At 41.7% G+C, this 288,358-nt stretch overlaps 2 protein-coding genes, 1 long non-coding RNA gene and 1 pseudogene across 6 annotated transcripts; 2 read left to right on the top strand and 2 right to left on the bottom strand.

Moving 5' to 3' along the window:
• Positions 1-41,483: 41,483 nt before the first annotated feature.
• On the bottom strand, positions 41,484-42,312 carry LOC114697616 (probable ubiquitin carboxyl-terminal hydrolase FAF-X). The gene is made up of 2 exons (XM_028875892.2): positions 42,067-42,312; positions 41,484-41,990 (listed from the first exon to the last, which is right to left on the bottom strand). Exons 1-2 carry the CDS (start codon positions 42,246-42,248, stop codon positions 41,828-41,830), a joined length of 345 nt encoding a protein of 114 aa, XP_028731725.1. The 5' UTR covers positions 42,249-42,312; the 3' UTR covers positions 41,484-41,827.
• A 13,661-nt stretch (positions 42,313-55,973) lies between these two features.
• LOC119086667 lies at positions 55,974-56,659 on the top strand. The gene is made up of 2 exons (XR_005090013.1): positions 55,974-56,276; positions 56,426-56,659. It is a non-coding gene; the product is annotated as an uncharacterized LOC119086667 (long non-coding RNA).
• Positions 56,660-71,546: 14,887 nt separating this feature from the next.
• Usp9x (ubiquitin specific peptidase 9 X-linked) lies at positions 71,547-193,622 on the bottom strand. 4 transcript variants are annotated; one of them, XM_028875920.2, is made up of 45 exons: positions 189,062-189,562; positions 163,595-163,848; positions 159,625-159,770; positions 157,014-157,093; positions 153,924-154,036; positions 151,985-152,203; positions 146,856-146,971; positions 146,057-146,308; positions 145,842-145,980; positions 143,535-143,687; positions 142,486-142,590; positions 140,303-140,509; positions 139,424-139,560; positions 137,366-137,514; positions 133,712-133,799; positions 132,452-132,794; positions 131,189-131,284; positions 130,416-130,627; positions 128,076-128,316; positions 127,280-127,429; positions 126,424-126,544; positions 120,693-120,823; positions 120,213-120,491; positions 116,621-116,746; positions 114,803-114,928; positions 112,931-113,097; positions 110,464-110,572; positions 110,141-110,287; positions 108,786-108,932; positions 107,741-107,963; positions 104,579-104,799; positions 102,902-103,092; positions 98,247-98,420; positions 93,885-94,026; positions 90,823-91,573; positions 89,824-89,947; positions 88,669-88,894; positions 87,175-87,304; positions 84,521-84,706; positions 83,908-84,128; positions 83,729-83,817; positions 80,240-80,396; positions 79,459-79,671; positions 78,259-78,354; positions 71,547-75,459 (listed from the first exon to the last, which is right to left on the bottom strand). In XM_028875920.2, exons 2-45 carry the CDS (start codon positions 163,688-163,690, stop codon positions 75,322-75,324), a joined length of 7,677 nt encoding a protein of 2,558 aa, XP_028731753.1. In that variant the 5' UTR covers positions 163,691-163,848; positions 189,062-189,562; the 3' UTR covers positions 71,547-75,321. The 4 variants fall into 4 exon arrangements, with proteins under 4 accessions (XP_028731753.1, XP_037054761.1, XP_028731757.1 ...); XM_037198866.1 differs by lacking the exon at positions 189,062-189,562 and adding an exon at positions 193,526-193,622 and having other exon boundaries at positions 75,322-75,459; XM_028875924.2 differs by lacking the exon at positions 189,062-189,562 and adding an exon at positions 190,203-190,283 and having other exon boundaries at positions 75,322-75,459.
• A 33,679-nt stretch (positions 193,623-227,301) lies between these two features.
• On the top strand, positions 227,302-239,082 carry LOC114697623 (annotated as a pseudogene).
• Positions 239,083-288,358: the final 49,276 nt, after the last annotated feature.

Genomic DNA, 288,358 nt, shown 5'->3' on the forward strand with positions numbered 1-288,358 from the left:
CTCTGAGCACTTGCTGCTCTACAGGGCCTGGGCAGATAAGTTCAGATAGCTGCTATTTGATTGTGGCTAGCATGACCCTTGAGACTGAAAATGAGACACTTGACTCATCGGAGGAATGAAGCAATGTGGTCAGGGCAGAGACTAATGACTGGGGACGGCATAGCCTCACTCACCGGGTCAGTGTCAGAGACCAGAGAGCATGGTCTGGTAGTGGAAAGGAAGGATTTACAGCCCCCAACCATAGTGCCACTGGGCTCAAGAGGCTGAACTTCAGGGAGGGTTCTGGACATCTTGCATGTGCAGAGACTGAGCCTGGGAGAGGGAGTTGGTGCCCATCTGTGAAGATCTGTGCCTCTTGGTCATACACTGAGAGCTACAGGATCTGCAGGCAGACCACCAGCATTACTAAACTGAAAAGTGGTAAGATCTGGCCTGGGGATTTAGCTCAGTGGTAGAGTGCTTGCTTGACATATCGAAGACCCTGGGTTCTAGATCCAGCACAGGGGGAAAAATGATGCATTGTGGCGCACACCTTTAATCCCAGCACTTGGGAGGCAGAGGCAGGTGAATCTCTGTGAGTTGGAGGCCAGCCTGGTCTACAAAGCAAGTTCCAGGTCAGCCAGGACTGTTACAGAGAGAAACCCTGTCTCAGAAACCACCACCCCCCAAAAAAAAGGAAAAGAAAAAGAAATGATGCTGTCTGAGCTGATGTGGAGGGCAGTAACTAGAGGTGGGGAGTCCTGAGAGGCCCGGGGTGGGGTCAGGGGCTGCTAGAGAGAGGGGCCGAGAACAAAGGTAGTGGGAACAGTTGAGTGGGGGACAGAGAATCTGGAGAGTTCGAGTGGGAAGGCAAAAGGAGCCTGAGTCTTTCAGAAGGTGGTCAGCCTGAGAGACTGGATGACTCCATTCACCAAGAGCACAAATGCATGAGGCAGAGCTCTGGGGGAGGACATAACAAGCTATCATGGGCCTGTTAACCCGAGGAGCATGAAGACAAGCCAGCGGAAAAGTCCAGCAGGCATTAGGAAACAGGGATGTGAAGCAACTAACTAGCCATTTAGTTGACAGAGATGTGGCTGCTGAAAGGAGCCCAGGGTTCACTCACAGCTGCATAACACTTAGCAGAGGTATCTGTTCATCCTCCATTAGTGTCACTAGCATGGGCACATTTGGAGGCTGGTGCCAACAACTAAGCTCCATGGGCCCAGAAGGGAGTGAGGGTGGCAGGGAACTGGAAACCATGCTATAAATCGTCAAACAAAACACTGTGTGTTAGCCTTCCGCAGAGGAGGGATTGAACTCAGGGCGGAAGGAACTGTGGGTTACGAGACACAAAAGTGGAAGCCAGGGCATGGGGAGATGGCTCAGTGTGTACAGTTTCTGCAGTGCAAGGATGAAGGCCTGAGTGCAGATCCTCAGTACTCAGGTAAAGCCTCGGAGTGCTGCAGAAGAGGGTGGAGAAGCTGGGACAGGGGGATCCCTGCAACTCATTTGCTGTCCAGCCTAGCTGAATCAATGATCTCCTCCTGTCTCAGAAAATAAGGTGAACAGCAAATGGGGAATATGCCCGACATTGACATCTGGCTTCCATGTGAACACACATGAACACATACATAGCACACACATACACACACACAAACACATGTACAGGCTGGAGAGATGGCTCAGGGGTTAAGAGCACTGACTGCTCTTCCAGAGGACCTGGGTTCAATTCCCAGCACCCATATGGCAGCTCACAACTGTCTGTAACTCTAAGACCTGACACCCTCACACAGACATACATGTAGGCAAAACATCAATGCACAGAAAATAAAAATAACTAAATTTTTAAAAAAGACACACACACAGTATCTATAGAGACAGTAAGCCACAGTGAACATGACATTTCAAAGTCAGGTGCCAAGTAACTGTTGGCTACATACAGACTTGCAAAAGCAGTGTATAAGGTCTCACCAGATGTGTAAGATATGTAAGGTGTGGAAGGTCTCACCAGGAATAAGTCCAAGTGTGAGAAGGGGAAGAGAATCGAAGAGACTTGGGGTGAAGGGGTTGCACCCCATATAGGAAGGTAATAATAAGGGATCTGGGGTCAAGGCCATCTCCTCCCCCATAGCCCCACCCTAGTTCTGAAGGCAGGACCCAAGGAAAGGTCGTCCTGGAAGCTACTTTATTTTGTAGACAGGTCCCAAGAATCAGAGTCGGGGCCAGGGAAGGAGGGAAAGCTGATCCGGTGCATCATTATTGTAGGTAACTGGGGCTTGGTGTCACCTAGGACATTCCGAGTCAGCATATAAATGTGTCTTGGAATTGTTTGCCTGGTTAGGAAGGAAGCTGATAGCAGAGCAAACGCTGAGCACACGGAGAGCCAGCAAAGAAAACAAAATTACCCTCTGTAGGTAAAAAGATGCTGTTTACCCAAGGCTCTGACAGCAGAGCCTTCCAAGATTGCCCTCAAGGTGTTTGCACAAGCGTCGTGCTCTAGTGGGGTCCCCCAGGCCTCCACCCACAAAGAGCCCAGGTGAGAGAGATGTTTACTCTAGTCCCCAGTTCCTTCAGACCCACACTAGAGAAAGTAAAACCAGCTGTGCACGGAGGTCTGCGCCAACATGGAGCTGCTGCTTTTTTTTTTTTTCCAAGATTGGGTTTCTCTGTGTAATACCCTAGGCTATCCTGGAATTCACTTTGTAAACCAGGCTGGCCTTAAACTCACAGAGATCCTCCTGCCTCTGCCTCTCAAGTGCTGGGGGTTAAAGGCCTGTGCCACCACCGCCAGGCCCAAGATAGAGCTTCTAAAGGGAAAAGACAGATGGCTAATTACCATGATGGCCAAGAGAGAGTGCTGCTATACTGAGACCACGCTAACGCAGAACCCATAAGAGAAAAGATGTCTGAACGCTTCCTCAGCCTCCACAGGAGGCAGCCCCCTTAGGGCCTTCTTAGAGGCTGCCCAAGAGGACGCACAGTGGTGGATGAGGCAGGACCAAAACACAAAGGTTGAAGGGCACTCCCTGCCCATCCTCAGAGATGAGAGAGGCCATGCCCATGCCTCTGTAGCTGAGATTCTGGGGAAAACCCCAGGGATGGGAATCTCTGAAGAGCCCATGGAAACTCCCAGATTCCGCTTCTGATGCCTGCTGGACCCAGAGAGAACCACAGTAAAAGAGGCCTGGTCCACCCTCCACCCCTCTCCCTCAAGAACTTGGGGAGCAGGAAGTACAAGTTGGAGAAATAGATAGGAAGCTAGCCACACCCACTTCCTGCTGGAGGATACCAAACCAAGTGGGCCTGAGCCAGGGAGGGGAAAGTTAGGAAGAATCTCTCAGAAGGCTGTTCTAATTATGGAAGAAGCTGGGTTTGGGACTTTCGGGGCTCTATTAGAGTGTTTCATGGGGCTAGGGATGTAGCCAGCAGCACTTGGCTTCCAGCCCCAGAACCACAAAATAAAATACACCTTACCTAAGACCAAACTGAAAAGGCACAGTATCTGTTGGGATATTTATTTAGGAATAGGGCTTATTTATCCCATGTAGAAGCCGAGGTTCTCGGAGAAATAGAGGCAGTAGGTTGTGTATGCATGTGTGAATTGGCTCACGCACACAACTGTGCAGGCTGACAAGTCCCAGGATTTGCACTGCGCATTGTGGGAGAGTCAGTGACATAGTTCTAACCCAAGTCCAAAGGTCTGAGCTACAAGAAAGTCAGTGGCCTGGTTCCAGTCCCAGTCCAAAGGTCTGAGACCTGGAAGAGCAAATAGCCTAGTGCCAGTCCAAATGGCAGTAGCTAGAGACCTAGGGAGAGCTGATACTTCAATGTGAGTCGGGTATCAGGAGCAAAGTAAACCAAATATACTCCCAAGCCAAAGACGGGGAGAAGCAGTTGCCTTTTATGATATGGGGTATGTCAGTCTTTTTGCTGTATTCAAGCTTTCAACTGATTGGATGAGGTCTGCCCACACTGAGAAGGCCAATTTGCTTAATTTAGTCTATTAATTTAAATGTTACTATTATCCAAAAATGCCTTCAGAGAAACACTTAGGATAATGCTGGGCCAAATATCTGAGTACTCTGTGGTTTGATCAAATTTACACAAAATTATTACATCCAGCTTAAGTCCACTGAATGGATTTTATTTTATTTTTTATAACGTGTGTGTGTGTGTGTGTGTGTGTGTGTGTGTGTGTGTGTGTGTGTGTAAGAGAGAGAGACGGAGAATGGAGATCAGGACAATTTACAGAAGTAAACTGGTTCTCTCCTTTCACCACGTGAGTTCTGGGAATCAAAGGGAAGTGGCTGAGCTTGGCGGCAAGCACCTTTCCCTGCTGAGCCATCCGGCCAGCCCGACTGAGCGGACCTCAGTGGAACAATGAAGTTGTGTCTTCACTCTGTGCAAATCAAGCATAGCATCCAGTTACCTTGAAACCCAGCACTTTTACCCTTGCCCAGCCTACCCCTAACTTTCACCCTGTGAGCACTCCTCAGTCTTCTTTCTTTAGTGGCTGCGTTTATAGGCGTGGCTGGCCTAGAACTCACAATTCTCCTGCCTCAGCCTCCTAGTGCTAGGATTACAAGTGTGCACCACCACACCCAGTTTCCTCTTCTCTTTCAACACCAGATTAGTGCCTTCCTAGCTCTCTGTCTGGGGCTCTGCCCTGTAACTACAGGCGACCCTAGAGCAAAGCCTCTGGATGGCCTTTGTGTCCGCTCCAGCAACACTCACTCGCTCCCTCTGGCTGAGAGTGGCGACACCCCCTCCTTAAACAGCCTGGTGATTACTTTAACATTCAAGCAGCAATCAGAGAGGTCCCAGGCTGCATTCTAGTGGCTTAGCTGGCATGTGACCCACGGGAACTAGGTCATGTTTTTCGTTTTTCTACACAGCTTAAACCAAGATTCCAAAAGGCTTTCTTTGTACCCAGTAGCTCCAGCAGTTGCAAATCCTCCCCAGGAGTTCCTTCGAGCCAGAATCTTTTGGGCTTCATCCGTTCCAGGTTGGAAAAAGGAAATATTTATGAGACTTGGTCTCCGCCTTGGGGAGAAATAAACCCATAATCACTACTCTGTGTTCTGAGACTTGATGGTCTAGAGGAACAAAGGGCATGCCTGTGCGCATGTGCGCAGCTCCTGCCCTGCCTCCAACATCCCCCCCAAGGGGGGCACAAATGCCTCCCCCACAGCACAGCCCTGGGCTGAGTTCTGCCTGAATGACTGAGGGCTCTCAGCAGGCTGTTGGAGCCGGGAGAAGCCAGGCAGGGATGTGGTTTCTGAGTCTAGATTCAGCCTGGTCCCTTCGGGAGCTCAGGACTGGACCTTGCGCCCCAGCTTCTGCTCCGCTCCATCTTAAGAGTTTCAGCGTGTTGCCCGCTCCTGCACGCAACTTCCTGATGTACTTAAGATTTTTGGCTTTGTGCTCATAAGGAAGTTCAGCCAGTTTCTTTCTGATCTTGTTATTGTGCTTGTAACGTTTGCATATGTCGGTTCTAATAGCGCCATCAAAAAGAATTGGGCAGGAGAGGCGCTCCAGGATAGCTTTCTGCCGCGTCGCGCCGCAGCGGAAGCTGCGGCGAGAGAAGTAGTGGGTGGCAAAGTCGAGGAGACCTTGGCTGCAGACTAAGCCGGACAGGATGATGGGAGGACTAAAACAAGATCTCACTATATAGCCCAGGCTAACCTCAGACTCGTGTTCCTCCTGCCTGCCTTTGTCTCTCGAGTGCTGGAATTACAGGCATGTACCGCCATGCCTGCCTTGTTACTCCATTTCTTAAAAAAAAAAAAAAAAAAAAAAGCCTGTGTGATGAGGGGGTGGGGGCGGGGAGAGCGTAGAGATCCAAGAACACAGCTTTGTGCAGTCAGTTCTCTCCTTTCTGTGGGTTCCAAAGATGGGACTCAGATCGTCATGTGTGCACAGTGAGCACTTGACCCACTCAACTATCTGGCCAGCTTTTAATATTCCTTTTCTTACTGCTGTTAATTTTACACCCAGAAGACTGTCTTTCGTGTAATTTTCCAAATTCGCCGGCAGATTGTTCACAAAGATCACGTGTGCTTTTCCAATCTCTTGCAGCGCTTTCCGTTCTGCGGTGCTGACTCCCATCCATCTTGTGGAGCTAGGTCTGCAGGATGACTTCATGGGCACGCTCGGGAATGCCAGCCTGAATGAGCATATTGTCCGTTTATTGATAAGACGGAAAGGGTTTTTACCAGATACAGGGAGGAAGCCACAATTCTCAGGGCTTGTAAAGGACATTTCATTTAGTTCTTTCTCCGACAGGAAACATAAGTCTGCAGAAAATACTGCTTGGTTTTGTCATCACCTGGCTTACAATGTCCCCTTAGTACTGGATCCAAATTACTTGGCCAGACTCTCAGGATCCTAAGGAATCAGCCCTCCATAAATCACTGTCCGGTGTGGAACTTAGAGCTAGCAAGAATTCCGAAAGGAAGGGTACCCTTCACGGAACGGAGCCTCTAGTGAGCTTCCGAGTGAGAATTAGGCATGAGGGATGAATGGCGTGCTAATCTTTAAAGCACAGCTGCAGATACAAACAGCAGGAAAGCCCTGAAAGCGGTTTTCAACCCGTGGGGTCGCAACCCTCCTGGGGTCCAGAGAACCTTTCACAGGGGTCGCCTAAGACCATCGGAAAATACTGATATTTACATTACGATTCATAACAGAAGCAAAATTAGTTATGAAGTAGCAATGAAAATAATGTTATGGCAGGGGGTCACCACAACTGGAGGGACTGGATTAAAGGGTCGCAGCATTAGGAAGGTTGAGAAGCACTGTAGAGGAAGATCAATTAGAGCAGTTCCTGGGGCCAGGAAAGGATGGCAAGTGGGGAGGGGAGAGAGAACAGAGTTGTGGGCGGCAGGAACTAAGGGAAATGCAAGCATGGCTGCACAAAGGCTCGGGGCTAGAAGCCCAGCGGGATCCCGAATGGGAGGGAGGGAGGGGACCATCCCAGAAGCCATTCTCTTAGGATGAGACACGGAAGGAGAGGGCTGCGTCTGCTGGTCCCTTTAGTCTAATAGGATCTGAACACATCAGGAGGAAAATGGAGGTTAACAAGAGATTCAATAAGATTAACTGATGGTCTTTCACATAAGAATACATTCCTGTGGGCTGAGGATGTAGCTCAGAGGCAGAGTTGTGCATATTTTCTTTTGTCTTGTGGTGCTGCCAATCAGTGAATCAACCACAGGGCCTCACACACACTAATGCACTCTACCACTGAGCTAGGCCCCCAGCTCCAAGAATGTATTCTTATATGAAAGCATCATCATCATTACTACTACTACTACTACTACTACTACTACTACTACTACTACTACTACTATTACATCCTGACCCCAGTTTCCCTCCCATGCCCTCAGCCTCCCGTACCCCACTGCATCCCCTCCTCCTCTTTTTCTCTCCAGAAAAGGGCCGGCCTCCCGTGGATATCAACAAACATGACATATCAAGTTGCAGTAAGACCAGGCACATCCCCTCATATTAAGGCTGGATAAGGCGATCCAGTACGAGGAATAGGGTCCTAAAAGCAATCAACAGAGTCAGAGACACCCCCTGCTCCCACTATTAGGAGTGGCACAAGAAGATCAAACTAACAGCTGTAACATATATGCAGAGGGCCTAGGTGAGTCCTGTGCATGCTCCCTGGTTGTCGGTTCAGTTTCTGTGAGCCCCTGTGAGCCCAGGCTAGTTGATTCTGTGGGTTTTCTTGTGATGTCCCCGACCCCTCTGGAGCCTACAATCTTCCTTCCCCTCTTTAGCAGGATTCACAGAACTCCACCTAATGTTTGCCTGTGGGTCTGCATCTGTTTCCATCAGTTGCTGGATGAAGCCTCTCTAATGACAATTGGGCTAGGCACCAATCTCTGAAATGTTGTTAGGCATCATTTCATGGACTGTTTGTTGTTTGTTTGTTTTTCGAGACAGGGTTTTTCTATGTAGCTTTGTAGCCTTTCCTGGAACTCACTTGGTAGTCCAGGCTGGCCTCGAACTCACAGAGATCCGCCTGGCTCTGCCTCCGGAGTGCTGGGATTAAAGGCGTGTGCCACCACCACCCGGCAATGGACTTTTTTTTTCCCAGTCAAGTTTGTTTTATCCTAGGTCTCTGGGCCATTTAGCCTCTGGGTCTTGGCCCTCCAGGCAGTGTCAGGGGTAAGCTCTCTCTCTCATGGCATGCATGGGTCTCAAACTGAGACCCATTCATTGATTGGTCATTGATTGGTCACTCTCATGATTTCTGCACCACGTTTTCCCAAGCACATCCCGTAGGCAGGACAGATTGTAGGTCAAAGGGTTTGTGGCTGGGTTGCTGTCCCAATCCCCTCCACTGGAAGTCTTGCCTGGTCACAGGATATGGCCAGTTCAGGCTCCATATCCCCCAGTGCTAGGAGTCTCAGCTAGGGTCACCCTCATAGGTTCCTGGGAGTTTCCATTGTCTAGGTTGCTAGCTTCATCCCTGAGATGCCCCCAGATACCAGTTGTCTCTCCCAGTACTCTCTCCATCCTCCCCCAACCTGATCCCCCCAAATTTGTAGGCAAATGGATGGATCCAGAAAAAATCATCCTGAGTGCGATAACCCAGACATAGAAAGACAAACATGGTATGTACTCACTTGTAAGTAGATGTTAACTGTAAGGGGTAACCATACTACAATCCACAGAACCAGAGAGGCTAAGTAACAAGGAGGGCTCAAGGCGGGACACATGGATCTCCCTGGGGAGGGAAATAGAATAGACATTGTGAGTGGATGAGTGAGGTGGGGGGTGGGGTGGGAATGGAAATATGAAAACATTTAATTGGGGCTGGTTTACAGTTTCAGAGGTTTAGTCCATTATCATCATGGCAGGGAGCGTGGCAGGCAGACATGGTGCTGGAGAAGGAGCTGAGAGCTACATCCTGATCCACAGACTGAGAGAGAGAAAGAGAGAAACATTAGGCTGGGTATGGCCTTTTAAAAAGCTCAAAGCCCATGCTGGGCGATGGTGGCGCATGCCTTTAATCCCAGCACTCAGGAGGCAGAGCCAGGTGGATCTTTGTGAATTCGAGGCCAGCCTGGCCTACAGAGTGAGTTCCAGGAAAGGCGCAAAGCTACACAGAGAAACCCTGTCTCAAAGCCCACCCCTAATGACTCACTTCCTCCAACAAGGCCACACCTCCTAATCTTTTTAATCCTTTCAAATACATGAGCCTATGGGGGCCGTTCTTATCCAAACTACCACATGTAGAAACAAACCAAATATTCATTAGTGGATAAGTGGAGGAGCAAAATGTGATACAGCCTTAAAAAGGAAGGAAATTGGGAAATATGCTATGCCATGGATGTATATGAAGACAACAAATAGTGTCTTAAATGAGGTACCTAGGATAGTCAGTTTCATAGAGACAGGCTGGAGAATGGTGCTTGACATGGAGAAAGGAATAGGGAGTAGTGGAGAAGATATCAGTTTGAGAAGATGATGAGCTCTAGAGACAAGGGGGGCTTGTAATGACTGCCCAGCAATGCAATGGACTTCATACCATCAATGGTATACTTCAAATGCTGAAAATAAGCCAGGCCTGTGCTGATGTTTTGTTTGTGATCTAACAAATAAAGCTTGCCAGAATTTCAGAGTGTGGAGCTAAGCCACTGGTTAGCTGTAGAGGCCAGGCAGTGGTGGCGCACACCTTTAATCCCAGCTCTCAGGAGGCAGAGGCAGATGAATCTCTGTGAGTTCGAGGCCAGCCTAGGCTACACAAGATTGATCCAGTCTAAAAGAGAAACAGAGCCAGGCAGTGGTGGCACACACCTTTGATCACAATACTTGGGAGTCACATGCCTTTAATCCCAGCACTAGGGAGGTGGAGACAGGAAGTGATATGGCTGGATGGAGAGAGGAATAGAAGGCGAGAGGAGCCAGGAGCTCAGCTCCCTTTTGGTTGAGGATTTCGTAGGGTAAGAACTGATGGCTGGCTGCTCTGCTTCTCTGCTCTTTCAGCTTTCACCCTGACATCTGACTCTGGGTTTTATTAATGAGACCAATTAGGATTCGTGCTACACAGGCATGGTGGCACACATCTGCAATTCCAGCCATTGAGAGGATGGAGCCAGTTTGAGATCAATCTTGACTTCACAGTCAAACTCTGTCTCAAAAAAAAGACTGGAAGGCCAGCAAGATGGCTCCTTGGGTAAAGACACCTGCCACCAAGCCTGTCTGAGTTTGGTCCCTAGGACCCACATGGTGGGAAGAGAAAGCCCCTTCTATGACCTCCACATGCATGTCATGGCAAACATAAATGATCTATTTAAACTAGTAAGATAGTAAATGAAAAAATAGTCTAAAGGGCTGGAGCTAGAGATGGTTTAATTCTCAAAATGGTGTACTGCTCTTGCAAGGGACTTGAATTTGGTTCCCTGAAATCACAGCGGGTGGCTCATGATGGTCTGTAATTCCAACTCCAGGGGATCCAATGCCTTCTTCTGGCCTCCTCAGGAACTTGCACCCCTCTTACCCCCACACACTTACAAGTAATAGAATAGGCAGGTGTGGTGGCACACGCCTTTGATCCCAGTTGCCAGGAGGCAGAGGCGGGTGGATCTCTATGAGTTTGAGGCCAGCCTTGTCTACATAGTGAATTCTAGGCCAACTGAGACTACAGAATGAGAACTCGTCTCAAAAAAATAAAATGAAAATAAAGATAAAATAATAGCCAGATGGTGGTGGTACACACCTTTAATCTCAACATTCAGGAGACAGAGGCAGGCAAATCTCTGAGTTTGAGGTCAGCCTGATCTACAGAGCGAGTTCCAAGGCAGCCAGAGCTGTTGCACAAATAAACTCTGTCTCAAAAAAACTGAATAAGTAAATAAAAATAAAATAATCAAAGTGTCTAAAGGACTAGAAATGTTCGGTTGGTAGAGCACATGTCTAGCATGTACAAAGTTTTGGGCTCTCTCTGCTGCCCCTCATAATTGGATACAGTGGTGTACACCTGTAATGCTAACCCTTGGGAACTAGGGGCAGGACAAGATCAAGATCAGTCAGCAGCTACATGATGAGTTTGAGGCCAGCTTGTGCTACAAAAGACCTAAAAAAATAAAAAGATTAGAACTACAGATGTCTTAGTTTGAGCACAGCAACTCTTATAAAGGAAAACATTTAATGTGGTGGTTCACTTACATTTTCAGAGGTTCAGTCCATTATCATCATGGTGGGGACATGGCAGTGTGCAGGCAGATGCTGGAGAGGTAGCTGAGAGTCCTACATCTTGCAGGCAACAGGAAGTGGTCTGTCTCACTAGGACCTAGTATCTTAAGCATAGGAGACCTCAAAGCTCACCCCCACAGTGACACACTTCCTCCAACAAGACCTCACCTACTCCAACAAAGCCACACCTCCTAATAGTGCCACTCCCTTTGGGGGCCATTTTCTTTCAAACCAACAAAATAGATATAAGGTGATAGAGGTCCATAATACCAGCTACTCAGGAAGCTGAGAAAGGAAAACAGGAGAATTGCAAATTCATGGAATGTCTGGGTTACACAACAAGTTAAAAGCCAACTTATGCAATTTAGTGATATCAAAAAGAAGTGGGGCAGGGGTGTGTGGCTCAGTTTCCGAGCACTTGCCTAGCACACATAAAGAACTGGGTTCGATCCCCAGTACCACAGGCACGCAAAGACTAAAATGGAAATTGTCACATTTTTAATAGTTTAAACATTTGATAAACTTTTTTTTTTAAGACAGGGTTTCTCTGGGTAGCTTTGTGCCTTTCCTGGAACTTGCTCTGTAGCCCAGGCTGGCCTTCAACTCACAAAGATCCACCTGTCTCTGCCTCCCGAGTGCTGGGATTAAAGGCATGCCACCACCTGGCAAACTTTTTTTAAATTATGTGTATTTTACCACAATAAGAGACAAAATTTAGGGCTGTGACTATAATTCAGTGGCAGAATGCTTGCCAAGCATGTGTGAGGCCTTAAGTTTAATTCCAACACACATATACACATAAAGAAAAGGAAAAAGAAAAAAATTTAAACAGTACATTTTTAATTGAGAATATATGTATATATACTGATGAATATAGACCAGACTGAGCAATGGTCATTTCCAGATGGTAGAACACGGAATATTTCGGACTGTACATTTCCACATTGCTGGAATGTCTGGTAATGAGCATGTAATCTTGTGATCATAAAGTGATTAGAGATGGAAAAAAACAAGGAGGAGGACGCCAGGCGATGGATTAGCTGAGAAGTCCTTGGGCCCTGGCTGTCACCTCCTGGAGGCTTTCCTTCCTTACAGGAGGGGTCTGCTCTCCCTCTGAACGTCTGGAGATAACAGAGAGAAGAGTAGGACTCCAGGGATGCTGACTCCCAGGAGCCTCCAGCAATTTTCCTGATGTGAGCAAAGGGAACTTGGGGCTAGCAGGCACCAGAGCCGCTCTCGCTAACCCTCACCCCCACATCCTGAATCAGGAGACTGAGGTGACTGAGGGCCCCGCAGCTAAGACTCCCACAAGCAGGGGCCCCGAGACACAGGCACCCAATAGAGGCCAGGGACAGTCAACCAGGCCACCCGGTGGCACGGTAGCCTCTCCACGCAACTGATGAGGACCCATCTAGACAGTGTGCCTGTTGGGAAAAGGCAGCGTGATGCAGGGGCTGGGAGGGAACTGGCATCGGAAACGTCTGTTCCTCTGCGTGGCTCCCAGGTTGCTAGGGTAAAATCCATAAACACAACGCCTGGCTTCGGTACTTCATTACTGATTAATTAGAGCCAGCTTTCTGCTTGACAATCCTTGGACCAGACCCAGGCGGTTTCCCTGCTCCCCCTAACAGAAGGTTCAAAGCTCCGTGCTCTACCCCACCCCTCCTTCCCTACACCAAGTGGTTAATTGGGGCTTTTTCCTCTCCTGTGGCCTGGTGAGCTGGCCTGGCCTGTCACTCAGCTCTCTCAGGTCACATGTGTCTCCACCCTGGTACAGGTCCTTCCTGAAGCTGACTACTATCTGAGTGGTAGTGTGCTTGCTGAGGTCAGACCTTTGAGTCTGTCCCACTGGGCTCCATTTCTTAGGCCTTTCTACTGTGTGGTTTGATTAGGCCTCTCTGGTTTTGGTGTTTTTCAGGTTTGTTTGTGGGCTTTGTGTTGTTTTGGTGTTTTGAGGCAGGCTGCTCTCATAGCAGAAGATCTTCCACACTTCTAATAGTCTTGCCTCCGTCTCTTGAGTTCTAAGATTAAAGGTGTGCACTGTTTCACCCAGTTTCAGAAATACTGGGGCTCGAACCCAGGGCCTCTGGCATGCTACTCAAGCACTCTACTAATCACAATACAGTCTTAGCCCTCTAAGGCCTTTCTAGATTTCCCTGATCTCTCATACTTTCTCTCTCCTTCAAAAGATTCATCTTCAAAGATTGTAATCCATATTGGCTATCCATGAAAAACTGTCTGGCTGAGTGCTCACCACGTAGGCCAGGCTGGCCTCAAAATCATCCTGCCTCAGATTCTCCAGTGCTGCACAACAGGCATGTGCCACAAGGCACAACTTGACTTGTTTTGTTTTGATTTTGATACTTGGGATTAAACCTAGAGCTTTGCACATGCTAGACAAGCATTCTATTGTTTTTGGTTTTTTGTTTTGTTTTGTTTTTTTTTTTTTTGAGACAGGGTTTCTCTGTGTAGTTTTTGGTGCCTGTCCTGGATTTCACTCTGTAGACCAGGCTGGCCTCGAACTCACAGAGATCCTCCTGGCTCTGCCTCCCAAGTGCTGGAATTAAAAGCGTGCACCACCACCGCCCGGCCTTGTTTTATTTTTTTAAGGATGTGTGTGTGTGTGCGTGCGCGTGCGCGCCTGGGTGTGTGCATGCATACCATGTGTGTGTGCCTGGGTGTGTGCATGCATACCATGTGTGTGTGCCTGGGTGTGTGCATGCATACCGTGTGTGTGTGTGTGTGTGTGTGTGTGTGTGTGTGTGTGTGTGCAGGAGCAGGCAGAGGTCAGAAAAGAGCACCAGATCCCCTGGAACCGGAGTTACAGGCAGCTGCAAACTTCCATTTGGGTGCTAGGAAGAGAGCCTGGATCTTCTGCAAGAACTGTAAGTACTCTTAATGGTTGAGCTATCGTTTCAGTGTATTGTTTAAAAACCTAATTTTATTAGAGAGTCCATTACTTCCTTTCAGACCTGTGAGGACATACCTGTTGCAACCTATCTCCTTTATCCCTCTCCAGACTGAAAAGGAAACATAAGTGGCACCTGGTACACCCCAACTCCTCCTTACAGGTGCGAAATGCCCAGGGTGCCATCAAATGCCCAGGCTTCAGCCATGCCCAAGGGTGGTCTTGTGTGTTGGCTGCTGCCCTGTCCTGTCAGCCCACAGAAGGTAAGGCAAGGCTGACTGATCCTGCAGGACAAAGCATTAAAAACCCCCTGCTTCAAGATGAACAGAAGACCATCCCCCAAACCACATCGTGACAGAAAAAAACGCCACTTCAAATGAGCCAAATTTGAAAGATCTATTTTGATGAACTGGGGATTCTTTTTTGGGGGGTGGTATGGTCTGGTTTTAATTGGATGGTTGGTTTTGTTTGTTTTGTCTTTTGAGACAGGGTTTCTGTGGGTAGTCCTGATTGTCCTAGAATTCACTTTGTAGATTAGACTGACCTTGAACTCACGAGACCCAACTGCCTCTGCCTCCCTGGTGCTGGGATTAAAGGCGTGTGCCATCACCGCTCAGCCTAGATTTTAGTTTTTTGAGACAGTGTTGCAGAAACCCAGACTTGCCCCAAACTCACTATCATAGCTGAAGATGAGCTTGCCTTCGTCTCCAAGTACCAGGATTACAGGCTGTGCCAGACCTCCATTTCCTTATCTGTACAATGGGAGTAGAGTGATAATAATCCTTCCTACTACACAGCAGAGAAAAACAATGACAGCATGAAATTTGCAGGCAATGATGAAACTAGAAAAAATCATCCTGAGTGAGGTAACACAAATCCAGAAGGACAAATACGGTATGTGCTCACTCATAAGTGGATACTAGATATAAAGCAAAGAACAATCAAACTGCAACCCACAGATCCAGGGAGGCTATATAGCAGGGGGGACCCTAGGATGACTGTGGCTTATAATAAGTTTTGGTTTTACTCAATCACTGGGCAAGCCTCAGTGAAACATTTCACTATTAGGATAAGAATTTATACTGTATCAAGCTGATAATAGAAAAAATAAATAAATAAAAATGAAAAAAAGGAAATACAAAACAAAAAAAGAGAAATAAAAAATAATAATAATCTGGGGTTGGGGATTTAGCTCAGTGGTAGAGCACTTACCTAGCAAGCACAAGGCCCTGGGTTTGGTCCTCAGCCCCGAAATAATAATAATAATAATAATAATAATAATAATAATAATAAATAACAATAATAATCCTACCTACTGCAGGAATATGAAGTCAGTTGTATATGTAAAGTGCTTAGAACAGATCAGGCATGTAATAAGTCTTCAATAAATACGAGCATCCGTTCATTCCCCAGACATTGAAGTAAGAAAACAGCAGACCGGTCTTTCTCTCTAGTCTCCATGCAGTTCAAAGGTAAAAAGTAACTCTTGCTGCTCTTGCAGAGGCCGCGGGCTACTTCCCAGCACCCAACTCCAATCCCAGGGGCTCTATCTGCCCTTCCGACCCCGAAGGTACTGTGCACACATGTGGTGCACATACATACACACCGGCAACACACGCACGTGAAATGAACACACCTATTAAAAAATGTAAAGACCCCAAACTCAGCCTTTAATCCCAGCACTTGGGAGGCAGAGGCAGGCGGATCTCTGTGAGTTCGAGGCCAACCTGGTCTACAGAGGGAGTTCCAGGAAAGGCGCAAAGCTACACAGAGAAACCCTGTCTCGAACAAAACCCCAACAACAACAAAACAAAATAAAAACAAACCCAAAACAAGATGACTAACCAAACAAAACCATCCCAAACCCAAAGCCCTTTAAAGGTATCCTGAGCCTCCAACACTGTTTCTTTTGGAGAACATGCCACACACCTCCTGACTGCAATCCCCTCTCTCCGCTGCCTGCAGACTCAGTTTTTCTTTCTTTTTCTTTCTCCTTTTTTTTAATTTTGTGTGGCTGTGGGTGTGGTCATGCCATAGCATGAGTGGACAGAGTCAGAGGACAACGCTCAGGAACTGGTTTTTACCTTCCATCTTGCCAAGGCAGGATCTCTCTTATTTCTGTCACTGTGTGACTGTCACTGGGGCAGGCTTTGAGGTTTCAAAAGACTCAAGCCATGCCGGGCACTGGTGGCGCACGCCTTTAATCCCAGCACTCAGGAGGCAAAGGCAGGCGGATCTCTGTGAGTTCGAGGCCAGCCTGGGCTACAGAGCGAGATCCAGGACAGCTGAGTATACACAGAGAAACCCTGATTTGGAGAAAAAAAGAGAGAGAGGAAGGAAGGAAGGAAGGAAGGAAGGAAGGAAGGAAGGAAGGAAGGAAGGAAGGAAGGAAGGAAGGAAGGAAGGGAGGAAGGAAGGGAGAAAGGAGGACTCAAGCAGGTGTTTAAAGTGGACTCTCAGCTGTTGCCCCTCCACTCTGCCGTCCATCATGAAGTCAAACCCCCTGAAATCAGAAGTCCCAAATAAATCCTTTCTTCTCATTCTTACTCTTCCTCTTTCTGTTTTGCTTTGTTGTTGTTTTGAGGCAGTGTCTCTATGTAACCCTTGGCTGTCCTGAAACTCACTACGTAGACCTTCAACTGCCAGAGGTCAGCCTGTCGATGCCTCCCCCACGCTAGGATTAAAGTCGTGCTCTACAAAGCCTCTCTGAACTCACTCTTGACCGTGGTATCTTATCACAGCAATAGAAAAGTAGCCAAGTGTCACGGACCGTTTGAGCTCACTGAGGAGCTGGCTCTGGGAGTGGAGTTGAAGCCTCCTTCATTTCAGACCCAAGCGAGGTTCTATCAAGTGTCCTCACAGACCCCATGTCTGGGTGTGTGCTTATTGCCTTAAATCTGTGACGGGGAGGAAAGAGAACAGAAAAATGGGCCAAGAGTAAAAGCAGCATGTCCTTGAAGACAGCTAGAAGGTAAGCCATTCCCAACAGAGGTTTGCCCCCATGATCTGAAAATGCTTACAGTAGGAGAGAAGCAGGAAGCCATGGGAAGCACGTCCTGAAGAGCTGGGCCAGGAACTGCAGCTGACTGCAACTTGACCCTGATTTCTGCAGGAGTTTGTTTGTTTGTTTGTAGGGAGGGGCTCACTGTAGACCTCTGACTGACTGGGAACTCTCTTTGTGGAACAGACTGGCATGGAACTCAGAGAGAGCCACCGCCTGCCTCTGCCCCCTGAGCGCCAGAGTTAAAGGCACGCACTTGGTTTGCTGGATGTTTTGACTACCCAATTTAATGCTGTTTGGCTGTCTACCTGTCAATCAATCACCTATCACTTGCTATTTCTTCTTTTACTTTGACTTGCTATGTACTTCATAAACTCATTCAAAGCCAAAAGTGTTAGCCAGGCAGTGGTGGCGCACACCTTTAATCCTAGGACTCCGGAGGCAGACGCGAGTGGATCTCTGAGTTCCAGGACAGCCAGGGCTATGCAGAGAAACCCTGTCTTGAAAAACAAAATCAAACAAACAAACAAAACCCAAAAGTATGACTTTTGTAAGTCTTTCTCTGAAGCACACAGAACACCCTGGGCTTTCCATATTTCCCACCTAGAATGAGTGAGATACTGTCCTCCATATGCACACTGGTAATCCTAGACTAGCACTGGAGGGCTGAGACGAGAGAACCATCTCAGGTTCAAGGGCACCCTAAGCTACAGAGTGAGTACCAGGCCGCTCAGGGAAGTCACACACACACACACACACACACACACACACACACACACACACACACACACATGTACACAATTGTGAACCCATACACATGCAAATTAAAGTGATAAACCCTCCAGCCTCACCTCGGCCTACTCCATCCGAAACTCTAGGGGTCCGACTCAACCCCGTCTGCTTCAGAGAGCCCTCCAGGGGGATTCTGAGGATGCAGTGTGAGAACTGGCACTGCTCTTTAAACCCACTCACCTGAGGGCTTCCAGTGCATCCTCACTCCGATGGGAGCAGAGCAGAGCAACCCCACAGTAGGGAAGTCGGGTGCCAGCCCTCTTCGAGCTCAATCCGAGGTAACCCCAGAACTCTCCTAAGGCCAGAGTGCTTGGGCAAGGAGTTACAGACCCTTTGGAAACTGGAGCAATAGACAAATAGCACAAAGAAATTAGGACTGCAGTCTCTCTGAATGGTGGGATCACAAGTAGAACTTTCTGGCTTGAGTCCAGGGAGGAACTCAATTTTACCACATTCCTGTGCTTATGTGATGTATTAGTAGATGGTCTGCTTAAAACTCTATCCTTATTTTGAGACAGGATCTCATAGAGCCCGGTTTGACCTGGAACTATTTTGAAAATGATAACATTGAATCCTAATTCCTTGCCTTCACCCTCCAGCTCTTAAGGGCCGGGGATTACAGGCGTGCCCCGCCACCCCAGCTCTGTCTTTTATTCACCTTTACCCTCCACTGCAATCCTTTCTCCCCACAGAGCCAGGCAGGGCCATGTGCATGCTAGGCAAGCACTTTACCACTCAGCTACACCCCCAACCCAGTTTGGTGGCGATTGCTTTGAGGTGCTGGGTGAGATTAAACCCAGGGCTTTCCCGTGATAGGTAAGCCCTTTATTGCTGACCTCTGCTATCCCTTCGGCCTCACAGGCAATCCGTATGACCTACAGTGGTCCCTCTGTGTCCTGGGCAGGGGACTCAGTTTCAGAGGCACCAAAGCCCCACGGGTGCTGAAGCCTCTCGCAGAAAATCTCCCATAGGAAACGGTATGAGAAACTCAGTGTGACTGTACACACCGATAATTGCCACACTTAAGAAGTGGATGCAGGAAGCTAAAGTGTCCCAAGCCAGCCTAAATAAATAAGTAAACAAATAAAAGAAAATAGCGTGATATTTGCTAAAAACCTGTGGCTGTCCTCCCCTATACACTGTCTTATCTTTAGAAATACGAATGCATGATGACTGCAGACGTGGACAGATGTTATACTGTTCAGGGAAGAATAATGTACAGCCGAGATGAAATCTTTTCTTTTCCCTGAGTATTTTCAATCTACAATGGGTTAAACCTGTAACCAGAGGCCGTGGGCTCACATCGTAGTGAGGACAAAATCCAAACAAGCTCGGCCTGAGAGAAAGGAGAAAGATTTATTACCCACTGCAGGCTACAAGAGCGGGGGAGGGGAGTTACTGAAAAGCAATGCCCTCGCGAACAAAGGAAGCGTGGAGACTTCACTCAGGGAGTCTATGCATATTCATATAGGGGTTGGCCTAGTTACAATTCTGAGCATGCCCAGTTGAGCCATCCCCGAGCATGCTCAATGAAGGAGGCCACTTTCTGAGCATGCTCAGTTAAGAAGTACACGCTTCAGGCATGCTCAGTTTAAGGCTGTGGAGCACATGTTTAAAAGATTTAAAGCGATAGCCAGGAATGCTTCTGAGCATGCTCAGTTTACACCATGACGTTTTAGCTGAAAAGAAAGAAAAGGACACAATTAAAGGTACATTAATACTGGAGTCGCCCTTAGAGGTGCCTCCTAGCAAGTCTGGATGCAGAGCTCATGGCTATGGACGGTGGATTTTATATTTAGTTTTTCATATGTGTGCCTGCAAAACGGATGTCGTCACTTTGCATGAGTTTTGTTCTGCTTTGTTTTCTTGTGTTGCACCTGAAGGGGGGGCTTTTTCTGTGGTGTGCTGGGGATGGCACCCAGGGCCCTCCCTGGACATGCTAGATAAATGTCCTGTCACTGAACTACACCCTACCCCTCAGTGGTTTGTTTTTTAACTTTAATGTTAATGTGATAGCCATGTAATACACACATGAAAAAGACACATATCATACACGTGTGGCCGAACGGATTTTCACAAAGAGTATGTGTCTGAAGCCAGGGCCCAGCTCACGAAAGAATATAATCTGAGCAGGGTGGTGCACACCTGGAGTCCCAACATTGGGAGGCTGAGGCTGGAGGATTATTGTGAGTTTGAGCCAGCTTAATACTAAGCTGCAGACCAGCTTTCATTACATAGTGAGATCCTGTCCCAAACAAACAGAAAACATGACTGGCAAAGAGCTTCCTGTACCCTCTGGCACACCATCTCCCCGATGGCCACTCGTACCTTTACTCCTAACAGCATGAACAATACAAATTACTTTTCTGATTTTTGAGATGTATACAAATGGTCTGTGTGTGTGTGTGTGTGTGTGTGTGTGTGTGTGTGTGTGTGCTTTAAACTTACATTCATGGTGTTGAGGTCTAGATTTCATCCTTTTTCTTACCTCCTCTTCGCCAAGGACTACTGCTCAGGTGCATCCCATTAATACCTGTGTGTATAACCCACTCTTTCCCTTTGTCCCATGACATTCCAGGATAGGCACTCACTATCCTGAAGCTCCCCCGAGTCCCCCAAGGACACCCAAATGTCTTACAGACCCCTGCCACTATAAACAGCACCGCGAGCAGCATCTTCTGTGTGTTCCACGTGGACCATGGACTGCAGGCTGTAGAGAAAAGCATGTGCACAGCAGGCCGGGCTGGCAGCCTGGGCAGCCCCTGCCCTCTGGGTTGGCCCACGGTGTGTAGTAGTATCTCATCAAACACACCTCTGAGTTGGAACATTACCCTTGGCGGTGAGGAGGGATGCTCGTAAGACTCAAGGCTCAGAAAACTCTTGAAAGTTATAGGCCCCACAAGCCCACAGGTATCCAGGGAGTAACAATTGCTGCGAGAGGACACTGTCCAGCCAGCTAAGCTGCTTGCAAGTCAGGAAAGGAGCTTCAGGATGCAGTTTTCTTGAGTTATCACCTGTGTTGGGGTGGGCTTTTTGGTGATCCAGCTGCCTTGGAGTCACCCCTGGTCCTGCAAATAACTCCTGACCCATATTGCTCGAAGAAAGACATATCAGCTGGGCGGTAGTGGTGCACGCCTTTAATCCTAGCACTTGGGAGGCAGAGGCAGGCGGATCTCTGTGAGTTTGAGGCCAGCCTGGTCTACAGAGCAAAATCCAGGACAGGATCCAAAACTACACAGAGAAACCCTGTCTCGAAAAACCAAAAAAAAAAAAAAAAAAAGACAAATCAACTTACTTACTGGTTCACTAAGCTGGATTTGAGTGGAGAGTTTTGGTGTTTGTTTTCAGTCTTTGTGGGAACGGCGTATTCTGAAAAATCCCTCTTGCCCACAGAAACTGCACTTTGGCCAGACATTGCAACCAAGTTAATAATGTACCTTGAGACCATTTAAAACTATGTAGTCGTTGACTCCATAGTCGTTGATTACATAGTCCTTTACCCTGCTGTAAACTCAGCCTGTTTCAGTCTAATGGACTGTAGCGGCTGGGGAGTGAGCTCTGTGTGGAGAACTTGGCTAGCAAGCCCAAGGTTCTTAGCTCATGGGGGGGGGGCACAAAATCATTTGTCTTTAAGAAAACAGCTTAAGTAAAACATAGCTCTCTGAACAGATGAAGCGAGGTCTCTTCTGTATCCCAGAATCTAATCAATATTTATGTATAATTCAGCTATCCTTTGGCTTAAAAGGGGCTTATTGGGAAATGCTATCATTTTTACTATTTTCCACAGAGAAAATATTTTCCAGTTTCAAATAACCCTGGACTTTTGAATTATAACCTGTTTTTATGTTCAAGCTATGTGTATTATTTCCCCTGCAGTTGTACATAAAATGTTTTTACATTCAAAAACAGGACAAATACTATAGAATTGTATTACATGAAATATATAGAATATACAAATTCATAGAGACAGAAAGATTAGACATTATCTCAAGATAGAGAAGAAAGGAATACACAGCAATGATTTCCTAAATACAGAATTTCTGTTTTGTGTGATGGAAAAGTCCCACAAATGGACAGTAGTATCAGGACATAATATCATGAATGCAATAAATCAATACAATTAATATAATTAATGAATATCATAAATATAGTTATTGAATGAATACTGCGAATGTAATCAATGAATACCACAAATGTAATTAATATGAGTGTAAGTAATACCTTGAATGTAATTCATGCCACTGAATTGTGAACTTAAAAATGGTTACAATTACAAATATTATGTTCATTCAGAAAATAAGGTGGAATGTAATCACCATACATTATATGTTGTATATATATATGAAATTGAAGACGGTGATGCTCTAAAATAATACAAAAAAATAAGAAAAGAAAACAGTGTAGGCCAGGCGGTGGTGGCGCACGCCTTTAATCCCAGCACTCGGGAGGCAGAGCCAGGCGGATCTCTGTGAGTTTGAGGCCAACCTGTGCTACAGAACAAGATACAGGACAGGCTCCAAAATTACACAGAGAAACCCTGTCTCACAAAACCAAAAAAGAAAACAGTGTAGGTGTTGAAGAGATGGCTCAGAAATTAAGAAAACTGGCTGTTCTTCCAGAGAACCCAGATTCAATTCCCAGCACCCACATGGCAGCTCACAATGGTCTATAATTCGAGTTCCAGGGGACATGACAATCTCATCTGTCCTCTGCTGGCACCAAGCGAGCCCCGGTGCACACACATACAAGCAAAACACTGATGCACAGAAATTAAACATTAAAAAAAAAATAAAAACGCCAGGCAGAGGCAGGGAGATCTCTGAGTTCAAGGCCAGCCTGTTTGTCAGATGGAGTTCCAGAGCAGCCAGGGCTACATAGAGAAACCCTATATCAAAACGCAAGAACAAAGAAATGAAAAAATCTTTACAAAGAAAGCGATATAACCACTGTGCCAAGCTTCATGCTTCCCACCGGCCAGCTTCCCAGCCTGAGTTCAATGCATAGCTTTAGCTTGCTCTGGAGACTTCCATGGCCCTGCCCCGGAAAAGAGTGTGTTGTGTGATGATTTGCTGAAAGCAGCCAATGGATTCAATGTGACTTTAACAAAATAAATATTCACCATCAATATTAGAAGCAACATGTGGACATAGGTTAGTAACATCTGTGGGTTTTGAGTGCTAGCTGGGCGCAGTAAAGTGATTTCTTCCCTCGTGAAGTCTGTTAGAGATCTCTGTAAAAACAGTATTCTTCCTTCATTCCTTTCCGACACTGTGTTTTCTGTGCTGCTCAATTCATACAGAACAATTTTGTATGGGACAATTTGTTAGGGACAGACAGACACTACACGAACAAGAGACAAAAGGCCACCGGTCACAGACTACAGACTGAAGACATAGGAAGAGAAGAGAATCCAAATTTGGACTCACACTTGGTCTGAACTACTCCAAGAGAAAGAGCTTTTCATCCCTTAACTTGACATTGACGCAGACCTTCATTGGTGCCCTCCCTGGGCTGAACACGTCTGTTCCTGTCCCCCTAGGACAAGTCACACAACGGGCCCTGACTTGTGTTTGGAAATTTGCATTTGGAGAGGGTTCCTGCCATTTCTAGGACTGGTTAAAAAAAAAAAGTTAAACTTCGGCAGCGAATGCCTTGCTAGCAGCCCCCAGTTAGGACTCTGGACGCTGAGTAATGAGCTCCAGTAGACAGTGTCGCCTGTGCGTTGTCATGGTTTATTACTGGCAGAATTAAATGCACCCTTGCTTTAGAACAGATTCAATTTTTTTGTTGTTTTTTGGTGTTTTTTTTTTTTTTGTTTGTTTGTTTTTCAAGACAGGGTTTCTCTGCGTAGTTTTGGTGCCTGTCCTGGATCTTGCACTGTAGACCAGGCTGGCCTCGAACTCACAGAGACCCACCTGGCTCTGCCTCCCCAGTGCTGGGATTAAAGGCCTGCATCAGCACCGCCCGGCAGATTAACATTTTTAAAAGGCCTAATTTTCCAGCCTTGCTCTCCATCTTTAGTGAGAGGCAGGTCTTGCCACCTACTTCATTCAGAGATTACTAAGGAGGACCGGAGACGTGGCTCAGTGGTATAGCACTTGCCTATCATGTACAAAGTCCAGGGTTCAATTCCCAGTACTACAAATAGGTAAATAATTGCAAACAGACTTTCCTGCACAGTTTCTGTATGCACAGCTCAGCTCTGATTGCTAGATGATCTTCCTGCCATGGCATTCAGAAGCCCTTCTGCCTTCTTGCTGCCAGCCAAACACAAATTACCCTGTCAAATCAACCTGTCAAATGCCGAGACCTTTGATGAGACTTCTACAGAAATCCTGAGCCAAAGGCTACTGCCACCATATGCCTGTTCCGGCTTCCTGTCAGCCGACACCCTGCTTTCTTTCTGCTTCCTCAAAGACAGTCTGGGAATCTGGAAACTCTGAATTGTTTGTTTTTGTTTTTGTTTAGTTGTTTGGTTGGGTTTTGTTTGGTTTCCCGGGTTTCTCGAAACAGGGTTTCTCTGTGTAACAGTCCTGGCTGTCCTGGAACGCGCTCTGTAGACCAGGTTGGTCTACAGCTCACAAGGGATCTGCCTGCCTCTGCCTCCCAAGAGCTGAGATTAAAGTTATGTGTGACCATGCCTGGCTTGTTTTTGTTTCCAAACAAAATCCTGGCAAGCTGGATTTAAGCTCTCAATCCTGCTCCCACCTACTAAGTCCTAGGATTACAGGTGTCTGTCACTGTGCCCAACCTGGGCCTCCGTTGTCATCACTGAAGAAGCAAAAAGCAAGAGAGGCATACTGTTGTGTCTGGCTAGACTTTGGAGAAGCGGCGTACAACCAGTCTAGTGGGCTGCTCTGACCCTGCTGCCCAGGAACCCGGGGCTCCAGTCAAAAGACAGCTTTGCAACCATCACAGCTTTGGGGGTGCTCTGCCACTTGGGACATAGTCTCTGGCATCTATGGATACTGCAGGAACTGGCCAGCCCAGATTAGGGAGTCATGAAGACTTCCATGGTTCAGACAATCTGCAGCTTCTTCTGCGTCCAGCTGTTCTACTTCCTGCTGGATGCCACTTGCTCTTAGGGACCTTTCCTACATTCTGTGCTCTCATTTCTTTTCTTTTCTTTCTTTCTTTCTTTCTTTCTTTCTTTCTTTCTTTCTTTCTTTCTTTCTTTCTTTCTTTCTTTCTTTTGTCTATTTTTTGGAGACAGGGTTTCTCTGTGTAACAGCTCAGGCTGTCCTGGAACTCACTCTGTAGACCTCCAGGATGGCCTTGAACTCACAGAGATCCACCTGCTTCTGCCTCTTTGGTGCTGGGATTAAAGGTGTGTGCCACCACTATCTGGTGTTCAAGCTTCACTCTATTTTTTTTTTTTTTTGGTTTTTCAAGACAGGGTTTCTCTGTGTAGCTTTGCGCCTTTCCTGGGACTCACTTGGTAGCCCAGGCTGGCCTCGAACTCACAGAGATCCGCCTGCCTCTGCCTCCCGAGTGCTGGGATTAAAGGCGTGCGCCACCACCGCCCGGCTTCACTCTATTTTTATTGTTATTGTAATTTTTGTGTGTATGTAAGAAAAGGTCTCACTATGTAGTCCTGGCTGGCCTGAACTCACAGAGATCCTCCTGCCCCTGCCTTCTGTGCTGGGACTGAATGTGCATGCTACCACCTGCTGCCCTCAAGTTTCTGCACAGACTTTGTGTCTTATTAAATGAGACTCAGTCGTTTGCCTTCTGAGTGAACCACTTGAGCTGACTTTGTCTCCCAAATGGATTGTGTGATAGGAAGCAAGTTAGCCAGTATCTCAAAACACACACACACACACACACACACACACACACACACACACACACACACACACACTAGCAGGACTGCTGAGATATGTGGAAGCCCCTTTAGGACAAGTGTGTGTGTTGCTGAGATCCAATAATCCAGGGCTTCATGCATGCGAGGCAAGTAGTCAACCACTGTACTGCCGTCCCTAGGCCAAACTGAATGCCAATTAAAATGACACTTAGAGCCAGGCGCTGGTGGCGCAAGCCTTTAATCCCATCACTCAGGAAGCAGAGCCAGGCGGATCTCTGTGAGTTCAAGCCCAGCCTGGGCTAGAGAGTGAGTTCCAGGACAGCCAGAACTGTTACACAGAGAAAAACCTGTCTCCATGGCTCAGTGGTTACGAGCACTGGCTGCTCTGCTCTTCTAGAGGTCCTGAGTTCAATCCCCAGCAACCACATGGTGGCTCACAACCATCTGTAATGGGATCCACACCTTTTTCTGGTGTGCAGCTGTACATGCAGACAAAGCAATACATAAATAAATAAACCTGAAAACAAAACAAAAGCATAAAAACTGCTGAAGCCAGCTGTAGAGATACGGGTCTTTTAATCACAGCACTTAGGAGGTAGAAACAGAAGGGTCCAAAGTTTGAAGTCATCCTCAACTGTACACCAAGTTGGAGGCTAGCCTGGGCTACAACATACATATCCATTAAAGATAGGTAGGTAGGTAAGTAGGTAGGTAGATAGATAGATAGATAGATAGATAGATAGATAGACAGACAGACAGAGAGAAGCTGGGGTTGGAGAGATGGCTCAACCCATAAAAACTGTTGCCAGATAAGCCAGGTGACCTGAGTTTGATCTGGAATCCAAGTAAAGGTAAAAGGAGAGGCTCAGAGGTTAAGAGCACTGGCTGTGCCGGGCGGCGGTGGGGCACGCCTTTAATCCCAGCACTCGGGAGGCAGAGGCAGGCGGATCTCTGTGAGTTCGAGGCCAGCCTGGGCTACAGAGTGAGTCCAGGAGAGGCGCAAAGCTACACAGAGAAACCCTGTCTCGAAAAGAAAAAAAAGAAAAAGAGCAGTGGCTGCTCTTCCAGAGGTTGTGAGTTCAATTCCCAGCAACCACATGGGGCTCACAACCATCTACAGTGAGATCTGGCGCCCTCTTCTGGCCTGCGGGCATACAAGCATGTATGTATACATAATAGATAAATCTTTTTTTTTTTTTTTTAGAAAGAACTAATTCCACCAAGTTGTCCTCTGACACATGGCATATGCACCCCCCAACATACACACACATTATACACAAAAATAAATTCTTATTTTAAAATTTTTTATTTCTTTATGAATGAGTATTTTGTTTGCATGTATGTTTGTGTACTCTGTGTGCCTGGTGCAGAACCAGAAGAGGGCATCAGATCTCCTGGGACTAGACAGTTGTGAACCAGCACATGGGTGCTGCGAATCAAAGCGAGGTCCTCTGGAAGAGCAGCAGTGCTAACTGTGGAAACCATCTCTCCAGCCCCCAAGTAAATGTTTTTAAACTGATTTTGTTATGTATATCTTAGCACAAAAAGGATGGGAATAAGAATACAACTGAGGACCAGTGAGGTGGTTCATTTAGTAAAGATGTCTGCTGCCAAAACTCATAGAGCTCAGTTCACCCCCAGAACCTACACAGTAGGAGAGAACCAAGGCCTGCAGGTTGGCTTCTGGCCTCCAAGTGCGCTTGCTCTCTCTCGCTCTCTCTCTCTCTCTCTCTCCTCCCTCCCTCCTTCACACACACACACACACACACACAAATAAGTAATTTTTTATTTTGGTTTTTTTGAGACAGGGTTTCTCTGGCTGTCCTGGAACTCTCACTTTGTAGACCAGGCCTACCTCTACCTCCCTGGTGCTGGAATTAAAAGCGACACCACCACCGCCTGGCTAAAGTAAGTAATTTTTTAAAATGCAGCTGAGGGCTGGCGAGATGGCTGAGTGGGTAAGGGCACTTGCTGGCAAGCCTGACAACCTGAGTTCACTCCCAAAGACCCCCATGATAGCAGGGGCAAGGGACTCCTGAAAATTGTCCCTGGCTGCCACATGCTGTAGCATGAGCACATCCACATAGTAAAAAATAAATAAATGATAAGTGTAAAAAATGTTAATATAGTTGAGATCATTTAAAACAGCAAGTTGTTACATTTCTAAGACCAGCAAGAACATCATCTCTTTCTTTGATGTCAATCAATTAAAAAATTCTTGGACGCATGACAACCATATGGTAGTTAAGGAATAGAAATAGTCCCAACAGAGCTCATTTCTAGATGAGTCTACATCTCCCCACAGCGCCTGGTACACTGTGTTAGATACAGGGCAGGGGCCTGTTGAGTGGTGATAAGCATTTTCGAAGGCCTGGATGCTTTTTTCTCATTTTTGTCTATTATTACTAATTATTATTTCACTGTCGCCTCTAGAGTAGATTGGAGAAGTTTCCTGAGAGGCTGGGTCCTTTTCTGTCTAGCTGCTCTTCAGGTCTAGGTTAACCAGCTGGGGTTAGTGACCCCAGTGACCTCTGCTTGTGCCGTCCCCTCTTGCTGAGTGTAGGCTGCATTCATAAACAGAATAAGCCAGGGGGTGAGGAATGAAATAGAGACAGAAGAGTCCCCAGGACTTGCTGGCCAGCCTAGCCTCCTTGGTGAGTTCCAAGCCAGTGAGAGACCCTGACCCAAATAACTAAGATGGCAGCCGAGGGCATGACCCAATGGGTAAATCGTTTGATGTGCAGATATGAGGACCTGAATTTGAATCCCCAGAGCCCACATAAAGGCAGGCATGTTAACATGTTAGCACATATCTGTAATGCCAGCACTCCTACAGCAAGGCCAGGGGTAGAGACAAACAGATCCCTAGGAGCTTGTTGAAGGGCCTGTGCACACAGCGACAACCAGCAAAGTAAAAGATGACAGCCTGAACTTGGAGTTGATTTCTGACCAGTACACACATACACACATGTTCACCTCCACTCATTCTCTCTCTCTCTCTCTCTGTCTCTCTCTCTCACACACACACACACACACACACACAGGAAAAGGTAAATGGTGCCTAAGAACGTTTGACCTGCACACATATGTGTACCCACACACACATGCACAGACACACACACATAAAGTGGACTAATATTCCTGCCTAGCTCATCAACTTGTGAAGGTTTGATAAATATATTAAAAGTGCTTAGAGAAGGGCCTGACAGCAGCAGTAGCCACCCTTGGTATCCACAGCTTCCAAAGCCACAGACCCAACCAACATCAGGTAAAAAAGAGAAGAGAGCCAGGCTCTATGGCACATGCCTCTAAGCCTAGCACTTGGGAGGTACAGAGGCAGGAAGATCAGGCACTCAAGGCCAGCCTGGGCTATATGAGACCACAGAGCCATCTCCAGCCCCTCCCTCGTGTTTCCTTTGTATTGGGTATCTGAAGTCTTCTACAGCGCTCAGGAGCAGCAGACCGTGCTGGTGAACACCTGTAATCCCAGCACTCCAGAGGCAGAGGCAGCAAGATCAGGAGCTGAAGGCTGGTCTTGGCTACAGAGCAAGTTCAAGGGCAGACCCTGTCTCCCGGAACACATGGGAAGAGGTGTGTGTGTGTGTGTGTGTGTGTGTGTTCTGTATAAACACTAAGGAGTAAGCGTCTGAGGATTCTGGTATCTGCAGCATCCTTAAACCAATCCCCTGCGATTACAGGGACAACTCTCACTTAAAGGGCCACTCTTCTTGCTCTTAGAGCTGATGAGAGACGCAGCAGAGAGCACCAGGCTTAAGTGCCGGCCAGCAGTGCAGCGTTGATGGCCTCTAGAGAAACCAGGAGTGTGGGCTCTGACTGTTGGCAGGAACTCCTGAAACAGGGCCCAGGGATGGGTTTGCCACCGCCCCACAGTACCACTGGATGCCTCTAATGGCAGATGGGCCATGCTGCCAATTGGAGGTAGGGCAGCAGTTGGAGTAGGTAGGGTGGCTGAGCAGCCACTCTGTAGCGGTAACGCCCACATTACCGATACCTGTTCACCATGTCCGAGCGAAGGGCTGCGGATTAAAAATAGAGACAAGAGACAGCGAGTCATTCGTCACGATTGGATGTCGAATGCCGTTTATTGAAAGAGGGAAGAAACCTTAAATACAGGCTTACAACACAAATGGAGGAACCCCCGGAGGGCAGAAGTTCGCTACCAATGGTCTACATTCCAGACCCAATGTTCTACATTCTTGCATCTAAGTTAACGCCTAATATGCAGGATACACAAACAAGGAACTTCCCTTAAGCATTCAGAAGGGTGGATACCAGCAGGGAATCTGAATAGGGAGGACATCTGATCAAGGTCAGCAAGCAAGGCCGCAGCCACTCCCAGTCAGGGGCCAGGGCCCATGGCGCCCACAGGTCCCCCCTTTTTATTAAATGAGCTTCTGACTTAGGTTGCGTGGGACGTCAGCAGACCACCTTACCCGTCATAGAGACACCTGTCCAGGCCACACAAGTGCTCTGTCTTAGGTTGATGGCAGCCCCCCAAGCATTACCCGTCTCTGAATACTCATTATCATACAGACTCAACCATGTGAGCTGTAGAGTGACTGCTGCCAAAGATCTCAAAGTGGCACTGGGCTTGCAATCTGTGCGACACAGAAAAGACCAACAGAAGTCCGAACCCACCCATAGCCAGGAGGCTAAAGGCAATTGAACCATTCCCTTCTAAAACGAGCCTTACTGCAAATTGGAGTCCTTGTAAGGTGGTATCCCATAAGCAAATGGAACTTGAGTTTTAATAATTTTTTACAACTTACAAAGCCAATTATGTATAGAAGTGGAATTAAATTTATCATGCCCAATAAGAAGAAAGATTAACTAACTGTGGTAGCTACTTTTGCTGCCAGGGTCTCCATTGTGCTAGCTGTAGTAACCAATTATGAAATAGCAATCCCAGAAACAATAGCAGCAGTGGCCACCACTGCTATAACAGCAACAACGGCAACAGCGATGTCAGAGTCTCTTCTGGAGCATGTGAGCATCATCTGTGTCTAGCTGCCACAGTCCACTGGCATGGACACGGCTCCAGGAACACGAACCACCAAGGCCCATTTTTCTTGATCCCAGCACTACTTAGGCTGGCAGGTCTGCAAGAGAACAACTGAGAAACATAAAGAAAACAGAAAACAAAAACAGCAAACAAGGAGCAGAACTAATGGCCTCAATAGTGGCTACATTCAGGCTCACAAATTTTGAGGTATCTTCAAAAAGGCTAGATGAATTTCAGGAGGCAAATAAATGTTGCACAGAGCCATTCCTGAAAAGTAGGTACTACACCAGCTTGAGGGGGGTTGCAAAATGCAAAAAAGGCTTAGCTGGCATGCTACTGTTAGCAAATGAAGTTTATTGACCTTCAGAGTTATCCTTAATCTCCAAGGTGTGATACATGCTCAATGTTTTTTGAAAAAAATTACCATACATTACATTCTGAGGAATCCAACCACACGGCTACAGTTCCTAGGCTTACAATAATGTTTGCCAAGGCTGGCCGTATTGGGCTCTCAATCCCCATTGGCATCAGAAGGGGAGAGTTTTTTACGAAGGCCCAAGAGGTCTCTGCCATGTTGGGATTCAGCAGCAGCCACAGGACGCACACAGCATTCAGGAACCCAAAGAGGAACTTCATTGTCCTGTGGAAAGACACAAACAGATCCCCGGGCCCACACCAACACTGGATCGGGTCCCCTCCAAGTGCCAGTAGAAAGATCTTTCCATCGCACCAGAGGATGATTTGCAACAGGAGCCCTCCAGTGCTTATCTGCAGCAGATACTCCAGCAGAATCCACCGATAAAAAATTTAAAATATATAAAACAAGGGAGCCCCTAGCTCCCCCCTTTTTACTTTAGCAATATAAGTTTTTAAGGTACGATGGCAGCGTTCTACTATAGCCTGCCCTTGAGGATTACAAGGAATACCAGTCTTATTAACAATAGAAAAATCTTGGCAGAATTTTGAAAATCCCGTACTACTGTAGGCGGGACCATTATCAGTCTTTATGCATTTTGGCACTCCCATGTAAGCAAAAGCATGAAGACAATGATTCTTTACATCCTTAACCTTTTCCCCTGAATGGACAGAAGCAAAAATTAGGGAAGAATATGTATCAATAGACACATGGACATATTGTAATTTTCCAAAGGAAAGCACGTGTGTGACGTCCATCTGCCACACATGATTAGGTAAAAGTCCTCGAGGATTAACTCCCAAATGAGGAACAGGTAAAAATTCCACATAAATAGGGCATGATTTAACTATCTGGATGGCTTGTTCCCGGGTTATGCCTGTATGATAACGGAGAGATCCAGCATTAAGATGATAACGCTGATGCAACTGAGTAGCCTTATCAAAGGCAGAACAGACTAATGTGACAGCCATACAAGTAATGGCGTCAGCCCTCTGATTACCTTCACTCAGAGGTCCAGGCAATATGGCCCACATAAAGGTTATGTGAGCGAGACCATATAAGTCCTTGCACTTGCAATAAGTATTCATGAATGGAAGAAATAGATGGTATGTAGGCTGTTGTTTCCAAAGGCATAATAATGGCATGTGCCACATATTGACTATCGGTATAAATATTTACACTCTCATCAGAAAACATTTGTAAAGCAAGCAACAGCGCCTGTACCTCTGTCACCTGGGCAGAAGTGCCCTGGACTTTTATTCTCTTTACTATGTTACCAGAAACCACCACAGCAAAACCACGTGAAGTGTCATCAGTAAGTACCACACGGGCCTGAGGAATAGGAGTCATTTGTACTATCTTGGGAAATATAACAGGATGTAATTTTAAAAATTGACACACATCATTGGAGGGGTAGTGAGTATCAAACTGACCCTGCATGGAGCATGTCAATATGGCCTAATCATTATCATTAGCTTGCAACCATGCTACTTGAGACTGGGTGTATGGGGTCACCACAATATCTGGCTCCTTACCAAAAGTTTGAACACTGATCTTGATTCCCTTAAATATAATCTGAGCGACAGCCTGTGGATAAGGAGTGGTGATTTTTGCTGGAGAAGCTGGGGAATGTACCCATAAAATAGGACCTGTTTGCCAAAACACTCCAGTAGGTGAATGAGTAAAACAAAATATCAAATACAATAAGGGAGAATTAAGATCTATATACTGCACGTGAGCCTGCTCCAGGGCCTCTTGTACACGTTGTAGGGCTACACGTCCTTCAGCTGTTAATTTATGGGGAGATGAAGGGTCAGGGTCGCCCTTTAAGACATCATACAAGGGCGAAGCTGACCTGTTGGAATTTTTAAAGTGGGCCGAAGCCATTGAATATCTCCCAGAAAGGTTTGGAAATCATTAAGTGTGCGTAGCTGATCCATGCGCAGAGTAATCTTTTGTGGGCATATGCCCGTGCGTAACAATTCATGACCTAAATAATGATAGGGAAAAGATACCTGTACCTTTTCTGGGGCTATCTGCAAATTAGCCGAGCTAAGAACCTCTTGTAAATAAGAAAAGGCATCAAAAACAAGTTTTTTATCTTTAGCAGCCATTAATATATCATCCATATAGTGAATTATATAAACATCTGGAAAAGCTTTTCGAACTGGAGCTAGGGCCAAAGACACATAAATTTGACATATAGTAGGGCTGTTGGCCATTCCTTGAGGCAATACCACCCACTGATATCTCTGATAAGGTTCCTTAAGATTTTCTGAAGGAACACTGAAAGCAAAGCGAGGACATCCTTGGGATGTAAAGGAATGGTGAAGAAACAATCCCTCAAGTCAACCACAATTAAGTGCCAATGCTTAGGAATTGCCACAGGGGCAGGCAAGCCAGGCTGTGTTGTTCCCATGAGAAGCATGGTTTTATTTACAGCTCTAAGATCCTGTAACAGCCTCCATTTTCCTGATTTCTTTTTAATAACAAATATAGGTGAGTTCCAAGGTGAAGTGGAAGGAATGATATGTCCAGCATCTAACTGCTCCTTAACCAATGCATACGCAGCCTCCAATTTTTCCTTAGTAAGGGCCACTGCTCCACCCATACAGGGTCATCACTCTTCCAAGTGATTTTTATCGGTTGTATTATTGAAGGCTGCTGTGCAGTGACCCCTATGGAAAAGGCCCTAATCCTCTAGTATTGCCAGGACCCCTAGTGACACAGTTTTTGTCTGCCGCAGGGAGCGGGTCTCCTTGCAACATTTTCCCTAAGCCTTTGCCCGGGCAGTAGCCCTGACTCTTCAGCATCTGTTGTACAGGCTGTGTAGTAAGTACAGCTCCCATGCCATCCAACACATCCCGTCCCCACAAGTTCACTGGAATGTCAGGTAGCACAAATGGTTGAAAAGTTCCTGCATGACCTTCCTCATCCTTCCAATTTAAGAGTAGCTTGCTCTGTAATGGCGTCTGAGCTGTGCCGATACCTTGTAGGTGAGAGGTAGAATCTTTAAGGGGCCAAGCTTCGGGCCAATGTTTTAAAGAAATAACTGAAGTGTCAGCGCCAGTATCTAAAAGACCCCGAAAACTGTGATCATTAACTTTTAAATTTAGCATGGGTCTTTGTTCTAAGGTGGAAACCCAGCACGCTAGAGGGCCCGTAGAGCCAAATCCACCCTCACCTCTGTGTGGTTTAAGAAAAGGATTATTAGTATGAAAGCGGGGCATCAAAAGCAGTTATGCTATGCGAGCACCCTGGGGAATAATTGTCACCCCCTTACCAGCCTCAACCATGATTCTAATTTCCCCTTCAGAGTCTTCATCTATCACTCCTGGAATTACTCTAATCCCTTGCATAAGAGCGCTACTCCTGCCCAGAATCAGACCTAAAGATCCTGCAGGTAGTGGACCCATAACTCCAGTACCGAGAGCCTGGGGACCCATCTGAGGTGTTAATACTGTTCTGGTGGAGGAACAGAGGTCCAATCCTGCGCTTCCAGGGGTGCCTCTGATAAGGTCTTGGACAAAAAGGGGTTCCTTCGAGGAACAAACTGGATGGGATGGTGGGAAACTGGGGATGGGACAGGTGTATCCAGGGCTCCGTACACCTGGCTTTGGGGGGTCCGGAGCGGACCCCGCTGCCCGTTTCCCGATGGCAGTAACATATTTCCCTGAGCATAAACCTTAGATCGGCACTCATTACTCCAGTGATGCCCCTTTTTACATCGCGGGCAAAGTCCCGGTGTCTTTGCCGTTGCTTGGGCTCCAGGACAATTTTTCTTAACATGACCTTGCTGGCTGCATCCAAAACAGGTTTTTGGGCGGTTTCCTCCAGAATTAATCCCCCTCATGGCTGAGGCCATTACCTGTCCCATGATGTGATGCCCATCTATATCTCTACATAGTTTAAGATAATCATTTAAGCTCTTATTTTTATGAGGCCTAATGGCCTCCTTGCAATATTTATTGGCATTTTTAAAGGCCAGTTGCTTTACTATGGTCATGGCTTGATCAACATCCCCAAACACTCTCCCTGCTAGTTGAAGCAGGCGATCTACAAATTCTGCAAATGGTTCTGATGGCCCTTGAATGACTTTAGATAGTTGTTCACCAGCAGCTTTATTAGGTAGCCCTTTCCATGCTCTGGTAGCGGCCACACTAATCTGTGCATAAACTGCAGATCATACAAAATCTGTGCTTGTAAAGTGGCATACTGCCCTGCACCCGTGAGCATTTCAAGATTACGAGCCGGGAAGCCTGCAGCAGCATTTCTATTAGCTGTAGTTTGACAATGTTCTTGAAACTCACTCCTCCAAATTAAATAATCCCCCCCAGAGAGAGCAGCGCGACACAGCTGCATCCAATCGCTAGGGGTGCAATTTAAGGCAGAAAAAGATTCAAGTATAGCGGTGGTAAAAGGAGCATGGGGCCCATATGACATCACAGCTTCCTTGAGCTGTTTGATGCTTTTAAAATCTAGAGGATTGTGCTCCCTTTGTCTCTGCCCTTGAGCATTTTGAGTCTCTATGACCAGGTAAGCAACTCCCCCCGTCAATCCCTCCATGGGTGCGGAAGGAAGGACCTCCGTGTTGCAAAAGTCAAGGTTATGGGTTGGAGGTCTATCCTTGCGAGAAATCTGTGATTTCCCTCTTAGGCATCTAGCATCCTTTTCTGATCTGATTTCTACATCATCACCCTCTGAAGATGACTCTGCAGAATCGGAAGACGACTCTGCCGAATCAGAAACATCAGAAGTTTGAAGGGTTCTGAGAGCCTCCTCTATCTGAGACTCCTCCAACACAGCTTTAGCTTCATTTAAGTGTTCTTGGACTTCAATATCTTCACTAAGCAATGCATCCTTAACCAAGCGCCACAAAGAAAAAGTGGCTAAGGATATGGAATCAGGCCCTTCTTTATGCAAATATTTCTGTAAGTCAACCTTGACCTGTTCCCAATCAGGTATATTAAATCCTCCGGAGACCAGAAACCAAGGACTAGCATTCTGGAGGATTTGAACAAAATCTTTAGCCGTCTTGCTCTTAATGATAGTGCCTTGCTGTCTCAACAGTCCAATTAATTGTTCCTCGAGGAGTGACTGTGAGCTAGCTGCACCCATTTCAATCCACTCTCACCTGTAAAATGCCGGCCGGCCTTCCAAGAGTGTCCGTCAGCTCGGTCCTTCTTTCTCAGATCTCGGTAGGAACCTCCATTTGTAGCGGTAACGCCCACATTACCGATACCCGTTCACCATGTCCGAGCGAAGGGCTGCAGATTAAAAATAGAGACAAGAGACAGCGGGTCATCCGTACGATTGGATGTCGAATGCCGTTTATTGAAAGAGGGAAGAAACCTTAAATACAGGCTTACAGCACAAATGGAGGAACCCCCGGAGGGCAGAAGTTCGCTACCAATGGTCTACATTCCAGACTCAATGTTCTACATTCTTGCATCTAAGTAGTTAACGCCCAATATGCAGGATACACAAACAAGGAACTTCCCTTAAGCATTCAGAAGGGTGGATACCGACAGGGAATCTGAATAGGGAGGACATCTGATCAAGGTCAGCAAGCAAGGCCGCAGCCACTCCCAGTCGGGGGCCGGGGCCCATGGCGCCCACACCACTCCTTGGCACCCTGCATGGGGGTTCAGAACCCCTGCAGGAGAAAATGAAGGTACTGAATCTTTCCACAGGTTGGACCCCAAAGCCCAGCAATGCCAGGGATCTCTCCCACTTTTCAGCCAGGAAATACTGTTTTCTTTTTGTCCTCAAGGATAAGCATTTGATTCCAGTTTACTTGCAAGACTGAAATCAGCTTTTCCCTTAATTGGAAGCTGTTATTCATTGTGTATATTAAATGAGAGCAAGGTTGGAAGAATATAAACAGGAAATGTTTTCCATAAAAGTGAAACGAGCTGCTAAGTGAATCCAGCCTACCTAGAAAAGCTACAGAACAAGTCCAAGCACAGGGTATTCTGGAAATGACAAAAAGGATAAAGGGCTGAGTGTGAGTGATGCTGCATGCCTAGAATCCCAATGCTGAGAGGTAGAGACAGGAGGCTTCGGAATTCAGGTCATCCCTGGCTACCTAGTAAATTTGAAGGCGGCCTGGTTTACATAGTGAGACCCTATCTAAAACAAAAACAAACAAACAAAAAAGCCAGGCAGTGATGGCGCACGCCTGTAATCCCAGCACTTGAGAGGCAGAGGCAGGCAGATCTCTGTGAGTTCGAGGCCAGCCTGGACTACAGAGTGAGATCCAGGACAGGCTCCAAAGCTACAGAGAAACCCTGTCTCGAAAAACAAAAACAAACAAACAAACAAAAAACCCATAAAAACAAACACACACACAACACACACACACACACACACACACACACACACACAGCCGGGCATGATGGCACACGCCTTTAATCCCAGCACTAAGGAGACTGAAGCAGGTGGATCTCTGAGTTCAAGGACAGCCAGGGCTACAGAGTGAGTTCCAGGATAGCCAGGCTGCTACACAGAGAAACCCTGTCTTGGAAAAGAGAGAGAGAGAGAGGAGAGAGAGAGAGAGAGAGAGAGAGAGAGAGAGAGAGAGAGAGAGAGAGAGAGAGAGATCACTGAATAAAGCAGGGCACAGGGCCCCTACTCTGTATCATGCTGAAGGCGTGACACAAGCTTGTCTGCATACACACAAAGGACACCACCAGCAGGGACCCCATTGTAAGCGCTGGATTTGAGTGACTAGGAAATGACCATATGGGTCAAATTATAGTAACAAAGGGTCGTCTGTGGTGGGGGCTGCCGCGGCTGCCGAGGTGCAGGGAGCGGATGGAAATCTCTACCTCAGGCTTACTTTCCTGCAAACCCAAGTCTACTCTGAAAACAGTCAACAGGAAAATGAGGAAGCCAGCTTGGCTTGGAGGACTCGTAGTAGGCAGAGCCTGGGTCACAGGAATTTGCAGCTGGGTGAGGCAGGGAAAGAGGTCACAGGTCTGGTTTGTGGGGTCTGGGAATTACTGAGGATGTTGGGAGGAGGCGACAGTCAGCCAGCCTCTTTCTTTCCTTAGGCCCCTGCCTCAGCCGGAGCCTTTACCATCTCAGGCCTAAGCTTCCCTCCTCACACATCAGATCTGGCTCTTCCCCTCCCCCAGTCCCAAATCCTGAGCAAGGCCACATCGATGGCCCTGAACTTGAGGATATTGACCTGTCTCTCCTTCCACTGCGGGTACAGATCGGGGCTGAGGACGCAGGAAGTGAACATCGGTAGGGTGTAGGGTGCTGGGGGGCTGCAGGGGTGCCATACAGCAGCTGCAGGCCGAACTCTAACCTGCTTTCCAGGCTTGTAGCCTGCAGTGTCCCATCTCTCTCTCTCCTAGGGCCTGGGAGCCAGGATGGAGCAGAGGAAGCTAGTGGCCAGCTGGCCTCCCTGCTCGCTCGCTCTTATGTAAGACGCAGTGGGCCAGAGGCGCCTCCCTCCCCCCTCCCTCTCCGGCTTGCCTTGCAGCGGTTTATTTCTTCATTACTGCTCAGAGATGGAAAGCAGTCCTAACTTCTGCTCAGTTTTCCTGCACCCGGGCTTCGGAACCAGAACACCTGCCCCTGTGGAGAAGCATCTTATGTGACGGAGAGCAGACCGGGATGTTCATCTCTGCTCCACCAGGCCTACCCTCCTCTCTTCCTCCCCTTCCCCTCCAGCATGCCCCCCCTCTCTCCTCCACTCGAGGCTTCTGGAAGGAAAGGATTTCCTGAAAGGGACCTGAAAACTCCAAGGCAACCTTTGCACACACTACAAAGAGGAGAGGGAATCATCGGGTATTGACACTCAGGCTCTACACGTGGTTCTCATGGAGTGGGTAGGGGTACCCTAGGCCGCTGCCTCTTTGAGAAATGCCCTTCAGTTTGTAGGTGCACTGTGTGGCATTTACGGTCAGTGGTGATGGAAACCCAGAGGCACCTGGGAGGGGCGGGCAGAGGATGCCCTTCTTAGACTCCACATCGACCACATCATTGTGCAGGAAGAATGCATAGATGTCCCAGGATGATCTGATCTGGCCACTAAGAGTTTTTCCCCCACCCCGAGGGGTGAGGTAGAGTTGGTAATTCAGGCACACAGTCTTTCTCTGAGATCCAAATGAGAAAGCGTCTTGTCTTTCAAGCAGAACACCATTGTCGTCCTCCAGGCAGACCTGGGATTTGCACAGTGAACAAGCTGAGCAGACCCATGATAAGATGAGATAAGGCAGGTCAAGGTGTCACCATTCAAAGTGACACTTTTTTGTTTGGTTTGGTTTTTTTTTTTTTTTTTTTTTTTTTTTGAGACAGGGTTTCTCTGTGTAGTTTTGGTTCCTGTCCTGGAACTCACTCTGTAGACCAGGCTGGCCTTGAACTTACAGAGATCCACCTGCCTCTGCCTCCCTTACCATATTGGATAGACTCCTTTCACGTACTGTTATTATTTATGATGAAAAAAATACACATGGACATCAGATGAACAATCCAAATAAACTACTCTTTCTACAGATCACTTGGATTGCTGGGATCAAAGGCATGCACCATGACCGCCCGGCCAAGGTGACACTTTTTAACACATACATACCTCAGCACAGCCATGGACACCTGGAACTGGAGGTTGGAGGTTCCTGCCCTGTCGGGAAGCTGCCTGGCCAGGCCATGGAACTAACTTAAGTCATGTTTTCAGATGTCTAAGGCAGGCCGAGCTCTCCATGGTTAGTCTCAGGTCACTGTGCTGGTTGATTTTTTTGAGGCATCTGAAAAGAGAGACTCTCATTGAAGAATTGTCTCCATCAGATTGGCCTGTAGGCAGGTCTGTGGGGGCATTTTCTTGATTAATGGTTGCTGTGCAAGGGCCCAGCCTACTGTGTGTGTTGCCACCCCTGGGGTAGGTGGGTCTGGGTGGTCTAGGCCAGCAAAATTAGCACACTATGAAGAGCAAGCCAGTAAGCAGTGTTCCTCCATGGGCTCTGCTCAGTTCATGCCTCAATTATGGACTCTGTCTCCATGTCTCCGTGTCTCCGTGGTTTGTCTTTGTGGTCTCTCTCTGTGACCTCTCTCCGTAAGATTCTGAATTACAGCATTAAACTCACAAAAATATCATTTAAATGCAATGAAACACTAAGGTTTAGGCAGAATGAACATAAACCAACTTTGGTATAGTTAGGTTCTTTACACTAATTCTGCCCCAGAATGGTTTTAATCTTAGGTCAAAAGATACTTTTAAAGACTTATTTACTAATTGATTGGCATGGACCAGACCCTACCTGTTGCTTAGCCACCCACCTCTTGCATCTTTCCAACAAGCCCTGTGTTAGCATAGTAAACAGGTTTGCAGATTCCAGTTTGGGACTGGAATCTGAACCAAGTCTGCATGCTTCCATTTGCCTATTCCCGTAATACTGTGCTAGTCTAGGCTGTAGCTTGACTGTTGTTTACCTTCAACCTCTTGTTGTTTTACTTCAAGAATAATAAAGTAGGACTCAGGATTAAAAAAAAAGACAATCCACAAAGTTATGAGTGTACAGTATTCAACTTTCTGAGAATAAAGGAAGGTGGGTCCAAAATGTACCAAAAATATGAATTTTTAGCTAGTAACGGACAAGGTTTTCAAAAGCCAAACTTGTTAAGGGATTTTTCCCCTAAAATATAACAAATGAATGTCAAACTACTACAAAAAGTTTTAGACATTTAATGTCATTTTCCGCATGTTCTAGGATGAGTCACACAGCTAATTATTTCCCCATTAACAAAAAAGACCCTTAGAGGTAAAGATACTGGTTTGCTACAGATGTCTCATGACTCTCACATCTGTACTCAAATAACATGGGTTTTATCATTGAAATGGTAAGTTATTCATTAAAGTTGCAATATGTAAACTATATGGGAAATAGTTTCCTAAGTATTAATGCAAAAATGATATAAACTTAAGCACTTTAAAAACAAATTCCCAAAATCAAGAAAAACTAATTTATGTAGCTCATATTCTAATATTTTATATATATATATATATATATATACACACACATACACATACATATATATGCACATATACTTATAGACATACATACATACATACACATACATATATATTGGTTTTTGAAGAAAGGGTTTCTCTGTATAGCTTTGGAGCCTGTCCTGGAATTCACTCTGTAGCCCGGGCTGGCCTCAAACTCAGAGATCCACCGGCCTCTGAGTGCTGGGATTAAAGGCCTGTGCCACCACCACCCAGCTACATAGATAAGATAGATGATAGATGGATAGATAGATAGATGATAGAGACATATATTAGATAGATAGATAGATAGATAGATAGATAGATAGATAGATAGATAGATAGATAGATAGCCTGCCTCTGCCTCTCCAGTGTTGAGATTCCAGTTGTGCACCACCATACCCATCTGTGTATTTCATGATTTAAGCCATTAACTGGAATTGGTCACATGAACAGGCCCCTTTCTTCAATCATGTTCAAATATTATCTCCTGTATTCCCTTTTAATCAATTTCCCAGTTTATAGCAAAACTCACAATGAACTAATGATTACATTCAACAATAAATTTATCACATAATCAGCTACCAAATAATTATGCTACTTTAGAAAGCTTGAGACTAACGATCCTGTAAATTTAATCAGAACAACAACATTCAAATGTCAGTGACCGCCATTCCAGGTTTAAGTATTTCTTTAGTTAAAAAACAGTGAAAGGACTCACAGCCATCCTCTCTGCCGTTAGCCACTCCTCTTCCTCAGGATTTCCGTGCCGATGGGTATAGTACGACACACTAGAAATGACCTTATTAACTTCATTCAGTGCGTTCATCTTTCCATTGAAAGAAGAAATTTGCAATAATCTGTAAAAGAAACTCAGTTTGACATTGATTGTAGAAATTCCTGTACATGATTACTTCCAAAGATTAAGGAACTTACCTAAGTATCATTTTTAACCTAAATATTTCTAAGTTCTTTACAGTTTCTTCTTGTCCAGGAACCCGGGAAGCTAAATTCTTCAAAGATTTAATAATCATTGAAAGAGCATCATTTTTGGCTTCATTCTTTGCTTCTTTCTTCAATTCTTCATCAGTTAAGTTTTCTAAAAACTGTGGAACCATTTCTATTATTGGAAGAAAGTATTTTTTCACTGTGTGAAGAGTGAGAAACTCATAGCACTGTCCGAATGGTCTGAAATAAGATAAAAAAAAAAAAACAAAACGCCGCCGCCAGGCTCAATTTCCATCTTATTAATCAACTTTGCCATTTAAAAAACTCAAATTGAGGCTGGGCGGTGGTGGCGCACACCTTTAATCCCAGCACTCGGGAGGCAGAGGCAGGCAGATCTCCGTGAGTTCAAGGCCAGCCTGGGCTACCAAGTGAGTTCCAGGAAAGGCGCAAAGCTACACAGAGAAACCCTGTCTCGGAAAACCAAACCAAAAAAAAAAAAAAAAAAAAAAAAACCTCAAAATGAACTAAAAGGTTACAAAAGAATTAAATATATCTGAAAGCTAATAATGAAGACAATCTTTTCCACCTTACCACCCTCTAGAAGGCCGTATTTTAAAAGCCAGTAAGGGGGAAGGAAAGACAATTTTTCTATTATACTGTAGGCAAAAATAATGCCTACAGCTATTTTTTAAAAGGGGAATGCTGAATAAAGACTTTATTGTTGGCTGGGTGATTGATGGTGGCGCACGCCTTTAATCCCAGCACTTAGGAGGCAGAGGCTGGTGGATCTCTGAGTTCAAGGCCAGCCTGGTCTAGAGTGAGTTCCAGGACAGCCAGGCCAACCCTGTCTCAAAAACCAAGAGAAATACAATAAGCTAAATGTAGCTATCTAAATTTTAAGTTCTGTAGGATGTCGACTATCATATTTCAGTAGGTTTAATATTTTCTTACCTTTTAATTTGATGAGAAGACCAATTCTAGGTCATTAAACTCTCAGTATTTATTTTATGTGTATGAGTGTTTGCCAGTATATATTTCACCCTGTGCACGTCTGGTACCCAGAGGCAGAAGAGAACATGGGATCCATTGGAGCCAAAATTGAGGAGGATTATGAGCCACCATGTGGGTGCTATAAATATAAACTGAATCCAGATCCTCTACAAGAGCAACAAGTGCTCTTTACCCACTGGGCCAGCTCTCTAGCCCCAACCCCTGCTAACTATTTGGCTCACCAGATCTCTTTTGGGATTACTTGTAAAAAGGATTATGTTTGTTATGTATTTTTTATTTCTTTAGTAACTAGAATGAGACTACTGAGCTGATATACTTAGTAGTTCTATTCTTTCTCTCTCTCTCTTTTTAAAAGATTTTATTTGTGAGTGTTTTGTCTGCATGTATCTGCACTACCTGTGAGTGGAGGTCAGGAGGAGACACCAGACACCCTGGAACTGGCAACATCCAACCAGTTCTACGTAGAAAAAAAATTTAAATGATTCCATAGTCTAGAATGTGCATGTTCTTTTTGGGGATGGTCCTTGGGGCGTACTTGCAAAGGTTTTCTCTGTGTAACAGTTCTTGCTGTCCTGGAATTTACGCTTTAGACCAGACTGGCCTTGAACTCAAGAGATCCACCTGCCTCTGCCTCCCGAGTGCTGGGATTAAAGGCGTGCGCCACCACCACCCAGCATTTATGCTCTTTTAAATGTAGTTTTACTTTTATTTTTTGATACGTTTCTTTTAAAAAGAATAGCATAGATCCCAGCACTCAGGAAGGAGAGGCAGGCGGATCTCTGTGAGTTCGAGGCCAGCCTGGGCTACCAAGTGAGCTCCAGGAAAGGCGCAAAGCTACACAGAGAAACCCTGTCTCGAAAAACAAAACAAAACAAAACAAAACAAAAAAAAAGAAAATTATCTTTACTTTGATGGTAACTGGATCCTACTCAAGCTAAAATAAGCCATCTAGTGGCAACAATATGAACTGGAAAAAGAATAGCTCTAAGTTCAACACATTACTGGTGATTTCAAGCTCTAACCAAATAAACCAAACATTGTACATGTGACTTTCATTTTTTTGGGCTGGTCAGAAAAGAAAATCCCCAGATCTCTGAAATATTTCCCTAGGGACTAGATAGGTGGCTCAGCTTTAAGCACTGATTGCTTTATGACAAATTAAATTCGATTCCCAGCACCCTCATGGTGACTCTAACTCCATTTCTAGGTGATCCAGTGCCTTCTTCTGGCCTCCAAAGGGCACAGGTCTGCACATGGTGTACAAATATACATACAGGCAAATTACTCATGCACATGAAGTAAAAACAAATCTTTTAAAAAAGTTTCCCTACAGTCTAAATTTAGAAACTATTATTGTTAGCACTTGCTAAAGGAAATAAAAACTATACAAGTATAAATTTAAAAGTATATAGTATAAAACTAAAGTACAGTCTGTTTACAATGCTATAGGAAATTTTTGTTTTCAAACATGTATTTTAGTAAAATTTCAAAGTTTTACTATTCTGCTTCTATTTTATAATTTCCATCATTGTACTTTTGTGATGTATTAAGCATGTATAGCATATACCTACTTTGAAGCACAAAAAAAAATCATGGACTATTGATCTGAGGTTTCTAATCAGTCATAATCTCCTCAATTATTATTATAGAGCAAACAGATGTTTTATATTAACCAAATTATTACTATTTCCAGGTTGAGTAGAAGATTATAGGGATTAACTTACATAGAGAGGGGAGGAAAAGCCATAAGCCCTGAACTAAAATACTATGACTATGCAAAAGGGCTCCTAGTGCTATATATAGTTTCACTTAAAAGTTTCAAAGTACATTTGGTTGTCAGATCCCAACTATTACTACACAGAAAAACTAAACATTAGTAGAATACAATAAAACATAGCTTTGGTATAAAAGAAAGGATTCAAACCATAACGCAAAATCCCCAGAGTATAATTAGTCTTTTTCCGTGTTAAAGGAGATTGAGATTACTTAATGTTCTGTGGCAGATAGAATAAAACAATCTTAATATTTAATTTTGAAAGTAACAAACCAACACACTTTTGGTGATCGAGGGTCTGGAGAACGAGCAAAGAGTTCATCTTCAGGCACCTGAACACTTGAGGACACCGATTCACATGGACGTGTACCATTGTAGATATGGAATTTGCAATGAGGATTTAAGGCCATGGCAAGAAGTTCTAGGAGTGGAAACCAGTCTTGGGCCAACTTAGCCACACATAGTTCCACCAGGCGATGGGTATTGTTAATAATACATCTCTGTTATACATGGGAGAAAGGTGATTCAGAATGTGAAAACATTGCAATTTCAAACCCAAGTTGTCATCCTAATTACCCTTATCTTAATATTAAATGAGTTCCTCATTTTTATACTGATTACTTGAATTATATTTAATTCATTAGTACTATGATCAAATTAATTTGCTTTATAATGTCTATGGTGTGTACTTTCAAAAAGCTACTTGCTTAAAAATGAAATAGGTACTATGAGTTGCCAAATCCTGCTCTATCTCTTCAGGCAACATACAAATTCCCATTTTTTTTTCTCTCTTTGGAATTCTTACACTAGAAGCAACAATTCTAAAATTGAAATAATATATCAGTTACCCCAATGGAAGACTATACACTAACAAGCTCTGTATTTCTAAATCTGAGAAATTACGTTATGTTGGGACTTTTACCCCATCATCTTCACTGAAAAAAGTTTCAGACCAGAAAAATATCATCTGCTTTATGACTATCTCCATAGTGAAACAAATAACAGGTTTGTAGCACTTACAGCATCTTATTAGTCCAGATACAACTTCTTTCACTCTCTAAGTGAAATCTGATTGCATCCTACAAATAACAAGTACTGAAGTATTTGCATTGCTTCTGTTCATAGTTTGGAGATATTAGGGCCCTAAGATCACTTTAAATAGTCTACTTAAAAGGGATGACTTTTTTCCTTTCTTTTCTTTTCTTTTTTTTATTGGCCATTCAGTTCTTTATTAGACCATCAGGTGTTTTAGACAGACACAGTATCACAGCTTCACAGAGTTAAACAAATGCAATATAAAAAAAAGTAACACACCTTAAAATAATATTCTACAACAGAGAAAGAACAAAAGAAAAAATCCTGCATTGTTACAGGGTTTTATATAATCTTGAATGCTTTCTAAATTCTTGGAGGAGGTCTGGCTGGCTGTCATGGATTCTCCCATAAAGTCTGGTTATTGCATTGTAACTTGGCTTTTTTTTTTTCTTTTAATGCAGAATGCGGTTTATTGAAGGAGGGAGGAAGTCTTAAATACAGGCTTACAGCACAATGGGAGAACCCCAGAGGGCAGAAGTTCGCTAACGATGTTTTACAATCTTGCATCTAAGCTGTTAATGCCCATTATGCAGGATACACAGACAAAGAACTTCCCTTAAGCATTCAGGAGGGTGGAACCCGGCAGGGAATTAGCACAGGGAGGCTGTCAAGGTCAAGGTCAGCGGGATGACAATTTTAAATTGAATCCAGACTAAACAACTGTTTAAATAGTAACTCATGGCTCTGAAATATACAAGTTTCTTTGCTGTCCGTTTCTGCAGTGATTACCTCTACAACACTGATCTTTCAAGTCCCCCAGACATACACTACATTTTCTCCATCTTGGGCAAGTTTTGCCTTCCTTAACAATATATAAAATGGCAGTACATCTCACAATTGACTGTATCAGATTTTCAGTAAAATGGGGTGATCTGTCTAAGGTCAAAAGGCACTGGAGAACCAGGGAGAAAGATTAAACCCAGTAGTTTTTTTTTTTTTTTGTTTGTTTTTGTTTTTGTTTTTTTTTTTTTGGTTTTTCGAGACAGGGTTTCTCTGCGTAGCTCTGCGCCTTTCCTGGAGCTCACTTGGTAGCCCAGGCTGGCCTCGAACTCACAGAGATCCGCCTGGCTCTGCCTCCCGAGTGCTGGGATCAAAGGCGTGCGCCACCACCGCCTGGCTTTAAACCCAGTAGTTTTAACTCTAAATCTCTTTGTTGTTTTAAATGCCCATGCTGCCTCTAACAGAAATAATTCACTATAACATTACTTTAAAAGTTACACTTTTATACTACAGTAGGCCAAATATATCATACACAAATACACACACTTGACCTCCCCATGCAAAGGATCACTATATAATCTGCGTTTTAATAGTCAAATGGAAAACTCACATGAATCTCAAACTTCCAGCCACTCACTGCTTCATCTGTAAGGATTTTTGTGAATGAGATTGTTAGCCCATCTCGGAAAAATCGCTGACATGCTTCGATTTTAACATCAAGGCCTAAAAAAGGGGAGGAAAAAAAAAACATTATTTCACAATGCTCAACTGTGTGATGAAAGACCGTAAGTTCACAGCATCATCATAACACTATTGTTATTTTAAAGTTTCTACACATCAGAAAGGAAACTTGATTCAGAAATAAAGTAATTTTTTAAAAATTATTTAAAGAAAGCTATATATATATATATGGGGGCCTGAGTATATACCACGTTTCATTCAGGTACTATAAGAAGCCAAAGAGAGTGTCTGACTCCCAGGAGCTGTTATTATACGTGGTTATGGGCCACCAGTCGTGGGTGCTAGGAACTAAACCTGGGTCCCTTCTCTTCAAGAGCAGCAAACATTCATAACTAACTGCTCAGCTATCTCTTCAGCCCTCCCAAATAAAATTCTAATTATGCAAAAGTGCACTCGATGTGGTAATATTAACAATAACAGGGCTGGATCTATAGCTCACTGCAAGGGCAGCTACTCGAACATGTACAATGATCTTAGGTTTAATCATCAATGGAAGAAAAAATAAAGGCAATAAAAACTTAACTGATAATGCTACAAATTAATGCACTAAATATATCTTAAGCCCAAAATGATGGTCAGTACCATGTGACAGACTCTAAATATTTCATAGCATTTTGTTCTGAAAATAAGCCTTAAAATTTACATTCATAATTATTTTTAAAATATTAGTTTTCAAACTATGTACTTAGCACCCACTCGTATCTTTACTATTCTCCAAGTGGCCAAATAAGATGAATTGTTTCATCTTTATTTCACTATCTATACATCTCTTTCTTCTTCCAAGTCAAGAATCTATTTTTTGCCGGGCGGTGGCGGCACACGCCTTTAATCCCAGCACTCGGGAGGCAGAGGCAGGCGGATCTCTGTGAGTTCGAGGCCAGCCTGGTCTATCAAGTGAGTTCCAGGAAAGGCGCAAAGCTACACAAAGAAACCCTGTCTCGAAAAAACAAAAAACAAACAAACAAACAAAAAAAAAGAAGAATCTATTTTTTCCTTTTGTCTCTTTAAAAAATGCATTATTTACGTGTGCGTGCACACATGCACGGTTGAGGGGGTGCTAGGGAGTGTGTATAGAGGTCAGAGGACAACTTCTGTGGAGTCAGTTTGATCCTGCCACTTTTAAGTGACTTCCAGGGGTTGAATTCGAATCACCACGCCATCTTTCCAGCCCTATACTTTTTTATCTTTACTTCATCTCATCTGATATAAAAAAGACAACAGAGCCATGTGTCACCAATACAAAGAATGACGTTAACATCTCAATCTGTATAAAAAAATTTGATTTTGATTGTACAATATGAGTGACATTGAAACTTTACAAATGGAGCATCATGTAAAATAAACTATGGTGCACAAAATAAGTATGGGAGAGGAATACAATCTGCTGAATGTCAATGGCACTGACTGAAATATCATGTTTTTACTACATAGTTAATGTTTAGACTATAACTAGCAAAGTTCACTTCAATTGTGAGACACAATCATATTCTGATTAAACTTTTTTCATAGCTTTCATGATTGGTAAGGCACAACAAACATTCTTTAATCAAAGGAGGAATAACTGATGTAAGATAAAATTTCCCCTTGCCAGGGAGTGACATGAAGCCAAGCAAGGTACTATAAAAATGTTAATTTTGACAATAACTAATACAATCGCTTATTGTTAGTTACGACACACCCAGAACAGTTATGTTTGGGGACATGCCTTCCAAAGGTTTGGTCGCCACTCTGTGGTGATATGGGGAGACTTGGCAAACGCTTGTAAAAGGTGGAATCTAGTGAGAAATCTGAAAAGTAGGGGTTTGCCCTCAAAAGTGATTGTGAGATCCCTTCTCTCTCTCTCATTTCCTGGACACCAAAAGGTGAGGAGCTTTGCTCTACCCACGCATTTTCCCCTGGCCCTAACTCTAACCTATGAAATCTCCAGAACTGTGAGCCAATAAAGCTTTTGTTTGTAAGCTGTTTATTTGTTATCTGTCACAGTAATAAAAAGATAATACAAAAGACTATCTAGAAAATAAATGTTGCTCCTTTTAATTTCAAGTGCCTTAGCCAGGTGGTGGCAGCACACATCTTTAATCCCAGCACATGGGAGACAGAGGCAGGCGGATCTCTGAGTTTGAGGCCAGCCTGGTCTACAGAGTGAGTTCCAGGACAGCCAGGGCTATACAGAGAAACCCTGTCTGGAAAAACCAAAAAAAGCTAGCCTCTTGAGATGCAGGCCAATCCAGGCATGATGACCACCTTATCCTGCATGAGTCAGCCTTCATCAAGTTCTCCAGGCAGGCTGGTGCTCGCTCCACTCTGCTTTGTCCTATGGGAGGAACAGGTGCCATGCTGGAGGCTAAATGTGGACATTCTTGCTCAGAGCTAGTTTTCTTGTCTTCTTCTGGTATTTAATACTAGCTGAGTTTTTAGTAAAGATAGCACTATTTTGGTGCAGGGAACCTCCGTTTCTCCATCTGGTATACCCTTGTGACTTACATGTTTCTTCTAGGGCAACCCGACTGAAAAAAGCCATTGCACACTACAACCTCCCCACCATCGTGGATACTCTTGTGCCTTCAAAGGGACAAGCGTTCTCTCTTTAGGTTGTGTTTGCTTAACTTTCCGCAGCAGATTGGGGAAAATACACATACACAAGAAAAACCTCTTATAAATGTCTGTAGAACAAAAGTTAGCATATGAAACACTAATATGACATAAAAGTGAAAGTTAAATTTATTTTTCATAACAGACGATTACTATTTTTAAATACTCAAAAGACTAAGAAGGAAAAGACAAAAATCACCCCATCTGTCACAGGCAATGGTGACCCAAAGCTGTTCTCTCCCATTTCCTTGGGAGTGACAAAGGAACCCAAGGTAATGTGGAAACCAACAGGAAAATTAGCTCATTCCTAAAATGAGCTTTCCCAATGAAAACAATCCTCAAACAAGCTTTTGATAGTAAGTAATAAGTTTGTGTTAAATTTCAGTCTGAATGTTGGAGTATGTGCATGTGAGAAGGAGTGTCCATGTGTGTTTGCATGTGCATGGATCCAGCTTTTTTTTTTTTTTTTTTTTTTTTTTGGTTTTTCGAGACAGGGTTTCTCTGTGTAGCTTTGCACCTTTCCTGGAACTCACTTGGTAGCCCAGGCTGGCCTCGAACTCACAGAGATCTGCCTGCCTCTGCCTCCCGAGTGCTGGGATTAAAGGCGTGCGCCACCACCACCCGGCACTGAATCCAGCTTTTATAGTGCCTGAAGATCCTACAACTTGTAGAACCCTTTATTAAAAAATGAAAGCCGAGTGGTGGCGGCAGCGGCAGTGACGCACACCTTTAATCCAGCACTCGGGAGGCAGAGGCAGGCGGAGCTCTGTGAGTTCGAGGCCAGCCTGGGCTACCAAGTGAGTTCCAGGACAGCCAGGGCTACACTGAGAAACTCTGTCTTCAAAAATAACAAACAAACAAACAAACAAAAAGCTTCAAAATTTCCAATACTTCAGAAAACTGACAAAATTTGGTTAACCACCTGCCAAACCTCTTTGGCACTTTTCCCTTCAGTTTTGGCTGCGTTTTTATCAGCTTTCTTCCAGTGGGAGCATAGACAAGTCGGTTTTTCTTCTAATCCAGCTGACAGGGATGTGCTTTTCATTACTGACAATTTTAGCATTATAGTCTGTTATTAGTACCTCTGTGTACATTTGGGGGGTTGTTTTAAAACTTATGGAAATTGGGGCTGGGGATTTAGCTTAGTGGTAGAGTGCTTGCCTAGCAAGCGCAAGGCCCTGGGTTCGGTCCTCAGCTCCGGAAAAAGAAAAAAACAAATCGTGGAAACTGCTGGTTGGTGGTGGTGAAAGGGAAATGGCGCCGGTGGCTGGCGCTGGTTACCGCGTGGAAGGGTCATGATCATGACGGAACCTACCTTTTAGAGCTTTATTAGAAGGGGAGAGAGAGAGAGAGAGAGAGAGAGAGAGAGAGAGAGAGAGAGAGAGAGAGAGAGAGAGAGAGAGAGAGAGAGAGAGAGCCAGGCCTGGCGAGAGGAAACACAGACTATGTGACTACGTAACCATGGGTCATGGGCTACACAGGATGTATGACCCGGAAATGACTGAGTGTCCTGCCGGGCATGCATGACCGTGGGGCGTGCTTGGAATTCGTGTCAGGTAAAGCACACCTTTAATCCCAGCACTTGGGAGGCAGAGGCAGGTGGTTCTCTGTGATTTCAAGGCCAGCCTGGTCTACAGAGTGAGATCCAGGACAGCCAGGGCTACACAGAGAAACCTTGTCTCAAAAAAAAAAAAAAAAAAAAAAAAAAAAAAAAAAAAAAACACTTCTATCAAGTTTCTTACATAGAAAAAGCTGAAAATTGGGGTTGGGGGAGGGCTAGCTCTGTGGGTCAGATACTTGCAGTCAAATCTGATGACCTGAGTTTGCTCCCTGGAATCCACGAGGTAGATGAAAACTGAGTCCTGCAAAGTGTCCTCTGACCTCCACAAGCATGTTGCAGCCTGTTTGTGCATTTAGAAGTGTACATATCCAGAGAGAGATGGAGGGAGAGAATAAATACATGTTTTAAAAATAGCTGAGAAGGCTGGTTATGGGGCTCAGTAGATAGAGTGCCTGGTCCCATCCCCTGCACCACATCAAACTGCATGCTGGTGCATTCCTGTAACAGCAGCACTCCACAAGTACGGGATCGGGAGACTCTGTTTCAAACAAAACACCACAGAAAACCGTGCATGCTGGTGCATTCCTGCATCCTGACATAAAAGCTTCATTCTAAGGAAAAATTCCTCCCCTTCCTTTCTCTCTTTTGCTTTTCTTCCCACGAGGTGCATACCCTTGACCTCTCTCTCGTTCCTATCTTTCTCTTCATCTCTCTATTATAATAAATTCTCTATGTAGATGCAGTATCTGGGTTGTGAATTATTGGCTGCTGCTGCCATCACTATGCCAGAATGGCGTGCATCTGCCCAGCCCACCATTGTGTCTGCCCAGCATGTTTCCCTGCATGTGAGGGATACCCTCGGGGGTCCCCTCACTGTGCAATAATTCATAACACAATTGTCCCCCCCAAAAAAATTAAAGGAAATGAAAATAAGAAAGAAAGAAAAAAAATAGGTGTAAGCACACTGGGGAGGTAGAGGCAGAAGGATTGCCACAAGTTCAAGGTTAGCCAGGACTACATAACAAGACTCTATCTCATTCCCACAAAAACAGACAGAGACAGAGAGAATATGAGAATGTCATTCCATAGCCAGTTGTTATTATGTCTGTTGCATTGTTGATTTGTGTTTGGTGAGAGACCTTTCCTGGGGAAACAATACACACATGTAGTCAGAAGGTTTCTCCAGTCTCACCCAGCCCCAAGATCCCACAGCTGCTTATAAAATAACCATTCAGAGGCTTAATATTCATTACCAATTGCATGGCCTATGGCAGGCTTCCTGCTAGCTAGCTCTTAAAGCTTAAATTAACCCATTTCTATTAATCTATGTTTTGCCACGTTTCATGGCTTTACCAGTCTGCTGGCATCTTGCTTCTTCTTCAGTGGTGGCTGGCGTCTCTCTCCCCTCTCCTTTCTTCTTCCCGTCTCTCTCTTCAATTTTCCACCTAGCTATAACCTGATTTGTCATAGGCCAAATGGCTTTACTTATCACCCAATCAGAGCAACACATACTTACAGCGAACAGAAAGACATCTCACAGCACACACACACACACACACACACACACCTCTGTTTACTCTAAACAGGGAACCCATGATAGACTGAAGTAACTATCACACCAAAGTCCAGCTTGATGAACCAGTGGGCTTTACTGGGGTCAATAACAGAAGTATGGGTAAGGGGTCACTCACAGGAGTTGGGGTGACTCAAAGACAGCCGCATCATGAGAAAGCACACCCCAACACAGGTGACACCTCCTAAAAGATGCAGCCTTGAAGTTCTCCGCACAATTGGACAACCGGACAGGTCTGAGAGATTGCCCTTTGGCAGCTGGTCCGAGGTACCTGCCCCAGTGGGAGTTGACTGATTCCAAAAGCTGAGGAGAGAAAACCTTACAAGTTTCAGCTTTCTCAGCATGGAGGGAGTGTTTCCCAACCCCCTTCTGTTAGTTTGGGTTTTGTTTGTTTAATTTTATTTTACGTGTATGAGTATTTTGTCTGCGTGTATGTGTGCCATGTGTGTCCCTGGTACCGATGGATTCCCTGAAACTGGGGTTAAAGGTTCCATATGGGTTCTAGGAATCCAATCTGGGTCCTCTGCAAGAGCAGTCAGTGGTCTTAACTGCTGAACCATTGATGAACCAGCCTGCCTCCACCTTAGGCCTGAAAGCCATCTTAATAGTAAAGACAAACTTGGTTCATTCCTGTTTATGATTAAATTTCTGTTTCTTAAGGATTGGGCTGTGCCCCGCCTGTAACCTGAACTACAAATGGCTCTGTGCTGCATGTTCCAGGAAATGGATATTATGCTTTTGTTCCAAAAAGTTATTATGACCATGTTGCAACCCTACCTTTGTTTCAAAAGGTTGTTATGACCACCTGTTGTTATGACTACCTTATGACCACCTTACAACCACACCTTTGTTTCCGGAGGTCCTTATGACTAACTTGTTATGCTTATGTTCTGCTCCTGTAACCCCACCTATCTGCCTGCTAAATCCCCCATTTGGAAACCTCCTGCCCCTGAGCTATAAAAGCCTTGTCTTCCTCACATCCAAGGCTGACCTTTCCAACCCTGCTATAGGGGGAGGCAGCCCTGGTACACGAATTTTTAAAAAAAGTGTGTGTGTGGGTGGGTGGCTTGCAGCTGGGCAGTGGTGGCGCACACCTTTAATTCCATCACTAGGGAGGCAGAGGCAGGTGGATCTCCGAGTTCAAGGCCAGAGTGAATTTCTGGACAGTCAGGGCTATACAGAGAAACCCTGTCTCAAACAACAACAAAACAAAACAAAAACATAAAAAGCTTGCTTTAATTATTTTAGCAATAATTATTGGTTGGTGGTCTTTCTCCTGGAATCTTTGGGATTAACATTATCTCTACAGCCCAACTTTTAATTTTTTGAGATTGACTCACTGGGTAACGCAAGATGGCCTGGACTTCACCATTGTCTTACCTTAAGGGCATTTAAGGGCTGGGATTGCATTGATTATATTTTATTTTATTTTTTTCAGTTTTTTTGAGACAGGATTCCTCTGTGTAACAGACCTGGTTGTGCTGGAACTCACTTTGTAGACCAGACTGACCTTGAACTCACTGAGATGCACCTGCCTCTGCCTCCCAAGTGCTGGGATTGAAGGCGTGCACCACCACTCAAAGTTATTCTTGACTGGATTAACTTTCTTTTGGATCTGCTTGAACTTTATTTATTTTTTATTTTATTATTTATTCATTTGGTTTTTTTTGAGACAGGGTTTCTCTGTGTAACTTTGGAGCCTGTCCTGGACCAGGCTGGCCTTGAACTCACAGAGATCTACCTGCCTCTGCCTCCCCAGTGCTGGGTTTAAAGGTGTGCGCCACCACCACCTGGAGAACTTTCTATTTTTTTTTAACATGTATTTCTATTTCTTTTTCTTTCATGTGGATGGGTGTTTTGCCTCCATGTTTATCTGTGTACCATGTGCATGCAGATCTTGAGGAGGTCAGGAGAGGGCATTGGATCCCCTGGAGTTGTAGTTACAATAGTTGTGAGTCACCATGTGGGGGCCAGGAATTGAAGCAAGTCCTTTGGAAGAGCAATGAGTACTCTAAACCCCTGAGCCATCTCTCCAGTCCCTGCTCGGACAGGGACTAATATCTGGGATACTTTTTCACAGTTGGCTCTGCACACTTGAAACATTTCTTTCTTTGCCTCCACCCACCTCCCAACTGCTGTTGTTTGGCGCTACCAGATAAGCAGGTAGATTATTCCTGGAAGTCATTCCTGTCCCAGGATGGCCAGTAATTCCTACATATGGAAATATAATGGCCCATTAAAGTCAGACTAACTGTATTTCCAATTTAACTTCTCCGGATTCAGAAGTCCTTAGCCTGTGGGAGTGGTTATATACAGAAGGAGAGTCATAGGAGATAGAAGTTCTGTTTTTAAACTGGGTCTAGCTATGGAGTCCAGGCTGGCCTCGAACCCACAGTGAATCTCCTGCCCGTGCCTCTCCAGTGTTGGGATTACAGATGTGCACCACCCATCACTTAACCAATTAGAGCTCATACCATCCCCTTTCTCTAGTTTTACACAAATGTATGACAATAGCGTTCATTTCTGAGGTCATTCCAAGGGTTTCCAGCAAACAAGGAGCTTCATGCTTGAGCATTAACTCCGGGTTCGTGCTCTGGGCAGGCATGAGTGTGAAAGGTTTGGTTGTTTCTTGACCTCTGATTAACAAAGAACAGAAAAGGGGGAGGGACAGTAGAATCTGAGAGGGCAGGATACAAATTGCTTGGATCTGCGCAGCCGCCTCAGCTCCCCTTCCCCACTCCCGCCCCCCTCGCGCCCTTGAGCAGAACCCCCTCATCGTGGGTCTTGCTACCATGTGGCCTCTAGAGGGCAGTAGAGGCTCACGTCTGGCGAGGCCAGGCTCATTTTCTGGGTTGCCAAGAGGACTTCCGGACCTCGCTCACGTGGACTTCTGGGGACACCGTCCATCGGTGGCAATACAAAGTGTGCCCGCTTGGCTTAGCACAGAGCCGCAGAGTCCTGACGGATGCTTCCCTGTTAAGATCGGGCTCACCGCAGACTTGTCACCCGGATGGGCAGAGGTCCACGTGACTGTGGGGCCAGGCCCCTGAAGGAAGTAGCACGGAGCTGGCAGATGGCCCAGCCACCGTGTCTACAACCAGTCGTCCCCACGGATCACACACAAAAACATTGTGAGCCCACAGGTGTTTGTTTGTCACCGAACTCAGAGACGTGGCCAAGCTGGCGGCAGGGCTGCCTTTTGTAAAAGAAACCTGCAAGTATCTGCATCTGTAAGGTGAACAGGAAAGCTGACGGGACTTTTCTTCTCTGTTCTGAAAAGGAGGTGGGTCTGACATTTGGCGCCGACACAAAGGAGCACAGGTGGCAGTTTCCTGAGAGTCCATCTGCATCACAAGGCAACCTCGGCCTGCCACAGACAGCTTTCTCCGAGCTTCTTCTGGCCTTCACTAGCCCCAGAAGCCCCGTCCTTAAACCCGCCTGCCAGTTCTTCACCAGATCTCTGGAAACTCTGGATAGTGGTCCAAAAAGAAATACAGCTGCTTTTATTTCTTTCTGTTGTTTGTTTTGTTTTGTTTTGTTTGAAACAGAATCCCATGAGCCCCACTTGGCCTGGAAGTGTAGAGCCCAGACTGGCCTTGGACTAATCCTTCAGTGCTAGGATTACAGGCCTGTGCTACCACGTCTGCTCTGTCTGTCTGTCTGTCTGTCTGTCTCTCTCTCCCTCTCCCCCCCCTCCACTGCTGGGGTGGGTCTTAGGCCCTTGAGCATGCTAGGAAAGCTCCCTGCCACTGAGCTGTATCTTCAGCCCAGAAAGAAATCTACTTTACTTTTGTTTTCATTTTTTTAAGGCTTATTCTGCATACAGTGTTCATCTGCATGTGTCCCTGCAGGCCAGAAGAGGGCACCAGATCTCATTTAGATGGTTGAGAGCCACTATGTGGTTGCTGGGAATTGAACTCAGGACCTCTTTAAGAGCAGCCAGTGCTCTAAACCTCTGAGCTGTCTCTCCAGCCCCCAGAAATTTATTTTAATGTTCATTTATCTCTTCAAGATTTGATAATTGATTTTTTAATTTAATTTCTTTTTTATTTAATTTAATTTTTTGACAGGATCTCACTCAGTAGCTAGCCCAGTCCCCAAACTCCAGGTGATCCCCTGTCTTGATCTAAAAAAGTACATTTAAAATCTTTCATTCTTCACTATTTTGACTAGACAAAATCCTCAGGGATTGTGATAAAGTGTGGGGAACAGACCAGCCCAGACCTGTCCCTGGCTACAGGCCGGGTCCCAGCCCAGCCCTTGCCTAACCTGGGGTTCAGACACCCACTGTGTCCTCATTCCAAGCCTGGGGGGCAGGAACATCTGCTCACCATGCTTCCTTTGTGAATAACTTTGATGGGAAGGGGGTGTCACTCTCTTCTTTGTGATTACCTCTGATTCAGGAGAGTCACCCCAAATCAAAGTATTCATGGGGGTTTGTCTGATTAGAAATCACACTGCTCAAATTTGTCAGCCCCTGCAGCCTGGCACAGTTATCATCATCAGCCTCAGGAGTTGGTTAGATTCCCCCCAAAGGGAGTGTCAGATCCACAAGAAAAAACTTCAGGATGGGCCAGAGTGAAACAGCTAGTGAGTTTGTTAATTATTAGGGTCAGGCAGCTCACACTTTTAATCCCAACACTTGAGAGGCAGGTCTCTGTGAGTTCGAGGCCAGCCTGGTCTACAATGTGAGTTCCAGGACAGCCAGAGCTACACAGAGAAACCCTGTCTCAAAAAAAACAAATAAAAAAAAATTTACAGGAGGACATGGGAAAAGGACAATAGAACACCCCCTTGACGGCCTCCACCCAAGGGTGAGTGTGGGTGCCTCCAGAGCTGTGCTTAGATGTCTTTACAGTGGCTGTGTGTGATCCTGGAGCTTACTAAATTGCATTCTTCAAAGGATGTCATTTATAACAAAGTTTAAAGATGAATAAAGCTTAAATGTAAGTGACATTTAAGTTATGTAAGGGCTGAGAAATGTCCTCAGAGGTTAAGAATGGATGCTGCTCTTGCAAAGGACCCAAGTTCGGTTCCCAGCATCCAGGTCAGGTGAATCACAACTGCCTGCTGGTCTCCATGGGTATCTGAACTCGTGCATACACACACATACTTAAAAATAATAAAATAACTATTTTTTAAAGTTATGTTAAAAAATATAAGCTGGTTTACTTTTTCTCTCTTTTTAGTTTTTAGAGTCAGGGTTTTCTTAGCCCTGGCTGTAACCCTGTAACTTACTTTGTAGACTAGGCTGGCCTTGAACTCAAAAATCCATCTGCCTCTGACTCCTGCCTCTGTGCTTGGATTAAAGGCCTGTGCCACCACTGCCCAGCTAGCCCTGGAAATTCTCTAAGAAAAAAAAAAGTGGGACTAGAGAGATGGCCCAGAAGTTTAGAGAGCTTGCTGCTCCTTTGGAAGACCTGGATTGTTTCCCAGCACCCATGTTAGGAGGCTCACAAGAGTCCATAATTCCAGTTCCAGGGGATCCAACATCCTCTTCTAGCCTCCAAGGGTAACTGCACCCATGCACATACCCCGACCCAGGCACATACCCCCACCCAGGCACATACCCCCACCCAGGCACATACCCCCCCCACCCAGGCACATACCCCCACCCAGGCACATACCCCCCACCCAGGCACATACCCCCACCCAGGCACATACCCCCCACCCAGGCACATACCCCCACCCAGGCACATACCCCCTACCCAGGCACATACCCCCACCCAGGCACATACCCCCACCCAGGCACATACCCCGACCCAGGCACATACCCCCCACCCAGGCACATACCCCCCCACCCAGGCACATACCCCCCACCCAGGCACATACCCCCCACCCAGGCACATACCCCCACCCAGGCACATACCCCCACCCAGGCACATACCCCCTACCCAGGCACATACCCCCCACCCAGGCACATACCCCCACCCAGGCACATACCCCCACCCAGGCACATACCCCCTACCCAGGCACATACCCCCTACCCAGGCACATACCCCCTACCCAGGCACATACCCCCACCCAGGCACATACCCCCACCCAGGCACATACCCCGACCCAGGCACATACCCCCACCCAGGCACATACCCCCCCACCCAGGCACATACCCCCCACCCAGGCACATACCCCCCACCCAGGCACATACCCCCACCCAGGCACATACCCCACCCAGGCACATACCCCCACCCAGGCACATACCCCCTACCCAGGCACATACCCCCCACCCAGGCACATACCCCCCACCCAGGCACATACCCCCACCCAGGCACATACCCCCTACCCAGGCACATACCCCCTACCCAGGCACATACCCCCACCCAGGCACATACCCCCCCACCCAGGCACATACCTCCCACCCAGGCATATACCCCCCACCCAGGCACATACCCCCACCCAGGCACATACCCCCTACCCAGGCACATACCCCCTACCCAGGCACATACCCCCCACCCAGGCACATACCCCCTACCTAGGCACATACCCCCACCCAGGCACATACCCCCACCCAGGCACATACCCCCCACCAGGCACATACCCCTACCTAGGCACATACCCCCACACAGGCACATACCCCCACACAGGCACATACCTCCACACAGGCACGTACCCCCACACAGGCACACATACACATAATTAAAAATGAAACCTTTTTTTTCTGTTTTTTTTTTTTAAATATATATATTATTTTATTTTACAATACCATTCAGTTCTACATATCAGCCACGGGTTCCCCTATTCTCCCCCCTCCCACACCCTCCCCTTACCCCCAGCATACCCACCATTCCCACCTCCTCCAGGGCAAATCCTCCCCCGAGGACTGCGATCAACCTGGTAGACTCAGTCCAGGCAGGTCCAGTCCCTTCCTCCCAGACTGAGCCAAGTGTCCCTGCATAAGCTCCAGGTTTCAAACAGCCAACTCATGCAATGAGCACAGGACTTGGTCACACTGCCTAGTTGCCTCCCAAACTGATCAAGCCATTCAACTGTCTCACCTACTCAGAGGGCCTGATCCAGCTGGGGGCCCCTCAGCCTTTGGTTCATAGTTCATGTGTTTCCATTCATTGGGCTATTTTTTTTTCAATAATTAAGTAGAACCGAAATTTATTATAAGCCACAGTCGTCCTAGGGACCCCCATGCTATATATAGCCTCTATGGTTCTATGGGCTGTGGTCTGATTGTTCTTTATTTTATATCTAGAATCCACCAATGAGTGAGTACATACCATGACTGTCTTTCTGGGTTTGGATTACCTCACTCAGGATGATTTTTTCTAGTTCCATCTATTTGCCTGTAAATTTCATGCTTTCATTGTTTTTCTCCGCTGTGTATATGTACCACATTTTTTCCATCCATTCTTCCGTTGATGGGCATATAGGTTGTTTCCAGGTTCTGGCTATTACAAATAGTGCTGCTATGAACATAGCTGAGCATGTATCTTTATGGTATGAATCAGCATTCCTTGGCACACATACACATACACATAATTCCTTGGCACACATACACATAATTAAAAATGAAACCTTTTTAAAAAAAAATGAGTAAACCAGCCTGGTGGTGGTGATGCACGCCTTTAATCCCAACATTGGCACTCAGGAGGCAGTGGCGGGTAGATTTCCATGAATTTGAGGCCTGCTTGGTCTACAGAGAGAGTTCCAGGACAGCCAGGGTTACATGGTGAGACCTTGTCTTGAAAAAAACCCAAAAAATAATAAATAAATAAATAAATAAATAAATAAATAAATAAATAAATAGAAGGATTTTTCAAGGCTGGAGATGTAACTCACTTAATGGAATGCTTGCCTACCATGTACAAAGCTTTGGGTTTGATTCCTGGCGCCCAGTAAAACCAAAAGTGGTAACGAAGGCCTGTAATCTCAGCAGGCTAAAGGTGGAGGCAGGAGGATCAGAAGTTCAAGAGCATCCTCTGCTACATAGCAAGGTGGAAGTCAGCCAGTATATGAGACCCTGTCTAAGAAAAACAAATTCCTTTTTTTTTTTTTTTGGATTTTCGAGACAGGGTTTCTCTGTGTAGCTTTGCACCTTTCCTGGAACTCACTCTGTAGACCAGTCTGGCCTCGAACTCACAGAGATCCGCCTGACTCTGCCTCCCAAGTGCTGGGATTAAAGGCGTGCGCCACCACTGCCTGGCAACAAATTCCTTTTGTAGATGAAATTGTAATGTGGCTTGGATTTAGGGATGAGAAAGGAGTGCTGGTATAGTAAAACTCCAAGTTTTACCTAAGTAAACACAGTTCATTTGTTATTTTTAGCATCTTTGAGATGTCCTTAGGAAAACATTCATTGTTTCTATAAGCAATTTTAGCTTTATCAGGTGTGTTTGGGGGTTTTGTTTTGTTTTTAATTTTCACATTTAGTGTGTGTGTGTGTGTGTGTGTGTGTGTGTGTGTGTGCGTGCGCGCGCGCGCGCGCGCGCGCATGTTCACACATGTGCATATGTATTGGCGAGTATGTGGCATTGAATGTGTGTGAAGGTTAGAAGATGTCTTGTGAAAGGCTGCATTCTGTCTTTCCATCATGTGGGTCCTGGGGCTTGAATGTGGGTCATCAAGTTTGGTGGCAAGCACCTTTACCAAATGAGCCAACTCACCAACCCTCGGAACTCTCAGGCAGCAGGAAAAGCAAACTAGATCCCAAGGTGTCCCTTACTTCCTGTGTCCCCTAAGTTTTCCTGTCTATATTCAGCCTTAAGATCAGAGCCTGTTTTAGCACCTCAGAATCTCATGGCAGTGAACAAGCCTTGCTTCTCATGTGAGAGCTAGGGGCAAGCTAGTGTAAGGGGACCGATGCTTAGAGGCTTCCTTATTTCATTCCATATGCAAATGTGTGGAATTCCACAGGGGCAGGGAAATCGGGAATACAATGTCTTCCCAGGCAGAAAGTCTGCTCAGGCCTCTGGATTTATGCTAATTTGAAACGGGCTCTTTATGGGGGCTGTTCTGGAGTTACTCAGAGGTAATAAAAAGCAGTTAGTCCTAGCAGGGGCCTTCATCTCTCACCCCATGATCCAACACAGAAACCAACTAATGCAGGAGTCCAGTTATGAAGATGTGACTTGCACATCTCTGTTAGCACTCAGACGGTCTGGAGGGTTTCTTTGTAAATGCCAGAACTCTGAACAGCTGTTGTCCCTAGAAGTAAGGGCTTTCTACAAAGTCCGTAAGGACCCCAGAGCAAATGTACAAATGTATTGGAGATAGTGCTTGTTTAGACTCTCTCTCTCTCTCTCTCTCTCTCTCTCTCTCTCTCTCTCTCTCTCTCTCTCTCTCTCAGAGGCCAGAGGAGAATGGTGCTGGTTGTTTTTTTGTCAACTTGACATAAACCTAGACATTTGGGAAGAGGATCATCAATTGAAAAAACGCCTCCCTTAGACAGTCCATAGGGCATTTTCTCATTTTCTTAATGATTGATGTGGGAGGGCCAGCCCATTGTGGGTGGTGCTATCCCTTGGGCTAGTGGTCCTGGGTTCTATAAGAAAGCAGGCTGAGTAAACCTTGGGGAGCAAGCCTTTTTTTTTTTTCGAGACAGGGTTTCTCTGTGTAGCAGCCCTGGCTGTCCTGGAACTCACTCTGTAGACTAAGGCTACACAGTGTGACTATATCTCAAAAACAAACAAATGGAAAAGAGTAAATATAGGCTAGGTGTGTTGGCTCATGCTTATAATCCCAGCACTCAGGAGGTTGAAGTCAAAGAAATGCTGTGAGTTTGAAGTCAGCCTGGCCTACAAAGTGAAACTCTGTCTCAAGCAAGCTCCAAACAAACCAAATAACACAGTAGCAACCAAAGTAAAGACAAGTGAGTAAAAAGCTATCAATATAACACACCACCGGGGTTCTATCAATCATTTCAGGGAACCAGGCAACCAGAACTTGCCATCTTCCCTCAGGTGCTTCTCAGCATTGTTATTTCTTTGCAGTACTGGGATGGAACCCAGGATTCCTGCGTGGTACTGAGCCATAACTCCCAGCTGGCTTTTAAAATTTTAATTGGAGCTAGCATAGATGGCTGTGTCTGCCTGTGCTTGTGTGCCTCTGTATATGTGTGTGTAATATGTCCATGGAGACCAAAGTCCATGTCGATGTCTTCCATATTAACTCCACCTTATTTATGTGCGTGTGTGTGCCTCTCTCTCTCTCTCTCTCTCTCTCTCTGTGTGTGTGTGTGTGTGTGTGTGTGTGTGTGTGTGTGTGTGTGTGTGTGTGTGTTTGTGTTTGTGTGTGTGTAAGGATGCCTGCAGAGGCCAGAAGATCTGGAGTTTGAGATACAGACATTTGTCAGCCTCCCCATGTGGGTGCTGGGATATGTAGGAGCCGCAAGGGTTCACCTGAGCCCTCTCTCTGCCCTCTCCACCATATTCTTTGACAGTATCTATCTGGGACCCCAAGTTCATCAAATGGCTAGACTGGCTGGTTCAGGAGCTCCTGGGATTGTCTCTACCTTCCCATTGCTGTGGTTACAGGCACATTGTCTGCCTCAGTAGCTGTTTCATGACTCTTCAGGCAGAAGCCTCTCATCCGTGCACTGGGGAGGGGCGAAGGGCAGGAGGAAAGAAGCTCAAGGCCACCCTGAACTCCATGTAACAGTGTCTCAACAACACAATCGAACAGAAAGGCCAGTCCTTATGAGCAGGCTGCCAGGCTTATTCCTGAGCCAGCACTAGGGCGAAGTTCCTCTGGTGCTCCTCACAGCTACTAAAGAACTGTAAGGTCACTGCCAGAGGAGTTAATACGAATAAACAAGCTTTGTATTTTGTCCTGGTGGACACATTCTTGTTGGAGCCCATTTTTCCTAGTGGCTTTACCCAGCAGGTCTGCATAGAGAGGATGATTGGAGCACGGGCCTGAGTGCAGGTGTCTGAGATGGTCTGCACTTGGCTGTGCTGGGGGGAGGTCTTTTGCTCCACCCCTTGGCATTCCTTTCAATATCCTCTGGCACAGGCAGTCAAGACTGGATGGATTAGGATCCAGACCCTCTAGTGGCTATCCTGTATTTTCTTTTCTTTTCTTTTCTTTTTTCTTTTTTTGGTTTTTTTGAGACAGGGTTTCTCTGTGTAGCTTTGCGCCTTTCCTGGAACTCACTTGGTAGTCCAGGCTGGCCTCGAACTCACAGAGATCCACCTGCCTCTGCCTCCCGAGTGCTGGGATTAAAGGCGTGCGCCACCACCGCCCGGCTTATCCTGTATTTTCTATCTGTTTCTCTCCCTTTTGTCCTTTAACTAATATTTCCTGCTGCTCTTGCTCAAGAGTACTCTGGGGAAATGTGGGGGTGAGGGATGGTCCCTCACACATTCGGAGGCCAGCAGACCCAAGAAGCAGGCATGAGTTGCTGTCCTCCATAGAGGCACTGCTTCACTGGGTAGGGTAGCTCAAGCGCTAGCTGTTCATTCAATCGGGATTGCTCCTGGCGATGGCGTGAAAATAGAGAGGAGACTGACCTCTACAGAGACAGATTGTCCTTTAATCAGAACAATGGAGAGCAGAAGCCTCTCCACCGGAGTGGAGACCGTGCACCCAGGCACAGGGGCCTGAAGAGGGAAGCCTTGGAGTGGAAGATTCCATCTGCAGGTCTATTGCCCTGCAGTCTCAAACTAGGTACAGACAGAGGTTGTTAGATTGGCTGGCCAGTGAATCCAGGGATTCTCTTGTTTCCCTTCAAGTGCTGGGACTATAAACTCAGATACCACACTTGGCTCAATCTCTCTCTCTCTCTCTCTCTCTCTCACACACACACACACACACACACACACACACACACACGAGAGAGAGAGAGAGAGAGAGAGAGAGAGAGAGAGAGAGAGAGAGAGAGAGAGGATCTCACTCTATGTCCTGAGACTCGGTATGTAGACCAGGCTGGCCTCAAACTCACAGAGATCCAACTGCCTCTTGAGTGCTGAAATTAAAATTAAACTTGTGTGCCACCATGCCTGGTTTAATTAGAATTTCTGTTCCTTTTTTTTTTAATTTAAAGATTTAATATATATACGGTTGTTCTGCCTGCACCAGTGACTGATGGAGGCAGATGCAGAGATCCACGGCCAGGCACCAGGCTGAGCTCTGGGAATCCAATCGATGAGAGAGGAGGGATTCTGCAGGCGGGGGACGTGGAGATCATGATGGGAGGACGTGCAGAGATGACCGACCACACTGGTGGAGACCCATGAACTGTGGACTGGTGGCTGTGGAGCCCCCATGGGACTGGACTAGGCCCCCTGGATACAGGAGATGGTTGTTTAGCTTGAACTGTTTGGGGGGCCCCCAGGCAGGGGGATCAGGACCCATCCCTTATGCATGGCTGGGCTTTTCAGAGCCTAGTGCCTAGGGTGTGACACCTTGCACAGCCTTGGTGCAGGGGGGAGGGGCTTGGACCTGCCTCAGGTGAGCTTGCCAGGCTCTGCTGACTCCCCATGAGAGACCTTGACTGGGAAAATGTGGAGATGGGGGGGTGGGTTAGGGGGAAAGGCTAGGGAGTGGGAAGAGGGAAGAGGGAAGAGGGGGGAATCTGTGGTTGGTATGTAAAGTGAATAGAAAATTTCCTAATAAAAAGATTTATTTATTATATATACACGGTGTTCTGTCTGCATGTATCTCTGCAGACCAGAAGAGGGCACCAGATCTCATTACAGAGGGTTGTGAGCCACCATGTGGTTGCTGGGAATTGAACTCAGGACTTTTGGAAGGGCAGGCAGTGCTCTTAACCTCTGAGCCATCTCTCCAGCCCCTTCTTTTCCTTTTTGTGATGATGGGGTTTGCACAAGCTGGACAGGCGCTCAGCCACTGACCTACATCCCCAGAAGTTCGACTTTTCTTTTTTCTTTTTGAGATAGAGTTCCTCTCTGTAGCCTTGGGTGTCCTGGAACTCTCTATAGAGGTATGGGCCACCATGTCCAGCAGTTCAGCGTCAGTGTACTTATATTCAAATGAGGCTCAAGAACAAGAGCTGTGAAAAAGGAAGTGGTCTGTTTTCAAAGTTGTCACTAATCAAATTTGTAACTTTGGTGGAAGTTCACGCAAAATGTAAGGAATTATTGATATTGATTCATGTATACATACACATACACACATTTTATTTTCAGAGTGGGTCTTGCTATATAGCCCTGGCTAGTGTGGAATTCACAATGTAGACCAAACTTGCCTTGAACTTGCATTGCCTTGAACTTGCATTGCCTTGAACTTGCACATGCTGAGATTAAAGACATGGGCTGCTGTGCCTGAACTTGAGGCACCATATAATTTAAAATAATGAAGTATATCATTCTGAGAGGCCTCCACTGGAACCACTCTGTCAGGTGAGAATTAGGCCAGCTCTCCCATGTGCATGGTGAGGGGTGGGGCCTGTTCTCCCTTTATCTAGGCCTGCAGGGGGAGGGGGCTGCTCTTCTTAGCCCACATCCTGGGGCCAGCTACCCCATGGTCCCTGGTGGTAAGATCCACACAGATGCGGTAGGGACAGGGGACCCAGACATGACCCTCAGGTGAGGCTGGGTTTCCTTTTAATCTAGTCACAGAATGTCATATTTCAGACATCAGTAAACAAATTCAGAACACTGAAAACAAACCTTGCTAGCCAGGTGGTAGTTGGGCGGCAGTGGTGCACACCTTTAGTCCAAGCACTCTAGGGGCAGAGGCAGGCAGATCTCTGTGAGTTCAAGGCCAGCCTGGTCTTCAGAGCTGGTTACACAGAGAAACACTATCTTGGAAACAAACAAACAAACAAACAAAAAACTTGTTTTGCTATTCATTAGCCAAACAGAAGGTAAAGTTGAACTGTTTTTTTTAAATTTATTTTATTATTATTATTATTATTATTATTATTTTTCTGGGCAGTGTTGGTGCATACTTTTAATCCCAGCACTTGGAAGTCAGAGGCACAAAGATGTCTGAGTTCAAGGCCAGCCTGGTCTACAGAGCAAGTTCCAGAATAGCCAGGACTACACAGAGAAACCCTGTCTCATAAAAAAAAAAAAAAAAAAAAAAAAAAAGTTTTTTAACTCACAAAATTTATTGTTCAAGGCCAGCCTGGTCTACATAGTAAGACCCATTTCAAAAAAACGAATCACAATTTATTTATTGTGTATGTGTGTGGAAGTACACATGTGGAAGTCAAGGACAATCTGTTGGGGAAAGTTGGTTCTCTCCTTTCATCCTGTGGGTCCCGAGAACAGAACTCAGCTTTCCATTCCTGGTTTGGTAGCAAGCACTTTTACCTGCTGGGCCATCTTTCTGGCCTTTAACCTTTGCTTTTTACAATATTTTTAGATTTATGTGTATGAGTGTTTTGCCTGCATGTATGTATGTGTACAACATATGTGCCTGGTACCCAAGGAGTAATGGTGATTTGTGAGTATGAAGTGAGAAGAAAACATTTGCTAAATCCTGACCCATCCTTGGGCTAAAACTGAAGCCAGCCTGACTGACATACTCAGGCATGTATGGCACTTAGAGGAACTTTTGCTAACCTGCATTGTTTTGCTTGTGTAACCAGAAGGCTTTCTGCTCCCTTCCCTGATCAAACAGAAATACCATGGTGACACAACTGTGCCCTGTTCTTATTAAAAGTTAACAGCCTGTCATGCTTGCTAAGAGCCGTCAAAGCTATATCAACAGGATGTACCAAACTTGTGGTTTTTACCTTATAAACCCACTGCTCGGCCGGGCTGTGGTGGCGCACAACTTTAATCCCAGCACTCCAGGGGTGGGCAGATCCCGAGTTTGAGGCGAACCTGGTTTAGGTTCGAGTTCCTAGAGCAAGTTCCAGGACAGCCAGAGCTGCATAGTGAGATCCTGCCTCGAAAAACCAACTAACCAACCAACCAATCAACAACAACAACAAAAAAGACTAAGTGATCCAAAGGGGAAAATAAAATCACCCCCTGCTCACTCAGCTTGGGGTCACCCCTAGACTTGTAGTTACAAGAGTGCATGCCCCCAGCTGGGTCTGTGTGGCTCAATAAAAATTTCAGATTCATAAAGACTCATCCTGGTCTCCTTCTCTTGGGTGAGAATAGGCTGATTACAAGTTGGGAACCAAACTAGGGTCCTCTGCAAGAGCAGTAGGTATTCTCAACTTGAGCCAACTCTCCAGCTCCCACCTTTAACTGTTTTTAAACTAACCTCATGGCAGACCTCAGTATTTAATGGAGATTCAGGTGACATTATGTGTTTTTTTTTTCTAGCTTTGTGTGTACTTTTTGTGACCTTGGCCTAGGCTGGCCTAGAACTCACCCTGATCATGTTCCTCCTGCCTCAGCTTCCCAAGTGGTGGAATTATATGGAATTATAGATAGGAGCCACCACACCCACCCAGCTGTTTTTTATGTTTTTGTTTTTCAAGACAGGGTTTCTCCATGTAACAGTTCTGGCTGTCCTGGAACTTGCTCTGTAGACCAGGTTGGTCTCAAACTCAGAGATCCGCCTACCTGTCTCTCAGGTGCTGGATTAAAGGCGTATGTCACCATGGCCCAGCCCATCCAGCTTTCTTTTAGTCCATTCTGTACTTAAAAAGCAAATGGTGGCTCAGAGGGTAAAAGCACTTGCTGCCAAGTCTTACAACCTGAGTTCAGTTCCTAAGATCCACATGGTATTAGGAGAGAACTGACTTTCATAAATCCCTGAAGATGTTCCTTCACGAGTTCACAGTAGCAAGCACACACCTCTCCCCCATCATACACTGTAATAAACGTCAGCTTTTTTTGTTTTGAGACAGAGTCTATTACATAGCTCTGGCTTTCCAGGAACGCACTTTGTAGACTAGGTTGGTTTCAACATCATAGAGATCCACCAGCTTCTGCCTCCTGAGTGCTGGGTGAGATTAAAAGTGTCTATCAACATGAAGGCTTCTACCACCCCTTTATTACAACAGGGTCTCTGGCTGACCTGTAGGCTAGGCTGACTAGCCAGGGAGTCGCAGAGATATGCCTATCTTTACCTACCCAGTGCTGGGATTACAAGTGCGGGGTCTGCCATTTAGCTCAAGACCTAGTGCTTGCAGCCAGCACTGTGCTGCCTGAGCCATTTTCCCAGCCTGCAATTCTGTACCTGTGGGCCCCGTGGGCCCCGGCCCCCGACTGTGAGTGGCTGCCGCCTTGCTTGCTGACCTTGACCAGATGTCCTCCCTATTTAGATTCCCTGCCGGTCTCCTTCTCACCTAAGGATCACCAGAGAGCTCACCGGAGGTTCTTTGTTCCTGTATCCTGTATTTGGTATAAACAACTTAGATGCAAGAATGTAGAACATTGAGTAGCAGGTAGTGAACTTCTGCCCTCCACGGATCATCTATTGTGCTGTAAGACTGTATTTTAGGTTTCCTCCCTCTTTCAATAAATGGCATTCGGCATTCAGCCGTGGCGAATGACTCGCTGTCTCTTGTCTCTATTTTTAATCCGATCGGACATGGTGAATGGGTATCGGTAATGCGGGCGTTACCACTACATGTACCTTTATGAATCTAGTGTCTCCTTTTCTCTGGGTACAAGATAGAACCTCGAGTCCAAGATAGAACATCCATCTAAAATCTCTCCTGAGCTAAGTTGGTTATTCAATGCCCCAATGGGTGGGAAAGGAATGGATGAGAACACAGCAATAAGATCGGCAAGCAACCAGATGGGTTCTCATCAAAGGTCCCTGAAAGTAGTTCGTTCTCCTCTTCACTGTATCTCTGACTTGGTGAGACACGCTATGTTCTGAAGCACTAAGGAGCAGTCAGATACTATTGGCCCTCAGCTGAAGTGATTCCCATCCCACTCTTCCCAAGTTTTGTACATTTAAAAGGAATGTCTTTTTAAAAGTGTGCCTGAAATGTTTTGTTATGTTTCAATTTCTAGAATAAAGATGGCTTAGTGGTACAGTGATAGCTTGCCTAATACATGGCAGGCTCTAGGCCCAGCCCAGCCCAGCAAAAGAAAACAAACAAATCCAAAACCTACCTTAAAGTCAAACATAATGGGTCATTACAAATACAGAATTATTCAGGCTGGAGAGATGACTCAGTGGTTAAGAGCATTGCCTGCTCTTCCAGAGGACCCAGGTTCAACTCCCAGCAACCACATGGTAGCTCATAACAATGTCTAGTGGGATCTGATGCCTTCTTCTGGCATAAAGTTGTACATGCAGATAAAGCACTCATACATAAATAAAAATCTTTTTAAAAAGTATGGAATTAGGGCTGGAGAGATGGCTCAGAGGTTAAAAGCACTGGTTGTTCTTCCAGAGGTCCTGAGTTCAATTCCCAGCAGCCACATGGTGGCTCACAACCATCTGTAATGAAATCTGGTGCCGCCTTCTGGCCTGCAGGGATGCAGGCAGAACACTGTATGCATAATAAATAAAATATTTTTTTAAAAAAGTATGGAATTATTCTCAGAATGTGCATGTATCATATAATGTGATTTGTGTTTACACTACGGTCTCACTCCCAAGATCTCACATATGCAAGGAACTCCCGAGCCCCTGATGTTGAGCACTTCTTGTCCCAAATATTTAGCTAAAGGATTATAAAATTCATAGAGTAATGGTCAAATCAGTTTTCCAAAAGGTAAGAATTTTGTATTTTATTTGGTTTTATATAGTTCTGATAGGGTCTTTCAGTACAGGATGGCCTCAAATTTAGTAGTAGAAGATGACCTTGAACTGCTGATCCTCCCCTTATACTATGCCCCAATTTTTCTAAAAAAAAAAAAAGTGGCCAGGCAGTGGTGGCGCACACCTTTAATCCTAGCACTCGAGAGGCAGAGACAGGTGAATCTTCTCTGTGAGTTCGAGGCCAGCCTGGGACAGAGAGTGAGTTCCAGGACAGGCTCCAAAGCTACACAGAGAAACCCTGTCTCGAAAAACAAAACAAAAAAAGGGGAAAAAATCATATATACCTGACACTTTGGAGGCTGTGACAAAAGGTCATAGTTTGAGGTCACCTTGGTTACAATCTAAACTCCAGACCAGCCTGAGCTGGTGTTTCATTAAAAAAAATCAAATGTGAGGAATATTTGAAATGCCTTTCTTCAGCAGTAATCCTTGAAGTATTCCAACTTTGGAGAAGCATCGACAGGTTTTGCAGAAGTCAAATGTACTTTTTCAGTCACTGAAAAGTAACAGATGAAATGCTAAAGAGAATTTTTACACTAACTTAACCCCTCAAAACAGAGAACTTTTCAGATTTAAAATTAAGACCCAATGTTCAGCTGCTTAGACATGAACACATGCTGGATCTATAAATGACCCATTCTAAACATTTCTCTTAAAAAATTCAAGGGCCAGGAGAATGTGGCTCAGTGATATAGCACTTGTCTATATATTTGAGGCCCTGCATTCCACCCCCAGCAATACAGGGGGGAAATGGGCTTTAGAACTTAGAAACACTGTTTCAATAAATAAAAGAAAACCCAAAATTTAATTTATAAAGTTTTATTTTTGTATATGTGCTAGATCTTACGAACTGTGGACAATCTTTTATGTCAGTCTGTTGGCTTGTAAAAGGCTAAGAAGTATGTGAGATTTGGGTGGTGAAATTTCCTTTTGGGAACCCCAATTCCAAAATAAAAAAAAAATTGCACTCATTAGTGACTTTAAAATGTGGTTCACCTTCCCCCCACTTACACCTGTAAGTTTGGAGGACAAGTGCTACATACTTCTGCAAACACAAAATAATAGTTAAAAATACAATCGGCAGCAAGTTCTTAATACATTCAGCACTTCTTTAGTGATTTATCACACCCAAAACCTTATTTTCAATATGCAACACTCAAGTAGGTGCAGGACCAATTCTGGGTGGTCCCTGCGATGAAACCAGTACTGAGAACGGTTTTGTTGCTAACACAAAGCTGGGGTAAAGGGGTGCTGTTTTCCTCTATCAGCAGTCTGCATGTCCTCGTACCTTCAAACTAGAAATCAAAACTGGGCACTTATCACAAAAAGGCAATTTTCTAAAATTCTAAATAAGGCAGGATATAGCCACCAAATCAACCACAAAATTTGACAAAGTAAAATAGTCCATGGGAGAACATAACCTGGAAAAATACTAATAAAAACCCAAAGAACTATTCCAAAGTAGTCACCTGAATATTCACAGACTGTTGCTTTCCTTTACAAAAGTAATTCAAATAAAAAAGGCTCCTCATCTTTTTAACCAATATGAGGATTAAAGACTTAAGTTGTTATTGTTCACTAATAAAAGTTAATCATGAAAATAGAAAACATTTGAATAATTCTAGGTCTGTATAATTATAGCTGAGACAAAAAAGCTGGGAAATCATCACTGAGAAAAATCAATGAAAAGAAACAAAGCCCAAATATGATTATGTTTGTATTTCTGCCTCTGTGATGCTGAACATGATAATTCGGTTGGTGGAGGGCGGGCTTAGAAACAGCAGCAATATGGTGTTTACCAAGTTGTACACGGAAATACTTAGATCTGACTGGGCAAAGCCCCAGTTCACACAGTTTTACAATTAAAATCTCTTCAGTCTTTACGTTAACAGATTCTACTGTCTTCAATAGAGTAATCATGCCATTTAGAAATGTGGGAGTATTTCAAAGGAAGACTAGTGATTCTGCAACAAACATTTAAAGGAGGAAACATATGGCTCAAAAGAATCAGTTGAGAGAATCAAATAATTTTTAGGCACTTTAAGACTTGAAATTTAAAACGTGCCATTTATGTTTTAGAGAAAGACCTCAAAATCACCACTATGTTGCTCTTACAATAACATGCATCTTAAAATTTCCGGTTATACATTAATGCTTAAAGAGTTAAATATAGAAAATAATTTGCACAAACAAACAAAAATAACTCTGTTCACTTTCCCTCACTCGTGGTCACAACACAGACCAGCTCTTTCTCAAATGGAGGGAAACATGACTCATAAGCCCTCATTAGGAACGGGTGGGCTTATACACTCAAAGCAACTAATGGGGAGGGGGAATCCCTCCAAGACAAAAAATTCACAGCCTTTGAGAATGTCAAGTTTTCTCTTATCTAGGAAGTCACTAAGTTTTATGTATTTCATAATTTTGTTAAGGAGCAGAAAATATCAAAATTGTCTGTCAGATGGTAAGATAATGTAACTAGTACCAGTTACTTGTCCAAACAAAGCTAACCTACTCCACTACTTGAGGAACTTTGAAAACTTCCAGTTGGAAAGGCAAACACTGTACAACCTTTGCTCAAACTTCAATTCAGGCTGGAGGTGCAGCTCAGTGGTAGAGCACTTGCCTGGAGTGCTTGAGGCCCTGGATCCCCAGCTCCACAAAAACTGAAACAAAAGCCAATTCTGAAGTAAACAGAATCTATCTAGTGTCAAAAGTTGCTAAAATTATAGGAAGCCTAGAAGCAGGATTATGGAATACTGCAAATAAGATACCAAAGCTATATCTTAAATACTGCCCCTTTTAAATCACAAAATAACAATGCTCAATTTTGCTTCTGCTTTGACCAGTGCCAACTATAGCCTTTCAACATTTTCCTATCAACTGAAATGTAAAAAATACAACCAAGCTTGTGCTCATTAAATATACATGTATATAAAAAAATACAAAAAGTCTAAGATTGATTGTTAGGGGAACTTTTATAGCATCAACATCCTGTTTTCCAAGTCCTTTTAGGAAAGAGCCAATCTTTCTGTGCATAATATATGCAGTCTTTAAAAAAAAAAAAAAAGCAAGAGAGAAGGTACCAAAACCACCAAACACACCACAGGACAAAAAGTTCTTCTTAAATCAAATTCTATTTGCGAATTCAGCAAAATAATTTCTATAAAATAAAACAGCAAAATATTTAAATAGGGTGGGTTGTATCTGTTTGCAGGGGTATTTGGTTTTAGACAGTTTCCAAAAATTATACACATTCAAGTCACCAATTCTCTTTGAAATACAGTATTAACTGATGAATTCTTTTATCTTCATTCAAATTGTTTATTCTAAAATTGTGATACCTCAATTATATTAACTACCAGTAATCTTTTATTTTTAAATTAGACCCTGCTTTGAACATTAAAATTTTTGGAATGGAAAAGGAGCTAGGACAATTCTTGCTTTCAAGTAAAATTATGACTGAGCAGAGAATCAGTCAGACATCTTGGTGCAGAGGTAATCCAAAGACTGTGGGGTTCTCTGGCTTCTGCATCATTGGGGTCCAGCAGAAGGACAGTTTGAGAAGAGTCACTTAGTAAGCTCTACCAAAGAACAAAACAAGCACACCAAATACAGTCTTCTACTAGGCTCCAGCCAGCATCCTGGCATAGCAAATTTTTGCATATTTGTTTTAAATCTTTCAAAATTCCCACCACTAAATCGATAAATTTAAGTGTTCTTTATCCCACCCAGAGATCTGCACTGTCAAACACAAGAAGGAACACGTGTGCAACTGAGAACTGCTTGCTTGCCACAGTTCTCCCCTCAGCCTGTATTTTATAGTCTAGGGTTTAAGAAGGAAAGCTCCGAGCAATGCAGCCTCCATGTCAGGACAACTGCAGTCATTATGGTAATATTTCCTCATTGGCTACACTACCTTGTGTGAAGCCATGCTAAATGTTACAGCATATCTATAGCTTCAAAGTGATTAACCTAACATCAGAATAAAAAGGCAATGAAAAAGATCTAGAAACATAGTACATCACCAATTTTCCACATCAACCAAATAATTAAAAGGTAACCAGCCTTACATTGCTCATAGTAAAATTGACTCCAGTGGCAAAGAATGAACATGAAACTACTGGTGTGACATGAATGGGCTCTTTTGTTGCTGTTGGTTTACTTTTTGTTTTTGTAAAGGAGGTGATCCAACTGCCACAAGGTAGGCAACACTGGCTGCAGAGTGCAGTGGGTATAACAAGAAAATTAATGTAGTTTTTGTAGATCTGTGAGTCTCATCAAGGAAAGAAAAAGTTTCTTGCTTAAGAATTAACAGTCAAACATTAATATACTATATACACCTTTGCCATTTACACATTAGCATCAGGCCATTTATTACAAAACACTATACACTTTCCACTGCAGGCGGGTTATATATTGACAGCATATTTCTGCAGATAAGACAGTGAATAAACTCTCCACTCCATGTTGATTAGGAATAGTTTTTCTAGTTTTAAATATTAGCCAGACACAGAAAAAAGTTGGACTGTAAGGCCTGGGTGCACAGTCTTGATGGAACCAGTTAATATGTGCATTTCACTGATCCTTGGTCTGAGGTGGGGACACTTCTTCACTGCCTTCATAATTTTCTTGTGCTCGTTGGCCAGTTCTCTGAGGGTTATTCATGTGATGTGCTGCTGGGCCTGTATATGGCTGTCCATGCACATGGTTATTCTGAAAGGTAAAAGAAATCTGTGCATTACAATTTTTCCATGGCTGGAGAAATGGATCAGAGGTTAAGACTATGTACTGGTCATACAGAGGACCTGAGTTTGGTTCCTAGTACCCATGCCAAGTGGCTTATAACTGGCCTAACTCCGGCTACAGGGTTTAACACCTGAGTCTCTGCAACTTACACTCACTTGCATATACACACAATACCATAATTAAATGTGGCAAAATAAATCTAGGAAAAAGTCAACCTTTTTCCAACAGCAAGCACACTTTAAAACCATGAGTTGAAATTGTTGGGAATGTAAACATTTATTTTATTCTTAGGACTTACTTCTAAATACACTTGCCTAATAACGAAAACTGGTTGAAAAAGAAAAATCTTACAGGCAAATACAAACCTCAGGACCCTAAAGACCAAGTGATTGGGTAAGTATGTAAAAATCTTTGTCTAAAGTGATTTTTTTAGTGTCAAATATGTATATTTAGGGACTAGAGACAGCTCAGTGGTTAAGAGCACCAGCTGCTCTTCTTGCAAAGGAACTAGATTTGATTCCCAGCACTCACATAGTGGATCACCACCACCTTTAACTATAGTCCTAGGGCTTCCAGTTCACTTTATACACGCAAACAAAACACGAATACACATAAGAAAAAATATAATCCTCTTATTAGTATATGTGTAGGTATGTATATCATAATGTGTATGTGAAGGTCAGAGGACAGCTTGAAGGAGTTATTTTCTCCTTTTACTATAATGGTTGGTCCTAGGGACTGAACTCAGATGGGGCTTGTATGGTAAGCGCCTTTACCCACTGACTCATTTTGCTAGCCCAGTGCCAAACGTTTAGGTGTGTGTAAGCCTGACAAATTAAAATACCCCATTACTGTTCTTGGTTTAGTTTTCAAAGAATGATGTGAGGGCTAGCCTACATGAACACTGACTCTTTCACAGGATAAACCTGATAGACCATGACCTGAAATCCATAGGTGCAACTGCTTATGCAGACAAAATTATTAATGTTAATTATTAATGCTACTGAGATCACAACAAGGCTGAAGAAAAAGTAACTAGGCTAGATTAAAATATAGGCTGCTCAGCCAGGCAGCGGTGGCGCATGACTTTAATCCCAGCACGCGGGAGGCAGAGGCAGGTGGATCTCTGAGTTTGAGGCCAGCCTGGGCTACCAAGTGAGCAAGTGAGTTCCAGGAAAAGGCGCAAAGCTACACAGAGAAACCCTGTCTTGAAAAACCAAAAACCAAAACAAACAAACAAAAAAAATAAGCTGATCAAAGTAACTTCTGTGCTGGTTCCTGAATTTTTTTTTTTTAAAGGCTAGGGACTAGTTGTGTATGTAGCCCTGGCTGGCCCTGAAGCTGACTATGTTGCCTTTCCTTTAATGCCAGCACTCAGGAGGCAAGCAGATGTCTGAGTTAGAGATCAGCCTGGTCTATAGAGCAAGTTCTAGGATAGCCAGGGAAACACACAGAAATCCAGTCTTGAAAAACAAAAATAAAAAAATAAAATGAAAAAAGAAAAAGAAAAAAGAAAAGAAACTTACTATGTCAACCAGGCTGTTTCTGCCTCTCCCAGTACTGGAATTACAGAGGAGTGTCACAGTAACTGTTCTGTATCTTTTCAAATGCCTGAACCTGTCGGGGTGAGGTTTTCTTTATAACCCCGTAAGCCAGGCCAAGATTTTAGGCTTCATGTACAATTATTCTAGATTATGAAAATAACTACATGGAAAAAACACTAATTATTCCTTGTGGTTCCATTTATACCTTGAAAGGTAAGGTTGCCTTAAGTGCTGTTCTCATGGCATGCTTTCCAGACCAGTAACATCTGTGAACTTGTCAGGATTAGACTGTCAACAGATCTCAAGCCCTCACCCCTCCAAAGACAGGGTCTTAATACATAGTCCTGGCTTGTTTCAAACTCGAGAGATCTGCCCATCTCTGTCTCTTGAGTGCTGGGGTTAAAGGTAAGTCAGACACTCTTGAGTTCTAGCACTCTGTACCATGCCAGGAAGCCAGTGTCCATCTGTATACTACTGCCATCTCAAAACATTTGATTTGGCCTCATCTACATTTTAGGAATGTTCCCATTTAGGACATTATTTCTTTACCCACTTTTGTAATTTGACAGTTAATCACCTGTAGAAACATGCCAAATTCCCCATAATTTTTACTGCCAATGAAATCCCAGGCTAAGCAACATTAATTCACTGCCATATCTTTGTGTTTTCAGAATCCACTAGCAGACTTAGCTGAAGAAGTGTCGTCCTAATCCTTCACACACTGAGCAATGATTATTATTTTATGCTGAGAAGAATCATGCAGTTTTTACCCACTCTATTCTAGTATAAGACATATCTATTTGGTAAGGGAACGACATCACTGGGGCAAGTTAAATTTGCACCATGACCCCACTCCAACCATTCTTTTGATCATGTACCCCAAGTTAGTTTAGATAATCTCTGAGTTTACAGTCATGGTAAAAAGCCATCCTTTACAAGTAAAGAATGAGATTGGTTCCAGAGCAGTGGTTCTCAATCTTTGGGTTGCAACCTCTGGGGATGGTCTGAATTACCTTTTCACAGTGGTCACGTATCAGATTTCCTGCATATCAGATATTTAAATTATGATTCATAACAGTAGCAAAATCACAGTTATTAAGTAGCAATGAAAGTAATTTTATAGTTGGGGGTCACTACAACATGAACTGTATTTAAGGGTCACAGCATTAGGAAAGTTGAGAACCACTGTAGAGGTTAACCCCACTATCTGACTCCTGTTTACCTGCTGATACTGAGATCCAGGGGAATGGGGGTATAATGGGGCATCTTCCGGCGGAGGTGACTCATGCTCATCTGGGGCATCTTGGTCATCTGGTTCCTAATTTAAAAAAAAGAATAATAATGCAGGCATCATCAAACTCACTGCTAACTCTTGTTGATTTAGCAACAACTTTTAAAAACTGTTTATTACTCCTGCAACCTAAGGCTCAGGGAACCTTCCCAACCACTGAGGGGGCAGAAGATTATAAAGAGCCAGAGGAACAGGATGTCTGCTGTGAGACTGTCTCCTAGAAATGCCAGGGAAGCCACAGACATACATACATGGCTGCCTAAACAAGGATACCAATAGAAGTACTAACATGGAAGGAGGAAATGTCATGAGATTTCAAGCCTAGACAGAGAATTAAAGGTAAACAAAGAATGCTTAAAGCAGGAAAATTATATCCCCTAGGTAGAGTCCCCCAATTACTTATCCAATACCAAATGGTCAGCCCTAAAATAATAGACATTTAAGTAACTTTATATACACTGAGCAGGTTATTTGTAGATTTAGGGATATAGACATATGTAACAACATTTAAAGAAAAAGAAGTCATGAATCTAAGACAAAACAAGGGGGTGCATGGGAGTAACTAAAAGGGGAGAATAATGTGGTTATATTTTAATTTGAAAAAATTTACCTTCACATGTGTTATGGTTCATATGCACACACATACAGAATAAAGGAATGATGTTAAAGGGGGTGGGGGAATGGAGCTGGAGAGACGGCTCAGAGGTAAAGAGCACTTGCTGCTCTTCTAGAGGACCCAAGTTCAAGTCCTAATACCCAAATTGCAGCTCACAAAAATCTGTTAAACTCCAGTTCCAGGGGATCTAACATCCTTTCTTCTAGCCTCCATGGGCACCAGGAAGGCACATTGTGCACAGACATATATGCAGACAAAGTACCCATACACATAAAGGTTTACAAAACAATTAAAAGCTCCTAATTTGTATTCTCTTAGAAATGCATTTCTGAGGTTATAGCACAGTAATTTCTCTATGAGGTATCATTAACGTAACATGTCACTAATATTAAAGCAAGCACAACTCTAGCAAAGCCTTTAAGAAACAACACTGTCATTAATACACAACCAGTGGCCTAAAGAATTACTTTGCTTTCTTCCATTTCTATCTCTTGTAGACTGGTGGCTTTTTTTACCTCCTCAGGACAGAGTTCACAAGCTTTTGCAAGTGTCATCCTAGCACTATGTGATCTCTCCAAGAAATAGCCATTTGATGTTTCATTGCTTTGCACTGGGGGAGACCAATTGTTGTAAGTGTATTGAGGATTGCCAGTGTATGGTCTTCTTTCGAGTTCATCTCCAAGCCATTCCACTGCCCAGGTCCATTTCCTTTTAAGATCTCCATTGCCCTTTAAAAGTAAAACCATATACACATATAAGAGGATTTGGAATATCCCAAAGAACACTTAAAATGATAATCACCCCACAAATTCAGGATTCTGTTCTTTTTTTTCCCCTTGAAATGGAGTCTTGCTATGTAGCCCTGGCTGTTGTAGAACCTGTTGTCCTCTTTCCTTAGCCTTGAATATTGGGGTTATAGATAGATACCCACCATACCATACCTGGATTAAAACAAGATTTTATTTATTTATTTATTTTAGTTTTTCAAAACAGGGTTTCCCTCTTTAGTCCTTGCTGTCCTGGAACTCGTTTTGTAGACCAGGCTAGCCTCGAACTCAGAGATCCACCTGCCTCTGCCTCCTAAGTGCATATGATACCACCACCCAGCTAAAACAAGATCTTAATGTCATTTTTTCTTTCTTATTGTTTGTGGTGCTGGGGATTTAACTCCAAGGCTTTGTACATTCTGGGTAAACAGTATTCCTTAAAAGGCCTTAAACAGTATACTTTAAAGGCCTTAGCCCTTTAAAATAGCATCTGATTCAAATTTCTATGAAATTGTAAGAAAACACTCACCTGCAAGATCTGGTAAGCAACAGGACAACTGCTAAAGAGAGCTACCATACATTTTATACATTGGTATGCTCTTTTTTGATAGTGATTCTTAGAACGCTGGATTGTGTCAAACAGCCCGTCTCGGTCATCTGGAATTCCTTTAAGGGCATTATGAATTCTGAAAAACAATCAGAAGATAAAAACTTCTAAAATCTAATAGAAGCTAACATTTATTGAGTGTCTATTACATGTCACCCAGTAAATGTCTGTGAGTTCAGTTGTTTCATACTGGACAATACATACTACTATTAAATTTTGCAGAAGATGACAAAATTAACAGCTTGCCTAGGGTCAAACAGTTGCCAACCAGTCTGAGTCAAGTCTGTGCCCTAACAAACTTTACTTGTTCAAATTGCTTTTCTTAGAAAGTTTAAATATATTACCAGAAGCAAAGTTAGGACACTCAAGAATAACACAAACTTAAAAAAGTTAACAAGCAAGTTCACAAACAATGTAGTTGAGAATAATGTGCTTTATTTTTGTCTTTTATTTTTGACAAAGGGTCTCATTATGCAGCACAGAATGGCTTTGACCTCTCAATCTGACTGTCACAACTTCCCAACTGCTGAGATTACATGCTTATGCCACCATGCCCAGTGCCTGTATATTTTGTGTTAGGCATTACCTGCCAATCAGTAAACAAAATATGACATACCTGTAAGACTAAGTATAATTCAGCCATAAAAAGAAAATACCAATATATAGTATAATGTAAATGAATCTTGCAAACATTACAATGAAGGAAAACAATTAGACTCAAAATGCTCAATGTTATAATTCCATTTTGGCAAACTACTAATAGGCAAACTATAGAAGAAAGCAGATTAATGGTTGCTGAGGCTGGCAGAACCAAGAGTATCTAAATGGCTTCTTGCTGCTTGATCTAAGATACTATACAGAAATTGTACTTCTCAGTTTTTGTTGTTTTTTTGAGGGGAGTGGTGCTGAGGGTGAGGGCCAGCCTAACTCACGTTAGATTAAATGCTCTGTCATTAAGCTACTACCACCCTGACTGACAAACTGCTGAAACATCACTTTTGCCAAATCATGCTTTATTCCCACTAATATCAATAGTTTTCCAAATACCATCTTTAAGCAGTACTATCTTAGCAATGCAGGACACATGGGAAGACATTATAAATACATGAGACCTATTTATTTACCTACTAAAAAAAAAAAACAAAACCCAAAAAGCTCCACTATGCATTTCCTTCTTCCTGGTTTTTTCAAGACAGGGTTTATTTGTGTAGACTTCGCTGTCCCGGAACTCATTCTGTTGACCAGACTGGTCTTGAACTTAAAGAGACTCGCTTGCTCTCTGAGATTATTTTCAAGCCTGAGTTAAATGACTACTTTATTTCTCAAAGTTAACCCAATCTATGTTTTCATCACATTATACACTAAAAGAGAATTTAGGTATGTCTAACTATAAGGTTATACATTTTCTATTTTTTTGAGAAAGGATCTTGCTATGTAGTCTTGGCTGGCTCAGAACATAAAGGGATCTATCTACCTGCCTCTGCATTAGAGTGCTGGGATTAAAGGTCCATATATGCCATTACTTAATAAAAGCTATATAATCTTAAACACTGTTTTAAAAAGGAAAATACTAGAACCTAGACTACATTAAAATTATCTCAGGAGTGGAGTATCAATGGTGAAAGCTTTAACATTTAGCATCTAAGAAAACTGGTTCTTTGCTTACTGCTATTTCTGTAACAGTAATCTGAAACATACAATGTTAAAAAAAAGATCAAATTTGTAAATTCTGGCATCTGCAAACTCCACTAAGACTAAACATTGGCATTTTTTAAAAAGGTTTAAATTATTTTATGTGTAGGTGTAGTGTATGAGTGTTTTCCCTGCGCGTACACATATGCATCACTTATGTGCCTGGTGCCTTTAGGAATCAGAAGAGGGTGTCAGATCCCAGAGAACTGGAGTTACAGAGGGTTTTGACCAACTATGTGGGTGTTAGGAACTGAATCTGGGTCATCTCAAAAAGATAGTTAAGTCATCTCTACAGCCCCAAGAATGGATAATTTTAAAAATCAGTACTTAAAGTGCGTTGTTAGCTGTCTGTGATCATGTGCAAAGTAGCAAATAATTCAAGTTGACCAGAACTGGCCCTTTCCTAGCAGAGGTTGAATAAAGTGACTGCCTTGTTTGAGTTTCAAACTGTGAAGAAGTACCCTCTTTTGCTGTTTTAAATGGCCTTCAAGTATAGCACTGAAGTGCTTTAGTGCTGCCTAGTGTTTCTAAGCTGTGATGTATCTTACAGAAAATGTGTATTAGAGAAGCTCACATAATGTGGGAGGTATAAGCTGTTGGTTATAAGTTCAATGTTAGAGTTAGCAGTATATATAAAATTTTTTTGTTTTGTTTTTCGAGACAGGGCTTCTCTGTGTAGTTTTCGTACCTTCCTGGATCTTGCTCTGTAGACCAGGCTGGCCTTGAACTCAGAGAGATCCACCTGGCTCTGCCACCTGAGTGCTGGGATTAAAGGCCTGTGCCACCACTGCCTGGTTATATTTATTTTTTTTTAAAAAAGATTTATTTATTTATTATACATACAGTGTTCTGCCTGCATGTGTCCCTGTAGGCCAGAAGAGGGCGCCAGATCTCATTCCTGGTGGTCGTGAGCCACCATATGGTTGCTGGGAACTGAACTCAGGACCTTGGGAAGAGCAGTCAGTGCTCTTAATGGCTGAGCCATCTCTCTAGCCCAAGTATATATTTATTAAGATAACCAAATACACATTTTGTGTGTGTGTGTGTGGTGTGTGTGTGTGTGTGTGTGTGTGTGTGTGTTACACACGACAGTGGACAGCTGGAGAGAATTGGTTTTCCCTTTAACCATGGCCAAACTCAGGTCATCAGGCAGAAACAAGTACCCTTACCTACAGAGTCATTTTGCTGTTCCACCTAAGGTGTTTTTTGAGACAAGGTGTCCCTGCATCCCTGGCTAGCTTGAAACTCAGAGATCTGCCTGCCTCTGCCTCCCAAGAACTCATATGTATATCAAAGTCTATTGATGGTTTGTTTTCTTTTCTTTTTTTTTTTTTTAAGATTTATTTATTTATTATGTATACAGCATGTTTGCCTGCAGGCCAGAAGAGGGCGCCAGATCTCATTACAGATGGCTGTGAGCCACCATGTGGTTGCTGGGAATTGAACTCAGGACCTCTGGAAGATCAGTCAGTGCTCTTAACTGCTAAGCCATCTCTCCAGTCCGGTTTGTTTTCTTTTATTAAAAAACAATTCAGGCCAGGGCGGAGGTGCACGCCTTTAATCCCAGCACTTGGGAGGCAGAGGCAGGTGGATCTCTGTGAGGTCAAGGCCAGCCTGGGATAGAGAGTGAGTTCCAGGAAAGGCGCAAAACTACACAGAGAAACCCTGTCCCAAACCAAAACAATTCAGTTGAATGATGTTAAAAGGGTATTTATTTACCTGTGAGTCTGCCAGGAATCTTCAATCAGTAAGATTTGTAAAAGCAGATCCAAATAGGGCCGGAGTTCATAAGTATAAGAATATGCAACCTAGAAATAGGTAAGACACAGTGAATAATGGATAAATGGACAACAAATCAAGTAATAGTGATTTAGCAATGGTTATGTTTTTTTTTTAACCTGCCAAAGAAGTTCACTGAGGACGGTAGATGAGAACTGAGGATTCTCCCAGCAGCAAAAGCGAAGCAATTTGACGGTCTCATCAGAGTTACTGCAGTCTTCAATAATTTTCTTCACATAACTTGTTCTCACAAATAAAATGTCTACCACATTTTGTTGAATTGGCATTATAGGTTGTGATAAATTAGGATCACCAAAAGGATTTGGAAGAGAAGGATTACCTAAGATAAATACAGATTTGTCACCAATGAACAACCAATAAGCTTCTCTACAACAATGCAGACTTCTCAGAAAATGGCCTGTGAATGTGTTTTAGAAAAACGAGCTGTAGAGGTCAAGTTTCCCAAGCAAAACGAAGAAAAGTAGTACTATGTATTACAATGATTAGGTATACTAACACAAAAAATTTTACAAATTTAACCTAGTAGAAAGCAGAAAATGACTTTTATATTAATCATGTGAAAAGGTACAGGACTTTAAATATTATAAAATATTCCAAGCATGGACCTTCCTTCACATCCTTATTTTGTATTTAACTATCTTCAGTATTATATTTAATCTAGTTCTAGATCTGACCCAGAGTATTCAAAAACTACTGCCAAGAATACATTACCATTGATTGAAGACTGCATTCTTGAGGAGACATTGCAACATCGGATTAGCTGTGAGACTACTGAGTATAATTTGCCTAATTCAGCATACTGGTATTTAATTGGAGGGCCAGGACCTTCATCTAAGGACACAAGCATAAAGGTAGCAGGCACACTCAGTTTCAGCAGCTGTGTCTTCTCTGCCACTCCTACAGTCAAAAGGAAGACAGAAAACAGGCAGAGAAAGAAAAATGGGGAAGGAAAACATTAGGATCGAAAGAACTTTGTGAACAAAACCAACAGTTATTAAAAATATTTGTCTAGGCTGGAGGAATTGCAAAAGGTTAAGAGCACTGACTATTCTTCCAGAGGACCTGGGTTCAATTTCCAGCACCCACATGGCAGCTCATAACTGTCTGTAACTCCAGTTCTAGGGGATCTGGTACCCTCACTCAAATATACATGTAGGCAAACACCAATACACATTAAAAAAATATAATTTAGAAAAAAAATTTGTCGATCATTTCCAGGCTCTTCGTATGCGTATTCATGGTGCACATGTCTGTGGAGACCAAAGTTATGTTGAGAATCTTCCTCAAAAGCTCTTCCACCTTATCCTCTGTGGCAAGATCTCTCAGACCTAGAGCTTGCAGATACTTTATTTTACTAGCCAGTTTGCTCTGCAGATACCTTGTCTCAACCTTTTCAGGCTGGAATTACAGGCAAACCATCATTCATCACTCAGCATTTTCATGAGTTCTGAGGATTTGAACTCTTGTTCAACAAGCACTTTAACCACTCAGCGAACTTTCTAACCCTGATCTATCACTTTTTTTTTTTTTTTTTGAGATAGCGCTTCCTTATGTAGTCCTGGCTATTCTAGAAGTCACTATGTAGACCAGGCCAGCCTCAAATTCAGAAATCTACTTACTTCTATCTCCCAAGAGCTAGGATTATGCCTAACTTTTTTTTTTTTTCAAGGAAGAATTTCCCAGTGTAGTTTTGGTGCTTGTTCTGGATCTTGCTCTGTAGACCAGGCTGGCCTCACACTCAGAGATCCACCTGGCTCTGTCTCCTGAGTGCTGGGATTAAAGGCGTGCACCGCCACCGCTCAGCTGGATTATGCCTAACTCTTGCCTATCACATTATAATTAGGGATACACTGTTTTTTACCTGGATTCAGATTTACTAAACTAGGATAATAAATTTACCACTTTAGCAGTTTTAATATTGAATTCTATGCGAAACAGTGACCATTTGGCATAAGGGTGTAGACAACAGGATAAGGAAGACCTTACAGCCAGGAAAATTTAAAGTCTAGATGTGAACTAGACTGTAATCCCTACTATAAGAGCGATTAAGTGAGAAATAGGGTTCTGGTATGCAGCATAGGCTGGAGATCACAACCAACCATAAAGACAAATGAGAAGTAAAGAGGGCCATAAATCAGTAAGTTCTGCTTGGGCACAGAACTCAAATTTCAATGTAAAAGTTTTTTAAAGAAGTCATTAAAAAATAATTCTCTAAGTTTCTGAACCAGTTCTGAATATGGTCAAACAGAATTATCACTAATAGGGAATTTGCCAATAGTTATTTTAAGGTAAGCATACTAATACCTTATCGGCAATTCCCCCCTGCCACCCCTCACTCTCCCACCCTGCCAAGACAGGGTTTCTCTGTGTAGCTTTGTCTGTTCTGGAAGTCGCTCTACAGACCAAGATGGCCTTGAACTCAGAGAGATCCTCCTGCCTCTGCCTCTGGAGCGCTGGGGTTAAAGGAGTGTGCCACCACCGCCCAGCTGGCAATTTTAGTCATTTCTATTATAGGACACATATTTCCTGTCCAAGCTAATTAAAAGAAACACCAAAATAACAATGCAATAACTATTTGTTGCTTTTTTTGAGACACAATCTCATTGTCACTCTGGCTGGTCTAGAAACTCACAACTCACTATTAAGACAGGCTGGCCTCAAAATCAGGGATCAATCTGCCTCCCTAGTGCTAAAATTAAAGGTGTGCCCCTACACTTTAGCACTGGCAATGCCCATGTTTGTGGTAGACAAGTGTTCTCCCTAGATCCAATCTTTTGCAACAAAAATAGTGAAACTCAATAGAGCATGATATTTCAGTAAAGTTCTAGTAGTAACTGAACAAGAACAAGCAGGTAATATTGGAAAGAGCAAGCTACTTTGAGAAAGAAAGCTGTCAAACAGAGGCAGTCCTGTTCTAGGAAATCCAACACCCTCATATAGGCACATATGCAGGTAAAACACCAATGTACATAAAATAATAAAGCAAACAGACGCGGTATCATTGCTTAAGGAGGCAAAACTGAACAAACTTTCACCTGTGTTTATCAGAGGTATACATAAAAAATTATAAAGCACACAGAGGAAAAGGTTTGATGTAAAGAAAAATCTCTATAGTTCATCATTTGACCTTCTGGATGACTCATTTAACATAATACTTTAAAACAGAAATTATGGGCCAGGCGGTGGTGGCGCACGCCTTTAATCCCAGCACTCGGGAGGCAGAGCCAGGTGGATCTCTGTGAGTTCGAGGCCAGCCTGGTCTACAGAGCGAGCTCCAGGAAACGCACAAAGATACACAAAGAAACCCTGTCTTGGAAAAAAAGAAAAACCCAAAAAACAGAGATTATGAAAATTTCAATTCTTACCTAAATTGGCATACATTACAAATAAGTTGAAATACTGCTGTAAATGACGTCCATGCTCTGAAACTTCCCTCCTCAAGAGATTTAGTACTGCTCTAAGTAAATGGTCACTCAAGCTTAAGTTGTCATAAGCCTGTAAAGGAGAAAACACTAGTTAATTCTCAACAAGGAGAAAAAATAATTATACTCTAGTAAAAAGGAAACATGTATGTATATGTTGAACACAAGAATACTTCTCTGGAATGACTGATCACATGAACTCTATCTACCCTGCCTACCACCACTAGACTGATCCAAGGCCTTGTGTATGCTAATGCTAGAGAAGAACTTTGCCACTGAGCTATATTCCAAGATCTCTTCTTACTAATAGAGAAGCGTTGAAACTAAGTTGGCCCAAGCTGGCTTTGAATTTGCAATTCTCCAGCCTAAGCTTCTGAGGAGGCTGGGATTATAGGCCTGTGCCACAAACTATTAAAAGGAATTGATTCTTGCCAAAGGGAATGAAGACCTCAAGTAGGTTTCCCAGCTTTCCTTTTTCCTTTAATTAATTTTGTTTTGAGACAGGGTCTCAATGTGCAGAACCCAGGTTGTCTTTGAACTCTCACCCCCCCTGCCTTAGCTTCCCAGGTAGGAGAGTTACAAGCATGTGCCTCTACACTTAGCCTTTGAGTTAATTATAGATTTTTTTTAACTTTGCTGCAATTAAAACCAAAAATGCTCATTAAAAAATCCCAACAAGACAGGCATGGTGATGCATGCCTTTAAGCCTTTAATCCCAGCACCCGGGAGGCATAGGCAGGCAGATCTCTGTGAGTTCAAAGGCCAGCCTGGTCTACAAAGTGAGTTCCAGGACAGCCAGGACTGTTTCACAGAGAAACCCTGTCTTGAAAAACCAAACCAAACAAACAAAAACAAACCACCACCAAAATGAAGTAGATACGAAAATCCCATGTGGAAACACTATTTTGTAAGCTAATTAAAAAATAGGCCTGGGGAGATAGCTCAGTGGGTAAAGTGGGAGAGCTTACCACCCAAACAGAGGGCCAGGAGTTTGAGCCCTAGAACCCACATGGTGGAAGGAGAGAACTGACTCTCACAAGTTACTCTCACAGGTTGCTCTCCGACCATAATACTTAGGCTGTGGCACATGCACAACAAATACAAAATAAATGTTTAAAAAGCACGCGCACACACACACACACACAAATTTTCTTTAAGAAAATTCCCTTCTGTGCTAGAGATGGAAATCAGAGCCTTGTACATTTTAGGAATATTCTCAACCACTGAATCATACCCCAGGTCACCCACACATTTTTAAAGGGCAAATATTTACTGTTGCTTTTTATCCAGTAATTTTAATGGAACTCAGGTATCAGGCTTTGTTATTGTGGTAAATATTTAAAAAAAAACAAAGACATTCAGGTTTCTCTCTTCAACTTCAGGAAAACACATTTTTTTGGTAAATATACAAATAATTATCAACAAAGGCACAATTACCTGACTAGAAGGTCCAGGAGATGCAAAAGGTGAAGGACATGGCCCATCTTGCAAGGAAAAATGTGCAATGAAAACTATAAGTTTAGCAAATGCACCTCTCACTTCTGCACTAGGGCATTCCAAAAGGTATTCAGAAAATCGATTTGAAACATTAAAAAGGACATTGTGAGCAAACCAAAACCGCACGTTCTTGCTGTGACGAAGGAGAATACACAATGCATCATACCTAAAACAAAACAAACCACAACTATTAATTTAGGTCACTTATCCTACAGTAAAGAGATGGATTTCTAGGAAACAAAACATAGCAAACATCTTTTTTTCACTGAAGGCAGCAGCAGTAATGACCACTTCTAGTATTAATGTGGTGACACATGTCTTTAATGCTGGTGGATCTGAGTTCTAGGTTAGTTTGGTCTACAGAGAGTTCGAGGCTAGCTAGGTCTACACAGAGAAACTCTGTGGGGGTTGGGGGAAAAGACAGATGAATACTATATGACTTGGCCTAATATCATGGAATTACAAAATACATGAAAGCTACCATTGGTTACTAGAAGACTGTTGTTAGTCAAGTGGCCGTGGTGCCTGGTCTACATACAGAGTTCCAGGATAGTCAGGGCTACACAGAGAAACCCTGTGTCAAAAAACAAAAAGGCTCCCCAAACCAAAACACATTATTAAATGATGACAAAATACCTTCTTACTGGAGTATCTTCTAGGTAAGTAAAAAAAGGTTTTTATACTTATTTAGCTAAAAGGACTATTTGCAGGAATAGGTTCTCTCCTTCCACTATGTGGGTTCTAAGGAATCAAAATTCAGTTTTGTCAGGTTTGGTGGTAAGAGCTTTCATACACTGAGATATCTCATTGACTCTTAATAAGTAACAATTGTTAAAAAGACATTATAGCTGGGTATGGTGGCACATGCCTTTAGTTCCAAGCCAGCCAGTCTACAAAGCGAGTTCGACAGCCAGGGTTACACAGAGAAACCCTGTCCTGAAAAACCAAAACCAAAAAACAAACAAATACAATTACTATTTTTTAATTCTGTCTTTTAAATTTGAAACAATAACTTCATGGTTCTGAAAACATAAAGCACTCTACTAAAGAATCCCACCAAATTTTAAATAGGAATAAAAATCCAAAACAAGATACCAATCACTGGCAGAGCCACGAACTATTTTCTTTGTGTGAAATCCTGTAGTAAAGAGGAATCTAGCAGCAAGCTGAATACTAATCATAGTGATTTCTTCTGCTTCGGGAGATAGGTGATCTTGTCCTAAAAACAAACAAACAAACAAAAAACCAAACATATACACGTATTTAAAAAACAATCAAAATTTCTGGTCAAGCCCCACTTTCAAACTAGTTTGTACTTTGTGCTCTCAATTTGTTAATATAAAAGAACTCTTCTTAGATTACTTACAGAATTCCCATTCCTGAATTTGGCACTTAATATAAACAAACAAACAAACAAACAAACAAAAATGCCGGCCATAATGGTGCACCATTTTAATCCCAGCACTCAGGACGTAGAGGCTAGTGAATCTCTGTGAGTTCTAGGCCAACCTAGTCTACAAAGTTGAGTTCCAGGACAGCCAGGACTATTACAGAGAAACCCTGTCTTGAAACACCAAAACCAAACCAAACCAAACCAAACCAACCAATCCCCCCCCCCCCAAATCAACCAATACAAAACAAAAAAACAAACAAAAAAACCAAGGCTGGGAATGTAGCTCAGTGGCAGTGTTCATCTACCATGCACAAGGTCCTGGGTTCAAATCCCAGCACCACATTAAAAAAAATACTGGGAAACAACAACAACAAAGAAGCTGAGGTCGAAGCAAGCCTGGTCTGCAGAGTGAATTCCAGGACAGAGAAACCCTGTCTTGAACCCTCCCCCCACAAAAAAAGGAATAAGGATTAGAAAGATGCCTCAGCAATCAAGAACACTTTTAGAGGATAGAGGTTAAGTTCCCAACATTTGACTCTGTAATTCCAGTTCCAGTGAATCCATGTACACAAAGCATAGACATACATGCAGGCAAAACATTCATACATAAAAAATGGATAAATCTAAAAAAGAAAAAGCAAGGCTTATGCGTATTAATAAATAAATTACCCTATGCTATAGGAAGCTAACTCGACACTTACCTGGAGGAGGGTTTAAGTAAACACCATTACACGTAAGTAGTTTTTTCATAAACTGAAAGTATTCCAGACTGTACTGCATTCGGTTGTGCATGAACTGTACATTCTGCTTCCGCACACTTCTCTCAATGGCTGATGGCATAACAATCTGATGGGGTCTTGTGGTGATAGCAATCTCCGATATGTATCGTATCACCTCATCATCATGGTCTATTGTGTCCATTCGTTCATAAAAAAGTATATAAGCATTCCACCACCTTTTCTGGCGCCTGTACGACATGCGCTTCATCATGTGATCAAACACTTCTCCCATGTACTCGCCACCAAAACACTGGTTTTTCATTTCTTCGTCGTCATCCATTTTACACTCTGTTACGTCTCCATCATCAAACTTATACCACCGATTCTTTTCACCATCTCCTCCATTCCTCTGAATGATGTAAGAATAATAATGTCCCCCACTTGCTTGACCACTGTGCACAAGCACACCAACAAGTCTGTATTTTGTGCTTCCTGCTTTCTCTTCAGACTGCTCATTCTGTTGTATCAGTTGACTTTCTGGGTTTACGTTATCCCCCTCTAGCTTAGCAACACCTGCAACTGTGTAAGGTTCCATGTCTAACTCTCGAGGAAATTCAAAGTAATCATTGAACTTGATTGCACATTCTCTTTCCCAGTCATAATCGAATCGTTTTAGTTGGATAGCAAGTACGGGAGGTAATTTTTTAATTAGCAAACGCTTTACAGTATCAACCTAAAATAAAGAGAAAATTAATAGATACAGTCCACTATAAAAAACAAACCAAAATCCAAGCAACCACCACCACCACACTCCCAAATCAGAAAGTGAACCTAGGCTGTCTCACATGCTAAGCAAGCACTCACCTTTAGCTATACCTCCAATTCTTTTTTGCCCAGGCTTGTTTTAAACTTGCTTTGTAGCCCAGACAGGACTTGAATGTGTTATCCTATTGCTTCAGCCTCCTAGTTGAGGTTACATGATTGTGCTATCAAGACCAGACCAATCAAACATTTTTCTCTTGGAATTTTTTTTTGTTTTTGTTTTTTAAGATAGGGCCTCATACTATATAGTTCTAGTTGGCTTCAGGCTATGTAGTTTAGGCTCATCTGGACCCAAGGTAACTCTGGTGCTTTGGCTTCCCTTGCATAGTGGTAAATCAAACTATTTGATGTGTAAGTATATACCACATGTGTGCCTGGTGGCTGAGGAGGCCAGATAAGGGCAACAGATTCCCTGAAACTGGAACCATAGATGACTGTGAACTGCCATGTGGGTGCTAAGAGACTGAATCCAGGTCCTCTAAAAGAGCAGTAACCATTCTTCACTGTGAGTTATCTCCCCAGCCTCTTAAGCAAATTCTTTTTTTTTTTTTTTTTTTTTTTTTTTGGTTTTTCGAGGCAGGGTTTCTCTGTGTAGCTTTGCGCCTTTCCTGGAACTCGCTTTGGAGACCAGGCTGGCCTCGAACTCACAGAGATCCGCCTGCCTCTGCCTCCCGAGTGCTGGGATTAAAGGCGTGCGCCACCACCGCCCGGCGCAAATTCTTAAAAACAAAACAAAACAAATTATAATCACTGTATCAAGTTTTCTTAAGACTTACTTGGATTGCAATCATAAGGTAATTCTGTGAGGTTGATGTAAACATTAACTGGTTAATATGGAAACAGCTTATACCAGTTATTAGAAATTGCAAAAATTAGTTATTTACATGTTACTTACTGCCTGGTTTCTATACTGTCCTTGCCTCTAGCCACTGTTTGTTATTTTTTTGTTGTTCTGTTTTTCGAGACAGGGTTTCTCTATGTAACCATCCTGGCTGTCCTGGAATTCACTTTGTAGACCAGGCTAGCCTCGAACTCACTGAGATCTGCCTGCCAATGCCTCCCAAGTGCTGGGATTAAAGGCGTGCGCCACCACCGCCCAAGCCCGTTGTTTGTTATTTATAGTTATCCCAATAAAGGTTGTTTTCTGTAAGCAACTGAAGAAATAGTTTACTTTTTATTGGGCAATTAGAAGGCAGTTAATATTACACAGGTGATAATATATTTGAGATCCTTACAACCTTAAGATGGCACTACTGAAACTTAAAGATAGGATAAGAGTCCTGGTGAAGTTTAGCAACCTGCCTCATGTCTGAGAGCTATGGTGACAGACAATGTTGCTTCATAGCCCATAAAACCCAATGTACAGACTTTAATACTTCTCTAAGTGGTGTGGTAAGCCAAATAATACGAGTGACTTAGAGGTGAAATGGTTTGGAAGCTAGAAAAGGTAAACATAATTTACTATTTATACATTTGAACATCCTTCTCCCTCGAAGAGCTAAGTTCCCATAGGTAAGATCTAATTAGGTACAAAAAACAATTTTACTCTATTTAAAAAATTAATAGTTTTGCCGGGCGGTGGTGGCGCACGCCTTTAATCCCAGCACTTGGGAGGCAGAGCCAGGCGGATCTCTGTGAGTTCGAGGCCAGCCTGGGCTACCAAGTGAGCTCCAGGAAAGGCGCAAAGCTACACAGAGAAACCCTGTCTCGAAAATCCAAAACAAAACAAAACAAAAAAAATTAATAGTTTCAGCAAAACAATCCTTGTCATAAGAGGAAAAATGGTTTCCTCCATCAGCTCTGTATTTTCTTGGAAAAACAAATCTGTGTTAACTCACAACAAAGGTGCTATCAAGCTATTATAATTTTATATTTCCTAGCCTTTTCTGGCACTACTTTTGAACTTCCTTAACACACACACACACACACACACACACACACACACACACACACACCTTTTTTATTATCATGATAAAGGAAGATTAAAAAAAAGTGTGAACTTCAGATCCACCTCCAAGCCCCATGTCTTTTTTTTTCTTTTTATAAAGGACCTACCAAGTCCAATTTGTGCTGTCCATATTCTTCTGGGTGTAAGGCCATTCACTGGATTGCAGTCCATTTACCAGGACTTAAAGAAGTGGTCTTTCCCTCACCAGGAGCTATCAACTATCCATAGCTCCTTAGTTAGAAGTATCATAGTTATCTTAACAGACAATTCATACCTTTTTATTGCATTTTTCACAATGATAAGCATTTGCCCCTTCTAACAAATCTCCTTTGACATACTGCTCCAAAGAATCAAGAAGATTTTGGTGGTTTCTAATGTCTACATTCAGAGTCGTAAAGGATTCTTCACATTCGTACCTAAAGGTATTTAAGAAATTATCAGAAAAGGATTTACTCTTTAGTTCTCTAAATATTTGATTATTTACATATTTAATGAAAACTAAATCTGTAATACTTAGATTATAAAACCCCTAAGTCATGGAATATTACCAATACCAATGGCATTTCCTGGTTAGTTAGATTGTTCTGGTCACTACATTAGGTTGATTATACATTCTATATGTTAAATTCTTTGCCTTCTGGTTTCTCAGAAAATTGGGAATTGATCTACCTCAAGACTCAGCCATGCCACTCTTGGGCATATACCCAAAAAATGCTCAATCATATCACAAAGATACATGCTCAACTACGTTCATAGCAAAACTATTCATAATAGACAGAACAACCTAGATGCCCGTCAACTGAAGAATGGATTAAGAAAATGTGGTCATATACACAATGGAGTACTACTCAGCAGAGAAAAAAATGACAGTGATGTGGCATGGTCTGTATGTAAAATTGCTCTGATTGGTCAATAAATAAAACACTGATTGGCCAGTGGCCAGGCAGGAAGTATAGGCGGGACTAACATAGAAGAGAATTCTGGGAAGTGGAAGGCTGAGGAAGGGAGTCACTGCCAGCTATTGCCATGGCAAGCAGCATGTGAAGACACCGGTAAGCCATGAGCCACGTGGCAAGATATAGATTTATAGAAATGGATTAATTTAAGCTATAAAAACAGTTAGCAAGAAGCCTGCCACGGCCATACAGTTTGTAAGCAATATAAGTCTCTGTGTTTACTTGGTTGGGTCTGAGCTGCTGTGGGACTGGCGGGTGACAGAGATTTGTCCTGACTGTGGGCAAGGCAGGACCAGAAAAACTCTAGCTACATGATAGCATGAAATTTGCAGGTAAATGGATGAAACTAGAAAAAATCATCCTGAGTGAGGTAACCCAAACCCAGAAGGACAAACATGGTATGTACTCACTCATAAGTGGATACTAGATATAAAGCAAAGAACAATCAAACTGCAACCCACAGAACAGGGAGGCTATATAGCAGGGGGGACCCTAGGATAACTGTGGCTTATAAGTTTTGGTTTTACTCAATCACTGGGCAAGCCTCTATGAAACATTTCACCATTACGATAAGAATTTATACTGTATCAAGCTGATAATAGAAAAATAAATAAATAAACATGAAAGAAAAAAAACAGGGCTAGAAAGAAAAAAGCTGTGGGGCGTGACGAAGAGAAGGGGGTAAAGGGAATAAAGCCAAGAGAAACAAAAAAAAAATTCTTTGCCTTCATGACAAATTGCTAGAGAACTATCACCACCCACATTTGAGTGGAATGCGTTTGAAACTTTAGTCAAAAGAACTAGGTAAAATGGAAATTAAGACTGGCTAGCTGGGAGGTAGTGGAGCCCGCCTTTAATCCGAGCACTCTGAGTTCAAGGCCAGCCTGGTCCACAGAGGGAGTTCCAGGACAGCCACGGTTACACAGAGAAACCCTGTCTTGAAAAACAACAACAAATAATAGGGCTAGCTGGGCTTACAGTTTAAGCTCTTTTAGTCTGCCATGTTGTTTTCACAGTAATTAATTATGGGTCCCATTGTCTCTGTGGCAAGTGCTCAATTTTCCAATTTTAGTAAAAGTAGACAGACAATACATAATTGAGTGAGCAAATTCCAATAAGACTTTATAGAACAGTTAACTAGCTAGATTAGGCCCATGCTCTAACAGTTTTTTAACCACCATTCTAGGCAAACAAAGTCTTATAGTAGGAGACTTGGATTCTACTTGATTATACTGGATATAACAAAAACAGACTAGTTTAGTTGTTGGTCAAGAATTATGGATCTGGCTTAAAGATTATGTTCTTTTAAAATTTTCTCTTGGAAGCCCAGTGGTGGTGGCATCTGCCTTTAATCCCAGCACTTGGGAGGCAGAAGCAGGCAGATGAGTTTGAGGCTAGCTTGGACTATACAGCAAGTTCTAGGACAGCCAGGGCTACACATAGAAATCCAGTCTTGAAAAACTAAGAAAATCTCTTAGTTTTACAAGATTGATAGAAACAAATAACCAAAATGTTGGTTATTTTATCAATAATTAAGAGGTTAAAATTATTATATCACTTGCTTCAGATGAAAAAATTTTCAAAAGAACCAAAAGTTGTTCAGGCTACTGGACAATATATGCCCAAAGAACACATACAACCTCTCATTTAAATTATAATCCCACAGGGCTGGAGAGATGGCTCAGGGGTTCAGAGCACTGCCTATTCTTCCAAAAGTCCTGAGTTAAATTCCCAGCAACCACATGGCGGCTCACAACCATCTGTAATGAGATCTGGTGCCCTCTTCTGGCCTGCAAGGACATATGCAGGCAGAACACTGTATATATAATAAATAAATAAATCTTTAATTTACTCACTAAGAAACAAAATGCTTCCATTAATGATAAAAATCAGCCCATGACTACATAAAATAGTTTGGTTTATGTAGAAATACTACCTTTTAAAAAATTACACTCTGTGTATTGGTTCTCTACTTCCACAATATGGGACTAGAGGATAGAACTTAGGTCATTAGGCTTGGAGACAAGCATCTTTAGCTTGCTGAGCCATTTCATTGGCTTTAAAATTATCATCTTAGAGATTGCAAATCACCATTAACTTGTTTTGAGAGAATTTTAATAAAAAGCAAATCTTAAAAATGTATTATTTAAGCTGGGAGGTGTTGGCATATGTCTTTAATCCCAGCACTCGGGATCTGTGAGTTCCAGGCCAGCCTGGTCTACAGAGTGAGTTCCAGGACAGCCAGGGCTATTACACAGAGAAACCCTGTCTCAAAAAACAAAAACAAAAAAAATTTTTTTACACTGTGTACGTCACTACATATACATGCGTATCAGGACAGCTTTGTGAAGTTGGTTCTCTCCTTCCATATTTTGCTAAACTTGAAGCATCTTGCTGTCCCCAATAAAAAAGTATTTTTTGTTTTTAAATTTTTGTGTAATCTTGTGTGTCTGCAGAGGCCAGAAAAGGGTGTTGGATCTTCTAGAATTAGTTATGGTTATGAACTGGCTGATGTGGGTCCTAGGAACTAAACTTGGGTTTTCTCTGGAAGAGCAGCAAGAGCTAGTTAACTGCTGAGTCATCTCTCCAGCCCCCAGTTTGTTTTCGAAAAATTATTTTATGTGTATGGGTGTTTTGCCTTCATGTATGAATGTGTACACTGTACATGCCTGGTGCCTGAAAAAGCCAGGAGGAGGTGTCAGATTCTTGGTAAATGGAGTTGGATCCTCTGCAACAATAGCCAGTTTCTAAACAATGAGCTGGCTTTCTAGCACCCCTAGTTAAAATTAGCACACAAAGTAACAGGTTTCCTTATAGCACCAAAATAAAATGTTGGTGTGATTTGACAGTTAGAAATTATGTTTATCATTACATATAGAGCGCATAAACTATTAGGTTTTTAAAGTTTTATTTATTTATTATGAGTATTATGTATCTGGACCCTATGTATGCCTACTGCCTGACGAGAAGAGCATCAGAGCCCCCCAAACAAAGTTATAGATGGTTGGTTGTTAGCTAGCGTGTAGGTGCTTAGAACTGAAATCAGCCCTCTATAAGAGCAGAAGAATAGTCAGTATTCTTTTTTTTTTTTTTTGGGGGGGGGGTTCAACACAAGGTTTCTCTGTGTAGCCCTGGCTGGCCTCGAACTCACAGAGATCCACTCTGCTCAGCCTCCCAAGAAGATTAACTACAGGTAAGAACTACTACATCCAGACCTTAATTTCCCTTTAAAATTAAAACCATAGCAGCAAAAAAAAACCAAAAAACACGAAAAACACATACCTTGAGAATGGTAATGTGTGTGTAAAAATGGTAATAGATGGAACTGTTTTACTGTTTTAAAAAGAAAATAACAACTCTAGCCAGTTATCTTCTAAACTCAATGTATTTATTATTAAATTCTAAGATAAAAGGCAAACAATTCTAAACATATGCATATTCCTAGTTCCTTAGGAATATATGAAAGAATTAAAAGTATAAAATAGTAAAATATTAAGCACAAGAAAAGGAATCGAGTTACTGAACAAAACCAAAAACCACCCTACAGTACTCACATATTCATAGTACTTAATTTATTCACTTGTGGGAGTTTAATAAATAGTGGCATATTCCATTTTTATATTAGCACTATTAAGAATTTTATTCGTTAGCATATAACAGTATTATACATTAGCATTTACCTATGAGGGCAGCCTTGGCAAATCTTCTGATCAGCAAAGGAACCTCCCAAGACTTTACTTAGCATAGCTGGATGCCCTAAGGCTTTTAAAGCTTCATCTAAACTATCCACCAACGAATTAAAGAACTCCAAAGCATCATGTTGTTCACGAAGATTAACAGGCTCACCCCAAAGCCTGCAAATGAATGGAATATAACATGTAACATATGACATTCACAACAATACAAACATTTTTATTTCCCAGGGCTGTGGGTAAGGCAATTATAATGACAGCATATTGAAACAACTACATGAGGATATAGGAAACACCACAAAAGTCCACCCAGCACTTTATGTTAAATAAAAGTGCTACTCTAGTGGCAAAAAATTGCCACAGAACTCCTGGTATGGTTGATGGACAGCATGGATTTAAGAAGGGTGGTTGGTTCAGATAATGTGATATACATTATCTAGCATTTTGAACTTAGCTGTAGATGCTATTAAAATGAGGTGGTAGATCTATCAGGGAGATTTTCACTTATCATTTTGCTAAATTTGGGATTACAGACAAAAAGAATTGTGTGTCCACCTTCATTAAACTGACTTTTCTAGTTCTACAGTTAATCTATTTTCAGTGATCTCAGGATTTAAGTTAGAAAAACTAATCCTGAAAACCAAGTGTCATTCACACACACACATATACCACAGAATGAGAACTGCCACTGCTCAAGCACAGGCCCTGATGGAATCGATCAGATACCTGACATTGTATTCATAGAATAATACACAAAGAGGACATAAGTATATTCTTTCCAAGCAAGAGAGATAACAAATGTACTTTATATATGCCAGAGCACTGTTTGATAAATATTCCTTGTACATGGCAAATAATATCGCATATTTTACACAAAAAAACCTACACATAAGCCGGGCGGTGGTGGCGCACGCCTTTAATCCCAGCACTCGGGAGGCAGAGGCAGGCGGATCTCTGTGAGTTCGAGGCCAGCCTGGGCTACCAAGTGAGTTCCAGGAAAGGCGCAAAGCTACACAGAGAAACCCTGTCTCGAAAAACCAAAAAAAAAAAAAAAAAAAACAACCTACACATAGCAACTTTAAATCAGATCTATCATTTGTTAAAATTAAACTGTTACATTATTGGAAATGACACTAATCTATTCTATTTACTTTCAAGCTACAACACAATCTCCCTCACTTCTAAACATGTATGCCCTTTAACAGGCATCTGTTAGGACACCATGGTACCAGCTATCATGAGTTATTAAATGAACAAATGCTCATGTATGTGCAATGAGAAGCCTATAACATCATTAATATAGCCTTTTTGCTCTCTTTCAAATTTAATCTGAATCTAATCACAAGGAAACAATCATACAAACCTAATTGTGAGGTTCACTAGTACAGAGAGTAGAAAACAGCAAAGGCATAAGAAAGGGGAAAATACACAGCATTGTGGCACACACCTATAATCTCAGTATTCAAGTGGCCAAGGCAAGAGGATCCTGATTTCAAGGCCAGCCAGTCTCAAATGACAACAAAAATCAAAACACCAAAATGAAAGTCACAAAAACAAAAACAATTGACAAATATCACCATGAAAGGTGAGAAAGTGTGCAATTCTCAGATAACAGGAACAGAAATTTTGGATTTATAAAAGCCTTATAGAGTCAGAAGAATATAAAGTAGAGGGAAAACAGAATGGTCTGCAAAGAGGAAGAGGGGTGTTCTGGTGATGAGACTGAAAAAAATTGTAACTGGTAGAGTAGTGGTACACACAAACTCCCAGTACTGAGTAGAGGTTTAATTAGGGAAATACATGATGCTTGTCTGCCTCTTCTCCGATGGTAGCAGCAATCTTGTTGCTGACAGTGTTAAGAATTAAAGGATTCTTTATTGGGAAGGAAAAAAATAATACAAGGGGAGCCTCACTCTGCCAGAAGCAGAGGGCAGGCAACCCTCTAGTTCCTTCTGTCAGCTGCCTAGAGATCCCTTGGAGGAACTGTACTTGCCATTGCTGAGGATGGGAGTTAGGGCCCTTGGCTATGCTAGTCAAGTGTGCTACTACTACTTAACTGTATATCCCTACACTTTGGAGCAGCACTATATAAAAAACAAACTATATATTGCTACCAAGACTGTAACATTTCTTTTATTCTCTTTTTGTTTTCTCTCTAACAGAATTTCTCTGTGTAGCCCTGACTGTCCTGGAACTCACTCTGTAGACCAGGTTGGCCCAGAACTCAGAGATCTACCTGCCTCTACCTCCTGAGTGCTGGGATTAAAGGTGTGCCCCACTGCTGCCATCAATACCACTGTCAGGAGAATGTAGTGTTTCTTACTGGAGTATTGTAGGTACTGACTTAAAAACATGAACTGAAGCTAAAAAACCAGAAACCCAAACCAATCATATAAAATCAACTCCCAAGAGCAGTGCATTTATGCTGTCTTTACTATAAAATGTCCAATCTTGGACTTCAAATCTTTAAAACTAAATAAACCCATTCTCTTGATAGATTGGCAACTGAAAAGATTTCATTGTAATAATATAAATATAAGGCCAAGTGAGTAATACAAGATGATTGCTGCTACCATCGGAGAAGAGGCAGACAAGCATCATGTACCGACTCTTCATGGAGGTAAACATGGGGATCCAGTAGCCTTGCCTGTAAAAAAAAAAAAATCAAAAATACCATGCTAATCTGATCAAGTCTCTGGATCTCACTAGGCACCTTAAAAAAAGCATGCAGGGGAAAAAAGAGAAAATACTATTTGTGGCATATGGTCCTCATGTGAATTCTGATTTTGAGAAAATACCAGGGAAAATTATTTGAGCTAATGGGGAAAGTCCAAACACTGTGTTCAGTATCAAGCAAGCTTTAAAAAGCACAGTAATAGATCCATTATGTTTTAAAACAGACATCAAATACACATAATGAAGTTATTTATAAGTGAAGCTATTATCTGTGATTTGTCTCAAAATAATTTGGAAAAGTAGGAAGGAAGCTGGGCGGTGGTGGCGCATGCCTTTAATCCCAGCACTTGAGAGGCAGAGGCAGGTGGATATCTGTGAGTTCGAGGTCAGACTGGTCTACAAAGCCAAGTTCCAGGACAGCCAGGGCTGTTACACAGGGAAACCCTGTCTTGAGAAGCCTGCCCCACCTCTCCCAAAAGGTAGGAATATGTAAGATTGTCTGAAGTGACTAGTGGTTAAGTTGAATAGTGGTAAGTATATGAGACCCCATGATTATATTGTCTATGCATCACACATTTTCACAATCAAGTTATGTCATGTCTTAAGAGACTAAAGGAGGCTGGAGAGACGGCTCAGCAGTTAAGAGTACTGGTAGTTCCTGCAGAGGATCTGGTTCGGTTCCCAGCACACACATGACAGCTAACAACCATTTGTAATGACAGTTCGAGAGGGTCCAATGCTATCTTCTGGCCTCTAATGGATGTGGTGTATAAACATACACACAGGTAAAACACCCATATGAATAAAACAAAAATAATTTTTTGACTGGATGTGGTAGTACATGCCTTAAATCCCAGCACTGTAGAAGTAGAGGCAGGAGGACGTCTGTGAGTTTGAGACCAGTCTGGTCTACAAATCGAGTTCCAGGACAGTCACAACTATATAGAGCAGTGGTTTGCAATCTGTGGGTCACAACCCCTTTGGTAAACCTCTATCTCTAAAACTATTTACAATGTCTCAAAAAACAAAACAAAATTAAAAAAAATCAAATGTGATAGTTTGAATAGGAATGCCCCCCAAAATGCTCATATATTTGCATGCTTAGTCCCTAGTCGATAAACCATTTGGAAGAATTAGGAGAGCAGTTCTCAAAGTGTGGATTGTGGGCCCCCACAAGATGCTGTGGAACAATCCTGTTGTACACTATGAATATGTATTACTTTCATTGGCTAATAAAAGCTGATTGGCTGGCCAATAGCAAGGCAAAAAGTATAGGTGGTGCACTCAAACAGGATACAGGGAGAAAGAAGGGCGGAGTCAAGAGTTGAGAGGAGGGGCAGAGAAGCAAGATCAACGTGTCATGCTAATAACGGTACCACCATGTGGCAGAGCGTAAATAAATAATATGGGTTAATTTAAAATGCAGGAGCTAGTTAGTAATAAGCCTGAGTTATTGGCTGAACATTTACAATTAATATAAACCTTTGTGTGGTAATTTGGAAGTGGCTCCTGGGATGGGAAAGCTCCGCCTACAACAGGGGGTCACCTATCAGCTACCCTGTAAATCATATATTTACATTACAATTCATAGCAGAAGCAAAATTACAGCTATGAATGAAGTACAAACAGAATAATTTTATAGCTGGGGGTCATCAGAACATAAACTGTATTAAAGGAAGGGCCGAAACATTAGAAGATTGAGAACCACTAGATTAGGAGGCGTGCCCTTTGTTGGAGGAAGTGTGTCACTGGGGGTGGGCTTTGATGTTTCAAAAGCCCAAGCCAGGATCAGTGTCTCTCTTTCTCTCTCTCTGCCTGCTGTCTGTATATCAGGATGTAAAGCTCTCAGCTACTACTCCAGCACCATGCCTGTTGGCTCCCCAACATGATGAAGATACATATATTAGGAATATGAGCTATTCGTCAAGTTTGAAGATGTGTTTTATGAGTATCCATCCATACTTTACCTGAACTGTTTCCAAAATCCTCTAGGCACATAGTATTGTAGTCGAGAAGCAGCTAAATGCCCAAAGATAACTTGAAGGTGTCTTAGAACACCGATATTGTACTCTTTCCTATCTTCTGTCTTACTTAGCGCTGGTTTATCTTCAAATTGTTGAGGATATCCAAACACATCATCCCTGGGATCAACATTGCTCTAAAAACAAAAAAGATATCATTAATGAACTAATCAGGGATCAATATTACTCTAGAAATCAAAAAGTATCATTAATGAACTAATCAGAAGTGTAGTAAAATATGTTGAGATAAATTCCAGTTAGTGAACATACACTTTTGTTTCCAAAGGACTTAATTTTCAAAAGGTATATACATTTTAATTTATATTATTAGTCTTATTCCTACCATTTTCAGGTTGAGTGAGAATATAGACATTAATAGCTGTAAAAGAATGAAGCTAAAGCCTCTTTAATATTACATAGAGAAAACATCCAACTCAATCTGCACCAAAGTCCTAAAAGTTAGAGCTAAAACAACAAAATTCTTGAAGGAAAAATCTTTGAGACATTGTAGTTGGTAATGATTTTTTTACTATGACATCAAAGGTACAAGCAACATATGTACAAGTTGGATCTCAGGAAAGTGAAAAACTTTTGTGTAAATATACTGCCAAGAGAGTAAAAGGGCAACTAATTTAGTGTGAGAGGAAAATGGAAAACCACTTATCTGATGAGGAAGTAGAATCCAGAATATATAGAGGACTCCTTAAACTCACAATTCAAATTTTAAAATGCAAAAAGATAGCAAGTCTTTAATCCTAGCACTTAGGAGGCAGAAGCAGGTAGACTTCTTTGAGTATGAGGCCAATCTGGTCTACATATCAAGTTGCAGGCCAGCCAGAACTACATATAATGAGACCTTGCTTAAAAAAAAAAAATAGCGGGGTGGTGGTGGCACACGCCTTTAATCCCAGCACTGGGGAGGCGGATTTCTGTGAGTTTGAGGCCAGCCTGGGCTACCAAGTGAGTTCCAGGGAAGACGCAAAGCTACACAGAGAAACCCTGTATCGAAAAACCAATAAATAAATAAATAAATAAATAAATAAACAAACAAACAAATAAATAAGGAAAGGAAGGAAGGAAGAAAAAAAGAAAGAAAGAAAGAGAGAGAGAAAGAAAGCAGAAAGATTTAAGGAGGTTTAGTGAAGTATTATCCAGCTGGCAGAAGGAAGTTCTTAAGTTCTGGGTCAGTCTGCACTAATCTCAAAAAAAGCAAACTTTCAAACATAGTTTTGACAGTCTGAGGAAGGAAAATACAACACAATTAGCTCTTCATATCCACGGGCAGCATCTGTGGATTCATGAAGGTAAATATTGGGAGGAAAACCGATTCTGTACCAAACATGTATAGATTTTGAGAAATTTAATACAATTGCTATACAGCATTGATAGTGTATAGAGCATTATATATAATCCACAGATAAATCATGTAAAAGGATTTGTGTAGGTTTCATTCAGATTGATATCCTGGGATGGGGTGGGGAGACTTGGAAAGAGGTCCTAGACTAATCTCCTGTGAAAACTGATTGGTGAGTATACTACCCCCCTTAGTAGCCATTGGGAGAATGGTATCTGTTGTTAGAATTTCAAACACAGAAAAACACAGGTAACAGAAGTATAATTTACCTCATTGTCTTGCTTCTCATCCCCAGACATATCATCATCTACATCACTACCTGTGCCTTCAATTGCAAGAATACCGTTCCTGATGGAGGGAATCATATAGAGCTGTTGAATCACAGAATTCATGTAACAAGTAGCACCGGCATTTTTCAGCCCCACAAATCCTTTTGGTGGGCGGGGTCCAACAGGTGGCAGGTATTCCCACTCAGTAAGTGCTTCACAAGCTGAAAAATAAGTTTTATAGAATGAGCATAAACCATTTTGTCCTTTTCAAGCTCTGTTGACAAAACAGTAACACTACTACCTGAACAGTCATTGGAGGCAGGGCCCTCACTTGGCATTTCTCCACAAATAAATGCATTTAAGACAAATAGTGACCCATCAATCTAAAATTCTATTCATTTGTTTTTGAGACAGGGTCTCATGTAGCCAGGCTGGCCTGGAACTATCAATGTAACAGAAGATAATCTTGAACTTAAGATCCTCTTGCTTTTACCACCACAGTGACGGGGTTAGAGTATGTAACACCATGCCTACTTTATGTAGTACTGGGCATCAATGCCACTGCATTTTACCAACTGAGTCACATCTCTGACTCCCAACAAACTCCGTATTTTTAATCTGGTGTTGCCTCTATGGAAATGTCTAATATATTCATGTAAGATGGTATACAGCTAACATTTCCTTGTTAAGTTTGGTTTCATCTGTACTATAAAATTATTTATTTTCAGAAAATATTTTTATTAATGTATTTGGGTATACATATGCTAGAGGTATGTGTAAAACCCTTGGAACCCAATGTGGAATGCTGGGAACCCACCTAAAGACCTCTACAATAGCAGCAAGCGTTCTTTTTTTTTTTTTTTTTTTTTTTTTTTTTTTTTTTTTTTTTTTTGAGACAGGGTTTCTCTGTGTAGCTTTGCGCCTTTCCTGGAACTCGCTTTGGAGACCAGGTTGGCCTCGAACTCACAGAGATCTGCCTGGCTCTGCCTCCCGAGTGCTGGGATTAAAGGTGTGCGCCACCACCGCCTGGCAGCAGCAAGTGTTCTTAACCACTGAACCATCTTTCCACTCCATTAACTTTTAGTTTATACATATAACAAGACATGGTGGTTTGCTCAAGCTTTAATGAAATTTATTCATTGAAGTTTGTGGTTTAAATAATCCCAAAAGTGAGGGTTTATGCCCTCATCCTGACACTTGCAAATATAGTTAAACTTAGTTCTGCTTATATCACAGTGCCTTTTTTCCCCTTTGCCAAACTCTGTAGTTTTGGTGCCTGTCTTAGATCTTGCTCTATAGACCAGGCTGGCCTTGAACTCAGAGATCCGCCTGGCTCTGCCTCCCGAGTGCTGGGATGAAAAGCGTGTGCCACCACCACCCAGCCACAGTGGTTGAGGAACAAACCAGATGATGGTTATAAAAGTTGTGAGATTAGTAGATCTACTTACTTAAACATTCTTATGTTTTTGTACTTAGTGTAAAGCTGGAAACAGTATAAATGCCATTTTCTAGGGGGACATTTAAATGACAATATGCTGAAGGGAAAGGTATACAGCCAATAAATGAACAGGTAAAACACTTCATGTGTTGGACAAGGAATAATGACAGCTATATCAAGTGGAACACAAAGTGAAGAGTGTGAGGGGGCTGGAGAGATGGCTTAGTGGTTAAACACACGGGCTGCTCTCCCCGAGGACCTGAACACACAGAAGATGAGAAGAAAGATATGAATGATGATGGCTATCAAAAATGCCAGGGGAACAGATGGGCAGAAATGTACTATTTCAGTGTATACTCTCTTTAGCACTTGTTTGCTTTTATTTTTATTTTTTGAGAGAGAGCCTTGGTATGTATTCCTGGCTGTCCTGGATGATCATCTTTTTGAAAGACATGTACCTCATAGCTTTGGGCAGCTGAACTTTGTCCCCAGTTTGTGGCACTGTTTATGTAAGTTTAGGAGGTGTGGCATTATTAGAGAAAATATGTCACTTGGGGCAGGCTCTGAGGCTTCAAAAATTATGTGCCATTCTCAGTTCATTCTGTTTCCTGCTTTAGCTCCAGGATGTAGGCTCTTCTACTGTTCCTGCCTGCTGCCATGTTTTCCTGCTGAGATGGTGATGGACTTTTATCCCTCTGAAAATGTTAGCCCAAATAAACTCTTCCTCCCATAAGTTGCCTTGCTCATTGTATTTTATCACAGTAATACAAAAGTAACTAATAATAACAGGTTGGCCTCAAACTCACAGAAACCCTTCCAGATACTGGAATTACAGGCGTGTATTTCCATACCCAATTTGTAACATGCAAATGTATATTACTCAAAAGGAAAACTCCTCTCCATTAAGCTAAAAAAAATTTCACCTCATTATATTTAAAATTTTCTAGAACTGATGAAAGTCTAATTTTAAAGTCTGTTTAACAATATACTTTTCTATTCTGAAACACAATCTAATAATAAAATCATTTTACAAACCTTTCCAAGATTTATATACAGCCAAGGATCATGCTTGCGCGTGTGCACGCACGCAAACACACACAAACACACACACACACACACACACACACACACACACACACACACACACACACAAAAGAACATGCTTTAAATCCCAGCACTTGGGAGGCAGAAGCAGGCAGATCTCTTATGAGTTTGCAGCCAACCAGGGCTACATAGTGAGAATCTTAAATAAATATGAAGTTGGTTGGGTGGTGGTAGCACACACCTTTTATCCCAGTGCTCAAGGGGCAGAGGCGGGCAGATCTCTGTGCGTTTGAGGCCAGCCTGGTCTACAAAGTGAGTTCCAGAACAGCCAGGGATACACAGAGAAACCCTGTCTTGAAAAACAAAACAAAACAACAAAAACAAATCGTGAAGTCATTTCTCTATGAGGGCCTGAAAAGTTTTCCGAGTCATGAGTTTAGATTTTGGTTGCATTTACTGGGGCTACTGACTACAATGGAGATAGGTTATATTTCAGATTTGAAAGATGACATTTAATTTACCAAATACTTGCACTTGTACCACCACTTACACTCCCATATGTATTTGCTAAAAATCTTAGACTATGAAGTAACACAAAAATATTTTTAAACATGTTTATGAAAAGAGAGCAAACAATTTAGAATGGAATCATCATCACAACTTTGTTTTAAAGTACTTACTGGTTATTGCTGTACCGATGTAATACATTTCAGTCAAAGAATCTACTATCTGTTTGAGGTTCCTCACACAGCCAACAGCTAAAGCTACAAGTAACTCAAAACCAGCATTAATTGTAGCTGGTGAACCACAAACAGGAATAGCCTGTTCAGCTGGGAGCTCTCCATTTCTCATATACTGCAGGTAAACATTGGATGCAGGAAATATGAAATCGTCGATTAATTCCTAAACAGTTGAAAGAAAGAATACATATTAGCAATGACATTCTGCAAAGGGTACAATTTATCTTTTAAGAAAATTTATTACAACTTTCAGACTTCCTTACACCACAGAAAACTTATAGTGGGGTTTTTAGTGAAAATATCCCACTTTTAAAATGATTTACCTACACAACCAATTTCTTGTTATTTATTTATTTTTAGGTATTAAGACAACTGATTGCTATAATAACTAACAATTTATATTCTGCATTTACTCAGAATCTAGCCCTGGCTGAACTTGAACTCTGAGATCCTAGTACCTGGCTCTATTTTACATTTACTTTAAAAATTAAATGGCTATCAATGGAAGACAACTTTGAATAAAATTATACTAAAATGACACTTGATTGTATAAATTGCCCTGTTTAAAAGAAAACTCAAAGAATTAATATATATGATGTAGGCAGGCATATCTCTCAGAGTTCTAGGCCAGCCTGGTCTACACAGCAAGTTCCAGGACAGTCAAGACTATATAGAGAAACCCTGTCTTAGAAAACAAAACAAAGAAAACAGAGACTTAGGAACAGTTCAGATTTTTCAGAAAAAAAATTAAGTAACACTTGATACTGACATTTTATTTGCATATTAATACCTAGAAACATGCCAGGCTACAGGAAGACATAACTGTTTTGCATTATCTAAACAAATATTGTAACCTTGTCAAATATTCGTAAAAGGTAGGTTTTATAAAAGGTTTTGTAAAAAGACCTAATACTATCAATCAGATTCAATGACAACACTTACAAGGATAGGATATGTGGTTTAAAATCAGGAACACAGAACTTACTTTAATGAGATTAGCACCTCCCTTTTCACAACCAATATGAAACTTTTTCTCAGGAGTCTGAAAAGCCAGCAGCTCTTTTGTAACCCCAAGGTGTCCTTCCAAGATTGTCTCTTCAATACCTGTTTCACCTGTTCTTTTAACATCATCCTGCAAAGGAAAAAGAATTATAAATGACTAACTTATGAAATGGAGGAATCTGAACAAGACAGCTAGAAGAATGTGAGACTATTCTAAACCTTTCCATTTCTAGTCAAGCAAGTTAAAATTATCTTGAAATTTCTAGACATAGGCTTTATAGACTTCTAGAAGAAATGCTAATATGAAGGTTAACATCTGTTGTGGTTTGGGTATGAAATGTTCCTCATAGGATCCTATATTTGAACACTTGGTCCCTAGCTGTTGGTACTGTTTGGGACACTTGAGAAACCTTTGGGTGGTGAATCCTGCTGGAGGAAATATATTAGTTACTAGAAGGACGTGTTTGTTGTCTTTGAGTTTTGGTCTCACTCTCTCTGGTTCTTCAGTTTCAATATGATTAAATAAATTTTTATACAAGTCTTCAAAAGACTTATCAAAATTAGTATATCTGACTACTTTGGGAGGAGAGAGCATCAGCATTTTCTTTTCTTTTTTCTTTTGGTTGTTCCAGAGAGGGGTCTTCTGTGTACCCCTGGCTGTCCTGGAACTCGCTCTGTAGACCAGGCTGGCCCCAAACTCATGGAGATCTACCTGCTTCTGCCTCCCAAGTGCTGGCATTAAAGGCATGTGCCACCACCACTACCACCAGGCCAGTATTTTAAATTTAAATAACAATTTGCTGAAAGGCAGAAAAGCTAAAACTGCAGCTGTACCTTATTATGCCATATCTTTTTTTCCACTAGACAGGGCCTCACTATGTAGCCCTTAATTCATACAGATGCGCTTGCTTTCTGCATCCCAAGGACTGGGGTTAAAAGCACATGCGACCATGCTCAGCTTGTTTTTTATGTATGAGTGCTTTGTCTGCAGGTATGCCTGTGTGCCAGAAGAGGGCATAAGATCCCATTATAGATGTTTGTGAGCCACTATGTGGTTAGTAGGAATTGAACTCATGTCCTCTGAAAGAGCAGCCAGTGCCCTTAACTGTTGAGCCATCTCTCCAGCCAATGTATTCTAAATCTTAAGCACACATTTTCTGTAAGTAGTAATGCATTCATAACTGTAAAGCACAACCCAACAACACAATGTACGTTCTTTGGTTCCCTGTAAGTATGGAGTTTATTCACTTCACCAAAATGTTCTAAACGATGAACCATTTATTAATGAAGCATTATTTAATAATGATATAAACAAACATAGTATTAACAATGACTTACCCTAATTCTTTTTAGCCAGTCAATTTCATTATTAAGAAGAACTTCAGCATTGGGTACATTAATGTTACTGTTGTAAGCATAATTAAGAAGGTGCCTTAAAAGAGTAAAGTAGTCGCCTGAATGTTTAGCCCTCTCTCTGGCTGTGCTCTGAAAATGATAAAATACAGTATGATGAATCAGTATGTTCATGTGGTGAATTTTTACCTTATGTTTTATTGATTAAGTATAGATTGCCCTAACTGATACAAGCTAAATTCACAAATTCCTGAATATCCTTGTTGAAGGAATTAGTTACACTGGTAAAAATATTTTTTGTTTCTTACCCCCAAAACAGTAAAGAGGAGAGTAATGAAGAAAAGTAGAGGCCTGTGTCCCATGCAACATCTGGTACACATTAAGAAGAATTGTTCCTGTGCTACTTGACGAACAGTTCTGAAATGGAAATTAAAAACATGAAAAAATACATAAGTGAGTGAGTTTACCACTGCATGTCCAAGGCTAAGATCAAACACTTTCTGAGGGATGCCTTCTAACCTTTCTCTGAAGACTTCAACTCGTATAGGTAGAAAATGCTCTATAACAAGTCTTAAAACACCTACACCCCCCTCCCCCCCCACACACAGAATTTTCATCCAATTGCATTTTAGAAAGGGTCAGTGGGAATTATGTTATCACAGAAAGGATATTGCTGCAGGCAGTAAGTAGTAGTGAAGTACTGATTCCAAAAGCATGGCCTACTAGAGGAGCTACTTTGGAAACGTGTTAGAAATGTCAATTCTCACATCTGATGAGAAATGGTAGTAGGTCTGGCCAAGAATGTGCTAACAAATCTTCCAGGTGATTCTGATATTCTCTGAGGGCAAATGACATGGGAATTTCATCTAACAATTATGGATCAATCTTTCACCAAGGTTTACATAGTACATCAACTTCACTATAATGAATGTTCCTAGGGGGCAGAGACATCTCTGTTTAACATGGTGCTTCTAGAACACCAAAGAGTTTTGAGATAGAGTATGTGTCCAAGAACCAGTTACAATTAAATCAATGGCAATAAAACTTTCAGATTTGGGCCTAAATTTAAGATTTTTGAATTAGGGAATGCTCAAATGGTAAAGCCTAGGCAAAGAGTAAAAATCTCAAAAACTTCAAAATGTGAAGCGCTTCTGGTCCCATATACCTAAGAGACAGAAATTTACCCTATATTAGAGAGGGTAAAAATCAGATGCCTTAAAAATAAGTAAATAAATTTGACATCTGCATCTCACTATTATTCTAATCTTGGTGCGTTTCTTTTATTATTGCAGACAAGAAAAATAACAAGATGAAGGGCTTCCTACAGTACTTTGTCCTATTATCTGTAAGTTTCAGGAAGAGAAGGGTTCAAGTGGGGATTGCAGATTCAGTTCAGTGGTAGAGAATGCTTCCCTATTACCACTCCCCCCCCCCACACACCAAGACCCTGGGTTTCAACCACAGTACCACACAAACCTGGGCACCCACCTATACACAGAGGGGCAAAAACTTATAACAGTGGGAACGTTTTCAAGAGAAAAGCAGGAAACCTATTACACTAATTTTTGTTTTAGCCTAAACATGGAAAACTTGCTAACTGAAGGATTTTGGAAAGAAAATCAAGGGTGCAAAATCTGCTACCTCCAGATTTGAGCTCATTGAAAGTGCTGACTTATCATCTTTGCTCCCTTCACCACTAGCACTCAAATGCATTATTAAATGGAACTCGAATGATTTATCCTATTTGTTTTCAATGTACAGAGCTGTACAACTATGGTAAGGTTTTTTTCAAAGAGGCAATAATAAGCTTTCCCTGTTCTGCATCTGTTTCAATCACATGAAATATTTTCTTTTTTGAGACAGGGTTTGTCTGTGTAGTCCTGAAACTCACTCTGTACATAAGCCTGGCCTCAAACTTAGAGATCTATCTACCTGCCTCTGCCTTCTGAGTGCTGGGATTAAAGAAGTGCACTACCACTGCCTGGCTAAAAAAGTTTAATTGGCCAGACTGGCTGCATTCAAGGAAATTTCTCAAGGTTTTTTTCAGATCAGTGCATTCTTACTTGATACTCCACTATATCAAAGGGTGTGTTGTGAGGAGTAGGCAAGTTGAACCTATTAACATGTAACAGCGATACCAATTAGTTTTTTGTGTGTGGGTTTTTTTTTTTTGAGACATGGCATCACTATGTAGCCTTGGTTGTTCTGGAACTTGGTATGTAGAGCAACTAAGCCTCAAAATCACAAAGGTATCCATGCCTCAGCCTCCAGAGTGCTGGGATTAAAAGTGTGTGCCACCATGCCTGACCTAATTTGTTTTTATAATTACCTTATATATGAAAATCAGGATAAGACTGATACAAATGGATGGAAACCATTTTCTATAGATTTGAATGCCTTAAAGCTGAATGACTTGCAGCTTGAAACATTACTGATACTGATTAAATGCTCTTGAGATGAAAAAATGAGAGATTTACAGTAATTGATCTTTATTCTAGTATGAAATCCATAAGCTAATATGGCAGCCCTGTTTTAAATTTCACATTAAATTAACAGTTGGCATCTAGGAATACAAGACAGGAGGCCAATATCCGATCCAATTTTTCAGACTAAAATTAAACAAATTGAGGGTTAGGTCAAACATTGTTAAATGACTATTTCTTCAACATTAATGTACTATGGAGAATATTTGGTTTCTGTGATACCTTGTTCTAACAAATTTGACTCTACTTATAAAAATAGAATCAAGTTTCTTAAAATTAAAAGGAAACTTACTTGCTGTGACAGTGCAATAGTAAGTCAATAATGAATGTCTGCCAAGCCTTTTCTTTACTTAGAGCATCTAAGGCTGTTGGAATCAAGGCGAAACACAATGTCATCACTTCCAATGCTTCACAACAAACCTGTTCATCTTCCAGGTCTGGCTCATTGCCTGCATTGGTCTGTAAAATCATAATTGGAAACAAGTTACTTAAAGATTCTTTTAAAGAAAAAACATACCTAACATGAAAGTGTGAGGGAAGACTCCTGGTTGGGGGCTGAGGAACAGAGAGAACAAGAAAGGAAAAAAGGGAAGAAACAATAAAAACAAATCTTATTTTAAAAAGTGCAATAAAGAACTCTAATTCTTTATAAATTAATTTAGAAAGTGCTTAAAAGAAGTATCTTGTATGACTTCAAAACCTCAGTGCTTAAAATTTCACTCAGTTAAACTACATGGTCCTTTTTGGTTTTTTTTTTAAGTGAATTTTATATTTTTTTAGATTTATTTATTATGTATACAGTGTTCTGAATGTATGCTTGCAGGCCAGAAGAGGGCACCAGATCTCATTACAGATGGTTGTGAGCCACCATGTGGTTCCTGGGAATTGAACTCAGGACCTCTGGAAGAGCAGACAGTGCTCTGAACCTCTGAGCCATCTCTCCAGCCCCCATTGTCCTTCTCTTTATCCATATCTCTTGAGGCCTTTTGGAATAGTTTGGAAACAACTACAATAGAAAATGAAATCTAAGATCAATATTCTGCTAGGACTCAAAAGGGGGTAAAGGCACATACTGAGAATATATATCATTAATAAGAAGCTCCTAGAGACCTTCTTTCTGAGTTATGTACTTTTGAACCAACAACCAATCTCCTTAAACAATTGTTCAGTAAGGGTTTCAAATTTTTTTCCTAACCCCAAATATGCTGTGATTTTATTGAAGTCAGTATTACAGCAATGTGAAAGAAATAAGCTTTCCATTATTTTGCTGAATGAGTACTGAGGACTATACCAAACAGATAATACAGGAACACAAAAATAGTAATAAGGACAATGAATGTTTGATATAAAGGGGAATGAAGCTCTGCTGAGCAAGGGAGTCCTTACTGCTCAAGTTTTCCTTAAGAATGTAGCAGTTTAAAAACAACAACAACAAAAAAGAATATAGCAGTGTGGGCTGGAGAGTTGGCTCAGCAGTTAACAGCACTATTGCTCTTAATAGAGGAACCAGTTTCAATTTACAGCATTTGCACGGTGGCTTTCAACTGTCTGTAACTCCAGTGCCAGGGGATCCAACACCCTCTTCTGACTTCTGAGGGGACCAAGCATTGGTACACATAGGTGCATGTAGGCAAAACACACACATAAAAGAAAAAAACAAAATAAAAACAACCCCCCCCCCAAAAAGCTAAGAATGCAGTAGTATCCAAGGATAGGTATACAAGACAGAACTCTAACTTATATAGGACCAAAAGATAATGAAAGAAAAAAAAAAGGAATGAGAAAAAGCGACCTACTTCAGTGAAAACAGAAAAATCTCCCTTTTAATTTTAAAGCAGCCTCATAGCAGTATTAAATTATTTTTAAAGGAAATCTTTATTCAATGATAGCTGAAATTATTACTATGTAATGATATTTAAAGATGAACATAGTACAAGTGTAGTCATATGCACAAAATTCACTAACATTTATTTTAACATAAGGGATATATTTCTCTTAATAATTCTTACCAGCCGGGCAGTGGTGGCGCACACCTTTAATCCCAGCACTTGGGAGGCAGAGCCAGGTGGATCTCTGAATTCGAGGCCAGCCTGGGCTACAGAGTGAGTTCCAGGAAAGGCTCCAAAGCTACACAGGGAAACCCTGTCTTGAAAAAAAATCTTACCTTCTCATAAATTTTTGTGATTTCTTCATTTGGGCTGAATACCAGCTGTAATCCCCCACATCCTGATGTCCAAATAATTTTTTGTATAGCTCTAATTACACAAATATCAGGCATGTATCTTGAAGCCTATAAAATAATAATTAAAACTGTTAAGACAACCATTGCACTCCCAAGTGTTTACAACAAAAGAAAAGAAAGTCAAATACTTGTATAGAATTTTCAAAGCAGTTTTGGTCACATCTGAAAGGGAAAAAACCCCAAGTATATTTTGCCAAATAAAGTATGGCATATTCATAGTGGGATAAATATATAGGTTTGTTTTATATATAAAAGATGTATTTGAGTGTATACATATTCTGGTGTGTGTGTGTGTGTGTGTGTGTGTGTGTGTGTGTGTGTGTGTGTTTTGGGGCAGTCTATGTAGCTTTGGCTGTCCTGGAAGTCACTATGTATACAAGGCTGGCCTACAACTCAGAGAACCACCTGCCTCTGCCCCTCAAGGGCTGGGACTAAAGATATGTGCCACCACAACCAGTTTATAAGACAGTTTATAAGAGAATCATATTTAACAAAAAGGAATGAACCATGGGGCCTTAGAACACTGACAACTCACAAAGCATCATCAACTGTTTTTTTCCTTTAATTTTTTTAAGATCCAGTCTCGCTGGCCTTCTATTTGTTATCCTGCTGCTTCAGCCTCCCAAGTGTTGGGATTATGTGCTGGCACAAAATCCAAATGAATAAAATTCAAGAAAATGAAAACTTTTCACAGGGCGTGGTGGCCCACATCGTTAATCTCAGCACTCACAAGGAAAAGGAAGGAGGATCTCTGTAAGTTGGAGGCCAGCCTGGTCTACACAGTGAGTTCCAGGACAGCAAGGCTGTTACACAGAAAAACCCTATCTTGAAGAACAAAAAGAACCAAAAGAAAAAAACAAAACAAAACAAAAACCCTCTTTTATAGGGACAAAACAAAACAAAAACCCACAGGGGAGAATTACAGAAATAATCTGTTTTAGGACTAAAGGTTTAAAACTTTGGATTTGATCTTGAGTCTCAATAGCATAGAAAAAAAAATTCTGTGTACTGTTTATATGTATGTAAAAATGTATCAAACGTGTATTTTGAAAAAAACAGTTTATTATACAAAAAGCCAATTAAAAATTTATGTACTACCCAGATGGCAGTGGCACACACCTTTAATCGCAGACCGCAGGAGGCAGAGGCAGGTGGATCTCTCTGAGTTCGAGGCTAGCCTGGTCTACAGAGCGACATCTAGGATAGGCACCAAAACTACACAGAGAAACCGTGTCTTGAAATCTCCCTCCTCCCCAATTAATAATATTATGTTGACATTAGGAAAATATTCTCTAGACTGAACCAGTAAAACAAGTGAATTTTTAAAAAGTTGTTTTGGGATTGGAGCGATGGCTCAGTGGTTAGAATCACTGGCTGCTTTTCTAGAAGATCCAGGGTTCATTTCTCAGTATGCAAATGGCAGCGCAGAGCCATCTGTAGTTTTGGTTCTAGTTCTAGGGTATCCAAATACTCTTTTGGCCTCCAAGGGCATCAAGGCATGCAAGTTGTATACAGACATACATGTAGGTAAAACACACATAATAAAATAAAAATTAAAAAAAGTGTACAGTAACACTTATGAAGCATTATGTATACACATCATAAGCTATTACATAAAATTATATCTATAGTATATATAAAATATGTTTATCATTGATACATAATTTTGTATAGTAACACATGATATATATACATATATATAGACACATATATGTATATATACTACTCAAGACTACTAACCTCATCAGAAATCTGCTGAGCAAGACGAACAGACACATTTCTAAGCATGCATTCAGACGACGGATTAGGAATGCTCTGAAGGGCACTTTGTAGCACCACTGCTTGATCATGAGTTACTTGGTTGACCTGGAAAAAAAAAAGTTAACCCTTTGAGTATTCAAACATTTGTACCCTACTCATCAACATTCCATTAAAATGTTTTCTTTCCACATTCACACACAAACCACTCCACCCTGCCAACATGTCATCCAAGTAGGACAAATTTCTCTCTATTCCCTTATTCTAGATTAATATAATCCACGTTTCTACAAACAGATCAAGTCCAATCTCATCTAAAGATTCAGTAAATCATGACTTTTTTTTTTACATGTGCACCCTTTGGGGAGACCCTGCTCCTAATCTCCAGTTATCAAATTTTACTTTGAAAATGAGAAAAATTATAAATATAAAAAAAACATATAAAAGATAGCAGCATTTACTAAGATTTTTAATCAATGAGAAACAGAAGTAGTTAGCTGAATAATTCTGTCTTTGAGTTCTAGCTTCTATGTCTTGTAAATGTTTAAGATATGTCTATATAAAGTGTTTTTTGTTTTTTGTTTTTTTTTCAAGACAGGGTTTCTCTGTGTAGCTTTGCGCCTTTCCTCCATCTCCCTCTGTAGACCAGGCTGGCCTTGAACTCACAAAGATCCGCCTGTCTCTGCCTCCCAAGTGCTGGGATTAAAGGCGTGCGCCACCAACACCCAGCCTACAAATACTTGACAATTATAATATACACCCACAAATACTTGACAATTATAATACCTTAGTATCTGCAACTCACAAATGGGATATTCTCTGAGTATTACAGAAAAGATAGAAAAGAAGTGTGTTAGTGGCTTTTGTGTATATTATAAATGTCATTAAGTAGTCATGTCGTGGATTAAATTAAGAATCTGTTTTTATCCTAACAAGAGCCCTCCCTCACTGGGTGAGATACAGGGTCTCTATTAAAGCCCAGCGGCTCTAAACTCTGGGCTTTTCTCCTGCTTTGTCTGTGTCCTTCCAAGTCCTGGAATTACAGGTAAGAAGAACACCACATCTGTGTTTCCTTTTAACCTATTAAGAATTGCTTTAAAATATATATGTATTATGTATGTATATATATATATATACATAATTTAAATAATTTTTATCATTTATGGAAAAGTTTGCTCCTTTCTTTAGGTCTGTTTCTGAAAATATGTAGCCCAGTATGGCCTTAAACTTCCAACATACCTGGCTGCCTTACAGAAAATATCTAATATATGAAAGTGGTCAGAATAAGATAATACAACTTATCTCAAAGTGCTCATTATTCTGCAAGTATTGTCAATTACCTAATTACTCCCTCTCACTTTCCATCTCCATTGCTTTTTACTCTAGGATTGCTGTTAGGCAAAATCTTGGGTATCATGAAACTTCATTTATAGCTGGGCAGTAAGTAGTGACACACACCTTTAATCACAGCACTCGGAAGGCAGAGGCAGGTGGATCTCTGAGTTTGAGGTCAGCCTGGTATACAAAGCGCTTTCCAGGACAGCCAAGGCCACACAGAAAAACCCTGCCTCAACACCCCCCCCCCGCCCCGAAAAAAAAAAAAAACATGATCTACAGAATACATTCTAGGACAGCGAGGGCCACACAGAGAAATCCTGTCTCAAAAACCAAAACAAACAAATAGAAAAAAAACCCAAAAAACCACAGAACAACAATCAACAACAAAAACCCAGAAACAACTAAAACAAAAACAACCTCAAAAAACCAAAACCCATCACTTCATTCATAAATTTTGGGAAATATTTCAGAAGGTTCTTCCTTTAAATATCACAGTATTATATATGAAACAATTACATATCATAATCACCAACACTCCATTCCTCCCCAATTATGATCTACATAATTTTTTATTTTTTTTTATTTTACAATACTATTCAGTTCTACATAATAGCCACAGATTCCCTTGTTCTCTCCCTTCCTGCCCCCCTCCCCAACCCCCATTCCCACTTCCTCCAGATCAAGGTCTCCCCCGGGGACTGAGATCGACCTGATAGACTCAGTCCAGGCAGGTCCAGTCCCCTCCTCCCAGATTGAGCCAAGTGTCCCTGCATAAGTCCCAGGTTTCAAACAGCTAACTCATGCAATGAGCCCAGGACCTGGTACCACTGCCTAGATGCCTCCCAAACAGATCAAGCCAATCAACTGTCTCACCTATTCAGAGGGCCTGATCCAGTTGGGGGCCCCTCAGCCTTTGGTTCATAGTTCATGTGTTTCCATTCATTTGGCTATTTGTCCCTGTGCTTTATCCAACCTTGGTTTCAACAATTCTCCCTCATATAAACCCTCCTCTTTCTCGCTAATTATACTCCCAGAGCTCCACCCGGGGCCTAGTCGTGGATGTCTGCATCCAGATTCCTCAGTCCTTGGATGGGGTTTCTGGCACAACTATTAGGGTGTTTGGCCATCCCATCACCAGAGTAGGTCAGTCCTGGCTGTCTCTCGATCATTGCCAGCAGTCTTTTGTGGGGATATCTTTGTGGATTTCTGTGGGCCTCTTTAGCTCTTTGTTTCTTCCTTTTCTTATGTGGTCTTCATTTACCATGGTCTCCTATTTCTTGTTCTCCCTCTCTTTTCTTGATCCAGCTAGGATCTCCCGCTCTCTTTCCCTCCACCCTCATCCTTCATTGCTCCCATTCATGTCCAGGCTGTTCATGTATGATCTACATAATTTCTAATTAAAAAAAAAAATTCTTTGAGACTTTTGTAGCGAGAGGGTCTGTAGCCTAGGCTAACCTTGAATATGTAAAAATCCTTGCTTCTGTCCCCCCAAAGACTTCTGTTGATATCAGTAATTTTGTAACTATTATTTAAAAATTAAATTTAGAGTTTAACCTTTAACTAGGCATCAACCTCTCTCTTTTTTTTTTTTGGGGGGGGGGGAGGTTCGAGACAAGGTTTCTCTGTGTAGTTTTGTTGCCTGTCCTGAATCTCGCTCTGTAGCCCAGGCTGGCCTCGAACTCACAGTGCCTCTGCTTCCACAGTGCTGGGAATAAGGCATTCGCCACCACTGCCCAGTGGGGACGTGAGCCACCACCGCCCAGCAGTATCAAAGATGCCATCCGAGCAAAGACAGAATGACAGTGATTTCATAATTAGAGTTTAAGCCAATGAAGGTGAGAAAGAAAATTGGTAAAAGGCTAAATTAATTACAACTCAACACCACTGGTATCTTACCTGGTTGGCACAAGTTAGAATTCATTCATGTAGGCTTTTTTTTTTTAAGGTTTACAGTAAGTGAGAGTCAAGCAAAACTCAAGTGGTCAGAAAGGAACTGAAGGAACTGCCCTCCAAAATTAGTAGTAGTGAAGCCAGTGCAGAGTGTGTAACTTTTAATACAAATACACTCGAATAAGTGAAAATTCCTACTAACAAGATACCCACTGGAAAGAAAATTTCAACACTGAGTCAAAGTTGAACTTTAGACTTTTGAATTGTTGAGAAATTTAACCATAAAAACTACTATTTATTATTAGAAATTAAAAAAACAAAACAAAACAAAACCAATCTGCATTACCGATGTCATGGGATTCACGCCTTCTACACCTGGCTGACAAGCTTCTGCCACAGCCCGAACATGGCCATAGCCAATGGCAGTTAGTAACAGTTTGGCTATTTTAAGAGCATTGAGGTAGGCACCCCTTCGAGTTTCCATATCTGCATTTGGTAGGAAGTTGTTTCGGGTTAGCATACTCAGGACAAGGGGTAGACCACCACTTTTCAAGAAGTGAAACTGAAAATCGGAGGAATCATCAGCGAGGGGTGCACCAGCAGGCATTAACAAGGCATAGACTACCTGAAAATAAAAGAGGGAGGGGAAGAAGGGAAGGATTGTATTAAAAACGATGTTAAACATAACCTCCATTTCATCAAAGACTGTTAAGATATTCTTGACCGTTTCAAAAACATCTAACAATAATCTATATTCTTCACAGTAATACATCAAAGATGAAATTTAAAGAACAAGAACTTCAAAATTGAAAAATCAAAAACCAACCTCTGTTAGGTATAGCACTTGTGAGGCAGAGGGTCCAAAGAAAAGTGAGTCAAGAGATGGACTAAGGCTGCTTTCTCCAAGTTTGGCATGGTCCAAACAAATAGCTCTCAATTTTTCTATTGTTGTACTATCTGTAAGGAAGGGAGAGAGAAAGCACAGTCTGAAATAAAACACAATTCACATCTATATCACTTCTAGCATTTTCAAGAGCATGGAACAGCAAACAACTCAGGTAAGCTTCTAAAGCATAGAGCCATATCTGAGTTGATTTAAAAGCAAACAAATGAGAGAGAAACAAAACCCTAATCAAAGCCTTTTAACATTCATGGGACCAGTCTCTCATCCAGGAGCCTCCAGTCAACATGCTCTATTCAGCTGCAGGAGATTTTTTTTTTTTTTGGTTTTTTGAGACAGGGTTTCTCTGTGTAGCTTTGTGCCTTTCCTGGGACTCACTTGGTAGCCCAGGCTGGCCTCGAACTCACAGAGATCCACCTGGCTCTGCCTCCCGAGTGCTGGGATTAAAGGCATGCGCCACCACCGCCGCCCAGCAACAAGAGACTGATTTTAAAAAAACACTTCCAAATGAACAGTTCTTACCTCCACATTTACTGTTTGCCTTATGACAGTATGTATTACCTAGTTTGTTTCGACAGAGCGACATCACTGTACCCAAGAAATTGAACCTTAAAAAGACTGAAGAAGGTGAAGAGGAGGAGGAGAAGCCTGACACTGTAGTGCATACCTTTAATCTCAGTGCAGAGGCAGGCAGATCTCTGTGAGTTTGAAGACAGCTAGAGCTACATAGTGATACTCTGTCTCAAACAAACAAAAACAAAACAACAAACAATCAAAACCTTGAGTAAATGATGGAACCAAAAAGTAGGACTGAAAAAGTGAGATCAATCTAGCTGATTCAGTAGATATGTCCTTGCTACCAAACTGATGGATAACCTGAGTTCAATTCCTAAAACATACATGATGGCAAGAGGAAACTAATTTCTGAGGTTACCTTCTGACCTCCACATAAACACGTGGCATCTATACAAAAAATGAATATATAAATGCAACAAATACATAAAAAAAGTTTAAGGCCAAGTGTGATAGCACATGCCTTAAGTCCCAATACTTAGGAGGTACAGCTCAAGGCTAGCCTAGTCTACATAGCAAGTTCAAAGCCAGCCAGAAATATACAGCAAGACCCTGTCACGAAAAAAGTTCAAAAAGATAAATCTTTGGGGCTGGAGCGATGGCTCAGTGATTAAGAGCACTGACTGCTCTTCCAGAGGACCCAGGTTTGATTCCCAGCACCCACATGGCAGCTGACAACTATCTGTGACTCCAGTTCCAAGGGATCCGACATCCTCACATATATGAAGGCAAAAACACAAATGCATATAAAATGAAAATTAAAAAAAAAGAACAAAGCATTCCCAAGTCTGTATCTTATGCTGTTCCAAAAAAAAAAAAAAAGTTCAAAAGGAAGCAACGAATGCTAAACAAATCATTTAAATACTGTTTATCTATCTGAGAAGTCTGAACCAAATGATTGCTTTGTGGCCATTCCAGCTCTTACACATATGTATATCTAAATAATTTTATGCCCCTGATCATATACAAACTTTTTAATTATAAATATGGATGGAAAAAAATTAATCTACCCACAATCTTGTCATCAATAGATGACTGTGGTCTTGGGAAAATGACTTATTTTTTGGAGGATGAAGGACAACACTGAGGAGGCAGAGGCAGGTGGATCTCTGTGAATTATAGGCCAGCAAAACCTACATAGTAAGACCCTATCTCAAAAAACCAAAAACCAAAACAAAGAGAAAGAGAGACATAGATAGAGAGAAAGAAAAGAGCTTACAACACACTTTGGAATATTTAAAAATATTCTTTACATTGAACTCCTTGAAGGAGGTAGCTCTTAGGAAAAGCAACTCATTCTACTTGGTAAAGCAATACATACTTTAACCAAATATTGGCTGTTTCAAATTTAGACACTATAGTTTAATTTTAAAAAGTTAACCAATTTGTGTGTGTGAGAGTGAGAGCGAGCGCGCGCGCGCGCGCGAGAGAGAGAGAGAGAGAGAGAGAGAGAGAGAGAGAGAGAGAGAGAGAGCGCGAGCGAGAGAGAGAGAGAGAGCGCACAAGTGAGTGCACAATGACACTGTTCACATATAGAAGTCTGAAAACAACTTTTTGGAGTCAGTTTACCCGATTCCATTTTTATATGGGTTCTGTGGATGGAATTCAGGTAGGTCATCAGGCTTCTGCCTTAAGTACAACTCAGCCATCTTACTGGTTCAAATTTAAGTACTAAATTGTGGTTTTATAAAATATGAAGAAAAAGCAACCTTTTAAGTTTTTTGCCTGAGCTTCTTGGCAAGAGCTCCATGTCTCCATCTGGTGGCAGGAAGTTCAAACCACAAGCTCAAGGCTTTGCTGTTTTTTTTTTTTTTTTTTTTTTTTTTTTTTTTTTCGGACGTCTCTTGTAGTTTGTGCTTTTGATTCATTGTAGAAGTGCTCAATCATAAAGCTGTTGATTAAAGGTGTTGCAACCTTTTGTTTTAAACTATGTTGTGAGGGATCCGTGGTTGGTATGTAAAAATGAATAAAAAGAACTTCTAAAAAAAAAAAAGAATATGCAAGTAAAAAAACTATGTTGTGAAGGTTTAATCTGTACACATAAAGCAAAAACTGTCTTTGGCAGGTCAGACTAAATGTAAACAAGAAGCATCTATAGAGCTGTCATATTATCAGTTAGGATGCAAAAATGTTCAATTGCCATTAAAAGACAGAGACCAGAGAGAGACTATTACAGTAAATGTTATTCAATTTTGGAGTTTTTGTTGTTGTTTTAAATATAATGTATTTTAGCCAGGCAGTGGTAGCTTTAATCCCAGCACTTGGGAGGCAGAGGCAGGTGGATCTTTGTTGAGTTCGAGGCCAGCCTGGTCTACAGACCTAGTTCCAGGAAAGCGAAGACTAGAGAGAGACCCTGTCTTGAAAAACCAAACCAACCAAACATACAAAAAACCCAATATATTTCGATCATATTTTTTTACTTTCCCAACTTCTCCTATATCCCTAACCACCTGTTCTCTTTAAAAAACAAAAACCAGAACAGAACAAGAAACCAGTAAAACAAAAAGTGCCAAAACAAAATAAACCAAGGAAAAGCCTACCAAAACACATGGACTTCATTTTGTGTTGGCCAACATGGGGCTTGCTGTAATTGATACACCCAGGAACAATCCACAGGAGAAAACTGGTTTTTTGGGAGTTAAATATTTCAGTATAAAAAGGTTTTAGTTTTCCTTTTAAAGGAACTCAATTATATCTCTCCTTTTTAGATCAAGAATAATAAAGGGTCGGGTGGTGGTGGCGCACGCCTTTAATCCCCGCAGTCGGGAGGCAGAGGCAGGAGGATCTTTGTGAGTTCCAGGCCAGCCTGGTCTACAGAGCAAGATCCAGGAAAGGCACAAAACTACACAGAGAAACCCTGTCTCGAAAAACAAAAACAAAAAACAAAAAAAATGAACAGAAGTAAGAAATATTGGAAACTAAAGAATAAGAAAAAAATCTATTGAAATAATCTTTTGTTAATATGTACTTCTATAATCACAACTAGCTCATATTCAACTGGCAAAATACAACTCAGATTAACTTAAAAAGTTAATCTATTTGTATGTTATTTTGTCCAGGCAACTGTAGGAAAGAACTGTTATTTTATTTTATTTTTTTGAGACAGGGTTTCTTTCTCTGTGATCACTCTGGCTTGTCCTGGAACTCACTCTGCAGACCAGGCTGGCCTCGAACTCAGAGATTCATGGCCATCACCACCCCACAAGAACTGTTATTTTCAGTAACAAAAACAAGCAAGCAAAACCCCTTTAGCCTTGCAGTGACTCAAGAGAAACCCATTCAACTTTTTAAAGAAAACAGAGTGAGTACTTGCAACCCAGTCTCTTCACAGAAAGTGGACTATGAAACTATTCTGATTAATAGATTTACTTATTTTTGTGCCTGTCTTAAACAAATGGCAGCCTATGAGTCCAGAACTCCAATTTTACCTGTGACATCTTCATTAATGTCAAGCCAGTCCTTCCCCTCTATTGGTTACATATATGCCTTTAAACTTTGAGGCAGCCTCAGCCACACTCAGCTACTTTATTGGGATGTCTAGATTCTTTGAAGATACTTTTATTAGTGCTCTATTTGAACTCTACATGGACTATCAGACAAACTATGTTACAAAATGAAAAATCATTTTGAGAAGGTCTTAAAATGTATGTGTGAACAATTAATGACAGGCACATAGAAAAAAATGAATGCTTCATTAATTTAAAGAACTGTTTTTTCACAATCTTGAAAATATAAATGTTGAACATGGATTTAAGCAAGTACTGGGAAGATGTGAGAATTAAGTTTTCACCAACATAGTAAAAAAATCAGTATACATCTAAAGTGACAAAGAACTGTAAAAGATACCCCAGGTCAATTAGCAAGTGCTCTTAATGGTTGAGCCATCTTTCCAGCCTCCATTTTTCTTTTACTAATATATAAATATAACCTGCTCAGTTTGTATAATGTTATTTGTATGTATCATTTCAGTGATACCACTTGGTACTGGATAACTATTCTAGGAGCCTTCTTGGATAAAAGTATTTCTCATGCTCCCTTAAATCCTTAGTTGTCTGTAGTTCTTTGTCTAGGGTTGAGGACCCATGAAATTTTCTCCTTTCATGTTAGCATGTCTACTGGTGTTGCTCCAGTTCAGGTCTTGTTTAAGGTACCTTGTAGCTGAGTCTTAATGGGTAAACCATTTTCCTTTTTTTTTGAAAACTATTGAATTAAGTTTGTGTCTAATGTGCACTTGTATGTGCGCATGTGCCATGGGCACACAAATGGAGGTCAGAGGATAACTTGAAGGAATTTGTTCTTTCCTCCCACCGTGAGGGTTCTAGGAATCAAATTCAGGTTTTTAAGGCTGATGGCAAGCACCTTTACCTGCTGAGCCATCTTACTGGCCCTAGGCAGACAGGTTCTACAAATGGCCACAGTACAAATTTTAGAGTTTAGAGCCAAATGGTCTCTGCTGAGTTCTTAACCTGTTGATTGACAAAAAACTGCAAACAATATATATGAATGAGTGGGGCTGTACACTAGCAAAACTTAAAAGATAATGACTAAAATTTAAATTTCGTAGAATCTGGTATCAAACATGAATGCTTTAAATTTGTTACATTTATCTGTATGTGTACATATGCGAGTGAATGGCAAATGTGTGGAAGTCAGGGACAGTTGAAGGAGTTATCTAACATGGTTCATCAGATCTGGAGGCAAACACTTTCATTCATTGAGCCATCTCACAAGACGCCCAAGAGATATCTTTTGGTTTTATTTTAGCCATTAAAAAATTTAGACACATTCTTTAACTGCTGAGCTGTATAAAAATTAGTTGTAGGAATATTCTGGCCTTCAGACCTACAACCACTGAGGAATGGTTCATTTAGAAAAAGAATTTGTTGCTGAGCGGTAGTGGCACTCTGGTCTACAGAGTTCTAGGACAGCCAGGGCTACACGGAGACAAACTCTGTCTAAAACAAACAAACAAACAAACAAACAAACAAACAAACAAACAAACAAAAACTGTGTGTGTGTGTGTGTGTGTGTGTGTGTGTGTGTGTGTGTATCATGCATTATGTCATCACTGAAAACATCTTACCTGGTGGCATAAGTTTCATAAGCACTCTTGCTCCATCTCTAAGAGGTGGCATATTTAGACTGCTCCCTAAGTCTGCAACTTGCCAAAGGAAAGAGATGTATCTGGGATGAAGTGACATAATCTAGAATATAAAATACACAAAATAATTACCTGTAAATTATTCTTTGGATTCAAAAGGTCTCCCTAAAATTTAAAATCTCCATAGTTTGCTCCTGTTGTTCTTCCTCATCTTACCTTTACAAATTCTTCAAGATGCAGACCTAACACATCATCTTAGCCACATTTGCAATAGCTTTCTATTTATTAAACTATTTCCTCTCACCTGCATATAACTTAAGATGACTCTGGACATAATAAAACTGCTACCATGCCACTACTAAATTCCTAACCAGTTTGTTCTTACACTGAAGTGGTTGGTATTATTGAAGACATTAAAGTTCTTAGGAGGAGGTTTGAAGAAGAGGTCAAGAATGGGAAATGTCACTGTTTCTTTGGATACAATTTGAGAAAGATTATAGATATTTCCCTACATACGAAGTTTTGAAAGGATCCACTTTATAGGACAAATATATAAGACCGTAGTAGCTTTCTACATTTATATACTGAAATGTTACAATTTAACTCCAATAGATTAACTATATGCAAATATAACCAAATAGTAACTACAGGGATGTTTTGTTTAAACTTTCGACTTAAAATTGCCTTTCAGAAGACTTTACTGAAATTTATATGGATAATTGTGTAGCTATTTTGCCTCATTAAACAAAGAGTTCTGCAACAACAACAAACCTTTTTTATGTACTTGTCTATTCTCAACAATTCTAGCATAATGCCTTGCACAACTGAATCTACTTACCACTCCAGGCAAACAGCTTTCCACTTCTGGGTTGGGGCCATCACTGTAGTGATTACCATGGTTTCCAGGAGATCCAGTTGAGGAATCGGAAGAGCTATCCGGACTTGAAGGCATATTGGAGCTTATTTGTGTAAGTTTGGCTGTAATTAGCTGAAAATGATACATATTAGAATTAAAGACAAGGAAAAAAAAACCCACATAAAACAAAACTTAGAACATAGTAATATACCAAAAACAGAATCCAATTTTGCAGGGAACCTGCAATACCCATATAACAGTTCACAACTGCGACTCCAGTTCCAGGGAACCCAATACCTTCTCTTCTGATCTTTAAGGGCACCAGGCACACACATGGTGCACAAACATACATGCACGTAAAACACTCATATACATTAAAAACAAAACTAGATGCTAATATTTTCAAAAGTGCATTTAAAAAGTACTCTCTCTTTTTAACAACAATTTATTTATTATGTATACAGTGTTCTGTTTGCATGTATCCCTGTAGGCCAAAAGAGGGAACCAGATCTCATTACAGATGGTTGTGAGCCACCATGTGGGTACTGGGATTGAACTCAGGACCTTTGAAAGAACAGCCAATGTTCTTAACCTCTAAGCCATCTCTCCAGCCCCTAAAAGGTATTCTCTTGTAACCACTTGTTTTGGATCTATTATAAGTATCCCAATGCTTGTTTGGGTTAGAGTTATAACCCTAACATCTAACATAATTTTTAACCATGAAATATAGGCTGAGGTTCTATTAAAAATTTCTCTTTTGGTAATTATATATACTTACTGATTTATCTTTTAGGTTTAATTGTCCAATCAACTTTCTGTCATCTCCAGGATCAATCAGTTCACCACCCACAAAGAGTTCAATTTTTGTATGAGCTACATTAGCTTTAATGCGATTGAGAATACATCGTCGAACTGAACCAATTGTATCATTTGTATGAGACCAAACTTCCAAGTCATCTACTTGTCTGCCTTGGTTTGGAAATCGAACTATAAAAGAGAGGTGTTTACCACGGAAAGCTCTGGTGGGGAAAAAGAAAAGGAAAATATACTCAGATTTCAAAATTTAGCTGACAAGAAAATAGATGGAAATTTAACATTGAATATTTTCTTATTAAACAAAAGGAAGTAAACTTAAGACTTTTTAGTGCCCTGAAAATAAATTTTTTTAAAAACTATAAACACTGCAATATCCAAAACAGTGAGTATATTCCATTGTTATTACTTTTATACCCATGGCTACATAAAATGATGTACTGACATGTAAGAAATCAAATGGTGCCTCATTCCAGTAATCCAGCCACTGCTGAAGTACAAGGATTACAAGTTTAAGGCCAGGAAAAGCAACTCAAAACAATTCTGTTCAACCAGCTCCCAAAATTAAGACACACATATAGTAATACTTCATTCATTTTTATGCTTGTAAAGTCTAATTCACTAATTCTTGCTCTCTATAAATGTGTAAGATAAAATTAACCTTGAGAGCATCAACAAAAAAGCTGCTACAAAATTTCCTGAATTTTATTTATTTGTGATACAGGGTCTCACTGTGTAGCTCTGGCTGGCCTGGAACTAGCTGCTATGTAGACCAAGATGCCCTCAACTCAGATGTGCCATCCGCTGCCTGAGTGCTAGGATTAAAGGCATGCACTATCACCCAGAATTGCCTGAAAAATTCTTAACATCAAGTCACTCCAAAATTACATTATGTTGGCATATTATCTTGAATGTATGATACAAAAAAAGGGAACTATATACATCAAGGAAAAACTTTACATAAATATCTGAATTACTAAATGGTAAGACCTAAAAAGAATACAATTAGAGTATTTGAAAACATTTCCTTACTATATTGGTTACCTGACAAGTCAGTTTTAAAAATTTATCCCCATTACTTTTCAATCTGAGTATACTATTTTGTTGTTGTTTGAGATAGGGTACATAAGAACTAGGTCAGGTTCCTAGTACCTTCATGACAGCACACCTCACAGGGCTCAAGTGTCTGTAACTCCAGTCCTAGAGGATGTAATGCTTGTTTCTGATCTCCAAGGTACACACATGGAACACATACATACATACATGTAGGCAAACACTCATAAATAGAAATTTTAAAAAAATCTTTAAAAAAATGTAACTATGCACACTATGTTCTTTTTTTTTTAATAGAATCTCACTACAGAACCTTGGTTGGTCTAGAACTCATTATATGGACCAGGTTAAGTGAGCCTCAAACTTGCAACCATTTCCCTGCCTATGCCTCCTAAGCACTGGGCTAACAGGCATGCTATAATGTTTAACAGTATAAACAACTATAAAAACTGAGGCTGAAGGGATAGCTCAGTGGTTAAGAGTGTTTGGTACACAAGCACAAAGCATGAGGATCCAAGCTCAAATCCCCAGCTCCTACATTAAAAAGTTAGAAGCACTTGTAACTCTAGAAATGTGGGTGGCAAAGAGAGGATGATTAGGGCTTGTTGCCAGTCTAGTTTCAGGTTCAGTGAAAGACCTTGTCTGAAGGGAATAATAAGGCAGAGAGTAACAGAACAGGACATCCAAAGTCCACCTCTGGCTTCCATGAGTGAGCATGGTGGGGGCATCTACACACATACATGTGTACATAATACACAATTACATTGAAACGTGGGGCCTATGAGGTGTCTCAGCATGTAAAGGAGCTTGCTATCAAACCTGAGGACCCAAGTTTGGTCCCTGGGACCCAAAAAACCCAAATGGTAAAAGGTAAAGAATTGAATCCCTCAAATTGTCCTCTGAGCTCTACACTTAAACCATGGCATGTGCACGGCCACACACACAAAATAATTTGCTACACAGTGAGAATATGTTTCAATGAAACAAGCAATCCCACAAACTTTTTAAAAATGCCATATAAGCTCTGACCCACTTCCTGTCTTAGGTGTGTTTTTGTCCCTAATAAACTGTTCTACCACAAAAATAAGCAAAAAATTTCCACAAGATACTTAAGTTGTTAAAGGGTAAGCACATTTTCAAGAAGATAAATCTCTTCTTCTCTTTTCCTTGTACACATTATTTAAAAAAGGAAATGGTTAGGAAAATGCCAAATAACTAAGAATTAATCCCAGCTGATCAGTTATTCACATACCTTGACATAGGCAGAATTGTTCTTTCTTCATGGTAATCACTGTCACATTCATTTATATATTCTCTTAGAACAGTTAATACTCGAACCATTCGAACAGCTTCCTGTCTTGCACAATTAATACTGTCTTTGTCACCATCCAAAACACACAACGTGTCATAAGAGGCTTTCAAACGATCAAAGCAAGACTGAATGAAGTCTTCGTGGATCACCACCTACAAATATAATGGGACAAATAAAGACAGAGCTGAGAATACCTAACAATGCTGCTCTAAACAATAATAATATTTAAACAGACAGTCTACTGTTGTTAAAAGGAAGCTAGTGTCAAATAAGGACAAATGAGATTAAAGAGAAATTTAGAGGATTATGTTACTGGTTATGAAAATAAACACAGCACAGTCTTTCCTATTTCACTGTAACTATCAACATTCAAAATAATCCAACCATTTCAAGATCATTCACTTTGATAGTATTCCATATAAGACATACAAGAACTTGATATTTAAGAATATGTTTTTTGTATGTATTTTGAGGTAAAGTGTCACTATACATATAGTCCAACCTGGCTTAAAACCTGTAATTCTCCTGCCTCAGGCTCTCAGATGCCAAGATTGCAGGCATATACTACCATGCCCAGTTTTTATATATGTTTTAAAAAGCTAAAACAAAGCAATTTCCAGTAACTTCTAATTAAAAGAAAAATATTAAAATCATTATAGTTTTAGCAACTGGAATTCTAACTTGTAGAAGTTTTAATACACTCTGATCCTCACCTGATTGACCTGCAGCCTTGGACCAAGGTTTGTGTATATCTCTTTAAGGAGATCTATAGCTCGGCTGGCAATATCATCATTACTCTGAATTACAACCTACATTTAAAAAAAAAGATAAAGGTTTAAGAAATGTTTTAGTTGGGCATTTAAATTCAAATCATATCCTTAATTATTTTCAATACACTAACAACATAATGGTTAAGTCGACTAAGTAAACTTGGGACAAACAGATCAAAACAAAGAATAAATGCAAGATGCAACTTTTTGAATAAAGAAATTTAAGAGTAAATGACATTTTACTACAAATAAAATATGCTTTGACCAAACACTGAGTCTTTCAAGAAGTTAGAAAGAAAACAAGCTAGTTAGAAGAAAACAAGATATTAACATAAATACAAGTTAGTACAAAAATGCTCCCTTCTGTCTCTCAGCTCCGTAATGTTTATAATTCACACCTTATTATACTGGTGGTTTTCAAACTCCGTTCCAAACTCTAGGGTTTAGATAAAGTGTGTCAGAGCTGACCCATGTTTAAGAGGTTTAGAGAGGGCAAGGTGAAGAAGCCTGAAGACAATGAACAAAAATACACAAGCTTCCTCTATTCAACTATGTTTATATTTTAAATTATTATGTCAAGTTTGATTACTGCTATTATTATTTTTGGAAATCAGGATCTCAATCTGCACCTGTAGCCTCAGGCTGCCCTAGAACTCAAAATACTCTACCTTCCAAGTATATACCACCCCACTCACTGTACCTAAATTGCAAATTTAGATTTATAGAAGGGTTTGTAATATTAAAATATGTGGAGAAGCTTGGGCTAATCCATGGTTAAGTATGCACTACCTCTCAAGCCCTTCTACAGCTTATGAACAAAACCAAAACAAACAAAATACAAAACTCCAAGCTTTACTTATTTGAAAAGTTAAGTACTAAATACCCCACAAAACACCCTTGTCTACGTTTGTGATTTGCAGACATTTAAAACAGAAGTAAAAAACAGAAGCAACTATATATAACCAGTCTAATTTTTAAAGATAGAAATAATATAAAACATCCTAAAAGACAGTTTAGCCTTAAATAGATTAACATCATACTTTTCTAGGTTTTAAAAAATGTTAATATCAATAAGGAACACACAAATCCCAGGCTCCTGGGATAAGCATCAGAGAATACATACATAATTTTTATGCCACATTTAGTTATAGTTACTTATTCAAAAACATCAGGTCAATGCTGACAGAGATCCTATTTTTGACTTACCCTCCAAAGATAGTCTAATCCTATTAACTCCAAATCATCCATCATATAGGCTCTTCTTTTTGCTACTAGCTTTCCTTCTCGACAATTCACAGCTTTGAAGAATCTCTCAAAACACTTCATTCCATTTTCAGTTAACAATGAAGGATCAAGCTGAAGCACATTGCTTTCAAAGAAGTCCTTATTGATATCAGGATCTAAGTCTGGCTCGTCCCCCATTAATTTGGAATACCACTTAAAACAGGCTTCACGATCACAAAGGTAAACTGCATTTTCAGCTAAGCACTTCCATATTTGTTTTGCCTGAGGAGCACACAGCCACAGTTGGCCATCCTTCAATAAAAATCTTAGAAAAACATAAAAAAAAATTAATTTATTTGACACAACACAACCTACTTGTTTATATATGAAATAATACCTCTATCACAATTTAACTACAAATGTCAGTTCTTTCAAAGAACTTGTCAGTTTTGTGGTTTTTTTTTTTTTTTTTTTTTTTCCGTTTTGTTGTTTCGAGACAGGGTTTCTCTGTGTAGCTTTGCGCCTTTCCTAGAATTCCCTCTGTAGGCCAGGCTGGTCTCGAACTCACAGAGATCCGCCTGCCTCTGCCTCCCGAGTGCTAGAATTAAAGGTGTGCACCACCACTGCCTGGAACTTGTCATTTTTTATCTGAGAGTTCCAGGACAGCCAGGGTTACACAGAGAAGCCCTGTCTGGAAAACAAGTTTAAAACAAATGTCCTTTAATAAAAGTAAGCATTTCTATCATATAAACAAATATAAGAAGTCTATCCTAAAGCTTAAAATAATGAGGTGAATGTTAACCACCCAGGGACTAATATTAAAGCATTCAGCAACACAGGAAGACATGGGACTCCCCTCCACCCCTCATACAGGGTTTCTCTGCATAGCCTTGGCTGTCCTAGAACTCCCTCTATAGACCAGGTTAGGCTCCAACTCAGCAAGATCTGCCTGACTCTGCCTCCTGAGCACTGGGATTAAAGGTGTGCACCACCACTGCCTGGCTTGACATTTGACTTTTTTTTTTTTAGTTTTTTCGAGACAGGGTTTCTCTGTGTAGTTTTGGTGCCTGTCCTGGATCTCACTCTGTAGACCAGGCTGGCCTCGAACTTGCAGAGATCCACCTGGCTCTGACTCCCAAGTGCTGGACATGGGCCTTTTTATGTGGGAAAATAAGATGTGACAAAAGGAAAACCAAAACAAAAAACCCCACCAAAGATAGCGTATTCAAATATCAAACAAACCTAAGAAAGTTAAGCCGTTCTTGGACTTCTTGAACATGACTATATCTACTTCCCAGTCTCACAGTTTGTGGGTCATAGTCTTCATGATCTGCAAATTAAGAAAAATACAATGCATTATTCATATGGATAATCATACCACTGCTGATTTTAACCAATGACCTGTCAGTTTAAAAAAAAAAAAAAACATTCATTAATCTGGCTGGGGCGGTGGTAGCACACACCTTTGATCCCAGCACTGGGAGGTAGAAGCAGGTGATCTCCCATGAGTTCGAGGCCAGCCTGGTCTACAGAGAGAGCCAGGACTACCAAGGCTACACAGAGAAACCCTGTGTCAAACAAACAAACAAAAAACGACTAATAATTGGTATATTGACAATCAGTTTTCCAACCCATTTAATATCCTAACAAAATGTATTTCCTTGATACAACCCAAAGTAAATGATCTGTTAAATGTGCTATTAAAATTCTTTAGTACAATCCTTTTCCTCTTTCATATGCTGTAAGTTCTGGCCAAGATATTAGAGAAGTGATGCTGCATCCTCCTGGTATTGCAATCGGAAGGCAGATCCTATCACCTTGAGTCAATCCTCACGACGCTCACTTTGATTACATAGTTGAAGTAGTTTCCACCAGGCTTCTCCACTGTCAAGATACTATTTTTCCTCACTAACATCAGCCCTGCTCTATTCTGTGTTTAGTTCTTAACACCTTGGACATAGAGCTTTATTTATTCAATGAGTACATTTATTTTCATTATTTTGATTCTGTTTTGGGAATAAAAGCCAAATCCTTCATCCTTTTCACACAAACACAATTCTTTGGTCACTTTCATACTTTTCCCAGTAACATGTCCTTGCTCCAGGCCTGAAAACAGCTCCATTTCTCCAGGTAGGTAGAAAATGTTGATAAAATAATTAATTCTATCTTTAATTTTTTTTAATTTTCTTTAAAGTCAGGAAGAAACCACCATAGACTTAGTACTTCATAGCTAATAAGGAAGGAAAAATGATGGTAAATTATGTAAATCACATTTCCATTAAGTGTTTAGGTCAGCACATTAACTATCCTACCATTTAGGAAACCAATGAAAACTTCCAATTAAATTACCAATTAAAGCTTCAATGATAACTGAAAGGTGGTTTACACTTTGCTGTATGCACAGAAAAACTTCAAGAAGACTGGTAAGCATTATGAAAGCACTAGTAGTTGTAACACAAATACTGGTAAGAATGTTTAGTAAGTCCATCTTCCTTTATCTAAGAATGCTAACATAGAAGGTGGAGCTGGGCAAAGTGGTGCACACCTTTAGTCCCAGAACTCGGGAGGCAGACTGTGGAAGGTGGATTTCAGGACAGCTAGAGATACACATTAAGACCCTGCTGGGTGGGAGTAGAGGAGTAAACACCCAAAAGCAGAAGGTAGAGTCTTCTGACCATTTGACTAAGAATATGCCCACCCACCCCCCCAAGCTGAAGATGCTTGTGGTGATGAAACATGAACAGAACATATACTTGCTGTGGAACAATCTTTTTGTACACTTTAAATATTTGTTGCTCTCACTGGTCTAATCAAGGGCTGAATTGCCAACAGTTAGGCAGACAGATAGAGGTTAGGCAGAACTTGAGGACAAAAAAGGGTGCTGGGAAGAAGGAAGGCGGGGTCGCCACATGAGGCATGCTGACACATGGTAGATCATAGATAAGAAATATGGGTTAATTTAAGTTGTAAGAGCTAGTTAACCACAAGCCTAAGCTATTGGTCAATCATTTATAACTAATAATAAGTCTCTGTGTGGTTATTTGGGTTGAAAGGACAGAAAACCCTGCCTACATATACTCAATGTTGATGCAATGGTTACCTGTAATTCAGAGTATCAGTAAACTGTGGAAGTCTGACATTAGCCTGCTGAACATCTTATCTATAATGAATTCACACAAAACCCTAACTATGCACAAGCAAGTTCTATAATTTACTACACAATTGCAAATTCAGAAATGTTGGCAGATAGTATCACAGATGTAACTTAATGTGAGTTCAATACGATTTTAGTAGCTTTAAATATTATCTCTTGCCCATATTGAAATATCTACAGGCTAGTGTTCACTAGAATAGTGTTGTGAGTTAGAAGAAGAAATGATACGAGGACTGATTAGGACAAAGAGAAGGTGTGTGATGTTGATGAATTTAGAGGAAAGAAAAAAATCCAGACCTTACTTTGTGCCCCAGATATTGTTTTAGCATAAATAATCTGTTCAAGGTCATAACAGATACTATGTTTGGGTCATTATTTCAGATTCGGATAATATGTATGCAGACTGACAAGTAGCAATGTTAGGGAAAAAAACGAATGCAAGCATTCTTGTGACCATGAAACTAAGATGAGGCAATAATTCATGTAGAATTTGACTCAAATTGAGTAGAAACTAAACTACATATATACCACCTCCTAAGTACCCCAAAGCAGAGTCCCCAACCTCTGACAATGAAATGCAAGTACATAAAAATCAGCAGCAAAGCACACATAACCTGCATGACTCTTACTTGGGGCAAAGACTACACTGATAATTACAATGACTCTGTATCACCAAGAGATCATAGAAAAAATACAGTGCTTATGACCTTCTTATTTCTCTCACTGATTATGGTTTTCGTTGGTATAGAACATTTATACCATATGATTGTATACCTATATGGTCTTCAATGTGGTGATGAGAAGGAAATTAAGACTAAAGTGACCAAAGAACACCATTTGGTACTCCTCAGCTGCCTGATGTTTAACTATTTTCTGGCACCTCATATAGGAGGACATTCCTGACATAAAAGGGAGAAATTTAAGAGCAGAGTCAACAAAATCAGTAGGGCTATCTTAAGAGTTGACTTTTCATTATGTTTATATGAATTTTTAGTGTTAAACAAGTTTGGTGATTTATAAATGCCATGAATTTGATTCAATGCTAAGTCCATTCAATTGACAGTGTTATAAATAGTCACATTTTTAATATACACCATTGCAGATACCAAAAAATATCAAATGAATGGTATATATAGGAACCATGTCTAACTCAGCATGTAGTGCTGATAGTATGTGATGTTCTCTATGGCTGTGGAAACAAATCAGAACCTATGAGATGGTTTTTCTTTAGGGAGTGCTGAACTATAAATTTGGCGTAAGACAAAGGAGAATGTGTACTAAAAAGCACACCAGTTTAGAGATTCTGACATGGCTGTTTAGAAGGCAAAATGTTGACATAAGGCTCCACATATAAACGACACTTAAAAAGGCTTACAGAAAACATGTTTTCTTAAAAGGTGGTGGTGGTGTAGTAATAAAAAAATCAGGCACATATCTCAAAAGGTCCTAAGAAGAAATTCTTAGTAGTGACTGGCAGAACTACAAATAGGGAAGAAAAAGAAATTATATTTTAAATGGGTAAGGCAAATACTGAGTAAAAAGTTTTGAATGCTAGACTGATGTTTAAGTTATATAAGATCTGGGAGTACACGTGGATCTTAAGTAATGAAATTAGAATTCATAAAACCAATTGCCTTGAGTTTTTTGTTAATTTTTAAAACAAAATTGTCATTCCTAAGATAATTAATGGAAAACAGCAATCACTGTTACTTCCCATCATTCAGTTATCTTACAATACATACCTCTGGCATACAGTCTCATGCTTTCCATGTAAGTTGCAAGGTTTTCTGCTACCAAAGTAACTAGGGCATGATTGTGCTGAAGTTGATTGATTAAGTCATGACGATAAAATACATGGGGACTTCGCTGAGTTTGACTGAAACGAGAAGAGCTTAACAATATAATTAGGCAATTAAACTCTGTTGTAATCAAGAGTTTATTACAACTAAATTCTTAGCTACTAATTAAAAAAACCTCAAAAGCCAGGTTTGCTCATTTACTTCCTTTACTGACAATATTAAGCAATTAAAAAAATTAATGTATCAAAAATAAGTATTAGATTACTTGAAAATCAAGTGTCAGGTTTTATTTACTTCATAAGGAGTCTACTCCAATAACTATGTCTACTCTCATAATATGGCAGTAGATAAGCATTTGTGTTAGGACACAGGGCTATTTGAAAAATACAAACATCTAAACTTTATATAACTAGCATTATAATTGCTAGTTCATGCTTTTATAAATTTTTATTAGAAGCGAGAGAGATGGCTTAGCAGGAAAAGGCACTTGACACCAGCTTGAAAACCTGAGTCTGACTCTCATTATTCTCACCGTGGAAGCTGAGAACTAACCCCTAAGGTTGTCCTCCAACTGCCACACAAACAATGTAGCATGAGTCCCTATCCCCAGCCCCCAAAATAAAAATGTAAAACAAAATTTACAATTATTAGCTATTTAAGTTATACACTGGGCACATGTGGTTTGTAGCTAAGTTGTTCTTGTCACCGGAAAGATAGTTCCTTTCCAATTTGTTTTGGCATTCTCTGAAACTAGTAAACTTTCATAGCTATCACTATATTCTATAATATAGAAGGTCACTAATTTCTAGGAAAGTAGCTAAATACTACCTAGAAAGCAACAGATTTGAGAAAGGTCAAGTGGCATATGTATACTGGGCCAAACACACTCAAAATAGACTACTTTGATAAACATTACTCCCACCCCCCCCAAATCTATTACACATGATTATTTAGAGTGTGTTCCCAAGATTAAATGACTGTATTGTTTGCATTATGAATATCAGTTCTACTACACTTAGCTCTTTATTTCTATGCCAACCACACTAACTACATTCCCTGAAAATAAGAGGACAATTCAGTTCAGTAAGCAGATTTTGGAACCTAAGATAGTGCATTTACTTTTAAAAATATTTATTTTCACTACATGTGTATGAGTGTTTGCCTATATTTGTGTCTGTGAAGTGCCTACTGAGGCAAGAAGTAGGCACGGAATCCCCTAAAACTGGAGTTACAGATGGTCATGAGCTGAAGTTGAGTTCTTGAAAGAGTATCCAGTACTCTTAACCACTGTACCATCTCTCCAGTCCCCAGTTTTGTTTATTTATTTATTTGAAATAAGGTTTCACTGTTTCATCCTAGCTGGCCTGGAACTCACTATGTAAACCAGCCTGGCCTTGACCCACAGAAAACCATCTACCTCTGCTTCCTGAGTGGTTAGGCACCACCATGCCTGGCCTAAGATAGTATACTTAAGGATTGATATTAAAAAGTTCAGTGCTCTATCATGCCATCTACTATCATTTAAATTTCTATGTAATTCAATCTTCTAAATTAACTTTAAAAATTTACTAAAAAAATTACTTTTGAAAACTATCATGTGACAGCCTGAAACAGCAGTATCACCTTGATTCTGATACTGATCATTTCTTCAAAGGAAGTAGGTATGATATTCTTTTGTTCCAAACGAGCCCTTCTCTCAATTTTCTGTCATTCCATTAATTTTCCTTTTTTAAGATTTATGTATTTATATGTATAATAATGCTCCATTTGCATGTACACCTTTATGCCAGAAAAGTGCATCAGATCCCACTATAGATGGTTGTGAGCCACCATGTGGTTGCTGGGAATTGAATTCAGAGCCTGAAAGAGCATTCAGTGCTCTTAACTGCTAAGCCATATCTCTAGCCCTCGTTAATTTTCTTTAAAATTTGATTTTACCAACTGAAATTAATAAAACATATAAATAAAAATATTCATATTGTTTAGTTTTAAAAGTCTTACCTCAAATTTTGAGGTGCTTCACCAAACAAACTACAAATTTCTCTAATTTGTTTCAGTGCAGGAATGACCCATTTGTCATTTGTGCGAAGTTCTTCTATAAAGCGATCTATCCATTGGATCTTTTGTGTGTCCCGGTCCTTAAACAATTTCAAGGTTTTATATAGATCAATACTCAGGAGAATTCTAAGTCAGAGTATTTAAAAATCAATGTATATTAAATTAAGCTAAATTCCAATTATCCATGGAATTAGAAAATCAGTTTTTCTTATAAGATTAGCATGATAAATATTTTACTTTCTGTAATTGTAAGTAAAAGGTTTAATTTTTTTTAAAAGTCCTCTAAGCGTGTCTTAGCTTCACATTTACTACCAAACTCTAAAAAAAGTAAAACATCAAATTAACTACATTCAGTATAGTTTGATTTAAAATTTGCCAGGTTTGAGTTTTAATGTTTTAAATTAAGAGATTTTACCTCATCACAGAATCATGTAACACCCTGATGAAATCATCTACTATTTAAGAAATTCTAATTATTCTGAATCTTTTATGAACAAATAAAACATTTAATCTCCAAAGTCTCTACCTAACTCAACTTCAATTTTCTATGATCTATTTGAAACTAATACTCCTTTACTGTACATCTGACAACACTATCCCTAAATGACCTATTGCTTGTACTTTCTCCCAAAGAGACTCAGATGGCTCATAAAAAGTTATTGTAGAGATGTTAAGAAAGGCAGACTCAGACTCAGAACCATCAATTCTTGAAATCATTTAAAAGATAATGCCAAAATAACCTAAAATTATCCTGTATTTAAGCAACCCTAACACTGAAGGAGCAGGAAAGTCACAAAACCAAACCAAACACCATCCCCTTACCTGGGAGCAACTATAATCTAGTATTTTGATATGAGCACTGAGAGCCAGGTCCATGATATCTACAGGCACATCATCACTGTGGGCGAGATTCCACAGAAGGTTCAATACTTTATGCGCCATCACACCATCTTTATCATCTTCTGCAAGACGACGAATTAGCTCAAGGAGCTTTTCACGTTGTTTTTTACTTGCATTTGTCCAACTGGCCTAGAAAGACATTAAATGACATGAAAATTTGAAACTGGTTTTGTCCTCATCTTTTTTATGGTTGGTGTGGATAGAGTAGTAGCATCATCTACACATGGAGTTCCAAGCCAGCCAAAGATACACAGTGCAACCCCCAACTCAAAACAAAACAAAGTGCTTGTTATTTAGCAAGTTCTTGATAAGCATTAATTAACTCAAAGGGGAATCAATCAATCATTAAGGAACTAATCATTAAGGAATTATCTGAAGATTATCCTGGGAGGAAAAAGTCCCAGTGGTTGTAATGACAATTGTTCTATTTCTTTCTTTCATACAAGTATGTCACTGGTTATGTATTACCACCATTTCAGGAGTAGCTCAACATTAAAAATGAATTTAGGACATTCACTGATTACATTATTTCCTCAGCTGTTTTTTAACATACTTCAAAAGATGGGAAAAATGTACACAGCAAGTTTTATCTTTGTATGTGTAAGATAATATTTAAAAACACAAAAATGTTCATTTTATACTTTGTTCCTTTCAAAGCAGTGAAATTCTCAAGACACAGATTTACAACTGAGAAGTTCACTGAAAATATGGACTTCAAGAGCCAAGTGGTGGTGGTGCACACCTTTAATCCCAGCACTCAAGAGGGGAAGGTGGATCTCTGCGTTCGAAGTGAGTCTCATCTACAGAGAGAACGAGTTCCAGGACAGGACAGCCAGGGCTACACAAAGAAACCCTGTCTTGAAAAACCAAAAAAGCCTTTTAGGCTTTCTAGTGACTGACACAATATGCCCGGGCTAGAGGGTAATTTTTCCCCCACTGTGGAATATACATTCACGATGTAAACATGTTTCTTTAAGAGTGCCAGTGTAGACGTCAACATAAGCACTACCTACATTAAAAATCACACATGGTAAATAGAACCTAAGGAGCCGTCTGGAACTATTTCTGAAGTTTATGCTAATTTAACCAAGGTACAGAGATTATTATGTGGTTTTAGTAATTTTTCAGTGTTCTGCCAATGAGATTCATCCATGTTGTTAAGTCATTCCAGTTTGCCTATTTCCACTGCCATGGAGAATTCCATTATATGGACATCCCTTATATATCCTCTTTACATAGCCATTTGTAGCTATTATAAACCACTTCAGTTCAAATGTTTTTGAACATATACTCTAATGCACATATGCAAGAATCTTGAGGTGTTCAGGGTTAAATGACAGCCTTGTAATGCTAGGCATTCTATTGCTGAGCCATGCTAATATTCCCAGAATGTTGTACGCCATCAGAAATACCACTTAACCTTCCAAAGTGTTACAGTAAGTGATATACCGAGTCAGAACCATTATTTTTAATAGCAATACTTGGTGACCTAATGCCAGTTGTTAATAGGCCCTCCTTTTGTGAACACTCATAATGTCTTATATTCTTAATCCACAAGTTGAATGACCAATTAAGCATTCACTGAGTCTCAGCAACTGATAAGAGACTGTTAACACTATATAACTTGAAGATACATGACGAGACCATTTCGAATATACCTGTAATGATCTTGGCGCTACCTTCTAAACTACATTTCTATTAACTTGTACTTTACCTCAGTACATATCCCTAGAACACCATGGTAGTTGCTACTCCCTTTCCTGTCATCTCTTATGTTTCTCATAATCATACTTCCTACTTTACTACAGTTTACTTCAACCTATTTCCAAAACACAGAATGGGGAAAAAATCCAAAATGGTAACAAGAGTTTTGAAAAGGAATGAGAGTCCTTATTAGGGCAATTAGCACTATTACGAAAATGAAAATCAAGTTCTCATGGGCAAAGAAAACATTGGCAAAATCCTTCACACCGGATAAACCCCTTCGTATCAGAGATGGTCTTATGAGATTTTAATTGTTTGTTGACTAAGAAAAACTTGTAGTTCTAATGAATCAATTCTATCTAAAATTAAAATGGTAATAACTTCGCTGCATTGGTAATTACCTTAAAGCAATCAAAAAGATGATCAAGTTGTTCAGGAGAAAAATCCCATGCTAATTTGGCCAGTAGATCATGTACATTCTTCACAATGGCTTCATGTTTCCCTGCCTATTGAAAAATTAAAAACAAAGATCATAGCATGCTAGACTGTGAATAACAGAAACACATACACTGACAGCTGATGACCATCATCAGGAGGAATTTATCACAATCTCCATTCAATCATTACATAAAATTCTTAACATTAATTTCTTAGACCTAAAACTTGACAATTCCATTTCTGCATATACATAATTTATATATACTTTAGAAATTCCTATTAACCTGGTTATTTTTCAGACAGGGTCTCCTAGCTGTCCTGAAACTTGCTCTGTAGACAAGGCTGGCTTTCAACTCATAGAGATCCATCCACAAGCCTCAGGCCTCATGAGTGCTGGGATTAAAGGTGTGTGCCACCACCGCCGAGCTTAATTTTTTAATTATAGTTTATTGAATATGCTAAGATTTTAATGCCATAAACAAGACACATTATTTTTCCCAAACTGGAGTTTTCTTTATTTCTATAAACTAAAAAAAACTGTTTATGTAGATTCTGGCTCTTAAAAATTTTTCTAAAAAGGTTGCTAATCCTTCTGAAAAAGATTTAAGTTGTTGGGAATAAATAATTTCAGCGATAACTATACTGAAGGGTTTCAACGTCTACTAAGAAGTCAATGATGTATATTTTTCCAACAGATATACTTTATTTTATGATACTAAGGCCAAGTATAATGCCACTGGGCTGTATGCTTCCCTACCCCTTGTTTTCTGCGTCAGAATCTTCCTTTGTAGCCTAGGCTGGTTTCCAACTCACAATTCTCCCCCTTTTCTACTTCCCATGTGCTGAGATTTCAGATATACACAAGCACACTCAGCTTCCCTATTATTTTATCTTTAGCCTGTTTAACTTTGACTAAATATGAACTGTTGCATATTTAAGTATTACTGACAATTATCGGGAAGGTACTAGATGGATTTCTACAAGAAGTATTTAAATGTTTCAAAACCATTACCTGTGCTGCCCAGATATTATCAAGATCTTGCAAGGTCAGAGCTTTTTCTTTGATGACAAAACGAAGAATCTTTTCTAGTTTCTCTACATACTGTGGTTGATGAAGACTATCTCGTAAAACTATGGATAAAATATTGTTCTGTTGTATCCATTCCTAAATGTAATTTAAAAAACAGGTTTCAAAACAAACTAAAACACAAAGACTTTTAAAACGTACCATTAATATAACAAACAATTTTTAGGAATCCTAAAGCATATTTACAAAATAAGTGTACATCCAAGGCCTTGTCATCACAGAAAATTACTTTTAAAAATCTACACTTTTTATCCCTGAAAAGGAATCTTGACGTGTAGCACAGGTTAGTCTTAAATTTGTTATCCTCCTTCCTCCACTTCCATCCCAATTGCTGGGATTAATCTGGGATTAAAGTTGTGAGCTACCACATCTAACACAGTAATTTATCAGAGAATCTTCACCAATTATAAATACTCAAATCATTAAAAAGATTCTAAGTTGGGCGGTGGTGGCACACGCCTTTAATCCCAGCACTTGGGAGGCGAAGGCAGGCGGATCTCTGTGAGTTCAAGGCCAGCCTGGATTACAGAGCGAGTTCCATGACAGGCACCAAAACTGCACATGCAAACCCCGTCTCAAGACAACAACAAACAAAATATTCTGAATTACAGCATTAAACTCACAAAAATATCATTTAAATGCAATGAAACACTAAGGTTTAGGCAGAATGAACATAAACCAACTTTGGTATAGTTAGGTTCTTTACACTAATTCTGCCCCAGAATGGTTTTAATCTTAGGTCAAAAGATACTTTTAAAGACTTATTTACTAATTGATTGGCATGGACCAGACCCTACCTGTTGCTTAGCCACCCACCTCTTGCATCTTTCCAACAAGCCCTGTGTTAGCATAGTAAACAGGTTTGCAGATTCCAGTTTGGGACTGGAATCTGAACCAAGTCTGCATGCTTCCATTTGCCTATTCCCGTAATACTGTGCTAGTCTAGGCTGTAGCTTGACTGTTGTTTACCTTCAACCTCTTGTTGTTTTACTTCAAGAATAATAAAGTAGGACTCAGGATTAAAAAAAAAGACAATCCACAAAGTTATGAGTGTACAGTATTCAACTTTCTGAGAATAAAGGAAGGTGGGTCCAAAATGTACCAAAAATATGAATTTTTAGCTAGTAACGGACAAGGTTTTCAAAAGCCAAACTTGTTAAGGGATTTTTCCCCTAAAATATAACAAATGAATGTCAAACTACTACAAAAAGTTTTAGACATTTAATGTCATTTTCCGCATGTTCTAGGATGAGTCACACAGCTAATTATTTCCCCATTAACAAAAAAGACCCTTAGAGGTAAAGATACTGGTTTGCTACAGATGTCTCATGACTCTCACATCTGTACTCAAATAACATGGGTTTTATCATTGAAATGGTAAGTTATTCATTAAAGTTGCAATATGTAAACTATATGGGAAATAGTTTCCTAAGTATTAATGCAAAAATGATATAAACTTAAGCACTTTAAAAACAAATTCCCAAAATCAAGAAAAACTAATTTATGTAGCTCATATTCTAATATTTTATATATATATATATATATATACACACACATACACATACATATATATGCACATATACTTATAGACATACATACATACATACACATACATATATATTGGTTTTTGAAGAAAGGGTTTCTCTGTATAGCTTTGGAGCCTGTCCTGGAATTCACTCTGTAGCCCGGGCTGGCCTCAAACTCAGAGATCCACCGGCCTCTGAGTGCTGGGATTAAAGGCCTGTGCCACCACCACCCAGCTACATAGATAAGATAGATGATAGATGGATAGATAGATAGATGATAGAGACATATATTAGATAGATAGATAGATAGATAGATAGATAGATAGATAGATAGATAGCCTGCCTCTGCCTCTCCAGTGTTGAGATTCCAGTTGTGCACCACCATACCCATCTGTGTATTTCATGATTTAAGCCATTAACTGGAATTGGTCACATGAACAGGCCCCTTTCTTCAATCATGTTCAAATATTATCTCCTGTATTCCCTTTTAATCAATTTCCCAGTTTATAGCAAAACTCACAATGAACTAATGATTACATTCAACAATAAATTTATCACATAATCAGCTACCAAATAATTATGCTACTTTAGAAAGCTTGAGACTAACGATCCTGTAAATTTAATCAGAACAACAACATTCAAATGTCAGTGACCGCCATTCCAGGTTTAAGTATTTCTTTAGTTAAAAAACAGTGAAAGGACTCACAGCCATCCTCTCTGCCGTTAGCCACTCCTCTTCCTCAGGATTTCCGTGCCGATGGGTATAGTACGACACACTAGAAATGACCTTATTAACTTCATTCAGTGCGTTCATCTTTCCATTGAAAGAAGAAATTTGCAATAATCTGTAAAAGAAACTCAGTTTGACATTGATTGTAGAAATTCCTGTACATGATTACTTCCAAAGATTAAGGAACTTACCTAAGTATCATTTTTAACCTAAATATTTCTAAGTTCTTTACAGTTTCTTCTTGTCCAGGAACCCGGGAAGCTAAATTCTTCAAAGATTTAATAATCATTGAAAGAGCATCATTTTTGGCTTCATTCTTTGCTTCTTTCTTCAATTCTTCATCAGTTAAGTTTTCTAAAAACTGTGGAACCATTTCTATTATTGGAAGAAAGTATTTTTTCACTGTGTGAAGAGTGAGAAACTCATAGCACTGTCCAAATGGTCTGAAATAAGATAAAAAAAAAACACTCCTGTAAATACTCAATTTCTTAAAATCAATTTAGTAAATTCTCACAGTACATGTAGTATTTTAAAAACATCCAAATAACAACTAAGAAAAATCTGCACTTCAACTACTACTAGTTTTTAGATTTTGTGTGTGCGTGTGTGCATTTGCATTTGGATGGTAATATGTGCGTGTGAGTGCAGGTACACTCAGGGGCCAGAGCTATCAGATCCCTTGGAGCTGGTGTTAAAGACAATTGTGAGCCACTTGCCGTAGGTGCTGGGAACAGAACTCAGGACCTCTGAAAGAACAGCCACTTCACTAACCACTGAGACATCTCTCCAGGCTCATTACTCCATTTCCTTTTTCTCTCCCCACCCCCCTGCCCCCCAGGAACTGAGGACAGAACCCAGGACCTTGCGCTTTAGGTAAGCGCTCTATCACTGAGCTAAATAAATCCTCGACTCCCTCCATTTCATAACCGAGCCAAAATAAAATCAGAAACTAACAGAAAACTGAACATTTCATTTTAAAACGTAACTTACTTAATAAGGGCAGCAATTATCTGAACGTTCAATGCTGATCCATTAATAAAACGATCGTGCAATGTCTGGAATCCATTTAAAGTGCCAAATTTGTTGAGGAGATCCACTAGCCAACCCTGTAATGCAATTAACATCAAAGCTTACTTTTTTGGCTTTTAAGAAAAATCAAAGTACTATTTTGACTGATATATTAAAACCAATTGATGTCAAACCATTCATGAAGGACTTCAAAAAATTCACAATAATCCATCTAGGATGAAGCATAAGTAGCAAGCACAAATTAGATTATAGGAACACACTGCTCCTATCAGTATTGCTAGTGAAGAATTAAAACCATGTTTCTGTCTCCGCAATCACACTGTACGAGAACGTGGTTTTCCTAAGTAAGTAAAAACACCTATATTAAAATAATTTATGAGGTTAAAAGGCTCAAGTAATATCAAAGAAAAGCTAATTAATAATCTAGTGTAAAAAAAAATTCTGAGTAAATACCCCCACGCCCAGGACAGGGCTTCTCTGTGGAAAAGCCCTGGCTGTCCTAGAACTAAGAGGTCTGCCTGCTTCTGTCTCCTGAGTGCTGGGATTAAAGGCGTGCGCCACCATTGCCCACCCCTCAGTGAATTTCTTACTGCAGTTATAAGCAGTTAAAATTTCCATATAAACAGAATAATCTTGAAGCCTAAAAGTGAACTGTCAATTAAAAACTAGCCCATATGTCACAGGAACTGAACACTTGTCTACCATGAGCAAAGGCTGAGGACGTTTGATACATGCTTACATTGCAGGAGGAACAAAAAGGGGGAAAATTAAAGAAAAAAAACAATTATACCATGGTATAATATTTGCTATTACTAACTAGAACATTTGGGGACTTTTGTTGACTCATATAAATGTATTCAATTTCCATCTTATTTTTTTCTTTTTTTGAGACAGGGTTTCCCTGTGTAGCTTTGCGCCTTGTCTGGAACTCACCCTGTAGACCAGGCTGGCCTCAAACTCACAGAGATCCGCCTGCCTCTGCCTCCCGAGTGCTGGTATAAAAGGTGTGTGTCACTGCCGCGAGGCTCAATTTCCATCTTATTAATCAACTTTGCCATTTAAAAAACTCAAAATGAACTAAAAGGTTACAAAAGAATTAAATATATCTGAAAGCTAATAATAAAGACAATCTTTTCCACCTTACCACCCTCTAGAAGGCCGTATTTTAAAAGCCATTAAGGGGGAAGGAAAGACAATTTTTTTATTATACTATTATACCTATTTCTATTATACTATTATACCTACAGCTATTTTCAAAAAGGAGAATGCTGAATAAAGATTTTATTGTTGGCTGGGTGATGGTGGTACATTTTAAGTTCTCTAGGATGTCGACTATCATATTTCAGTAAGTTTAATATTTTCTTACCTTTTAATTTGATGAGAAGACCAATTCTAGGTCATTAAACTCTCAGTATTTATTTTATGTGTGTGTTTGCCAGTATATATTTCACCCTGTGCACGTCTGGTACCCAGAGGCAGAAGAGAACATGGGATCCATTGGAGCCAAAATTGAGGAGGATTATGAGCCACCATGTGGGTGCTATAAATATAAACTGAATCCAGATCCTCTACAAGAGCAACAAGTGCTCTTTACCACTGGGCCAGCTCTCTAGCCCCAACCCCTGCTAACTATTTGGCTCACCAGATCTCTTTTGGGATTACTTGTAAAAAGGAATATGTTTGTTATGTATTTTTTATTTCTTTAGTAACTAGAATGAGACTACTGAGCTCATATACTTAGTAGTTCTATTCTTTCTCTCTCTCTCTCTCTTTAAAAGATTTTATTTGTGAGTGTTTTGTCTGCATGTATCTGCACTACCTGTGAGTGGAGGTCAGCAGGAGACACCAGACACCCTGGAACCGGCAACATCCAACCAGTTCTACGTAGAAAAAAAATTTAAATGATTCCATAGTCTAGAATGTGCATGTTCTTTTTGGGGATGGTCCTTGGGGCTACTTGCAAAGGTTTTCTCTGTGTAACAGTTCTGACTATTCTGGAATTTACACTTTAGACCAGGCTTACCTTGAACTCAGAGATCCACCTGTCTCTGCCTCCCCAGTGCTGGATTAAAGGCGTGTGCCACCACCGCCAGGTTGTTTATGCTCTTTTAAATGTAGTTTTACTTTTATTTTTTGATACGTTTCTTTTAAAAAGAATAGCATAGATGCCAGGCATAGTGGCATATACCTTTAATCCCAGCACTCAGGAAGGAGAGGCAGGCAGATCGCTATGAGTCTGGTCTACATATTAAGCCCAGAGCTACATAATAGAGAAATCCTGTCTCAAAAAGACAACAAAAAGAATAACATACATGAATTTTACCTGAGACCCTTTCCCCTTTAACTAATCAGGTTTCTCTTATTTTAAACATTCAATTAATTTCATTTAATTATCTTTAAAATCCTAGGGTGGGAGAGAAGTATGATACAGTTAAGATAGCACCATAGAGAGTTATAACCTCAGATAGTTGTCAATACCTTTAATTTTATCTATCATTGCCTAAAAGCTGAGGGAGGCCACATGAGTTCAACAGTGGAGGAAATAAAGACCTGGCCACAACATTTAGGTGATGATTGAGTAGGAAGGCTCAAAATCAGACTCGGAAGCTCAGTGACTTCCAACTTTTCAAAAGTCAACAAACAAGACAAGACACTACAAAGTGAGTGCCATAAGGTAACTTACAATATAGAAAATCCACTCCCATCAGCTATTTTTGAGGATCTGAATTTTGCCACAAGTTAAGTACTACTAATCTAGAACTCCAGAATCTATAAGTTTTCTTTAGCTAGGTGGTGGTGGCACACACCTTTAATCCCAGCACTTTGGAGACAGAGGTAGGGGGATCTCTGTGAGTTCGAGGACAGCCAGTGCTACACAGAGGGAACGGACCCTGTGTTGGAGAAAACAACAAAAGATGTCTGAGTAATGACACATTTCCAATGTTTGAACTAGAGGGACTCCATTAATGAGGATCTATGCAAATATTCCAAACTCTGTAAAAAAAAAAAATTGAAAACCCTTCTAATTCCAAGCATCATATTGGCTGCAACCAACTAGGGACGGTGTTGAAAATTCTGACTAACACCTCTTTGATAATTTTTTTTTCAGGACAGGATCTCTCTGTGTAGCCTTGGCTGTCCTGGAACTCACTCTGTAGACCAGGCTGGTCTCAAACTCTCAGGAATTTTCCTGCCTCGGCTTCCCGAGTGCTGAGATTAAAGTCATGAACCACTACCTCCTGGTTGATAATCAAACTTTTTTTTAAGTTTATAAAGATTTAACAATGAGAAGTCACAAAATTCCTCTAATTTCAGCAGCTAGTAGGCAACTCCCTAGAATATGGGTAACCATAATCTAGGCTACAACACATACAAACAAACACATATACACTAAACTCAAAGGCTATGAACACCTTTTATTTTTTTTGACAGTTTTTACGTAAGAATCAGATTTCAAATACATAAAATTATCTTCAGCCAGAAGTCACTCTAAAATTTGGTATTAGTCATGTTGAATAAAGTTTTATGTTTCCTCTGAGTTTCTTAAGCGTTAGATTACTAACCCACTGAAAAAAATAAAATAGGAAAATGCAGACAGAACACATGCACGCACGCAGTTTCTCTGCATAGTCTTGGAATTTGCTTTGTAGACCAGACTAGCCTCGAACCTTGAGACCAGTCTACCTCTGTCACTGGGACTGAAGGCGTGCATCACCATGTCTAGCTAGATGGAACTTTTGTGTTTGAAAATTATCTTTACTTTGATGGTAACTGGATCCTACTCAAGCTAAAATAAGCCATCTAGTGGCAACAATATGAACTGGAAAAATAATAGTTCTAAGTTCAACACATTACTGGTAATTTCAAGCTCTAACCAAATAAACATTGTACACGTGACTTTCATTTTTTTTTGGCTGGTCAGAAAAGAAAATCTCCAGATCTCTGAAATATTTCCCTAGGGACTAGATAGGTGGCTCAGCTTTAAGCACTGATTGCTTTATGACAAATTAAATTCGATTCCCAGCACCCTCATGGTGACTCTAACTCCATTTCTAGGGGATCCAGTGCCTTCTTCTGGCCTCCAAAGGGCACAGGTCTGCACATGGTGTACAAATATACATACAGGCAAATTACTTATGCACATGAAGTAAAAACAAATCTTTTAAAAGTTTCCCTACAGTCTAAATTTAGAAACTATTATTGCTAGCACTTGCTAAAGGAAATAAAAACTATACAAGTATAAATTTAAAGGTATATAGTATAAAACTAAAGTACAGTCTGTTTACAATGCTATAGGAAATTTTTGTTTTCAAACATGTATTTTAGTAAAATTTCAAAGTTTTACTATTCTGCTTCTATTTTATAATTTCCATCATTGTACTTTTGTGATGTATTACTTAAGCATGTATAGCATATACCTACTTTGAAGCACAAAAAAAAATCATGGACTATTGATCTGAGGTTTCTAATCAGTCATAATCTCCTCGATTATTATTATAGAGCAAACAGATGTTTTATATTAACCAAATTATTACTATTTCCAGGTTGAGTAGAAGATTATAGGGATTAACTTACATAGAGAGGGGAGGAAAAGCCATAAGCCCTGAACTAAAATACTATGACTATGCAAAAGGGCTCCTAGTGCTATATATAGTTTCACTTAAAAGTTTCCAAGTACGCCGGGCGTTGGTGGCGCACGCCTTTAATCCCAGCACTCGGGAGGCAGAGCCAGGCGGATCTCTGTGAGTTCGAGGCCAGCTGGCTACCAGTGAGCTCCAGAAAGGCGCAAAGCTACACAGAGAACCTGTCTCGAAAAACAAAAAAAAAAAAAAAAAAAAAAAAAAAGTTTCCAAGTACATTTGGTTGTCAGATCCCAACTATTGCTACACAGAAAACCTAAACATTAGTAGAATACAATAAAACATAGCTTTGGTATAAAAGAAAGAATTCAAACCATAATGCAAAAATCCCTTTCAGAGTATAATTAGTCTTTTTTCCGTGTTAAAGGAGATTGAGATTACTTAATGTTCTGTGGCAGATAGAATAAAACAATCTTAATATTTAATTTTGAAAGTAACAAACCAACACACTTTTGGTGATCGAGGGTCTGGAGAACGAGCAAAGAGTTCATCTTCAGGCACCTGAACACTTGAGGACACCGATTCACATGGACGTGTACCATTGTAGATATGGAATTTGCAATGAGGATTTAAGGCCATGGCAAGAAGTTCTAGGAGTGGAAACCAGTCTTGGGCCAACTTAGCCACACATAGTTCCACCAGGCGATGGGTATTGTTAATAATACATCTCTGTTATACATGGGAGAAAGGTGATTCAGAATGTGAAAACATTGCAATTTCAAACCCAAGTTGTCATCCTAATTACCCTTATCTTAATATTAAATGAGTTCCTCATTTTTACACTGATTACTTGAATTATATTTAATTCATTAGTACTATGACCAAATTAATTTGCTTTATAATGTCTATGGTGTGTACTTTCAAAAAGCTACTTGCTTAAAAATGAAATAGGTACTATGAGTTGCCAAATCCTGCTCTATCTCTTCAGGCAATATACAAATTCCCATTTTTTTTCTCTCTTTGGAATTCTTACACTAGAAGCAACAATTCTAAAATTGAAATAATATATCAGTTACCCCAATGGAAGACTATACACTAACAAGCCCTGTATTTCTAAATCTGAGAAATTACGTTATGTTGGGACTTTTACCCCATCATCTTCACTGAAAAAAGTTTCAGACCAGAAAAATATCATCTGCTTTATGACTATCTCCATAGTGAAACAAATAACAGGTTTGTAGCACTTACAGCATCTTATTAGTCCAGATACAACTTCTTTCACTCTCTAAGTGAAATCTGATTGCATCCTACAAATAACAAGTACTGAAGTATTTGCATTGCTTCTGTTCATAGTTTGGAGATATTAGGGCCCTAAGATCACTTTAAATAGTCTACTTAAAAGGGATGACTTTTTTTCCTTTCCTTTCTTTTCTTTTTTTTATTGGCCATTCAGTTCTTTATTAGACCATCAGGTGTTTTAGACAGACACAGTATCACAGCTTCACAGAGTTAAACAAATGCAATATAAAAAAAAGTAACACACCTTAAAATAATATTCTACAACAGAGAAAGAACAAAAGAAAAAATCCTGCATTGTTACAGGGTTTTACATAATCTTGAATGCTTTCTATATTCTTGGAGGAGGTCTGGCTGGCTGTCATGGATTCTCCCATAAAGTCTGGTTATTGCATTGTAACTTGGCTTTTTTTTTTCTTTTAATGCAGAATGCGGTTTATTGAAGGAGGGAGGAAATCTTAAATACAGGCTTACAGCACAATGGGAGAACCCCAGAGGGCAGAAGTTCGTTGCCGAGGACAATGTTTTACAATCTTGCATCTAAGCTGTTAATGCCCAATATGCAGGATACACAGACAAAGAACTTCCCTTAAGCATTCAGGAGGGTGGAACTCGGCAGGGAATTAGCACAGGGAGGCTGTCAAGGTCAGCGGGATGACAATTTTAAATTGAATCCAGACTAAACAACTGTTTAAATAGTAACTCATGGCTCTGAAATATACATGTTTCCTTGCTGTCCTTTTCTGCAGTGATTACCTCTACAACACTGATCTTTCAAGTCCCCCAGACATGCATTACATTTTCTCCATCTTGGGCAAGTTTTGCCTTCCTTAACAATATATAAAATGGCAGTACATCTCACAATTGACTGTATCAGATTTTCAATAAAATGGGGTGATCTGTCTAAGGTCAAAAGGCACTGGAGAACCAGGGAGAAAGATTAAACCCAGTAGTTTTAACTCTAAATCTCTTTGTTGTTTTAAATGCCCATGCTGCCTCTAACAGAAATAATTCACTATAACATTACTTTAAAAGTTTCACTTTTATATTACAGTAGGCCAAATATATCATACACAAATACACACACACTTGACCTCCCCATCCAAAGGATCACTATATAATCTGCGTTTTAAAAGTCAAATGGAAAACTCACATGAATCTCAAACTTCCAGCCACTCACTGCTTCATCTGTAAGGATTTTTGTGAATGAGATTGTTAGCCCATCTCGGAAAAATCGCTGACATGCTTCGCTTTTAACATCAAGGCCTAAAAAGGAGGAGAAAAAAAACCCATTATTTCACAATGCTCAACTGTATGATGAAAGACCGTAAGTAATTGGAAACCTGGATGACAGGCTAGCAGTTGCAGTTCCAGAGTACTTCTGGTAAAAAGTTCACAGCATCATCATAACACTATTGTTATTTCAAAGTTTCTACACATCAGAAAGGAAACTTGATTCAGAAATAAAGTAATTTTTTAAAAATTATTTAAAGAAAGCTAGCGCTCGCTCTCTCTCTCTCTATATATATATGGGGGACTGAGTATATACCACGTTTCATTCAGGTACTATAAGAAGCCAAAGAGAGTGTCTGACTCCCAGGAGCTGTTATTATACGTGGTTATGGGCCACCAGTCGTGGGTGCTAGGAACTAAACCTGGGTCCCTTCTCTTCAAGAGTAGCAAACATTCATAACTAACTGCTCAGCTACCTCTTCAGGCCTCCCAAATAAAATTCTAATTATGCAAAAGTGCACTCGATGTGGTAATATTAACAATAACAGGGCTGGATCTATAGCTCACTGCAAGGGCAGCTACTCGAACATGTACAATGATCTTAGGTTTAATCATCAATAGAAGAAAAAATAAAGGCAATAAAAACTTAACTGATAATGCTACAAATTAATGCACTAAATATATCTTAAGCCCAAAATGATGGTCAGTACCATGTGACAGACTCTAAATATTTCATAGCATTTTGTTCTGAAAATAAGCCTTAAAATTTACATTCATAATTATTTTTAAAATATTAGTTTTCAAACTATGTACTTAGCACCCACTCGTATCTTTACTATTCTCCAAGTGGCCAAATAAGATGAATTGTTTCATCTTTATTTCACTATCTATACATCTCTTTCTTCTTCCAAGTCAAGAATCTATTTTTTCCTTTTGTCTTTTTAAAAAATGCATTATTTACGTGTGCGTGCACACACGCACAGTTGAGGGGGTGCTAGGGAGTGTGTATAGAGTTCAGAGGACAACTTCTGTGGAGTCAGTTTGATCCTGCCACTTTTAAGTGAGTTCCAGGGGTTGAATTCGAATCACCACGCCATCTTTCCAGCCCTACACTTTTTTATCTTTACTTCATCTCATCTGATATAAAAAGGACAACAGAGCCATGTGTCACCAATACAAAGAATGACTTTAACATCTCAATCTGTATAAAAAATATTTGATTTTGATTGTACAATATGAGTGACATTGAAACTTTACAAATGGAGCATCATGTAAAATAAACTATGGTGCACAAAATAAGTATGGGAGAGGAATACAATCTGCTGAATGTCAATGGCACTGACTGAAATATGTTTTTACTACATAGTTAATGTTTAGACTATAACTAGCAAAGTTCACTTCAATTGTGAGACAATCATATTCTGATTAAACTTTTTTCATAGCTTTCATGATTGGTAAGGCACAACAAACATTCTTTAATCAAAGGAGGAATAACTGATGTAAGATAAAATTTCCCCTTGCCAGGGAGTGACATGAAGCCAAGCAAGGTACTATAAAAATGTTAATTTTGACAATAACTAATACAATCGCTTATTGTTAGTTACGACACACCCAGAACAGTTATGTTTGGGGACATGCCTTCCAAAGGTTTGGTCGCCACTCTGTGGTGATATGGGGAGACTTGGCAAACGCTTGTAAAAGGTGGAATCTAGTGAGAAATCTGAAAAGTAGGGGTTTGCCCTCAAAAGTGATTGTGAGATCCCTTCTCTCTCTCTCATTTCCTGGACACCAAAAGGTGAGGAGCTTTGCTCTACCCACGCATTTTCCCCTGGCCCTAACTCTAACCTATGAAATCTCCAGAACTGTGAGCCAATAAAGCTTTTGTTTGTAAGCTGTTTATTTGTTATCTGTCACAGTAATAAAAAGATAATACAAAAGACTATCTAGAAAATAAATGTTGCTCCTTTTAATTTCAAGTGCCTTAGCCAGGTGGTGGCAGCACACATCTTTAATCCCAGCACATGGGAGACAGAGGCAGGTGGATCTCTGAGTTTGAGGCCAGCCTGGTCTACAGAGTGAGTTCCAGGACACAGCCAGGCTTACTCAAGAAATTCCACTCCTTCGAATTCCAGTGCCTTAAAATAGCAAACTGAGCACCACTACTAGGAGAATTCAGCCATATCAGAAACAGACCAGAGTAATTTAATATTGTTCAATCCCAACATTAACCTTTTACTTCCCGACAACTGAGCACTAGATTCTTTTCATTAGGTTCTTAAGTATTTCTTTTTAACAGAACCACTTTATAAGTCTTCTTTTCCTTAAAAAAAATTAATAACTTATTCTATTATTTTAAAAGCTACTTTTATTTAAAAAACACATTGCTGGGCCAGCCATATGGCTCAGCCTGTAAAAACAGTTCCTAGGGAGGCTGAAAACGTTTCAGTCTCTGGGAATCACATGGCGGAAAGAAAAGAATCAACTCTTGTTCTTGATTGCCACATATATCATACCCTTCCCATAATGAATAAATACAAAGCAATCAACAAAAATAGAAATAAAAAATTCTTTGTTCAAAGAATCATAGATTAAGAGTCATGCATCCTTTAGTATAGTAATTTGCAGGTCTGCACATTACTTAAGACCAGAAATCCCTTAGGATGCTCACTTTCCCTCTTCTGCAGCTAGTTAACCTCAAATGATATTTGTACTATGCATCGCCTACAGAGTACTTAGTTACAAAAACTTTTGTGTATATTATGGAATTCCCACAACAGGAATGAATCTTTGAGTGATTACAGATCTAAACAATGGACTTGCTCTTTAGAAATATGAATACATATACCCTTTCTGTCTAGCACTCTTGAGGGTTGTCCTTTTTAAACAGATGTGAGCTCTATCTCTAAACTTACTATACACTTGTGTTTTAACAGGAAAATAAAGTTTTCAGGAATAAAGTGAAAATATATCTAGTAGCATGCATTTGGAAAAGCATGACACTGAAACATACCTTTCTTACTCAGATCAATAGCAGCTTCTAGAAGCACTTCTAATTCCCCTTTCGGCAAAACTGGAACGACCCATCGAGGCCTAGGAATTTACAAAATAAAGAGGCTTACTGGCTATTCACTAAATAAAAGACGTACTATAGTCAGTTACTAATTACAATTCATTATTTTCACTATGAAAACATTAAGTAGGCTGGGCGGTGGTGGCACACGCCTTTAATCCCAGCACTCGGGAGGCAAAGGCAGGTGGATCTCTGTGAGTTCAAGGCCAGCCTGGTCTACAGAGTGAATTTCAGGATAGGCTCCAAAGCTACACAGAGAAACCCTGTCTCAGAAAAAAAACAAACAAACATTAAGTATTAACTAAAATAACATTAAATATTAAAACAGTGGGGCTGGTTGAATCATTTTTTGTTGTTGTTTGTTTCTTTTTTTGGTTTTTCAAGACAGGGTTTCTCTGTGTAGCTTTGGAGCCTGTCCTGGAACTCACTCTGTACACCAGGCTGGCCTCTAACTCACAGATTCACCTGCCTCTGCCTCTAGAGTGCTGGGTTTAAAGGTGTGCGCCACCACTGTCCGGGGAATCACTTTTTACAATTAAGCATCATTTGTTGTCTCTACCAGCAGACTTCTACAAAATATAAAAGAAACTACAGAGGCCTATTAGTAAATCTTCACAGTCAAAGGCTTTCAGAATTCAGATTAGAAAAGGCATGCCTTGAAATTCTTCACAAAGAACAAAATCTTCAGAAGGCTAAGACTGATTTATGCCTTATAATCTATCATGCCTTATATTCTATCAACTTTTTCTAAAGATATGCAGAATCCACAGGTGACTCTCCCTTAAACAAGGATGCAGCGTTCTCTCTAGTTTCAGTGCTGACCCAAACATCTGGCCATCTATCCTTTTCATAGACCTTCTCAATCATCACCATTTAGTTCACCCATTGTTCCCCAGAAGAGTCAACCTTTTAGCCAACCACTGAAATCTCTCCTAAGAGCTGGTAAAATTCCCAACCACTCTTGCCCCTTTATTTAATAAAAGTACTTCATCAATAACCTATTAGACACAAATAACTATCATCATTTATTTACAAATGTCCTTTGCATTTTTCTTCCATAAAGAATTGTTTTCATGCAACCTAGTATCTAACCTGCATATTTTACCAACCACCAGACAAAACTGAAATATAACAATGCAACTTTCTTATGTCATCTCTGCTGTTAAGAACAATCAAGGACTTTATAAATATCCTTAACATTGATTTGACAATAATTCATTGCATGCAATTATTATAAGCTGCTACTACAAGCTGTATATTTCTCTTAAATGTTCCCTTTAAAATGAGTCAATTGAGAGAATATTTCAAACAAGTAAAACAAGTTATAAAATTATAGTAAGATTTTATATTTATAGAAAAACTCAATACATACATAACAGTAAACACAAATATCGAAAAATGTACTGCTTTATGTTAAGAGAAATTTTTGGTTGAGATATGTGGGGAAGGGGCTAGATAAATTTTATCTACTTACTATATATTACACAACATAGTTCTGGGCTTAACAATGCATACTAATTACTAAGAAATTCAGATTTTTGTTGTGTGTTTTTTCCAGATAGGGTCTCATTATGTGTGTGCTCTCTGGCTGTCCTAGAACTTACTATGTAGATCAGGTTGTCCTTGAACTCACAGAGATCTGCCTGCCTCTGCCTCCCAAGTCCTGAGATTAATTATGTGAGCCACTACACCCAGCTCAGTTTTTTTAATGCAAAGGATTTTTATTTCTCCATACATGTAGTTAAGTTTTGACTTTTACTAAGTAAAAAGGCAAAATGCCTATATTTTCATAATTCTTTTAAAAATGCTCTCAGTTTTAATCAATTAATTTATATGTATGAGTGCTCTGTCTGCATGTATTTTTGGTGCCTTTAGAGGCCAGAAGAGCCTGGACTCCCTGGGTCTGGAATAATAGACGACAGCTATGAGCTGCCATGTGGGTGCCAGCAATAGAATCAAAGTTTTCTGGAAAAGCAGCAAGTGCTCTTCATGGCTGAGCCATTGCTCCAGTGCCCACTACTCCTTCTGAGGGGCCCTTGTTGAACTCACACTACCCAGTGAGGACTACGCTCAGATAGGGTTTTTTTGTTGTTGTTTGTTTTTAATATGCTCTTCTGTTTCTTTACATCCTTTCCTTACCCTGAAGAACAACTTAAAAGTGTCATTCTCTTGAGTCAGCATGAAGGGCATGCTCTGAGAAACTCCTTATGACCTGGTTTGATTCAGGGCTACCCTCAAGTTATTAAAGTTACACAAGAACCAACATGCCCACTGAAAAGAAGCTTCAACAACTCTTAAAAAGGCAAACTACACAAACAGTTCTACTTTGGAAATGAACAACTAGGGCCATATAGTTAGCTTCACTAATGTTCTCGCTCTTTTTCATTATATCCAATAAAAACCATCTATTATAAAGTACTTGATAGTGACTATGATGGGAAGATTAGGCAGTAGATTCCTCTTCACCGTCTTTGTGTTACCTATCACATATAATGCTGAAAAACTTGGTTTTCTTATGCATTATACACACTAGAAAGCGAAAACAACTGACCTGTTGATCATATCATCTAACTTTGCCAAGTCAGTATGTGGAAATGCAGGTTCCTCATCTTCAATCTGTGGGGGGGCATCACCTTGACCTTGCTCATCAGGAGGAGTTGCCGGGGAATTCTCATTGGAAGAATCAGGCGATGAGGTCTTGATTAAAAATTAAACATTCCAGATATAAGTTTCTATAAAACACACACACACACACACACACACACACACACACACACACACACACGTCCAAACATTAAGAGATTAGCATTAGTTTTTAAAATGTTAGTAGCATAAAATTTTACAAAGACATCATTGAAAGCTTATGATTTAATATATTCTTTCAAAGTTTGTGCTGGATTACAAGATGAAGTAGCCACCTAATAAACTTTTACACTAAGGAGAAAGAACACAGCTAAGTCACCAGGCAGAGAATTCAAATGCTAGAAGCCCCATACAAATAGCTAAATTGAAGTCTATAACTTTAGTAACCTGTTTTGTTTTAAACAACCAACAAAACACTTTGTCCTGTATTTACATGCTCACAGAAAATAGACAAAACCAATTTTAAACATCTATAATACCACACCAAACAAAACACCAGCAATGACATTTTAGTTACCTCCTTGTGATCTTTTTATGAACTAAAGAAAAACTGTCCATATATGTATAAATTTTCAATAAAATTGGGACTGTATCTGTCCCTTTTCATTCAATATCTAAGTAGTCAAAATTATCAGCATTACATAAATTAAAATTAATACGAGTCTTTGTCATGTATAAATCTTGTAGAAAACACATTTTTCTTTAGGACAGGACACTAGAAATATTAACTACAACAGCATAAACAATTTCTTTAAAAACAATTGGCATACATAGTCAAATTACATTCTAGAACCTTATCAGATACATACATCTGAGGAATGTTCATCCCACTTGTCACTGGTTTTTATGACATACTAAGAGTCTTAAAATTTATTCTATATGTACAGATTTTAAAGTTAAAAATTTGATTAAGAAATTCCCTTTATGGGCCAGTAAGATGGCTTACTAATGCTCTTGCCACTGAGCCTGATGACTCAAATTAAACACCCAGAACACACATTGTATAGAAGTGGCTCCCTCAGGTTATCTTTTAATTTCTCTTTATGTCAGTACATGTAAAGCTTATGAAAAACTGAGCCCTGGACTGGAGGGATGACTCATCCACTGCTCTTTCAGAAGACTAGAGTTCAATTCCCAGCACCCATACCAGACAGATCTCACACCACTTCTGTAGGTATCTGTACTTATGTGTGCCCACACATAGATGCACATACACACATATAATTAAAAATAACAAAGAAAAAAAAAAAAAACAAAAACTAAGCCCTAAATCAGGCGCTGACTAAATCTTTGGTTGCTTCTTTGTGGTCCAACAGTATCAGAGATTGTGAAATAATTAAAACCCTAACATTAAATAATATAAAATAGCCTGGGTAGTGGTGGCACACACCTTTAATCCCAGCACTTGGGGAGGTAAAGGCAGACGGATCTCTCTGTAGGTTCAAAGCCATCCTGGTCTACAGAGTGAGTTCTAGAATAGCTAGGGCTACAGAGAAACACTGTCTCAATAAATCAAAACCAAAACATAGCAATAAGAAACAATGAGAAATTTTATAGGTAAACAGAGTGGTTCTATAGGTAAGAATGTAATTTGCTTTTGTTCTTTTGTTTTAAAAATGCAAGTTATCTTCAATAGATGAACACAATGTGCATATATTAATATGTAACAGACATGTAATATTACGATCACAAACCTAAGACCTCTAAAAATCAAGTATATTTTAAAATAAAAGTAACATGTCTTTTTAAAACACAGATTTGTTTATTTATTATGTATACAGTGTTCTGCCTACATGTATGCCTGCACGCCAGAAAAGAAAACTTGATCTCATTATACATGGTTGTGAGCCATCATGTAGTTGCTGGGAATTGAACTCAGGACCTCTGGAAGAGCAATCAGTGCTCTTAACCTCTGAGCCATCTCACCTCTCCAGCCCCTAATAATATGCTTTTAATCCCGGGACTTGGGAGGCAAAGACAGGAGGATCTCTGAGTTTAAGGCCAGCCTGGTTTACAAAGGGAGTTCCCGGACAGCCAGAGCTACATAGTAAGAGACCCTGTCTCAAAACAAAACAAGTGCAATGTTAACAAACAGGATTTCTTTTCACTGAAAAGCCCTGCAAAGCCATGAAAATTGTAAAAAGAGGTTAGAATCCACACACAATACAGGAAATAAAGCAGAAAAAAAAGAGAAAGATAAACTACTAGCTCCTGAACAGTAAAAACCTAGCCCCAAATCACAAAGTACTCTACAATAATAACACTTTTGCTTTAAAAGTTATCCATACAAACCCCACGAAAATGTGTATCTCTGTAAGCAGTGTGTCTGTTATTCATGTATACACAAACCAACTAGTTTACCTCAAACACCACTAACAGGAGCTGCATTATCACAATCTTACTCTTTGGCTTATTCAACCTAATTCTTCAAAGTATAAAACTGTATAGATTAGAAAGGGTTAAGATAAATTTCAGGAGATGAAAACAAGAAAATTAAGAAAAAAGAACGTAAAAAACAATTAAATAAGGTTTTGTAAAAGCATGAGGTGTTTTTTATGGGGGGGGTTATTATAAGTCTCCCAAAAAGATTTTTTTTTGGGGGGAGCAGCAATGTATTAATGAAATTGGTAAGCCCCTAGAAAGACTGATCAGCAGAGAGAATACAAATTAGTAGTATCAGAGATGAACAAAGAAAGACCCTGCTACAAACCCCCATATATACTTAAAAAAAAAAATAGTCAAAAGGATATTACAGGGTCTGGGGTAAGAAGCAGTTTCAAGTTATATAGTATACACTTAGCATATGCAAGGACCTGAGTTCCATCCCAGCACTCAAGATCACAAACAGTATTATAAACAACTGCATTTAAATAAAGTTGGCACTCTAGATGAAGTGGACAAAAATGACCAAGACAAAGAAAATGGTTTTTTGTTTTATTAAGAAAATCCTCCTTTAAAAAGATGGATCTAGGCTGGGCATAGTGGTTCACACCTTTAATCCCAGCACTTGGGAAGCAAAAGCAGGTGGATCTCTGTAAATTTGAAACCAATGTGATCTACATTGTGAGTTCCAGGATAGCTAGGGCTATGTAGAGAGACCCTGTCTCAAAAAACAAAAAAAGATGGATCTACATAGAAAATCTGTTTACAAAATCAAGTTTTTTTTAAATTAGTAAATTTTACTAGTAAAATCTTCCAACGGGGAATAGACATCAGAAGAACCAGAAACCTTACATATGTCGATTGAGAAAACAGAATAATAATATTACTTTAAGAGCTTTAGGGCAAGCAAAAGATTGACCCAGTATCTATGCTAAAGTCTTTACAAACATTATTTCCTTTGATCCTCAAACAACGCCATGAAGTTCCATTACTGTTATCCCTATCAAATGAAGAAACTGAGGCTTCGAGATTATATAATTTATCCAGTCATAAAGCTGATATGGTGCAAAGGTGAAATTTGATTTGAATGCCAGTAATAAGACTTTGGTCCATAGTCTTTAAAAATCTTATTGTGAATTGACAATTTATGATTTTATATATATATATATGCCATACAAAATGGAGTTCTGATTTACTTGGTTCCATAGGCTACACTGAATAATACAATGGTTTCTCCCAGAATCGACAGAGGGCTTAAATCGTTCATTTTATTAAAGACTGACAATGTAAGACATCTGAAAAAGACATGAAAAAAAAAAAAAACAATGTTGCTGAAGCACTTGAGTTTTTTTGTGACTGCTGAAGACCTGTATTTACTTTTCTTAAACAAAACATTCAGTTTATGGTTGCTTCACAATCATTTCTATCATGTCTCTGCACTCAGCACTCAAGAGTATAGGAGATATACCAATGTGTCTTTATCTTTAATGTCTTACCTGATTCTGTTGGAGGGGGGGCTGAGACTGTCCATCAGGAGCTTGGCCCTGGTTGTCATTCCCTCCAACTGGAGAGCCACGAGTTGTGGCTGTCATACTCGACACAGGGCAGATCTTTGCAATTTTGTCTGCTTATGTAGTTGTCTTAAGAAAAGAAATTATAGTCCACTTATAGAAGATGAAGTACCAGCATTTGTCAGTCTTAAAAAGCTCCAATTCAAGAATAAAACATCTTGCAGAGACCATTGCATAACCTACAAATAGAAGGGAAAAGAGAACATTTTGTTAAAAGATTTATTTATTATGTATACAGTGCTCTGTCTGCATGTATGCCTGCAGGCCAGAAGACGGCGCCAGATCTCATTACAGATGGTTGTGAGCCACCATGTGGTTGCTGGGAATTGAACTCAGGACCTCTGGAAGAACAGCCAATGCACTGATGGTTGATGGAGAGATGGCTCCATCTCTCCATCCCAAAGAACATTTTATTTTAGAAATAACTAACATGAACTATAAAAACTGTTCAGCCGGGCGCATGCCTTTAATCCCAGTGCTTGGGAGGCAGAGACAGGAGGATCTCTGTGAGTTTGAGGCCAGCCTGGGCTACAGAGCGAGTTCCAGGACAGGCTCCAAAGCTACACAGAGAAATCCTGTCTCAAAAAACAAAAACAAACAAACAAAACTGTTCAAGTTTATTATCACCATTCAATCAGGCCAAGAGAGCATGACTATATAAATTGACAGGTGAAAAGTGAAAATCTAAAACTTCATTACTACATTCAACTTAAACTAATAATGGTTCTGCAACTATTATACCACAAAACCATACAAGTCTAGCTTTATCAAGTAATATTTCAATTTTCTCCTGTAACTGACTCCAAAGGCAGTATCAAGAAGCTAGCTGCCACTCACATAAATCATGGAATGGTAAACTGTCCTTAACTGGCTAATAATGTCTTACATATACTGCAAAAGCATGTATACTCAGCACATAAACACAAACTGAATTGTAAATTTAAGAAAGACCACTCAACTAACAAAGATAACTTTAACACACACACACACAGAGAGAGAGAGAGAGAGAGAGAGAGAGAGAGAGAGAGAGAGAGAGAGAGAGAAAGAGAAACAAACAAGCAAAACTATCAACACCCAGACCTCGGATTTCAGATTCCCTAATTGTGAGAAATCCAAGCTCTATTGTTTACTTCCCACCCTCATTCCCAAACCAAAAGATCTTAAACCTTGTCATACCATTTTGGGGGGATTTTTCTTCGTAAACAGTAAAGTGTGTAACCTATGTGTACCCTAATACAACTTAATTCACCAAGTAACCTTAGTTTTTTTTTTTTTCCACTTTTGATAAGTTTCTCATCACAAGCACCCCTGGAGCCCTATCAAGGCAACAGGTCCCAAACCCCGAACAACAATCATTCTTTGCAAACTAACAAAAAAAAACAAGTGCACAGACCACTACCAATTTTTTTTTTTTTAGTTTTTCCGAGACAGGGTTTCTCTGTGTAGCTTTGCGACTTTCCTGGAACTCACTTGGTAGCCCAGGCTGGCCTTGAACTCACAGAGATCTGCCTGCCTCTGCCTCCCGAGTGCTGGGATTAAAGGCGTGCGCCACCACCGCCCGGCAACTACCAAAATTTTAATTCCATATTCATTAGACCACTTAGTTTCTTTTGTTCTGCAGAGTAATAAAAGTACCTCTGGTGTTTTTCAAGAGGTGCTTTTAATGGCACTGACATCTAGTTTTCTCATCAGGTAGAATTAGGCCTATGCCACACTTAAAAACAACAAAAATCTCCTGTGATTGAGTGTATTATACCACCAGATTAAGAAACTGATTCTTTAATCTGTATTTGGGTCTAATTTTCACTACTCTCACTTTGCCCACAATAGCTCATGTATCTTAAAATTGAAGTATCACCTAACCCAGTCAACTCCTTGGCTCTGTGAGAGATTGTCTATAAGCATTATGAAATTTCTACTCATAACCTGGCTTAAGACATCCAACATCAAATATACAGCATGGTATATAAAACATAATTGGAGCTCCTGTGCTTCAGCATCATAGATATAAAGTGCAGAAGACTTTCAAGCACTTTATACAACTCATTTGTTTCTCCCATGTGTGTACTACAGAAGGTATTATTTTCCCCTTTTCAGAGTTAAAAATAAGAGCTGCAGTTTATTCAAATCTATTTAGAGCCAAATCTAATTTGTATCTGCCTCTACATTATGTCTTCTTAAAGTAAACAGGAAAAAGTGTACCTTATCAGTGGGTTAATGAGGAAAATGAAATAGTGACTGGTATATGTTTCTGATAGACACCTACTTTTTCAATATTTTATATGTAGGACTGTTTTGCCTGTGCAAGCAGTAACCTCAGAGGCCAGAAGAGGGAGACAGATCCCTTGTAGCTGGAGTTAAGACTTAGAGTTAAGACTTTGGTTCTGGGAACCAAACCCAGGAGGCTCTGATCTCCTGTAACTGGAGTTATAGACAGTTGTGATCTGCCATGTGGGTCCTGGGAACTGATCTGGCAGCTTATCAAAGATTAGTAAACCGCTGAGCCATCTCTCTTGCCCACCATATACACCAACCACTGTAAACACAAACACACAGACAAGACACACCTCCTTCCTTATGTGTATGTATTCAAAAGTCCTATCTATAGTCAAACCAAAACTATTTGGCAAAAGTGATGGGAAAATCATCCCATACAAAAGCACTATATAGATTACTAAGGGGCAAAACTACAGAAGTAGTTTTTGATGAGAGATGTTTCCTAAAACTAAACTTTTCAATGAGTTATTTCCTCATATAAGTATTCTAAAACATAACTGGTGATATTCATAAAAATTACTTATTTTTAAAAATTAAGTTTTTTTTTAATAAGCTGGGGAGATAGCTCAGTGCATAAAATACCTGATACACAAGTATGAGGACCCAAGTTTAATCTTCAGAGTTAATCTTCAGCACCCCCATCAAGGTCCAGGCAGCAGCACATGCTTGTGATCTCAGTGCTGGGAGATAGAGATAGGAGGATCCCTGGGGTTTGCTGACCAGCTACTGTAGCTGAGTCTTTTGAGTTCCAGTTCAATTAGTGCAGGTGCTTGCCACCAAGCCTGACAACCTGAGTTTGATTCCTGGGATCCACATGGTGGAAGGAAAGATCCAATTTCTGTCCTCTTACCTCCACACACACGCTATAGTGCTCGAGCACGCGCGCACACACACACACACACACACACACACACACACACACACACACACACAGGAACACAGGCAGTAAGAAATTTAAAGGGTATGGAGAGATAACAGCAGTTAAGAGCACTGGCTGCTCTTGTGGAAGACTCAGGTTAGATTCCCAGCATCTACAAGGCAGTTCATAATCCTCTGTAACTCCCAGGGGATCAAATGACCTCCCCTGGCTTTCTCAAACACCAAGAATGCATGTGGTACACAGACATATGTAGGTAAAACACCTAGACACATACTTTTTTTAATTAAAAATAAACTTTAAAAAATTAATAAGGTAGAGAGTAATTAAGGAAGATAAACCAACATTGACCTCTGGCACCCGCACAGACACACAAAAATTTATAAAAATTATTTTTCAGTGGTCACATGAGGTCATGCTATGGACTTTTGAAAAACTTATAATTTAACAGTTTAGCCTATAGCCATAAACACAAACATCTCTAAGCAATCCTATTTTAAAAATTTTAAAGTTGCCTGGAAGTGTTGGCACACGCCTTTAATCCCAGCACTGAAGAGGCAGAGGCAGGCAGATCTCTGAGTTTGAGAACAGCCTGGTCTACAGAGTGAGTTCCAGGACAGCCAGTGATACACAGAGAAACCCTGTCTCGAAAAACAAAAACAAGCACACACCCACACTCCAAATAAAAGAGGAAAGGGGAAAAGAAGAAAAAGTTGAAGTTATGTTTTAGTTTTCTTTGGTGGGGGTGTGGATACCAGGGTGCACAAACAAACCTCAGGGGACAAGTTGCTAAAACTCAGGTCTCAGCTTCCACCATGTATCCTAGGAATTGAACTTGGGTTGTCAGGTTTGGAGGCAGGGACCTTTATCTGCTGAGTCATCTCACTGGACCCACTCTAACCATTTAAATTTTTAAATTGAACCTTTCCTCAAGAATAAAAGATTTCATTGTCCTAGCTTTCAATACTCCTATAGTTACCAGTATATGAACTCATCATTCTGAATTCTTATGGTTTCAAACATTAAGAACAAGGTTCCAAGTGTGATACCAGTTCTAGACAACTTCACAACCAATCAATTCAGAAAATGCAAATGAAGAGGTTCAATTACTCTTTCGTATATTACTGCATGTCAACTAAATATTCACATTCTATCTTCAGCGCTATTTAAAGCCCTCCACATATATTTTGTAACTAAGTCACTGCCATCTATCTATGGCTCTTTCCTAAGGATAACTTCCTAGAAGTTATGCAACAGATATGCACTCTGCACTTGAAATTCCTTATGTCAACAGAAATGTACTCAACTTAGAAATGCTTGATAATTAGTCAAATTCTCTTATTCAGGCCTTCTCCATGGTGAGGTCTGTCAAGTCCTACACATACACAATTATGGTACTGAAAGCTTCAGTAATGTTAGCATCCTTTCTAGGCATTTTCAAAACCAACTTTTCAGTGGTTGTTAATTTCAAGAATGGTGACATCAGAAGCTTGGATGGGCAGTTTCCTCAGTAAAACTACCAACAGCAGGTGAGAAAAAAAATTAAGTCTCTAGAAATTGTCTTAAGGACATATAACAAACTACAAAATTTTTGATCAAGAAAAATCTACATCTCAGTAAGAACAAAGCCTGGTGTTTAAACCACCACAGTTTCATTCCAGAGGAGCACACCAAAGAACAGGGGGCTCTCTCTCTCCTTCTAGTTAATGGTACTATCTCCCTGGGAGAAGAAAGCAGCTAGATTTCTCATCAATCCAGCAAGAGGCTCTATTACAGGGAAGAATATCAGAGATCTGGGCTCTTTCGTTCCACCCAGGCCCCCTTGTGGGACCGAAGTTCTACTTCAAGGGCAGCAAGCCAAGTCCTAATGGCTCTCACCCCAATTCATCCATAGGGTCAAGGTTCCAAGGCAGAAGACAGGCTGCGGAGTCAAAGAGTGGATGCTGCCTCCATGCAGCACTCTACTCAGGAGAAGCAGGGGCTTTAACTATGACAGAAGCCAGCTACAGTTTACTGCTTCAGTTCTGAAGCGGTGTAAAGGTTCCACCAGGGGAAAGAAAATAAGAACAGAAATCTCTGAAGTTCTCTTATAGTAAACTGGCTTTATTTAGATTAAGATGTTGATAGTGCCATAAAAGTCAATAAGTTAAACTATCCAGCTAGCAGTTTATCAAAAAGAACAAGGGAAATGGAGCTATAAACAACCATCCTGGGTCAGAATAAAACCTTAAGAACCAGCACAAAGGATTACCCCTGAAAAATGAGAATTTAATTGGATCAAGGATCAGACTGAGGAATTTTATAACCCAAAACATCATGTAAAACAATAGAGCATTCAGTAGGTAACTAGTAAAAGCTAAAAGTTGGGCAGAAGAGTGGGCAGGCAAAGACAAGATACATGCGGTGCTTGTTGGAACACTAAACAGAGAAACACAAGAGACTCAGAAAGCCGTGCAGTCTGTCATCCCCAAGTGACAGTACATGACTCTGGCTACATAGGGTCCTACAGGCTACACATTAGGAAATGGCAGGAAAGATTTACTAAAATTGTTCAGCTAGTTATTACATAAATAAGGGGGAAAAAGTTCTGGTGGTGGCAAGGTAAAAATTATTACTCAATTTACTACATTGTATGAAGAGTCCAGTTTCACATCAAAAACTACAATACATGAAAAACAGGAATGTGTGGGCCACCTACAAGTAAAAAAAGAGAAAGTCTTTCAGAGAGTCCAAATGTGCAACTTAACAAAACTTCAAAACAGCTATTTGTATCCTCAAATAATTCAAGGAAAGTATACTACTAGTAAAGGAAAATGTTGTATCCTTAAAAATTAACAATAAGGAGACAAAAAAGACATTAAAAAACAAAATCCAAGCGCAAAGTAAAAGGTCTGGACTTGAAAAGTACAAGTTAAATTAAAAATCTAATGTGATTCAACAGCAGAACTGTCACAAGAAATAATCAGCAAACTTGCAGGTTGTTAGACAGCAATCTGAAATAACAAGAACAACATGAACAGATCACCAGAGCAATGTGACACACATCAACATAGGGGTAATGAAAAAGACAAGATCCGTGATGAAATTATGGTCAAAACCTACCCCCAAACTTCATGAAAAATATCTAAGGCTTTAAACAAATTCCAAGTGGAATAAATATAAAGATCAAGACCAAGAAATTTGACAAAATCCAGAGACATCTCGAAACAGAAAATTTGGTGTGAATACATTATTTTGCCTCCTCTTAACTGATTTAAAGCATAAAAGGCAAATCTCAATGGTCTAGGAGTTGGCAATGGATTCTTCTAACAGCAAAAGCAACAAAAGAAACAGACAAACCAGATTTAACTAAAATTACAAACTTTGAAGGTTTGGGGTGTAGGACAGTTCGAAAATCCAAGTACTGTATGTGAATGGGCACTAAACTCAATCTCCAGCACCCCCCCCCAAAAAAAAAATGAAGGACCAGCAAGATGCCTAAGTGGGTCAAAAGTTCTTGCCACCAAGCTTGACAACCTAAATTAAATCCCTGCCCAGAACTCACATAGACAGAACAGACTCCCAACAAGTTGTCCTCTGACCTCTACACTGAGCACTGACACACAGGTACAGCCACACACACACAAACACACACACACACTCCTATAAATAAATGTAATAATCAGAGTTCAAATGATACCCTAAAGACAAAGAAGGGGCAACCATTCTAAATGGAGGAAGAAAATGATAAATATATAATTATGGACTTAGATTTAATATAGACAAATATTTGTCCAATTCAATAGACAATCCAGCTGAGAGATGAGCAAAAGATCTATTTCTCTAAAAGATATATAAATAGTCAATAAGCACATGAAAAATTGCCCAACATTATTAGTCACCAGGGAAATACATATCAAAACCACAAATGCGTATCACATCATATTCCTCAGGGTGGAAGGTAGAGAAAAAAGTGGTGGTAAGGATGAGGAGGAATTGGAACCTTTGTGTGCTTTTAAAGGAAGGAAATTCTACCAGGTGTGGTGACACACACCTTTAATCCTAGCACTCTGGAGGCAGAGGCAGGTAGTTTGAGGCTAACCTAATCTACAAAGTTCCAGGCTAGTAAAGACTATATAGTAAGACAGTGTCTCAAAACAAAGAGAGAGAAAGGGAGACAAAGAAAGGTAAATTTTGATAAGCTATAGCTATGACACGCAAGAAAACTTGGGTGCATTATTTTATATAATAAGCCAATCAGAAAAAGAAAAAAACCCATATGATTCCATTTACAAGGTACACATAGTCAATTTCATAAAGTAGAATTGTGGTGGTTGCTAGCCTTTCTCAATCATACTATATTTTAGCCATAAAGCTTATTGCCCACGGTCTTGTTTTTGTTCTAGTCACATGCTATTTTAGAAATTTGTTTTTGCAGTTCTACCTGATCTTTACATGCACTTTAACCTTGTATCCTAATTCAGTAACTTCAACCCTTCCATATACCCATTCCCTTCCATTATGTTACCTTAAAAAGGTCTTATACTTACTATAGGTTGTCAGGAATTTAAGACCTTTTCAACTGTGGTTTACTGTATTGGAATTTTTAACAGCTTTGGGGTAAAAAAATTGCTCTTAATTCCAATGTTTTCCACAAACCCCATTATTTTTTCATGGAGGATTCTGCAGAACCCCGAGTTTTTTCAGCAATATATACAGTGTAATACAACAGGCCCACAATAAAAAGTTCTATCCCCAAGAATCATCTTGCTCTCTCAATGTGGCTAACACCTCCAGAGATTATCAGAAAGCTTTAATGAGAGAATGTACAAGTTCCAGGAACACACAGAAGGGATCTAGTAAATGGTAGTAGTTTAACAAGTGCTAGTTATTTCTCAAAATGCTGATTAAGATCATTACTAGCCAGGCGGTGGTGGCGCACGCCTTTAATCCCAGCACTCGGGAGGCAGAGGCAGGCGGATCTCTGTGAGTTCGAGGCCAGCCTGGGCTACAGAGTGAGTTCCAGGAAAAGCTCCAAAACTACACAGAGAAACCCTATCTCAAAAAAACCAAAAAAAAAAAAAAAATTACCACCCTCGACAATTCTTATTTTGGAACCTTAAAGGTTCCTTAAAAGATCTCTAGACTGACTCAAGTGAAAAGTATTCAAACTATATACATTATCAAGGTTTTCTGCTTCTGATATACATTGTCACAATTGCTACGGATGATGTATGAAATACACAATTTCAACAGTTTTACATAATATAGCAGTTAATATTATATTGCATTAACCCAAAATTCTACTATACTTGATAGCCACACTGTCCTTTGTGAAAACTGAATTTCAAGTTTAAAAAAACCTTACCCTCTGCAATATAATTCATAGTGTCATAATATTTCTATCAGAGTTTGCTCTAGCTCTAAAGAAAATTTAACAGCAGGGAAATTAAAGAAACCAGTAACAAGATGACATCAAAATTATGCAGTGCTACACAACTCACTAATTATCTGTTAAATGAAAGAACATACAAATGAATCACCCTTTGAGGTAGAAATGTATCTTTCCCATTTAATAGAAATGACTTAGTAATTAAGTATGCAATTGTGGTCCCAGGTCATATGACTACAACCTATTAGCTTTCTATCAATGCTAAGCTGGCTCACATTTGCTAATTCTGGTTCTACATTAGGAGAATCTTTTAATTATTTCCTATTACAAATGTTGCTTAGGAGAGCCAGGGATGATGGCACATCCTTTTAATCCCAGCATTCAGGAGACAGAGGTAGAGTTTGAGGAGTTCAAAGCCAACCTGGTCTACTAAGCAAGTTCCAGGACAGCCAGGCTACAGGGAAACCTTTTCCTGAAAAACCCAAAATAAATAAGTAAATGTTATTTAAATATATACTGAAACAAAATTAGGATTAAACTTACTTATTTTGGTTTTAAAGTTATACAAATAAAAATATAAATTAAATACATAAATAAAAGTAACTCTAAAACTAAAATATATGTATTAACTAAGTACAAACAAACCCATTACTAGAACTTGACAGATGTCAGAATAGTTATGACTGCTAGGCCTGAGTTCGTCTGAGTTTTGCATGGGTATACCACAACCATCATGTGCCATTTGGGAGACAGCTTTCCCACTTCAATTACCACACCACTCTGTACACATAGTATGCTATGATATGATTTGCCCTTGACACCAACACACCATTCATGTGTTAAGTCTGCTTGCTATTCTCATTATCCCAGAAATCAACGGATGAAAACAGATTAACAACTTTTGCTTCATGAAAAAAGATACCAAAGAAATACACAGAAAGCCAGAATCTTGTAGGCAATCAGGAAGGGATGGTTCAAAGTACATTTTAAGATTTGAAAATAACTAGCCAAAATGAAGACGATTCTGTATCTACTCTTCCCCTGGACATTTTTAACATTGCAATGCTCCTTGTTGCCAGCAAAAAGTTTTTTCTTTCTTCTATAATCAAAAAGCTATTTTACTATGTCACTGGATTATTAGTTACAGTTCTGCCTCCTGAAACATAACATAAAGCTAAATATTCACCATTATCTACCTTCATCATCTTTTTCCAAAAAACTGGCACTTATTGGGTCCCTTTTCAACAGAAAGATAAGACTTTCACTTAAAATTTTTTTATTAAATCCTTGCAAAGTGTACAAGAGCACAATAAATTCCAGTCCCCAAAACATATCAGCAAACATATGTGAGCAATGTTATTTAAAACATTAAGACATAAATCGCCTATCAAGTAGAAAACCCTTCTGTAACATGTATCACCCTATTCTTAAAATGGCAGCTTAAAATGAACTCAAAGTTATCAAAGTTAACAGAATTTACTTATCTTTGTCAAAACACTTTAAGAGTGACTAATCCAACAGAATGAAATAAGGACTTAATTTAATAAACACTTTAATCAAGGCAGATAGATCATTAGTAAATAACTTTATATACATCTTTTTGCCTGGATCTTCCAGAACTAGACTGGTTCACAAAAGTAGAAGAGTAAAGGATCTGACAAAGGAAACTAAACAATTTCAAATTATTTCTCATTAATTATTGGAGATTATCTCCAATGTATTCAAAAGCCACAAGTCACTTATCTGAACTGTACAATTAATTACCACAATTCCATAATATTTTCATCACACACAAAAGAAACCCCATCCCAAAGCTAAGGGTATAGCTCAGTGGTAAACAGTATGCAAGAGACCCTGGATTCCATTTCCAGCACCAGAAAGAGAAAGAAACCATATTCCCATCATTAAGCAGTCACTCCCCATTCCTTAACACCCTCTCTTAATCTTTGTCCTCTACGACTGGTTTCTTTCACTTCAGAATGCTTTTAAAGTTCATGAAAGTTGTAGCATGTATCAGTACTTCACTTCTTTTTATTGCTAATATTTGACTGTATGGTGTATACTTTATGAATATATTCACCATTTAAGGGCATTTGGTTTTTTTTTTTTGTTGTTGTTGTTGTTGTTGTTTTTTAAGATAGGGTTTCTCTGTGTAGCCCTGGCTGTCCTGGAACCGGCTCTGTAGACCAGGCTGGCCTCGAACTTACAGAGATCCACCTATCTCCCTCTGCCTCCCAGGTGCTGGGATTAAAGTCATGCGCCACCACCACCTGACTTATGGTTGTTTCTATGAGAGTTTTATATACATAAATTCCAGTAAGAGCTTTAAAGTATGTTCTGAAGTCTGTCTTTGTGAAATTAATACTAAATTTAGGTTCAAGCACACAAAATAAAACCAAAAAGATTAATAATTCTTAAACAGAAAATCCAAAATGGAAGTTATGTTACCAAAAATGAATTTTAAAGAGTACCATGTTCAAGCAAAAAATGAGAACTTACAATTTAAAACGTGTATGTAGTGTCCAAAATTTAAAAAAAAAAAGAAAGAAAAAAAGGACAGGGTCTCCCAATATTACCCAGTCTGATCTGAAACACATCCTCACCCCACCCCCCAGTTAAGTCTCTCAAGCCACAGCCTACTGCCACACACCTAACACTATTATTAAGAAACAAAGAAAAGGGATAGGTGGAACCACAAAAATTTCATGAAATTTTTTTTTTCATGAAATGGAAATCATAATAAATTATACATATACTTAAATATAAAATTAGTTAACTACCAAAGACATGCACAAAAATGTCTGTGTACTTTTTTTGAGAGAGAGAACATCTCACCATGAGGCCTGGTTGACCTAGAATTCAGATCTGCCTGCTTCTGTCTCCTGAGTGCTGGGATTAAAGATGTGTCCCACCACACCAGGCTCTGTACCAACACTTGTATTGGTAAAAATCAATCAATCAATCACTGAAATCTGAGTGTCCAACAGAAGAATGGATAAATGAAACAAGATTCATTTCATAAAATGCACATTTCACAGTAATGAAAGAAATTAGTAAATCATGCAGTAAGCAAACATGTATATACATATATATACACACATATCTCATAACTCTAATTGAAAAATAGAGGTCAAAATATGTTTTTGGAACCTTCTAGACTACTACTAAAACCATTCTGTATCATAACCTGATTGGTATATAAGTAAATTATCTGTTAAAAAGTAAAATTTTATAGAAGATAAGCCATTCTAAACATCTGGGAAACAGCAATCTATTAAGTTACTGGTTCTCCAAGCATGGTCTGGAGGGTTCCCTGGTTCTATAAGATCCTTTCTTCCCCCTAGAGATCACATTTTTTTTCCTCAGTAGGCTATTTTACTATACTAGCTGGGCAGTGGTGGTGCACACCTTTAATCCCAACACTCAGGAGGCAGAGGATCTCTGTGAGTTTGAGGCCAGCCTGGTCTACAAAGCGAGTTCCAGAACCCTGTCTCGAAAAACCAAAAAAAAAAAAAAAAAAAAAGTCAAGAACTTAAAAAAAAAAAAAAAACCCCGGGAGGTGGTGGTGCATGCCTTTAATCCCAGCACTCGGGAGGCAGAGCCAGGTGGATCTCCGTGAGTTCAAGGCCAGCCTGATCTACAGAGTGAGTTCCAGGAAAGGAGGGAAAAAAGCTACAGAGAAACTCTGTCTCGGAAAAAAAAAATTATAATAGATCTGGCTGGATAGCTGAAACTGAAACAGTTCTGATTGGTTCCAACCAACTTCTACTGACTACCCCCATTCTCACTTAAAATGAAAAGGGAGGTCTGAAAAAACAAATCCTAGAAAATGGTAAGCAATAAAATCACAGCTGTCTTAAACAGATTATTCACCTATTTTTACAAGTTCAATTATTTTTAAAGTAGCAAAATAACACCTACACAAAACAAGGAGAGCCTACAGTTAATGCTTTCTGGTGCCAGATCCTGGCCCCCTTACATTTAGAGGATGAGGGTGATAAACATATTTAGATAATCCACCCTTTAATGTAAAGGCACCTATTACAAGAGTAGTTGTTCTGTAACACAGATTTTATTCTATGACCTTTCAATATATCTCAGCAGACAGCAACTCCCAGTAAAAGGGAATTGGAGCTAGGAGAAGCTGAAAGAAAATAGATGTTTTTGCTCTAGTGTCTATACAGAGACAAAGATAGTTTTATAGATCCCATTCTTTTATTTCATTCTTAAAATCTTTATTACATTACAGAACTATTATAATATCTCAGTTCCCTGCTACCTCTCCATTTCAATATATCCACCATGTTATGCTCAGGATCTTTGTGTTTGTGCATGCAGGTGAGTGCATATGCAGGCCAGAGGACGATCTTGGGAATAGTTCATTAGGTGTTTGTTGCCCACCTTATTTTTGAGAGAGGGTCTTTGTAACTGTCCAAATAGGAAAGGCTGGGCTGGCCAGTGAGCCCTAGGGATCCATCTATCTCCATTATCTACCTCCATTTCCTCATTGCTGAAATTAACAGATGCATGCTGTGCCTGACTTTTTTTTAATTTGGTTTCTGGGGATTTATCTCATGTCTTCATTCTTTAATGAAAACCTATCTCGTCAGCTCCCTCAGAATTATCTTTATAAGAAAACCCCAAAACTGTCTTTCACTTAAAGGCCATTTGCTTATTTATTCTTTTGTTTCAAGACAGGGTTCGTGCAGCCTTGGTTGTCCTGAAACTTGCTCTGTAGATCAGGCTGGCCTCAAACTCACAGAAATCGCCCGCCTCTGCCTCCTGAGTGCTGGGATTAAAGGCATGCGCCACTGCCACCTGGCTCATTTATTCTAAAACTCAAACTTAAATGCCCTAACATATACCTTGTAACCTTAGCCTTAAACTACTTCTAAGTATCATCTCCCACAACTCCACTCAACTCACTCTCCCTACTGTTTCTTCTACACTCTACTAGATTTTCCTCTAAAAGCACTCTTTTCATTCTGCCATTGTACCATTTTAAATAATGGTTCTCAATTTTGCATTAGGTGTACATTTTGCAATTCCTTATGCCGTTATCAGGGGTCACAATAGGGAGAGGGGTACTACTGGAATTTTATGGGTGGAGGTCAGAGATGATTAGTAGTACAGCATGTCTAAAGGAATTGTCTGGCCAAATAGTATTTGGTGGATAACAAAAAGGCTAAGAAACAAAGCCTGACGGTCCCTCCTCTAATTCACAGGGCCACCAAAGCGGCATCTCTGAGGAGCGCAAGCCTTGTTCAAATCCAAACTGAGCAACCTCTCCTACCACAATTTTCACACTTTTTGTGGTTGGTTTTTTTTTTTGGGGGGGGGTGCAGAAGATTCATCTCAGAGCCTCATGCTTAGTAAATACAAAGCACACTATCACTTAGCTACACCCCCAGCTCCTTGCACCAAATAACAGTTCTTATGTAACTGTTTGGTCCAACATCTAGTCTTAAAGGTAGACATTAATAACCATCCTCATATCCCCCTACATCCATAATGGTGTCAAATGAATGTCTATAATAGCATCAAATGAATGAATTTAAGTCAATCATCACAGCAAAGCAGTAATCACAGAATTTAAGTTTGATTTTTTTTTTTTTTACAATTTCACCAAGATCAAATACTTGCTCACCACTTAGCAGTTACAACTATAATCCAATCCTTTGAAATTGGGGGGGGGGTAGGTGAGAAAGAAGACATTCTTATTACCTGGTACAATACCTAATACACAGAGCAAGGAGTGGAGAGATGTGGGGATTGGGTGGAAGGCTGCGTATTTTAAGTAGAATTTGGGGAGAGCAGGAAGAAATAAGGACACTGAAACAACTCCTAGCTTACATTAAAATGACTAACTTCAATGTGTAGTAGGAAGGAGAAGCTCTCAGTGAAAGGAAAATCATGAGAAGATTCTTTGGTCTTCAGTCAGCTGCACAACTACAACAATCACTTTCCCCAGTCAGGTTTGGTGGCTCATGACTGTAATCCTAACACTCTTGATGCTGAAGCAGGAAGATCATTGGGAGCTGGAGGCCAGCAGAAATGAGAGATATTGGCTCCAAAGAAAAATGAAAATGGGTAGGCATGGTGGTGCAGGCCTGTATTCCCTACCAGCACTTGGGAAGCTGAGAAAGGAGTAAAAGGTCAAAGAGCCTGTCTCAAAAAGTCAAAAACAAAATAAAACTAATAAAATACACCTTCCTCAAGTATACTTCCTTATCTTCTTTCAAAGAATTCAAATCTCTCAAAGCTAAACAATGTTTCCCCACTCTCATAATGCAGGAAATTATAAAATTCCTGATCACCTTCACCTGTCAAATAGAAGCATGGGCTGTGGGTATAGCTCAGTTAGTGGACTACCAGCCTAGTATTTATCAGTAAAGCCCTGAGTTTGATGCCAAGCACTGCATAAACCCTACATGGCAACACACACCTGTAATCCCAGCATACAGTAGAAGGAGGTTTAACGTCATATTCAGCTACACAGCCTAACCTGGAATACATAAAACTATGTCTCAAAAAAAAAAAAAAAAAAAAAAAAAAAAAAAAAAAAACTACTACAAAAAAGTGGGAACCCTCTGAAAAAAGATACTGGAAAAAACAGAGCATATGGAAAATAAGTGTTTAAAAAGTGACTAGGGCACCAGGTAGTGGCCCTTTAGTCCGAGCACTCGGGAGGCAGAGGCAGGCAGATCTCTGTGAGTTTGAGGCCAGCCTAGTCTACAGAGCAAGTTCCAGGACAGGCTCCAAAGCTACAGAGAAACCCTGTCTCAAAAAAACCAAAAACCCAAGGAAAAAAAAGTGAATATGGCATGTAAAGGTGGATCTTTTTTAGTTCAAAGCCAGGCTGGTCTACAGAACAAGTTCCATGACAGTCTGGGCTACACAGAGAGACCCTGTCTCAAACAAACAAACTGAAAAGTGGAAAATAAAGTTGTAAAGTAATATTAAAGTCAACTTTGTGATGAGTTTTGAACAAAAGAAGTATCTAAAAAAGGAGTAGAAAGCCAGGTGGTGATGGCACATGCCATCAAAAAACCAAAAATAGATAGATAGATAGATAGATATAGATAATGAAAATAAAAAAAGAGTGGAGAGATAAAACTAATGACTGGCAAGGATGGCAGATGCCTATTTATTTCCAGCTACCTGAAATAAGATATTAATTTCATAATCAGATAAAATTATAAAGCATAATACCACTGAAAGCTTTCCATCAAATATTAAATCACAGCTTAACTGTTTTGAAAGAGAGCTTTAATGTTCTGAAAATTTATACCAAATGAAGGAAGTATCACTGTATTCGATAATACATTCTTTTCCAATTTAGCTTACACCACTGGCCTGCTTTAAAAACAGTGTTTTGTCTCAAAGATTCTAACAAAGTGTATATGGAGACTAATTTTAAATTCATTTTTTTAATCTTGTATTCCTATTACCTGGTACAATACCTAATACATAGTACAACCCAGTACATAACAGGCATTTACTATATAATTGAATTTTAAATTAAGCACAAAGCAAAATATTCAAGATGGAATTAGACCGTGATAGACTGATGAAGTAGGGTATGCTAGAATTAATCAAGTAATTCTCTAGGGGGTAATTCCCTACCTGGGAACTTTTTAGAAGCACACACTCTAGACCTCCACTGCAGACTAACTGAACTAATCTCTGGGAGTGAGCAGAGGAATCTTTTGATAAGCCCTCCAGGTTTGGGAACTACTTCTCTTTAAACAAGGACAGGCAAACTGGGATCTAACTAAATCCAACCTCTTGGTTTTTTGGGGTAGGGGGAAGGATTCAGCCTACAAGCTAAGAATGGACTTAACACAAATACTGCAATCAATTTGAGAGAACACTGACTTTAAATTCCAATTAAGTAAAATATTATATTATACTCACATACCAAATTCCATTTTTTTTTCTCATTAGACCTGAATTATGCTTAATCGTATCCAGTTACATTTTTTTTTCCACGTACAATTCAATGTCCCAAATTTCGCCTCTTGGCCCACGAAGTCCAAACTGTTTAATAACTCGCCTTTTACAGAAAAGGTTTGACTAATCTTTACTTTGACCTGAGTTGTTATGAAGGAGAGCAACCAAATTCTTTTGCATTATTGTACTCAGAAACAAACCACTCTGTTAAGGTTAGAATATGGGTCTAAACATGAACTGTCATGTTCTCTGATGTCAAACTTAATAATAAAGAGAATTAAGGAGCTCATATAATTAGGTGAGAGGAAAGTCAAGAAAGAGACCTGTGACCAACGACCAAAACTTACAACTCTCAATAGCCACCAGTGAGTAAAACATGAAACATTAATTCAGGAATAGGAGTGTTCCCCTTCTCTCCCTTTTCCCTCACTATTTTTCCCTTCCATATTCAGAATGTACAGGCTGGGATCTAATATCCCAACTAGCAGCTCAAAAGCACCCCAAGGAAAACAATTCCTTTGGTAACATTTGATTAACCTAAGTCTAACATGTTCAAAGTTCACATAAATTCTAAGTTACAGAAAAAATAAAGTGCAAGGTGTCATATAATAATGATGCATCTGTATAGAGATTTAGTCCAATTCATTCCAGCAGAGATGATGGGGGAAGAGGGTCAACTTGTCCACAAGTGGGATTTGGTAGAGGAGCTGGAGGGACCAGGGCTTCAAGCAGCAGTCTAGCTTGAAGGCTTACTCTTTCCTAAGCATTTTACTGGCCCAGTGATCCTGGCTATCAGTCACTTCATTGCCTCAGTTTCTTAGTCTGTAAAAGTAAAGACGACAGCCCTTACCCTACAATCTCGAGTGATGCTTTGAAATGAATTAAAAATTAAGGCACTTTCAATAGGAAAGCCAACAAAACACATAACATCTAGAAGATAAGCTAAGTTATAAATAAATATAAATCATGAAAGTAGAAGGGCAACTATTTGGGAAAAGGATGAGAAAGGGGGGGCAGAGGGAACCAAGAAAAGATAATATAAGGAGGTGAATAATGATCAAAGTACTTAAGAAAGAAATATTTAGAAATCATAATGAAGCTCATTTTATACAATAAAATACAATAATTTTTAAAAACTTAAAATTCAAACAACCTTCCAGTGTTGTGTTATCCTCACTCCTGGTCATCTCAGCTACTCTGGAAGGTAATGCAGGAGGTTCAAGGCCAGCCTGGGCAACTTTTTGAGACCCGGTCTCAAAATAAAAAGTAAAGGAGGAAGGAGTGGCACTGAGGATACATGGAGATTAGTGGCTGAGAGAACACTTTGCTAAACCACGTTCAAGGCCCTGGTTTCAATCCCTGCTACTGCAAATAAAACAGGATCCCAATTTTGCCATTCAGGGAATCAATAAGCAGTTATGTAAACAGCATTGTTGTAGGTGTTCTATAAATACCCAAAGGTAAAGGACAAAATCCCCGATCTTCTTATCCATTAACTGATGATTTGGAAAACAAATCATATGATTTGTTAATTATGGAATAACTTCATGAAGAAGGTAGTCTATATATATGCTATCTTGGTTATGTTCCTTCATCTCACTGGACCATTTTCTTTACTAAAAATGACTAGATTTAGCAGAGCAGTAGTGGTCCACGTTTTTTAATCCCAGCACTCAGGAGGCAGTTGCAGGTGGATCCCTATACATTTGAGGCCAGTCTGATCTACAGAGCAAATTCCAGGACAGAGAGGAGAGAGGGAGGAGAGAGAGAGAGGAGAGAGAGAGGAGAGAGGAGAGAGAGAGGAGAGGAGGGAGGGAGGAGGGAGGAGGGAGGGAGGGAGGGAGAGAGGGAGAGAGGAGAGAGGGAGAGAGGGGGAAGGGGAGAGAGGGGGGAGAGAGAGAGCGCGAGCGTGAGAGAGAGAGAGAGAGAGAGAAGAGAGAAAGAGAGAAGAGAGAAGAGAAAGAGCGCGAGCGTGCCAGGCAGTGGTGGCACATGCCTTTAATCCCAGCACTCGGGAGGCAGAGGCAGGCAGATCTCTTGTGCATTCGAGGCCAGCCTGGTCTACAGAGCAAGATCCAGGACAGGCACCAAAGTTATACAGAGAAACCCCGTCTTGAAAAACCAAAAAGACAGAGAGACTAGATTCATTCCAGAATTCATCATAAAAGGACTATTGGAGCTAGAGAGACGACTGGGTGGTTAAGAGTACTTGGCTCTTGCAGAGGACCTGGGTTTGGTTTTTATAAGCCACATGGTGGCAGCTTAGAACTATCTCTAATTCCAATTCCAAGGGATCCAATGCCTTCTTTTGCCCCCCCCCCAGGGCACTGAATCCATGTGTGCACTTAACACTCATATATATAAAATCTTAAAACAAAAAGAAGCCAGGTGTGGTGACCCATGCCTTTTAATCCCAGCACTCCAAGAGGCAGGTATCAGCTAGTTCCAGGCCAACCAGGGTTACATAGTGTCTCCATAGTGTCTCCCCCCTGCCTCTCTTCCCTCTCCCCCCCCTCACACACACATATAAAAGGCTTATTAGCTCAAGTAATTCCTCTAAGTAGCGAAAAGATTAATGAGTGTGAGGTTTGTTTTTTTCCTGCATGTATGTATGTATGTATGTTCACCACCTGCACGCCTGGTGTTCACAGAGTTCAGAAAGCAGCATTGGATCCCCTGAAACTATAGTTATGGATGGTTGTAAGCCACCATCTGGGTGCTAGGAACTTAACCCAGGTCCCCTGGGAAAGCAGTTAAGCACCCTCCCCCCCCCACACCCCCTGAAAAGGTTTGTGTAGCCCTGGCTGTTCTAGAACTAGCTCTGTAGACCCACCTGCCTCTGCCTCGAGTGCTAGGATTAATTAAAGGCATGTGCCACCACCCAGCTTTCCCACTTGACCCCCCCCCCAAGTTCTTTTTAAAAATCATGTTGAGGGCTGGTAAGATGATTCAGTAAAGAAAGGTATTTGACACCAAGCCTGACAATCTTTGAGTTTCATCACAGGAACCCAGATGGTAGGAGAGAAAGGACTCCTTTCAAATTGTCCTGACCTCCACAAGCACTCCCCCTCCCCCATAAATAAATGTATCAGAATACAGAGAACTGACTATGTTCACCCAATGGTTACCAAGTATGCATGTGCCAGATGCTTTCTGTGGGCTAAGGACCTATCAATAAGTGACTTAGGACTGAGTTTGGGTAGATAGAATCTACCAACCTAAAAGAACCTAAGAAAATCAAAAGTAGTTTTTTGAGACAGGTCCTCCCTACATTGGTCCATATCTCCTCCATTCCTGCCTTGGGCTCCCAAGGGTTGTGCTACAGGCATGAGCAGGGTTGTGGGAAGACAAGAATAATCAAAGCAATTAAACAAAATGAATAAAACAAAAGCCATCAAGTGTAGGAGTAGAGAATCAATTCCTAAAGCCCATACATATGCCAAGAATGCTCAAAGAATCCATTTTCAGCTGAGTGTAGTAATACTGGAATCCTAGCACTGGGAGGCAGAGGTGAGTGAGCTCATGAGTTTGAGGCCAGCCTGATCTACATAGCCAGTTCCAGGACAGACAGGGCTACACACATAGTGACATCCTGTCTCAAAAAACAAAAACTCATTTACACTATCCTTGATATATCCTTCACTAGAGAAAACAAGTTCAGAATATTCTATTTTAAAGAAACTGAAAATAGGACAATCCCATTGGCTTACACCTTAACAAGGTCTACTACTTTTAACTACCCAAATCAGTTTTCTATGAGACATATAAAAATGATGACAATTAAGGCCTAAGAGGGACTTTAGAGATGACTAATCCTACGCCTCTCCTTTTACACAATAGTAGTTGCTAGAACAATGCCTAACACAAAGCAAACACCAAATAAACATCTGATAGATGCAATAAAGTCGATGCCTCAAAAGATATTAAAAACATTAACTCTGGAGCCAGAAACCTTAACTCTTGAGAAGATGCTCAGAACTGATAAACGTGTGAAATATATGTGTGAAGTGTGTGAGTGTGTGTGTGTGTGTGTGTGAGAGAGAGAGAGAGAGAGAGAGAATCATGCCTGTGCAATCAGTATCTCATATACCTATCAATTTAATCCTTGAACTTCTCCCTATGTTTGGGTTTGACTGACAAAATTAGATTCAAGAGTATTGTTTATCTAACAGAACACAAAATGCACAGGGCTACAAATGCTCCCTTTTCCTAAAATGAACTGCAAAAAAACACTCCTAGCCTGGGTTGCTGAGGGAACTATGGTCATCAGGTTTATACTACTCCAAGTACTTTTTACTTTGCCCTACTTTTTTTTCCCTTTAAATGGCCAGTTACTGCTCCAATTAGAGAATAAGACCAAGGTAAACATACTTTGAAAAAGTTCCACAAATGACTGACACACAGTTGAGGCAGAGAATAACTGTTAGGCAATCATCCAGAATAAAACTGGAAACTTCTTGGTGCGGCATGGTAAGTCTGTAATCTCAAGTATTTAGGAGGCTGAGGCCAATCTGTGCTTTTTGTAGGTACCCAGTCTGAAACACTAAACTACAACAACCAAAAGTCATTTGTTGAATATACATGTAAGGTATATATGAACTTATAAAGACACAGAACTTAGCATAGGTATGCTTGAAAAATAAATTTTAATCACTTCTCAGCCTTTTGGCAAAGATCAAGTGTAATTTTAGGTAAATATCTCATCTTAACAATATAATACTTTCCCTAAAAATATACTACAGGAGTCATCATTTTAGTATCAAATACCTGTAATCGAGCACTTAGAAGGTGGAGGCAGAAGGATGGGGAGTTTAAAGTCATCTCTGGCTATACAGTCAGCTTCAGTGCAACCTAGGTTTGTGAGCTCCTGTCTCAAAACACAGAAACATAAATAATACAAAATTACTTTAAAAACCACTAAATCCCATTTTCTAAAATTCACTACAGATATTTGAGGATTCTTGTGTCATATTAAGAATGATCATAGGGACGGAATGGTGATGGCGCATGCCTTTAATCCCAGCACTCAAGAGGTAGAGGCAGGCAGACGAATCTCTGTGTTTTCAAGGTCAGCCTGGTCTACAGGGCAAGTTTCAGGGCTACACAAAGAAATCCAAAAATGATCATAGGGATAGAGATGTAACTTGGTGGTAGCATTCCACTACCCTAGCATGCATGAGGCCCTAAGGAAGCAAGGCACATACATCCTATGTCTGTTGTGGCTATTTTCACTCCTTTAATTATCAACCAAGGCTACAAAAATGCTAAAGGAAACCCTTAATCTTAAAATTGTTAGTGAAAGTAAAATTTTAAATTAAATAAAATTCAGAATTCTCAAATTGAAGTAACAATTTCACTGTATGTTCACTGATGAGATAATATGAATTTCCAGGAAACAAATTTGTTTTCATTTCAGGAATGTAAAAGTTGTCTCATATTATTTTAGTCATAAATTCACTAACCTATCACTCTGAATATATTGTTAGACATATGGAAGACACCTATCTTCCATGGCTAATCAAGTTATTTTTCAAACGTCAGACTATTTTGATAGTCTTACAAACAAAACTAATTTAAAGCTACTCTGGTACAGCCAGCAAACTAAAGGCTCTAAATTTTTTAAAAATAGTAGCCAGGCAGTGGTGGCACACACCTTTAATCCCAGCACTCATGAAGCAGAGGCAGGTAGGTTTCTGTGAGTTCGAGGCTAGCCTGGTCTACAGGGTGAGTTCCAGGACAGCCAGGGCTACACAGAGAAATCCTGTCTCCAAAAAAAAAGTTAACATTTCCCTAATATGGCACACAAGTTAAAGTACCACTAGCTGAGTATGACAGATGGCAGGCCCGCCACTGGGAAATAATACCTATATAATGTAATAAATGAGAATGTTTAAATGCTTAGCAGCAATGACTTGTAATTAATGCTTAGTAAGTGCTAATTATGCTGAAAATGGAAAGCAATTGAAAAAAATCCATTTTCCTATTCATCTATAATAACATGCAACAATAGCCCCAAGGTTTTATCTCTTATGTCTTATAGGAATCATACACAGTACTCTTTAAAATATACCTTTTTATCCAGGCCCACATCAGATATAACAACAAAAACCCTCCCAAGTGATTCTAACATGTGGACTTGAGGATCATACAGTAACTCTTTCCCAAACACTATTATAATGTGTAAAAATATAAGACACTTGGCAACAAATAACATGGTTTTCAAAGATGCTGATCCTAAAAACAATGAAATGGAAACCTAGACTTGTTTCTAAAATTTTGAAAAACATTTCAAGATTCAGAAAACATACCAGCAAGAAAGGAAATATAATATGCAAAATAATAATCAAAGAATCATATGCTTTTAAAACAAAACTCAAGTAGCTCAATAACCACAGGAAGATCTCCCTTCCCTAGCTTAGGGTCTCAAAGAAAGACTAACACAGAGACGTATTTAATTATTATTTAATTGTGTGTAGGTCAGAGCAGTGTCCGTCAGATGCCCTGGAGCTGGATTCACAGCCAGTTGTGGGTTGCCCAACGTGGGTGCTGGGACTCCAGCTTGGGTCCTCTGCAAGAACCAAATGTACTCTTAACCACTGAGCCAGTTCTCCAGCCCAGCCTCCCTACATGTTTCAAGGAATTTTCTCTCATTTGCTTTAAACAAAGAGTGGTCCCAATAATAAAATCCCAGAGATATAAAAACTTTAAAAATTGACCCATTAAATAGGGGGAAAAAACCGAATAGAATGTTTTCATGTGTGCAACTAATCAATAAATAAATGACTGGGGGATTCTGACAAACATCCCTAAGTAGCATTATTATTATGTCAAAGAAAAATAATTTCTGAAGAGACACCACTAAATTGCTCTTCCAGAAATTATCAGAAAATGTACTGCAAGATCCTGGTAGACAAAAGAACCAAAGTAAATCCTAGAGCATTCCACTGACAGGAGGAAAACGGAAGATCCCCATAAAATGCTCCATAATTTAAGGATAAAATCTACTTTTTAAAGTTACTTTTAGAAAAAAAAAAAAACAGATTCTCCACCATACTGTTCTTGTCCTTAATCCCTACAGATATTCTCTTAGAACCTGCCAAGGTCAGCAGACAAAAGGAAGAAACAGTATGAGAACATTAAGGTAACAGTGGGGGGAGGGGAGGGGTCAGTCAGGTAAGAAAAAGCACGAAGACATTTATATAGTTTAAAAGACAGAATTTTTTGAGAGAAAGCAAAACATACTTTTTTTTTTTTTAATCTCACCCTTGGAACATCAATTCCAAATACTTCCGGCTTTCACTCTACCCAAACACTGGAACAATAAAGTTTAGAGGGTTAAAGTTACAAGTATGACAAAGCACGTTAAGTTTAAACATTGCAAAAACAAATAATGGTATCTCTGTATATTTAATTTTCAAATCTTCCAAGAAATTGGAAGGCATTTTTACTGAAGCCAAAATGGCAGCCTGGTGATTCAGTAGACTAAAATGATCTAAAGAAGAGTTTGTAGTCTCTATTTTTCAGCTCAAATGTACGGGTTAAAAAGGCAACCTAGTCATGGTTAACCAGCCCTTATAATAAAGGGAGCTAATGAATTCTATTAGATACCGGCTGTAAAGTTTCCACATTGGTACACCTAAAATTCTTAAGTGAAATTACACAAAGGATACATATGGAAGGCTGATGAGTTTTAAGGTGAAAAAAATTACAAATGCCTCTCCTACCAACAGAAGCATGAAAATTTAACCTAAACCCACAATTCCCTCACTTACTTTCAACGACAGTCTGCGGCAATTACACACACCTGTAAACTGCGGCCGTGAAAATTCAATTAACGGTGTAACTACACAACTTCCAAAATAATAACGTGCTTAATTTAAGCACGCTGTATTGAAAAAAAATCTTAAAATTCCAGTCGCTGGAGAAACCCAAACAATAACAAAACCCCAGCTCCCCACCTGTTTAAGTTAAATATTTCACAATGAATGAAAAACAAACCATTTATCAAGCCCGAAGCCTCCCATCACACGCATCTGAAGGTTTTATTAGTCACAGACTCACACATGCTAATATTTTCTTTTTTTCTTCTTCTTCAGGAACAGTTAAAAATAGAAAGGTGGTAGGTCTGCTCTCCCTTGGAAGCGATTTCGGCATCAAAACATCCTTCCTGGCCTTTGGCCCTGGGCAGATGCAGGGGGGTGAGGAGGTGTGGGAGCCCGATAACCGGCTCACACTTCCCAGGGCACGGGGCCGCGGGGCGACCGCGGGTTATCACCCCAGGGCGGAGGGGAGGTGGACAAGTCGGCAGGCCCGATAGCCAGGCGGCGCCGGGGCCTAGCTCTCCCGCTCCAAATCACTCCACCTCAGTAATGGCGTTCGGTGTCAAGTGGAACAGGCTGGGGCCGTCCGCGGCGGGGTTAAGGGGCGCGCGAACCCACCCCACCCCACCCCCCCGCGCGGCGTCGCCGGCGCGCGCCCCGAGCCCACATCCCGCGCGGGTGGAGGGGCGGCACGCCGCGCCCGGAGTCTTCATCCTCCTCCTTCTCCTCCTCCTCCTCCTCCTCTCCACTCCAGTCAGGACGGGAAGGGGGAGGAAGGGGAGGGCCGGAGCCGTCAGCCATTTTCCCTGCCAGTCCAAAACACAGGCTCTCGCACACGGACACGCTCGCTCGCACACACGCGCGCGCGCGCGCCCGAGCCACCGGCCGTGTGCAGCACGGAGGGTTGCGCGCGGTCGCGGCGGCCCAGCCCCGGGCGGGGAGGCAGCCCCCCACCCGGCCGGGCGGCGGCCCCCGAGGGAGGGACCGCTCTCGCACACACGCACACCCCCTCGTGCCTTCCTCCCCACCCCTCCAGCCAGCTGTCGGCCCCCCGAAAGGCGAGTGGCCCCGGCCCCGCCACGCCGACTACTCACCGAACACAACACGGGCGTCTTCTAAGAAGCAGGACACGCGGAGGCGGGAGGCCAGCTGCAAAAGCTCGAGCCCCGGGACGAGGCCTAAGCCGCGAGCATCCCAAAGCCAGGGGCTGCCCGGGGACAAAATGGGAGGCGCGGCTGCGGGTGTCGCGCTCGCGACGCTGGCCGCGTGCAGACAAGAGGGTCTGCTCCTCGCGCTGGCCGCCCTAGGGCAGTGGCGGCTCCGGCCGCCTCCTGCTCCCTCTCCGCCGGCCCGGCGGCGGCCCTCTTCCCCCTTCTCCCCTCGGGCTGGGGCGCTCTCTGAGCTCAGACAAGCTCCGGGCGGTGCGTTTCTCCTGCGTCACCTCCTCCTGCTCCTCCTCCTGCAGCGGCAGTTTCACCTTCCCCTAGTCGCCGCCTCTGTCCCCCCACTCCGGGCCTGGTCGCCGAGCTGCGGCTCCACTCCTCACTGCCGTCACCGACCCCAAGTCCCGGGGCGCTAAAGGCAGCCGCCTCCCGTTAGGGAGAGGCGGCGACGGCCGGCTCCCGCGAGGCCTGGGAGCCGGTGCAAGGCAGGGAGGGGGTTCGGTGGGACAGACGAGGGCCCGGACGGGCCGGCTACCGAGAGGTTGCGGCTCCGCCACCGGCGGAGACTAGCGTCCGCAGCCTTGGCTACCACGGCCTCGTCAATATGGCGGATCCAACAAAATCAAAACCGAAAAAAGAGACAGAAAAAAAAAACCCGCACGGCCAGTGGCGGCGGCGGTGGCGGCGACGGCAGCGGCGGCAGCAACAGCGGCAGCGGCGGCGCGGCGCAGACTCCCACTAGTCCCAGCGCCGCCCAAGCCTCGGAGCTTCTCCGCCCCCCGGCAGGGCCCGCCCCTTCGAAGCCCCGCCCCTCCGCGCTCGGCCCGCCTCTCCCCTGCCCAGCCCCCGCTCGGCCAGCTGCCCCCTCGCCTCTCGGTCCACCACGGGGTGGTGGGGGAGCCGGAGGATCGCCGCGCGCCGCTAGGGGGCGGGACAAGGCGATGAACGCCTGGGCCTCGGCAAGCTGGGTGGGGGAGGGGAGGACAATGCCGGGGAGGGATTGTTCGCCGTCGCTAGGCTTCCGGACGGCCCCTCTAGGGGGGTCATGGCAGGGCCAGGGGCTCTTTCATACCGTTCAGCGAGGGGACCCGGCCGAGAGCTGACAGCGGCCGCAGAAAGCGCTAGAAAAGAGGTGGGGGAAGGGAAGGACGCCAGAGTTCTGGCGTACGGTGCGGGCGAAGGGACTGGACTGGCGGGGATGTGGACAGGAGGGGGTTAAGCACTTGAGCTGCGGCCGCGTCGCCTAGTTTGACTAGGGGCTGCTTGTTTTTGTTCCATTGTGAACCGTGGCCCCGCCACCCAGTGCCCGGATGATGACATCACCAGCCTCCCCCTTTTCCGGGATGGTTGGGGAAAGAGGGACGGAAAAGTGAGATTCCTGGGTCCCAGTGCTAGGCGAACGCAGCTACCTCGAAAAGAGGGTCCTGACTTCGCAGCTGACCCACATCACGTGACACGAGGACGGGCCAGGCCACAGAGCAGGGGTGCCAGGTCCCGAGGGTTTGGCCACCTGCTCCCTGCCGATAGGAGGAAGGTGTGGCCAGAACCCCTTCAGAGTAGGGGCCTCCTTCCCACTCTGGGAGGGAGGCGCTTTAAGCCGCTCATTCACACGGTCCTGCAGCATCAGTACCTGAAAGCATTTCGTCAGCCTTAAAGGCACACTGACTGGGAACGAGAACATTTGGACACAGGCTCCTTAAAACATTAAAGACAAAAATTGTACATCGTACCCGACAGCATACCTACTCGGTATATTAAATGTAGCAAAATGAACTTAGATTGCCACACTAGCACCATTCAATTTCAGAACCCGGAAGGGACTTAAGAACCCATCCGCTACGTCAGGGACTATTTTCTGCATATTGAGAATCCAAAGTGCAGGCTGCAGAGGAAAAATTTATCAGGGCAATCTCAAACGGAGAGAAGGGGGGTTTGAAACAATTCTATGGTTTATCTAAAATGCACAAATGAAGAGGAAATAAACACAATTACTGAACTATCTCACATTTCATTTCGACTTAAAAATGCCTGTGGGCAGCAACTCCGATGTAAAATCTTAACAAAATCCTGTAAAATATTTTGTTGTATAGGATTGTTGAACTTATGCTATAAATACATGCATTTCTAATAAACAAGTGTTTTAAATGGAATCCCAAAGAATTTTGGTGAAAGTACGTCCCTGTGTAATTTTTTAAACCATTTCTCTATGCAACACATGACTATAAAGTCTTAACTACAAAAACTAATAGTGTGCCCCCAACACATAATTTATAGTCCTTATAACTCTTCACATGTGCAATATTGTTTGTATAAAATTAATACATGTAATAAAACTAATACATGATTTTAGTAAGACTGAGGCTAAAGATCTGTCTACCTCCCCCAATCCTCTAAAAAAAAATACTATCACATTATAACCTATGAACATTTATGATTACTATGTGTCAATTTAAAATAATAACAAAGTAAAAAGGCAAACTACAGAATGTTTTAAAAGATCTCTGTAAATCATTAATCTAATATGGAATTAAAATTCACAATATATATAAAAAACTTCAGCTCTACACAGCCCTTCAATATAAAAAATAAGAAAAAGGGGATGTCGGGATGTCTCTGGAGGTAAAAGTGCTTGCTGTCAAGCCAAATACCTGAGTTTGATCCTTGGAACCCACATGGTGGAAGGAGTAAATAGTCTCCTGCAAGTTGTCCTCTGATCTCTTACTTGCATATGCTCGAGCCTTTGAACCTAACATACAATAACGAACACATTCCCTCTCTCTCTCTCTCTCTCTCTCTCTCTCTCTCTCTCTCTCTCTCACACACACACACACACACACACACACACACACACACACACACTTTTAAAATTGTAAAAATAAGCAAAGAAAACAGGGTGTAAAGGAGCCATTGCCTGTAATCCCAGCACTCTGAAGGCAGAGGCAGTCAAAAGAATCTTCAGTTTGAGTCCAGCCTGGGCTATATAGTCAGACTCTATCTCGAAAAATAATAATATTAAAATTTAAAAATAAAAATAAGCAAAAGTAGCAGGCAATGGTGGCACACGCCTTTAATCCCAGTACTCTTTTGGGAGGCAGAGCCAGGCGGATCTCTGTGTGTTCGAGGCCAGCCTGGGCTGCAGAGTGAGTTCCAGGAAAGGCGCAAAGCTACACAGAGAAACCCTGTCTCAAAAAAAAAAAAAAAGAAAGAAAGAAAAGAAAAGAAAAAAAAGAAACAGGCAAAGGATTTGAACTTATTCATCAAATATATGGATGGCCAATAAATACGTGAAAAAAATACTTAACATCACCATTCACTAGAGAAATGCAATCAAAGCCATATGAGATAACATTTCATAGTCATTAGAAAGACTATTACAGAAAATGCAAGGAGATAACAAGTGTAAACCCAGATGCAGAGAAATTGAAATTCTACCTTGCTGGAGGAAAACTAAAATGGTGCAGCTGCTACTGAAAGCAATAGGGGCTGGTCCTCCAAAAGATAAACATTACCATATGACCCAGCCAAAGCCTAAAGAATTGAAAGCAGGAATTCCCTGCCGGGTTCCACCATGCTGAATGCTTAAGGGAAGTGCCTTGTCTGTGTATCCTGCATAATGGGTGTTAACAGCTTAGATGCAAGATTGTAAAACATCCTTAGTGAACTTCTGCCCTCCGGGGTTCTCCCATTGTGCTGTAAGCCTGTATTTAAGACCTCTTCCCTCCTTCAATAAACAACATTTGGCATTAAATAAAAAATAAATCAATAAAAATAAAAAATAAAAAAAAATTTTTAAAAAGAATTGTACACCAACATTCATAGCAGCATTAGTCACAATAGCCAAAATATGGAAATGACCCAACTATTGAGCAGATGAATGGATAAAATGTGGTAGACATGCACAAAAAGGAATGAGACTCTTGGTAGACACTAGAACACGTATGAACCTGGGAACCTTCTAAGTAAAATAAGCCAGACACAGAAGCTCCCATATGATTTACCTTCTGTGTGATACCTAGAGTGGACAAATTCATAGAGATAAAGTAGAATAGAGGATGCTGAATCTGGAAGGGTGAGGAGGATGGGAGGTATGGTTTAAGGGACACAGGATTTCTATGGAGATGACAAAAAAAGTTTGGGCAATGGGAAATGGTGATGGCTGTACAATACTGCTAATGTACTTAATACCACAGAACAATGCATTTCACGTAATTACAATGGTAGATGCTATGTATGTTTTACTATGAATTTTTTGAGGGTAAAAGCTCAATAATGCTTAGTAAAGTGAGGCTCCAGAGTCAATCCTCAGCGCTCTCCCACCCCCATGCAAAGAGGAATCAACTGCAAATACTGGTAATTGCCTATGGGAATCGCTCGCTCGCTGTATTACACCCTTACCAGCAGTTCCAGTTGGACTCTTCTCCAGCAACTCTCCAGGGCTGAGTGTACGTACACCTGGCTCCCAGGGTGGGTGTGGCTACAGGCCTGCCCACTTAGACATCTTCCCTCCAGTTCAGGGACAGGAAATGAACAGTGCTGGGTTAAGAGAGTAAATTCAACACCACAGCACGACTGAGATGAAAACACTGGAGTCCAGCCTTCTCACTTCCTTTGTTTTGGTTTCTCTTTTCTAACAGTTGTCCTTTCAGGCTGAAGACTGTAATTTTTTTTTAACTTCCTGGTTCTTTGCTATCAAAACAGAAGCTTACTATATTTCATTTCCTCATAAAATTTCCTATTGCACTCTGTCTCCTCTCCACTCTACCCCCAAAATATTTGCTAAGTATATTTACTGCTTAGTAGCATACATCTTAAAATATAGGATTTACTGAGGACAAATTTCAAAGAAGTTCTGTAGGCGAGGAGTTAAATGCCTCTCCCTAGAACAGTTAGAAAGCCAACAGTGGTTGCGCATGCCTTTAATCCCAGCACTGGAAGGCAGAGACAGGAGGACCTCTGAGAGTTCAAGGCCAGTCTGTTCTTACAGAATAAGTTAAGTTCCAGGACAGCCAAGACTACACAAAGAGACCTTGTCTCTAAAAAACAAAAAAGTTAGAAAATGGTCTGTGCATTTTGCTCTGTTGGTGCTTCTCTGAAACTAATCTATTTCCTGTCAACGACTTGGATACAAAGTCCAGCAAGGACACCAAGAATAACATGGGCTTTGGATCCTCTCTTTGTCTCAGGGGCATACACACACAGTTCCAAGGGAGAAGTGTCCGATACTTGCCTGCTTGCGAGTTAAAGTAAATGTTTTAATCTTGGTATCTGAATCCGCAGTCACCAATGAATACCACAGCCACTACAGGGGGAGCATCAAGGACAAGGTAGTTAATGAGTGTTATCAAATCAAAGAATATTTAAGATTAGCTATTAAATATGTCTTGAGAGTTTACAGTTCATATATGAAATTGGATAGTTGTCTCAAATTTCATAATAACCTTAATACATTTGATATTAAGTTGTGAAACTGAACAAAGATTTCTAAACTATTCACAAGAAATCACGACATTTTAATCAACCACATTTTCCCCCTCCAGAATTTTGTGCTATTTTACAACTTGTAATTTGTGGTGATTCTTTTTCTCATTGTAAACATTACATTTTTTATCTAATTTTGCATTTTAATTTGAAAAGTTTTTTCAGAAAGCTTCTCAAATTGTGTGTCAGACTTCACAAAGCCCAGAGTTGCCCTCATTAAAAGAGGTAAGAGAAGCCAGGTGATGGTGGTGCATGTCTTTAATCCCAACACTTGGGAAGCAGAGGCAGGCAGATCTCTGAGTTTCGAGGCCAGCCTGGTCTACAGAGTGAGTTTTGAGACAGCTAGGGCTACACAGAGAAACCACGTCTCAAAAACAAAACAAAATAAAAAAGAGGTAAGAGGAAAATCATAACATTGATAATAATAAAAGCCCAAACTATGAAGGTATCTGATTGTCCACTTGATGAGAATTCAGAATCACTTAGGAGACAAACCTCTGGGTGTCTCCAGGAGCATTTCCCAGGGAGGGTTAATGAAAAAGGGAAAACTCAACCAGAGTGGGTGGTACCATTTCCTGGCCTGGGCTCCTCAACTGCATAAAAAAAAAAAATGAGAAAGTAAACCAGACAAATGGTGGTACAAGCCATTTATCAAAGCACTCAGGAGGCAGAGGCAGGTGGATCTCTAAGTTCAAGGTCAGCCTGGTCTACAGAGCAAGTTCAAGGACAGCCAGGGCTGTTACACAGAGAAGCTCTGTCTGGAAAAACCAGAAACAAACAAAGAAAGTGTAACTAACTCAGTGTCCATGGTAAAGAAAGTTTGGGCATGTTTTTCAATAGCTTCTTCTGGATAATAAACACAAGGTTGTTCCTAGAAACCTTTAAAAAAAAAAACCAAGAAAAACAACGTGAACACATGGAACAAGATGAACTACTTTTCACCTTGCTTTTCTTTCTTTTGTTTTTGTTTTCTTTTCTGTTTGTTTCCTTGTTTGTTGACAGGGTCTCTCTCCATAGCCTTGGCTGTCCTGGAATTCACTACGTACACCAAGCTAGTCTCAAACTTACAGAGACCCTCTGCCTCCCCAGTATTGGGATTAAAGACATACATGGGCCACTACACCCAGCTCACCTTGCTATTTCAAAAGAACCTGAAAAGCTGGCGAGGTGAAGGGTGAGTGCCCCAGCCTGTGCAGGAAACTGCATGCTCTCTGCAGAATGCACAAGGGTCCCAATGAAGCAACAAAACCAGAGGAATCACAAGGCCTGCAGCAGGCCAGACCTCCAAAGGTGAGCAGCCACAGAAAAGCACAGGGGACAGACACCTATTTCACTAAGAAGCAGCTTTTCAAAATGTTGACACTGTATAGCAGGTCCCCTCAGTTAATTAATACCCTCCCATTGTTAACAAGAAGGGATTGCTTCCTTTAGGGATGAACACTTTCAGTGGTGATCTATGTGTTAGATTTATCTGCTTTTGGCTAGCATGCAGTTACCACCAGAGACTGGACAGCTTGTAGGCCTTCAAGATTCGAAAATTGAAACCTGAAAAGGCTGGCTGAGTCCCAGAGCTGACTCAGCTTTCTCCCAACAGGAAGCATCAGTTAATATTTCTCCAGTGAGTCTATTAGTCTTAGGCCACTTCTTTTACTTTAGAATATGGGGCTCTCTGGATGCTTTGCTTAAAATTTGAAGGTTTCTATTTTACATACTTTGTGTAAACCACTAATGTGTAAAATAATTGCATCTTCTTGGGTTTTTTTTCTTCTTATAAGCATAATGTAATTCTGCGTGGTTCTAGTACTTATTTCTTTAGTCTGAGAGGGAGTATCATATTGGGGCATAGAGTATGCCTCACTCCTGACCCTGGCACGTTCTAGTAACTCCTAGCTCCTCACAGAGTTATAGCTCACATACTTATCTAGAATATTCTGAATTTTCTGAGTCTTCCCTATTGAAAATATAAGCCTCTTAAGTATATTGTACACACAAAAAAACCAACATGACTTGTCTCAATCATTTTCACAATCAAAATAAGATATTCTAAATGACCAGTGTCTTGATCTTTGGGGAAAAGAAAAAAAGACTGGGACTGGGGAATTCACTCATCACTTTAGAGCACTGGCTGAGGACCCAGGTTCAATTCCCAGCACCCATGTGGTTGGTGTATCTGTAGCTCCAGTTTCAGGGGATCCAGTGCCCTCTTCCAACATGGACACCAGGCATGCACATGGTGCACGTACATACATGCAGGCAAAACATACACATAAAATAAAATAAACCCTTTTTTAAAAGAAAAGAAGGAAACATTATTGAAATTCATAGAACAAACAAAATTATAAGGATTTTTTTTTCTAACAATTTAGTCTCTTAATAGAATTTTTTTTTTGGTTTGAAATTTTTAGAAAAATATGTTAAGATACTTACTTAACTATCTTAAATCATTAAGACCCAAAATCATTCTTAGTAACTGAAACAGCTTTTTTTCTTTTCTCTGTATTTTGCAGATTATTTATTTATTTTTATTTTATTTTATTTTACAATACCATTCAGTTCTACATAACAGCCACAGATTCCCTTGTTCTCCCCCCTCCTGCCCCCTCCCCTTCCCCCAGCCCACCCCTCATTCCCACCTCCTCCAGATCAAGGTCTCCCCCGAAGACTGAGATCGACCTGATAGACTCAATCCAGGCAGGTCCAGTCCCCTCCTCCCAGACTGAGCCAAGCGTCCCTGCATAAGTCCCAGGTTTCAAACAGCCAATTCATGCAATGAGCACAGGACCCGGTACCACTGCCTAGATGCCTCCCAAACAGATCAAGCCAATCAACTGTCTCACCTATTCAGAGGGCCTGATCCAATTGGGGGCCCCTCAGCCTTTGGTTCATAGTTCATGTGTTTCAATTTGTTTGGCTATTTGTCCCTGTGCTTTATCCAACCTTGGTTTCAACAATTCTCGCTCATATAAACCCTCCTCTTTCTCGCTAATTAGACTCCTGGAGCTCCATCTGGGTTAGCCATGGATCTCTGCATCCAGATTCCTCAGTCCTTGGATGGGTTTCTGGCACAGCTATTAGGGTGTTTGGTTTTTCGAGACAGGGTTTCTCTTGTGTAGCTTTGTGCCTTTCCTGGAACTCACTTGGTAGCCCAGGCTGGCCTCGAACTCACAGAGATCCGCCTGCCTCTGCCTCCCAAGTGCTGGGATTAAAGGCGTGTGCCACCAGTGCCCGGCGTTGAAACAGCTTTTTTTAAAAGCCTTTGGAAATAACATAACAATGATCCAAATGTTCTGTTTTCCACAGAGCTTTCTAGAATTAAGACTGGTAGTGCCAAAAATCCAAATAAAAGAGATGTTCCCCAGATAATTCCATGGCAGGCTACTAAAGTGTGAGTTCTACTTATTTCCGAATTTCTAAGACAGAATTCATTAACTAAGTTCGTATGTTTGAGAATGTGTTTATATAGTGATATTTTATTGAAGGCATCCTGTAATTCATAACTTTTTGCTAATTCAAAGAAGCCCCCCTTTTTCCCTTTCAATTAATACCAGTAGGATTTTGGTGTATTTTATTTTTGTATTCTAAGCATTGCATTTAAATAAGTTTTTATTATAGATGCCTGCATTTTGTCTGTGTACCATATGCATGCCTGGTGACCAGGGAGGTCAGAAGAGGTATTGGATCCCCTGGGACTGGAGATACAGATAGCTATGAGCCACCATATGGGTGCTGGGAATTGAACCCAGGTCATCTGGAAGAGCAACCAGTAAGCCATGGGTTTTTGGGTTTTTGTTTGTTTTCTTTGTTTGTTTGTTTGAGACAGGGTCTCACTGTGTAGACCAGGCCGGCCTCAAAACTCAGAGATCACCTGCCTCTCTTCCCAAGTGCTGGGATTAAAGGTGCGCACCACCACCACCACCACCACCACCACCACCACCACCACCACCGCTGCCTCGCTGTATTGTATGTTTTATTTTAAAAACAGCCATTCTCTCTGGGCTCTTAAGTATCTTTTCTCCTTTATTCTTTTAGATAAAGATTTCTTCTTGGAAAAACACAAGTGGCCACTTGTCAGCTGTCTAGCCACATTGTCTCCTTTCCCTTCATAGGTTTGTTTCAGGACCTCTTGCTTCTCTTGGGGGTTGAGAGGGGTAGGAGAGCAGCCATGCCAGCTCTGCCCTTGGCTTTGCCAGGCCGGGTGGCTGTTTACAGGAGGTGCTGCTGGTGGAGGCTGGCTGTTCACTCTCAGTTTGCTTAAGCACTCAGCCAGCCCTCTTCCTTGGTCAGGTCCTTCAACAAACACGGACCTGCTGGTTGAAAGAGTGACGTATGTCAGCTTTTAAATGTGTGCTGCAAATGGCAATGGAACAAATGGTATGGCCAACGGAAGCAACTTGGCCTGAGCAGTGGTCTGGAAAAGGGCTTTCCATTTACTTTATAACATCTGGGCACCAGGGGCTCAAAGCAAACAAAACTCTAGGTGTTGCACACAAACAACACTTAATGGAATATGATGACATTACAAAATGTCTGGCTAATAGAGGAGAAACTGTCTTATGTTCTACCACCAAAATCAATGACTGATGTCGTTTTCACATCTTTCCTTGCAGGTTTATTTGAATGGGCAGTTTTTCTAAAAATTAATTCTTGAAATAATATAACAAAATGAAAAACATTTGGAGTTTTTTGTTTCGTGATAAGGTCACATGTAACCCAGGCTGACCTCAAGTTTGCTATGTAGCTGAGGTTGACCCTGGATCATTAATTCTCATGTCTCACCTCTTGAATGCTGAGATTACAGGCATGCCTTGGCACATCTAGGTTCAGTTTGAAAAGCTGAGAAACAAAAATATTTCTCATAGTACTGAAATACGAGTGCTATGATTTGGTATATATATATATATATATTTTTTTACTAATCTTTGAATTGTCTTTATTTTGAGAAATATTAGGTATATACGAATATCTATTTTCAAATGAATATTGATTCACTTTATGGAGTGCTGAACAAATGTCAGCTCTTTATTTTTCTCCACTTACTTTTGTTTTTTGTTTTTCCAAGACAGGGTTTCTCTGTGTAGCCCTGGTTGTCCTGAAACTTGCTCTGTAGACCAGGGTGGCCTCGAACTCAGATCTGCCTGCCTCTGCCTCTGCCTCCCAAGTGCCACCACTACCTGGCTTTTTCCACCTACTTTAAAAATGTTTTTAAATGTTTTGCACATCATTTCACATCGGGGTATTTAGAACTGACTATTTTTGATCAGTAGTACCCTGCTGGGTGAATGCTGTACATTGTGGAAAACCAGTCCTTTACTGATAAATATTTGGCATGTTATTTAATCTTTTTGCAGTGATAAGAAAATGCTGACTTCCAGTTTCTGGCCCGGCACATGAGGACCTTAGAAGTCATCATTCCTGACCTTACAATAACAGAAAAGCAAAACAGTCTTAAAGTCAACAACTCCTTTAAATCAATCAGAAAATTGAGGTCACAAGGTTAACTGCTGCCACCTACACACACACACACACACACACACACACACACACACACACACACACACACAGACACAGGCAAATTTAGAAAAATCACAGCTTACTTGGCATAGAAACCTGCCAGCTAGAGTCAGAACCACAGCAGGAAAGGTTCAATTGTAATTGATGAATGGCTCAAAGTGTGTGCATGGACAACTTTAGGAGTAAAAAAACTACTAGCTGATGAGGGGTTCTATACAATTTGGTGAGTTTTACCTACCAGGTTCTGAGGATGTGCCTTTGAGGGTGTTTCAAGAGGGGGACCATCTGCTTCTCAGCTAAATAGGAGAAGAAACTATTCTGGAACATTCTTAGAAGATTTTGTTCTTCTTAACAAAAGCAAGGAAAAGGATTTTACCAAAGTCTAATCACCTTGGGTGTTATCATTCTAAGCAAACTGGAGGGCCCTCTAACCTTTGACACCGGGAAAGGAATGCCCAACTTCAGCCCTCTCCAGCCTGTCAACATAGATGGGGAGGGGAAGAAGCAAATTCCCAATCCAGCCATCCAGCTCCACAAGCTCATTTAAATAATGTGAGAGACTGAACCATGTCTCCCCTCTCCCCAATCCTGCAGCCCCATCAGTGAAGACTCACCCACTCCAGCAACTGTTACCCTTTGCATCATACCTACCTGTCAACAAGAACATTAAAAGCACATCGAAAAAAACTGGAGCACAGATTGAAGAGCTAAGTATCAAAGCACACTCAGATATTAGAGAGCTACTGGTCCTCTCAGCAGGAATTTCAAACCACTACAATATACTACGGAATCTAATGAACAACTGGATCACATTCAAAACAGACAGAAACTCTAAGAACCAATAGCAAATGCTAGAAATCAAAATGGAGGCTACAGATGTAGGACAGTCACAGACTATAGATTAGCATGAACAGAGCTCTAGGTTCAATACCCAGCTCGCACACACATACAAACACACATATACCCTCCCCCTCTCTCTTCCTCTCTCTGTAAACAGCTGTAACAGAAATCAAGAACACCTTTGACAGGCTCAGCTGTAGCCTGGGTGTGCAGTCAAGGAAAACGTCAGAGAACATGAAGGTATGCTAATAGAAATCTCTAAAATATTAATGCAATTAATTAATTAATTAATTGAGGGGCTAGAGAGATGGCTCAACAGTTAAGAGCACTGGCTACTTTTCCAGAGGACCTGTGTTCAATTCTTAGCACCCACGTGGCAGCTCACAACTGTCTGTAACTCCAGTTCCAGAGACTCTGACACCCTCACACAGACATGCATGCACCAACACACCAATGTACATAAAATACAAATAAGTCTTTTTTTTAAAAAAAAAAAAAGAAAGAAAGAAAGAAAGAAACTGAAAGCCGGGCCGTGGTAGTGCAAGCCTTTAATCTCAGCACTTGTGAGGCGGATGCAAGGCAGATCTCTGTGAATTCAAGGCCAGCCTGGTCTACAGAGCGTGTTCCAGGACAGCCAAGGCTGTTACACAGAGAAATACTGTCTCACAAACAAAACAAAAGAAAAAAAAAGAAACTGAAAAGAACAGAAAAAAGATTTAATATAATAATGACAGAATTTAACAGTATTTACAAATATTTGTTTTTATTTTATGTGTGTATGTGTTTGCCTTCAGGTATGTATGAATATATACACAGTTCATGTGTGCTTGGTTTCAACAGAGGCCAGAAGGAGGAATCAGATCTCCTGGAACAGGAGCTATGGAAGCCAGAGTTGTAAAAACAAGAGTTGTAAGGAAAACAGGAGTTGTGAGCTGCCATGTGGTTACTGGGTCCATACCTGGGTCCTCTGCAAGAGCAGCCAGTGCTCCTAACTGCGGAGCCATCTCTCCAGCCCTGAATTCCCCAGTATTAATGACAGACACCAAACCACAGATCCAGGAAGATTAGAAAATACTAAGAAGGATAAACGCCAAAAAAAAAAAAATCAGTATGTGGATATCATAATCAATCATATAATATCAAATGTCATATCATTCTAGAAATTTTTTAAATAAACCACAGAGGGAAAGCATCTTAGCTGCAGAGGAGAAAGAGGAAAGATGACATTAGGCTTCTCTTTGGAACCCTTACAAATGAGAGTAAAATGAATTATTTAAAGTGTTATGGTAGGCACACAACTAGAATTCTGTATCCAACCAAATTACTATTTGAATGTGAAGGAGAAATAAAGACTTTTCTCAAACAAAGTTTATGGCTAGTAGAATTATCTAGAAAGAATGACAGACCAAAGTACGGATACCGCCAAAGTCCAATTTGGTGAACCAATTAGTTTTATTAGGGTTACCTACAGGAGTGTGGGTGAGAGGCTACTTACAGGAGCAGAAATGACTCAAAGACAGCTATATCACCAAAGCATGGGGGACAGATCACAAAGCTGGGAGCCTGGAGCACACTGCACAGCTTGCAGGTTGGAGAGTGACCTTTCCAGGTGCCTCAGTTGGTCTGAACCTCTTTCAAGCAGCTGGGCTGGTCACAGACTCTTCTTTGCAATTTTCTGAGTGTCTTCTCTGCAGCTCAGCTTTCCACTTCCTGCTTTTATTGCTTATTCTGGCAGGAAGAAGGCCTAATGAATCTGGTCAGTTTCAGGGACTTTCTGAAGCTGTTTTGAGTTGTTTACCTTCCTGTTTAAAAAGCTTCCCTGCAGAATGGAATGTTTCAATCCTGGGGAAAATTGTTATACAACACCTGGTTTGGGGGATTTTTTTTATAGTTTATTTTATTTTATTATTTTTTTCACACCTTTATTTTATTTTATTTTCCAGAGCTGAGGACCAAACCCAGGGCCTTGCACTTGCTAGGCAAGTACTCTACCACTGAGCTAAATCCCCAACCCCGATTTTTTTTAAATATATAGGTTTTTAAAAATTGTATTAATTAAATTTACGTATTTATTTAACATCCTGACCGCAGTTTCCTCTCCCTCCTCTCTTCCCATTCCCTCCCCTGTGGCCCCTCAATATGTGGTATTTTTATTTATTGTTTGAGAAGTTCTTATAATGTTCTTTGATCACAATCAACCCTACTCCTCCCTCTAACTCCTCCCAGACACACAACTCCACCTTGACACCCGCCCAACTTTCTGACCTCTTTTTTTCTTTTTTAAAAATAACCCATCAAGCCCAATTTGTGCTGATTATAAAACCCTCTGCATAAGTGAGACAGTTGATTAGCTTGATCTGCCTGGGAGGCCCCCAGGCAGTGGGACTGGGTCCTGTGCTCATTGCATGAGTTGGCTGTTTGAAACCTGGGACTTATGCAGGGACACTTGGCTCGGCCTGGGAGGAGGGACCGGACCTGCCTGGACTGAGTCTACCAGGTTGAACTCAATCCTCAGGGGAGGCTTTGACCTGGAGGAGATGGGAATGGGGGGTGGGCTGGGGGAAGTGTGTGTGGGGGGAGAACAAGGGAATCCGTGGCTGATATGTAGAATTAAATTAAATTATAAAATTAAAAAATAAATTTTAAAAAACCCCTGGGTGTGGGGTCATTCACTAGAGCATGGCTGACCTATCAGGAGTCACACCCTTTTTAAAAACCTGTCTCTTCCTCCCCAAGAAGCCATCAACCGTCAGTAGCTCCTCAACTGAGGTTGGGCTCATGAGCTCCTCCCTAAGGGATTATTCTTTTTAAGTGTAATTGACATGCTAAGTAAGGAGAGAAGATGGAATCATAGGAAAGGCTCAATTAACATCAGAAAGGGTAGAAGAGCTGAAGACAGCAAGAAACAAGGTCAAAGAACAGAAAGGAATAACAAACAGCAGAGACAGAAATGCAGCCATATTGATAGTCACTTGAAGCATCGGTGGTCCAAAAACACCAATCAAAAGACAGAAGAACTAGGCATGTAGCTCAGTGACAGATCATGGGCTTAAAATGTGTGGTGCCCTGGGCTGCATCTCCAGCACAAAAAAAGAGAGAGCAAGCAAGCTAGGTGATGGGGTGGAAGCTGGGACAGGAACAGGGATAAAGCAGAAGAGAGGAAGAGAGCTGGCCAGAGGGGATTAAAAGGAAATATCCAACTATTTGTTGTCTAAGAAACCCATTTTAAATATTAAAGACATTGAAAGATTAGAAGGATGGCCTTGCCTTTAATCTCAGCACTCGGGAGGCAGAGGCAGGCGGATCTCTGTGAGTTCGAGGCCAGCCTGGTCTACAGAGCGAATTCCAGGATAGATAAGGCTACACAAAGAAACCCTGTCTCAAAAACAAAACAAAGCAAACAAACAATAACAACAAAAATAGAAGGAAGACATTTTTGTCTTCTAACATTAATCAAAAGAAACCGGAAGCATTTATTTCAGACTTGCCTCTACTGGATGTGCCTCCTCATGGGAGGCCTTGCCTTCTTGTGGAGGGAGTGGGGGGTGGGTTGGGAGGGGGAGGCTAGGGGGGAGAGGAGGGAAGAAGGGGGTCTTTGATTGGTGTGTAAAATGAATGGAAAATTTTTCTTAATTAAAAAAAAAAGAAAAGAAAAAATGCTTCAGTGAATATCAGTGGCCCTGATTCTTCTGTTTTTATTTAGAAGACAGATTTTTGGGTTGTAGCTATAGCTCAGTTAGTTGGTAGAGTGTTTACCTAACACACACACACACACACACACACACACACACACACACACACACACACACACACACAAAGCCCCAGGTTCCATCCTGAGCATTCACATAAAACCGAGCAAGGCAGAGGCCTACATCTAACCCCAGCATTGAGGAGCAGGAGGATCAGAAGTTCCAGGTTGGGCTACTTGAGACTCTGTGTAAAATAAAACAAAAAAGATGGTCACTCGTTTTCTGATGTATAAAATATATGCAGTAAAGTGTAAATGTCCATAACTACATACTTTTTGTATGCATGTATCAGTTTTCATATTTTAAAACCAATGGTTATCAAATAATCCACTGTTTATCAAGTACTAACTACCGCTCTTAGCACCCATATTAGTTCTTGGGATCAACCTTAAATTAGGTACTGTTGTAATTACATTTTAGATAAGATAGGGTAAGCTTTAGTCAGATTTCTTTGATTTTGCATGACTATGTAGCCTTTGTGTAGGGGAAGAAGAGAGGAGTTACACATGTATGTGATGGATGCACATGTGTGTTGTGCACATTTATTTTCATATGGAAGTCAGAGGACAACCTCGAGTATGCTTCTCATGAGTTGTTCATCTTTTTTTTTTCATTAAGTTTTTAACTTTCAATTTTTATTTATGTGTATGTGTGTGTGTGTTCCATGTGTATAGGGAGCTATTGGAGGCCAGAAGGGTGTGTCAGAGCCCCTGGAGTTGGAGTTACATGTGGTTGTGAGCTGCCTGGTATGGGTGTTGAGAATTGAACTTGGGTCTTCTGGAAGAGCAACTAGTGTTCATTATTACTGAGCCATCTCTCCAGGTCCCTCCTTTTTTGAGACAGGGTCTCTCACTGACCTGGAACTTGATAAGTAGGCTACAGAGGCTGGCCAGTGAGCCTCAGGGATTCATCTATGTCCACCCCACCCCCCCATTGCTAGGATTACAGCATACACTACTGCATCTGGCTTTTTTCATGTGGGCTCTGGGTATTGAACTCAAATCTTTAGCTACTGAGCTATCTCCCCAACCCCTGCTTTTCACCTTTCTATATTATAACTACATCTAAACATAGTCATAGCAAGGATTAGCACGGTACCTGATGTACAGTAGTTAGTGCTCCATATTACCAGCCTTTTACTGCTATTACTCCCATATTTCATTGAACCCAGGGTCCCATCCATTATAAGATACATCATTAGATCATATGCCACTGGCAAGGAAAGAAGATGCTGCCAATCACAATAATTGAAGATTCTACTGAGTTTTGGAAGATGTATTCCAGTCTCAAAGGCCTGAGAAAATGTACTTTGTAGAATGAATAAAATTCAGTGTTAGGAATACAAGTTCCTATTTAGAGTCCAATGGCTTTAACAACCATCCTATCCCAAGGGTCCTTACTCTTACATATTCAGTTTTGAGTGCACCTTTGAATGGTAGGCTTTCTTATTTAACTGCCTATTTGATGTGCATATATCTATAGCTATCTCAAAAACTGCATGCCAAAAAGTGAGTTTTCATTATCTACCATCTTGTTACATGGTAACTCTATTCTTCCCAATTATTCAGGCCAGATACCTTGGAGTCAATAGATTCTGATGTTTCTACTTTCAACATAATCTCCTAGGCTGGGCATCTCTCACCGTCCTCATTGCCAATATACCAGCGTGCCTGTAGCAGAGACACTAGCTACTCACCTCACCCATGCCTGCCTGTTCCTCCTGGGCACACATTCCCAGCCTCCCTTAGAGGGAGATATAACCATATGATGAAATTATGGTTTTGTTTTGGTGTGTGTGTAGCCATATGATGAAATTATAGTTTTGTTTTGGTGTGTTTGTGTGTGTGTGTGTGTGTGTGTGTGTGTGTGTGTGTGTGTGTGTGTGTGTATTGAAACAGGGGTCTCATGTTTTGTTTTGGGGTGTGTGTATGTGTGTGTTGAGACAGGGGGTCTCATGTAGCCCAGGCTGGCTGGCTTGGAATTTGATATATACCTGAAGATACCTGTGAATGTCCAATCCTCCTGCCTTCACCTTCAAAGCACTGAGACTAAAAGTGTGTACCACCCATGCTCCAATATAAGCACTGCAGGATCGAACCCAGAGCTTTAAGCATGCTAGGCAAGCACTCTACCAACCAAGCCACGTCCCCAGCCCATATGATGAGATGACCCGTGGTAGAATAAGAGAAGAAATGCCATGACCCTGCCCCTATAAAACTCCAATACTCTTTAGCAGCTTTTGTCCCCTTCCAGCTTATTGTAATGGCCATGACTCTGCACCCTCCCCTCAATCATGACTTTGGTTGTTATGTGTTGAAAGCAGCAAAGCCCCTGTCAGCCAGGGTTTCCGACTGTTTAGAGGAGAGTTGCCCTTTAACCTGTTCACCTACCCAGTACCATAAGATGAGCAATTGCAGTTTGGAGGCTTCTGAGCAGTGGGCAGTGAGGGAACTGATATTAGAGGTCAGAAAGATGGAGAGCCATGTTAAAAAGCAGCAAAATTCTTGATTAAAATGTCACCTGTGATAAATTGGAAGCCATACAAAATGCCTCCTGCACCAATAACTTCATGGCAAGGGGACAGGAGGCAGTGTGAGGTGTGCATTGGTGGTTATTTGCTGTGTCTAGCAAAGGAGGGAGAGAGGGAGCAAGGTGGGGGCAAGCCCAGGCAGGAACTGGCCGGCTGAAGAGCAGAAGGGAAGGAGGCAGAAGGCAGGGCTGGGAAAGGTGGGCACTGGGTTTCAAAAGTGGCCTGGCCCTTCATCCCAAATTCTGAAAGAAGGCCAAGAAGAGCTCCATGTAACCAAGTATAGGGGAATGCCCCCGCTGTGACATGCTGGTGACTTTGCACATCTTCATCTGGGCCACATGAACAAGGCTGAACTGCAGTCTGAAGGGAGTCTTGGCCGAGTGCCCTGTGATTGCTCCTGGAACAGGCAAAGATAAGGACAGGAGCTGCTGCAAGCGAGTTTCTTGGCCCTATCTTGTGGGAGGCTGCCGCGAGGTCATTTCTCACCCATCTCCTGGCTGAAGGAGGACAGCCCTTTCTATCCTCCCTGCTACCCAGCTCGAGGGCAACTGCAGGTTTCTGTGACAAGCTAGGACACTGCTATTCTGCACTGAGATCTGGCTTGTACATGGTTGAATAACCTACCTACCACTCAGGTGGTTTGTCCGTTGGCTCCTTAGGTGCCATCCTGTGGAACTCAAATGTAGAGCATTGACACCATGATGATCTTACTTTCACAGCTCTTTATGTAATATTATTCCTATCCATTTGCCCTTGTTATGTGGGACCAGCCAAGCCAGCAGAAGGGTAGCAAGCCAGCCTAAAAACTGTGGCGGGGATCAGCCCTGGTACAATCATTGGAGGCCCACTGGTAAACCAAGGATTCTGTCCTGAAGCACAAGTCAGATTATAGAGGTGGTACCCTTCCCATCAAAGCCTGTTTTCTGAAATGGCAGCAGGGTATCAGCATTAACTTGTAAGGGAGAAAATCCTGGGAGCAAGTAAGTAAATACTCACAGAAAGCTGACTTCCCAACCATGTCTAGACAAGAAGTTTGGGTATGCTTACAGCATATGGAACTGTGTAGAGGCAAACAGATTGTGTACAGAAAAAAAAACAACAACATTTGGTATGTAAAAGCACATGGACTTCTCTAGAAAAAAGATGAGTATGCATGGGGAAGAACTTTGGGTATGATTACAGCTCATAGAAGAGTCTAGAAGAAAACAGATTTGCACTTCATGCGGTTGTGAAGGAAATAAGTTACCAAAGAAACCAAGGGCTGTGAAGTTTAAAACAATGCTTAAAGCCAGATCTGTTGGGAGGCTGAGGCAGGAAGATCACAAGCCTGCCTGGGCTACAGAGTGAATTTAAGGACAGCCTGGGCAATCTAGTAAAACCCTATCTCTAAATAAAAAGGACAAAGAGGGCAAGGGATATATCTCACTGTCACAGTGCCCTGGGCTCGGTTCCCTACTGATGATGATGATGAACAGCTGTCTCCCCACTAAAGATCTAAAAGCTGTGTCAGCTAAAGATTCCCAGAGCAGTGCCAGATGGGAAATGTAAGCTAAGGCAGCCATGGAAGCTCCATGGATAAGAAGGAACTTGGCAGTCTCTTGATATACTTGAAAATTGGAACTGTATTTTAAGAGAACATATTTGGTTTTTGTTTGGTTTTGTGGGGTTTTTTTTTTTTTTGTTTTTTTTTTGAGACAGGGTTTCTCTGTGCAGCTTTGGAGCCTGTCCTGGATCTCACTCTTAGACCAGGCTGGCCTTGAACTCACAGAGATCCGCCTGGCTCTGCCTCCTGAGTGCTGGGATTAAATGCATGTGCCACCGCTGCCTGGCCTAGTTCTGTGGTTTTTAAAGACAGGGTTTCTCTGTGTAGCCCTGGCTGTCCTGGAACTGGTTCTGTGGATCAGGCTGGCCTTGAACTCAGAGATCCTCCTGCCTCTGCCTCCTGAGTGTTGGGATTGAAGGTGCTGGCCACCACCGTCCAGCAAGAGAACATATTTGTTAACATCTAACACATTTCTACTATTCAGAATCTACCCCAGAGAAACAGGGACACTAGTGTTAATCACAGAGCTTTTGTAATGGTGAAAACAGAGCAGCGAGTGAAATAAACCATGCTATAGGCATGCTGAGGATATTGTGTGCAGGAGTTAAAAAGAAATGAACTGTGTAGAACAACTTCCAAGACGAATTATTTACTGAATAAGGCAAATTGCAAAAAAAAAAAAAATTATACCATGAACTGAAATGTAAGAACCCACAAAATAACACATATTTATACATTACAAAGTATATATAAATGCTAACTACTACAGTAGTTGCTTCATGAGAGGAATGAATATTGTGAGGGTGGAGGGAGAGGGCTGCAGTCTTATCTGTAATAACAAACTGTCTTTCAAAGACAATGAAGGCTTGTGCAAAAAGAAATCAATTGTTTTATAGAGGCTGTTTGGCTATGCTGTAGACACTGTCCCTCTCTCCCTTATCAATTTAACATATACTGGACCAACGTGCATCTGCTAGCAGGGATTCTAAGGGGTTAATGCAACTCACCAGTGACTAATGGGAAGTTGTGTCTGTGAGTCAAAAGCTAGTCAAGGACAGGAGGCCATAGTAATAACTTGAAGTAATTAGCCAAGGGTGTAAAAGGAGCACTCTATGGTATTACCGAAGCAGTGACTGTCTCAGAAAGGGGGTTCACAAAAAGGATGGAAATAACAGACCATAGGAACGGGGAGGAGGGGCTCCACAGGGTTGGGCCCCAGACTCCATGAAGAGATGCTGCTCACCTCATGCTGATGATTCTCAGTCTGGTTAACAGCTGGAGACCCAGGAAAGGCACAGCTGATGCTTCAACCAAGGCAAGGTGTCTCTGGGGGAAGCTGAGAGGCACAGGAAGCTGACAGGAAGGAAGAAGAGAAAGCATTTGAGTTCCTTCACCCTCCTCCAGACGACTGTCGGTCTCCAGACGACTGTCGGTCTCCTTCTATGCCCCTCGTAGCCAGAGCTAAGCGGGAAGCCACTGGCAAAGCAGATATGTGGCTTCCAGTGCTTCTAGTCAAAGCCTAGACTTGAAGGGCTGGGACACATGATGGCTGTGTCGCATGTGTGCCTAGCCAGTGAGAGATCCTGGGTTCCATCTCTCTTTCCCCAAAAGTGGGCATGGTGACACAGGCCTGTAATTTTTAGAAATGAGGTGAAATTACTAAGGTATATTTTATCTGAAAGTAGAAAGGAGACTATTTTCAGGGAAGAAGGGGACCAGCAAGAGGGACAGGAGAGAGCCTTGGGCTGGTGAGTTTCAGTACAATGCTGTGTGTGTGTGTGTCCATCCATACTTTGTATGGTAATAACAAAAAAAGCCAGGTTGCTTTACTTACAATAAAACACATAAATACTAAGCAAATGACTGGATGAATGTTTATGTATTGGACAGGCATGGGCTGCCCACACTAATGACAGAAACATGTACATATCCCAAATTAGTCCTTCACTAAATAGCTATATCCCAACCCTGATACTCTTTCTAAGTGTGAATTCTTTTAAAATTATCAATCTGGATGCTCCTAGAGTTTATAAAAGAAAGGCAAGATGCAGTCTTCTTCCCCTTCATCTGCCAATCTTATAATTACTAGCTTAGCATCCTAGCAATTTCCAAAGCATTTAGTTAGCTAGTTAGTTAGCATCATTAAAAAAAATGTGTAAATACGTAGAGCATCTCACAGTCATAAGCTTTGTTTTAGGGGGAGGGGTGATAGAGTTTGAACCTAGGGCCTTTTCATGTTAGGCAAGCACACTCTTTCCACTGAACCACACTAACAACCATTATGCTTTCTGAAGTTCAGACTGTTCTGTCCTGGGCTGCTAAGAGCTCCGTAGAAAGTGTAGAGTTTTAATTTCATCCTTAATTTCTAGTCAGAGGATCTTCCAGGTTCATCTTGTATCTAGTCAGCCTCAGAACTAGAATTAGCCATTCTCTAAGGAGCTGTGAACGTTTGTTTGTTTTAAATAATATTTAATCATCCCAATCTGCATGCAGTCTTGACTGACATTTTGTTATAATTTCTTTTTTGTTTCTTCATTGAACAGAACTAAGAAAGCTGTGCTTTTTAGAAAAAGAAATACTGCTATTTCCAATCTAAGAAGTAAAAGGGTTTCCAGTTAATTTTCTTGATTTAGGTCTTTCTTCTGAAGTGTAAAATCTTAGTTCTTAATAATGCTAATATAATAACCTATCTGATATTCCACTACACGGATATAGTTCCAAGATAATAACATCAATGTTATTAGTGACAATTAGATCACTGAGTGCCATTTAAGGCTTATCTAGTTGTTTTTGTCCTTGGGACCCTGCCACTGTGAATAGGTAAAAATACTCTGTCTATAAGTCACTTGAAATAATTACTGTGTACTTTAGCCACCAGCTTTGATAGCTGGGCTCTTTTTTTCCAGTTCATCTTAATTTTTAAAGACTATCTCTTTTTTTGCTTGTATTCAGTTTTTAAATTATTAAAAACCAATTTTACAGTTCTCGCATTAGTGATGAACTACTGCTTAACAGCTTATATAAAAAACGAGCGGCGTAAATAACAAAAAATGTAGTCTCTCACAGTTTCTGGTGGTCAGAAACCCGGGGCAGCTTAGCTCAGTAGCTCTGGTTTAGAGAGGCTCAAGGCAGACTCACCCAACCACAAGCTTGTTCCGAGCTGGAGGCGTGGCTTCCAAGATGGCCCCTCACATGGCTCTCATTGGGCCTCAGATTCTCCTCACGTGGAACCACTTGGCAGGGCAAAGAATTTCCCAGAGAACAAGTGATCCAGGAGAGAGAAAAGAGCACAAAGGAAGCCACGTTGTGTCTAAAAACCTAACTGTGGGAAGGGTCACACAGCCCAACCATGCCACCCTGTTGGTGGGCCATCACAAAGGTGTTGAATATTGAGAGATGGCTATCTCTGGAGGCTGTCTGTTACATCAAACTAAGAAACAAACAACAGAAAGTATGAAACAAAATACATTCAGAGAAACCTAGCTCCGCCTCTGTACACCCGGCATTTCCTCCCTCCACCTTTAGGAAGCCACTTTTATTAATTCTTGCTTTATCTTCCCAGTATTTTGTTTTGAAAAATATCAGAAAATAGGCGCAGACTTGGAGCCCCCAAGCTGATTTGCTACCACACTCTAGCTCCTTGCCTTTTCTCAGCAGCATCGTTTAACAGCAGCATACAGACGGCGTCACGCCATAGGAGTGTCGTTCAACTCTTCCGTACATAGAAGAGTTACAACTATACCGTCCTGTAGTCACTAAAGTTTAGTGGTGCAATGACTCCATCACTTCTCAATTATTTATTCTTCACCTTTAAGATGTCTAATTGCTTATAATTTTGTCATTACAAGTAATGCTAAAGTAAATATCCTTATCGTATGAAGATTTTCTGGATATAAGATTATTTTAGACAACTTGACTTAAAGGTACAGATTTATTAAGTCCTGTTGATGCATTGCCAAATTGCTCCACACTAAACATTATTTACATTACTTACACCTCCATGATATTTCCACATACAACAGAGACAGTGTTCGTTTTGTCTGCATTCTTTTTGGTTGGTTGTTTGCTCGTTTGTTTTTTGTTTGGTTGGTTCTTTGGTTTTCAAGACAAACTTTTTCTGTGTAGCTTTGGCTATCCTGGAACTTGCTCTGTAGAGTAAGGTGGCCCCCAACTCAAAAGAATCACCTGCCTCTGCTGAAACTAAAGACGTGTACCACCATGCTTGGCTCTTGTGTGCATTCTTTTTTGTTTGTGGTTTTTGGTTTTTTGAGACAGGGTTTCTCTGTGTAGTTCTGGCTGTCCTGGAACCAGCTCTGTAGAGCAGGCTGGTCTTGTCTGCATTCTTATATGCATTGGGTTAATCTTTACTATTTTGACAGAGATAGCTAAGTATATTCCTGTAGGAGTCATACATTTCCACACCGTATTTTAGTACTCAGTTTACCTTATCACCGAACATTTCAATGATAATTCATTCTTTTTCAAACTCACATACACATAGCAAATATCATTTTATTTATTTTTCTAGAAAGTTAATCTAAAGTGCATGTAGACTCCAAGAATATTTTTCTGAGACAGTAAATATTTAGTATTTATATGCAAGACTATAATGTGTGCAAAAACTGTACACATTGATTATGTGTACAAGTACAACAATGATTATGCAAGTAACATGAAATCTGATACAAATTATTTCTATAATTTTAATATGATCTATTTATATGCTTAGAGATAGGAAAATATCTGAAGTATTTCATTAGATTTATAGCATCATGGTTTATTTTTACTATAATAATGGCTATTAATACCTTCTTACTAAGAAAATTCAAACTGGGGGTTAAAGACCTATTATTCATAAACTTTACATTCAATAAATTATTTTTGAAACAGCACTGTCATGTTCCCCATCGGGATAGTAATGGCTGTTTCTAAGTTCATGTGTCCCCATTCTTCACTGGAGTAGCAGAATAACTTCTCCTTTTACTTTTCAGAGTGATGTTTCCAACATATTCTGGCATACATTGGCTAGCTATTCAGAGTGTAATTTATTTACTGCACATGTTGTAAAATACTTTTGCACAGATGTGCTGCTGCCACCATTAATCCTGAGAATATCTATTTAGATCTTAGTATTTAGGCACAGAGCTATTTTTCTGAATACCAGCGCCCTGTGGGGAAGGGGGTTTGTAGCAGTAAGATCACTGACCAATCATCAATCTCATTGTTATCCATAAACAAGTATAACAAACTGGGGTGAAATGCCCTGAATTCCTTGGGCCAGTGGTTAAAAAGAAGCACTGTTAATTAGTATGTTTCATGTCTTGACCAGTGGTTAAAAAGAAGCACTGTTAATTAGTATGTTTCATGTCTTGACCAGCAAAAAAAAAAAAAAAAAAAAAAAACAGGCAGGTCCACAGAATTAACCCTTGTAACACAAAGAACACAATACAGATGACATCTCAAAGCTTTCCAGTGCTAACACATTTCAAAACACATTGTTTTTGGCTACAATGCAAACAAAACAATCAAACAAAACCAAGCACATACAGCCAATAACCAAAATGAGAGCGAAGGCAGGGTACTTAAAAAAGAATATACAACTAATGCAAATGTTAAAGTCCAGTGTCAGAGGAGGCAGAAAGAGATTGGCTCTTCATCTGCTGCTCAAGGAAAGCATACATATAGAAGGTTTTCCCATGGCACTTATTGGTATTCTGCATCAAAATTCTTTTAAAAGTGCACTTCCCAATGATATAGTTAACATTCCATCCGTGTTCTGGTTATTTTTCGTCAGCTCGATACAAACTGAATGACTTGGGAAGAGAAAATCTCAACTGAGGAATTACCTCCATCAGATTGGCCTGGTAGTCAAGTCTGTGGGGGCATTTTCTTGATTAATGATTGAAGTGGGATAGCCAATCCCACCATTAATGCATCACCCATGGGCAAGTAGTCCTAGGTGGTATTAAAAAAAAAAAGCAGGCTGAGGAAGCCACAGGGAGCAAACCAGTGAGCAGTGTTTCTCCATGGCCTCTGCTTCAGTTCCTGCCTCCAGGTTCCTGTCTGATTCTCTCATTGACTCCAACCTGCAATCTAAAATCAACCCTCCCTGAGTAAGTTTCAGGACAGCCAGGGCCACACAAAGAAACCCTGTCTTGAAAAACCCCAAAAATAAAATAAATAAACCGTTCCTATCCAAGTTGGTTATGGTCATAGTGTTTGTCACAGCAATAGAAAGCTAACTAGGATAATCCTGAAGAAACAATGGGAGATATGGGCAGGGAAAAATTACTAGGCTGTTAATTTCAACAGAGCAGACCATAACATAATGTTATAGACACCCGAAGGCCAGCCAATATGAAAACTGTTTCATTAAAGCAGATGTAATTATTCAAAGTATTTGTATAGGAGTCCATTTTGTGGCAGATACTGTCAGAAATCCTTTATGTTCTTCTACACTCAAGTAGTATTTTGAGCAGCGGTGTTGTCTGCTCAAGGCACAAAATCAGGACAACCCTGACCCCACTTTCCCAGCTCCCCCTGCACCTAATATTTTAGTTAAGGTCAATGAAATGTGAGAGCCTACTAGGCACCTCTCCAAAAGTTTTTGCTTTCCTTATGAAAGGGACGGATACTTTTCTGCCAACAGTCACCTATTACAAACCTGGTAAGTGAGTGGTAAGTGTTTTCTGCAGTTTGGAGGAAACAGTGTCCTTAATGGTGGTGCGCTGTGAAACGCCGTTCTGTTCGTAGTCCCCTCTTTTAAGGCTCCTAGCTACCCTAGCTATCAGGAGGAGGGTTACCAGCCTGCAACCGCCCTAATCCGCCGCCGATTGCTGGCTCTGGGAATGATACTCACAAGAAGGCAGCTGCCCTGCCAAGTGACACCCCCAGCTCTTGCCCAGGGGCAGCCCGCATCAACCAAATGCCTCAGCTTTCTTTCTTCGAATTGTGACAATAATGAAGAGAATTCTAAACCGCCAAGCTCCAGCCGTTGTGACGACTGCAGCACCGCCTAATGTCCTCTCCAGTCTAATCCTATTTCATTCCCTTCCCCCACGCCGCGCGTTGGTCTCGTAAGCACTCCGGGAGAAGCTTCCTGCACACAAATCTCTTGTCTCCAGAGTCTGTTTCCCGGGAAACCCCACCCACAACACTAGCGATACATTTATTTAAATGAAAAGATGTTCAAAATATATTGCTACATACCAACAGGTTATAAGGCAATATGCATGATGTCATTCTGTTTTTGTCTTATACACTCTTTTCTCTATTTGCACAGAAAAGACATCTGGGAAACATTTTAAGAGATCACCTAAGAATGTCTTTTTGACTGTGTGATATGGGATTTCGTTTCTGGTTTTGGTTTTTGGTTTTGGCTTTTTTTTTTTTTTTTTTTTTTTTTTTTTTTTTTTCTTGAGACAGGGTCTCATGCAGCCCAAGCCAACCTCAAACTCCCTAAGTAGCTGCAAGTGACCTTGAACCCCTGCCTCCACCCCCCCCCCCCAAGTGCTAGGATTATAACCCTGCTTCACTATGCCTGGCAGTTAGGGAATAATTTCTTAAATAAGACTTAAAAAGTGGAAGCCATACAGAAAGGCTTATACATTTAAACATTAAAGTTTAAACAGTATGTTAACCACAGAATGCTTTAAAAATCAAGCCCTTCAGCTGGGTGTGGTGGCACATACCCCCTGGAAGCAAGAGGCAGGGGGATTCAGGAGAGCTAGGGCTACAGAGTGAAACGCTGTATCAGGGGGGAAAAAAAGAAAAGCAAAGCAAATGCAAAGTCACCCTTTGAAAGCAATGTTTTGTCTTTTTAGTTGTGAGCCTAGCCCCCAGTCTTGTATCTTCAACAGAACTGACAAAAGATTGATTCCAGAGTATTTAAAGAATGAATTAGCAAAAAAAAAGTTCAGAAGAGAAGGCATAGAATTTATACAATGAAAAAAGCAATTTACAAAAGAAAAAAAGTCATATTGCTAATAAAATATTTAAAGACTCTCAGCCTCACCAGAAAAATTCAAAACATGTTTCAAACATCAGATGGGTTAAAAAAAAATATAAAAATATTGATAACACCCAGAGTTATGAAGAGTATAGAGAATAAGGTATTAATCTACAACATTTAAAAAAAATTAATTAGGTAATTAGACTCAGCTTGTCTGGAGAGTGATTTTAAATTATTTATTTGCCGGGCGGTGGTGGCGCACGCCTTTAATCCCAGCACTCGGGAGGCAGAGCCAGGCGTATCTCTGTGAGTTCGAGGCCAGCCTGGACTACCAAGTGAGTCCCAGGAAAGGCGCAAAGCTACACAGAGAAACCCTGTCTCGAAAAAAAAAAAAAAAAGAAAAAAAGAAAAGAAATTATTTATTTATAAAGTTTTATCTTTTGGTGTGTGTGTGTGTAACATGTGTGCATGTGCAAGCATGCTCTGAGTGTATATAGAAGTTACAAGACAACTTGTAGGAGTCAGGTCTTTCCTTTCTAGCATGTGGATTCCAGGATCCAACTCGGCATCTATCTCCTTTACCCACGGAACCATCTCCCTGGCTGAGAATAAGTGTTAATGGCAAGAACATTTGAACAACAAAATTTCTATTGGAAAATGAAGGAACTGTAGCATGTTCTATGGGTAATATGCATCAGCTAACAACAAAATGTACACGTGCTGTCATGAATGGACTGGCAAAACTGACCCCCAAAAATGTCAAGAGAATAAAACAAAGTTACTCAGCGTGTGCATAGTATAATCCCATTTTTTCCTCCTTTCTTTCAGAGGTTCTGGAGATTGTACCTCGGGCCTCATCTAAGAGATTGTACCTAGGGGCTAGGCAAGCAGTCTACTACCTCCATTTATACTTTCAAGTGATCATTATACATACATATATATATATATATATATATATATATATATATATATATATATATAAATCCAAGAGAAAATTTTATTGAATGATAATCTGCCAAACTATTGATAGCAATGGTTTCTGAAGGGGATGTTCAAGGGGTCTTGGGGTGAGAGGGGGTCATCTAAGGGATCCTCTGAGTTTGTTACTCTTATCAGTTCAATCCTCCTGTGCAGTACTATCCTGTTGTATTGCTACTCCACAAATATACCTCTGTTCTTTTTCAAAAGATTTTTTTTTTTGCACATTCTATGGTCTTTAATTTTTTAGGTCCTCTAATCCTTTAAATTTCCATGTAAACTTTAGAACTAGATTTTTAATATTTACCAAAACAGCTGTTGATATCTGGGGATGTATTACCTTGATTCTAGAAATCAATTAAGGGGAATTGACATATTAACATTTTGGCGCTTTCAATTTGTGGATATGGACTATCTTGTTATCTACTTCATTTTTCTTTGGTGTCTCTCAAAAGTGTTTTGTCTTGGGCTTAAGAGATGGCTCAGGAGTTAAAAGCACTAATTGCTCTTCCATAGGACCTGGGTTCAATTCCCAGCATCCACATGGCATCTCATAAATGTAAATCCAAGATTTTTTTTTTTTTGAGACAGGGTTTCTCTGTGTAGCTTTGCACCTTTCCTGGAACTCACTTGGTAGCCCAGGCTGGCCTCAAACTCACAGCGATCCACCTGGCTCTGCCTCCCGAGTGCTGGGATTAAAGGTGTGCGCCACCACCGCCCGGCTAAATCCAAGATTTGACACCCACACACACACATACGTGCAAACAAAATACCAATGCACATAAAATAAAAGTAAGTAAGTAAATAAATAAATACATAGGAGTTTTAAAAGGCAAGAATATTAAAACAATCTAGGTGGTGGTGATTCATGCCTTTAATCCCAGAACTCTGGAAGGCAGAGGCAGGCAGGCGGATCTCTGAGTGTGAAGCCAGCCTGGTCTACACAGAGAGTTTCAGGACAGCCAGGGCTACACAGAGAAACCCTGTCTTGAAAACAAACAAACAAACAAACAAATTATTAAAAAAGTTTTGTCAAATAGAGATTTACACATGTTAAATTTCTTTAAATATTTTATTGTTTTCATGATATTACACATGGAATGTCATTTTTAAATTTTTATTTTTCAGTTTTTTTTGGTAGCTTATTAAAGTAAAACAGCTTTGAAAACATGTATTCTGTGACTTGAAACATTTAGTCAGCGGGTGTTGGGCATATTCCTAAAGGTTTTCTAAAGAAACAGTCATGTCACATGCAAATAGAAACAGTTTTGTCACCTCCTTTCTGATCTGCATGCTCTTTATTTCCTTGCATTCATCCTCAGAGTCAAATGTCTAGTACCATGTGGAGAAGAAGTAGGGAGAATGGACATTATTGCCTGACTCCTAAATAAAGGAGAAAATGGCCAATATTTCACTATTAACTCAAAGCTAGCAATAAAGGTTTTTGTTTGTTTTTTGTTTTTGTTTTTGTAGGTATCCTTCATTCTCTTGGGAAAGAAAAAAAATAATGTACTTAAAGATACAGCCATATAAACTATCAAAATTTAAACACAAAAATAGATGGGAATTCGGGCTGGGCATATAGCACAGCTGGCAGAGTGCTTTCCTAGCATGTACAAGGCCCTTGGCTACACAGGAAGCACCACATAAACCCTGTAATCTCAGCACTTAGTAGTAAAGGGAAGAAGATCAGACGTTCAAGGTCATCCACAGCTACATAGAAACTTCAAAGCCAGCCTGAGATACCTGAGACTCTAGTCTCAAAAGAAAGGAAAAGAAAAAGAGAGGCCGAAGAAATGGCTTAGTGGTTAAGAGCATTGAGTGCTCTTCTATAGGATTGCTGTTCGATTTCCAGCACCCACATGGCTGCTAACAACATTCTGTAACTCCAGTCCCAGGGGATCTGATACGCTCTTCAGCCTCTACCAGCAATGCATACACATGTACAGACATGCATGTAGGCAAAACACTTATACACATAAGATAAAAATAATAGCCTTTTAAAAGGAAGGGAAAAGAGAAAAGGAACACTAAAAATTAAGAGTGGGCTAGGCAGTGGTGGTGGTGGCGGCAGCGGCGGCGCATGCCTTTACACACAGCACCCGGGAGGCAGAGGCAGGTGGATCTCTGTGAGTTTGAGGCCAGCCTGGGCTACAGAGTGAGTTCCAGGAAAACCAGAACTACACAAAGAAACCCTATCTCGAAAAACAAAACAAACAAACAAAAATGAAAAGAGTGGGGGCTGGAGAGATGCTCAGCTTTTAAGAGTCCTGGCTGCTCTTGCAAAGGAGCTGGGTTTGGTTCCACTTTCAGGGACCCCAGTGGCCTTGTTTGGCCTCCTCTGGCACCAGGCACTCATGTAGTGCACATAACATATATGTAGGCAAACACTCATCTACATGAGATAAAAATAAAGAAGTCTTTAAAAAATTACAGAGCATCAGTGAGATGTTCGACAACTTCAAGTGGTTGCATTGTTGTAACTTAGGTTTTTGATGATATTATCCATGAAATGTTATTTAAATATTTTAATTGTTTTCTGGTAGTGCATCAAAGTAAAATTGAGTTTCCCTCATAAAGAAATCATGCCAAAGCATTTTAAATTTGATGCAAATTAAAAATACAGAAATTCAACAACTTCAAAACACAAGCAACATGAAGAAAATTAGAATTTTATATCTGTGAAAATATCTTTCATAATGTCAGGCAAGATGAACACATTCTTCAGCATCTGAAATTGCTGGAAAAATTCATCACCAGAGTATTTACAGTTCAAGAAATGTTCATGTTTCCTTCAGGCAGAAGGAAATTTATACCAGATGGAAGTCTGAATCTATACAAATGAATGAAGCCAAACATGGTATGTGCTCACTCATAAGTGGATACTAGATATAAAGCAAAGGATAACCAGACTACACCTCACAGCTCCAGGGAGGCTAGCTACTAAGGAGGACCCTAGGAAGGGTGCATGGATAGCCCAGCGATGGAGAAATGGATGTGATCTACATGAGCAAGCTGGGGGTGAGTGTGGGTAATGGAGGGCAAGGGACGGGGGATGAGAGCTTAGAGGAGTGGGAGGTTCGAGTTGGAATGGGAACAGAGTGGGAGAGCAAGGAAAGAGATACCATGATAAATGAAGACACCATGGGAATAGGGAGAAGCAGAGTGCTAGGGAGGTTCCCAGGAGTCACAAGGATGACTCCACCATAGACTACTGGCAATAATCGAGAGGGTGCCTGAGCTGGACTACTCTGGTGATCAGACGACTGAATACCCTAACTGTCATCATAGAACCCTCATCCAGTGACTGAAGGAAGCAGATGCAGAGATCCACAGCCAGGTCCCAGGCAGAGCTCCAGGAGTCCAATCAATGAGAGAGAGGAGGGATTCCGTGAGCAAGAGATATCGAGACCATGACTGGAAAAAGTACAGAGACAAACTAGTGGAAACGCATGAACTGTGGACCAATAGCTGAGGAGCCCCCATGGTACTGGACTAGACCCTCTGGATAAGCAAGACAGTTGTTGAGCTTGAACTGTATAGGGAGCCCCCAGGCAGTGGGATCGGGACCTGTCCCTAGTGCATGACCCGGATTTTTGGAGCTTAGTGCCTATGCTGAGACACTTTACACAGCCTTGGTGCAGGGAGGAGGGGCCTGGACCTGCCTCAACTGAATGTATCAGGCTCTGCTGACTCCCCATGGGAGACCTTGCCTTGGAGGAGGTGGGAATGGGGGTAGGCTGGGGGAAGGCTGGGGGTGGGAGGAGGGAGAATTGGGGAATTTGTGGTTGGTATGTAAAATGAATAGAAAATCTCTTAATTAAAAAAGAAACAGAAATGCTTACAAAATTGGTAAATATAAGATCATTTATTTCTTTTTGAAGTGCTGAGGATGGCTTTGTGTATGCTAGGCAAGTGGGTTTTTTTTTTTATTTTACAATACCATTCAGTTCTACATATCAGCCACAGGCTCCCCTATTCTCTCCCCTCCCACCCCCTCCCCTTACCCCCAGCCCACCCCCATTCCCACCTCCTCCAGGGCAAATCCTCCCCCGAGGACTACGATCAACCTGATAGACTCAGTCCAGGCAGGTCCAGTCCCCCTCCTCCCAGACTGAGCCAAGTGTCCCTGCATAAGCTCCAGGTTTCAAACAGCCAACTCATGCAATGAGCACAGGACTTGGTCCCACTGCCTAGTTGCCTCCCAAACTGATCAAGCCAATCAACTGTCTCACCTATTCAGAGGGCCTGATCTAGCTGGGGGCCCCTCAGCCTTTGGTTCATAGTTCATGTGTTTCTATTCATTTGGCTATTTTTTTTCAATAATTGAGTAAAACCGAAATTTATTATAAGCCACAGTCGTCCTAGGGACCTCCGTGCTATATATATAGCCTCTATGGTTCTATGGGTTGTGGTCTGATTGTTCTTTATTTTATATCTAGAATCCACTTATGAGTGAGTACATACCATGACTGTCTTTCTGGGTTTGGGTTACCTCACTCAGGATGATTTTTTCTAGTTCCATCCATTTGCCTGCAAATTTCATGCTTTCATTGTTTTTCTCTGCTGAGTAGTACTCCATTGTGTATATGTACCACATTTTTTCCATCCATTCTTCCGTTGATGGGCATCTAGGTTGTTTCCAGGTTCTGGCTATTACAAATAGTGCTGCTATGAACATAGCTGAGCATGTATCTTTATGGTATGAATCAGCATTCCTTGGGTATATGCCCAAGAGTGGGATGGCTGGGTCTTGAGGTAGTTTGATTCCTAATTTTCTGAGAAACCGCCATACTGATTTCCACAGTGGTTGTACAAGTTTACATTCCCACCAACAGTGGAGGAGTGTTCCCTTTGCTCCACATCCTCTCCAACATTGGCTGTCATTGGTGTTTTTGATCGTAACCATTCTGACAGGTGTAAGGTGGTATTTCAGAGTCGTTTTGATTTGCATTTCTCTGATGATTAAGGATGTTGAGCATTTCTTTAAATGTCTTTCAGCCATTTGTAGTTCTTGTTTTGTGAATTCTCTGTTTAGCTCTTTAGCCCATTTTTTAATTGGACTGTTCAGTACTTTGATGTCTAGTTTCTTGAGTTCTCTATATATTGTGGAGATCAATCCTCTGTCAGATGTGGGGTTGGTGAAGATCTTTTCCCATTCTGTTGGCTGTCTTTTTGTCTTATTGACTGTGTCTTTTGCCCTGCAAAAGCTTCTCAATTTCGAGAGGTCCCATTTATTAATTGTTGTGCTCAGGGTCTGTGCTGTTGGTGTTTTATTTAGGAAATGGTCTCCAATGCCAATGTGTTCAAGAGTGCTTCCTACTTTCTTTTCTATTAAGTTTAGTGTAACTGGATTTATGTTTAGGTCTTTGATCCACTTGGACTTGAGTTTTGTGCATGGTGACAGATATGGATCTATTTGTAATCTTTTACATATTGAGATCCAGTTATGCCAGCACCATTTGTTGAAGATACTTTCTTTTTTCCATTGTATAGTTTTGGCTCCTTGGTCAAAAACCAGGTGTTCATATGTGCATGGATTAATGTCAGGGTCTTCAATTCGATTCCATTGGTCCGTATGTCGGTTTTTATACCAGTACCAAGCTGTTTTTATTACTATAGCTCTATAGTAGAGTTTGAGGTCAGGGATGGTGATGCCTCCAAAGGTTGCTTTATCGTATAGGATTCTTTTAGCTATCCTGGGTCTTTTGTTTTTCCATATGAAGTTGAGTATTTTTCTTTCCAAATCTGTGAAGAATTGTGTTGGGATTTTGATGGGGATTGCATTGAATCTGTAGATTGCTTTTGGTAAGATTTAGGCAAGTGTTTTACCACTAAGCCACACCTGCGTCCCATAAGAATTTTCAAAATATCTTTTATTTGTGTAAATATCTTTAAAAAGAGTGTTGGCTATCTAAACAAAAGTCATCATGGTGTATTTCAGGGTTCAAAACACATATGATGAGCTGGAGAAATGACTTAGTAGTTAAGAGTACTTGCTGCTTTTGCAAAGGACCTGGGTACAGTTCTCAGAACCACATCGGGTGGCTCACAACCACTTGTAACTCCAGTAACTCCAGTTTCAGGGGATTCGACATTTTCTTCTGGACTCGGTGGACACTTGCAACTCAGGTACACACACAGAAAATAAAAACAAATAAATCTTTATTAAAAGGTAATTTCCTTTCCATCTTTCTCGTGTGTGTGTGTGTGTGTGTGTGTGTGTGTGTGTGTGTGTGTGTGTGTGTGTGTGTGTAATCATGGGCATGAACTACTGGACACTGAACCCAGGTTTCAGACATGCTAAGCAAGTGTTCTATTCATGAGCTATGTTCCCAGCTTCATCTTTTCCTTTTGCAAAGCTGAAACTTTACATCCATTGAACAACAAGTCCCCATTCCTGCCTCCCCTAGGAGCCAGTATACTGCTTTCCCTCTCTAGGAATTTGATGATACTAGTTACCTCATTTAAGTGTGATCATGACATTTGTCTTTTTGTCACTGGCTTATTACACTTGGCATAATGCCCTCCAGTTTCAGCCATGCTATAGCATGTGTCAGAACTTCCTTAAAAAAACAAACAGGGGCTGGAGAGATGGCTCAGCCGTTAAAGGCTAGGCTCACAACCAAAAAAAAATAAAAATAAAAAAAACAAACAGAAACAGCATTCCATTGCATGATCACAGAACATTTTCTTTAGATATTTATGGATTTATAAACACTTCAATTGCGGCCAAGCGGTGGTGGCACATGCCTTTAATCCCAGCACTCGGGAGGCAGAGGCAGAGGCAGAGGCAGAGGCAGGTGAATCTCTGTGAATTTGAGGTCAGCCTGGGCTACAGAGGGAGATCCAGGGCAGCCAGGGCCACACAGAGAAACCCTGTCTCGGAAAAAAAAAAACAAAACAAAAAAACCACTTCAATTGCTTCTACCTTTACTTGGTATCATTACTATCATTAGGGGAATGTAAAAAGCACAAGATACTACTCTAACTTATTATAATGGCAAAAATGCAAAGGACTGTGTGAGCCGTGGCAAGAATATAGAAAAAATGGGAGCTCTTGTACATTGTTGGTAGAAGTGTCAAGTTAAACAATCATTTTGTAAAGGATTTAACAGTTGGTAAAGTGCTTGCTATATAAGCATGAGGACCTAAGTTTGTTCCCAGGACCCATGTTAAAAACCTGGACATGAGTGGTACATACTTTTGATCCCAGCACTCAGGAAGCAGAGGCCTACATACCAAGTTCCAGGCCATCCATTGCTACAGACTGAAACCTCATAAGAAGCAAACAAACAAACAAACAAAACAAAAAACCTGGGCAAGGTGATCCATTGCTGGGGAGGCAGAGATGGAGGATCCTATGGCTTGCTGGCTACCCAGTCTGGCTGACTCGGTGAGCTCCAGGTTCAGTGACATATTATGTCTCAAAAAGCAAGGTAGAAGCCGGGCGGTGGTGGCGCACGCCTTTAATCCCAGCACTTGGGAGGCAGAGCCAGGCAGATCTTTGTGAGTTCGAGGCACAAGATCCAGGAAAGGCACAAAGCTACACAGAGAAACCCTGTCTCGAAAAACCAAAAAAAAAGTAAGGTGGAGACTGATTGAGAAACACTCCATGTTAACCTCTGACCTATACACACAGAAAAAAAAAAGTTAAACATGTGCTTATTTTATGATTCAACCATTTTATTCCTACTCATTTAGCCACAGCCAAAGAAAGCATATAACTACACAAAGTGTTGTATGTGAATGTTTAGAACCTGCTTTATTTAAAACAGCCCCAAATTGGGAACAACTGGAACATCCATCAACAAATGAAAGAAGGGCTGATGAGACGGCTCAGTGGATAAAGGTGCTTGCCGCTAAGCTTGATGTCCCAAGTTCAATCCTCAGAACCCTCAAAGTGGAAGGAAAGAATTGGCTCAAGTAGTCTTCTGGCCTCCACACACATTCTGTGGCATGTTCTCTCTCTCTCTCTCTCTCTCTCTCTCTCTCTCTCTCTCTCTCTCACACACACACACACACACACACACACACACACACACACACACAAAATAAATGTTTGCAATAAAAAAAAAAGCTGGCAGTGGTGGTGCATCCCTTTAATTCCAGCACTTGAAGGACAGAGCCAGGCAGATCTCTGTGAGTTCGAGGCCAGCCTGGCCTACAAAGTGAGTTCCAGGACAGGCTCCAAAACTACACAGTGAAATCCTGTCTTGACCCCCCCCCCCCCCGGCAAAAAAAAAAAAAAACCCAAAACAAAAAAAAAATGTCATTCAGCCATACAAGGGAGAGAAACTATCAATAGACACAATAGATGGATGAATTGCAAGTGAGTTATCATGTGTGAAAGAAGCCAGTCAATCATTACTAGTACTGTTATACAAAACTCTAAATACATAATTATTTTTGTGAGAGGAAGCAGATCCGTGAGATGGACATGGTAGGGCAAGTCTGTAATCCCAGCACCCAGGAAGCTGAAGCCTGAGGATGGTGAGTTGGAGGTTAGCCTGGGCTACATAGCAAGAGCCTGGACCCTGGTTACCTGGGGTGAAGGCTAGGTAGGGAACAATAAAGAGGGATTGTTCACGGTTTTGATTGTGGTGATACTACAGTGGTATGTGTGTGTTGTATGTAATCATATGTTTTAAAATATGTACATATCCTTATCCTAATCACACCTTAGTAAAAACACAGAAACTCCCAGAACTGTCTTTATTGTCCTTTCCCTGAAACCATGGCTCTTTCTTCTTACATAATCTTGAAAGCAGGGAAACAGAAAAATGTTGACAGGGATTTATCTTTTCAAGTTAAAAAACAAAACAAAAGAAAAACAAGTAATTGCTTATGGATTCCCGTACAGTAGAAAGGCCTACCAAGCCTGTTACACATCCTTTCTGTGTTATGATGACGTATGAAAAAGCAGCGTTAGGGCCCTGTGCTTCTGGGAAAATGGAGTAAATGTACTTTCCCCAGCACCACTAAGAACACCCAAAATGCCTAGTTTTAGATGTAATATAAAATATGGAGAAGAGCAGAGCTATTGAGGGCTATCGGACCTGGCTGTGGGTTTCCATGCCTTCCAGACTGGCTTTGGAGAAGCCAGCGCCCTAGAATGAGCAGGCTCTGACGGAAAACTTAAAAATAAAACAAAACCCAAAAGCAAAAACAAAAAACCAACCACCTAAAAAACACACCCTGCAAGAAACGTCTGAATTTTCTATCTAGACAGAAAACTGCACGATGATTGCTCTATTTCAGCCAAACACTACAGGCGGAAGAAAAGAACCCCAAAAGCCTGTGTGGCCCCACCCCTAAGCAGGAAAGGCCCGAGACTTGTAACAGGCGACGTTCCCAACACCCCTGGCCTCGGGGAGGTATGGGGGGCGGGCGGAGTTGACGGCACTGCGGCCCGAGGGGAGGTTAAGACGCCTCCCATTCCTTGGCTCCACTGAAACAGCCCGGACTTTCCTCTCCGCCGAGGACCGTGGCGCCCCGCCCCTCCGCTGACGTCACCCAGCCCAGAGCCCGAACTTTGACCCGGCTCGCAGCGCGGACGAGTTCCCCGCTCCCATCGCCTTACTGGAGGCAATGTCGAGGCGCCGCAGAACACCGCGACTGGCGGCTGGAGGCAGAGGCCGAGTGTGGAGCCAGCGCCCCGCCCTGGCCCGCCCCGCCCCGGCCCGCCCCGCAGTCACACGCAGTCCGGGAGCGCAGGCGCAGGTGCAGGCGCGCGCGTGCGCACACGTCAGCAAACGCTGATTGCAGAATCTGGAACTTAACCCTTCCCTTCCCTTCGCCTGGTAGTTTGAGTAGCATCTGTGGAGACCTGCTAAAACATAGTATTGACTAATATAAGGTCAATTAAAAAAAATTACTCTCCATACTAAGAATCGGGGAGTTCTCATCTTGAGTAGGACTCAACAATTCACTAAGATGACAGAATTGTTAGAATTAACTAACAAGAATTTAAAAGCAGCTGTCATTTAAAAAAATGCATTGGCAAACGATAAACATACTTGTTTGAAACAAATGGGGAGCAAAGTCTCAAGAAAACTCAAATGCAGTTTTTTGAACTGAAAAGCATACAGGTAAAAATAATTAGACTCAGTAGCAGAATCTAAAGGGTGGGGAGAGAATCAGAGTTGGAGGTTAGAATATAATTTACTTTGTTTAAACAAGGAGAGAAAATAGACTGAGAAAAAAGAACAGATCTTCAGGGACATGGGAGAAAATATTTTTAAAATCTAATTTTTTGATCATGAGAGTGTCAGGAGAGAAAGAAGATGGAACCAAAATAGTAGTCAAAGAATTAATGTCTAAAATTTTCTGAAATTTGGCAAAAGAGAAACCTACAGATTTAAGAACCTGAGGGAGCTAGCAGTGGTGGCACACATCTTTAATCCCAGCACTAGGGAGGCAGAGACAGGCAGATCTCTGTGAGTTCGAGACCACCCTGGTCTACAGAGTGAGTTCTAGGACAGCCAGAGCTGTTGCACATAGAGAAAAACAAGAAACAAACTAAAATGAACCCAAGGGAATTTTTTGTTTGTTTGTTTTTTGGTTTTTTGTTTTGTTTTTTTGTTTTTTGAGACAGGGTTTCTCTGTGTAGCCTTGTCTGGAACTTGCTGTGTTGATTAGGTTGGCCTCAAAGTCAAAGAGATTCACCTGCCTCTGCATGGACCACTTCCTGGCACACCTGAGAAAAATTAAATTAAGCAGGATAAACAACAACAAAAATCTGTAATTTATCAGAGCCAAACTTCTGAAAATTAATACAAAATAGTATAAGCATCCAGAGGAAAACACGTTATCTATAGAGGAAAAATGTTAGAAAGCAAAGACAGTAGAAGACTGACATGTTTTTCAAGTGCTGAAAAGAAATTTAGTCCAGCCGGGTGGTGGTGGCGCACGCCTTTAATCCCAGCACTCGGGAGGCAGAGCCAGGTGGATCTCTGTGAGTTCGAGGCCAGCCTGGGCTACCAAGTGAGTTCCAGGAAAGGCGCAAAGCTACACAGAGAAACCCTGTCTCGAAAAAACCAAAAAAAAAAAAAAAAAAAAAAAAAAAAAAAAAGAAAAAGAAATTTAGTCCTGCATGGTCGGTTTCGTGTGGAATCCCACAATTGGCAGTCGGAGGCAGGAGGCTCTCAAGTCAGAAAGCAACCTGGGCCACATGGTGAGACCTGCATGAGAACAAGAACAAAGACAGTGCCTTAGACAGTGACTATGCAAACATAGTCTTCAGGAATGAAAGGGAAAGCAAGATATCTTCTCCTATGACAAAACCCAAAATACTGAAGAGAAGTTGCTGCTGACATATATAGCCTAATGAATGTCTGAAGAAAAGTTTTTTGACAAAAAAAAAAACAAAACAAAAACAAAACAAAACAAAAACAAAACAAAACAAAACAAAAAAACAACCCCAACCTGGTAGGGCTCAGTGGTGGAGCACTTTTCTAAGACACACCAGCATAGCAAATAATAACCAAATAGCCATGCTAATCTTGATAAACATAAATGACAAGAGAAGTCTTAGTCTATCAGGAAGGAAGGACGAATGGCGGAGTAAAAGGGAGGGTGAGTACAATCAACATTTTTTTTCTCTTCTTGGTCTTTCTAAATCATGTTTGACGGCTAAAGCAATAATTATAGCACTGGCTTTTGTAGTTCTTACATGTAGAGGAAATCTTTAACACAATTATATTATAAATGGAGGAAGGTTGAGTTCTAAAAGGAGGTAAGATTTCTACACTTCATTCAAACTGTTAGACTAACTTGTGTATATAAAATGTAATACTTAGATATTAAAAGTACCATGCAGTGATATACCCAGCAGGGCACAGTGACATGAACTTGTAGTCCCAGCTGCTCATGAAGCTGCATCAGGAAAATGACTTGAACCTGGAGTTTAGGAGACACGTCCGTTTCTTGAGAGAAAGAGGAAGACAGAGCGAGAATAAGAACAAGAGCAAGAGAAACAGAACAGGCATTGTGGGATACATGTGTAATCCCACCTCTTGGAAAGTAGAGCCAGGAGGATCAGACACTCAAGGTCATCCTGGACTACATCATGAATTTAAGGCCAACCTGGGCCACCCGAAACCCTATCTGAAACAAAGGAACAAACAAACAAAATATATCCAAAGAACACTATAGCTAAATCAACATGGGATTATGAAATTTCTTCAAGTAACACAGGAGGAAGGCAGGTGAAGGACCAAATAAGAGGGTGATGGAGGTGAGGGGTCGGAGGTAACCCTTTTGTCAACTAGAGCACAGTCTATCCCATGCTTTGGTATGCATCAGAAATGTGGAAAGGAAGAAGACCCTTCCAGCCTCTTCCACAGAGCTTTAGGCTGGCCGATTGGTTCCCAGCAGGACTGTTTACACTAGTACTCAAGGAAGGGCCCTTCTCCAATCCTCCACCACACCAGAAGGGGCTCCTTGCCAAGGCGTGGGCTCATCTAACTTGAGCACCGTAAGGGAGCCCTGCCGGGGCAGCATGGCACTTCTGTTTTCTGATTACAAAAGCCCAAAGTGCCACTGTGTGTGTGTGACCTACAGAGCTGGTAAAATGGAATGAAAATGGCTTTGAAAAGAGCCTGATACAACTTTGGCAAGGGCTAGAGGCAAACTCAATACATTTGGAGCTCTGCCCTGTTCCAAATCAGGCAATCTTGGCAAACTCTCCCTTCTAGATATAAAGACCCATTTTAGCAGGCATCTTCGCTCTTTGAGCCACTCAGAAGAAAATGTGAACCGCACCCGGGAGGAGATCAACTGCCTGTTCATGCTATTGACTACAGGGAATCTGGTACTTCTTGCTAGGAGGTGAGCCCCAAATCGAGTAGTAGACCGCCTTCTATGACCCATTGGCCCTTTGTTTCTGGCTTTTCCAATCCTTGATCTCCCAGAAGAATACCTCTAAAAGCTTTCCATAAAGTTATTTATAATTTTTATACTTTTGAAAAAAGGAAAAATAAGGTGGCACTTGCTGCCAAGCCTGAAAACCTGAGGTTGGATCCCCAAGCCCCACACAGTGGAAGGAGAGAACTGACTCTCACAAGTTGTCCTCTGACTTCCGTATTCATGCCATGGTGCATGTGCCCCACCCCAAAATAAACAATCTAAAAGTTTTTAAAAAGCAAGAAAAAGAAAAGGTGGCCAGACAGACTATTAGCACAAGACAAGCCATTGATTATTCCAAATGCCATTTTCATCGGGTGGACATAGAGGGACCTCACTACTGACAATCGTGGCGCTGTTACCGTCAACTGTTAAAATCACTTTCATAAAACAAAAAAGAAGCCCACTGGCTGTGGTGGCTCATACCCGTAATCCTAGAACTCAGTAGGCAGAGGCAGGACGATCACTACACATTAGAGGCCAGCCTGATCTATATAGCAAGTTGCAGACCAGCGATGGTTATATAGGGAGGGAGAGGCTGTCTCAAAAGTAAACCAGTTCAAAAGAATAATATAGCTACTCTCTCTCTCCAGACACAATATATAAATGACCAAATAGAGCAGATTCATGGAAAATTGACATTTTGCAATATAAAGTTTTCCAGTCCGTCTTTCCTAGCATTTGTCTTGAGAATATTAACGTTATTTATAACTCTTCCTGTAGAGAAGGGTTTACACCCTTATAGTAGATTTCATTTTAAGTATTTGGTGGCTTTTGTTGCCACTGAAAATGGTTTCGCTTGGAATTTCATTTCTCCATTATTTTTTGATGGAGTATAAAAACACAGCTGATTTTGAATATTGACATTTTCCCCCTGGCCCTTGCCAACCTTTTGCATCCAAGAGTTTCCACGCAGGCATCATTACTTCCTTGCTAGGCACAGAGGATTGTCAGTGATACGTTCTTGCCCTGTCTGCTGGCTAGGAACTACATTCCAATGCTCACGAGCTTGTCTGATTTTGTTTTCAAAGCTTTTGATGTTTTTTCCCCCACAACGCATGATACTTGTGGTGTCATATGAAGGAAACACATCTCTCATTTGGAGCTTTCGAAGAACAGTTTTTCTAATCATGAATGGATGTATCAGATGTTTTTTAATGAATTTTATCAAAGTCATCATTTAAGGCCCTTATTCTATTAATGCAGTAAAGAGCCTTTATTTTCAAATTGTTCAGCAGTCCTGCATTTCTGAAATAAACATATCCTTTCATATAAAAATAAAAGGCAGTCTTTGCCAGCTCTTTCCAGACTGTGTCGTGATGACTCATGGTGGCAGCCCTCTAGAGCTTTGCATATTTTTGATATTATGTGCTGGAATTTTGTGGAAAATGCCTTCTCTAGGAGGTAGTAACCTGAATCAGAAAGATCTTTAAAAGCTTTACCAGGTTGTTTGCTGCATGAATGCAGGTATGTCTGTCTGTTCAATTTAAAATCAGATCCATAATTATCCAGCCTTTTGTTTTCTTTTCTCTTCTTTTCTTTCCTTTCCTTTTTTCCTTCCTTCCTTCCTTCCTTCTCCTTCCCTTCCCTTCCCTTCCCTTCCCTTCCCTTCTCTTCTCTTCTCTTCTCTTCTCTTCTCTCTCTCTCTCTCTCTCTCTCTCTCTCTCTCTCTCTCTCTCTCCCTCTCTCTGTTGGTTTGTTGAGAAAGGGTTTCTCTGTGTAACAGTTCTGGCTGTCCTGGAACTCACTCTGTAGCTCAGGCTGGCTCAAATTCACAGAGATCGACCTGCCTCTGCCTCCCAAGTACTGGGATTAAAGGTGTGAGCCACCATCACCCAGCTATCCAGCCTTTTCTAATGAATATAGTTATAATTTGTTTTTCTCATGCACTGCTACACACATATAACAAAGCACATACACACAAACACACATATAGTCTCTATAAATTATATGATATCCTTTATTCCTGATATTGTTTTTATCTTCTTTGATTTTCTCCTTGATCAATCTACCTAGAGGTTTATCCATGTTATTGACAGTTTCAAAGAGCCAGCTTTATATTTAATATGTTCTTATTCTAGCTTTTTACTTGTATAAATTTTTTGAGATTCTAATATAATCTAATATAATCATCTAATATAATCATTTCCCCCTTCCCTTTTCTCCCTCCAATCACTCACTCCCATGTACTCCCCCACCCCCACTCTTTCAAATTCATGGCCTCCTTTTCTTTAATTGTTGTTACATATATTTGGTATTAGATTACCAATTGCTGTGCTAGTCTGTGGGGAAGACTCTTTCTCCCTCTCTCAGCATTCTTCAGTTGCCCAGAGTTCTTTGTGTAGGTTTGAGGCCTCATGGGCTTTCCCATCCACGTTCCAACCCCACAACTGGATTTGTGTGTGTTGATGTGTGGTATGTATGAGTACTGGTGGGCACGTGTAGAGGCCAGAGGTTGACATGAGAATGCCTTTATCAATCACTTCTCCACCTTGTTCATTTAATGTAGTTGATTGATTAAAAGAAGTTCTCTCACTATGTAGCCCTGGCTGGCCTAGAACTCACTGTGTAACCAGGCTGACCCAACTCTCCCCCTGCCTCAGCTGAGACCAAAGGCCTATGCATCCTTCTCTTTTGAGGCAGGATCCACTGAACCAGGAGCTCGCTGTCTGGGCTAAACTGGCTGTCCAGTGAGCCTTCTGGATTTGTCTGTCTCCACCTCCCATCCCTGAGCTTGCGAATTGGTTAGGTCCGGCTTCACAGGTTCTCACGTGGGGTTAGGGGTCTGAACTTAGGCCCTTCCGTTTGTGCAGCAAGCACGTGACCCACTGAGCCACCTCCCCAGGCCAACACTCCTGTGTTTTCCGAGGAGAGAATTCCAAGAAGACACATTTCACTCTCTTTCAGCTCATTCATTAAAGGGCTTCTTTTAATGCCTTTCACGGCTAGAGAAGTCTACAGTGACTCTTGTCTTTGGTCACCTGTATGTAATGTACCTTTCTTCCCATGTGCCTTTTCAGATTTCCTTTTATCAATGGCTTTCAGCACTGGATGTGTCTTGATGTGGTTTTGTGTTTGATGTTGTTATTCATTGTGCAGTTTAGATGGCTGGCTTTATGGGATTTTTAAAATCAAATTTGGAAAGTTTGTGTAATGTACATTATATTGGTAAATCGTCTGGTGCTGTTTGTGCTTGCAGGGAAGCTGGCTCTAGAAGCAGCCCCCCCAATCCTCATTTCAGACCCAAGCATGTTTATCTCAGTGTCCTCCAAAGCAAATTGTCTGAGCACAGGCTGTTCGCCCTAACTGTGTGACACGGGGAGAAGAGAATAGCAAAACAGCCCAGGAGTTAAAAACAGCAGGACCTTGAGATCAGGCTACATTTCCTACAGAAGTCACTGTTGTTTATGGTATAAAATTGCCTGCACTGGGCAAGCGAGGCCAGAGCTCAGATGTGGGAAGCAATTGGGAACTCCAGCCGATGGTCTCAACTTCCCCAGTTGGTTTATGCTAGATGTTGTGAGCATCTGATTTGCTGAGGTTATCTCTATGTTGTTTTTAGTTCTCATTTGGAAGCCTCATTCAAGGGGGGCACTCTACTCTGCTCAGGAATCTCTCTTGTCTGAAACTCTAGCTGACTGGTGAGTGTTTTGAGTACCTGAGTTGACAATATTCTGCATCTGTCAATACATCTGTCTATCACTTGCTATTAATTCTTTTACTTTGGCTTGCTATATACTTAATAAACTCACACATTTAAAGTAGCACTGGGCAGTGGCAGTGCACACCCTTAATCCCAGCACTCAGGAGGCAGAGGCAGGTGGATCTCTGAGTTCGAGGCCAGCCTGATCTTCAGAGCTAGTTCCAGGACAGCCAGGACTGTTACATAGAGGAAACCCTATCTCAAAAAACCAAAACAAACAAAAAACTAAAACAAACAAAAAACCAGAAGTGGATATCATAGATCGTTTTTTTGAACCTTACAAAATATTTTGGGCTATTTCTTTATTTTATTTTATTTTATTTTTTATTTTTTGGTTTTTGGTTTTTCGAGACAAGGTTTCTCTGTGTAACAGCCCTAGTTGTCCTGGAACTCATGTTGTAGACCAGGCTGGCCTGGAACTAGAGAGACTCAAATGCTGGGATTAAAGGCATGTGCTACCACCACCCAGCTTTCTTCAAATATTTTTGTGTGGTCAGCTTTTCTTCTTTCTTGGGATTCTAATTGCACATACACAAACTTCTTGATACTGTCATTGAGGGTCTGCGTATTGTTTTGTAGGCTTTTCCCTCACCGTGCTTTATTTGAGATACTTTCTGTTTAAGATCTCTGGTGGTGTGGGCTGGGGAGGTGGCTCCATCAGTAACATGCTTGCCATGTAAGTATGAGAACCTGAGCTGGATCCCCAGCATCCATGTAAAAGCTAGGCATGGTGGCATGTGTCTGTAACCCCAGTGCTGGGAAGGTAGAGACCAGAGGATCGCTGCAGCTTGTTGGCTAGCCATTGTAGCCAAACTGATGAACTCCAGGTGTAGTGAGAGTCCCTGTCTCAAAAACAGGAATGGATACTATTGCAAAAACAACCAAATGAGATTAATAGCAAATTAGGAGCCAGGAATTTGCTCTTAATTTCATCCAGAGATATTGCATATTCAGGTATTATAGTTTTCCTACTTAGAATTTCCATTTGGTTATTTTTGCATAGCAACTATTCTTTTTTGAATGTGTTCATATTCTTTTATTATACTTTCTCTTTTTTTAATTCATTGAGAATATTTATAATGGATGTTCTTTGCTTGATGAGTTGTGCCCTGTGGATGTGAAGGCCAAGGGAAATTTCTGGAAATCATAGAATCTTCCTATCATCTTATTATATTAACCCACATATTTTCTTTCATAGGTCATTGCCCTGAAACACAATGAGGGTGACAGTCTGTCAGTGTCCTATACTATCTATTTAATGATATATCCATAGTCCAGTAAACTCACTGTTTGTTTTGGAATGCCATTTTGCTCTCCTGTTCTAAGTACTAGTAGGCAAAGTTCCATAGTACAATGAAAAAAAACCACAAACACGTAACTGGTATCACATTTGGTCACATTATGGGTAAAACTAGAATTATTCATAACATCCATTTCACCAAAGATCACATTTGTTATACATGTAACAGCTGCCCAGGTTGTTGTCACAGAATGGAGCTTGTGTGTGGAGAGAGCTTACCTACAACTCATGAGTGTGGTTTCAAGAAGTTCTCTAACTTGCCTGTCAGTCTAAATAACTCTGAAGCTTTTGTTGATGAAGTAAAGATAAAGCATTGTGCCAGAGGAAAATTAATGATTGGCCAGTCCTTAGTGCAAGTATGAGGAAGTCATCTGGAATTGCACATTATAAAACTTATACTAATAGATAAAGGATTGAGTTAAAACATAAAAGATGATTATGTTTCCATCTTGGGTGCATGAATGACTCCTTTATCTGTTGGTAAATTTAGTGATACTTTAGAGACTTTTGCTTTACCTGTATGATAACACCATAACTTTTGACACATTTCTCAAGGAAGAAATTATATTTCACTATTCTTAATCATGTAATTATGGGAGTGGGTTGCTGGCAAGACATAGTTGTATGAGTGAAGATTGTTGCTGCCTTATCTGCAATTCTCACTTCCAGTTTTGCAAATGCATAAAGACTCCTCTATGAAAATTGTTGCAAGGTACCATGGAACATTTTAACAGATTGTTGCCAATGAAATGAGGGTTTTGCATTAACTATTAAAAATTTAGCTATATAGTTTAAAATTATTTGGCATTTTACTGTGTGGAATAGAAGCTTTCCCTCAGTGCATCATTTATATTTTTGACAATTGCAATTTTTGATTACCAGTCAGATGATAAATAAATGTATTATATAGGAGATTGAAAATAATTTGAAACTATTTAAGGAATCATTTAATTGATCATAACATTAGACCTTCGAGACTCTTGAGCTGCTGGGAAAAGATAGATGTCACTAAAAAATATTTAACCATGCTCACTCACAATGATTATTCTGAAATAATCATAGATTTTAAGTTTATAATTTGATTGTCTACTTTTATAATGACGTTGTGATGGGTCTAGAGTCCAAGTTCTGGGTTCAAAACTGTGTTCCTGACATTCATTAACCATGTGATTTTGGGCAAGCTTCATAATCCACCTAACTCATCTTAACCTCTACAACTGGATCTAGCACTGGGGCCTAGGAATTTTTCAAAAGTGTATATTCTTGATTCCAACTACCAAAATTAGAGCTTCTGGGGCCCGGCCACACATGCTGGGCTTTCACAAGCCCTGTCTCCTGTTGTTGTTTGTTTTTGATCTTTTGGGGGGCCCACCACCCAGCTCCCAAACAAATCACATGTGGAATCTTATTCTTAATTATGCAGGCCCGACTTTAGCTTGGCTTGTTTTTTTGCAAGCTTTTCTTAACTTATCTCATCTACCTTTTGCCTCTGGGCTTTTCCCATTCTCTTACTTCTGTAAATCTTACTCTTACTCCATGGCTTGCTGTGTAGCTGGCTGGCTGGCCCCTGGAGTCCTCCTCCTTCTCTGGCTGCCTCTTTTTCACTCTCAGATTTTTCCTTCTTTTTATACTCTCTGCCTGCCAGACCCGCCTATCCTTTCTTCTGCCTTGCTATTGGCCATTCTGCTCTTTATTAGATCATCGGGTGTTTTACACAGGCACAGTAATGCAACTTCACAGAGTTAAACAAGTGCAACATGAACAAAAGTAACACACCTTAAGATAATATTCTCCAACAGTTTCCTGAACAGCATTCAAGTTTGAGTGTGTGTGGTATATGGGTGTATGTGAATGTGTGCCAGGTGTCTTCCCCTGTTGTTGCTCTCTACCTTGTTTTGAAGCAAGCTTGAGAACCACTGGTCTCAGCCACAGTCATGCCTTCCATGATCTGCTTCTCTCTCTCTCTCTCTCTCTCTCTCTCTCTCTCTCTCTCTCTCTCTCTCTCTCTCTCTTTGAGAGAGGGTTTTTCTGTGTAGCCCTGGCTGTCCTGGAACTCAGTCTGTAGATCAGGCTGTCTTGAACTCACAGACATCTGCCTGCCTCTGTTTCCCAAGTACTGGGGTTTCTACCACCACCCGGCAACCTGCTAATCTCTTAAGAAAGTATATGCTGGCTAATTTCTTATTTGGTTGATGTATTTTTGTGGTGTGTTTTTTGTTTTTGTATTTTTTGTTTGCTTGTCTGTCAACTTGACCCAAGCTAGAGTGATCTGGGAAGAGGAAATTTCAATTGAGAAAAATGTCTCCATCAGATTGGCCTGTGCACAAATCTGGGGGTGGGGTGCAAGCATTTTCTTGATGTATGGGAAGACCCAGCTCACTAAGGGCAGTGTCATCCCTGGGCAGGTGGTCCGGAGTTCTATAAGAAAGCAGACTAAACAAGCCGTGGGAGCAAGCCAGTAAGCAGCACCCCTCCATGGCCTCTGATTCAGTTCCTGCCCTGCCTTGAGTTCCTGCCCTGATTCCAACAATGATGGACTGTGATGGAGACTTAAAAGCCAGACAAGAGCCCCAGCAAGAGTGGCAGCATGGAAGAGGTGTCCCACAGCTGCCCCAGGCCGACAGTGCACGTAGGGTGCTGGCACTACACTGGACCCGGCCGTGGAGGAAATCAAGGAGAAATGAAGATGGTGAAACACAGAATCTTGGTGCTGTCTGGGAAAGGTGGCGTTGGGAAAAGCATGTTCAGTGCCCACCTCGCCCACAGCCTGGCAGAAGATGGAGACGTGCGGGTCGCTCTTCTGGACATCGATATCTGTGGGCCATCGATTCCCAAGATCATGGGCTTGGAAGGAGATCAGGTTCACTAGAGTGTCTCCAGCTGGTCTCCAGTGTACATGGAGGACAACCTGGGGGTAATGTCTGTGGGTTTCCTGCTCAGCAGCCCTGATGATGCTGTCATCTGGAGGGGACCAAAGAAAAATGGCATGATCAGGCAGTTCCTCCGTGATGTAGACTGGGGAGATGTCGATTGCCTCATTATACACACCCCAACCAGCACCTCTGTCGTCCAGTATCTGGCTGCAGCACACATTGATGGGTTAGTGATCTTCACCACCCCTCAGGAGGTGGCCCTCCAGGATGTCCGGAAAGAGATAAGCTTCTGCCACATTATTGGTGTGGTGGAGAACATGAGCGGCTTCATTTGCCCCAAGTGCAAGAAAGAGTCTCAGATCTTCCCTCCCACAACCGGGGGTGCAGAGGCCATGTGCCAGGACCTGAAGATCCCTCTTCTGGACAAAGTGCCTCTGGATCCACTCATGGGTAAGAGCTGTGACAAAGGGCAGTCTTTCTTTGTTGAAACCCCAGATTCACTAGCCACGGCAGCCTACAGAATAATTCAAAGAATCCAAGAGTTTTGTAGTTCTCGAAAGTCACATAATGAGAACCTCATCAGTCCCTGAATGGGTCACCTGCTCCTAGTCACAGAACCTGCAGGCACATGTCCAGCCACATCTGGTCAGCAGATGTTGACAGGATTTGAAGTCACTTCCTTACGACACTTAATCACTTATCTGTCTGCTTCCAGATCAAAGGTATAGGTACTCTGCATACAGGTGCCATTCATCGTAAAATAAAACTGCCTCCTTGAATCAGTTAAAAAAAAAAAGCCAAACAAATCCTTTCTTCTCCCAAGTTTGGTTTGTTCGGTATATTACTACAGCAACAGAAACCTAATGAGAAAGAAATCTAACTATAACAAGGTGAGTATAGCTGACATACTTTCTTCTTCCTTCCTCTTTCTTTTGAATATTCACATTTGTCTTTTGTTTTTCCAGACAGGGTTTCTCTGTGTAGCCCTGGCTGTACCAGAACTTGTTTTGTAGACCAGGCTAGCTTCTGACTCACAGAGATCCTCCTGTCTCTGCCTCCCGACTGGCTTGGATATTCACATCTAAAACATATATGGGTATGTAAGTTTTAATTTTAATTAATTATTTTGAGGTGCTGGTAATCAAACCCAGGGCCTTGTTGCACTCGCTAGGTCAAGTGTTCTAGCATCCAGCCACACCCCTGGCCTCATGTTTTTTCTATCTTTTTTTAATATTTCATGTCTTGAGTGCTCTATGTGTATACCTGCACACCAGAAGAGGCATCGGGTCCACCATGTGGGTGCTGGGAATCGAACTCAGGACTTCTGAAGAGTAGGTGGTACTCTTAACCACTGAGCTATCTCTCCAGCCCCTGGCCTCATGTTTTTAATCCTTCACAGATACCTAATAACTGTATGCTTTTACTGAGGAACAATATGGTGTTTCAGTAATACACAGTCAGTGTACAGTGATCAGATTCAGGATTACTGGCTTCCTCACCTCAGACATTTAGTGTTTTATTGTGTTAGGAACATTTAAAATCTTCTCTTCCTCACCAGCTGCATGCACCCTTGTGCCTATGGGCTGTCCTTTCTCTGTTATCACTGCTCTTCATAGTTCCTAGTCTGTGGCAACTGTGATGGCTGTTCTTGGTGGTCAACTTGACTACATCTGGAATTAACACAAACCCAAGTAGCTGGGTATGCCTATGAGGGTTTTTTTCTTCCTTCCTTCCTTCCTTCCTTCCTTCCTTCCTTCCTTCCTTCCTTCCTTCCTTCCTTCCTTCCTTCCTTCCTTCCTTCCTTCCTTCCTTCCTTCCTTCCTTTTGTTTGTTTCTTGAGACAGGGTTTCTCTGTGTAACAAACCTGGCTGTCCTGGAATTCACTCTGTAGACCAGGCTGGCCTTGAACTCACAGAGATCCACATGCCTCTGCCTCCCGAGTGCTGGAATTAAAGGTGTGTGACACCATGCCTCTCTAGGGATTTTTTTTCTTAATTAAATCATTTTGAGTGTGAAGACCCAGTTTTAATCCAGATCTTTTGAGGTGGAGATCACCTATAATCTGGGCCACATGTTCTGTTGGCAGCCTGTATAAGGACATGGAAAAAGGAAGTTTGCTCTCTGCCTGCTTGCCCTCACTCTTATTGGCAAGTCCATTCCTTCACTGGCATTAGAGTCTACTTTTTCAGGATTCTGGCACATACTGAAGACCAGCTGAGACATCCAGCCTCGTGTATTGAACAACTACTGGATTCTTGGGCCTTCCATTGGTGGATTAGCTGAACCACAGCAGCCTGTAAGCCATTCTAATCAATTGTGTGTGTGTGTGTGTGTGTGTGTGTGTGAGAGAGAGAGAGAGAGAGAGAGAGAGAGAGAGAGAGAGAGACAGACAGACAGACAGACAGACAGACGTGTATCTGGGTACGTGAGTACACATGTGGAGGCCAGAGGTCTTCCTCTATTGCTCCCCCCCCCCTTATTGTTTTGAGGCAAGGCGTCAGTTTGACTGAAACTGGAGCTCACCAATTGGTTAGGCAGGCTGGCCACTGAGTTCCTGACTCCTCATCTGTTTCTACCTCCCCAGCACTGACATCACAGATGCATGTCACCATGCCCAATATTTTGTTTCCTTTCGATGCTTACACTTCCTTTAGATTTTATATCATAATGCCTGCATCCAACTAGGGACAGAGTTGAAAAAAAAAAAAAACAACTGTTTCTCCTTCTCAGCAGCCATTGACTATCTGTAGTTCTACATCTAGGGGTGGAACCATATGCAATTTATCCTCTTCACATCGGCTCATTAACTGGCATTGTCATTATTCTGGTCTTGTTTATGCAACTATATGTTTGAGGGTTCATGGGTGCTTTTCCCTGCCATGTCTAGGGGGTAAAGTTGAATCTTTTTATTTATTTATTTATTTATTTTTGGTTTTTTTGAGACAGGGTTTCTCTGTGTAGCTCTGGCTGCCCTGGAACTCGCTCTGTAGACCAGGCTGGCCTCAAACTCACAGAGATCTGCCTGGCTCTGCCTCCTGAGTGCTGGGATTAAAGGCATGTACCATCACTGCCCGATGAAAAGTTGAAATCTTAAGACAGGCATGGTAGTGCATTTCTTAGACAAATTCAAGGAAGAGGATTCAAGAATTCCAGGACATCCTTGGCTACATAATGGGGGGCCAGCCTGAGATACATGAAACTGCTTTCAAAACACAAAACAAAACATCAAAAAGTTTAAATGTTAAGCCTCCCTTAAATGTCTGTGAAGCCCATAAGTAACAATTAACAGACTATAAATATTTGAGGAAAAGTTCAAGCAGACTAAAGTTCAGAGGAGGCAGGCCCTCCAATAAGAGAACCCCATCTGCTGAGATGGCTCAGCGGTTGAGAGCACCAGCTGTTTTTCCAGAGGACCCAGGTTTGATACCCAGAATCTGACACCCTCACACAGACATACATGCAGGCAAAACCACTAATGCACATAATAGAAAAAGGGGGAACAAAGCGATGCCCATTATTTTTCTGTTTTTCTTTGATGTGGCTCTTGTGCATGGGAAGCAAACATTGTCCTGCTGAGCTACATCCCCAGCCCTGAGATAAAGGCTTTTAACAGTAGGCTTCCGTTGGCCTCTGTTTGGTTTTAATCAATGGAATGGAGAGACTGAAAAGGGCTGAGCTGCCCTTTGCACCTTGTCCTCTTGCTCTCCAGGCAGACTTCGTTCCAGCAGGTATGACTCCATATGGAAGTCAGCATAGCAACAGTACGAAGGAGTCTGGTGGGGCGAAGCAAATAAAATGGTCAGCATGGAGGAGATGAAACTTGGGAACAAAACGTTGGCATTTCTCCTTAAGAGAGCAGAAGATAGCTCCCAAGTCTCCAGGGCCAGCTGAAGCCTTGAACTTTGAGCACAGCAAAAGCCTGCTTCAGTAAATAAAATGGAGATCAGCTATCAGACTCTGGCTTCCGCATGAACACATGCACATACACATATGTACACACACACACACATGTGAACATGAATATACACATGCAAGTGCACACATAGGTTAAAAAAAAAGTTCATGGTCATCCTTGGCTACAAAGTGAGTTCAAGGCTACATGAAACCCTCTCTCAAAACAAAAAAAGACAAATAAGTACATAAATGTCAGTATACAATATTGCTTTTTCTGTTGATAATTTATGCTGAATGTTTTTCCATGCTGCTATACAGGTGTTCCCCCCTAGCCTCCCACTAAAGGACATTCAGCACGTTTCCAGTCTTCAGTGCTCAGTATTTTCTTGTATATACATACAATTTTGCAATATTTCTCTAAGGTAATTGGGTAGAATTGGTCGGAAGGTTTGTGTGTTTATGAGTTTGGTAATTTGGGGGTTGTATGGTATATGTGTGTGTGGACTCATGTATGTACAGGTATATACATGCACAGAGGCCGGAAGAGGACATCGATGTCCTCCTCTCTGTTCCTGCCCTATTTCCTTGAAACAGGCTCTCTCACTGAACCTGGAACTCAACGTTTTTCAGCTAGGCTGCTGGCCAGCTTGCCCCAGTGCTCCGCTTATCTCTAACCTCTCCTTCCAGTGCCAGAATTACTGTTTCCTCTGGCCGTGCCTGGCTTTTGCGCATGCTGGGGTCTGAACTCAGGTCCTCATGTACAGCAAGAGCTCATACACACCGAGCCATCTCCCCAGCCCCATACTTTTGATAACGTTTATAAAATTAACCTCTGGAGTTGACCAATTTACACTCCCACAGGCAAAGTTTGAGACTAACAAATGAATATTTTCACTCTATATTTTGTGTGTGCCAGAAGGTTGACACTGTGCCAACAGGAAATCAGCTCATGGAAATGTTTTCTGCCAGCATAGGTTACCAAGTCAGCTGAAGCTGGGCAGCTAGATCACACATCTCTCCTGAAGTTGTATGAAGCTGTTAACTTTATTTATGGAAGCTCATTAAACAATCTTTATAGTTTGGAATATTATATTTCCTAGAATATACTTCCAGTATCCTATAAAGCTGAAATGTGATCTCTAACCCCATGATGATGTCCAAAATAAATACTCTGTTTTATAGCCTGTGAAATGCTTTCCCACACATATTTGTATTGATGATAGACTGACTTGTTTTCTTGGGGGGTGGTGCTGGGGATTGAGTTCAGGACCTTGTGCTGTTAACACGTGCTTAACCACTGAACTACTACATCCACAACCCCTGCATGTATTTTCTTTTATGTTTTAAAATAGCTTCCTTAGGGTATGGACAGATGGCTCAGCATTTAAGAGTACATACTGATCTTGCAGAGGACCTGAATTCAGTTCTCAGCATATAGGTTGGGATGCTCATAACGGCCTGTAACTCTAGCTCCCATGGGAATTTGTTGCCTTTGGCTTCCAAGGGCACACTTCACACGCCACACACTACACACAATACAACACACTGAGCTGCGCTACACAGCCACACTCAATACTTTACTAAAACAACACGTACAATACAAATTTTAAATCTTAGTTTTTATTAGTGTGTGTATATATATGGGGTGGGGCACATGACTGTCACAGCACGTGTGTGGAGGTCATAGGACAACTTGTGGGACTGGAGTCTATTTTTTTTAACCATGTAGGTTCTGGGGATCAAACTCAGGTGGTTAGGTTTGGCAGCAAGCACTTTACCCAGTGAGCCATTTCATGGGCCCCCTGCATGTATGTAAACGTACCTTTCTCCAAATCAGAAACCTAGGATGAAATGACATGTTGAATTTGAAGAATGTAGTCTTAGAAATGCTAGAAAAGTCCAAAGTCAGCAGGAGCGAGAAATCATCTATCAGGGTGTGCCGGCACGTTTCCCATGTCTGCAGGCTCAGGTCTGTACTTCACGGCAGCTATTTTCCTAATAGTGTTTGGAACTCCGAGTGGCTCTTCAGTCCTAGCCCATGTATTCAAAATCAATCACAATACCCTATTATCAGAGCTGATTCCTGCTTTAATCATTCTCGCAGAACCTTTTCACATTCCAAGACAATGCAAAATGCAAAATGTAGATAGAAGCAGCTGAGTTAAGGTTTAATCCTCCAGTGTGCTCCTTGGTATTGAGCTCTATGGACCCTATCAGCAAAGGAGATGAAGTAACAAACACATTCTGGCAGAAATGAACATTACTGACAAACAGCTATACGGCGCTTGAAGAAAAGGCATGACAAGAATCTTTCTATGCCATTTTTTACCCACCCATTTATTTAGCATAGGTCACGTGCCTGTCTTTGCAGCTTGTAGGAAAGAAACAGAATTTGCTTGTGCACTACAGCGAGCTTAAAAGAGGATTCTTTTTTTCCCTTTTGCAAAGCCCATGGTCACGAGACTGTCAAAAAGCTTCACAGCAGCAGAGAGTGCTATTTATTCATTTGGAAAATAACCAGAGCCCATTTTTCATGAGTGGTTGGCCCCCAGATGTTTCTGAAAATGGATGGTTTAATATATCAATCAGGTAATCCCAGGACTGCACAAGATATATTGTTAAAGGTCTTCTCATAGAATGTTCCACATCTGTATTTAATAATACTAATAATCTAGACAGTCTTCCTTCATATCTTATAAGGTTGACCTTATTTCATTTTTACCAGTAGTTGGAGGTGGAGCCCAGGCTATTGAACTCTGCCACTGACATATATCCCAAGCCCTTGTTTTTGTTTTTCCTCGGAGACAAGGTCTCACTATATACCTTAAGATAACCTTGAATCCACAGATTCACCTGCCTCTGCCTCCCAAGTGCTGGGATTACAGGTGTGGGCCACACCACACCCAGCACTTGATACCATTTCCTCCTTGTTTTGTTTTTTCTTCCAATACCAGTGACCAATGACTCACTAGTACTGAGTTACACGCCCAGAGCAGGCGTGAGTTTTGAGGTGAAAATTAAGCATCTGTGTGTTCTCCTTAAAATGCAGCCTCTACTGCAGTGGACCCAGGTGGAGCTTGACACTCCACATTTCTAATAGACTGGAGGTGATGCATACCTTGCTGTTCATCTGAGGGCCACATATGGATGGCAAGGATGCCTGCCCTATAACCTGGGGCAGGATAAAATGTTTACAGCCTGGACTCAAAGTGCAGAAGCAATAAGGAAAAATATTTGATAAACTTGGCTGCACTCAAATAACCCGTTGCATGCAGAAATGCCTGCAGTAGGATCAAAAGAAATAACAAAATGGGAAAAATAGTTCCAGCTTGTTTCATGAAGGGTTACTGTTCCCAGAATATGAGAAACTTTTAAAGATTGAGAAGACTAATAATCCTAGGAAATGATCTAGTAATAGGAGAATTAAGTTGAAGTGAAAGAAATGCAAAGGCTCCAAGCCATGTAGAAAGTCTTCAGTCTTATTCACAGTAAGAGAAATGTAAATTTAGGCTTCATTAAGACCTTCTCTCTTTACCAGGTTAGGAGACTTGAAAAGTTTCATGGCTTTTTCTGTTGGTATTTCTTTCTCTTAGGAATTTATTCCAAGGGTACATTATGAAAACACAAATCTACATATTACAGCATTCAGCATAGAAGCAAAAGACTGGAAATAACCTCCTTCCCTATTGTGGGCTTAGTTGAACAAATTCTGATACATCTATTCAATGGGGTACCATTTAAGTATAAAGGAGGATAAAGAATATTTCTGTGCATCACTGTGAAATATTCTCTGGGCTAGAATGTTAAGCATACACCTAAAAAAGCAAGGCAGACTGAATAAAAGGATGGAATTTCCTAGTTTAGTTAAGAAAGGGAGAACACATAAGTCAAACATGGTGGCACATTTTAATCCCAGCATTAAGGAGGTGGAGGCAGAGGATCTGTGGATTCAAGGTTATCCTAGGCTATACAGTGAGACCTTGTCGCCCCTCCCCAAAAAGCCTACCACCACCAACAAGGGCTTGGGATATAGGTCAGTGGGAATAGCGAGACCAGCAAGGCAAAAGTAATTTGAAGGGGGAAATGGGAAAAATGGTGGGGGGACTTAATTGGGAGTGGGGAGTATTGCAGGAGAATTGTTTGAAGGTCAACAGAGGAGAAGGAGGGAAGGGAGAAGGGTAAACATAACAGTAAGGACGTCTGAAGAAGTCATATTATTATATAAGTACCTAAAATTACATATGCACATAGCTTAAATGAAAATTTCCCACCTGGGTTGGTAATGCTCCCTCCTCCCAATAGCCATAGACTATCTAACAAACCCCCAGCACCAGGCATGAGAAGCCCTTATGAGTTGTTGGTCAAGGGAGTCCAAGGAACTCCAATCATTATAAGCTATTGCTGTTGCCCTTCATTTTCCTCCCAGACCTTGAAGGACTCAGAGGACCTGAGCTGGACCTGACCTGAATGCCTCCTCCCTGAGGACTAGCCTTCGTGGAAACAAAAGGTGCCATGCAAGCTTCCAAGGGAGGGAGGCAACCAACAGTCCTAGTCAGCTGCGACACATGAACTACAATGGCCAACACTAACTCTAAAGGTGCAACAGCGTCTGTCACTCATATCTTCAGCTCAACTAATAGCTCTCTAGTTGGATTTGTTTTGTTTTGTTTTTGTTTGATTTTTGAGACAGGGTTTCTCTGTGTAGCTTTGTGCCTGTCCTGGATCTCGCTCTGTAGACCAGGCTAGCCTTGCACTCACAGAGATCCACCTGGCTCTGCCTCCCAAGTGCTGGGATTAAAGGCATGCGCCACCACCTCCCATCTCTAATTGGATTTAAGGTCCACTCAACAACGGAAATCCTGCCTGGCACTGGATACCTAGCCAACTATCAGAGCTAGTGAGGCCATGGGTCTTGAAGGAGAACCTGCAACTGTCACTTGACTAATCCAGCATCATTCCTAACTGCAGTGTTAATACTTATCCTTATACCTACAGAGAAGTGTAGCTATCACCCCTCATCAAAGAAACTTCTCTTTGCAACAGACAGAGACCATTACAGAAAAACCACAACCAATCAAAATGCAGAACTGATAGATCTGCGAAACGACTGGGATCCAGGAAGACTGGAGTATGAAAGAACATCTTCTGATGGAGGTGACTCATGCTCATCTGGGGCATCTTGGTCATCTGGTTCCTAATTTTAAAGAAAAATAATAATGCAGGCATCATCAAACTCACTGCTAACTCTTGTTGACTTAGCAACAACTTTTAAAAACTCCTGCAACCTAAGGCTCAGGGAACCTTCCCAACCACTGAGGGGGCAGAAGATTATAAAGAGCCAGAGGAACAGGATATCTGTTGTGAGACTGTCTCCTAGAAATGCCAGGGAAGCCACACTCATGTAGTCTCAACAACATGGCTGACTAAACAAGACCTGAACAAGGACAATGCCAACAGATATGTTAACATGAATGAAATATCAGAAAGCACCAATCCTACACAAAGTTATATGCAACTAAGGAATGCTGAGAGCTGGAGAAAATAATCCTCCATATAGCAGGTGGCCAGCCCTGAAATCATACGCATACAAGTAACGTTATATGGACTCAGCAGATGTGTGTGTGTGTGTGTGTGTGTGTGTATTAAAGAAAATGAGGTCAGAGACCATGAATTTGAGAGGGGGTAGTGGGGGAGGGGTATGGGTACATGGGAGGAGTTGGGGGGAGGAAAGGAGAAAATGATGTAAATATGATTCATTTCAGAAAATGTTTAATAAAAAAAAAAAAACCTGTATAAGACTAGGCTCACCAACAGTCCATCATGGATGGCGGAGGGGCTCATGAGGCCACATTCCTCCTAGAGAAGTTCTTGACAGTTAATGGTTCCTAGGGGAGAAGGAAGCATTTTCTTCAATGGAGTGGTCACTGGTAAGTGGCTCAAGTGCTGATAAATAACTTCCTACCCATGCTTGTGCAAGCAATTCTAAATAAACTCTGGGTCACGCACAAAAACTGGAAGCCAGAGAAGCAGAAAGGGACTAGTTTCAAAGAAGAGTTTCAGCTGCATGGAGCAAGGGCCAAGGGAGAGTAATGGGGTAAACTTAACCAATTATATATTAAACACATGTATGAAACAGTCCAAAAGGGGGGAAATAAAATAAAATAAAATAAAATAAAATAGAGCAAAAGCTAGAAAACTGTGAAAGCAGAACATTTAAAAGTCAAAGGCAGGGCACTGGAGAAATGGCCCAGGGAATGAAGGGTCTTACTGCCAAGCCTGCTAACTGGAGTTTGAACCTACGTGGTAGAAGGAGAACTGATTTCCCCAAGTTGTAATCTGACTACCACATGTAGTCCATAAAACCTATGCCGGTGCGCGTGCGCGTGCGTGCACACACACCGATAGATGAATGTAATAACAAATTTTAAAAATCAAAAGCAGAGGTGGCACAAGCCTTTAATCCCAGCACTCAGGAGGCAGAGGCAGGCGGATCTCTGTGAGTTCGAGGCCAGCCTGGTCTACAGAATGAGTTCCAGGGCAGCCAGGGCTACACACAGAGAAACTGTCTTGAAGAAAAAAAAAATCAAAGCAGAATGAAACAAATGGATTTTTGTAATGAGTTGTTGCCTTAGTCAAATAGAAGTTACTTCAGATAAACTTTCTATCTTTTAAAAATTATTTTATATTTTATGTGTATGGGTGTTTTGCGTGCATGTATATTTGTATCATGTGCATGTCTGGTTCCCATGCCTGGTATCTGTGCCTGGTCCCCTGGGGAGACCAGAAGAGGGTGTCAGATCGCATGGATCTAGAGTTACAGATGGTTGTGAGCTATCATACATGTGCTGAAAATCGAATTTAGGTCCTCTGGAAGAGCAGCCAGTGTTCTTAACTACTGAGCCAGCTCTTCAGTTCCTCAAGTGAACTTTAAAAGATAGCTATTTGATTCATAGTTTCTAATGAGACATACTGTGACTATAAAAAAATGCCAAAAAAATTCATTTTTGTTTTTTCTGGTAATATAAATAGGTTGTATAGCATGTGATAATTCAAATGTGGATATAAAGTTTATAATTATATCCACAATTTATGTACACAATTATAAAGCTTATAATTGTGTGAAGATATTTAACATAGGGGAGAAAAATATAAAATCAAACTCTATGAATGCCTATCCTATGAATAGTCATACCAGGATGAATGATATTTTCCTTGGTGTATGTGTGCTTGTATGTACATGTCCAAACATGCATGGGTTTTTGTGTGTTTGCATGTATGTGCACGTGTGACTAGAGGCTCTAACTTGATGTCGGGTGTCTTTTTCAATTTTGTTAACTGAGGCAGTGTTTCTCACTGAACTTGGAGCTTGCCCACTCTGGCTAGTCTAACTAGTCAGCTTGCCCTGGGCCATTTTCTCTCTCTGTCTCCCTGGTACCACCATGCCTGTCCAGCTACCACGTGGGGTCTGGGGATCCGAACTCTGGTCCTCACACTTCACCACTGAACCATCTCCCCAGATCTATGATGTATTTCTCCAAACCCTTCAGCACACAGCTTTGATATGATAAAACAGGAAATATACATAGAGACTCTGAGGTATGGAGACTCTCTCTGCAGGAGATGAAATGGTGAAGTCATCAAAGCTGAGAGCCAAACCAATCTCTTTCCTTTCTTTCTTTTTTAAAATCTCATTAATTCATTTTTAATGTGAATAGGTGTTTTGCCTACTTGTATGTCTATGTCTGGTGCCCTCAGAGACCAGAAGAGGACTTCAGATCTTCTGAAATTGGAGTTAGAGATGACTGTGAGTCACCATGTAGGTGCTGGGAATCAAACATGGGTCCTCTTGACCACTGAGCCCTCTCTCCAGTCCCCAGCCTCTTCTTGTAAAGCATGATTTTTACTTGTAAGAACCACTGACAGGCGAACTCTAATTATTCAGACACCAGTATTTGGCAGGCATTTTCTTGAAAATTAAGTGAACCTGTCACTTCAAGGAAAATCATTTGACAGTAGTTGTTGCCAATGAGAAAATTCAAGCTTTCAAGAGAAAAATGCAATTTTAGGATGCTTATATCCACTCCTGTGACTTTAATATCCTCTCAATATTTAAAGACTTTCCTGATGAGATGGGTGATGATATTCACAATGTGGTTTTTCAGAATTGATGTAGTTGTGTGTGATGGCACACGACTTTAATCTCAGCACTTGGGAGGCAGAGGCAGGTGGATCTCTGTGAGTTCCAGGACAAGCAAGTCTGGTTTATATAGAGAGTTCCAGGACAACCAGGGCTACATAGGGAGATCCTGAACCATTGCTTTTGAAATGACTCATGCATGATATTAAAAAAGTGTAGATGGATAAAAGATCTGTTCAAAGTACAAGATAGATTTTAATGGAGCAATATAAAAGTACCTCGGTGAGGTTTCAAGTTCCACATGCAATTAACCTTTCAAATGTTCTCACTTCCTTCTGAAAAGACTGCCCACAATAGTCTGTAGGGGTTATTTAAATGTTTCCCCTGAGCTGGGCTCTGGGTGCAAAGAAGAGCGTGTGCAGTCCCAAGACCATGGCTCCCAGCTGCAGAGATGGCTTGGTGGAGTGCCCTTGCTCTAGCAGAGAACCTGGGTTCAGTTCTCAGCGCTCACAAGGTAGCTCACAACCATCTATAAATCCTGTTCCAGGAGATCCTCTTCTGTCCTGTATGGGCAGACATTCATGCAGGCAAAACTTTCACACATTAAAAAAAAAAAAAAGGACCAGAGCTGGAGAGATGGCTCAGAGCACTGGCTGTCCTTCCAAAGGACCTGGGTTCAATTCCCAGCACCCACATGGCAGCTCACAACTGTCTGGAACTCCAAGATCTGACACCCTCACACAGACATACATGTAGGCAAAACATCAATGCACATAAAATTAAAAACAAAATAAACAAAAGAAGACTATGCTCCCATCCCCAGCAGTGTAGTATGCAAAAAAAAGTTTTAAAAACGTTTCTTTTTTCTAAGTATGTATAAATCTGCATATTCCTTAGGTATTAATATTAGTGCTTCACATAAAGCAATGGATCCAATAGACTGAATAAAAAAGACAGGAGAGTCCACCCATCTCTAAGCCACAAATTAAAGAGACTTATACAAATGTACAGTCCCAATTTTTCTCCATTATATTTTTTTGTTTTGTTTTGGGGAATATCATAAACTATATTATTTACTCATGCTATACTTATTTGTTTAATGTATTTTTTGTTATTTAGTTTGAGACAAGGTTTATGTAGCCTAAGCCGGCCTCAAATACTCTATGTATCCTAGGATGGCCTTGAATTGCTGATCCTCCCTGAAGGCTCAGATTAAAGATATGGACCATCACATATGTTTTTTTTTTTTTTTTTTTTCAAGATAGGGTTTCTCTGGGTAACAGTTCTGGCTGTCCTGAAACTTGCTTTATAGACCAGGCTGGCCTCGAACTCACAGAGATCTACTTGCTTCTGCCTCTCAAGTGCTGGGATTGAAGATGTGTGCCACCACCACCCAGCTACAAAGTCTGTTTTATGCAGTGCTAGGAATCAAATCAGGACCTAGTACATCCTAGGCAAGTACTCTACCAACCAAGATACACCTCCAGACCTTAGTATTGTTCATTTTTTTTTTCAGATGGGGTTTTACTATGTAGTCCAGGCTGGCCTGGAGCTCACAGAGATCTGCTTGCCTCTGCCTCTTACATTCTGTAATTAAAGGCATTTACCACCACACCTAGCAATATTAAAATAAACTAATAAGTTCTAAAATGTTGCAGTTTCAGTATTAAACATGGTAAATAATAGATAAAACCAATGTAAATAAAGTTCTTTGGGATCCTGAATAGTAATAATTAAGATAAGTATGATATATTTATGTATCTGAAATATACATGATGAAATAAATATGAAAGGATTATGAGTTCAACAAGTTGAGACCTTTGAATTGGAATATCATGGTCCAAATGGTTAACAAAGCCAGACATCTAGACAGTGATACATAGCCCCTAGGTGATAAAAATGGCAATATCCTCTACCTCTTGCATTAGCTGCTTTTCTTACTGCTGTGACAGAATAGCTATCTGACCAAGGCAACTTCAGGTGCACAGTTGGAGGTCCATGGCTGGGAAGGCACCGTGTGTGTGTGTGTGTGTGTGTGTGTGTGTGTGTGTGTGTGTGTGTGTGAGAGAGAGAGAGAGAGAGAGAGAGAGAGAGAGAGAGAGAGAGAGAGAGAGAGAGAGACAGACTCTAGCTGTGGTGGCAAGGGTGTGAAGAAGTGAGTCACAGTTTTCTCCTCAGTCAGGGGACAGAGAGGTGAATGCTGGTGCTCAGCTCGATTTGTCCCTTTCATGAAGTCTAGAACCCTAGCCCATGGTGCTGCCAACATTCAGGGTGGTTCTTCCCTCCTCGGGGAAACCTCCAGAAATGTTCTCGCAGGCATGCCCAGAGGTGTATCTGCTAGATGATTCGAAATGCCGTCAACTATAGAGATCAACCATTCCACTTTCTCATAGAAGTGGCAACCTCACTTGTGAAATAGTCTTGACAGCCAAAATATATAAATAAAAAAAAAAATCAAGAGCTTGTAGTTTACATGGAACATGGAGGGTGGGGGTGGTGCTGAAGACACCGTGGGGTGTGATCAGCCAACTTGCTTAATAGTAGGATGAACACCCCATTTTTCTTTTTGCAAGGAAAAAGAAAGAAAGAAAGGGAGGGAGGGAAGGAGGAAGGGAGGGAGGGAAGGAGGGAGAGAGGAAAGGAGGGAGGAAGGAAGGACTGAGTAAGCCCTGGATTTCTGCTCCTGCTGTTTGGAATGCTTGGCCTTGCTCTGCCACTGGGTGAACTCTTGGGCAGTTTTCAAGTCAGAGCTCAAATATTCGGTTCTCTGTGGAGCCTTTTCGGCTCTCCCAGTAGTACCCACTTCTTTCTCTCTCTTGTTCTCTAGGGCCATATCCTGCAACCCTTTCCCTCTGGGTACCATGGCATCTGTGTGTTTATTCTCTCCTCCATGCTAGCATGTTCTCCAAGGCTGAGCACCATAATTATGCAGGTGTTTGTTTGTTAGGAAGGAAGGAAGGAAGGAAGGAAGGAAGGAAGGAATACGGTCATATGTACACCTAGAGTCCACGTGGATGCTCTTTGTTCTGTGTCTGAGTGACTCCACTACCTTTGATCATTTCCTCCCAATGCTCCCCCACATCTACATTTTCAGATTCTTCACCATGTGACACAGATTAGGTCTAACTTCAGGACACAAGTTTAGTGATAAGCAGAACAGTTATCATGTGCCCACTCTGTGGTGTAAGAGGCCTGGGGTTCTTTCTGGTTAGTTTTTTGTTTGTTTGTTTCTTGTCAAATTGACACAAGCTCAGGTCATCGGGAAGGGGAGCTTCAATTGAGAAAATGTCTCCACAAGATTGGCCTGTAGGCAAATGGGGGGGGGGCATTTTCTTGATTAATGTGAGAGGGCCCAGCCCCATGTGGGTGGTGCCAACTCTGGCCTTGTAGTCCTGGGATGTAAACAAAAGCAAGCTGAGCAAGCCAGTGAGCAGCGGTCTCTCATGGGCTGCGCTTGGTTCTGCCTCCAGGTTCCTGCCCCGCCCTTCCTCCATGATGCACTGTTCGGTGGAAGTGTAAGCCAAAGAAATACTTTCCTTTCCTAAATCGTTTTTGCTCTGGATGTTTTATCACAACAATACAAAGCAAACTAAGACAGGGGAGTCCTGATGATCATCCAGCCAATCCAGAAGACTAATTCCAGCTATGGCAGTTGCCCTGAATCGAAGAAGTGAGATCTTGTGGCAGGGAGTCAGGGTATACGTGGGAGTGAGAGTGGCCAGTACTTTAGCTCCGTGGTCAGGGAATAGTGGCATGTAAGATGCCTTTCAAAGGAGCCTGGTGAACATGGCTGTCTATGGAAGAAAAGCTGGAAAATTCTTCCAAATTCTTACTCTGGGGCTTGGGAGGCAGTAAGTGCGAAGGACCCGAGGCAGGGAAGAGCTTGGTGGTGCTGGAAGGCTAAGGTGACTGCAGATGATAAGGAAGTGTGGATTGTGGAGGTGGAGGCGAGCACCAGGGCCCTGGATGCCAGCTCTTTAGATTGCTTTGGAAATCTGGGTTTCAAGTAGGTAAATGCCATGGTCTGGGTCAGGTTGTCTGCATGCTGCCTGGGTCAAGGGTCAGGTGGGCAAGTGTAGAGCAAGTAAATCACCCAGGAGGCTCTTAGCAGAAGTCCAACAGGAGATTCCAATTGCAGCAACATGATCTGCAAGGTGCCCAGACTTGTTGGGGGAACTGAATGCGAGCACATCTCCACATAGTGCCCAGGGTGCTGTACTCCTGCAGCCCTGGACTGCAAACCTGGAATCCACATGTACCAGGAGATCCATGGATGCACCCCAAGGAGCCCACCACCCCCTGAAAAAGTGTGTACAGTGGTGTCTGACCATTGTCCTGGCAGGGGTGGCAATATGGGGTCAGTTTCTAGTGGGTTCTCGAAGGTGAAGGAAACAGTGAGCAGTGTTGAAGGCTGCTAAAGCAGGGTTTGGGGCCGAGTTTTCCTTCAGAAACTTTGACAATAATAAAGACAAAGTAGCCCTGTCTTGCAAAGCTAGCTACCTTGCTACATTTTGTAGCTCAGGGTCAGTGCTTTCTCCAGGATCTCTGGTCACTCCTGCTAGATTGGGCGGCTCTCTGTGCATCAGTGCTCTGAGGAACACTTTGTTCCTGTTTCTCCCCAGGAGGGACCTTCCCTTAGTGAGCTGCATTTTGTGAAGTTTAGAAACAGGAATTACATTAGCATCACTTTATATGTGTCTGGTTGGGTTTTGTTGTTGTTTTGAGATAGTATGTATGTAATCCTGGCTGGCCCCATCATGGAACTTGATATGTAGACCACGAAGGCCTCCAACTCACAGAGATCCACCTGCTTCTGCCTCCCACGTGCTAGGATTAAAGGCCTGCTTCATCACATCAGGTCACTGTTTTGTTGGTTTTTTTAAGATTTATTTTTATTACTTTTGATTGATTTTGTGTGGGGGCGTACGGCGTGGTGTGGTGTGGTGTGTGTGACTCTATCATTCAGGATAGGTTCAAATGCCTGGCTTCAAGTGATTCAGTGTCACCTTTATACATTCCACTGTGTTCTGGCTCTAGAGTCTATTTCTTTATCGATTTTTGGAGACAGGGACTTCTGTAATCCAGGCTGTTCTTGAACCCCTGATCTTCCTGCTTCCACCTCCCCAGAACTACTCTAGAGGCATTTAAAGTAGTGCTGGGCAGGACTGGAGAGGTGGATTGTCAGCTAAGAGCACTCGCTGGGCACACTCCCAAATTCTTAGCACCCACATGGCACCTCACAAAGATCTGTAACTCCAGTTCCAGGGGAATCCATTGTCTCTGGACTGCTTAGGTACCCACATTCACATTTACACACAGACACAATACATATAGTTAAAAATGATACAAATAAAATCTAAAGAGAAAAAAGTGAATACTTGAAATTTGTTGTACTTCCAATTCTTCTGTGTAAGAGGGAGCTGGGGCTAAGACTAGTGGTAGAGTCTTGTGCACATGGATGACGTTCTAGGCCCTGGGTTCCATCCCTACCGCTGCGGAGAAAGCAACCACAACTACTCTCTACTCACAGGATGACTTATTACTTTTAAATTTATACTGTTTTCAGCATTTATTATTATGGTGTATGTGTGAGTGTGCCATTGCTCATGTGTGGAAGACAGAGGACAACCTTGTGAATGAATTCTGGGGACTGAACTTGGGTGTGTCAGGCTTGCAGAGAACAAGCTCCTTTTTCCTGTTTTGCTGGCTCTCTCTTTTTCTCTTTCTCTCTTTCTCTCTCTCTCTCTTTCTTTCTCTCTTCTTCTTCTTCTTCTTCTTCTTCTTCTTCTTCTTCTTCTTCTTCTTCTTCTTCTTCTTCTTCTTCTTCTTCTTCTTCTTCTCTATATAGCCAAGGCTAGTCTGGAACTCACTAAGTAGCCCAGGCTGGCCTTGAACCTCAGCCTTCCAAGTATTGAAATTACAGGCATAAGCCACCATGATGGACTAAATAGGTTGACTGGTATTTAAATAAATGTGGGTAAAACACACCTCCCTGGTCTGCATAAATGTAAGCCCACCCTTTCCTTTCTTGGCACTGTGGGAGAATAGTACAAAATTGTATAGCTGAGCCCTCTCATTCATCAGTCAGAGGTCAAACTTGAATGTGAGCTTAGGAGAGGACTGATCCTCTGCAGAAACCATTTGTTACATGGGGTCCTTTTGTCCTCAGGGGCTAGAACCATCCTCAAGGCCAGGTAGCACCTACCTTCCTTCCTTCCTTCCTTCCTTCCTTCCTTCCTTCCTTCCTTCCCTTCCTTCCTTCCTTCCTTCCTTCCTTCTTCCTTCCTTCCTTCCTTCCTCCTTCCTTCCTTCCTTCCTCCTCCCTTCCTTCCTTCCTTCTTCCTTCCTTCTTCTTTCCTTCCTCCTTCCTTCCTTCCTCCTTCCTTCCTTCCTTCCTTCCTTCCTTCCTTCCTTCCTTCCTTCCTAACTTCCTTCCTTTCTGGTTTTTTTTTGAGACAGGGTCTTACTATGTAGCCCTGGGTGGTCTGTAACTGTCTATGTAGACCAGGCTGACCTTGAACTCACAGAGATCTGCCTGCCTCTGCCTCTGCCTCTGCCTCCCAAGTGCTGGGATTGAAGGCGTGTCAGCACTTGGTAGGCAGCTCTTTCATATTAGGGTACCTCAATAATGTCCCCTGACTCTGTTAGTGACTTTGTAGTATTGTTGGTTCAAGTCTACCTTTGAGAAAGTGTTCCTGTTCTTGCCTGTAATCTTACTACTTGGGAGGCTGAGGCAGGAGGATTAGGAGTTCAAGGCTAGCTTTGACTACATAGTGAGGTGGAGGCCATCCTGAGCTACATAAGTTATTGTCTAACAGAGGGAAGAGGAGGAAGAGGAGGAAAGAGAGATGGAGAGGGGAAGGAGGAGGGGAGGGGAGGGGAGGAGAGGAGGTTCATGTTATCAGCTGGCTGGCTGGACAAAAAAGATAGAGATGGTATTTGCTCATGGCCTGGGTGGCAGCAATGTCAGGGCCCACCCCTTTTCTGGCTTCTTCCCTCTAGCTATTTCAAAAGCTGCTCTCAAAGCATTTTTGCTCCTCTCCTCGGTGTCCCAGGTTAGGCCCTAGTTCTTCCTTCTTGTGTGGCTCAGTTTCCCCTTTCTCTTTCATCATTCCTTCTCTCCAAAGCCACTAGTTCCATCCACTGTGTCTATGAAGAAAGCCTATCTAAGGCTGCTATAATGAAGAACAGGAGGAACAGTCTATAATGTAAGGCTATCCCTTGGGGATCCTGGTTTGGCTCTTACAATCAAGGGAAGACCCAGCTCCATTGGGGGAGGCTGGACAGGGTAGTGGTGAAGAGTGTTGTTTATTAATCGGCGCAATGTTATTCATTAAGCGGCGCTGTTTACTGTGCAAGAAAAGCCACGAGGCACAACAAAACCCACTGTAAGAGTTTATGAGGGGAAGGGAACAGAAAGGATGTGCTTAGGCCTATTGAAAGATTGTGCAGGAAGAGAGAGGAGGGATAGATGGAACTCGCTTTTTTATAGGTTCCCCCTGCACAGGGGCATATGGGCTTACGTAGCTACGCCACACGCACAAACTACGTGGGGGGAATGGCCAGGAATTCCAACAAAGAAAGCAAGCTTCTAAGTCATTTATCTCTTGGTTACCATTTTTTCCACATCCAAAGCAGGGGAAGTGGGACAGGACAAACCTGCAAGGCTTATGACAGTTTAACACATGACAAACTGCTGCTCAAGATTCCATTGGTGAAAACTCCCAGGTGCTTCAGAATAGCTTCTGCTGCCCCGCTCCAGGCCCTTTCTCCTCTCTGTTCTGTTCTGCCATGGTTCCTGTCCCATTCCTACTTGGCTTTGACCAAAGGTGAGCCCCAGAAAGACACCCAAAGATGATAGGGAAGCAAGTTTCCCTGGCTGTTCTCCCTAAGAAAAGGTTGTGACTCTTCCCAAGGAGGCCACTGAGTGGGGACTTTCTTCTGTGTTCCAAGTACATAGTGGGAATTTCCAAAGGGACCCCTTTTTTTTTGGTGTTTTGCCTGCATGTCTGTCTGTGTGAGGGGTTGGGTCCCCTAGAACTGGAGTTACAGACAGTTGTGAGCTGCCATGTGGGTGCTGGGAATTGAACCCAGGTCCTCTGAAAAAGCAGTCGGTACTCTTAAGTGCTGAGCCATCTCTCCAGCCCCAGGGACCCCTTCTTGATGAGCTCATTTTTCAAGTTCTCGGTGTTGGACTTCAGGAAAGCACCAAGTGAAATGCTGTTTATTTGTTTGTCTCGCTTTGAGACAAGGTCTCATGTAGCTAGGCTGGCCTCAAACTCGCTATGTAGCTGAGAGTGACTTTGAACTCTTGAGCCTCCTACCATCCCAAGCACTGGGAATGTAGACATGAACCACCATGCTCTGCTTTGATATGCTGTCTAGATTCATAAAAAAAAAAAAAAAAACAGTATGGGGTGGGGGCAGCTGGAGAGATAGTTTAGAAGTTAAGAGTGTTCACTGGGAACCTGGATTTGGTTCCCAGAATCTACATGGTAGTTCACAGCCATCTCTATCTCTAGTTTCAGAGTACCCAACACCTCTTCTGACCTCTTCCGGCTCCTGGATGCGCATGGTGCACATACACCTTAAAATAAATGAATGTTTTTTTAAAAAAACCAAAAGAAAGTATCCAGGCATGGTGCACATTTTTAATCCTAGCACTTGGGAGGCAGAGGCAGGTGGATCTCTGTGAGTTGGAGGCCAATCTGCTTATATAGTGAGACTCTGTTTTAAGCAATCAAACAAATCAAAAAGTACTGTGTGACTACAAGGTATTTCTTACTGTGATTCCTCGACTAAAGCCTAGTGGGTGAGAAAATGACTGTAACACTCGTCCAGGAGCTGGGGGTGTGGCTCAATTGGGGAAGTACTTGCCTAGCCTAGAGGGGGCCTGGGTCCCATCCCTAGCACTGCGTAATACCAGTGTGGCACCACATACCTGTCTATAAGACAAGCATTCAAGGACAGAGACGACAGGAGGGTGAGGAATTTGAGGCCATCCCTAGCAACCTGGGAGTTTGGAAGCAACCTGTCTTAAGAACAAAGCAAAGCAAACACAAAACAAAACAAGAGCCCTGCAGGAAAACCATCCACTATTTACCTCCAGCTTCTCTCCCATTTAAGATCATGGATTACTATTTCAAAACACAGTAAAATTATGGAATCGGAGAAAAGAGTATTTTAGGAGTGTGGATTTCAGGCAAAGGTCCTCTGTGGCAGCTTCTTTTCTATCCCAGGGCCTGAAGAATTAAAGAGCTCTCTTTTCTTTCCTTTCCTTCTTTTCTTTTCTTTTCTTTTCTTTTCTTTTCTTTTCTTTTCTTTTCTTTTCTTTTCTTTTCTTTCCTTTCCTTTCCTTTCTTTTCTTTTCTTTCCTTTCCTTTCCTTTTCTTTTCTTTTTTGCGACAAGGTTTTGCCATGTAGCTCAGGATGGCCTTGAACTCATGATCCTCCTGCCTCAGCCTTCCAGTTGCTGAGATAACAGGCCCACACACTTGCCTCAGGACTAATCTGGTCAGCTGTGGCCCCACAGTCTCACTCAGGACTTCAGCTGCTATGTTTTGGTTACTGGCACACTGGTTGTACCAAACCGTGAAGAAGTCTGGGATATAAGGTCTGTCTTCTTGGTCTGTGAATTGTATGAACTTTGAACAACTAACATGTATGTCAGTCTTTTTTCCGTTTCTGGTCTGGTTTTCCCTCAAGCAATCTGACTAACTCTTAGAGCTGGTGACTGGAGACAACCCACCCTCTTGAGCACTGGTTCCAGGCTGTAATTAAACTTTGGTGGCCTTGCACCTGGGGTAGCAGCTGCTGTGAGCTCAACACTCAGACGTCTCCATGAGATGTCAATGTATTTGTAATGTCTTCTCTTAACTAAATCTCACCCATCTCTTCTCCATTGCCTTGCGACTTCCTTCCTATTTGCAATAATAATTGCTCCCATTAGTTCTGACTGTGTGTGTGTGTGTGTGTGTGTGTGTGTGTGTGTGTGTGTGTGTGTGTGTACTTGCAGGTGTTGTCTGTATGTGGGTATGGAGGTCACAACTTGATGGTGAATGCTTTCCTCTATCTTTCTCAACCTTGCTTTTTGAGACAGGGTCTCTCACTGAACTGGGAGCTTGACAATTAGACTAGGCTGGCTGGCGAGCAAGCCCTAAGAATCCTCCTGCCTCTGGCTCCCCAGTGCTAGGGTTACAAGTACAGTCTGACATGCCTGTTTTTTCCCATGGATGCTGGAATCCTGAACTCAGGTCCTCAGGCTTGCTGGGCAGTCCTGTCATTTTACCGGCTAAATCATCTCCCCAGCCCGTGGTTCTAGCTTTCCTAGGACAAGTTCTCTACTACAGTTTGGATCTGGAGTGCCTCCCAAAGGCTCATGCATCAAAGGCTTCTTCTCCAGCCTGTGATACTCCTTTGAGAGCAACGGACTTTTCTCAGCCTAGATATGCATGACCTAGGGACTCAGGGTGCCAGACACTCAGTGTTCACCCAACGTCAACCTGAGACAATGACTCTCCAACTCTCATATTGGTCATGATTAAAGATGTGTCTGTTCACAGGCAAATCAAAGCAAAAGAAAGCTTTTATTTAGAAGAATTAAAGAAAGGTGAGAGGAAGTCCCAAGAGTGTTGGAAGGAGTCCAGAGATGGAAAACCCACACAGTTTCTGTAGTGCAGGGATCTGAGTGGGTGGCTACTGAGATACTTGTCTAGGGATTTTCATAGGAGTTATGGTAGAAGCTGGACAAAGATCAAGGTAATTTATAGGGAGATTGGTTAATTCTCTAAGCCAATAGAGGGTCCACACATTCTGTATATGTCTCCCTAGCCCAGCCAGGAAGATGATTATATATCATACATGTACATGTACTGCTTGCTCAGTTAGGGAGTAGCTGAACCCCGCCCCCCCACCCCCTTCCATCTTTGACTTCTGTTTTGTTAGCTATTAACCTTGGCTTGGCTGCTGACCTTTAGTCCTCGCTGGCATTACGACTCTCTGACCACACAGGTGTTGCTTCTGTTAGCCCTTAGCTGGGTCCGCTAGCTGTTAGACTGGGCTGTCTTTGTTCTCATGGTTACGTGGCCATCTTGTAGTTTGACCAGGGTGGGGAACTAACTCCTGTCATATCTACCAAGATATAGCTGCAGTCTTTCTTGGTTAGCTCTTACCCAACTCGTTGTCTACGGGTCCCCTAGTTTGGGATATATGGGGGCTTTTTAGAAGCTGGTCTTACTCATAATTAAGTCTGTTACAATTAGCTGCATGTGTTTCTTGGGCCTCAGGGACAAAGGGAGTTGGAGTCAGCTTGAGTCTGCCAACACTGACTGTCTTTCCCATAGCTGTTTCCATCCTCTTATCCAGTTGCAAGCCCTCTTATTTCTCATCCCCAATGTTCTTGACCTGCCCATTTTAACCCTAGTATTCCTTTTAACCCTAATGTCCATTTACATATCAGAAACTTTAAGATGTAGGACCCAATGGGAGAAAGGTCACTGGGAACATGATCTTGAAGGAAATATTGGGATGGTGATCTCTCTTTTGTGAGATAAACAGGCTTCCTCTATCATCCCAGGCCCAAAGCAACAGGACCAAACAATCATAAATTGACACTACAATAGACTGGTCCAAAATAAAATCTTTTGTCTTCCTAACTTGATTCTCTCTGATATTTTACCACAGAAATGAAACACTGACTAATACATTATTATTTTTCTTCTCAAATATCAGTTTCTTTTTCTTCCTTCCTTCCTTCCCTCACTCTCTCCCTCCCTCCTCCCTCCCTTCCTCCCTCTCTCCCTCCTCCCTCCCTTTCTCCCTTCCCTTCCTCTCTCCTTCCATCCCTCCCTCCCTTCTTCCTTCTTCCCTTCTTTCCTTCCCCTTCTGTTTTTTTTTGTTTTTGTTTTTTAAAAGATAGGATTTCGCTATGTAGCCGAAGCTAACTTCAAACTCATACTCTGCCTGTTTCAGCTTCCTGTGTGCTGGGATTTCAGCTAGCATTCTTGAGTGTGTTTGCACTCTATTGCCCAATAGCCTTTTGGTCCATATAGCTGTTGCCTTTTGGTATGTGACTTTTCCTGGGGCAATGTGAACAAACGTCTCTTCAGTCCAGATCCTGTGGACAGAAAACAGACCCAGGAAATGATTCCGTCCCTGTCTAGCTTAGTGAATAAGTTTTATTAGAGTAATTTATGGGTGCATGGGTGACTTGGGGACAGCTGTATCACCCCAAAGCCCACCACAGTATGGGTGATGACTCCTGAAAGCTAGAGTCTACCCTGCTCAACTTCAGGTAGCTCTACCAGCAATTGTTGGTTTCTTCTAGAACCTGGGGTCTGGGTTTAGGACTCTTAGAACTCTTGTAAGTTTCTTTAGGTCATCTGAGTCTGTCTCCTCTGTCCAAGTCAAGAGAAAATGTTTCAATCAGAGGAAACAGGGACAAAAATTGATACACAAAGTCAAGCCTTTAACCTGCAGTGTGGGTAAATCAAGTTATCGCTTGCTAAGGCTGCAGAATTTGGCCCAAATAAATTCTGAAGTGCTATACACATATGAGACCTGTGAGTTCCACTGATCTAATTAGGTATTTTTTTTTTGTCAACTTGACACAAACTGGGGTCCTCTGGGAAGAAGAAATCTCAATTTAGAAAATCCCTCCATCAGATTGGTCTGTAGGCAAATCTGTGGGGTATTTTCTTGATTAGTGGTTCACCCCATTGTAGGTGGCACCATCCCTGGCAGGTGGACCTGGGGTGTATAAGAAAGCAGACTGAGCAAGCCATGGGGAGCAAGCCAGTAAGCAGCACCCCTCCGTGGCCTCTGCATCAGCTCCTGCCTCCAGGTTCCTGCCCTGACTTCCCTTGGTGAGGGACTGTAATTCGTAAGATGAAATAAACTTTCCTTCCCAAATTACTGTTTTATCACATGGTGTTTATCACAGCAATAGAAAGCAAACCACGACACCTACTTAAGGGTACTATTTTTTCATTCATTTTTCTCCTACATCAGTACAATTTAACATTTTCTGGCTGCATGCTAGGGACTGATTTAATCAAGTTGTACCAGACAGAACTCCAAGAGAAGCTCAGCTGTTTTCTGTAATTGGTAGCCAAGGGTAGCCCCTTCCTCTCTAAATATAATTGCCTTTCACTAAAGCCTCTTTCACTAAAGTCCCTCCTTTTCTGTTATTCCATGGTCATTCTCCCTTAAAAATCAAATGTTTGTTCTTAGTAAGATCACCATAAAAAACAAACCACCACCACCACCACCACAACAACAAAAATGTACCACCAAACCGGACTCAAGGTAATGGTGAAAATGTCTTTGAAAGGAAATAAGGGAGCAAACTAGAGTCGCCTGCATAGTTACTGTCAACTCTGTCTGCTGACAGATATATTTAGCCAGAGGGTGCTAGAATGATCCAGAAACATAAGGCCATAAATGAATAGTGGAGTGCTGAAACCAACATTATACTTTGGTGCCCTCCTAACATCACTCACAAACAGCGTCAGGGATGCAGGTCAGCAGTAAGTAAGGCTAGCAACACACTGCCTCTGCTTTCTGGGTGTGCACATGTGTGCACATGGAGCCTAGCTCTCAAACTCCATGTTGTTCCTCGGTGTCAACCATCTTATTTTTTGAGACAGGATCTCTCACTTGGCCTAGAACTCTCCAATTAGGCTAAACTGGCGGGCCAGCGACACCCCTTGTCTCTGCCTGCCCAGCACGGGGATTACCATGCCCACCACACCTGGCTTTTTCACATGGTTGCTGGGATCAAACTCAGGTTTTCATGCTTGCATGCTACACACTTTAGTGACTGAGCTGCCTTCTCAGGCCCCTCTTGTTGTTAGGCGTTGGAGATTGAAAACAGCCTTTAAAATGGGGGGGGGTGGTTTTTATTACTTTCTTGAATTGTGTGTGTGCTCATGCATCTGTGTGAGTGGAGGCCATATTTGTGTAAGTACTCACAGAGGCCAGAATGGTGTCAGATCCTCTAGAGCTGGACTTTGTAGGCAGTTGTGAGCCACCTAGTTTGGATACTGGGAACCAAATTGGAGTCCTCTGCAATAGCAGGACATCTTCTTACTGGCTGCCTTTGTAAAGGAAATGCAATGTCTTAAGAAAGTTTGTATACACCAGGTGGTGGTGGTCCATGTTGTGGGGTATTCGTATACTGTGTGAAGGTTTATTGCTGTGATTGGTGTCACACCAAGCTGAATGGTCAGTAGCTAGACAGGAGGTATAGGCGGGACACATCTGGGCAGAGAGGGGAAGTAGGAGGAGGGATCTAGACATGCTAGAGATGCAAGGAGGAATGGAGGAAGCAAGATGGGCGGTACATGGCAGAACATAGATGAATAGAGATGGGTTAATTTATTAGAGCTAGTTAAAAACAAGCCTAAGCCAAGGCCAAGCTTTTACAATTAATAAGTCTCCATGTCATTATTTGTGAGATGGCAGTCCAAAGGAAAATCTGACTATAGGCCTATTCCTTTAACCCCAGCACTCGGGAGGCAGAGGCAGGTGAGTTCGAGGCCAGCCTGGGATACAGAGTGAGATCCAGGATAGCCAGGGCTACACAGAGAACCCTGTCTAAAAAAAAAAAAAAAAAAAAAAAAAAAAAAAAAAAAAAAAAAGAAAGAAAGAAAAGAAAAAAAAAAACCCAACCAACCAACCGAAAAAAAAAAAACAAAACAACTTTGTATTGAAGTATGACATTCTTACAGAAACATGAATAAGTCTTAAGAGTATACTTGGCTGAGTTTACACAAACTAAGTATGTGCTCGCTTGGTTAGTACCTAGATCAAGAAGTGGAAAATGATTCAGGTATGGTGGCAAGTATCTGTAGCCCCAGCACTCCAGAGGCTGAAGCAGGAAGACTGCCATAAGTTCAAGGCCAGCCTGGGCTATAGAGTGAGTACCAGGAAATCTTGGGCTACTTAAGAAGACCCTGTCTTGAAAGAAAGAAAAAGAAAGGAAGGAAGGAAGGAAGGAAGGAAGGAAGGAAGGAAGGAAGGAAGGAAGGAATAGAAAATGTTCAATCATCCCAACAAAGTTCCCTTTTAGGCCCCTCCAGTCACTTTCCAAGCCTTCTTCCTTGATTTATGTTTTTCTTTTTAGCACCTTTGTCTAGCATACCATATATTTTAGTCACTTGTCTTATTTATAATCTGTCTCCTCTACAAGGTTGTATTTCATGAAGGCAGAGACTTATGAACTGCTTTGATAAATGCTGTAATGCCAACTCCTTGTATAGGTTCTTGTATAGCTTGGGTCCAGGCAATGAGGGAATAAAGAAAGGACAGACAAACACAGGGACACACATACAGAGAAGCTGGGCTTGGGTGGTCTGAGCTCTCTGATGGAGAATCCACAGCACTCCTCTGTTATATACTGTAGCCAGAAGTTTTCTCCAGTCTCTACCGTCCCAAGGTCCCACAGATGCTTATAAAATAATCATTCAGAGGCTTAATATTAAATTACCAATTGCATGGCCTGTGGCAGGCTTCTTGCTAGCTGGCTCTTATAACTTGGCCCATTTCTATTAATCTATAAGTTGCCATGTAGCCGTGGCTTACCAGTACTTTTACATCTTGCTTCTCCTGGCAGTGGCTGGCGTCTCTCCTGCCTCTCCTTTCTTCTTTCACTATATTTCTTGGATCTTCCTGCCTGGCTCCATCCTGCCCTGCCATAGGCCAATGCAGCTTTATTTATCAACCAATCAGAGCAACACATATTCACAGCATACAGAAAGACACCCCACAGCAATATACAGTTGAGCATAAAGGCACGCCATCACATACAGTTGAACAAGGAAGTTGGGGTATTTTATACAGCTGAACAAGGAGGCAGGTTTACCTAATCTCAGTAGGAGCAATCTCTGTAGGGGAGCAGCTTCGGGCTGCAGTAATTCCAGAGTCGAAAGCTACGGTGGACGTTTTCTGTACACTATCAGCACCCACAGAAGGATCAGAGAAGGGCTTTGTCATCCCTCTGAGCCTCACCCAGGGAAGGCTTTGTCACTCTCATTGATCTGAGGCTTTGAGATCCTTGACATGCTTATGCCCATGTCAAACAATACACATTTCGCTAAGGACTTCATTCACTCCCTACATCCCTAATCTAGGAAATACTTGTGAAACTAATGAATGAAGCTGTGCCATAAGGAATAGTAAAAACTACGGATGAAAGGATAGAGAAAATAGCCCATAGTCGTACACCAGAATATCATTCAGGCATAAAGGGAATGGACTACTGACACATGCTAGAACATGGCTGAACCTTGAATTGGCTAAATGTGACTGTACTCTTGATCATGGTTCGTTTTCTGTCATGTGAAATTTCGCCTCACTAGAACAAATTTTTTAAAGAATCAACCTGGGCTGGGCAGTGGTGGGCATGCCTTTAGTCCCAGCATTCGGGAGGCAGAGGCAAGCAGATCTCTGTAAGTTCGAGGCCAGCCTGGTCTACAGAGTGAGTTCCAGGACAACCAGGGCTACACAGAGAAACCCTGTCTTGAAACAACCTCCCCAAAGAAGAATCAGACTGGAGCTGAGGATACAGTTCACTGATAGAGTGATTGCCTAGTATGTATGAGGCCCCAGGATCCATCCCCAAGAGCACCATTCCAGAAAAAAATCCTAAAAATATAAAACTTGTCAAAGATCTTTCTGCTACTAAAAGAGTGGGTTCTGGTTCTGCAGAGTGTTTTATGGAAGGAGGGTGAGATGCACGCAGGCACACATTTGAGTAACTTGGCTAGAAGACTCTAGAGAAGGATGGAAGGACAGATGTGGGGACTGCAGAGCTGAGAGGGAACTGGTGATGAAGCCCTTGAAAGGGGTTCTTGAGTGACACATACAACATTGGGATGTTGAGAATTATTCCCGAAAGCTGCAGGCAATGCCAATGCTCACAGTGCTGTGTGGACAAGCTCTCCAGGTTCTTATCAAAGCAGGGGCCGTGGAGTGCTCGCCTTGTGAAATCCCTAGCACCCACTCACAAGGCCAGGCATGGTAGTTTGCACTTGCAATTACAGCTCTGGAGAAGCCGAAACAGGAGGGTCCCTGGAGTCACTGGTCAGTCAGTCCGGCCTACTGGTGATCGGCCTAATCAAGAAGCCCTGTCACCCAAGGAGAGGCACTGTCTCAAAAATACAAGGCAAAAAAAAAAAAAAAAAAAAATACAAGGCAGACAGTACCTGAGGAGGAATGAGACTTGAAGTAGTCTTCTGACCTCCACACACACATTTGTACACCCACACAAATACAAACACACTCCTCTATGCACACAAATGTGCAAGCACTCGGGCACACACACACACACACACACACACAAACACAGAGATACACACAAATGAAGTAATAAAAATAAAAAAGAAAGTTCTTATAAAAACAAATTGAGGGGTTGGAGAGATGGCTCAGTGGTTAAGAGCACTGGCTGTTCTTCTAGAGGATCTGGGTTCAATTTCCAGCACCCACACAGTAGCTCACAACTGTCTGTAACTCCAGTTCCAGGGGATCTGACATCCTCACACAGACACACATGCAGGCAAAACACTGATGTACTTAAAATAAAATGAAATAAATTATTAAAAAAAAAAAAACACAAGTTGAGCTGGACCAATGGTCCAGTATGTAAAGCACTTGCTGGTCAAGTGTGAAGACCAGAGTTCAGATCTCCAGAGCCCCAGTAAAGTCAGATGAGAATCATACAATCCCAGCAGCACCATTGTGAGATAGGAGAATCCCCAGAAGCTCACAGGCCAGGTGGCTTAATGCACACAACAGTGGTAGTGTGTGCCTTTAATCCCAGCACTCAGGAGGCAGAGGCAGGCGGATCTCTGAGTTCGAGGCCTGTCTGGTCTACAAAGTGAGTTCCAGGACAGCCAGAGCTACACAGAGAAATCTTGTCTGGAAAAACAAGACAGAGAGAGAGAGAGAGAGAGAGAGAGAGAGAGAGAGAGAGAGAGAGAGAGAGAGAGAGAGAGAGAGAGATCCTGTTTCAAACAAGGTAGAAAGTCAAGACTGATGCCCAATGATTGTCCTCTGACCTCTACATGTGCATCATAGCATGTATGCACCACACTCACACACATGAATGTGTATACACAGATATACATATATCAAACACACAAAAATTTGAAAAACCCCAAATCCCCAAAGAGGTAAGCTAGGAGTGGATGGTGCACGCCTAGCTCTTGGGAGGCACGGCCCCCGAGAATTATAAGATGAGGGTAGCCTGGGCTGCCCAGAAAGACCCTGTCTCAAACATAAATCAATAAATGAAAGTGAAATAAAGCAAAAACAAACAAATAAAAAAACCAAACAATCACACAAAGACATTCTGCATCCAAGCAGCTGAAACTTGGTTGTTGGTTGAATGGCAGTCCCCAAAAGATGTGTCCTCGTCCTCCTTACAACCTGTGAATGTGACCTTATATGGTCTATTTGTTTGTTTGTTTGCTTGTTTTCGAGACAGGGTTTCTGTGTTGCTTTGGTGCCTATCCTGGAGCTTGCTCTGTAGACCAGGCTGGCCTCTAACTCACAAGAGATTTGCCTGTTTCTACCTCTGGAGTGCTGGGATCAAATGTGTGCGTCACCACTGGCCACTGTGACCTTATATGTTAAAAGGACCTTTAGAGTTGTCATTAAGTTAAGAGCATCCTGGATTATCTGGAAGGACCTTAAATTCCAATGACAAATATTCATGTAAGAAAACAGAGAAATTTGATACAAACCAAAACAAAGAGATGATAACAGAGGCACATCTGTGGTGGAGGACCAGCCAAGGAGCACCAATGCTTGCTAGCAATTGCCAGAAAGCAGGGTGAGCTTGGCCCGCTGAAGTCTTGATCTTGATGTCTGGGCTCTGGAAGAGTGAGACAACAGGCGTCTGTTTTCTTAACTAGCAAGTCTGGGGGCACTGGTTCCAGTTGCAGCTCTCAAGAGCTGGGTTTTGGAGCAAGTGAAATTACACACAGAGACCGGAAGGAGTTTGGTTCTTTGGGACATCAAGGTGTGAAAGGATAGCTTCCTTTTCTTTTTCTGTGTACATGTTTCTGTTCTGGGGGGAGGGACGTGTGCTTGTGGAGGACAGACGTCAACTCTCCTAATTTCAGTTCTGCTGCTATGATAAAATAAAAAAAAAAGTGACTTAGAGGAGGAAGGTTTGGCATTTTTGCTTGCTTGTTTTTGAGCTCTCAATTTTAGGTTGCAGTCCATCATCAAGGAAGTCAAGGTAGCAGGAATTTGAAGTGGCTGGTCACAACACATCTGCAGTCAAGAGCATGCGTGCTTACTGCTCAGCTAGCTCAGGTTCTCTACTCTCACACAGTTCAGGACTCAAGCCCAAGGAATGATGCCGCCTACAGTGGGCTGGATTTTCCTACATCAATTAATGTAATCAAAACTATCCCCCACAGACAAGATCTAGAACAACCTTCCTAATGCTGTGACCCTTTAATACAGATCCTCATGTTGTGGTGACCCCAACTGTAAACTTACTTTTGTTGCTACTTCATAACTGTCATGTTGCTACTGTCATGAATTGTAATGTAAATATTTTTGGAGATAGAGGTTTGCCAAAGGGGTCAAGGCCCACAGGTTGAGAATTGTTGATTTAGCTAATCACTTATTAAGAATTTCTTTCCATGTGATTGTAGATTGGGATCAAACTGACAATTAAAACTAATCATAGCCGGGCGGTGGTGGCGCACGCCTTTAATCCCAGCACTCGGGAGGCAGAGGCAGGTGGATCTCTGTGAGTTCGAGGCCAGCCTGGTCTACAGAGTGAGTTCCAGGAATACGCACAAAGCTACACAGAGAAACCCTGTCTCGAAAAACAAACAAACAAAAAAACAACTAACCAACAACCTATGAACTATTTCCCTTAGTTTCTTTTTTTTGACATAGAATATCCCATTGGCCTGGTGCTCACTGAGTAGGCGAGGCTGGCTCGACAGTGAGCACCAGGGACCTGTCTCCCCAGTGCTGAGATTACAAGTGCGTGCTACTATGCATTTAGTTTTTTTCAGTGTGAATTCTGGTAATCAAACACAGGTCCTAATGTGTGCAAGACAAGCAGTTTGCCAAATGAGCCATTTACATCCCTGTCCCTTCTTACTTTGTTTTAAAAAAAGACTCTGTGTGTGTGTGTATGTGTGTGTGTGTGTGTGTGTGCGTGCAAGCACGAGCGCACACACAGGTGCCCATGGAGGCCAGAAGAAGAAGGCGTAGGCTCTCCTGGAGTTGGAGTTACAGGTAGTTAGAAGCCACCTAAACGTAGGTGCTGGGATCTGAACTCAGGTCCTCTGTAAGAGCAACAAGTGCTCTCAACCACAGTCATCGCTAGCCGTGTCTTCTTCTCTTTTGGAAGGTGTCTCTCTGTAGCCAAGGCTGGCTTTGAACTCTCTCAGCCTCCGGAGTGTTGGAGTCACAACCATGGACCACGCCCAGTGCAAGATCTCTTATCTGGGTCCCGGAGGATGAGCTAGTGTTATCCCATTTGCGCCTTCCTGTGTGTGTTCATGTGACCCATAGAGGAGACGGTCCCCTGCAGAGAGAGGACTGACGCTTGCGCATTTCTTACTCTTTGCCCTCTTTCTGCATTAGTTCTGTGTGCAGTAAGTGGGTGCTCTAGACACAAGAACTAGAAGATTTTTTAAAATCAGCCAAGGAGAAAGTAATTTATATTTCCTTGATGGCAATAAAATTTTACTGCTCTGTGAGCCAGGCCAATTAATTCAGAGTAGGAGAAGGGAACTGGCAAAGTCAGTCACCTCTGATTTGATAAAGTGACCAGCCACCTGAGGCAGGCATGCTTTAACTGGGTGTAAAAGCTCACTGTGTGTGGGTGCAAAGGGGAGACAACCAAGTCTGAGCTTGGAAGAACAAAGGCCATGGGGCATTTACATAGAGGTTCCTATGAGAAGGGTTTAATGTTAGGCTGGGGAGGCTCAGTGACTAAAGTGCAAACAGGGACCCCTGAATTCAGGTCCTCAGCATCCACGTAAACACCGAGTGAGGCCGGGCAGTGGTGGCGCACGCCTTTAATCCCAGCACTCGAGAGGCAGAGGCAGGTGGATCTCTGTGAGTTCGAGGCCAGCCTGGGCTACAGAGTGAGTTCTAGGACAGTTAGGACTGCTACACAGAGAAACCCTGTCTCAAAAAACAAACACACAAACAAAAACCCCAAACAAACAAACAAAAATCAGTGAGGTGTGGATGGGAGCATAACAGGGAGACCGACAAATCCCAGGACTCACTGCCCAGACAAGAGAGAGGGAGCGCCAGGTTCAGTAAGAAACCCTGTCTCAAAAATTAAGGTATGTGATCACCACATCACATACACACATACATACACACACCACACCACACACACACACACCACATACACACCACACCATACACACACCACCACACCACACCACACCCCCCCCACACACACATACACACACACACACACCACCACCACCACCACCACACACCACACACCACACACATACAGGTTCAGTGTCAACATTCTTCTCTATTGGAAAGTTTAGGAACAGTTCCTTTTCCTGCCGCAGGGCCTTAGGATGAGAAAGGGAAGGACCAGGACCGCTGATATGTTTATCTAACAGCAAAGCCCTGGTTCCATTGCAGCAGTATGCAGGTGGGCTTTTGAATGTTTATGAATCTTCACTCTCACCCGCACGTAACTTCATGCTCCGTATTTAAAGAATTGCTTTCCTAGGTGAGACCCACTCCTTCTCTTTCAGCTCAGTGGATACTTACAGGACACAGACTTGACAGGTTCTTTTCTTTGGCTCTGACCCAAGGAGCTCATGGCAAAATGCCATGAAAATGCTCAGTCGGCAAAATGGCTCCACTACCAATTCCTCCCCACTTCCATCTTTTTAGTTTATAAGTACGAGGTCAAAAATGTGATTCCCCCCCCCCCCCAGTTAGACCTTTCTCGGTCCTTTACCCACTTTGGTCTGTGTATAGGGCTCATTTAATAATCTCTCTTCCTTATTTCCTGTGTGTAAATCAACCACACGGGATACACAAACTCTAAATATCAGGCAGGAACCCACCCTACAAACCAGAACCATTATTTTCTTGTGCTATTTTTCATTTAAAGCAAGAGAAATCTGTAAGTGCTGTCAGGATCGAGACCAGGAGGCCGAGCCAGTCCCAGATGGGGGAAGTGCTCCCAGCATGGACTGTCTGTCTAGAGAGCAGTCCCTAGCCACTATTGGAAAAACATGTGTGCAGCTGGACAAATCAGAGCTTGCAGGAAAATTCCCGAAACTATGTGTATCCAGCCACCAGGAAGGTGGAGCTCAGTGAGAGAGAGCGGAGAGCCAGCCAGGCCAGTGGTGGGGGTAGCTGAGGCAGCTGCTGGGGAGGCAGCCAGCAGCAGGAGCTGGGAGCAGAGCCTGTGAGAGCTGGAGGGAGCTGGGAGCCACAGGCACCTCTGCCTATGTCAAGCATGCTCACCTTCCCAACTCTCTCTGCTCAGCCTTCTTTCTGCCAGCTCTGACCCCACAGGAGAGGGGCTTCTAGGTCCCAGCCTTAATCGAATTGTCCTAGCACAACACAGCACACTCTCTGTCACCATGAGAATCAAAACGACATCACAAACTGAGCAAAAATAGCCCTGTTCCCTAGCTTAGACTAGCCTCGAATTTGTGATCCAACCGCTCAGCCTCCAGAGTGCTAAGATTACAGTCATGAGCTTCCACACTCAGCGCAGCAAAAGCCATTTTATTTTATTTTATATTGATTATCACTAGGGGAGGGCCATAGTGAGTGAGGACCAGTAGGAAGACAATTTGCAGGGGTTGGTTTGCTCGGTCCACAGTGGGATCCAAGGATTGAACTCAGCTTGGTTGGCAGGCTGTGTGGCAAGTTCTTTCACCCTCTTGTGAGTTCTAAAAACAATTTTAAAAGAATTTTAATCCTATTGGCCTAGTTCAGAATTCCGAATGAAGGCCTGTGTGGTGATTGTGTGTGTGTGTGTGTGTGTGTGTGTGTGTGTGTGTGTGTGTGTGTACATATAAATGCAGATGCCAGATGCATCCAATCTCTTAAGAGTTGGTTTTACAGGTGCCAGTGATCCACCATGGATGCTGGGAACCAAGATGTGAGTGCTGGGAATTGAATGCTGGGAATTGAACTCAGTTTACTTGGGGAGCAGTACATGTTCTTAGCCCTTGAGTCATCTCTCTAACCCTGTGGTGATGACCTATCTTAGGATGGCTGAGTAAATGCCAGAATTCTCAGGCTTGCCTCCACCTGGGAGCTAATGTGTACCTTTGGATAAGTCCCTCCCCTTTCTGCAAAATGGTGCAGCACCATTCTTTAGTGTAGAGAAAGAAATCTTCAAATGAGAAATGAAAGTGGATAAAATGCCACAATGGGTATAAGTGCCTTTATTTCAAGGATTATTCTTTAGTTTAATAAATGTTCATAGGATTACAACTGGGCATGTTGGTGTACACCTTTGATCCATCACTTGGGAGGCAGAAACAGGCAGATCTCTGAGTTCATGGCCAGCCTGGTCTACAGAGCGAGTTCCAGAACAGCCAAAGCTGCACAGAAAAATCCTCTCTCAAAAAATTAAAGCAAACAAACATATGAATTGTATGTCAGTGGGTTCACTCTGACAATCCAACACATGCAGGTATCACACACTCCCATGCTACATTCCCCACCCCACAACTTTTTTGGTTTTTCGAGACAGGGTTTCTCTGTGTAGTTTTGGTGCCTGTCCTGGATCTTGCTCTGTAGACCAAGCTGGCCTTGAACTCACACAAATCCACCTGGTTCTGCCTCCTGAGTGCTGGGATTAAAGGCATGCACTGCGGCTCAGCCCACAATCTCCCTTTCAAGTTTCCTGTTGAACTTCAACATTGAGGTCCTTGTTTCACTCATTGTTTTAAAGTTCTGTACATGAGAGGAAACTTACAACATTTGTCTTTCTGTGACCAGCTTATTTCCCTTAGCACAATGCCTTCTAGTTCCATCCATTTTCCTGCAAATGGCAGAACTTCAGTCTCCTTTACTGATAAAATACTGGATTTTATATTTAGAGTCATTTATTCTCTAAGTGACAAAGAGTGAGCTGGTCACACTCCCACTTTGATGGAGAGGTAAGCAGCTCATTTATTGGAGCTGGTTTGGGAACACAGTTTGAAGGCCCATCACTATTCATGAACAACATTTTCTGTGTCTTGGCTTTGCATCGATCTGCTTTTGGGAACTATTGCCTTCCTACTCCCTATCTCGGGTTAGAACAGACTAGCCTTGTCTCAAATATATCTTAAGCAACTGCAAAGAGCTTCTAAGAGACCCCAGGTTCAAACCTCACCTGTAAATAGCACAGACATGAGTAACTGAGATGATTGTGGCAGGATTGGACGTGCTTTGAACTAAGCACCAAAGGGAAAATGATTGCCAAGGCAGCCCTCTTCTTGTCCTCAGGTTGTCACTTGTTTTTTATGCTTTGGTTCTCTAAGATCAAAGGAGTGCAGGAGACTCTGGGTTCACTGAAGAGTATGAAGAGGACAAACTGATCTTCATTTTGATGGCAGAACACATGCTTCAGGGAGTAGGCATGCCAGCTGCCCCAGGCCATATAGCTCAGAAGATGGCCAGTCTTGCCCCTTTGATGTTTCCTTGAAGAACCCGGCTGTACAGCCGGTTCCCCTTGGGGGCACATTATCAATCTTGGTGTTTGTGCAAAACAGTCCTGACAAGCTGGTACAGCATGGTCCATTGCTCTGTGTGGACACAACAGAATCATTAATGATTAACATCAGAATCCTTCTGAAGGCCACATTCCCAGGTGCTGGGCAAAGCTTGAGTGTGGGTCCAGAAGGCCTTGAGAGGTTCAAGGACTGAGCAACCAGACATGCTCTATCACTCTTTTCTGCTTTCCTTTCTTTCTCTCTCTTCCTCCTCCTCCTCCTCTTTTTCTTCTCCCTCTTCTTCTTCGAGACAGGGTCTCTCTATTCAGCCCTGGTTGTCCTAGAACTCTCTTTGTAGACCTGTAGATCAGACTGGCCTTGGCGAGCTCTGACTACCTCTGCCTCCTGGGTGCTAAGATCAAAGGCAGGAGCCACTCTGCCTGGCATATTACTCTTCTCTACCCCTCAGCTTCCCTCCTTTGCACCTGACTGGGGTAGTAACTTACTCTCTACGATTTCCAAGTTCAGTCCTCCAGAGACAGTTTCTAATTGGTCTGTCTTGTGTTAGGTGCTCACTTGTAGGCCACTCAAGCAAAGACAGCACATGTGTGTGTGTTTGTGCACATGCACAGGCCATTGGATCTACATAGACCTTCTCAGAAGAACCTTTGGGACATTCTCATAAAGCTATTTGGTACAATTTTGCTTTTTTAGGAAGCTCTCTGAGATGGAGTTTAATGGGCAGTACGTTTATGAGTGGGTGGGGGTCGACTCAGTAAACAAGTTTGCTGCGCAAACATGAGGACTAGTTTGTATCTCTAGTATCCATGTAAAGGCTGGGCTAGGAAGCACATTGCCTATAATGCCAGTACCTGGGAGGTGGAGACTGAAGGAACCCTGGAGCTTGCTAGCCAGTCAGTCTAGTTAAACTGTTGGGATCTAGGTCTAGCAAGAAACACTGTCTCGAAAATATAAGGTGGAAAGATCTTGAAGAACACCACCCAATACCCCCCCCCCAATCCCACTCGTATACCCAAGGAAGGGAGGGCGGTCAGAGTGTAGAAGAGTGTAGGGTGGGCCAGAGAGAGAAGTTGAGCTCAGATACAGGTCTCATGAATGACTTTGCTGAGCCTGCAGGAACTCTGGGGTTAGAAAGGTCATTCAGAGTTGTCTCAAGCTGGGTGGGGATGGTCAGACCTTTGTACCCTCTCACTGATCCTTCCTTTGTTGGGTGTGAGCTGTTGGGGTAACTCTCGGGCCTGAGGCAAGCCTTGGGGAATTTGGTGGCTGAGAGTTGTCTGTGTTGAGCACACTCTCGAAGGAGGAAAACAATCTACAATGGAAAGGACTCTGGATCAAGGCCTACTTAGAGGCATACACCAAAAAATACAAAATTATGTAAGTAAGCATTAAAACATTTGGAGCACAATGCCACATTATATTACAAAAAGATTGTACAGATTCATTAAATCACAACTTGGAATAAAGAACTTTCACAGTTCAATTGAAAATGAACAAAGGATGCCAGGCGCCTTTAATCCCAGCATTTGGAGGTAAAGGCAAGCGGATCTCTGTGAGTTCGAGGCCAGCCTGGTCTACAGAGTGAGTTCCAGGAAAAGCACAAAGCTACACAGAGAAACCCTGTCTCAAAAGAAAAAAAAAAGGCGGAGGAGGGCTAGAGAGGACCTGGTTTCAATCCCTAGGACCCACGTGGCAGCTCACAGCTGTCTGTAACTCCAGTTCCAGAGGATCTGGCACCCCACACAGACATGCATGCAGGCAAACCCCCAATGCACACAAAATAAAAATTTAAAAGTAAAAACAAACAAACAAAAAAAAAAAACTGAGCAAAGGAGGGGCTGCTACAGTGGCTGAGTTGGTAAAGGCGAAAGCCTGACATCGTGGGTGCCACCCCCAGAAGTCACAAGATAGAGAGCGCCAACTCCCTCGGGTTGACCTCTGGCTTCCATATGTGCACTGTGGCATGTGTCTGTGCATGGGCACACATACACAAAATCAGTGTGATTTTAAGGGAAAGAGCAAAGGGGCTCTATGTGGTGACAGTTGCCTGTAATCTTAGCACTTAGGAGGTGGCGGCAGGAAGATCAGGAGTTCAAGGCCATCCTTGCCTATATGACCCTATCTCAAAACACCTAAACCAAAACAATAAGGTGAGGGGGAGCAGGGGATTTGAGTAGGCATTTCACCAAAGATGGCATCCAAGTGAATAATAAACACAGGAAAATATGTTCAATATTAGTAGTTAGGGAAATGCCTAAACAATCGAAATCGCAGCAAGGTATTTCATTCCCTTGGGGTGGCTGTGTTCAAAAAGACAGGCAGTGGCTGCATGAATGTGGAGAAATGAGGATTCTTATGTGTTGTAGGAGTGGAAAAGTAGCACAACCAATTTGGAGACAGAAATCCCACTCCTGGCATTAATCTGCATCAGAGATAGGAAAGCATATGTCCATATGTCCACTTGTGTTGTTCAATTCTGGACCAGTGTTGCCAATAACAGGGAAAGGGTGGAAACAATCCACATGGCTGTGTGCCAATGAAGCAGAAGGGGGGGACCCACGTCCCACCATCCCTTCGTGTAATGTGTCCTCCCATCAAAAGCCATGCGACAACGTGGATGAACCTTTAAAATCTTATGATCAGTGAAGGAAGCCAACATCAAAGCCAACAGGAACACTGTATGATTCCATTTTCAGGAAGTCCACGAAGGCCGACTCTACAGTATTAGTGGCCTGAGGCTGTCAGGGGAAGAAAGTTCCAAAGCTTGGTTGTGCCGTTGGTTGTCTCACCCACTAAACTAACTACAATTCATTGAGTTGCTCATTTCAAAAGGGTGAATTTGCTAGTAGTAAGTTATACCCCAATAAAGTAACTTTAACATTTCAAGCTGCTGAACTATTGGCCAATAGATTCTGGGGAAGACGGATTCAGTGTCTTCAGTTGGGAACCTACTTGCTGACCCCAGCAAACTCCGCAGGAGAGCTGCAAACGCATGAGCATTCAGCTGGCCCTGGTTAAACTTAGTGGGTCACAAAACAAAGCAAAGAGGCATGAATATGGGAGAATGGTTTGTAGGGAAGATGGGCAATGCATGGAAATGGGAGAGGGCGGCAGGGCGAGCGCTCAGTATGTATGCAGGATGTGCGTATGTGAAGACACCAAAGACAAATTTAATTTGAAAAAAGAAATTAATCTGTATAGATGGGGACGGAGTCTTTTTTGTTTTGTTTGTTTTTCGAGACAGGGTTTCTCTGTGTAGTTTTGGTGCCTGTCCTGGATCTCACTCTGTAGCCCAGGCTGGCCTCGAACTCACAGAGATCCTCCTGCCTCTGCTTCCCAAGTGCTGGGATTAAAGGCATGTGCCACCACCGCCCAGTGGGGACTGAGTCTTTTTACAATCCTCCCTCTAACTCCAATCGGTTTCGAGGCTGAGGGGGCTCTGCATTCTCATACTTGGGTGGCTGTATTAAAAGGGAAGTTCTTTTCTATTAAAAAAAATTTCTTTTCAACCTGGACCTAGAAATACATAATAAGTGTAATAAGTAAAATCCAAGGAAACTAAAGGGAACCCAAAACTAATTTTCAAAATGGACAAGGCCATGTCACTGGAAAGGGGCGCGCTTGCCTAGTATGCCCTAAGCCCAGAGGCCTGCTTAGCCACAAGGCCCAGCAATTCACTAACGGTCTACTTTTTGGGCTGGTGAGGGGGTAGACAGGAAAAAGGCATTTGCTCCCAAGCCTGACAACTTGAGTTCAAACACCAGTCCCCACATGGTAGAGGAGGTGGACCAGTGTCCCACATTCTACCCCTCCTTTTTACAGCGTGTTAGACATTTCATCCTCGGACCCAGAACACTTTCTGGACATGGCGAGACTCAAGCAGTAAAGAATTCTTTAGGATGGTGAAGATCTAAAAGTGACCAGAATTATTAGACAAAAATGTTTTAATAAACAAGTACATCAGGTAACACGAGGAGACTGAATTTCCTGTCACCAATGCAAAATCGATCCGATTCGTCGTTGTTGTTATCCCGGGAGACAGTGGGAGGGAGAGAAGATGGCGGTTTAGTCATCCTGCAGACCTGAGCACGCCGCTGCCTTTGTTTTCACTTACAATTTTGGATTGCGTTGTTTTTTATTGATTGCTAACTTGCACAGGAGACTAACCTGAACAGGCCCCGCTGAGCAGCTCCCAGGAAGCCTTGGTTCTTTTATCTCCCTATCTCTTCAGTTCTTTCCATGACTTTTCATCTCCCCAGGTGCCTGGCTTTGAAAGCACAGTCATTCTGGGCAAACCTTCCCTTATCCCCCAGGTGGTCAGTTGCCAGGGCTTGTCAAGGTGATCGGCCTCCGGTTCTCCCTGCAGGCTCAGTCTTTACCCTGCTTCCTCTTATCGGACCGCAGTTATCTCTAACCCGGTACCTCAAGGCTCCCTCCCTCCAAGCCCCAGCTCCCTCAGCAGTTTGCAAAACCTTAATACTAGCCCTGAAGGTTTTTCCATAACCCGCCTCACCTTCCTGTGACGGTTAATGCCTTGGGTTAACTTGCCTGGGCCATGCAGTGTCCAGATATCCGGGTTTAAATTATTCTAGATGTTTCTGAGAAGGCGCTTTTGGGTGACACTAATAGAGTTTGGTAGACTTAGGGTAAAGCAGATGCCCTTCCATAATAGAGTGGACATCGGTAATCACTTGACAGCTTGACCAAGGCTTCTCTCAAGCAACAAGGAATTCTTCAGCAAACTCCCTTTGGACTATCTGCGGCGCTGGCTCTTCCTGGATCTAAAGCAAACACGCTCGAACTGGAAGGTGGCTATCTTGGGCCACCAACCGGCCCAGGCCATTGTGTAGATTTTGGAGTTGTTAGTCTTCATAATCACACAAAAACAATTCTTTACGACCTGTGTTCCCCACCTGACTCCACACACTTGGTCCTTTTGTCTTCAGAACAGAACCAACACCCCTCCTAATCTTGTGCACTTTGTCCTTTGATCATCCAAGCTTCCATTCCAGTGAAGGCAGCCTTATTTACTGCAGGCATTTCGTCCTAGCTCCCTCCTGCTTTCTGCCTCACAAGTCAAAAATGCCATCCTCACTAGGAGGTCCGCTCTGATCTCCTCTGAACTCTAAGCACTTCATCTATGGTCATAGGATACCTCATATTATGGGTGTTTTAAAAGACAACTTTTTTTAAATCACATTGTGAACAGCTTCAGGGGCAAAAATGTCTTTTCTAAAATGCACAACTCCCTGCTTGATCATTCTTAGACCTGGCAGAGTCACCTCGAAGGTACCACGCCCGAATCTGAACTCTCTTGCCCAGTGAAGCTTAGCTCTTTCCTTGTCTTCCGTGTCGATGAATAACACTGATGTGCCACAGGCCTAGGAAGCAAGAGTGAGGTTTACAGAGAGGAAATTTATTTATTGGGGTGTGGTTGCAGGAGTTGTGAACAGCGCTACCCCTCTTCCTTACCAAAGTCTGAGTCTACCACAGTTCATCCTGGGGGACCAATGCGTTTATTGTGCTTGCTTATAGGTAAGGAGGTACTGACTGGAGCATGGGAGACCTCCAAAGCAGCCACACTGTAACCCCTCCCAGAGGTATACTGGGAGCCCTCCCAGTTAACCATCTCCAGCCTCTGCAGCCCAGCACCTCCCCTAAGTCCACAAGCAATTAGGCATAAATTGCATAGAAATGGCTGGGAGGAGTGGCTAGAAACTCAAGCTAGGGTCCACTGATCCACCCTACCCACTCTTTCTCCAAGGCAGTGAATGGTAGCAGATCACTGGTCTGATCTCGGCGGACCCTCTCGGGCGGGCACAGCTGACCTCATGGAGAGAGCAGCCATTTGGTTTGGAGATAACACCTTACAAACTTTTACTTGGGGAAGTAACGGAAGCTGGACTAGGTAGGGGGTCAAGTTGGCTTTTGACATTTATATTAACAAAGACTTCAATGGAGTTTCTGGAGCAGACTTGGGGCAAGTGAAGGGCACCTTTGCAGCCCTGCGTGGACCAATAATTGAATGTGCAGCTCACACGCTAGCAGGGACAACAAAGGGTGAGCATGAAGTACAAGGGCTGCACGGGATATGTCCAAAAGTCTGGGTGGAATGGGAAGAAAATGCGTGGGTTAGCTAGCTAGGAGGAGAGCGGGACAGACAGGTTTAAGTGTCTTACAATGAATATTCACGACCTGAGGTTAAATGTGCTGACTTTTCAAAGCCAAGTTTGATCCCCAGGCCCCACAGTGGGTGACCCACACCCATCTCTAACTCCAGCTCCAGAGGCTCCAGTGCCCTTTTCTGATCTCTGGGGGCACCTGAACTCATATGTACACATTCACACATGCATGCCAACGCATACATACATAAAAGTTAAATCTTGAAAAACCCCCAAATATTCATTTTTAAGTTTTGTTTTGTTTTGTTTTTCGAGTCAGGATTTCTCTGTGTAGTTTTGGTGCCTGTCCTAGATCTTGCTCTGTAGACCAGGCTGACCTCTGACTCACAGAGATCCACCTGGCTCTGCCTCCTGAGTGCTGGGATTAAAGGTGTGCACCACCACTGCCTGGCATTTTTAAGTTTTTTTGAGATTTGTATTTTAATTACATTTTCCCCTTCCTTTTCTTCCTTCCAAACTCTCCCACATACCTCCCTGATTTTCTTCAAATTCATAGCCTCTTTTTACATCAGTTGTTATTGCATGCATATATGTATTTGTATGCACACATATATTTCCAAATATAACCTATTGAGTCCATATAATGTTACTTGTATGTATGTTCTTGGGGCTGTTTGGCATTGGACATCCAATTGGTGTGCTCTTCCCTGGGGAGGACCACCTCTCTCACTCCCAGCTTTACTTTATTTTTTTGAGACATTTCTCACGTGGTCCTGGCTGACCTGAAACTCTATGTAGACCAGGCTGGCCTCGAACTCAGAGATCCACCTGCCTCTGCCTCCTGAGTGCTGGGATTAAAGGTATGCGCCACCACTACCTGGCCTCATTCATTTTATTTATTAGAAACATTGCTCTCAAAGAGAAACTTTACCAGCTATATATTTGACAGAGGATTAGAATCCAGGATACACAAACAAACAATTGAACTGTCAGAAAACAACCCCACCATAAATGAGCTAATGAAATGAACAGAGAGGTTGCAAAAGATGAAATACATATGGCCAAAAAGCATATGAAAAATGTTCATCCTCATCAGTCATCAGAGGGCAAACTAAAGCTTTCAGCCATTAAGAAAACAACAACTATGCTGGGCGTTGGTGGCGCACACCTTTAATCCCAGCACTCAGGAGGCAGAGCCAGGCGGATCTCTGTGAGTTCGAGGCCAGCCTGGGCTACCAAGTGAGTTCTAGGAAAGGCGCAAAACTACACAGAGAAACCCTGTCTCGAAAAACCAAAAAAAAAAAAAAAAAGAAAACAACAACTACAAATACTGGTGAGTGTGTGTACTGAAGGCAACCTTTTTATACATTGTAGATGGGGCCAAAAACTAGTTCAGCCACTATGGAAGTTTTTCAAAATACTTGAAAATAGGGCCAGGTGGTGGTGGCCCACACCTTTAATCCCAACACATGGGATGCAGAGGCAGGTGGATCTCTATGAGTTCGAGGCCAGCCTGATGTACAGAGCGAGTTCTAGGACAGCCAGAACTGTTACACAGAGAAACCCCGTCTTGAAAAAAAAACAAACCAAACCAATACCCACCTCAAAAAAAGTAAAAATGGATCTAGCATGTGACCTCTGGATATTTAGCCAAAGGGCTCCAAGCCGACATATCCCAGAGATGCTTGCTCCTCAGTGTTCACAGCAGCACTAATCACAGTAGCTCAGTTAAGCAGCCAGCCCGTCAGCAGAGGGATGGATAAGAGAAAGGAAGTGTTTCAATCACAGAGAAAAGGGAAGCTCTGCCATCTTAAGCAGACTAAGTCAGTCTCAGAAAGATGAGTATTATGTTTTCTCTCATTTGTGGTATAAAATCCCTTGATTTTATATAGTCACGTAATCTATATTATGAAGGTAGAAAGCAAAACTGTGGAGTATTGAGCTTAATTTGATCAGCCTTTCTTTTGTATATAGTTTTTGAAGGTTTATTTTGTTTTTAATGTGTGTGTGTGTGTGTGTGTGCATGCATGCACCCATGGGAGGCCACAGGCTTCAGATCCCGTGGTGCCGGAGTTATAGGCAGTTATGAGCACCCGACATGGATGCTGGGAATCAAACTTAGGGCCTCTAGAAGAGCAGTGTGTGTGCTCTTAAGCACTAAGCCATCTCTCTAGCCTCCATCTTTAAGAATCAAAACAGTGTTAATTTCTCTGCTACTCACCTTTCCTTCCTGTTAATTTTCAGAATGGTTATTAGACTTCGAATCAGGTCCATAGATACAATGCTTGAAGGCTTTCTTCCTCCTTGGGTTCAGTATATGACTTATGGCTGACCCGTGTGATCTGCAGGTATCTAAGACACATAAATTATCCATGGCACAGATGGTGTTCTGATTCTATCCTGTATTCTCAGTCTTCTGTGCTTTTCCTGCTTGCACTCAATTACAAAGTGCACAGTAGTCTTTAGGTGCTGTTCTAATAGCCCTGGGCATTTTTGTAATTATCCATTCATGCTTTTGGTTCCAACTGCCTTTCCCCCCTTAGCTTTCATTGCTTAAAATGAAAAACAAAACAAAACAAAACATCTTTCTGTGAGTGCTACCAAGTAAAAGAAGATAAAGGTGGTTTTGTGGGGGGGGGGGGGGGGGGGGATGGTGGTTCCTGTCTTTTATTTTGTCAGAGGGGATTTTTTTTTTGCATAATTGAAAATTCCCAGGTTTCAGATGGGAAGCTGTAGATGATGGAGCACGTACTGTTTCCCTTTCTGTCTGTTTCTGGTGAAAATGCAAATATTAAGAAGGTAAAATGGCCGGGCGGTTGTGGCACATACCTTTAATCCCGGCACTCGGGAGGCAGAGCCAGGCGGATCTCTGTGAGTTCGAGGCCAGCCTGGTCTACAGAACAAGATCCAGAACAGGCACCAAAACTACACAGAGATACCCTGTCTCAAAAACCAAAAAAAAAAAGGACTGGAGAGATGGCTTAGAGGTTAAAAGCACTGACTGCTCTTCCAGAGGTCCTGAGTTCAATTCCCAGCAACCACATAGTGGCTCACAACCATCTGTAATGAGATCTGGCGCCCTCTTCTGTATACATAATAAATAAATAAATCTTAAAAAAAAATGAACAAAGAAAAAAGAAGGTAAAATGACTTCACAGACCAGAGACTACATTCCCAGCCTCGCTTAGAGTCAGGCTGTGTGATGACATTCCAACCAAAGGTACAAACGAATAGAACTTAAGATGCAACTTCAAGGTCATGTTCTGTCTTAGGTATGGTTTCCATTGCTGCAGTGAAACACCATGACCAAAAAGCAAGTAGGGAGGACAGGGTTTATTTGGCTTACACTTCCACAGCATCACCATTTATCCTCAAAGGAAGTCAGGACAGGAACTCAAACAGGGCAGGATCCTGGGGGCGGGAGCTGATGCAGAGGCCATGGAGGGCGCTGCTTACTGGCTTACTTCCCATGGCTTGCTCAGCCTGCTTGCTTATAGAACCCAGGACCACCAGCCCAGGCATGGCATCCCCTACAATGGGCTCGGCCCTCCCACGCTGATCACTAATTAAGAAATGCCCTACAGGCTTGCCTACATCCCAACCTTATGGAGGCATTTTCTCAATTGAGGTTCCCTCCTCTCAGATGATTCCAGCTTGGGTCAAGTTGACATAAAACCAGCCAGCACATTGATCCATTGTCAACTTGACACACATCACTGCTAAGCCACAACCTTTCCTTTCTTACTTATCCCCAAGATATCACATTAAAAATATATATAAATAACAAAACCCCAGTCTTTACAAACTCAAACACATTAAAATTCAACCTCTTTAAACTAGCCAGCCTCTTAAAATCCAAAGCCTTTTCAAAGTCAAAGTCTCTCAACTGTGGGCTCCTGTAAAATGAAAAATAAATTAAATACTTTCTTACTTCAAAAGGGAAGAACTAGGGCACAGTTACAATCAAATCAAAGCAGAGCCAAACTCCAAAAGTGTAAATAACTCAGTGTCCAGTGTCTGTGTTCACTCGTGATCTTCTGGGCTCCTCCAAGGGCTTGGATCACTTTTCCAGCTCCACCCTCTGTAGCACACACAGCTGTCTTCTAGGCTCTGACTAGCTCCACTCAACAGCTGCTGCTCTCCTTGGTGGTCATCCCATGGTACTGGCACCTCCAAAATGCTGGGGTCTTCTGCAGCAAGTGGGATGCGCTTTCACCAATAACCTCTCCCAGGCTTCCCTCATGGTGCCAAGTCTCAACTTCTTTGCATAGTCCCTTCAGTCCTGGACCTTCAACTGCCACTGAGGCTGCAATTTCACCAGTGGCCCTTCCTGGCCTCTCACAGTGCCAAGCCTTGGCTGCTCTCCACCACCCCTTCATGCCTTCAAAACCAGTGCCACCTGGTGACTCTTACACTACCAAGTTCTGCTGCAGGCATGAGGTACAACCTTGGCCACCTCTGGAACACAGCTTCAGTGTGCTGACTCTCAGGAAACACTTCCTAGAAGCTTTCACCTCAGTGATGCTGGTCTCTTCTTAATCACCACTAAATTCTCAGCTCCAGCTAACCAGCATTGAATATCCCAGCAAACCCAAAGCTTCATTTTAGTAGTTCTGGTCTCTTTTGTTAATCACGGCTGATTCTTCAGCTCCAGCTGACTAGAACTACAGGATCTCAATTCAAAATAAGAAATGGCCCCAATAGAGTCTTTAAACTTCCCTCTCAAACTTCACAAACCAGGCCTCCATCATCTGCACTGCCCTTAACATTCTTATTTTCCAAGCTCCTACAGAACAGCTCACCAGCATTGAACACACAAAGGCTTTTCTTGCACAAAGTTCTAAAGCGCTTCCACAATCCTTCCCAAAACAAAATGGTCAGGTCTGTCACAGCTGTACCCCATTCTTGGTACCAACTTGTCTCAGAGTTTCTATTGCTGCAGTGAAACACCATGACCAAAAAAATAAAAAAAGCAAGTTAGAGAGGAGAGGGTTTATTTAGCTTACACTTTCTTATGTTCATCATCAAAGGAATCTGGGGCAGGAATTCAAACAGGGCAGGACCCTGGAGCCAGGAACTAATGCAGAGGCCATGGAGGGGCGCTGCTTACTGCCTTGCTATTCATGGCTCACTCAGCCTGCTTTCTTATAGAACCCAGGACCACCAGCCTGGGGATGGCACCGCCCACAATGGACTGGGCCCTCTCCTAGAAGGACAGTTTACTATCTTTTCCCAAGGCTTGCTGGTTGGAAAGGGGATGTAGTGATCATGAACTACTTTGATGATGTGCCACCTGGGGATGTCAGTTCCATAGTAAGGGAGGACAGAACAGCCCTGGAATACATATGTACAGAGAAGAAATGAGCTCCTTTCTTGTAAGATCTCACTATTTTGGTTCTTTGATACACCATCCAAAATTATATTTTCATGAAAAATACAAGTACTTGAGCTGAGAAATTTTTTGATTAAAAGACCAGGAAAATGAACAAGGAAAGTCTACATATTTTATTCGCATGCAGATGAAGGTTGGCTCCAAGTACAGGTGTTAATGGCTTTTGCTCAAGCCTTGGGTATGGCCATGTGTTGTTATGTGCTGTGGCTAGAAAGTTTTAGTTTTGTTCCCTTTCTAATCCTGGCTCATGTGACTTGACTTGCAGAGCTACATAGAGAGACCCTGTCTCAAAAAAAAAAGTAGATGGAGACCTTGAACTGCAACTTCCAGATACCTCCCAGTTCTTTCCAGACCAACACATTGTTTTTCTATGAGTCACATCACATGAGCAAAAGAGAAGAGGTGCTATGCACCCCCTCCTAGAACTTAGAATACCATGCGACCTGTGTGGTCATAGAAGCTTAGAGCATGGCTAAGGAGGTGATGTTCTCAAGAGAAAGACTTTGCCCAAAATGGAGATTCCCTGTCCATTGTCTCAATGCAACCCCTGTGTTCCCCACAGAAGACGAAACCCGGTCCTAAGATAGAGATTTAAGACAGGAAAGTCTCATCTGTCTTCTTTAGGGCCAGCCTTAAGCAAACCTATTTCCTTCCATTAAATTCTGCCTCCTTTCAGTAGAGCACTGAGCAGTGAGAACTTTAGAGTCTGCTGACAGTTGGAGATGAGACATGGCAAGAAGGACCTAATCAAAGCAGAAAACCCTCGAGTAGTAAGGAAGGGTCTCAAGCACTTCAGGAAATGTCTCCATAAAATTTTAAAAGTCAGGCTGACATGTATCAAAAAGAGCCACCAACACATCAAGAAGAGCTTGAAGGAAGTCGTAAGCCGGGTGTGGTGGCACATGCCTATAGTTCAGTACTCAGGAGGCTGGAGCAGGACTATGGATTTGAAAACAGCCTGGGCTCCCTTGAGAGTTCCAGTTCAGTCCGGCCTACCTACGGAAACGCTGTCAAGAAAGAAAAAAGGAAGAAAGGGTTTTTGTAATGGCTTTTTATTGCTATAAAATCCACCTGCTCCTCGAGGAGCACAATTCTAGCACTCCTATTGTTTCTTGACTACATACATACATCACTACCACCTAAACCAGAATGCTTTTTCTCACCCTAATCCCCATTAGCCCCCACTCTTTATTCTTCCGGACAGCAGAATGGCTAGTCTTTTTGTATTTATAGAATCACCTATTCTGAACATTCTATTTTAAATGGAAGCATCTGACTTTTCTTTCTGGATCCTGTCTCTCGGGAAAATGTTTTCAGGATCTGCCATGTTCTGCTGTATATTGATATTCACTTCGTTTTTATGGCTAAGGATTATTTCATCATGTGGATATACCATGTTTTATTGGCCCATTTGTTAGCTGATGGACATCTGAGTTCGTTCCGTTTTTGGACTATCATGAATCATGTTGCCCTGAGTGTTTCAGTACACATTTTTTATGAAAGGGGTTCATTTCTCTAGGGTATATACTTAGGAGAGAATTGTTAGGCCATGTGATAAGAAAGAATTTTAATTACTTCAGGAAGGGTCACAGATCAAACAAGGTAGATCTCAATCATACA

Source organism: Peromyscus leucopus, chromosome X (genome assembly GCF_004664715.2).
Source record: "Peromyscus leucopus breed LL Stock chromosome X, UCI_PerLeu_2.1, whole genome shotgun sequence".
Lineage (NCBI taxonomy): Eukaryota > Metazoa > Chordata > Mammalia > Rodentia > Cricetidae > Peromyscus > Peromyscus leucopus.

Coding starts and splice junctions, on each gene's coding strand:
- LOC114697616 (XM_028875892.2), bottom strand. CDS start 42,248: ATGGTTCCACAGTTTTTAGAAAACTTAACTGATGAAGAATTGAAGAAA. Junction 41,991..42,066: donor AGGTTAAAAATGATACTTAG/GTAAGTTCCTTA, acceptor TTTCTTTTACAG/ATTATTGCAAATTTCTTCTT.
- Usp9x (XM_028875920.2), bottom strand. CDS start 163,690: ATGACAGCCACAACTCGTGGCTCTCCAGTTGGAGGGAATGACAACCAG. Junction 132,795..133,711: donor GAACGGCTTAACTTTCTTAG/GTTTGTTTGATA, acceptor TGTTTTTCTAAG/ATTTTTATTGAAGGATGGCC. Junction 128,317..130,415: donor ACAATTCTGCCTATGTCAAG/GTATGTGAATAA, acceptor TTTCCCCACCAG/AGCTTTCCGTGGTAAACACC.